Consider the following 258,040-nt stretch of genomic DNA (forward strand, 5'->3'; position numbering starts at 1 on the left):
TCTTTACTGTGAGGGCGGTGAGGCACTGGAGCAAGTTGCCTGCAGAACCTGTGGATGCCCCATCCCTGGAAGTGTTCAAGGTCAGGTTGGATGGGGTTTTGAGCAACCTGGTCTAGCAGAAGGTGTCCCTGCCTATTCCAGAGAGGTTGAACTACATTATCTTTAAGGTCCCTTCCAACCCAAACCATTCTATGATTCTTAACATAAGTAAAACTCCTGCATTTTTTCCCCCTAGCTTTGAAGAGTACAAGCGCATCATTACACACTTAATGCTTACAAAAAGCCTTCTCAGCATGTGCTTTGGGAGCAGTAGTTTTGCAGATTTGCTTCCTTATAAATTCTAATTTTGGTGCAGGATACCTAAATCCCATGCTGTAATATAATATACAACTTGGCTAAATTATCTTATTATTTGTCGATGAACCATGCACAGCTCCTGCTGGCCTGAATTTACAAGCAGGCTGACTTCACATTTTCAACTCATTATAATGTCATGGTATGTTGATTCAATCTGCTCCATGACACAGCTTTAGTTTATCTTTGTTCACAAAAGTTAGAAATTGAAGAGATGGACTTGATCACTTGTTGCAGTTCAGGGCAGAATTACTCCCCACATTCACATATTTAAGAACAGGTTATTTTGGTTGTTCTTTAGAGGAAAAAAAACCCCAAACAAAACCCAAACAAAAAACACCAGCCACCACAGAACATTTTAAGCTGATTGGAAAAGTGTCTATAAACTTGCTATTTTTCCTAAATCAATGCATCTTCTTGGCACGGTCATAAGGCTGACAAATGCCAGTATAATAGTTAACTAGAGTGGTTCAGCTGCTTCCTTTCTGAGGAGGGACTTCAGTAAGCCGCAGTGACATAGCCTACAACCACAAGTTGCTTGTGTTTTTCTTTGAAGGGTTGGACCCCCCACATTTTCCTAGTATCTTGCAGAAGCAAAACTGTCTGGAAGCTTTTCCAGTTCTCAAACTGTAATGCAAACATTATATGGCAGCCTCTATTAAAGTCAACTAGAGTAAAATGCAATTAGCCATCAAGAATGACTGGTTCAGTCCTCATGACCTCTCTATAGCATGCTTCAAGCATCATTTCCAAATTAACAGCTTTGAAACTTAATATTACAACTACAGAGTTAAGTCTCTTTGACCCTGTTCTGAATCCAAAGGCAGAGATAAATACAACTAGTATATGCTACTGAAATTTTATGGAATATCAGTTTGCTCAGGCACCTTTCAGAGCTAAACCAAGCTAAGCTACACCCTAACGTTTTGGGACTGTGCTACTCCTACCGCAGTTAAAAAACTCCCCACATGCTCTTATTCCAGAAATTTCCCTAAGGCACATTCTCCAAAAACCACCCAGAATACCTTTGCTTTGACACTCAAGCCATACTGTGCAGGGGAACAGAAAATGTGATACACATTCTTTGTTGCTTCACACTTGCAATTGCAAAAGATTGAAACAGCTTTTAAATACTTGGTCAGTTATTTCAATACCCTGTGCAACTACCGAGCAGTTTAAAAACAAACCAACCAAACAAAAAAACAAAAAACAAAAACAAACAAACCAAAAAAAAAAAACCACCACAAAAAACCAACAAAAAAATTCATCAGTGTGCAATTTTTTCTTGTCTCTGTTTACAGGTATACACACAAAGTATTTCTAACTACTTATGGCACCAGAGCTATGCATTTCTGCTTTAATATTTTCACTCAGAAAGCCCTTCAGAGTTCTCTTTTTCTACTCCTGCCAGCCATCACTTCCTAATAGAAGTGGAAACCCAGAAATAGTTGCTCCATCTGTTGCTGTCCTTCAGCAGTGTAATCTGGCAGAAGCTGACATAAATTTGTGCTGATAAGGAGGATTTTAAAACTCGTGAAGTGATGCAATCATTCTTTGTAGCGACTCAAAAGGTTATGGTGATTGGAGGATGTCCCCAATACTGTAAAATGCCAAATGTCGTACCCATCTTAAAGAAGGGTATCAAAGGACTACTGGGAGCCACAGGCCAGTCAGTCAAGCTTCCGTTCAGTCAATCACTGAGAGGGATATTGAACAAATCTTCCTGGAAACCATTTCTAAGGATAAGGAGGATAAGATGATGGTGAGGAAAAGCCAGTATAGATCTGATAAGGGTAAATCATGCCTGAACAATTTTTTTACCTTCCTGGAGGCAGAGACTGACTTGTGGACAAGGGGAGAGCAGCGAATGTTGCATACTTTGACTTCAGTATGGTCTTTAGCATGGTCTGCCACAGCGACTCTGCAGCTAGTTTGGGGAGATACGGACTCCATCAACTAGCAACAGGGTGGTGGCTGAAAAACTGAGTGGACCACACAGCTCAAAGGGTGCAAACTGACAGCGCAAAATCCAACTAGCAGCCATTAGCAAGGACACCCCTTGAAGAATGATGACATGGCCAGTGGTACCTGATGTCATTATGAATGTCCTGGATGGAGGCAGAGTGCAATTCCAGCAAATAGGTATAAGATACCAAATTGGGAGCAATCAATACACTTGGAGGAGGCTGCTACTCAGAGGAACTTGTACAAGCTTGACATGTTCAATAAATGCAAGTTTCAAGCCCTGCACATGGTATGGAATATCCACACACAACAGTACAGGCCAGGGGCTGATGAGCTGGAAAGTATGTATGCAAATAAAATCTGGGTGTGCTGATTGACAGCAAGTTAAAGAAAAGAGTCACTAGCATGCCCTTGCAGCAGAGATAACCAACTGCACACCATCGTGTATGACAGAAGGCTAATAGAATTGGTTATTCCATTCTGTTCACTAGTTTTAAGACCACATCTATAGTAGTGTGTCAAGTTTTCTTAAAAAAAAAAAACCCAACAAAAAAAACCCCCAAACCAACAAAAAAACCCAAACAAAACAAAAAAACCCAAAGAAGCAAACAAGAAAACCCCTACAAACCAAAATACGATAGAACTTGTGCATCCAGTTATGAAGAATTTATACTGATGCTCTGTTCATTTCTTAACAGACTTCATTTTCTTTATCATACTTGAAGAGATAGATTAATCAAAGGCAAAGGAAACATTTTCTGTTCCCTAGAGTATACAAAAAGTGAAGGGGAAAAAAATATCTTTATTTTCCTGGAATCTCATACCTACCATGGTAGTTGAGGATCTCTCAAACAACCGTTATGAAATAGGAGCTTCCATTCCCCAGATACATCAGCACAAACTTGTCACAAGTGTAGATAACATAAAATATACTTTTAAAACCTGACAAATTTATGAAGTGAAAAATAAATCTTTCTAGTCCACCTGGATAATGGTCCATATATATTACCCCCTGATTTCCAGCTGTGCTTCCACAGTTGCATTTTGCCACAGAAAAATCATTCCTTATACAGCAACATCAAAATAAGATAGTTTGAAATCTTACTTCATACAAGAGTTGGTATCTTCAAGGGTTGTTTCTTAAGTCACTGCTTTTACTTAGCCTAACGTTTTCCTTTTATTAAAATACGTTTTTCAGCAATTGTTAACAGTCTTCTATGCAAGAACATTATCCAATAGATATTCAGCAAATACAGCTTTCTATGGCTTTCTGCCCTGCCTCCTAGTAACAGATTGCGTGAAACAAATACTATGGAGTTGAATCAGGTTGGTTTTATGTTCAGCCTCCTCCAGTCACATGAGGTGGTTCAGTAATACAGATGTTAAAACTCTGGGAATAATTTAATCAGTTCTACACTGAAACATCAAACTTCTTTAACAGAGAAGGACAAAATGCAGAGAGGAAAATGCTCCTGTATTGGCCTTCACCCCCTCCTTTCTCCTCAACAAGCTCTATCTCAGCAGATGAATGGATTACCAAGTGCACGAAGTATTCTTTCCAGACCTTATCAGTAGCAATTTTGGCTTCTTGTACTCTTCCAAAAAAACACAAATTAACATTTGAATTTCATGCAAGTCAGCTGATGGAATATGATCTCATTCCTAAAAGGTTTTTACTGATAGATCGACTAATTTCTGTCATTGCGCCATCACAAAACACTGTGAACAAATTGCTACCAAAACAAATATACCTTTGAGCTGCTGAGAAGTCAGAACCTCCTCATATATTGTCCAAAATGGCACAACAGATAAAAATTGAAATTTATTACTGTGAGCAACTTCCCTATATCAAAATTCACCTTCTGGAATAAGAGATGAGGAAAAGCCTGAAATACATAGCCACCTCACCTCACATCCCTAAATGCTTATTTAAGGTCTACCATTTAAACCATATCCAGTTTTGCAGGATCCTTCTTTCCTTTTTCATCTTCGGTAAAGATTTTATGATAGCCATATACACTAGCCCTGTACAAAGCCACAAACATCTGTTCTCAACTGTGAGCTCATTCACAGCTGACGGGAAGCGGTGGACAGAATAGTCCTGCCCTGTTCTTGGTATCTTTCCATGGACTTGCCCCCCAGTCCTACCAGTTCTGTGGCTCCAGCAGCTGAGATCACAGTGATGAAAGAGCCATGTGCTATGTGCTGTTGCTCATGCACTACTGTCTCATTCTTTTTCTTTTCTTTTTTTTTGTTGGTTAAAAAAATTAAATTATTTTGCTATATTGCTTAATACAAGATATTTAGTCATCCAGATGCTTCTGTACTCATACTTTTTTAGCTACATTCCTCACACCTGTAATACCCATACAGCAGAGTTCACAGTAATGAGGATGTAACTGGGAATCTCAGTCCAAACGGATCATATAGTTCTAAACATCTGCCCTGGTATCAAAAAGAATGTCCTGGTTTCAGCTGGGACAGAGTTAATTTTCTTCTTAGTAACTGTTGCAGGGCTCTGGTTTGGATTTGGTGTGAGAACAATGTTGACAGCACACTGATGGTTTTGGTTGTTGCTGGGTGATGTTTATATTGTCAAGGACTTTTCAGTTGCTTGGGCCCTGCCAGCGAGAGGGCTGGAGGGGCACGGGAAATTGGGAGGGGACACAGCCAGGGCAGGTGACCCCAACTGGCCAAAGGGATGTTCCATACCATATGATGTCATGCTCAGTATATAAGCTGGGGACATCCAACATTATGGAGTTTGTCTTGCCGAGCAACCCTTACGTGTGACAGAGCCCTGCTGTCCTGGGGATGGCCAAGCACCTGCCGGCCCATGGGAAGTGGTGAATGAATTCCTTGCTTTGCTTTGCTTGCGTGCGTGGCTTTTGCTTTACCTATTATACTGCCTTTATCCCAACCCATGAGTTTTCTCACTTTCACTCTTCTGATTGTCTCCCCCATCCCACTGGAGTGGGAGTGAGAGAGCGGCTGCGTGGGGCTCAGTTGCCAGCTGGGGTTAAACCATGACAAAGAGCTAGATAAAGAATGTAAGAACAGATTTCCTACAGACACTGCTACCTGTCACCAACAAGACAGCTGGTGCTTTCTTGCAGCACTTTACTTGTGTATTTCCTCTGTAGACTTCCCAGCTTCCTGCTATGCTTATTCATATATTCAGTCAATACATAGTTCCATATCACTTGATTATACGCCACATGGAAATCAGACTCTCAAAGGTTTTGTCTGTAATTCCATGTCTTCAGGGGGCAGATTTTTCAGATGAACTTTCCTTTTCTTGGCATTTTAAAAAGTTTTGATTCCTTGTTTATATGCATTATAACAGCATCTTATTATGACATTCCAGCCTGACTGCCTTTTGAGACAGCTCAGGCTTATGTAAAGATTTTCATAATGTTTCAATCTTCACAGAAGTTAAAAGTTTTGTAACAAAAGAGACAAGACACTGCAGAAAACCAGAATATCTGAAAAACCCAGGCACCTTGAATTCTGTCCCAGGCTCTGGGGTACAGAATGCTTTACCTGTTGTAGCTCTGTGTCTGTTGTCATAAATTGTTAATCCTAGCTCAGTTTTCCCCTCTTAATCTGTGCCAGTCCACAAATGTACAGACTTCTGCTCATGGTTCTTAGGTACGTGCAGATGCTCAGAAACCATTAGGTTGCATTCCTGATATTAATGTTATCCTCTACCTAGCCTGGAAAAACTGCTTCAAAGCAGAGAAATGCTTAATCTTTCATGAATAGGTAAACTGGACTTAGATGGACTTAAAAGCCCAAGAGAACCGTCATTCCCTAGCATCCTCTTCAAGATGGGAAACTATTTGCTTCTACTCATAAGGCAAATATTTCAACCTATTTTGAAACTGGTAAAGTTATAAAAGTTCAATAAGGGTCTTAGAAATGACACATAGCAAACACAGTCTATTCTGTAATCAAGAATGAAAACAGCCCTTCCTACTTGCTGAAATTTCAGATTTTATTTAGATGGGATACTTTCCATGCTGTTGATTCCTAAATAGCAACTTATCACTGCAATCAAATTAAAAGAGAATTTGTAAAATAACATCTTTTTTAAAGTATTGCCCATGCCTCCTTGAAAATCATCAGCAGATGCTCACTCCTAGGTGAAATCAAGTGGAAGTGGAGAGGGAGGTACTGATCTTTTCTATGTGGTATCCAGTGACAAGACACATGGGAATGGTCCAAAGTTGTGTCAGGGGAGGGTCAAACCTGACATAAGGAAATATCATTTACTGAGAGGGTGGCCAAACACTGCAACAGGCTTCCTGGAGAGGTGGCGGATGACTCAAGCCTGTCAGTGTTTAAGAGGCATTTGGACAATGCCCTTAATAACATGCTTTAACTTGTGGTCAGCCCTGAAGTGGTCAGGCAGTTGAACTAGGTGAGTGCCATGGGTCCCTTCCAACTGAAATATTATGTTATAAATCATAAAAAGAGTTCCTTAACAATGTCTTAATTTCCTACTGTCAACTTTATCCTAGAAACAATCAGTTCATGAATAATCACATTGCACTTTGACTAGATTATTCAAAAACAATGACAGTTCTGGAATTTGGAGTATTTAGTTGCCACAGTTAAAGTTGCTGCAACTGGGGTAGAGGAACAGCTTCCCATAGAAAGCTTTATGGTGGAACAGTGAGGCCAAGACTTTCAGATCTGCCTATATCATTTGAGGATGTGCAACTGGGGATAAGTTATGGTAAAAAGCTTTTACTACAGTTTAAATTAAAAAAAAATACTAAAATATGTCACTACAGGAAGCATGCTGACCACACAGATTTGGATCAATGTTACAGACGTATAGCATGATTCTCAAGAACATACAGTCCTTGGCAGATAGCGCAAACATTTATGCTTGGAGCTCAGGAAGCAACTGAAGAGCACGGCTTTTCAGAAAGCAGCTGCAGCACAGCTAGGGAACACACCTCCAGCTGCAGGGCAGTGCTGTGGCCTGCCTTCTCATACACTACTCTTGAAAGATGTCAGGAGTCCGAAGAAATCGTCCCTCTCTCCACATGAAATAGTTCTTAATTAGCGTTAGCAGCTTTCAGGTTTTTGCAAGTAACACTAGCAGAACAACTGCCTAAGCACAGGAAGGTGAGTTATACAGTGAATTTCAGAATACAATTTACTTCACAGCAAGGGCTTACAGAAAAGTCTTACAGAATGCTCATTTTTTATTTACGATTTTCAATTTGAATTTCAAAGTTAAGGTTTGGGTGTTGTTTTGTTTGGTTTTTTTCAAAAAAATCCCTTTGATTACTATGCTTAATACTTGCGCCATTTTAAACGTACCCATAAAGAAATGCTACAGACACTATGGACATGGCATTGAAAACATTTCTGCATGAGACTATACTGTAACAAACACAACGTCTGTAGTTGCTACTCGCAGTTCAACTTTGATAAGCTATGATCCTGACACATTCATCTTTCCAGTACAATCGGTAAGTTTGAAGTAGTTCTTTCCATCAGGACTTCTCACACAAAGACACCAAACCCCAATTTTCATTATATTCCAAAATTTTTGCACCAGTTTAAGTGAACTGATAGTGCTGCCTAAGCCACACAGCTGCAAAACATGCAAGCACAAATAAATGGTTGGCCTTGGAGAAGCTGCTTCCTTTAGCGAGGGTCAATGTAAGTATGTCTGGTTGCTTCATCTATACTGCAATTCAACCCAAGACTGAGAGACCTAAATAAGAAAAGAACAGCAAAAATCATTAGCTCACAGGTAAGGGCAGACTCTTTATTATTGTCGTTACAGGAGGAATTTGCCAGTGCTGCACAAGAATAAGCACAGCTTAAAATTTTGTCTGTACCATTCCACAAGTCACACCACTTCCAGCAAACCACATTTTGTTCTGCCTTGTATATTATTAGACCAAAACAGTAACTAATACGCAATACCCATATTACTAAGCTGAACAGCTTTCAAAACGCCACCAGGATGCACAGCAGCAAAAGAAATCAGAGTACTTGCTTTCAGTGAAGAGTGCCACTGCCTTCCACAAGCAATTTTTAATTTTACCTCTTTGGAGTATGGTTTCCTTTTAAGAAAATAATAACATTACGCATAAAAGTAAATATCACATTACAAGTCCAGCTATGTAAAGCATACCCAGTCACATAAATTACGAAGCACCACAGCACTAAGCATTTCCCTTTAAATAAATGACCTCAACTCATGACTGGGACTGTAATTAATTTTTTCTCTTCCAACAGTTTGAAAAATTTATCCAGTGTTGGGTTCCCTCTGTGTAGCCTCAAACATAATTAGTGGAGCTCCTACTTTAATTAAAGTCTTTCCTAAGCCTTTTTTATTAGTATTTGCCACGCCCTGCCAGCTACTTGACTACTGTGAAAAGCAGCTTTACATAGACCGGCAGGGCATCCCCTCTTTCAGACCAGCAGAGTCAACAGCAGATGCATGCCTTTCCGAACTCACAAGAAGATCTCATACCCAAGAAGGGGAAAAAAAGCTTTCCAACGTAAGACTTGCAATTTTTTTCCATATGCTGGTTTCAGAAGGAGCTTTCAAATAGTTAATCAGATTCAATAGGGGCATAGTTTTCGCGCAAGAAGGCTCTGCCAGTTAGGTGTTACCACATGCTGCTATACTTACACAGCACTACTTGCACCCATACATTGTGTCACATCAGAGGAAGCATGTATTCAAAGAAGCAAAGCAAAGCTATTTTCCAGGGCTTTTGTTTGCTTGTTTATTTGTGAAAGATAGCTGCAACTTTGTAAAGCTGCAATGGCAGCCTCTTGCCATGTAGCGACTAATTGAGCACACTGCCATTAAAGCAGCTCAGAGCTGGTAACTCAGAACAACCTGAACAAATCCTGATGGGTGCAACAGCCAAGATTAAACACTTCTGTACACAGAGAGAAGTTAAATATCTTTATATTATGTGCTGGTAGCCTGATTCACCATGCTCTAGGCAGAAGGTTGGACCAGGTGACCTCCAGAGATCCCTCTTAAGGCAAACAATTCTGTGATTTTATGTGGGAGAGAGAAGCCAAACTATTATAAATTTTGTAACATAAAAGAATACATTTGCCACATGGGTGCTAGCCTGTGGGCAAGAAAGCAATTGCCTGCTTCTAAACATTTCTGGCATAGTATCTGCTGGAGATGGAAGCTTTCAGGAACACAGTTTAGGACTATACACACTGCAGCAAGTACACCTTGCAAGATACACTTGAAAGATTTTTAACACAGTTACTTCCACTAGAGTTTACAAGATAGCTGCTGTGATACTGAACTCAGTGTGGACTGCATCAGCTCTTGCTGGATGACAAACTACAGCAACGGACAGGAGCAAAAAGATCCCACTATCTGCTATGAAATCTAGCAAGCTCTTGTAGAGAGCAAGTAGATTGTATTTCTGTTTAAAGACAGTCAGGTTTTAATATTCCAGTTTTGCTTTTCACAGCATAGCGTGTTCCATCAGTTCTTCCACACAAACACAAAGAGGGACTTCTCTACACTGAACATTCTGGTTGTCAGCTTTCCTGCCTACAGACTTGCACAGTCCTGCTGGATGCATGTTTGTAGGTAAACCACCAAACTGGAAAAGAATTATAGCAAGAAGTTGTGGGAACATAGAAAGCTTAGAGTTCGAAATGGTTTCAGTGTTTTGCCATGCAAGTTAATATGTTTGCTCTCTCTCACTACCTCTTTTCTAAAATCCAAACAGGGGAAGGCAAAAACAAAATAATAAATAAATAAGAATCTTAGTGATTATTTGATCAAAATAATCTTCTAGCAATGAATAGCTGTCAGGATGTCAAAAATCTGCTTTCCATTAAGCAAAATATGATATGGAAAATAAGTAATTTCCTGTTCATTGGTTCTTGACGCTGACTAGAGGATGTTCTGTTCTGCTGCTCAGCAGTCCTGAAGCATCTTCTGTAGCCACCTTAGAGGCTAAGACATGCTTCATGAAAGCCTTCAGAGAAGAGGCTGTCCTAGACATCCTATCAGCAGAGGGTCCTCCTGCGGCAGTTGAGGATTGCCTAGAGGTAGGACCCATTAGAGGATAATTAAGAGAAGGAACCTCTCCATTATTCTATCTAGATTTCTTCTGTAGTCACGTTATGAAGCCTAATTTAACTCCAGCTAGTAACCCACATCCTACTGTCCTCCCACAACTTACACTCATGTGGCGCTTACAGAACTCCATTTGAAGCAACACTGATTTTAATTCCTATTTAAAAAAAAAAAAAAGTAATAATAATCTTGAAGATACTAATAACAAAAGGGACCTGTACAAAGCTCATTTCCCACACTGCAGCACACAGAGTCGCCTTCCACCTAGAAAGCTCAGATGCCGATTTTGAAGACACTGAAGCATGTGTTTCAATGTAGGCTACCTACATTGTCTTACACTACTTGTTTTGTTGCTGTTGCATCTGAGCCAGCACAACTATGCTAAGATATAATGTCAACAATTGCACTGGCAGCACTTCAGTCACTCTATCCCATTAGTTTTTGGATGTCTTCTGATGGAAGTTCAGTGAGGTGAGCAAGCATGGAGAATATACGGCCAAATTTGCAAGCAACCGATATCCTCAAGCTTTATAAATCATAATAGACCAAGATCAATATTTTTTTTTCCATATTATGTCCTTGCATCTGGCCAGCTGTTCCACAGATAATTTTTTGTTTCTCAGAACAGGTGGAATTACTGATTCCTGGAATGGTTACAGCAGGATGGGTGGTTCACTTGATATTGCAAGTCAGTGAATTAGGATTTTTTTATTAATGCACACCTTGCTTGGTTGCTAAACAAGAAACAGTCTTTCCTCTGCTTCTCTAATTCAGCTTTATGGCAGTGACAAAAACAAGCCATTGACCCTCAAACTGTCTTGCCAAGCACTCAAAATACCACCCCTGATATAGTGAAAGTTACTTCTGAAATTGAAACAAGATGCAAAACTTACACGCTCTAAACTGCTGCTGTCAGGGCAAGAAATTGTAATCTGGGAAGTTTATTTCTATGAATATTTCTTCCCTTTAAACACAAGGTTTTCAGAGATAGCTAAGATGACAGCTCTAAGAGTCATCAAATATAGCAAAGTTTTTAAAAGTAGAGAAATTGCCCTCCTTAGTGCTGGAAATACAGTAGAATTTATGAAAAGACCAAAGCAAAGTGAGATGCCTGAATTACATGAGGATTCCAGATTCCTCTATTGGAAAAGCTGAGGTAGTATAGAGGAGTGTAAGAAATACAAAGTATGTACAAGAAACATTTAGATACTACAGAAGTAGCATATTACCCGGTGAACAAAGAAACACAGGAGGGAGGAGAATCATGTTTAAAAAGGAGACAAAGCTAAATTTCAGACACATTTAGGCCCTGCCTGCTGGGACATCTCAAGTACGCACAGAACGCTTCAATAGTTATAGGACATTTAATCAACTCTTCAAATCATTGTAGTTCTGAAAAAAAAGAGAAAGTATAAAAATTACAATACCAGAAGAGACATAACAAGTTACAGATAGATCTTTTAACTCCGAGGTTTCCATTTGAAATTTCACTCAGCTCAGTCACTAAGCACTACAGCATAAGATGCCAGACTGAATCAATTTATTTTGTTTCTGTCTATCCAAGACACTTATTACGGCATTAATCCCACTCTGACATGTGCTCATTAATCAGGTGCCCTAGGTAAACAGCAGCTGATCAGATAAAGTGTTCGAACCACCCATATGGAGCCTTCCACGGGAGACAGTCACAGAGAATGATACAAGCAGAAAAAAAGCTTCCTTGGAAGAAAAACAAAGAGGTGAACAAGACTGTCTTGCCACACCAATAGCCAGTTTATGTTACTGTAGCAAGACTACCCTGAAGGCAAAGCAGGGAATAAAATTAAACAGTTCTACACGGTAGGAAAATTGTCTACATCAGATTCAGCAGAAGCAAGTTCATCAGCCTATTTCAGTTGTCAATAATACAAAACCAGACTGTGTGGCCTAACTCCACAAACAGAAAATGAAAATAATAATAATAATAAAAAAAATCCCTTTCTAGGAGACTGGATTTATTTTTTTGGCAAGAAAAACTACCCTTTCCTAAAAGTCCTGTATTAGAATTGCACTTCCCAAGCTACCACTACAGTCAGATCATTTATTTAGAAATATATACATACATGAATAATTTAAAAATATCGTATCATCATGGAAAAGATTTTACCAGTCTTACAGAGCTGAGATTATTAGGGTAATTAATTACATAATGCTCCTGACAGCAAAGAAGTAAGACCTCAGCACACTAACATATACATTTATTGTGTAGAGTCATTTTTCAGTATCATAATGTACCTCATCTGCAATATAACTCTACAGCCGAGAGTATTTTGGAACAATTAATTGATACATGAGATAGTGTTTTTGCCTTAAGATTATTAGCTCCTTTAAAGAGTTTGTTTCAACAATATTTTATCATGAGCAAATTAACTCTTTAACAGCCGTGCTTTATTTCATTTTATTTTTGAAGTAGGGCTAGTTCCTTGGACAGCAGTAGTCTTTAATCATTGGCAAGAAAAAAAAAATTGTTAACAAGGTTCAGAGGTATGCATCTGCAGCATAAAACAAACTAAGAATTCTAGCCAGGAGCCCTTGGCAGAAAAACTGCTGAGCCTATTAATTATAACTTTTGTTTTCATTGGCAGAAGCTACTAAAAAGTTAAAATATATGGCGCACTTTGATATCATGGGGAGCACATGGAATGATGCCAACTTCAACTCAGTCCAGTCTGAAATAATGTTTCAGAAGAAAGAAAAGCACTTACCCACAAGATAATGCAGGGACTTCATATAGTTTAAGATTGATCATTGAAAAATTCACTAGTATTACAAATTTAGGCTATCCGGACTGGAAGGTTAATATTGGTTTCCATCAATTCTCCTTTCAACTTTTACTATTTTTCAAGGTTAAACCACTTTAGATTTTCAGCCAAAAGTATTAAACCCTGTGGTTTTAAGATGATTTGCTTCTACTTTTCTACTGTATACTTTTTAAGAAACACTGGAGGTTAGAGAAGACAATTATCATCACTTGTACATAATAAATACCCATTTTTTTAATGTAACTTCCCAACTATTCCCATTCATCATTAGCATAACAGGGATGTCTGTTGAAATAGAGAAAGGCTGAAAACAGAGACTTCAGTAATGCACATGACACCACCCGTACCTTCAGCTCCCTTCTGCAAGAAGTGCTTGTGTGCAGTATTATATAAACTGGCTACTGGATAAATGCCAGTAAAACTAAGAAAAGGTGTGTGTGAGTTGGAAAAGTGTGAGGGAAATGGAAAAGGTGGTGAGATCTCCAACAGAGACAAAGAAACCATCCTGTCAGCTGTAAAAAAACAGTGCTAACTCCTCATAGAAGATTTTTTCCAGAGACAGTTTCTTTTAAATCACTGGCATTTCTGGAAAATTTCTTTCAGTATTCAAGCTTTTTCTTCTTAGACCATTTTAACCATTTTACTTGTTAGTGGTCTTTAAAAAACATATGATATACTAACCCAAACCCTTATGACTGTTGTCTTTTTTCTCATCAAAAACACAACAAGGAAGCATTAGCTTCAGTAAGTTGCCTCCTGTTATGTTTGAAGCCAACAAATATAGAATCTATGTTACAGAAAAATGCGCACCTTTCCAAATTTCACTTTTGGAATGTCAAACGTCAGTGCATAATTCAGCCAGTACCATAAATTTTGGAAATAGCAGGCAAATTTTCTCCATCAGCACTGTTCTTAGCAGCCATGAGCAATATTAGCAGAATCAAAAGCAGAACTGAAGCTGATATACTGAGCAGACACTTTCCTTGAGACATTATAGTGTTCGTACATTAAGGCCAGAAAAGGCTGGTCCAATAATATGTCTAAGTATGGGACATAAGGCTTATTCTAGAAAATCAGAAAAATCCTGTCTTTCAGACAGGTATCCAGTCTTGGATCAACAGGTTTGTTGGTACAAAAGTCACGACTACACTTTCATCACTTTTTCCAAAGGTTAATTTCTTCCACTCTTAAATAGAGTCTTTTCACTCTGCAGTAGTATGGCTTTAGTTTCCAGTTGCTGCATTATACCATATCTTTTTGTACCATGGAAAGCCTTTCATCAAGTAAATGTTTTTACTTTTTAGTTAAGTAAGTCACCCTTAAAAACTTTCGGGAGCCTAAAAGCAACTGAATCTCCTCAGGACTTCCACTGAATTATGATGTTTGTTTAGACTGATTCCAGCACAGTAGGATGCAGCATCTCACCAGCCATTGTACAAGCCAGCACGAACATGGTGCAACCCCCAGCTCTCAGTTCCCTTCTTAAACATTCAGGGACTTCTAGTAGATCGGCTTTCAGTGGATCCTCAGGAAAAAAAAACCAAAAGCAAAAACAAAAAAACCCCAAACACCACAAAACAACCCCCCCAAAACAACCAACCAACCAAAAAAAAAAAAAAGCCAAAACACACACACGCACAAAAAAAAATAATCAAAAAAAAAACCACAAAAAAAAAACCAAACCACCAAAGCTACAAACCAAAAACATCCTAAATCCCTTCCTGAAGGGCTGTCAGTGACTGCAATTGCTGATATTCTGCTCTAAGTGGTATATGATGATCAGGAACTGCAGTACAAAAGAAAAATCTGTAACCTCAGTGCTATCACAGGTCAGAGGGCAAACCATAAGCTCCAGTTACAATGAGTAAGAACTAAAACTCTAAGTGGATTTAACAGCAGATGGTTTTCTATTATTTAAATTCCTTTGGGAGAAAGGAAGCATTACACTAGTCAGTGTAAAAGTAATAGTGTAAGTATTAATACACTAGTATTTATTACTTTAAAATTTATATGTTTTATCAACTTAATAAGATTTATCTTCACATCCCTGTCATTTTTCTTTCTGCTCACTTTTTTAACTCAAATTAGATACTACTGTTCTAGCAAGCTCTTGTTACAGGTCACTGCCAGCACTTGGCTGCTTTGAACACAACTGGTTACAGGCTAGTAATTACCTGGGTGCTCTATTTAAGAAGATTCAGAAGGTTCACGGGCCGTTTTCTAAATCCAGAAGTTGTATGTGACAATTTTATGGTCCAGTTCTCTTGGACAAGGGAAGTTTCCAGACTTCTAGGGGAGGGGGTGTTTGGGAGAAGTAGAAGATGGAACTTTATCAATAAAGGAGCTTTTATTGATACATATAGTGGTGCAGCTAAAATGCAGGAATAAACAAACCACGTCTTAGAGATGCCAAGACACTTCCATGGACCTGCACAGGATTATGCTAAGTTTGGTGTAGCCCAGAAGGCCACTCAGCATTGTTGTCCCCAAACCAACAAGCAGGTGTCCAAGCAAGGAGTTATGCAGTTAAGCTCAAAGTGGTGTCCCATCACACTAAGGTGGTGAGGTTTTTTGTTTGTTTGCTTATTTTTAAATGTTAGGGTAAAATACTCCATTTCCAAGTTACATTAACAAGCTGTCTGTACCAGCCTACTAAGCTTCCCATTTTTTCCATTTCAATAGCAAACAGGGAGGTTGCCAGTTACCACAGACTATCCCTCTGTTCTGCTCTTCCCAAATACAAAATGAAAAGCCACCACTGAGCACTTCTGTTTCTACCGTACTAGCAACACTACTGCTTTTACCCCTGCTGGTTTCTTCACTTTAAATGTTAGAATAGTTTTTGCACAGAGCTGACAACAGTGCCTTTCCCCCTGCGTGCTTTCTTTCCTCAGCTTTTCTGCAATGGGACTTGGCAGATATCTTGGGAGATACCATATCAGATCCCCTTTTTGCAGCAGCATATCTGCCTTAATTTTTAGGCATGCAAAATTCTTTCTTGATGAAAATGTCATCAGACACTTGGTAAGAATCTCAGCATAGCACCGTTTATCCCTCTTCCTCCTGCTTCCACAGTCACTTCCACACTGCGCTGGAGAAAGCATAGCTGCAAAGCAGTAGAAGAGCAGAATCTACAAATGGCATCACTCAAACCTGATTGCAAACACAAATTTTAAGCTGACTACTGCTGTCATAACAGCTTTTCTCTTCTTATTTTGGATAAATCGGAAAGAACTAAAGAGAGCAAGAAGAAGTCAGAGAATTGTACTGGTCTGAGATCTGCAAACCAAGTACACAGTTTCCTATACCCATACTTTCATCCCAAGATTGAATAGTAATGCTGTCATTGAGTGGAAGATTGCTGTATTTAGCTCTACACACAATACACATAGAACACCTCAGAGTGAATATACTGAGTAAACTAAACTTGCTAAGGGCAAAGTATACCAAACAGATACATACTATGAATAGGAAAAAAAAAAAGTTAAAATGCGATTTTCTTTAAAAGAATGCATGCAAACATTTATCCTATACCATCCAGACAGTGATGCTGGGGAACGCTCTGGGAAGGTGCAAGAAGGACTACAAATATGTTTGAACTTTTCCTCCAGTCTGGTGGATGAAACTGGTACTTTGGAATTGTCGTAGGTGACACATTAAGAGATGAGACAAAACTACCTAATGCCAATCAGAAACTGGGAGAGAGGGAAAAATAAAGCTGCTGCTTCTCAATTGGATAGTTAAGGGAAGGAACACGAAAAGATTTCTTCTCATTGCCAACAGCAAAATAAACCAAAGACAAGTCATACATTTGATAGAATTTCCAGCACTTTTACAGATCAAGCCATGTCATTGCCCTGATGACATCCTTGTTACTCATTTCTTTATCATCTAAGGCACTGGAAAAGTAACAAAGCAACTAGGGTACTTCCATCATGGCAACAGCATTTCATAGACCTTAGAAGAGACATTAGAAGTAGAATCTGCATTAATGAGATCATGTATGGAACTGGAGTCATTCATCCGCTAAGCTGCAGGAGACTTCGAAGTGACTGAGATGTATACATGCAGGGAATAGAATAGGCTTGCAAACATTTCTTTCACCTTTCCACCTAGATGAAGTTCTGTAAAAGAAACTCCTTTTGAAGCACAAAATATTGCCAGGCCTCAGAAGTGTCTTGCCTTATCAAAACTTCATTTTGCAAATATTTAGAAGGCAAGACTGATTCACAGCTAAGAACTTAAATTTCCACATACCAGTTTAAAAACACCACACTCTTTGGTACATCAGACATCTTTTCTTCTGCAATGGCTAAGCAAAAAACAGCAAGGGCCAAACCTAGATGCTGTTACTGTCAGCAAATAGCACACATATAGAAAAATTGCTTCCCCTTCGCTTGTTATTTTCCCTCCAAAATAACAATTTTAAGAGATAGTTGTTTGTAACAGACGGGTGAAAAGTTTTCATCAAGTTGAGTAACCTACAAATGGCAGTGACACAAAGATGAACACAGCAGAACATTGTCAGAAACACCAAGAGCTGTTTCCTGCTTGCTCCACAAGGCAGGACAGATTGGGAGTAACCACAGCACAGACAGGGCAGCATCTTCATCAGTTAGAGCATGACTCTGCAGCACGTGAGCTGGTGGAGCAAAGCCAGGCGCTGATAGGAGGGTCCACTGAATGCCCCAGATGTGATGAACCAGGTTCAGGGTCTATCCAGGCAGTCTAATCAGGGGTAGCAGGAGACAGGGCCTGAGGCAAAGCTACAACATAGATCTGACCCTGTCCAGGAGACAAGACTGGAGACAGGCTTGAGGACAGGCTTCTTGTAGGTACACCTACAACAATCCAGAAAAGAAGAGCCTGAATGTAAGCTGATAAATAGATCTTCTGGACCCACGGGGCCTCTTGGTGCCCTCAAGGACAAGACAGTAAGCACCTGCTGGCTACCACAAGACATCCAGTCTTCTTTAAGAGTCAGTTCCTGGGGAGGAATGCTGTGTCTATGTTGCAGATACATGCAGAGTTTCGGAGGGTCTTATGATCCTTGCAACACATAAAACCCCAAAACATTTATCAATATTTTGGTCCTCTTTCTATTTTCATATGCAACACTGACATTCTTCATGTGAGATCTTCTAATGCCAGTAGCTACCGATGAACAACATGCATTCTGATACATGACACTGTGAATAACCCGGAATAAACCAGCTATTCTTAAATAAGAAAATAATGAAGTTAATTACAAAGTGTCCATCTATTTGAGCAAGAATATAATGCACTTGCACTAAGAGTTGAAAATCCACTTACCCAAGGCAATCTTTCACACTTTTTTGTTCTGACTTTGAATTTTTGACAGTGAAGCTTTAAAGAGAGGTCCTGACAATGAAACCATGCAGAAAACCTGGCTTAAGTGGGGATTTATGTGGTGATGAGACCACACTTGCTGGGTTTCCTTGAGTATTTGACAATAATTCTCCTCTCTCTCCGGGTTTGGCACTCATGAGGTCCCTGTGGTGGGTCCAAAGAAATGGTCTCACACTGAGACCTCTAGTAGTTTACAATGAAAAAACATCTTCAGCCTGGAGACTCTCCAAAGATAACTGCATAGCCAGTAATATTTTATTTCCTTTATTCGCTCTTGGAACTCCTGCATTAGACTTTGGCAAGGTGACTTCTCAGTTAATTTTGCAACATGCAGTCAAAAACTGCACTATTAAAAAAAATTATGAACAGTTCACAGGTTATGACACTTGCACCCTGCAGTCATCAAAATTCTTAAGAAGTCACACCTGAGCATCAAGTGCCAACCCAGATAACCAGACAAATGCTTAGACTGAGGATAGAAGAAAGGGATATTTAATTCAAAACTGTAGTTACATTTGTGAAATATGGACTGAACTAGGCAGAGTAGTTCGGTTTTTCATTTATAGGGCCCGTGATTGCTATTATGCTATTATAAAGGTACAATGTTATTTTTATAGAAAGGATATCAAATGAACCCAAACTTGGCATGGTTTCACCTGACACCACGTATTTGATTGCAACATCAAAATCGTTAAAACAGAATTTCTAGGTTATTTTAAATTTCATTGATCTAATAAGATTTGTGAGCCTAACACATGCCAGCCTTTACCAAGGAAGTCACCTCCATTAGCCTTTTCCTTTCATGCAAGGCTGACAGTTTGCTGAAAATTAACTCCTGTCTTAATAAGCACAGAAATAACATTGCCATCTTGTGGTAGTCCGTAGGCAATACAAAATTTCGCAGCTTTCCGCCACTTAAATTTCGGAAGTAGCATTTCAGTGTAGACAAAAAACCCCAACCAAAACCCCCAAACCAAACCCAAAAACACTCTGGACAGTAATTTTCTTTCAGGGAGACACTGAGGCAGACTTCAGTACATACACCACATGCAGAACATATTCAGTACATACACATATTCAGAACATAAAAGTTCTGTTTAAGACAAATTATGGACAGCAGTCATAAGGCAACAACTGTGATCTTCAATTTATAATTACTTTATCATTACTGTAAGGAAACAGTTGTAGTCTTCACAATGCTTTTACCTCTTCACTATTAGACTATTAAAAATTCCGCATTATTTAACAGTCTTTTCTCACATTTTTTGTGGGAGAACTTTCTTATGATATACTTGGATGCATATTTGTGCCTCTTAAGACTCACAAGGCTTATGACTTACAGAGAAATGAAACTTTTTGATTTTGCTTTCATATTAAAATGTTTCAGAAAACAGAAAGCTTTTTTAAATTTTCTTGCACTGTTAAAAACTGTTTCTAGAGTCACGAATTTAAAAAAAGCAACACAAATTAAATAAAAAGACAAAAAGTAGTTAATTTTCTAAAATCAGCTGTTAAGTCTTGCCTAAATAACTTTGCCTATGTGCTTGTAGAATAAAGAAGTCCCTGCATCAATAGCTTCTCCAACACAGTAACACAAGTATTAAGAAAACGGTTTTGATTCCAGTGCAAATTTGCAAAGAAAAAGATCCTTCCACCTTTCAGATTTCAGAAGATGACTGCAGTTCTTACTCCTATAGAAGCAATATTAGAGACACAGAAGAAAAATTACTGGTTTGGATAGTTTGAAAGAAATACTTAATTAGCAGCGCAAGTTCTTACTAATGAACTAGATTTCCAAGCCCTCATTCACTGCTACAATTCTTGCTAATTCCTTTCATTTAGAAAGTGATTCAGAATGTGTTTTAGCTTTATAGCATATTTTGTTAATAGGATATGAAATTTCAGTGCAATTCCAAAGTTAAATAGGCATAAACAGGTTGGAAGTATACAACAGCAAGTCAGGATGCAAAGGGATCTTCAAAACTCTTAGCCACAGTAGCTGTAGAAGCCAATTTATGTCATATAATACTAAAGCTTTTTTTATACAAGATTATTATTTTTTTAATACCAAGTAATCCAAAGGCAAGGCCAAGATACAAAGCAATGCATAAAAGCAGAAAAGCTTGCAACTAATAGCACAGTAAAAGTTGATGTTTTTCCCATGGGTTTAATGTTTATAAAACTTACTAATTTTCCAATTATCCAATAATCTATTTCCAGTATTCCAATAATCTATCTGATCATGCAAATTAATGAACTCATTCAGGGACCTTTCCACTCAGCTTTGGTAATAAGACTACAACAAATTGCTTTGTTAAAAAATTCCTCAGAAAAGTCTTCAGCATCCTGTATCAGAATCCTCTATTACTAGTTTCTCCCAGAAGAATACATTCCAGTGCTTTGCTTTTCCTACCTATGGTAGAAAGCTGTGGTCCTTTAAAAGTAAGTGAGATTGAAGTATGACTGAACAGTAGGTCCCACTTCTACAACAAACCAGCTCTGAGACAGACATGAAAATTACATCTTGTCCTAATAAGGCATTCTCATTCCAGCTGTCAGAGATTTGAGCAAGTGTTAAGTAAACTGAAATATATATTTACTAGTTACTAGAACTTGCTTTACATTTTTACCTTTTGATTTAATGTCTGCACCTGCTAGACACATTTGCTACAATATTCCAGAAAGGAAGTTACAGCATAAACTACAAAACATTGTGCAAATATCCCCTTTGATTGGAAATTTCCTCCTTTTTCCAGAAAGGAGGGGGGGAGGCAGGGGGGAAGCAACTAATGTGAAGCAGGATGGCTTTTTGGCACTATGACCTCTATTCATTAAGAGCCAGCTGTGCTTAACCAGCACCAACTCATGGAGCAGATTCACCTACACTAACTCTGTAGGAATGTAAAGAGGGGAAGTAACCAAGAGACTTCTGATCCCATTTCAACTCCTACTTTGCCTTGGCAAGAGAACTCTGCTGGGCTAGTGGTTTTCTGCTTCACAGAGACATAACCAAGAAAATGTGAAATCAGAATGTCTTTATTTTAGATAACCCACAAGAGGTGTTGCTGTGGGCCACAGTTCACTCCCAACCCTACAGCTGCATTCTCCGCACAGCGTTGTGAACAGCCAGCTCTGAAGTGTGATGTGAGCAAGATGTAAATGGAAAATACAACAGAGTTAAGAACCTGAATGTGACACCTAAAGCACATCAGGTTCTGTGTTTCCATAAGCAGTTACGTTATTGCTCTGTTCGAAGAGTCTTACTGCCATCATTACATTTGGCAGTTAAAGCATCTAGTTATTAGTAAAGGACAGAAGCTTGCCTGGTTTACATTCTGAAGGGCCAATACTCTATGTCAGTTAGATATAAGTCTATGTGCCAAACTGCCCCACCTTTCACCTCAGGATCTCATCGTGGTTTTTGGAGCACTCCTTCATTTAAAATAACTGCCACCGCTTCTTTTCCAGCCATCCTTACCAAAGAGTCTGCATGCAGTCATCGGGTCTGTTCCACCATGCCTCAGTTATTCCAGTGTCGTCATGGCCCTGCATCCACATACAGAGCTCCTGCACCCTCTTTGGTTCCCGCTTTGCTTGTACTCATGCAAGTGCTTGGGGTTGGCCCCTTGCGACCATTTTTACCTTTCCTGATGGCTCTCTCCCATCACCTTGCTCCATGTATTTGCCACCCCTAACCTCTGTGCCTTCTCCTAAGTACAGGTTATTGCCCCATATCTAGTTTAAAGCCCTTTTCACCAGGTTGTCAAGTCTGCAGAAAAAGGCAGTTTTATCCCATTTTGTCAGGTGGATTCCATCTGTCATTCCTTGAAAAAGGACATATAGTCACAAAAGCCAAAGCACCTTCTGTAACACCAGCCATGCAGCCACTTCTTGATTTGCAGGAGGCATCCATTCCTAACTGAGTCTTTCCCCTTCACTAGTGGGACTGAGGACAATACAACCTCAGCTCTCACATCCTTCACCTTTACCTCCAGAGCTCCATAGTACCTCGTAAGTTATTCCAGGTCTCAGTGGCATCATTAATGCCCTGAAGGCAATCAATGAAGGGTAACAATCTGAAGGCCAGATGAATTTTAGCAGTCATCTAAAACACCCTAGATCTGGGCTCCAGCAAGCTACAAACCTCCTGTGACAACACGTCTTACTGGAAGCTGGGTGTTTCTATCTCATGTAAAAATGAATCTCCAGCTACTAATGCTCATCGTTTCCTCTTGGTACCAGTGCTCTGTTCAGGCCCAGCTGGCCCTGATGGCCTTAATGGAGTTATTTCTCCTGCACTGGCTATTTAGAGAACAGTACCAATTTTGTAAATTCATATCAAAGTTGAATAGGAGAGGTTTTAGCTATTTCACTTTTAAAACCTATGGCCCTGGACTGAATTTGAACTCATCTGCATTACACAAGTACCTACAGAGTAGGTTGGGGGTTTTTTTGCAGACAGGTTAGAAGGGCAAGTGTTGTAAGACTCAAGAGGAGACCTCAAAGGAACATGCAGACTTTGGTACAAGAGCACAGGTAGAAATATAGTTTACAAAATGGCCACACTGCCATACTGGCGTTTGCGGGCGGTATCCCAAATACTATAGGGTATTGGGATAACTTGTCACTCTGGTCTTAAGGATATGTACTATACTATGGACTGATTAACTCTCCAAACCGAGTGGCATTCTTACTTTTTCATTGTTTCTTCAAGTGCAGAAACCTACAGGAGGCTACAGATACTTTTTTCTTTCAAATGCACTCTCTAGGAAGAGATGCCATATATCGCAGTGGATATCTTGGAGCATACAAGTAAACCATTTTATACCCTCTGGAGTTGCTGCCAGTGGCATTGTAGTATATCTGCCCAAATACCTTCATCACCACTGCATCAATAAAACCTGCTCCACAAATACAAAGATAATTAAATATATATATATACACACATACACACAGCATGTCTGAGATCATCATTTTTCTAGCATCAAAGCACCTTCTTGCTTCTGGATCACAGGAGGAATCCGTCTTCCTCACAAGACAAAAAATAAATTTAATACAGAGAACTTAGAAAACATATAGTAATAAAAGCTGGATTTAAGTTCTCATCTATACTGTACTGAGATGCAAAACTGGATGTTCCAACTCTGTATCCCTATCATAGCTCTAGAACTGATCGCATTTTATGGTTCAGAACCTGCAAATAGTGTCAGAAGCAGTTTAGTTCTGGTAACTGGATATACCCTTTGAAGGAAAAGATGGGTCACTGACCTAAGAGGTGTCTAATCTTTTTAAGGATTACACAATTTTGTGCAACAACTACTGAATTAAGATTAATCTGACTTCAACCACTAAACTACTTATTCCGAGTGATATTGAGTAAGGACTACAGTTTTTTATACTAATGAAAGAAATCCCACTGACATAAAAGGATGTTCACATGTTTTGATAACAGATATATGTAGCTGTTTAAACAAAAAACAAAAAACCCACAACTTTGCTGTTCCTTCTTGCTGACAACAAAAGCCAATGCTTTTTCTCAAAAGGATGATAGACATCAGGATTTTTTTTATTTTTTTTTTTACTTGTAAGGCAGTGTATTTCTTATTTACAGTGTTCCAGAAAGACATTAAGAACTTCATCAGCAAAACGAGCCATTTCGCCAAGATGATGGCATGTACACAAAGCTTTATTTAGTTTTAAATCCCACCGTTTGTCCTCAAAAGAGTTTCCTTTGCTATTCTGTCCATCTCTGTAGCATCTGCTAATACTTAACATAGTATTTAGTTTCACTTCCCATCTCAAAAAAACCCACCAGCCAACATTTCCATGTTTAAGGCATAAATCAAGAAAATAGTCAACATTGTTAACTTCCCATTCAGTCAAGGGGACCCTCTCCCCCTTAAAAAAAAAAAATCTTAGTAATTACACTCGGTAGGTAGAATTTTGAGTGCTCAAGGGGAATCTGGATCCTCTGTGCTTGATACTGCACCAGCAGCACTCCTGCAGTACTCCTGCTTCCAAGGACTTAATTTTTACATATGCATGCCAAGCCAATAGTAAGGAAATAAACAGAGCAGCTGATGTGAATACTAACATAATTGCTAAGAGATCCCAGAGATCTCAGTAGGTGGAGAATAAAAGCTCACAGAGGATAATACATTCTAAAATGCACCATGATTTGAAAATGTTGTTTCTTTTAAAACATGGTTTGTGCCCTAAAAAAAAAAAAAAAGAGGGGTTAAAAATTAAACAGCTGTGGATAATGCTGAGGCAAAAGCAGCAGGGTAATTGTGGACAGCAACGAGGAACTGTGAACATTTCTCTGAAGCTCTCATTTATTGCCAAGCCATATTGGTACAGCCCTAGCTTCTTTCCAGAAAGATGATCATCCCTGGAAGTGGGAACAAAAGTCGTACTCTTTATAACTCCAATTCCTCTTCTCTGTTCAGTATCTAATTCCAAAAGCAGTTATATTCTCCTATCCCCATAGGAACTCTATGTTTTTCTCCAAGCCACATCTTCAACAAGAAGACACTCGAGCCAAATACTTCTGTCTAGAACCATAGAAGTTCCCTCAATTTAATTAAATTCCAACTCAGGAGATTCCAGTAGGATGTCTAGACAACCACCAGTAATTTAACTCAACAGCTTTCTCATAATTGCGTTAGGAAAGTGCATGGCTTGCTGAGATGGCCTAATTATGTGTTAAAAGAGCTTTAAAATAAACTTTCCTAAAGGAAATATTTGGCATGGTTTGATTTCACCTACTGGCCTGGTTGCACTTTCTGTCATTTTGCCGCAAGTACCACAGCAAAATGCACAGCTCCCCACAGTAACTGCATGCAGGGTGCAGATTTCTATCTAGATGGTTTAGATATAGAGCATTGTAGCTTAGAAAGAGATAAGAAACGGGATGGTCAGGAAACCAAAGCAGCTGGGAGTCACAAGCAAATTGAACACACCAGAGAAGTCACAAGTGTCAGGCTGCAGCATGTGCTACCAAGAGTCATTTATTAGAGTTACCTTCTTTAAACATAACTACTTAAGGTAGGTCAGGAAATAAGACTTCTTCAATTTTTTAGCAAATGAATTTACCTAAGGCCTAAGGAAAAGTGTTTCTCAGTCCTTTCTTAAGTCTTCCCTTACTCAAAATATTTTTGTGGAAAGAGTGGAATAAATGGCTTTCAGCAACTGAAACCCAGAATGTTTTCCATTCTATATTAAAAAAAAAAAAAAAAGACACTCCAGCTGCTAATAACAAAAGAGAGAAAGCAACCTCTGGCTTAAGTTCGGAGTTCTCATGAAAGCTCCTGTGGAGTCATAGGACTACTTTTTTTCCACCACCATAACCTCCCATGTAATCAAGCTGTGCTGGAGACTGCACAGATGAAACACCAGCTTTCACATAAACAGCAAGCGTACACAGCAAGCAAACATAGTTCATGTTTAAGTAAGGAATGAAAGTTTTCTCCAAGTACTCCTGTATTTTGCCCAAAGTTCTTGTACTTTTGAATACCCATACCACTATCTACAGCTTTGATTTCCTGCTTCATTCCCCATAGAGGAGAAAGTTAGACTAGATGCACTCCTGCTGTCCTTTCCACATTGAATTGCCCCAATATAGAAATATATTACAAGTACCCTAAGACAGAAGCATTATGCTAACCCTATCCAGGTTTCTGCTGGATAACCTTAGCCTTCGGACTATCCATAACAGATATCCATAACAGAAAACAAACACTTACTTTATCACTTAGATTTTTGTTTTCTAGATTTTTGAGTGAATGGCCACGTTCAGCATGATCCACCATTCTGATCCAGTGTCTTTTGAGTAAGGGAGGGAAGTTTGTTTTTCTTAACAACCACCACCATTAGAAAGCTACCAAAAGATTGACCAGATCTTTTCCTATACTGCAGGTTCAAATACCCAAATCACCAACTGTCCTGAGGAGTGCTCAGATAGTCTGTACCTGCCAGGGTAGGAAGTATAGACTCCCAGGATGGTGAGAGCTGGAAGCTTATGACTTCTGACACCATGAGGAATGTTCCTGCTCCACCTCAAGAGGTGCAATTACAGAATAGATTTAGTGCCCTCATTGCCAACAAAAGTCTGGGAGCTCTGTTCAAGAAAGCACCCAGGCCAGCTAAATCTGGGCCATGAAGGAGCACCAGGAGAAAGCAGCAAGTGATAGTAATGGGAGACTCCCTGCTATCAGAGACATAGGTCCCCATCTGCCGACCTCACCCACCATCTAGGAAGGTTTATGCTGATCTGGGATGTTGCAGAAAGACTGCCAAGGCTTGTCAGGCCCTCAGCCTTTTACCCCCTGTTGCTTTCTGACGTAGGCACCAGGGGTGACCAGGAAAGTTTCAAACCTGACTACATGGCCCTGGCAGTAATGGTCAAATGCCCACAGGGTCCAGGTGATGATCTTGATCCTACCAGCGAGGGAAAAGGGCATTAGGGGAAGATGATGGACCCTGCAGGTCAGCAGTTGGTTTCACAGTGGTGTCAATAACAGGGTTTTTGTTTTTTATGACCATAGTACCCTTCCTGAGATTCGAGGATTTCTAGGAAAAGCTTGGGTCCACTTAGGTGGGGTAAAAGCATCTTTACCATGGGTTGGCCAACTTGGTAAGAAGAGCTTTAAATTAGGAAAGACTGGGCTCGGGGGAAGATCATGACGAACAATCAGGTGAGGAAGCTGTCAATCATATCGATAAACAAAGTTTGTGGGGGTGATATATGTAGTAGGGACCTCGTAAGCAACAGAACACAGTTGAAGAGGACCCTTCTTAAACATATTCACATAAATAAGTGCCCAACAGACAGAATTATGGGAAAAACTCTCACTTCCTCTGAGATATCAGCACAGCTGGGTGCCTCTCGGGTGCACTAATGTATGCAGGAAATAATAAAGAAGAATTAGAGGTCTGCACGTAGTTGCAGTTGTGATCTCATTGGGGTTACTGAGACATACGAGATGGCTCACATGACTGAAGCACTGCAATGTAAGGCTCTTGAGGAGGAAGACAACAAGGAGGAAGAGTTGCCCTTTACATGAAAGAGCAGCTAGAAAGCCTGAAGCTCTGCCTTGGGACTGGTGATGAGCCAGCAGAGTTTAAGGGTTAGGATTAGAGAGCAGAACATGGGTGGCATTGTGGTGCATGTCTGCTACCGACCATCTCTGATCAGGAAGAAACAGATGAGGTCTTCTTCAGAGAACTGGAAGAACTTCATATTTGCCAGCACTGGTCCTCACGGGGGCTTTAATCACTCTAGTGTATACTGGACAGATAACACATCGGTCCCTGGGGATGGTCATGGAGCAAATAACCATGGAAATTATGTCCAAAAGCATGAAGGGTAAGGTGGTAATATGGGCTGACAGGAACCTCATGAAGTTCAACAAGGGGAAGTGCGAAGTCCTGCACCTGGGTAGGAAATAACTCCACATAGCAATACAGGTTGGGATTCAACCTGCTGGAAAGCAGCTTTGCAGCAGGTCCTGGTGGACACCAAGGTGGCCATGAGCCAGCAATGCACAGCCATGGCAAAGAAGGCTAACAGCATCTTGTAATGCATCAGGAATAGTGTTGCCAGTAGGTTTAGGAGGGTGGGTCCTTACCCTCTTCTCAGCACTGGTTTAAGGCTGAATCTGGAGTGCTGGATGCAGGCTTGGACACCACAGTGCAAGAGGTGTGGATATACTGTAACAAGTGCACTGAAGGGCCACAAAGCTGACCAAGGAGCATCTGACATGAAAAAAAAGAAGATGAGAGCTGAGATTTTTTAGCCTTGAGAAGACTCAGGGGGGATCTTATAAATTGTATTGGGTTTGTGTGGCAAGGTTTTGGTAGCAGGGGGACTACAGGGGTGGCTTCTGTGAGAAGCTTTCCCAATGTCTGATAGAGCAAATGCCAGCCGGCTCCAAGTCAGACGCCCTGCTAAGCCCATCAGTGGTGGTGGTAGTGCCTCTGGGATAATGTATTTAAGGAGGGGAAACAGGATGGGGACAGATCTTGCCGCACAACAGTAACCAGATGAGAGGAGTGAGAATCTGTGAACGAAACAGCTCCGCAGACACCCAGGTCATTGCAGAAGAAGAGGGAGGAGGTGCTTCAAACACTGGAGCAGAGATTCCCCTGCAGCCTGTGGTGAAGCCCATGGTGAGGCAGGCTGTGCCCCTCAGCCCGTGGAGGTTCATGGTGGAGCAGATACCCACCTGCAGCCCATGGAGGACCCCACACCAGAGCAGGTGGATGCCTGAGGAGGCTGTGACCTGTGGGAAGCCCATGCTGGAGCAGGCTCCTGACAGGACCTGCGACCCATGGCGAGAGGAGCCCAGGCTGGAGCAGCTTTGCTGGCAGGACCCACAGGGGACACACACTGGAGCAGTCTGTTCCTGAAGGACTGCATGCCGTGGAAGGGACCCACACTGGAGCAGGGGAAGAGTGTGAGGTGGAAGAAGCAGCAGACATGTGATGAACTGACTGCAACTCCCATTCCCTCGTACTTTTTGGAGGGAGAATTTAGAGAAAATCAGGAGTAAAGCTGAACCCAGGAAGAAGGGAGGGGTGGGGGGAAGCTGTTCTAGGATTTGGTTTTATTTCTTATTACACAGCTGTGATTTGATTGGTAATAAATTAGTTCCCCAAGTCGAGTCTGTTTTGCCTATGACAGTAATTGCTGGGTGATCTCCCTCACCTTACCTCAAGCCATGAGCCTTTCATTGCATTTTCTCTCTCCTGTCCAGCTGAGGGGTGTGATAGAGAAGCTTTGGCAGGTACCTGGCAGCCAGCCAAGGGCAACCCACCACATCATGGCATACAAATGAAGTGGAGGGAAAAAGAAGCTGGACTCTTCTCACTGGTATGCAGTGAGTGGAGAAGACACTTTACAGTGATGGTGGTCAGGCACTGGATTAATTTGCTCAGAGTCTGTAAAGCCTCCATTGTTGTGATATTTAAAACACAATTGGACAATGTCCTGATCAAGCTGATCTTATTGACTTGCTTTGGCCAGGGGGAGTGGACTAGATAGTCTCCAAAGGTCCCATCCAACCTCAACTATTCCTTGATTCTGTGAAGTTATGGGGGACATCAATGTCTAAGCTAGTAGTTAAGTTACAGTAGCCTTGTTTTTAAAACATTTTCACATCGCCTAAGCAGAGAACATAAGCCTATAAGTATAGTAAGAATGCAAGTACAAGCCTCCTCCAGGAACCATTCTTTTGATTAAACAGCTGACAACTAAAACTGAAAATCAAGCCTGTATGTCCTCTTTTGCACAATACTGCCTAAAATAGAAGCAGTCCTTCTCAAAACTTTTATATTTACATGTATCTTAATGCCAGAGGCCTCCCTTATTCCAAAATATCCTGAAGATAACGTTGTCCTCTTCAGGCACAGAAGTTTCCAGGAAAAAAAATCCCTTTCAATATTGCTAACATACATATTTATGAATATAGGGAATAAATTTTCATCATATTTAAATTCTTAAGCCTACGGGGAACACTCATGTCCAAAAATCATCAATTTATCATATAAACCAGAAGAACATAAATTCAGCTGTGATTAGCTTTTTAACTTTACCTCCTTCAGATTAACCACTCAGCTAGCTCCAATCAACTTAAACAACTAATCACACATAGGTACTGCTTGTGCACTTCTTTTTTCCAAACATCTGCTTTGCGCCTGGCAGATGAAATATCTACACACATGGAAAGTTTCAGACACGGGGCCACCGTGTAGGCCAAGATCATGAACTTTTGTCCTTTATTTCATCAAAATAAATTGTAGGATTCTACTTGCTCCATTCTGGCAAACCTTAGCCAAGAGATATTCCTAAGCAATATACTTCATAACCTCATCGTTGCCAGTTCTAATAGACAACATGTGTGTCAATAACAGGAAAAAAATCCTGTTGTCTAACTAATTGCTCCTATCACTTATTCCATTGTCATATCCTTAATGGCTGCTTAGGCCGACATCAGAATTTTATTGTCAGCAGTTTATCTAGCACTACAATTTACCTTAGGTTTTGGTTTAGCACTACCTGCAATGTTCATGAGGTTTGTGAAGGCTGGACTTTGTCCCTAGAAGGGCTTCTCTTGTGACCTTTTTTGCCTTCGTTGAAAATGAAAATAATTTTTTACCACCTTAAGACCATAGCAAAATAGCAAAGATATTTAACTGATTCTGTCACAGAGTTTGTAAATACAAAGGACTGTACAAAGGACCATTACTTCTGCCAAAAGAAAGCCAAATGACCAGTAAAAACTTACAGGGCAGCAAGAGTACTGAAGACACGGTTATGTTTCCTAAACTCTCCTATAGCTATAAACACAAGCAAAACAAGAGGATGACCTTTACTGTTTCACTCAACATACCACTCAACTTCTTTTTTTCCATCCCTTGTTAAAAAGTACAGAAGAAAGTCAATCAAGGCTACAAGAAATGGTCCAGAGAACAATATTCAACAAGAATATATATTTTTTTTTAACCTTTGGATAATTTTAAGAAACATTTTGGGAACTGATTAGTGAGCCTCTGCCAGGGCTGTGCAGTAACAAAACATATCAGATTGTGCTTCAAGTATTTTCTAACCATCATATGGACAAAGCCATGGGCTGAGTGCTATGGCAGTGACTTTGAAGAATGGAGGAGTAGAAAGTATTATATGCACCAAAACCTGATGTTTCTTGACATGCAACCATGGTGAATAGCCAAGGGGATAAAAACACTTGACAACCTAGCTATGTGATAGAAACAGTTGAAGGTTCCCACCAAAAATAAATTCCTGGGAATCATCTAAACTTCAGATAATTTCCTTGTGACTGGGAATTATCTTGTTTCTTTTAGCATAATATACTACTGAGGCTTTCTGCAATTGGTATCAGAATGTCAATATTGCATTAACATGGTTTTTTTCCTTTCAGTTACGTATTCAGATGCAAAAACATGTGATCAGTCTTCTGGCTGCACAGTGAAACCTAACCCTGTCTCCAGTCACAACGCAGGAATATATGGAAAACAGCAAGAACTGTCACTTATGTGACACATCCAAAGTATAGCAAAATGTCTCAGGTTAACAAATTCAAATGCACTACAGAATGGAAAGAGGAAAAAAAAAACCCAACAAATACCAAACCAGAAACAAAACCAACAACAATCCAAACTTCTTAACTCTATGCTGTCATAGCATGACCAAATTCAGATTTTACTGGCTACCAAAGGTTTGAGGCAACTTCCATCCAAAGTCAGACCTATCATTACATGGCTTATGATCAATACACTGATATACACCAATTTCTTTTCTTGAGTCTGATTTGAGGAAAAGAAAACCAACCAACCAAACCACACAAAAAACGAAACTATATGAGTGTGCTGAAAAATTCAGCAAAAACACAATTTGAAATGACAGTCAACCAAGAATACACTGCAAGACCAAGCACAGAAATTGTCCATAATCTGATACAAGTTTACACATGTTTTATGCATAGACCAGAGACAACTGACAACTCCTCATAAGCAGTTGCTCTCTCCGTGGCACCAAAACAGGTTGTTCTTCGGGAGTTCCAATCCATACAGTTTCTCCAAGGAGGAAGAGTTTGCAATCCAGAACTTACCAACACACCAGGTATATGCTTCTCATAACCAGTAACTGCAAGTTTCATTTTTAAAAATTTTTAACCTTTGTAATAGCTTCTCCTGTTAGCCGACATGAGTACACAGGTCTGTCAGTCAGCCAGTCAACTGCTCCCTTGCTGGACTACTTTACACAACAGCATCTGGCAACATCTCAGCTCTGGCATAGGCATTTAAAATGGCATAGGGGCACAATGTGATGCTAAAAAACTCACCAGCACAGAAGGAATAGCCTGGCTGGCCTTTCTGCCCAGGACTTCCTCCCCGACCACCAGCTGCAGCACTACCTTGTAGTAGCCATGACCAGCAGAGGCAGCCTGCACCTCCCCTTCCAAATGTCACTGTAATTTGCCACAGCTTAAACTGTTGTCAAGCAAATTAATGAAAATGCCTCCCAAAAGTAAGCTCCCCCTTCCTTTCAGGTGCTGAGGGAAGGATTCCTCCTCTCTGTGGGGCAGCTCTACTCAGCAGGAGACCTCTGGGCTGCCCCAGCTGGTTTAGGGCATCACTCACCCTCAGGGCTTCCAACCCTCAGTAGCTCACAGAAGGTGGGAGGGAATGCCACACCAAGTCAAAAAGCTCTGCAAACACACATGGTCACTAGAGCACAATCTTGAAAGTCTTGAAACAATTGCAAGGTAAATCAAGATGTCGTACACAGTCCCATAACAGCATTTGGCTTATAACAACTTTAAATTCCTAAGGGAACTTACATTGTATTGTGGCCGATAAGATACGCAGGGTGAAAAGTTAGAGCCTTTTTTGTTTCTTTAGGTTTTCTCATGGAAATCAGTTTCACCCTGCCTCCTGCCAAAATTTTCAGCATTTCCCCTGTAAGCAGGACTGTAGGCAATTGGCTTTCCCAAAGCACCTTCTGCAATTTCTGTACTCAACACAAGGGTAATTGTTATTTGTGAAACGACACAACTGACAGGGAAGTCCCACTCCATGCAGAGCACAATCCATGTTTTCTCTCTTGTAACAAAGAGAGAGGCTTTCTCTGCCCTCTCAAAACATGTTCAGATATGATTAAAGTTACTGTCAGACTGTTTATTTTGGGGGGGGGAGGAAAGGCAGGATAAGGAGCTTGTTTAGCATGCCAAGAAGACTCAGTTTTGGGAGAAAGTTACAACAACTTCGATATATCTGCATTCAGCACTGTGCAAAAGCACTAGTACAAAAGTTGACTAATTAGCCCTTAGAAAGAAATCCTTACATTAAAAAGACCAGCTGCAGAGTGACCCACTGAACACATCCTTCTCTCATAAAAACTGAATAAATGAATTCTCCCTTATTTTCATGAGGTTCCTACATCAGTACCCTCACTAAAGAGCCAGGAGGCAGAATTCAGCTGCCTGGGTAAGGCTGCTGCAGGAAACACCAAATATAAGGAATGCAGACAGCAGTTTTATTAACATTCAAGTGGCACCTAGTACATGACCCCCCCTCCACACACGTTTCTGCAATAGATTATATTCCAAGTCATATCCTGCAGCATGGCTCTTCCTGAATTCATAACCTGGTGAAAAGAGGATTTGCTCTGGTGAAGTATGTGTTTGTGTGAACCACAGTCCTTGCGGGTGTCATTCATGTCACTTCAGCCTCAGCTCAACAACTGCTCCAGCCCACAGCTGCGTGCATGAAAATCCAGCCTTTTTTTCTCTCATTCTCCCTAACGTAAGATGCCCAATTTCATAGATCAGGCCGTACAGCGAGCACTCCGGCTAAACCCTTTCATTACCTCACTTGCCCTGTGTCAGCCTCTGCATAACAAAGCAACTCAGCCAGCTGCCAGGAACTAGACCTTAGGTACTTCAGTGCTTTTAAAACGGTGAAACAGAGCATATGTTCATCATTTTTACTACCAAAATAGTGACAAGTCACTTGTGCTATTTAACATACTGCTGGAGACATCAGATGGAAAGGAAGGAAATTATTGTTGTGTTCCTTGGAAAGCACACACTTGGAAAACACACTAGCGCCGCAATAAACATCTGTCTTCTCTCACCATTTTGTCTGAAAAACCTTTAGCCACCTCTTGTGGTCTCTGTTGTTATCATTACACTTTAATAGCACAGCCATAAATTTAAATGCAGTCAGCCGCATGACATCAGCACAGCTGTGCAGCTAGTCTAATTGCTCAGTGATGTCATTCATCAATTCCAAACCTGTCCTACTAGACACTATGCTCCCCCTATAAGGTAACTTGTCCAGTACTGAATTTATATCCAGACTATAATGTGTTCCAGAGAAACTGCAAAATTATTCCACTGAAACCATGCATCAGGCTGTTGTTAAAGACTGGGAAAAAAAGCTTATTCACATTGATAATAGAACTTATTTGCATGATCCACAAGACAAACCTTGACAAGAGCCAGGCATTGTGCCTCGCTTACATGGAAACATCATCTTTACCTCCTACCTATAACTCCTCTGTCCCATGCTTTGTTGCTACTCCCTCTAAAGTGCTTTCACGTAGCTCCTGTCTATTAGCACAGCTGTCTGCTGAGAAAGCTTACGCATTTATATAAACACTGCTTATGCTTGTGACGGCTCAGTACTCTGAATGTACCTACTGAAGTGCATTTCAGACATTTTTATTTTTTTTAAAAAAAAAAAAGATGCTATAGCTATACCGTCTTGAAGAACTCATCACTGCCTCTTAAAACCACACATCATTATTTGCTTTACACTTGTTAAAATGCCCAAACCAAAACTAAAAATTCACATTTTAACAAAATGCCCTTATCTAAAGCAATCATACCCTGAAATAATGAAATCGGAACAAAGAATTTACTTCACTTCTATTTATTTGTCATCATCCATGATTTATTCACATGACTAAGTTTTCCGTTCACATATACTGAGGCTGACATGAAAGTGTTATTTAAAATAAAAGCCTCATTGTTTCAATACAATACATTACCAAGCAACTGCATTACTACAACGCTATTTAAGTAGCATTGCAATTACAGATATTCTGTCACTAAATAAATTCTATAGATTTTACAAGTGGATCCAATGCAACTAAATGCAAAATTACAGAATGAATTAAGGTAAATCAATATGTCAGCTGGCACAATTGTTTTTACGTTTTAAAAAAAAAAGTTTTAAACCAACAACCTTTTTGGTGTATCAGGAGACACTATACCACTGTAGAAGGAAATGCAACCACAGAAGATTCAGGTGGCTAAGGCCCTTTTTAAAAAAAAAAAAAACAAACACACAAAACTATTATTTTTAGAAATTCCACACATCGACTTATAATCATTCTGCCAAGACTCTGCAGGTCAACCATTTCTGAAAGAAAAACCTCTAACAACAACAAAACTGAGTTTATATCTAGATAGCCTTTTTCTGTAAAATATATTCTAAAAATTACTCCTGGATTTAACATATGAATGACTGAATATAAACTGTTACTGTTATCAGCACTGTCTTCCCACCCAAGCAAAGCTTGTTTCATGTGCACTTAGGAAACAACAGACCAAATGGACAGCTATAGCTCCTCTGGCAAGCAGCCAGGATGCCTCCAAAAAAAGTCTAAAATAACTTTGCAAACCTCTGTTAGAAAAGATAGTGGCTTTGAGAAAAGGAACAGTAATTCAAATGCAATCCGTGCAAGAGTTCATAACACCCTGGTTTCAGCTGGGATAGAGTTGATTTCCTATCAGCTGTAGTTGCTGGTACAGTACTGTGTTTTGCGTTTGGTACGAGAATAACGTTAATAACACACTGATGTTTTAGTTAATTAGTGATTACTCTAAATCAAGGACTTTCCAGGTTTCCCATGTTCTGCCAGTGAGCAGGTAAGCAATAAGATGGGAGGGAACAGAACCAAGACAGCTGACCCAAAGTAGCCAAAGGGATATGCTATACCACAGAACACCATTCTCAATATATAAACTGAGTGAAGGAGGAGGAAGCAGGGGGGACACGTTTGGCATTATTGTGTTTGTCTTCCCAAGTAACTTACACGTGACGTAGCCCTGCTTTCCTGGGGATGGCCAAACACCTGCCTGCTGATGGGAAGTGGTGAACGAATTCCTTGTTCTGCTTTACTTATGTGCATGGCTTTTGCTTTAGCTATTACATTGTCTTTATCTCAACCCATAAGTTTTCTCACTTTTACTCTTCCGATCCTTTCCCCCATCCCACTGGGGGTGGGTGGCGGGGGGGGAAAGGGGCAAGCAGCTGTGTGGGGCTTAGCTGCTGGCCAGGGTTAAACCATGACACATAGTTATGTACGTTTCCACACTGCCAAATGCAAGCAGCATGCAAGGTAGGGAAGCACAGCAAATAGACACATTTTGTAATCATTACTACATGGTTATTTTCCCCTCTGTGCAATATTTTGCTCAGTTACCATGTCTGGGGCCAGGAATAAAATGTCACCTGAAAAGGGAAGGGTAGCATGAAGTCAGCATACCCTTGTATCACAATGTTCTTCTTGAGAAGATGAGCTGCCTTGAAAATCCCTTCCTCCCCGAAAAAGGCGTCTTGATCCAACAGATAGCTGTTGGACATTTTTCATTAACATGAAACAAATGCCAGTGTCCAATCCTTAATCTTGCAATGGAGCAAGATACCTTTCATGCTTGACTATAAGCCAAAAGCATTTTGGTACCTGCATCTGACTTCAAAAAGAGGATTTCAGAAATGCCGGGATTAGAACTCAGCCACATGCCATACCTGGACAAGTAAAAGCATAAGTGGTCTCTCAGTGTTGCTCATGAAAAAACTTTATCAAAGAAAGTGGTCCTACTGAACTATAATGAACCAGTTATCGCAAATACCTGTTGCATGGACCAGGTATTCAGTTTCTCTATTTGTTAATCAAGGATCTACTTACATTTTCTGTTGCAGAAGTTTTATGTTATACTTGAAAGAGTTTTCTTGTTGGTTGATTCACGAGTTCTACAGATAGCAGGGCAGGACAAAAAAATACAAACCCAAAACTCAAGAAATTCAGGCTTTGGGTAAAGCCTGAGTTGGCTTTCATTTTTAGTATTTTTCTACCTAGAGGAAAATTCCATCCTGTTAGGGTCCAACCAGAGCTTATGCCTTTCTTTCCTTTCTTTCTTTAAGGTATTGGTTGGTTCCTTAAGTAGTTTTGGGATAACATATTAAAGATTTATTAAAATACACTGTCATATTACAACAGAGAAAAACTAGCGTGACTTTAAACTTGAGCCACAAGTCAAATGTAACATTTCATTTAACATATTTACATATGAAAGACTGCTGCAGTACTAGATTAAGTATGAACAGATATTTCTAAAGAATCATGTATGAAGTACTTATCTGTTCTTTATGCAGAAAGAGAAACCATCTGTGACAAAAACTTACCTACAACTCCAGAACAATGAGAGTTTTGAAGATAAGCTAAAACCTTAGTAAAAATGTTTTAATAAGAATAATTTGAAGTTAAAAAGGGCATTGAGGTCAATGTGGCAGAATCTCTCATCTTGAAGGTATTCTCCTTTTTCAGATTGCTGCCTAAGGAATACCTGGAGGCAGGACCTGCCATTGCCTCTATTCCCTGCATGTTTACCACATGCATTCATCATGAGCCTCCATCTTTCACAGTTCTAAAAAGATCATATGGGAATTTCATCAGTGTCCAGATAGGTAGGCAGCTGGTAATTTTCTTTCAAAACTAGTACTTTGGCAATTTTGCACTGTGTAAACACTCCTTCGCCACTTGGAGCCTTTTGATGCTACTCTTTGGGTTTCTTGTCTTTTTTAATTATTTGCACCAAAATACTAGCTGTAATACTTGCTTGAGCAAAAAGACACTTTCCTCATTAGACATTAAAAACCAAAAAGGGGTGTTCAAACTGTTACCAAGGCCATCTCCATTAACAGTCAGATTTCATTACTCTTGTGAACTAAGCCAATAACTCCAGAATACTTTAACTTCCCTAAACATTGTGATGGAAGTGTAACCATAATGGCTTATCAATATGTTCTTGTATGGGATAACCATTTTTTCTAACTCTGAAGCTTCTTTAGTGGAGGGGAACTTGTCACTTTGCTACTCTAAGGGACAATAAAGCCATGATGGCCTCTCTTATTTCTGTGCTTTTAGTTATAGAACTCATGCATATATCAAAGCAAATGTTCAGCATTTACTCATGATTCTGTTAACTAGTAACTTCTCTAAATCAAATACATGAATCACTATAAATACCAAATACTGTAACTAATGCAAACCTTAATGTGAATCAGAACGGTTCACTTCATCTTTCATGTGATTGTGTTTAAAGAAAAAAAGGGCAATTTTGAAGCCAAAAAGTTTATACAATTTACAGGTACTATTTCAGTTAATGGTGAAACAGGCACAAGAAATTTAAATCTAGAATTAAACACAAGAAGTTTAAATCTAGAAAACTTTATAACTACATCAAACAGTTATAAATAATAATTAACTATGCGAAGCTAGTGCTATGAAGCTTTGTTTTTCAAGTACACGCTTCTTACGGCCACATACTGTAACACAGAGCACGTACGCATTTCCTGTTCACACTAAAACCATGGGACAGTTTGAGATACAAGTATCAGGCTGTTATGCCAAAGACAAGCCCTCTCATTGCCAAATGGTACCAAGATTATTTCTGCAACACCACACCGCCACAGCATTATAATGCATGTTTAATGTATAGTCAATACAAGCAACAGGGCCACAACTACATAGCACTGAATTTAAGTTGGGAATTCATGAACACCCTCAAGCTTCTGCTGTCTGTAATAAAGTAGGCTTCAGTGCCATCACTGCCTGAATTAGCAAGCAAAAAAACCCTGCAGAATTAATTTCTGACAAAATTATGTTGATCTTAAGAAAAAAAAATAAAAAATCCAATAGCCTCTCCAGCATCACAGACCAATATAAATGGATTAATACAGAGAAAATAAATATCAGCATCTTTTAAAAAGTCCTACATGAAGCCAAAAGCTTTATTGTGTTCCTTTCATTGGTACAACTGCCCATAAACAGAGGACACCAATAAAACCATAAAGGTTTGTATCAGTTTATATATTTTGCTATGGCAGCAACTGTACAGTGTATTGAGATACATTAGTGAAAGAAGGTATTTTCCAGGTGTTTATGGGTTCAGTTCTTGAATTCATTCTCCAGAAGCTGAAATAAAAAAATAATTTAAAAAATGCTCACAGACACACAGTTTTCCTTGATCTACAAGTACCATATTAATCTTGTGCTCATTAAAAAAGGCCCCACCTCCAAAGAAATATGAATCATCAGAATCTGAGGACTTAGTTCTTGATAATTCGTTAGGTGGCCCTGTTTTTCAAACACTCAGAACATTAAACTCCTGTAGTCAATGAATAGCTGAAGTAATTTCAGGACTGTTTTACAGTTAGAGTTTAGGATGCAGTGTCTACACCTCTCTCAGGAGTTGACAAAAGACTGCCTCTGGGATACAAATTAACTTATTTCAAGGCTTTTCCTCAAAAAAATACACTAAAAATAAATAATAATTTCAGGTTTCTGCCCCTAATATCTTCCCCAGCCTTTCATCCGAACTTTTCCTATATTAGCATCTTGATTGCCCACTACAGAAGCAAATTAACCTGGATGGCCTTAGCCTACTCATAGCAGTAGATGCAGTCCAGGTTCAGTTTCTCATCTGACCCATGAAGATAAATTGTTGAAAGAGCTAAAAAGTAAAGGTCTCCCAACATGGCATAAAGTGTTCAGGAAGGAAAAGCCATTGTGTTTGAGGAAAGGTCCATTTCAGCTTCTGAATTTGATATTCTGCTCACATTGGGATCTTAGTCTCCCTGTTTACCTAATCTTTAGTTTCCAGTTTACCAAAAGGAATATGTGTGCATGGCCCTAAAAGTTTAAACCAACCTTGCATCCTGAACTCCAGACCTCCTAGCACATAAGACCCTTGCATCACCACTTTGGATCTGTTAGATATTCAATAAAAAACAAACTTAGAACTCTACTAGCACTGGTAAAGCTCTGCTGAGCAGTCTCTCAGACACCAGAATAACCTTCGTGGTCAGGAAAGGCAGCCCATCCTCACACTTACCATTCTCTCCACTATTTCAAAACAATCATTGCACACTTAGAAAAAGTCTGCCCAGCTGCCCAAGACCTATGCTCCCCTCAGGATACACTGAAAAATGTTCTTGAGGTCACTACTGAATACCATTGCTATGAGTGCTGCTCCTTCTTCATCAGCACAGTCACTGAAATAGCAATAGCTCAGGGACTGTCTAGACTCACTGTCACAAATTCCCATCACATCTCTTTGATGCACACATTCGCTCTAAGGCACAAGAATCTTTGTCATCTTAAAGGCTTTGAAGCCAGTTTAACATCCACTCAGAGATATCAAAAGACTTATTTTAAACATTGTGAATAGTAACTCTAGCCCACAGGTAGGGCTAGGCACTACAGTTTACAATTTATTCTTTTTTTTAACTCTCTTCTTCAAAACAAAGAATAGCTCAGGAGAATAGTATACAATATATATTAATACCATAATTTAAAAGCACACGAGAAAAATGACATGAAAGGAACTTGCAGTTTTCTTTTTCTAAGTGAAGTTTGATCATAACCCAGTAAGTGTTTGAATCTGATGAACTTTTCAGCTTTTACATCTCCAGCTTGTGTTAAACTGTCACTTTGGACATACCTTAAGGATCCCCATCCACTGCCCTCAACCACAAGACAAACAAGAATTTTTTTCTGATCACATTACATACAAAATCTGATCTGCACCCAGGTAACAGTGCGTTTAGAGTCAAAGCACGCATCAGCAAGCTTGGCCAGCAGTGCACACTGCAGGTCCCCTTGTTACTATCCTGGCTACCATTGCATGAATGGGTAGAGAAGAAACCGGACACAGCTTCTTGCCTGAACAAGACACTCCACAAGTGCAGCACAGCATCTTAAGTAGCAGATCACACACACACACATACAAAAAAAAAAAAAAAAAAAAAAAAAGCAGCTATTACATGTGGATTTTTTCAAGGTTATGATAAGCAAGATTTCTTAAAGGAATTAATTGACTGAGTGCTGCGTGGAAGAAGAGGACATGATATACACTGCATTGGGATTTCTGCTGGCACCCTAAAAAAGTTCAGGCATTTTCAGTTCTCAGCTGTGACCTGGGCCTAGCCTCATCATCCACTGCAGTAACTCAGATTTCTTCTGATTTCTGTGCATAGAGGACATTTCAGAGTTCACGTATCAGTATTTCAGCCCTCCCTTTGAAGAGAGAACACATAAGCCAGGGAAAATGCAGAAGAAATCACCCAGCTTCCCACTGAAAAATATCAGTTCAGGTGTCTTGAACTGAACCTGTCCTGCAGAACAAAAGGCTTTGTAGCAACCCCCAGCTTCCCAGTCACAGTAAAAGTTTCAGTGAAATCAAAACAGCTGTCTGGTTTACCTTGGCATTTGATGCCAGCTAGAAGCCAAATTAAGTCAGGCATATATTTAGCAAACTTTCCCACATATTTCTGCTATGCATCTCAGTACATGCTCAGCTGTTGCTGTAACAAGGATTGTATTTAAGAGCCTGCACTCACTTGACCACTACAAATTTACGTAAGCCCATTACAGTATTTGGGCAATTTCTTACAGCAAGCATGGCACACCCTATATTTGTCTTTATGCTCAGTCTCTGTTTACACAATCACATCCAGGATAACGTATGAAGAAGAGCAATGCAGACAAGTTACTTTCTCAGTCCCTTTTATCCCTGATGCCACCGAATGCTCCAGCTACAGCCTCATCAGGATACATTCCCCCTCAAGCGCTTCTGAGGCAGCACACATGAGTGGCAGTAACCCTGCAGGGTGAGACACTAGAGGGCAACAGATGCCCTTAAATAAGCTTAAGGGAGCCCTAAGATGAGTCACTCACTACTTTTGCCAGCAATTTCATCCTTCCTTGATTGCAAGGTCTAGTTGAAATGTGCGAAGGAGATGTGTATTTTGCCATGTAAGCCAGGCTACATGAGTGTGTCCGTGCTCACTGACTGCCAGCTGCTTTCCTTCCCACTAATCCTTCTCCCGCTGCCATTCCTCCTTCCCATTAGAGGGTCATCCACATCGTTCAATGACATAAAGCCAATCTTTTCCAGGTGGTGTACTTGTTTATCACCTTTGCCATAGTAAAGTACCTATTCATAACTATAAATAATTATTTTAATGGAAGGGAGGATTAAGTCTTGTCGAGGTGCATTCTACTATCTTAACAATGGAGAATGGGGAAAGGGGGAGCTAGGCTGATTTCCTTGCAGGATTCTGCTAACACTAGTGAATAGTCTTACGGATTTGCAATTTTTGATGGACAAATTCACCCTGAGCCCTGATATGATCTTCCCATGAACCATTTTCAGTCCTTCCCAATCATAATCCTGCACAGAACAAATGTAATAGTCTTCTGATTATAAATGAAGATAGTTTACCACAAAACAAGGGGGAGGGGCATACCTCAGTGTCACTCACCTATTAATTTGCATATGAAATTAGATAAAGAAAAATAATTAGACAAACAAGTTCCATGCAAGCCTTCCCTCTTACTATTTGCTAGATTTGTCCCAAGTCATTAGGGGGAATTGTTCTGCCACTTGAAAATTTTCATACCAGTTAAGCAGAATAAAACACATTCTTCTGAGAAGATCATTCCTTAGGTGTTTGAAAATTTAAGTTTAACAGGTTCTCTCAGTTCTTAAGAAGCACAACAGTTCGCAGATGGGGAAGAAGAAGAGTTGCAGAAAGGCCTTTCAGGGTTCATAATCATAGGTTAAGTGTGGTAGCATCATTTAAGAACTGCCAGACTAAGAACTACAGTTATGAACGAAGGAAAAGGGTTTAAAGCTGAATTAACTAAGCCCGTGTTTAGTACAAACAGTCCCCTTGAAACAACTGCCAGATTTTAACAAAGGAGTGAGCACAGGCTCAAAGCAGAAGGCTTTAAGCATGAGCAGAAGCAGAGCTTCTACTCCCTGAGAAAAATACAGGTAAAACAACCCTTGGAAGAGAAAGCTGCAGTGGCTGCTACCAACTTCAAACCCAAACACAGCTGCTTGTATCAAACTGGCCCGATGCAATTCCGACTGAATCTTAGGACTCCAGTCTCACACCTTACAATGGGAAGTCAATACGCCTGCATCTTGCCACCAGACATCTGCTGATAAAGTGACCCATCATGTCTTGCCCTGATTACAGAAGACCTCTGTTCCTATGTCAATCACTTCAGTAATTCAAACAACAGTGATTTTTTTGTAGATAACTGCAATATAGGAAGTGGCCCCGTGTGGATATTGGAGTGCTACTGTATGACATTTACTTTTAAGACCTCAGAAAATTTGCCCATAAATTCTATAAAAATGATTTCAAAAGACAGATTCCAAAGACCTGTTTTCATAAGCCAGAAAATGCAATAAGCAAAAAGAAGGGTGGAAGGAAAACCACCATCTTTGATTATGCTATAGCATCCTTTCTGTTTCTTTCCCTTTCTAATCCAGAATACTTCTGTCTTAGTCAAAGCACTAAGGGAGACTAGGGTTGGAGTAATTAAAAAGCTGAATGCCTAAAATTGTGATGAGAGATGACAGATCCTCTTTATACATGGACATTTGTATCACTTCATGCGCTCTTCAAAAACAAACAAACAAAACAAAAGCCCTAGGCTTTCACCCCCCAAAAATTAACCAAAATAAATCCGAAATACATATCACCAAAAAAAACCCACAAAAACCAAACCAACCAACCCCAAACAGGTTCTACTTGTTTTTTCCCTACCAGAAAAAAAATAAATCTTGAGCACCAGTTTTGCCTGTCTTCTTGTTCTCACTGCCCATCTCCATTTCCCACCCACCTTATCTAACTCAGAAGTACTCCAAAAAGAAAATATTTAAGAAACATGCAACAATCTGCTAACCTGCGGAAAAAATAATTTGGTCTAGACTCTGCTGTGAAGGTTGGTCATTTCAATGAAATACAGAACATTAGTGGCTGTTCATTTAATGAATATTTCCCATTCCGTGAATGGATGGAGGCAAGTGTCTCAAGGCAGGTGGGGAACAACACCGTGATCTTATCAGCAAAGACTGCACACGACAGTGAGAAACATTTTAAATTTGGTCTCAAATGTCTTATTATTTTAGCCTAACAAATTCATTAAGTGTTTTTAATGCAGTATTTGTGTAATATGTATTTCCTACAAAACTTTATGAGAGTGGATGAAGTGTTGATAAGGATCTCAAGAATTCTAACATAAAGTGTGCCCCACAACATAGCCAGGCTTGATATTAGTACAGAAAAATGCTTAGAAGAGAAGCTAAAATTCTGTATTTTGGTGTGACATGCTTATACAACAGCAATGACATTCTTACTGGGATTCAGTCCCTACACAAAAAGCAGAGAGGTGTGGACTGTCAGCAGTGTGTAGGAGCAGCTAGCTTGCATAAGAGCTCTGGGATGTGGCCAGTCTGGGTCCTTGCGTAGGTCTCCTGGTATTGCACCTCAGCCCAGGTTGTGGTGCTTTATTGTATCTCTTAAGTAGAGGCTATGGTATTATTTACAAAAAAGAGAATATAATTAAGCCGTTCACATGTCCAGCCCCCAGAACCCCACCCTACCCCCCCAACCCCTTTTTTCTTTCTTTTGTTCCTTCTCTTCTCAGGCTTGGGACAAAGGCTTGAAAGGGGTAATCTGTAACTTAGTTTTTCTCCTCCAGCTTCTCTAAGCTCTCTCATCCTTGTAGATCTTGAATGCAAAAGCTGTTCTAAATTAACCTGATTTCACTAGAAGCCTCACGACAGAAGTAGAGAACAGAGCATCTTCTCATGCAAAGTTATTGTCCTGACCCAGCAGACCAGAAATTCTACATGTTCTGCACCCAGCCTTACATTTTGTGATAAAGCTCATCTGCGCACACACAGAGGGGATCACAGGGAGACCACAGCAGTGGCGGGCCCCAAATAATCTTCTGCTCCAGCTACTCCCAAGCTCATCCCAGGATCTATCAACCCATCAAAGGCCCATCTCTAAAAGTCCCAGGAGAACCTCAGCCCTACCGCCCAGGCATTGACCCATCTTTTGGGCTCTGCTTAGGGGTATTTGGCACATTATGGGATGCAATGAAAAAGTATTTTGGGATTGCACAGGCGTTTTAGGAGGGATGGGGGGGGGAGCAAGCATGGAAAAAGGAGGGATAAGGGAATCAAAAGGGATGATCACATGTCAGCACATGGCTTGTCAGGATGATTGTCCGGCCACCCTGCACCTGACCAGCACAGCCTGTCCTGCTTTCTCATTAAATTCTGTTTTCCTGAGGTGCAGACTCTTTATTCTGAGTGCACTTGGGTGTGTGTATTCAGGGCTTCAGCTACCAGCAACTGGCACAAGTGCAGGTCTGCAAGTGAGCATGTGATCACTAGCAAGCAGCCAGCAAGCCCTTCTTGAAAGCAGGTGAAGCACCCTGAGAGCCAGCGGGCTGTCTGTCTCCACGAGCAAGACCACAGAAGAGAAGGCTATGGACGGATCAGTAGGGTCCTAGTCAGCTGCTCTCTAGGACATAGGGCCTAGGTGTTAACCAGAGACCCACCTTGTGTTCCTGTATCTCTAATGGCAAGACCATGGGGACTTGGCTATCAAAAGGACCCAGGGGGTCCTGGAAAACTGTACATGTGCAGAGGTTTGGACCAGCAGCTAGATGGGGGCCATAGGTCCTGTGGACTCACGTGTCCAGGTGCCAGAAATGGGGGAGGCTGGTGTCCAGGGCCAGCTACCTGGTAGTCTACATGCCTAAGCCCAGAAGCTGGACAGATCTACACTGTATGTACCTTTGTGCATACATAATTATATATGTAATTATAATTAGTAGTAATTAATGGTAATTAATGACAGTAATTATATAATTATCTGTGATATAATAGTTATTTTAATGCTATAACGTATAATTAATATATTGGTAATATATAATTAATGGTGTGTGTATATATATATATAAAGAGAGAGAGGCAGACACATCTAATTATTTATGAATGTTTCACACTAAGAGACCTTCATCTTGTTTAGCCAGAGAGGAAAACAGGATGAGGCCACTGGTGCCATTTGTGTGCCTGCCTGTGTTGATCTGCATGGTCAGCAGGGTATGTATGTGTTGTATACATGAAGGGTAGTGCGTGCGTGTGTGTGTGTGTGCACGTGCACACACACCTACTGGGAATGCACACTCAGTCCCACCACTGGTTAGAACCCGGGGAATGGATCTGTGTCAGCCTCCCCTCCATTGGGCTATCAGACCCAGCCCCCCGACATACAGAATATATTTAGGATTTTCTATATACTCTACATGTTCTTATAACCATCCACTCTAAAAATAACTAGTTGTGATGTCACCCCCAAGAAATGCTTCTACTCCTGAAGCCACTGACCATTGATAAATCCTAGTCTCTTCAATGGCTGTGCTGGAGTAGACCCTCTTGTCTGTACCAGCACACGCTGTAACTCACATCTTCCACGAGGCTTGCTGGAAGACAACTACAATGTAAGTTGCTGGTATCTGTTAAAAAATTGATATCCATTAAAAAAAAATATTCACTGATATCTGAAACTTTTGAAGTGACACACTTCAAATTAGCAACTAACCGTATAGTTTACTTTGAAGGCTTTGGTCTCAACCACAAAGCATTGAAACCACAGCCCTACTTTTTGTTATCAAGAAGGCTGATTGCAAGCATTGACTTTACTCTCAGCCAAGTAACCAACTACTGCTTGCTTAACTAACTAGTTCCTGCCACTCATGGAAACACTGTGCCTGGGCTTCCCAGGAGGGGTTAAGATTCTATACAGGACCGTATTTCTTCGTGCACCCTTGCTAAGAAAGTAAAGACAGCCCTCAAAACTGTTTGGCCAAAAGCAGAATAAAGTTTCATTAAGCTTTCAGACAAGCTTTCACACACCACATTCATGTCTCTTCAACATCACAGCAGAAACAGAATTTCCAACCTGTATGCCAGAAAAGTAATAAAACTCCTCAGTTCCTTACCAATAATCACAGTAGCACAAAACAGCACACCAGCCATCCTAAGGACAGAGGTGAATTCTGACTAAGAAACATTGTAACATTCAAGAGAGGGAAGAAAATATTCCCTGCTGATAAATTCTTATGAGCTGGGTAGCACATAGTGATCATGGCAAGTAGCAAAATTCACCAGCAAGATATTAAGGAATGTCAAAACCAGTTTTCTTCCTTCTCATAATGTAGAACAGACTAAACAGTGGCAAGTCTGCTTGTGCTTTGCTGTTGTTACTTTCTCTCCAAGTGATGCAACTGGTATAGTGTTTTCCAAGTCAGATACTACTGTACTTGTATTAAGGTCATGACTAATGAAAATACTTCCTAGCTTCTAAGAAATCCAATAGCAAAACTAAGATATTTGATTGACATTTTTTACTTTTCCACCCAGGGCCATATAGTGAGAACGTAGGCAGTATAGCTACCTAACGCATACCAGTCAGTCGTTCGCATTTAATGGTTTATCTTTCAGTAAACCTTTAGCCTGAACACAGAGTCCCTCACTGCCAAACTCTGCCCTTACAAACTACAGACAGTGGTCATTTATTAAACCTCACTTGTTGCCTTCTCTAGTAAGAAATATTTATTCTCCTGGCTCTTTCATCTACTGGTCAGATTTCCTCCTATCTTTCATCAGGCTCAAGATGCAGAGATTAGAGTAAACTTTCCGTAACTACTGAAAGGCTTAAAAAGAAGCAACAGAATGGGAAATTCTGTCACAGGAAAAAAACCCAACCACACGACAACAAAGAAAATAAAACCCACCTTTAAACAGAAGAAAGTAGTGTATTGTTTTTGTAGCACAGAGATTTAGTTCCACTACAGGCACCACCAACATTAGCTACAGCTAGATTCTCCTAGATACAGCTCCAAGACTAAAAAAGAAAGAAAAAAAACCCAAAAAAAACCCACAAAACTACACAAATATTAGAGTTTTACTGAGTTTCTTTGTATCTCTGTTCTTGGGCTACCAGTTCCCCAAAGAAACATATATTTAAAGCCCACATGGATAAAATCTGGGAAAATTAAGTTATGGGGCATTCAGAGGCAGCCCTGCTCTTCCCAGGAAAGACAGAAAGCAGTTGCAGGTCTATGCTCTCAGGAAGAAATGCTATATGGGATGACCATGTTGAAGCCCACAATCTAAACCCGTGGGAAGCATCCAGACAGAGCATAAAAGTTGCTTACTTGAAGGAATCCACCTCTTCTTAAGGAATTTAAAAGACTAAAGCCATGGTATAGACCTGTCTGAGTAAGAGTCATATGCCAAGGCAAGACTTTGTTTTGACTTGGAGGAGAAAAAGCAAAAGCAGAAGACCTGTGCACCATGGAAGGCACTGATCAGCAGAGATCACTGTGTCTCAGGCCAACGCAGCCCAGGAGGAGAGAGGAAGGGGGAAGACAAGAGGAAAAACCTCACTTGGCTGATGAAATGTCATCTCTCAGCTCTGAGTCAAGCTTCTCAGTTAAGCTCACATAGAGAAGTGGCAGGCTCCTCTTCTCATTTTGCTATCTCACACCACCAGTACTATCCAGAATAAAAACTATTAAGACAGTAGTAAGGGGCTAAATTTGATACAGAACTCATGCCTTCAGTGCATGGGAAGAGAAAAAGTTACACACCTACCCTTCAAAACACTTGCATATGCATATATATATACACACGTACGTATTCAAGTCATATATATATGACTAGAACTACAAGCAGACTCACTCACAGTTACTGTTTTGTTACCATCATATTATAGTGAATTTAAGGAAAAGGCAGACAAAGAAGTGGCCTCACCTTGAAACAGAGATTACCTTAGAAGTACTTAATTTAAGCCTGAGGACTTGCAACAGACCGCTAACACCCAGTCTAGAGCGCTGGCTATATTACAGTTTTGAGCCACCAGAAAAGCAGGTTTTAGCTCCTGGGAGCAAGCCAGGAAATGATAACAGCATCATACACTGCAAGAAGCATCCATCGCACATGACTGAACAGCTGCATTTTCCAGAAGGCACAGGATCTACCCCTCTCAAAATCCACAGGACCTGACTAGATGAGGTTTAGATCTCCCACATTTGAAATAGGCAAATCCTAAAGGAGTTTAAGTTGTCATAGCAAGTACTTTGCCTCTGGGTGTGCCTGGGACTGGCTGCATTGCTGGAGATCTGTCCCTTGGGCTTCATTCCCAGAATTACTTCAGTGCAGAGGCCTGCCTTCTTCATCTTAGAATCATAGAATCGTTTAGGTTAGAAAAGACCTTTAAGACCATAGAGTCCAACCATTAACCTAGTTTGTCAAGTCCACCGCTAAGCCACGTCCCTAAGTGCCATATCTACATGTCTTTTAAATACCTGCAGGGACAGTTACTCAACCACTTCCCCGGGTGACAACCCTTTTGGTGGAGAAATTTTTTCTAATATCCAACCTAAACTTCCTATCTCCTTTCTCTTGCTCAGCTGGAAGGCACAATTACCTAGCCAGAAGGACATTCTTTGAGCCCAGGAAGATCTGTTTCCTCTGACCTCACCCAGAATTTCAAACAGGGCATCACTATGGAGCAACACGCTCACACCTGTGCAGGGATAATTTCACATTATCCCTGCACAGCTGATATAGCATACAGTTCATGTAGACTGATTATTTTGGGTAATTATTTCCCCCCTCACTTCATGATCTATCACAAGGTTATCATTGTGCCCCAGCAAGACCATAATATTCAAGCATCTTCAGACGCTGCATTGAAGAATATGACACTAAAATACAATAAGCAATCAAACTGCTTGGAAATTTGAATTTTGGTAAGGATTTATGACTGATATTGCTATCTTCATTTCTTAAAATACAACTTCATGCTCCTGAAGTTAAGAAATTAATTGCAAAGTAGCAACCTCTGTGATGATTCTCAATCCTTGTGAGAATTTGCTTCCTAATTTTGAAAAATGGAAATACTTTTGCAGTCAGGGGTTTCAGAAGAGATGAGTCATCAGATAGTCAGTTACTAGGCAGGTGACTGATTACATGCCTGCTCAGAAACTGACCACGGACTAAGTATATGAACGAATCAGTAATATTTTATGTGCTAATGAGCTGGCACTGATTCACCAGGAACTCCACAATGTTTTATCAACACATTTATACACACACGCATATGTGTATACACATTATATAGATATATACACACACAGGTATCTATATTTCATATATATAGCTTCCCTAAACTGAAAGAAAAGTTAGCAGTTAGATCCAGAATTTTCTCTTCTACCACAAATGAAAAATTTGAGAAATAAAATGACATGCAGCTTTTGCTGAAGAGGGAGATCAATTCATGGTGACAGGATGACTTTAAGCCTTGAAGAAACCAGACCAGTTGAATTTTTCCACCAGACTGCTACCAAAAAAAGTGACATTTTCACAGAAGTGGAAGAACAGTGTAAGGTACTAGTGAAAGAGGAACCTAGTGAAAGAAGGACTAGCAGACATTTCTTTCAGTCACCTTCCTTCAGTTTTGGCAGGCTCTAAGAGCTACAGGTCACCTTACCAGGAAGCAGAGGCTACCGTGTGTTTCTGGAGAAGGATTCTTCTTCTGGCTGACTGAAGGGGCACAGCTCCAAATTGAATGTATCCTAGAATAACAGTGGAAAACCTGAAGCAGGCCCTGGGCACAGTACCTTCTTATCTCTTGCTTGAACAGCTTAAACCAAGTTATTTAGAAAAAAAGCAAAACAAAAAAAAGCCAAACCCGCTTTAGAAGCTTATCACTTCCTATGGGAAATAAAACATCAGTTTGAAAGACTGGAGCTTTTCCAGTGTGTGTTTAAATCTTGAGGAGCAGGGCCTAAGCCCTTGAGTTGCAGAGGCCTAGACAGTACGCTGAGTCTGAACAGAGATCCAGCCCAAAGCCAAAACCCGTGAGGGCACGTACCAAACCTATAAAGCAGGTAGCAGATGACAGACACACATAGCTGCACTATTGACAATTACATTATTTGTACACTGTTCTAGTACCCTACATGAATCCTTAAAGAATTTCTACAAAAAATAATAATAGAATTTGAGTTTATCACAGACTACTGGCTTGCTAAAACCTCTCCAGCAGCTTGGAAACCCCTTCAGAAAGTCAGTCATTTCCACAACTGCAGTTATATATGTTCTCTAGTTCTTCAAAGATTTCACAGCCCTCGGAAGAATATCAGAGTGCTAGCTTATAGTTTAAATAAGGTAATTTCATAACTAACAGGGAAGGATGCCTGTAGCTTAGAATAAAAATGTTCATTTCTAAACTTTCATTTCAGATAGGAATAAAAAAAGACAATGCATGCCTAGGTGGCCAAGTAAGTTCTGTGGGTAGCACATCCTAATTCAACTCTGCAATAAAAAGCATGAAAAGGCTAACACACATTTAGCTGTATCTGCATTTCTGACAGTAATAACCCTTCATTAGGGCTCAAAGATACTGACTCCTAAGTTAATTTCAAAGCCTGGCAGACAGAGAAATAAGATGCTAACTTCAGTCCCACATGCATTCCAAGCACAACAAGTATACACAGCAAACAAAAAAACCCCAATGTTATTTCACTGAATAGCCATATCATCCGTTTTCATGGCAGAAATAAGTTTTAACTTGTATAATGTGTTTTGAAGTAACTGAAATACAAACTGCAAACAGAGTGTAGTGCTTATTCTGAAATTTTACATTTTAAAATGTTGGTTATGACAGCAAAACTCTTCACCACTAACTCTATCATTCATTATGTGCAGTCACCACAATCATAATTGCAGGGAGTTGTTTTTTAGACTAGTGAGTAAGTATATTTATTGGTGTATCAGAAATAGCTTATTTTTCACATTTGTAACCAGAAGGACTCCAAATGGAAGATGAGCATCACCAGGTGGGAGGCTGGGTATAGAGAATAGAAATGTGAAAACCAGCATTAAATTTATTCTTTTCGACAACTACCAATACAAGCTGTTTACAAGAAAACCTCATCATCTTTCTATGTCTTTCCTCACTGTCACTGAATGTTGACCTGTACGTGCTCCCTCGTTCTTCACAATTCAGCTCCTACGCTTCCAGATTTATCAAGCTATCCAAGTGGCAGTGTCAACAAGAAAAACATAACAGTAGATGTATTTTTCCACAAGGATGACACAGACAGCACCAAGGACATACTAGTATTTGTAACTCACATTGGAGTAAAGCTGCTTGCTGTTAGCCAAGCTCTCCTGAGGACAACAAGCCCTCAAGAGACAATAGCATATTCTTGCTTAATTGACACTAGTATACTCCAAGACATATTTAACATCACAATTATTACCAAGATTTGGTAGATGGATGTAAAGCTGGGACTAAATTTCTGAGTCACCGTGGTGGCTTACATCATAGTGTAAGTTCTTCCAGTGCACTAGGTTCAAAACAGTCTGAAAATGATGATGCCTTCAGTACATGTATCTCCCTTATGGCAAACAAACCAAACATTTGCTCCCACACATCTATACAGACAGGAAACTAAATACGCAATTACCCAATTTGCAAGTGTGACACACAAATGCACATCTTTGAAGACACACCCTTTTGAGCTTCATCCTGTATTCCCCCAAATTTAATTCAGTTTCTTTCCTCCCACAGACACCTATCCTGCTTGCCAAATAAAATTCTGGAAAAAAACAAGAAATGAGTAGCACTGGTCACTCTGGCTGTTTGTGAACCGAAATATTTTTTACTCAATTAGTGCTTTATGCAGGGTCATTTAAAAAACAAAAAAAAAAAAAAAAAAAGCAAAAAGGATGGCAACAGGAAGAGAAAAGTAAAAATCAACATTTTTTTCTGGGAGTCAATTACTCAGAAAAATAAAAAAAAAAAAAAAAAAAAGAAAACAGTATTTAAGAAGAGGAAAACAAATCCAGGGAAGTAGCCCATTCAGCAATGATGTTTTAGCACTGCTGCTTATTTTAGGCATGTGAATACTGCTGGAAAGTAGTAGAGATGAGTACATTGATTCTTAAGATGTATCAGTGATAAATGATCAAAAATTAAAAAAAAAAAGCAAACAACAAACCAAACACAATTCTCTTGATTATCTTCCAATATATACAGCAAGATTGAAGGAGGAGAGAAACTACCTGCAGACTAAAATTACAGTAGTATTATCTACTATACCAGCCTATCAGACATTTTAGTTTTAAGCTACTCCAGTGACTGCCACAGAACCATACAGACACCAAACTGAAACAACTGTTTTTCAACAAACTGGCTAAGGGCTAGGGCCCAAATGCAGATGACTAAAAGAAGGTGAGAAAAAGGCTGGGGCTAAACACAAACCTGTTATGTTTCATAGGAGGGTTAGGACAATATTAAAAAATAAAAATATTTTAAAAAAAATCACAAATGCAAGATAATGAGAATTTAAGCTTTCCAACCCCCACCTCCCCCAAACAGGGATCATTAAAAGAGTAACTCTTTTCTTCCCACCACCTTGGCTAATCTTCAGAGTTAACAGACAGCCCTCCTGAAGGCGCAGCAAGGCCAAGCGGTGGGCGCCCTCAGGCCGAGGTCACACAAGCCTGGCCATCACTGGAGCCTACTCCCACCTCCCTGGGGCTATTACCTACAGGCAAGGATTCAGTTACAGGACTAGCTGCTGAAGCGTCCAGCTCTTACAAACCCTGGGCCTCAATGGCACTCGAGCTGGTTCACTGAAGTGTAACCAGCTGCTGAGGTCAGGCAGGAGAGGACCCTGCCAGCAGGTCCTGCTCCCGCCTGGCTCCCCGCCACCTACCACGAGCGCCTCCAGCAAGCAGACAGGCCTCAGTCGTCCCTGTACAGGAAAATCAGCAGCACTGAAGTGGTTTAGTTCATTTTTATTTGGGAAGGGTGTGCTAGGACACTTCAGCTGAACAAGAAAGCTGAAATATTTAAAGTATACAGTAAGAGAATTAACCCTAACGTTACCTGCAGCAGTCTTATGCCAAGGCAAAATGCTACTAAGAGAAAAGTCAATCAAAAAGCCAGCAGGGGCATTAATCTCTGCTGCTGTAAGGGAGTAATTCTCAATGCAAGAGCTGTAGATTTACACCCATGCAGAGATTTGAACCGTAGGTTTATGAACACAGAGCTTACATCTCAGGGTTATCAGCTTGTATACATCTTGAAGTGATCCTGCTGACATTCAGCCCCAAACGCTACCTACAATCACGAAGTGACGTGTGGTCTTTCAGATTATTATTACTGTTGTTATTGTTATTATTATTCAGTTTAAGATAGGTTTTGGGAGCAGAGGCTGTAACGTTGAAGACCATCTTCTAGACACACACTAGACTGAAGTGCAGCAGTAGGCTCTCCTTCGCAATGAAGGATCCCATGCACTCACGTACCTTTAGCAAGCAACGGCAACACAACACTAGATTCTGGTCTGCAGGGACTAGTTCCAGAATATGAGAAAAATAAACCTCAAACTTCTCAAATCTCTTTGATCTTCAGGGCCCGCCTTTGAAAGAAGGCCCTAGACTTCAGGATCCATGGGGTACAGGTCCTTTAACACCTAGACAGACCTCCCATGCTGAAACTCCAGAAAAAGGCAGGTACCACCATCAGTTCAGCCCTTCCTGCCACATGCATCCTGGATACCGTGTGATCTTTACAGATCAACTATCAAACCGACAATTTAAAGAAGTCTAAGACTGTTGGAGGCTACACAGATAGCTATGATCACCTGTTGGAGCTTGACAACCTTCTCTCAAGATTTTCTATCTTCATACATATATATATATGTAAGCAAATACAGAGAGTTTGAACCATACAATTAACTTGTATTCTGTGCAGCTTTTTTCATTTTACTGCTCCCTATTCATCATGCACACATCAAAACAAATGAAGTAACAATTTCACCTGCACAAGAGCAAGTGGGTTGTGAATTGCTACCAGCAAACATTCCTGCTATCAGAGTGCTAATAGGTCAAACGGAATTTTTTGTTGCTTACCCACACGGTAGGATTTTGGAGCACGTTGAGGACTGGCTGCTGCCTCAGGACCAGGGGACCATGGGTTCCCCAGGGCCATCCCACAGCCCCAGCCAGGGAGCAGGGCAGGCTGGGGGGGCAGCCCTGGCTCTAGGCTTCAGGTACCTCCCTGGGGATGGGCTGAGACTAGGCTAGGACGTCAGTCCACAGGTCAGGAACAGCAGTGTCCATAGCCAGGCAGGAATGTAACAGACTCTAGGGAGCTCAGGCACAACAGGGAGCCCAGGGCTGACCTGGAGTGGAGCTTCTGGGTGATGGGAAGAGGGTAGCTCCAGGTGAGGCTTATCAAGACCATTAAGGCCTATTAGTGTCCCCAGGGCCCCAGTAAGAAGTGTTTGCATGAGGCAAAACAAGTCTTATGAATATGAGAACCATAATCCCGCAGCCTGGGGCCTTTCAGAGGTCAGAGGCACATAAAGGCACCTGACATAAATGTTATTTTCAAAGCTCCTTTTGAGCTTCTGGGAGAAAGCAAGAGTCTTGTCGTCTTCTTCTTCATGTGTTCTTATTTCAAGGAATAGGCCAAGCAGGTAACATTACACTTAAAAGGAAATTTCTGTAGAAGGATACACTTGTAATTAAACATGACACTGGATGGACATATTTCAGACACCTCGGTTTCTCAATGGATGGCATAAAGACTGGACAAGACTGGACTCTACCTGTGGTGCTCATTAGCAATCTGTGTGTTCCTGAGAATTAACAACTTTATGCTGAGTTTCATGGCTCTACCAGGGAGGTTACTGAAGCCTCACCCCAATTTCAGCAGCCTAAGCATACTTAGTTGTTCCCTTTCATCAAGACAGTAAGACAAATCACTGCTTCTCCTTTTTGTCTATCAATCAAATATATATTTAGCACTAGTTTTTTTCAGCTATAAGAAGTTGACTGGCCTATACTTATCTTTCCAAAGAAAAACCTCCTTCAGGCAGCTCTAAAATCTGGAAGTTTAGGATATGCCAGAGGAAGACAGAAATCATAGCTTCTAAGTATTATGCCACATTAGCCGTAAGGAAAAGACAATTGTTATGGCTATTTTGTACAGACCAACTGGAAACGCAGCAGCCACAGTGCTTGCTACCACATGGCTATTTCAGGACTGCAGATGCTTGGCTCTACAAGCCTCAAGAACCAGCTGCAAAAAAGGATCCCTAGGAAAGCATTTTCTTTCTCTTCCCGGTGAGAAATCCCGTAACACAGAGACTTTGGAGGAACTAGAAAGTTAGCTGTGATGTTCTGCAGAAAGATACTGCTTTCCCTAAACTTCAAAGGACTCTGGGTTTATACTGTACCAGAAGCTGGACAGTACTTTTATACTCTGGCATTGTAAACAGAAAGTGGCGGGGAAGTTTTTCTGTAAGAAAGGCGTAAAGAGCGCTGACCCAGCCTGAAGACAGTGCACTGAAAGATCCAGGTGATGTGATGGCCGGAGCTATAAAAAGCTGCAGCCACGTGGTAGACGGGTAAAGGAAAAACATGCAAAAGCTTAATTTTTCCTTTCCTGACTGCTAGGGAAGATGGGAAGGGCAGTAAAAAAAAGTCTCCCCTGGGTTATAAAAGGCTACTACGTTACTTTGTTATGCAGAAAACAAAGGTATGGTGATACTGTGGGAGAACTTGAAAACAACTATGTTATTACAATTGAGGGATTTGAAGGGTTATGGTGGTTCCAGTGCTCTATGTGGAGTGGGAAAATGAAGGAGATAAAATCAGAGAAAAGGTATCAATGCATGTGCACTTGAAGTGCCTAAAAAGTGGGGAAGAAAGGAGGGGAGAGAAACCTCTGGCAGTTTGACTAGAAGGTAATTCCCACCATATACCCCTCTCCTTCAAGGATGGTGCCACCGCTTTAGAGGGATTAGCTCTATGATTCTTTAACTTTCTCTTTGCTCTATGGTGCCTTTTATTGAGACCAATAAAAACTTGCCCTTCAAAGCTTTGGCACTGTTTGTGACAGCTCATTGGCACAAAAATGCAACCTCTACACTGATTATTTCATTCATTTCATCTCATGAAGGCACAACAATATTACTTACTGGGTTTGGAAATGACAATCCAATAAGAAATCTAAACGTAAAGAGAAGTGGTTCATGACTTTGTTTTACCTGTGCTGAAATTTAGGAATTTTGGTTTTGTTAATTATAAAATCTTTTTCATATTCACAGCTCATCAAAATTAACATTTGATTTTATGACACAGGGTTTTTCTTACTTGCTCAAAATTGCAATGAAAAATGAGTTAAGCATTTTTTTAAAGGTAAAAAGAATTAAATACCGGCTATATATTTATGGTACTTAGCTGTGAGACCCAGATTCATTTCAACAACAATTTAACTTATTTAATTTGAACTCACATGTCCCCCATGCTACATAATCACTCTGTCTCCCCTCTGTGACGGGACTGGAGTGTCTAATATTTTATTCCCTACCAATGACGTGAAAATCTCCACAGAGTGCATTTGTGTAATATCTCCTTTATGGATATAACAAATTTCTCTGGAAACAAAAATAATCTAACAAATTCCTTGACCATCTGATGAATACTGAGGCATATTTTTTGTGCATTGAGTTTATCCTAATGCCAAGCTAAAAAGATTAGTTTGCCCCTGTGTTGTTGAGCCAGTGGGCTGTAGACTCTATCTACTGCTGCAGTCTCTGAAGAAGAGTGCTTACAGCAGCGTGCTGAGCTTTGAAGCTAAATACCCACTATTCAGGCAACAGACACCCTGACAGCTAAAATCACAGCTACCACCAATATGCCTAAGCTGCTGGGTAGAGGACCAGTCTTCACATATGGATGCCCCTGTACAGCAAGTTGCATAAATTTAACTTAGAACCACCCAAAAGCTTTTATTTCTTAGTTAGCCTGGCTGTGCCTGCAAGACAAACAGGCTGCATTCAAATATTCAAAGGTATTTTCTTGGCACAGGAGAAAATGTGATGTTTTGGAATGACTTCTTAACGGACATTCTGGGACTATGTGGTTCCATGGGATTCTGTTAAAGAAGTTGTGTATATACATATATGTATGTGGACAGAAAAAGCAGAAACAGATTATCTAATTGAAGGTAGTCCTCGGAGCACACTTGCATGCCTTGCCTACTGCAAAGCACTGGGTATTGCTTGGATTACTGAAAGAACAAAATAACGATCTGTACATCTGCTGTAATTATTTGCTTTGAAGGCTGCATTTTAAATAAAAAGGGAGCTAGCGGGGACAGAGAACAGTCTATTATACCACTTGTTACTTCTTCAGCAGGAGGCCAACTCAAAATACCTTGTACATCTGCAAACTTAATAGCAGATGTGCCAAATCATTGGTTACGTTTATGGGTGATTGCTCTTACCTGGGGTCTTTAATACTTGTCACCTGCTTCAGGAAAGACCACCTGACAACATAAGGTTGAGATGTAGCGGCTTCTCAGAAGACAGGGACAGTTACACTGGCTAAGCCTGGACCTGTCCCACTGCCTGCCACCGACAGCGGCCAAAAGGCACACACCTAGGGAAAAGTGTGCAGCCAGAGCTGAGTGAGCAATCCCTACCTGTAACACGTATACAAACTCCAAAGACTCAGCTCAGACATGCTTCCTGAGCAACAGATAATTAATATTTGATAACAGAGGATAGAGTTCCACAAATTTGTCCAGTCTCCCCTTTAACCTATGTAAAACATTAAGGATCAATAACATTTTCTGGCAGGGATTTCTACTACTTAACAAGTAGTTTTGAACCTAAGTACTGGTAGTTTCCGATGTCCCCTATTTCTGCATCAGAGGGGTCACTAAGCAATCAAACCTCACTCACATAGTCTGTGACACTTGAAATATTACATGTGAGGTCTGCTTCTCATAAGCTCTCTCCCAGCCTGAAGAGTTGAAGTCTATTAGGTGATTTCTCATACAGAAGTCATTACATACCTCTGACCTTTTTTCCTTCAGTTTTATTATGTCTTTTGGAGGCAGGTTTGGGGGAGGAATAAGTGGGAAAGAGGAGTGCAGCGGATGAAGCAATACCTTAGCTGTACACAATGTGCCAGATATAGGCGCACTACGGATTTATGCAGTGATCCAGTGCTGTCTGTTCTGAACTCTGACCATTGCTGTGCATTGAGCTGACAATAATAAGAGGTGAATATAACAATGTCTATGTGCTGTCCCTCAGAAATATGGGAAGAAAACCATTTCTGTGTGTGCAAGATCGGAGTTGTTCTCTCTGCCTGCCCCTTGAGCACTACTTCGTAGCTGTCTACACAGAATATCAACTGTTCAGTACCCTGAGCTTATGCAACTCTTTACAGTCTGCTTTGGTTATTACACCCTGAAGACCACAGTATCAGCAGCAAAACAATTAAATGAGTAGAAAGGGTAGCTTTTCTGTAATACTGGTACTGGTCAATAGTCTGGGTGTCAAACTACTTACTGTCAAGTATGCTCAACCCTGCACATATACAAGAAGCCTAATTAAATACTTTTGGTCTCCTGACCACTTCTAAGTTTTTAAGTACACCGAAGCATAAGAAATGCCGTGCCCACTTCTGTTCATGCTGGAAGTTGCGTGTTCCTGCATAAATACAGCAACAAAGAGGCTTTGACTCAAGGGCTTCATTTCCCTTCCTTTCAGTAAAAATGTAGGCAGCACTTTAGATCCTGACTAATTTTTTTCCAACCAAAACACCCCCTCTTGTGTATATCATAGTTGTGAACAGAGCCATATGAACAGTGATTGTTAATATATACTTCTCCAAGTTGAGCTTGTAAGCTTGCTGGTTTATGGTTATCAAATCACTGCACAGTTTGTAAGTCCTGGTCCTGTCTATCTTAGAGAGTCACAGAGCCAAGAAAACTGGATTTTTAAATAAGTATTTTCAACCAGTAATAAAAGACGATTATTAGTTCAAGATCCTAATGAATGTATGTGCCCCCTGAAATGCAAAGCTAACATCCTACACAATGAGCCCTGCTGGGACAGAATCAGCACTGGAAAACACTTAAAACATGTGCTGTGAAACCTCAAGAATTTTGTCTTTTTATTATAGGCAGAAATTACACATGGTAGGCATTCACTGTGAGTTAATGAACGGAATTAAGCTCTCTAATCTTCGCTCAGGAAACATGCAGTTGTTCCATCTCAGTTCACATGGTTAGCTTTCACTGTTATGTACTAAGCCTTACATCTGCAGGCAGTTTTTGACTGCTAGATGTTGCTACTCCAGTGACAAAAGTTTTAATTTTCACACACTGATTGCTTTGAAAAGGTTTTCTTAAGCAGCTTGATGGAAATAGTCTCATGGACGCTTCTTCAGGTGTCTGATAAGACAGATGTATATTAACATCTCTAGACATACACCAGAGGGAATAACCTCTCCTCTATCTAGCTAATCTGTTGCACTTAAATAACAACAAATGTTGCAACAATGATGCTGTCTTCCTATGTATTTTCTAAAAAGCACAGTATCGTACAGCATCAAAGGCATCTTCATGCATAGTTTGACTCTACTTTTAACTCCAGCAAAAGTGCAATTGAATTTGAGCACAATATTAATGCTCTAGCATGGTCCATATTAAAAGGTGTTTGTAAAAATGGGGTATAATCAGTTGGGAAAATCAACAATCACGTTGTCATTGCATCACTTATTAGCCAGTATGCTGTGGTTTTTACTCCCCTGTTTTTTCCAGTCTACTGTTAGGTTTGATCTTATTTCTTTGCACCATTGCAAAAACAAGGGTCCAGCAGAGTTTCATGCAGATCTTGCTGAACAAATAAAACTGTTCCTTGTATGCAGGAAACATGAGAAAATGGTGCTACCTACCTGAACCGAGGCAACTGTAGCCATAGCGGACTTAAGTGACTTAACGGCCATGTGGCACACACTAGAGATGGCTATACAAATAACTGTTAAGTAAATTAACTTTGAGTCCTGGGGCTTTTAAGCTGCAAATTTTCCAGCCCAAGGAAACAAAACAAAACAAAACAAAACACTGCATATGGACACCATTAGGAAACACCAAGGAGCATGGGAAAAAAATTAACTCTTCTTCATACCTCCTCTTTAAGAGGTCAGATGTAAGGGAGTCAGACATAGCGGAATAACCCGCAATCAGAATTTAAGGCAATAGCTTTTGACCTTATAACCGCATGATTTAAGTGGCAGCATGGAAACCCCTGTTTCTTACATCCTAGCTGTACTGTCAGTCTCAGATATATTGAACTGAAGCAATATCTCAGCATCAATACTTTGGTTAACCTAGGGGAGATCCTGCAATAGAAATATTGACAGTAGTAACTGCGGTATAGTGGTGACTTCTGACCTCTGACAAGACGAATCCTCTCTGTCTTCCTAAGTGAGACCGGTGGAGGCAACGCTTAGAACTTGATTCCACAGCACACCTTACTTCTAATATGCAGGTCAAAGATCAACTTGGTTAAAAAAATACAGTGAAAATATGCACTCTTCTCTGTGCAACAGAACTACTGCATATCACTTGTCCTCCAAATCAAAAGACAGATAAACCAAACACTGCCTTTCCCATTGCAGTCACCTTCACAGATTCCTCCTCTCATGTCACTGTTACACAGGTAGTTGCCTAAAGGACAAATCACTGCAGTCCATGTGAGGAATGAGGGGAAACACACTGCTTGCTTATTTCCCTCAAACTCACCAACAAAAGGACTGCTGCGACTTTTATCAATTATTTATGTTGCTGCCATTTCTTCTACTGCTCTTTACTCCCAAGGTAATACCTCTCTCTCTGGACCAAACTCCATCTTCAATTATTCATTCAATTGGGCAAAATTTTTCACTTGCTCATTTAAGAGCTGGTTTTTTGTTTGACTTGAACTGGTGGAACAGCAGCAATTTGTAGATGAGATAATACTGAGTTTGGAAGTCAGCCAAGAGCTATAGGTTGACCTGCAAAGTAAATCGCCTAGACTTGGCAAGGAGGCTAGAGTAAATAATATTGCAATGACTGCCATGGGCTTGGCATCATATCGTAATCATGCTAGCCTGGTCCATGTGAACAGTGGCACTCACAACAACTGGGGAAGTAGCACTGCTGAAGTACCTGTGCAATTTGCAGATTCCTAACTTACAGTGACCCCTGTATATCCAATACAGCATATAAATCCCAGATAACCACACAAGCAACAAGCAAAACACACAAATAAACAGGCCTAGTCAGCTCCCTGTGCTAAGACTCCAAGCAACAAATTTGGCTTGAGTTCACTCTTTCATCTTCAGAAGATTTTGCTAAGAAACACAATTAAAACAAAACCAGCTTTTCTAAAATTAGCTCTACAGACATGTGCCCCACCAGTACTACAGATGCAGGGTACTCTGAGTTACCACAGAAGCTACAGAAAGGGAGGAAGATTTTAGGTTCATTTCAAGCCCACAAAAAACTCTACATCATCTCTGGAAATCTCTCTCTTTGAGTCTCTAAATTTTATAGTGAACCTGTTAAGGTGTTCAGGACTCAGAAACAGTATTTGTCCCTCTTTTTAGAAGTTATGCATGATGTCTTTAATATAATGAAGAAATACGCTTATAAAAAAATGCTCAGAATTAACTTCTCACTCTTCCTTTCCTATTCTTTGCAGCCTGAAAAATCTTGTTATTCATTTTGTTTCCTATTTTCACTAAATAACACATTAAGACAACCAATTTTAGAACCTGAAAGTTCTGAAATGAGAGGGAAAAGCACCAAGAAGGCTAATTACTGTCATTACACAGACAGTTGTTGTGCAATGATTAATTATGGAGATAACAGTTACAGTACCATGCCTAAGGCTGAATCAAATATTTGGCTTCAAAAGTGTGGATTTTTTACATAAGGTTTCCTAGATTTTAATATTTATTTAATATACAAGCAAGTCTTGCTTACATTCAGATTATAACCTGGAAACTGTGTTGAAGTATCACTGTCTTTCTCAGAGTTTTTCTCCTTGGTGGATGGAGAACAAAACACATTTTTCTGTCTTCTGGTCCACTCTGCATCATCTTATCTCTGCTGAGCAGAAGTTTTCCCATCAGACAGGCAACAGAGTCCTATGGTAATGTACCAGAAGGGCTTCAACTCTTTTTTATGATGATAAACTGTATCTCCACCTTAGATTCACTGCACCCTGGCAACACACATTTCCCAATGTTAAACACTTTGATAAATTGGTCAGATAACACATACTTACTAGGAATACTTAGAGGACACACAGCTCTGTTGACAGCATTACTACTACGACCCAATGATTCAGTATTTGGAAAAGACCAATTACAAGATGAGGCTTCTGGTTGAAACCGAAGCTGAGGTAGGTAAAATGGTAGTCACACCACATCTCAGCAGCCTTGTTTTAACAGACCATCTGCAACTTCTGGCTGACACCTGGAGTAGGTCACTCTTCCTTTCTGACTTCGTGGGTATCTCCTGGGGAGAGGAAGGAGGGGGCCAGGGAGGAAGAAGTGTTGGCTGTGTAGAAGACAAAAGGCCTCATATTCAGTCTGTTAAATAAATATCCAACACAAACCTCAACTCCACTTCTTTGCTTTATCTCTTCTAGAAAACTGCATGTAATAATTAAAAATGAGTGAAAGAAACACCCACAGGGCAATCAGCTGCATTTCTGCCTCCACAAGGTGGGAGGAAAAAAACATAACAGATGTTAGGTGGTCTTGTAGAAGGTTATGAAGAGACTGTAGAAATGTAGGGAGACATGCAAAGGCACAGAATACGGAAGAACAAGACAAATCAATTCTAATGCTCACTAAGTGGTCCAGATTCAAATAAAACAACTATTTCAATCATCAATTCTACAACAAAGCGATGTTAGCCAGAAATCAAATGCAGAGGGACTTCAGGTCTGTTGCAGAGGATGAGTAAAGCCAAAACAGGCATGTGTTTTAAATTCACATCTGTTGAATTGCTTCTACTTCACACAGGTTTAGTTCAAATAGACCTGTGTATCTCAGAGAGTTTTTAATAAATTGTTCATATCATTGTTACTTTAAAGTTATTTTTGTCATTAATATGCCATGTAACTAAAATTAGAAAAAGCCAATGTGTTGGATGCAGCTAGCATACCCATGAAATCTTACTGCAGGCAACACTTCGTTTAGCTTCTGCATGCACCAAAGATTACTGATGGACATTTTGCATTCCATGTTGAGGAGAGAACATTTTGTATTAATTACATTTTCATCAATTAACCATTGCTCTGACTTCAGTGGATTTATTCTCAGGAAGCATTTGTCTGTAAGGCCTTTCAGTGCTGCTGTTTCAGCTGCCCGTTTGAACAGCATTCCCCTGGGAAAAGCTCAAAAGACAGTCTCTTCTTCTCCTTTTAATTTCATTCTGTAAATTTAATTCCAGTTATTACGGGCATTGACAATAGCCTTTCTATGCTGTTTGTTTATAGAAAGTGATATCATTCCCTTTGAAAAAACAGGAGGAGGAATCTGTGGAAATAAATGCACCATGGCAGGGGACCACTTTGGAGTAAGGCTCCTTCACACAGGGCGAGCAGCTGTACAGGGAGCTCGCTGAGGGACCAAGTCCTTTGCAACTGCAAACCACCAGCAGGAAGCAGCCTCTGTGTAAGGAAGTGATTAGGTATTTATATCCTTCACTGTGGCCAGTAAACAGAATTAGTGTGACTTGGACAAAGTTTTAATTATACAGGAGCTTAATGATCTAAGCTGTTGTGGGAGGAGAGCGTGGGGGAAGAGAATGAAGGGTCAACAAAGTGCATCTGTCTGTTTTCTCTCCTCTCTTCAGAAATGGCATTCACAGAGCTATTTTTATTGGGTTTTTCAAGGTGTTTTTTTCCCTCGTAGTCCAAGGAATATTAGATTCATGACTGGCTCTTGAAGAAGTGAAAAGCAAGGAGATGCTGTGTCATATTTCTAAGTACAACTCCTTACCAGCATGTAAGTCACTAAGCTTAAAACACCAGCAACCTCATTTCTCAGCATACATGCTCAAACCTGCTAGGCAGGTGAGAAAAATCCTTTCTGAATGGCACCTGCCCACACTCTGTGAGTTGACAGAATTACTCTGCTGCCTTGACCAACAGCACAACTTGAGTTTCTTAGTGAAGAACCAGCACTGATTCTATAACTGGCTGCTCTAATTAGAAATCTCTGGGAGGGTGGGTCAGTTCCTACCTGTCTGAAAGGAAATTAATCTCCTGCATACTTAACTTCAGGAACTGTAATCAGATTTACATTTGACTCCTTATTTTTCTTACAATCTCCCAAATTGGAATCCACCCTTAGCAAACTGTATTGAATATTACCGTTTCATTCCAGCTACCAAAAATCTCTGAAAAACATGCAGGTTCAGCCTGTTGTTTTGAACATTTTGATCCTTTCTGATTTTCTTTTGCATGGAGAAAATGCTCCTTGAAAATGTCCAACACTTATCTTGCCTAGGGATTCTCCTCAGCTCAGCTGTTGCAGCTAGCATGGCAGAGAAAGAACACTTGCACTATAAAACTCATGTTTTGCATTTCTAAATGCATTTAGTCATGGCTAAGGCCTTGGCTGGTCTTCCTAGGAAAATAAAGGGTCTGTACAGGTTCAGATCTAACTAAAACCTACTTGCAGGGATTTCATTAACCCCTGCCATTCATTTTTAGGCTGGAAATAAGTATAGATAAGTGGCATGCAGGCTAACATCCGTAAACTCAGAGACTTCTGATTTTAGTCACAAATACTAATATTTCCCATTTTCGTCTTTAAGTGTTAATTGCTACACTGGCCTCCCAACATGACTCCGAACTGACAGAATACACTTCACTGTCATAAACAAAAAATAGGGCCACCACATTAAAAAAATCAGGGCCCTGGCATACACTACTTCAATAAAAATAGAAACATTTTTATGCAAGTAGTTTGCAGTCCCCTAGAAGAAAGGCAAAGGGAGTTAACATCATTATTCCTCTAGTGATGCTGAAAAGCACCTTAATGGTAAAGATGATGTGAAACGTGACTGACAAACAAAGATCCTATTTTCTTTTACACACAGACTGAGTATTCAGATGACTTCTAGAAAGAGAAGTACGGCACAAGAAATTATGATTTACTACCATTCTCTTCCTCCAGTGGGGCTATTACGATTTTGACTAACAAGCCTCCCTGTCAGCAGCGGTAAACCCCTACTCTGTCAGCTCAGTTGCCACCCACCTAACCAAAGCACAATCCTTCAATCAATCAACTCTGTCAGGATAGAGCACCAAGTTAACAGGTGGAGGGGGATTTGAGTCATATCAATTTGCACCATGAATGCTCAATTAGAGAAATCTCCAGTCAGAACTGAATTACAGGCTCCTGTGTTGGTCACCTGTGCTTGTGCTGAGTGGACACACAGTTAAGTACTTCAAGTGATATACAGAGCACAGGTATGTAGAGAGGCATTGATGCATAGCTCAGGTAAAAGTTACACAGTTTGAACACCTGCAGATTACAAAGCAGCTATTCAAACATTCAAACTATTAAATGCTCCTCACCCCATGCTGAGACTGCAGAGCACAGCATCATGGTTCCTACACTGCTATTGAAATCAATTTATCAAAGGTTTGGCTTTCTTCTCAAAATGGATGCTACTAGTTTTCAGCTTAATTAGTAGTATCAGCCTATGTGGTTAAAGCAACCTCAAACTGAAGTTACTGTTTTTTAGTGTAAAGAGGTTGATAAGGCAAAATAAACTATTGATACTATCAAGCAGATAGTATTAAGTGGATAATTCTGTGCTCCTACTCCCATTTAACGGATAATCAGCCGGATTCAAGTTTCAAGTGAAGAAAAAATCAGGTTACCACACTGGAAATCCCAGCCCAATACATCATCATCTGTGAGTCAGATACCATAGAAACCCATGTCTTGTTCAGTGTGATGAGGCTTGGCACAGCAAAACCCTGTTTCTCTATGCCCAAAGATAAAAATGTGAAATACCTAAAATTAATCACAGAGAGGTTTGTTCTGCAAGAAGTTACATATCATTTTGGACCAAACTTCTGCAATTTGTCATTCAAAACTAGACACCTACTGCAATTAAATCAGCTTTTCTTTAGGCTGTGCTGTTGATAAATGTAATTTGTGAATCTGCTGAAGTACTGTTTCTGCAGATTCCAATTTCTTCATAAACAGTGACAGCAATTGAATGGATCATCACTAACCTAGAATAAATTTCACACTGAGAAGCAGTTTTTCAACAAAAAGAAATTCTATAAAAAGCACATGATTTACAGGTTACCTCTTCTCGTAATGCAGAGGTATATATTCTCAAAAATGTTTTAATACATATTTACACAGCAGCCACCCAACAGAAAATAGTGTTGTCATTCAGATGTCAATTATTCTCTTAACACCACAGTAAAAAAAATAATCCAAACCTGAAATTCTTTCATTCCTGACAAGCTCATGTAAGACCATGCATTGGCATATGCGTAGGGGTTATGCACTGTCTAACTCTAGCATGCCTACCAATCAATGCATCAAGGACAGTGTTTTCAGAAATTTCATTCTTACATGTAAAACTACTAGTTCAAATCTGGAGGGCAATGCTTCAACACAGTCAGCAATGTGTATATCTGGGATTTACTGTGTTTCAGGACTTCCATTCAACTTCAGTGAATGACAGTTTAAAAGGCTGCAGTCACACGGTAAAACACTACAATGAGACAGCTGGAGAGCTACAGAATGGAATGCTTCCTAATGTGGAAAAATTTTTTATAAACAGAAAATCCCAAAGTGAGTTATTTAATTCTGCAATAGTAAGCAGCTCTTGACCAATATTTCCAAACTATCAATATGCAGTCAGAATGAAGGCTTTAACTAAGACATTTGTAAAGTTCTAGACCATCACTCAAATGCAAACAATATCTATTGAATTATGTGTAAAACAAAACATATTTGTGTGTTCTGTGGCTTCCAGTTAAAATACTTGTACATGTACCCACTTCATGGTCCAGCAGTGTGACTGGAACACAGACAACTTTACTTATTTTAAATTAAATTTAAAATAATAGTTAGTAGGAGGAGAGAAAGTTTATTGAGCAGAAAACAGCATTTACTTACAAACGACGTTTTAAACATGCAAAGCTGTTCAAGAAGCTTAGAAAACGTGACTATGCTTTCAGAATCCCAATCAGAATGGTTTTAGCCAGCATTTTTAAAACATGAAATAGAGATTAAGAGTAGGCCACTGTAAAGATAACCTGTTCTTTTTGACTTCTCATCCTATGTATGTGTTTTTCAGAAAGAAGTAATTCCTTTAGTTTCAGGAGTCTTACCATGACACTTCAAATGAAAACCATCATTGCTTTTCAGCAGAACAGATCTGACAACATTTAGTATTTGACTTCTTTCCTTTACAGAAACTGTTTATCAAAGTGAAACCTCACTCTCCTAAACTATTTACTCCCAACAACACACAAGAAGTTGCTTTAACTCTGCTAAGCCCAACTGACATGCAGGGCCAGACACCCAGAGCCAACAGGAACGAAGGAATGTGACACAGGTTAAAACACAAAACAGAGAAAGAGGGTAGCATAAGAAAGAGGACATCATCAGGAGCAGGGCTTGGTTCTGGAGAAGGAGCACCCAGTCAGATCATCCCGAGATAAAAGCCAGTAAAACATTAAGATACAAGCTACCATTAGACTATGCGCTATCAATGTCACAGCACACTTCATTGCATTGCAAGGGATTCACAGGATCCAGGAGGTTGTTCAGCACATGAAGTGTCTTAAAATGCAGGATTTTTCCATTATTTTTCCATTAAGTTGAGGGAGTTCTGGAAACTAGTAGAGTCAAGTCAGGAGGACAGAAATCACCATGAGTATTACCCTTATAGTGTGGGTCTTTTGATGTCAACGGAACAGTATTTTCCAGGGAAGGAGTTTCAGACAGTTAGTCATTGGTGATAGTGCAGGATAACAGGCTAATTACAGCACTATTTCTGGACAACAACTTTCCAGCTCCTTGTAGAACACTATAATGAGACAGCTGGCGTCCTTTTTAAGGTACACACGATGACAGAGGATAACTGTTTTGTGCTGTCCCTACAAGCACAACAAATATCACCAGTGCCTTGGAAACCCTAGTTAAGAAAGGAACAGACTAAATTTCTGTTCAGAGGATAAATGGTAATCTTACAACATTTAAAGAGTTTCATGATTGGCAATCCACATTCCCAGCATGATTCCTTGCTTTTGACAATTATGCCTTTGACAATTTCACAAGAGAGAAAAAATGGAAGCTGGGAAAAAAAGAACACAATATGCTTCACAACTCATTGCCAAGTCAGGTACTCATCCAACTGCAGAGTTAACTCACTAAAAGTAATAAACCAGCAAAACTTCACAAATAAAAAGATGAATCATTGTATTTTAACACTTAGCAGCATCAAAAGGAGACCATTTGGACTTTGATTCAGTTAAAGAATTCAGACATTTGTGTAGGTTCTTCATTAACCTCAATGATATAAAGTACCATACAAGATATGCACTAAAGTGCCTTATTGAAACTGGAAACCTAAGTCCTGACAAGTTAAAATTTGCTTCTCTTCCCCAGGAGCTCCTCAGCACCTCTTGCAACCCCTTTTTCCAGCTCCACACTGCTTTTTTATACTAGTTCTCCACCGACTACTTACTCACAGGTTTCTATCAGGTTCATGGCTGTACAACACCCTGAAGGTAGGGTGTAAGCTGAAGTATGTGCGTATCAGTCAAACACTAATGTTATTTTAAACTCCTTGTACAGCTATTACCACACAAGGATCAGGAGGCCAGCCAGCAAAAGATAAGAAAATGTCACATGGGGTTTCATATAAAGCTTCAATTTCAAGTACAAAAAATCCACAAAACTGCTTGGCTCACATCTACAGAAATGTGAACCTGTTTACAGAAGGTTTTGACCTGACTCATGGAGAGCATTCATCCACCAATAAGCCCAGGTTTTTCCACTTCAGCTGCTCGCAACTCAACTTGAAACTTCTTATCAAGAGAAACAGGAGTTTCTCCCATTCCTCTGTGACACATTTCGTCAGCAGCTCAGGGCCACAGTTAATGTCTTAACTTTATAGCATGAAACACTCTCCTCTTCAGTCCTGCCAGGAAATCTTCAGATAGAGGAGTCGAGATTCCTCCTCGCCTTCTGCCTACCCGCTCACTGTAAGATGACAGCAATTCTGCTTTTTCCTCTGCACACACACCTCCCTCATGAATTTTAAGAGGTTTTTAAGAAACAAGAAGCATCCAAACTAATAAAAAGTGTAGTCTTTGCTCTCCAGACTGTAGGATTTGGCTTTCATAAGTCATCTTCAATTCACAATGAAAACCCTTATCTATACCTGTTTTTTCTACTTGTGATGTTTAAGGAATGTTAGCAGCATGACAAAACCAGTCTTTAATTAAAATGCATCACAAATCCCTAAAATGAAGCAGTTACTTGTCTTTGGGGAGGAGGGGCTTTATTGAGAATACAGTATATTAAAAGAAGAATGTCTTATCTGTATTATTTTAATATACTGGTGGCTCCATTATGGAAGAAGGGGCACCCAGGATAAGAAAGAAATAATGCAAAGTAATTTCCTTTATATATTCTGCAGCACATTACAGAATAGCTGCAGTCTTTCAGGCCCCTGAGTGTACTAATCTGCCTTAAATTCCTGTGACCAGCCTCACCTGAGGCTGCTCCCATACCCTTGGGCCCAGGAGCTCTACTCAATCTCACCCCTAGGCCTTCACTCTTTGGCCTGGGCTGTGGTAGAGGAGTGCTGATCTCCACGGTGGTATCTGGTCATGGAAGCCCCTTAACCCAGGCCCTGACCACAGATAGGCTTCCTGGCTTGACCTCAGCCTAGACATTGCATGGACCTGCTGGGTGATCACTGGACCTAGTCCTAACCCTGATTTATGGATTGACTTCCTGGCTTGACCTTCAATCTGCCTCATAGCCATGATATTGTCTCATGATCCAAACTCTTGGTAAGACCTGGTCACCATCTCCAGATCTGCCTGGCTGATGTGGGTACCAGAGAATGGGCCCTGGCCAATGAGGCCCCTGTCCTGCTAGTCCAGGCATCAGCCTTGGTTTCCATCTCTCCATCCCTTAGCAAGCAGCCCTGATCTTGACAAAGTCTGTGTGCATGGGGTGATCAGTAGGTGCAAAGCCTAATTTTAGAAAGGCAATCAAAAGATTATTTACTCTCTTTTGGGAGAGAAAAGGACAGGGACTAAGAGGCCTTTGTCCACATATTTCCATTGTTTCTTCTGTTTCCTTCCCATGCCTAGAGAGAACATTGTCAAGTTTAACATTCCCAATTTATCACATGTCTAATCTTTCTGCATATTAAACATGTTTGGCTTAATTTTTTGAAGACAACAGCCATCTGAAACACTAAGTAAAATGAACCTCAGAAGGTCATGACACTGAAAGTCACACTTGTTCATGTTGGGTTCAATGCCCAGTTCAATGCCCAAACTCTGGTTTAGTCAAAGACCATTTCCCACAATTCAATAAAGATAGCTTGCTATAGATTGCACATCTTTGGCTGACCCAGTCCTGGGATTAGATCTTTCTGCCCTGTACAAGGATTAAAACAAATGCTTTTACTAACCACTCCACTGGAAAAGAAAATCAACAGATGAGAATTACCCAGAATGTAACTTAATTATAGAAGCTGAAAAAAAGTAATAGGTATGTAGTTGTTTTTACATGAAGCTATGGTCTTAGCTACTTTTCACATCTGTTGTTGCAAAAGTGCACAAAAATTAGGGAGAGATGTCTCCTTCACAAATGAAGAGAATAGCATCATGAGAATCAAAATAAATAGAATTAATATGCAAATAATAGTTTTCTAATTCCAGAGGAGAATTAGTGAACAATTTCTTCCAAAATACTGAAGGAAGAGTTACTTCGACACCACTTCAAGGATCATTTCTTATAACCAGAAGTACGATTTTCATAATATGTCAGATCATCAGTCACTGTCTTACAATTGTCAAAAGACCTTGACTTGTACAAAATGCCAGTATGGGAGTTTTATGTAAGGGACATGAATCTGACAACTAGGTTAACACTAAAATAAGGATTTTTTTTTTTTTTTTTGTAAATTTGGAGCTATAATGGGTTCCTGAAAAAGAAAACAATTATAATTTTTGGAAGTGCATTTCAGGTTGCATTCAAGAAGTGGACTGACTTATGATGCAATCACATAAAAGTGAGTCAAACTTTTTTGAACTGGTTTACCCTTTCCTAAGAGGAGATTGTAATGGCTACCTGTTTATGGAGTTTATAGTGGGCCTTGTTAGACAACTTAAGAAAGTGCTTTCCAATACTTGCATAAGAGTTGGACAAACGCAATGTATTGTTCACTACAACCTTAAAACAAAGGTCTTCCTTATCAGGGTGGGGGGTGGGGGTGGGGGGGAGTGGTGGGAACAAAAAAATCCCAAACAAAAACTTCTACCCAGATGAAGTATGCAAACTACACTGCAAGATAATGAACATTAACTTCACAAAAAAACCCCACCAGCTATATGCAGCCAATCTACATTGATTTTAAAGTAGAGATACTTCATTGTTTTAAAGCAGTTATGGAGATTGTTTTGCAAATGTATTGCTTTTTAGATCAATGACCTCTATTTCTTTTTACCCTCAGGTTGCGAAGATCATTACAGAAATAAAAAATATTATTTTCTACAATCTATCCTGCACTAATTTAAACTTGGTTACACAATATGATGAAGTCACAGTCCTGTTTTCCAAAAGAAGGCAGGAAAGACCTGACCACAGCAGAAAGAATCTTGGGACATAAGGGGGAACAGGGGCAACATAATTACCAACTACTTAACTACTGCAAGAAAAACAGGAGTAGTGAAGATCATGTTGAGAGAAAGAAACAAGGCTTCTGTTTACCGATGAAGGACAGAGTCATCTTCTGTTTCTTGTGTAATCTGTCAAGAAATATTTGATCTGGCCAAGAACCAGCAGCAGAAGAACAAATACCACTACTGATCAGTATCAAATCACCTTTTAGACCTAGACTAAACTTAGAATGAGACTTCTTGCATAAAAATATCTGAAAACATAAGACCATATCTCTCTAAACATTGAAACACTGGTGTTCTTTTCATCACACTGCCAAAGGAACTTAAAGAAATTAAATTGCAAGCAGCACATCTTTAGGACACACTTCTTAATCCAAATTACCCCTACTATAAACCTGGAGCTCCTGTTCAGACTCTATTTTCATCCCTGTAAGTTATCTGCCTCCTGTTCTGCTATCATATAATTCTGTTTTTTCATACTGCTGCTGGTGCAGTATGAGAAATATCTTTTGATGTTCTTGGCTTGACTCCACCATTTTCAAGATTCTAAACAGACGCAAGTTTTGTCTGGCACTGTAAGGCAAATGGCCATGCTATGTAACTAGCAACTTAGCCAACATCTCTCCCTTTTAACACTCTTTCCTCAGTTGCCGTAAGACTTAAGCTACATCTTCCATATTGGGTTCTTCCTCAACCTGCATACCTTTGCAGTTTAGATTGAATCAGAGTCAATTCTATAATTTCTAAGAAGTGGGAAGTGTCTTTCCTCTTGATTTACCAAAAGAAAGAAAACTGCTCCTTCTTGAAAATCATACTCAATGCTTTCCAGCAAGATGTGAGGTCTGCTGTCTGCTGGGTTGGGGCTATAGTCACAGGAGTAAAAGGAATGCACTTACAACCCCTATGAAATCCAGACAAGCCTTTGTACTAGTAATAATCTATGCATTCAGACCATACCACTTAACTGTAAAACTCCTATCTCCCCAAAGATTTTACCTGTACTATGTACAATGAGCTTTCCACAGACACATCTAGTGATTCTATTTGTTTCCTGGAAATAAGAATGATGAGCAGTCAGAAGATGCAGTTGCAGGGAAAATCACGCTGAGGTTGAGTGTTCTTGCTTCAGGCAACTGACTACCGGTGCCGGAAAAAGAAATTACAAGCCCATCTCTGACACAGCCCCCATGGGATGCAGGACATTCATCCAAGACAGACATTTCAAAAGTGTTAATTCCAGGCACTCACAGTAGACCCTTCAGTCTGTCTTAAAAATGCTCAGCATACAGAGCTACGAATAAAGTTGTAGAAGGGGAGCTATTCTTTGAACATATTGTACAGTACAGATGGGCTCTTTAACATTCAGGTTTTGGGCATCTCAGACCAGGTACTCCAAGTTACAAGGAGTTTTGACTTTAATTTCTCTGTGTTTTGATTATCACCTTTAAAGTTAGAACAATGCCCTCTGTGCAGGTCATACAAGTATCTATGAGAACTAATGTTTGTGGAACAGAGACTGTTCAAAGTACAAAACAGAAATGTTCACAAAGGTCCTGCCAGCAAGTATGGCACAGTCTGCTGCAAATGGAGTCTAGCATTATGAATGGAATGGGAATAAGAGAACCTCGGGCATCTATTTGACAGCTTCTCATGAGCCCTGAATTGCCCAGACACACCTAAACATCTCTCTGCATGTCCAAGACCCTCCTACCTGCTAATGGCCACTGGAAGATATAGCTGACTCCCCAGGATGCTCTCACAGGAGTGTGAGGAGATAGCAAAGTGTGTTAATACACTCAGATACCTCCAAGGGTCATGTCCCATAATTTGTCAGATTATTGAAGAACTCCTTGCCTCAATGAGGGATTTACAATTTTTGATGACTTACTGGCTTTCTTTCTTCCAAAAAAGAAATTACTTTCTGTGTGAAAAGTGTTTTACTGTGGCCATTATGTGTCAATATATATGAACAAAATATGTGATCCAGTCAACAATACATGTTAAATACACAGTTTTCATTACTGCCTCAAACACAATGGTATTTAACCACTTGGGGATCATAGCAGTCTTGGGAGGGCTGATCCTCAATCTTGCCACAGAATGAAAAATAGGATGTGGTGATCTAATTAAAGACTGCATTGATGGACACAATCAAGGAACCAAACTAGAACTGTAGACAGGAATGGAAAAAGGCTGTCTGGACAGTCCCCCACTTCTATTCCTACCCCAATGACTTCACTTACTGTAATGTTTCTAACAGTTTAACTACCATACACTTTCACAAAAAAAAAATCACAGGGGTCAGAGGAACCAAAAATGACAAATAATAGATTATGCTGGATGTTTTCACTTTGTCATCATAAAGGCTCAAGACAATGAAGATCCTCTTCCTGACAAATCCCTCCTTTAATCCACGTGGCTTAATTTGAATAAATACAAAGCACTGTATTTTCAAACAGCTTTAAACTCATGCTAGGCTGCCTTAACTTTCCCTGTCAGTGCTTGCCCCACATGAGGGCTCTCAAAAGAGCAGAACCCTGTCATTTCTGCTTTTCAAAACTGGCATGCCATAAGACTACCCAGAGAGCCACCCCTCAGTATCAGGCCTATGGCCAGGGTATATCACAGAAAGAGCTCAGTCACTGCAAACGTGCTCTGGGTGATTATCTTCCCAAGGGATGGAAATCTGGCCCAGAAAAGATAACAGGGAGGAACTTTATGTAGTGAAGCTCCAGATTCAATCATCTCAGTCTCCCCTTCAAGTAAGGAATCAGCTCCCTTTTGACAGATGTCTCAGCTTTGAGGACTCTCAGATTGCCACCACAACCTGAGCATCAGTTCAAAAGCCACACATACACCCCATCCAGGTGGAATCACTAGAAAAAAACATTTCCCAGACAGTGAACTTTCCCTGGGCAGTATTTTGGTGCACTTTTAGATCGAGTTAATATAAATTCTTCAGTACATTCGCAAGTGCAATACAACAAAACTCTCAAAGTAAAAAAAATAACAAATGTTTCTAAAGCACAAAGAGCCCAGTGTACTGTTTCCACAGACTTTATGTGTACTAGTCCTAAAATTTTCCCTTCATACAGGAGATTCCAGTCCCACAGTCTTACCACTGCTGTTTGAATGGAAGCCCCAGTCTTACTCAGCATGAGCTGTTTGGTTGTATTCAGAGGAATAAATCTAACAGGATAACATCCTTCTTGTAGACTCTAGTGACATTACTGTATATAAACATCTGGATTTACTTTATATTTTCAACAAAAATTACACATTTTCTTTCTGATTCATTAGACAGTAAAATACAAAGAAAACAGAGCTCTAGAATTAAGTAGCTTTTGCAGTATTTTTAAAGTTATTATTCTAATATGAAATATACCTTGTCTCTCTTCCTTCCCTACCAGCTACATTGTTGTAGTTGTCATTTCTGTAACAAACATAGGCAAAATTCTATTTTTTTTCATTATAAAGGAATATCAGATTGACTGGTTTTAAGCCTGAAGGCCTTTGGGTTTTTTTTAAGCCACTGGAAGGGTTCTGTTCATTAAGGTATACTAGTCACATGCCTCGAGTCAGCAGTGGGCGTTCTTCCCGCCCCATAAGCAAACAGGGCTTCGCTGCAGGCTACTGTAAAGGAGAGAAAATAAGCTGTTGAGGGCTTAAGTCACCTTATATCACATAACTCAGGTTCTGACAGGGACTAGCCAGATAAAAATACACAAAAAAGAAACTACAGAACTACAGAATTAATTATGGACCAGTTTTGGAAGCATACTATAAATACTGGTATGGTCTACTCTTCAGCCCTTCTGCCATACCAGTGAAATGTTAGGTTTGTATTTAAGCTACCTACCCATCTGCAAGGAAACCAAGAACAGCAGCCTAGAAGCCAGCCTAGAATCCATCCTACTTCTACATTACTCGTAAAGATGGCTATTTTGTGATATGCTGAACCCGCAGGTACTCTGCTGTCCAGAAAGCTCCACAGGGCCTTAAGGGCAGTGTCTCCAGACGATGTCTGCAGAGCACTCTAGCACACTGTTCCCCACGACGTGGGTAACATGAGCCTTTCAATTTGATCAAGTTAGCTCTCTTACAGATGGAGACATTTATAATTTGTTATTGTTATTGTTAAAACAACTGAGGTTTTGAAGGCAGGAAAAACCCTTATGGAATGAGGTTTCTGAAACATGACCAAGCCAAAGCCACCAAAAATAAGTCTGGCCTGTTTGCAAAACAAAACTCTTAGTCTGTCTCAGTCCATTCGCTGTGTTGCAGCCATGCTTCTGGCAATACAAACTCACCTTGCAACTGAATCACAAGAGGAAAAACAACACAGCCAACCCCAGGTCAGTAGTTGAACTCCAAATCTTAGTATCATTCACACAACAGAAGGAAAGCATATAGAAGAATAAGGTTTTGTTCTCATTGTATTCCTCTTCAAAGCAAATATATATGGAATGCAGGGTTTAGAAACAGAATCTAAACAGCACAAGCTGCACAGATACACAGTGACTTCAGCAACTGCACCCCAGGTCTCTGTCAGCAGAAGCAGAGGACCTCATATGACCAACTGACACCCTCCAGAATGCAAGAGACATTACTGAGATGCCCATGCCAAACTTAGTGAAGGTTCAGACTGTTGCAGTTTCCTTCAAATAGTTAACAGCAACCCTTCTTGGAAAACTCCTCTTTCCTTAGTAACTACTGGCTATAATTTAATCAACAACCAATAGAACTGCATAACATAAAAATAATTACATTAGGAGACTTCACAGTGGCACCTGAAAGACATTCTGAACACAAAACACTGTCCCTTTTTTCCCTTACGTCAAAACCACACAGAACAACAATTATAGGGAAACCATGACAAAGAGAAAAGGAAGAGATCTTGAGTTTTTCTGTGAAGGATCCCACACAGGATATTTACTCAGCCAGTTGATAACTATGGAGAGAGAATTCCAGATGTGTGGGTCTCAGCTAGGAAAGCCTTCCCCTCCCCTACACACCCACACATACCCACTTGGTGCTACTCTTAAGCAAGCTTCAGGATGAAAAAGTAAGAATTATGGGTGAAGTATTTGACATGAACATACACTCCGTGGCTTATGCAGGCCTTTTGATGGATTGACTTGAGAGTAAATGTGTACCATACAATTTTCCTCGAACAGAAGGAAATGCCAGGCATTTACACAGTGATCAAGTTACCACCGAACTTTGCTTCCTCTACTGAAGAGAGCTGTACATTTGATCCTCCTAGAAGTTTGGTTGTCAACAAGGTCACAGGTTTTGATCTTAAGTAGATTGTATGCTAGTAATCATTAAGAACTCAACATTTATTTAGCAGATTCTACCAGATATACTGCTATTACTTCTTATTCCAGACATTGGGAACTACAGAAGTGCTGTCATATATCAAGACTCCTTGATGGACATTTCATACTGGTATACAAGTGTTGACTATGACTCTCTCATAACCTGCATGGATACCAAATCTTTGCATCAGACTTCCTCAATTGTCTTCAAGTTAGCAACTTTGTTTGAACCTAAAAATTTAACCAGAACATAACTAAAAGCACTAGATCATTATAATGTCTGTATTAATAAAGGAAAAATAAATATGGTCATGCTACTCACAGCTGATAAAATCTGTGTTCAAAGTGTTAAGAGACCATGTGAGACATCCAGTTGTGCAGAGACTGCAACAGGTTTTACTCTGTATTGAGCTTAAGTGCCTTGTGAACCTAGTGGTCTTTCAGTTGAAAACAGTCTGTTCTTTTTTGGTGTGAGAAGCCAACATTCATAGCAATTCTCAAGTCATATGACCTTCAGGAGAATAAAGAGCTGATATTTGCACTTCATCATAAGTCAGGAAGGATGACTCCACTTCCTGATTGCTAAATTTACTGTAAATCCCAAAAAGTGACTGTGAAAAAAGAAGTTCCAGGAGCCTAGGTCTTCCCGAAAATTTATCACAACAGAAAAACAAAGTAGTTTACCCTTCTTCCACGCCTACACCCCAAAGGAAAATAATATTCAACCTACTGATCACAGAGCTCTACCAACTGGCCCAGCCACTCTATTGTTCTGGTCTGGATTGCTTTCCTTGCTGGCTTTTAGTCTTGGAGAAAATTCATCACTGAAAAAACACAAAAAAAATCTTTTTCACGGATTTTTCAGAGAACGTATATGCTTAGGCCAATAGTAAGTTTAGACTAATGATTCTAATTTAAATGGGGAAAAAAAACCCCAAAACTTCTCAGATCCCAAGCTCAGGGAAAACTGTTCTGTCCCACCTGGTCCCCTGATTAGTCACCTTATACTATTAACCTTTCATTACGATTGCAATTTATGGAGCTCTTAGGTATGGAGCATGCATCCACAGGCACTAAGTAGCTGAGTATCTCACAGACTTGATAGGATGGATAGAATTCCTAACTATTTTTAATTTAAAAAACCCGACTGTTGAATATACCAACAAGAAAAAAACACCTCCTCTGTTAGACAATAATCAATTTAAAATACATACTTTACTTTTTCAGCTTAAATACTCTTAACACTTGAAGGTCAGCGTCTTTGGGAATTCCTATTTCTAGCCATTGTGGGATAGAAAATGAAGCATGCATGTCAGTGCTTGCACATTTAATCTGTCATAAAATTTCTACAATTACATGCATCTAGCCACCTATCAGTCCAGATTCTGGCCCTAGCTATAAGGTTGAAGCTTCTTAAAGCTTGGTTGAAGCCACCCATCAATTCTGACTAAATAAACAGCTATTTATAGCCATATGTTGACGAGTGGCAGACCTGTAAAGGAAGATTTTTGCAAAAAAACCCCAAAGGGATTAGTGGCGAAATAAACGTTTGACTGCACTGAGAAAGCATTCACTTTAACTGCAAGCTATTGACTCAGTATTTTAGTGCTGAACATTAATGGTATATGTAGATAGCAATCATAAGCAAAGAAATGGACCTGCTAGGATCTATAAATGCATTTTTTTTTAATACTGAAACTACAAAATAAAATTTGCAGCTTGTTTTGGAAAAGCCCCATTATTTCTTACTGAATGTTGATCTTCATGACAGTTACCTCACTGTCTCGGGAGAGGCAGGAGGATACAGTGGTACTGCATTTTGAAATTTACTGGTACAGAAACCAAGCCTGTCAAGGTGGTAGCATCAGCCACCTAGATTTTAACCCCTGCCTGGCTGTTTCCTTCCTAAAGAACATAGTTAGGCAACAATGCAAGGACTTCCTGTGTTTTAAAATTAGTATTTGCACGGTCTGATGGAAATGTAATGATGGGTCTTTGCTTCTGGTAATTGTGGGTTACACTGTCACAGCAGTTTTGCAAGGGACAAAGACAGTGGATGGTAGATGGGGAGGATGTGGCCACCCCATTAGAAAACCAGGCAGTGGGAAGCTGTCCGCTTGACTGAGGGTGCTTCCAGAAGCAGTGATAAACTTCTGAGATTCACCATAGAGCCCAGTTTATTTCCCTCACAGAATTGGCAGGTATGAAGTGCCATCCTCATCCTCTCCCCAACCAATTTTCCTCCCATGGTAGAGTAAGAACTTGCTGATTAAGAACAGAAATAAAAATAAAGCCAGATTTTGAATGTAGGTTTAATGCCCCACTACAAACAGAAAGGTGTGACTGCACCCTTGATGATTAACACAGCTAGACTCCCTTATCTGGATCATCACCAGGGTGAAGCATCAACCTCAGAAAGGTGATTCAGCCCCTCTCAGTCATATCTTGAAACTGCAAATCTCCTGCTTTCTGAGGAGAAGGGTAAAACAATTTTCATCCAAAGACAGGCCTCTCAGGAGGATAGAAGTTGATCTACCATGTTGATACCACAGCCACACCCTGGCTATATTCTCTTCCAAATTGCTTTTAAATCTGAGTGCCAGTGGCACATGACATATTTTGGCACAGATGCCTCCTGGAACAGTGCTGTTTCAAAAAAACACCTTGATAATGCTGAAATTTTCTGACCAGAATATTTAAAGGATCCTGAGAGAGCTAAGCACCCAACTTGCAATTAATCCTCTTATTCTGTTAGTAGGGCATTCATTAGCCTAGGTGTTTGCTGCCACTGGAATAAAGGGAAAGAAGCCAACACATACAAGACACCCTAAAATCTATTATCATTTGCCATCACCTACATCAATGTGATGCTATCTTGTCATAGAATAACCCCACGGCCTTGCACTATTAAAGAGCCTTTTCTGGCAGCATACATAGAATCCAGATTTCATAACTGTAAAATGGCACATTGGATTTTAGCTGCAGATAAAAGCACAACACAATTCTTTGACAATTTAGCTCACGATGATTATTAGTATAGGCTACTTTTCAGACTTCTAAAAAAAGGAACCAATTTTCCTGTCCTACTCGATTTGTATTATATCTGCCATCTAAAAAGAAGACATTTCTACATTGTTTTTATTTTGCTGAGAGATAAGCAACAAATGGCATAATCCTTATAATGCTACAGTTGTTTTTATAATTACTGCCATGTTTTTGCCATCTCTTGCATTTTGTTGTTGAATATTTCAATGAATGCTGTCTTCAGTCAGCATCTGGGGCAGGAAGTCAAAAATCACCCTGCTTCATTAGTGAGAATTCTCCTATGGCCATTACCTATCCATCTCATTCCTTGAGCTGACGGGGTCCCCATCCCTAGAAAGATGGCCCAAAGTGTTGGGAATATGCAGTTGTTTATCCTGAACCCCTTGCCAAGCTGTTTGGCAGCTACGAAATAAATGGTCAGTGTGTTGTTTTTGTTAGAAATGGTAACTGGCAGAAGGATGAGCACCTCAACTTCATTCACTAACATTGCTTCAGCCCAAATTTTTTATACAGTTTCACAAAATAAGAGATAAGCACTCTGACAAGCTTCACTGATTGTTCTGAAGAACAGTTTTCCTCTCTACCATCGCAAGTGATACATGAAACAATGGCCACTCCTGTGATGATCACAGTTCGATCACGGTTCAGAGGTTTTCATGTGTTCATGGCTTCACTACAAGAGCAGGGGACATGATTAAGTGCAGACAGACTCCTGAAACTTGCCAGCTTGGTCAAAATCTCCAGAAGTTTTAAACAGCATTTATATTGTCTACACCAACCAATAAAGTAAAATCAAACCTGAAGCCTTCATATTCCTTTTCTAAAACTTCTTTTTCATGTGTTCATAAAATCCACCGGCTAGAGCACAAATGATCTTTTTATTTTGAGCACTTTTCACTGCTGGCAGGATGTCATCATGGGGGTGAATTGCAAAATAAAATGTAACTAATTAACTTTGACAGTGCATTTATTCGATGAAGTATCATCTTGCAAAGCACAGAGTCAGTTACAGGCTCCTGCAGCCAGACTGAAGAAAAGAAATCACTGTTAATCTGCTTAACTGCAAGGCCTCTCCAGGTCCCTCTGATCAGACTCTTTCTGATGCAGGCTGGTGGGATTCCAGCAGTGGTATCCCTATGCATAAAGCATGCAGGCAGCAAACCCTTGCTTCCTTCCTTGGTAAAACAGCAAATCGGTGTATCGATTAATATGAATTGATCCTGCTTAGAGTGTGGAAGTCTAAATAGGATGGAGTAATAGCAATCTGCAAAAGATTAAAAATGAGCATCACATTTAATTCTCTATTGAATTAATTGATATTCACAAAGCATTTTCAGCAACTAGCAAATCTCAGATTATCTACCTTTGAAAAAGCAGCGTCAAGGGAACAGTCCTGTCCTGGGGCCCTGCCTGGAGGTTTGGCTCCCCAGGGCTGAAGGCCAGCACAGCTGCAGGCTGTCCATCACTAATGAATGCATTACATTTCACTCTGCACCCAGAAAAATTACTATTTTCACTTATTATGAAATGTGAAATAAATAAATTACTCTTGGCATATGCCAACTTGCAACAAGGGATCTGCTGAACTAGAACCAGGTGCTGAAAAAGGGCACAGGCAGCTTAATAACCTCACAAGCCAAAGAACAAACCTAGAAAACCCACCACTGCACAAACTGCAGCTGGCAGAGGAGCACTATGTCTGACCGGCTGAAGCTCGCTGTGTGCAGGATGGCCTCGGGCTGAAAGAAAACTGGCAATGAAGTATGCAATTGCACTCATCCACCTACCCTGAATTTAGCTGCTGCAGTCCCTTTGCTGCGTATCTGAGGTCATATTGCACATATCTGCATTAAACCCCAGATGGATATTGCCTATTCTTCCCCAAATCCCATACCTGTTTGCTCTGGAAGCATGACAAGCTTGCCCTGAGAAATGGCAGTAACTGTGGACTTTCTTTGTACAGTACAAAATGTTTACAGACCTCACTTAGACCAAGTTTCCACTAACTCATCAGTTTTGGGGGCCACTTTTGTGACTGTGAAGAAGGACTTCCATTTTCCGAAACTACAGAGGAACGTGCCTCGGGGAAGCACCTCTGTGTCCTGTCCACTGGACTCCACTATCTTTAAACAAAAGGTATCGCCTGCTTTACTGCAGAAGTGACTGGGAAATGCAGGGCTTTCTGACGCTTTACAAGCAACAACTAGACGGAAAAAAAACTTGGAATAGCTTCAGCACTTAAAGGACAACACCAGGTCAAATGTCCTCATGGCAGTTTTAACAGCCCACGGTGTTTCCTGGATGAATGAACAATTTCATGGACTTGAAAGACCACACCTCTTGTGTTCACCCATATCCTGGAAAGTTTACCATCTTTGGTCCAGACAGCCACAAGAGGTCAAGCCTCCAGTCATAGCCAGGGCTGCAACCAAAATTGGAAGATTACTACCATTAACAGTTATCACAGAATTTCCCATATGCTACATTAGCAAACTGAACTAGAAATGTATTTAGCTTTCATCAAATCAAGTTTGGCCTCGACATGAAACAAATTTAACTATGAAAAAGAGAAGCTCTTTTTGAAATACTTTATAGCTGGTTATGCTGCAAAAACACTGACACCATCAAGATAACTGCTGGTCATAGCAGAATCAAGCCTTAACTTAATATTAACAAAACAAAAGCATCCCTCAGGGGGAAACTTGTAAACATCTTCATTTGTATTTTGTCATTCAACAATTGAACAGAAACCACAGTTAATCTGTGCTATTGCTTAAATACCAGAAGTACCAGAAGGAATTCAATTCTATACATATGTAATAATAAAAATAAAATATTCTGGGTGGGGTTTTTTTTGTTTACTCCTGCATTCCAGAGATGTCTGGGTGTGCATGAGGGATAATGAAATGTTAGGAAGAGTATCAAGATTTGTTCAATGAATTATGGTAGGATTGGAAGTGTCAGACCTATTGAAAAATACACAAAAAAGTTCAGTCAAGTTTCAGATGGAGCTTCAATAAAGACTTTTTCCTTTAATCCGGCATCCCTGCATGACCTTACCAGTTCAACATCCACATCTGGAAGAAGTGGGAACCCCATCAGATGGAGTGGTTTGGTATGTGTTAGTAAACACTGAAAACAAAACCAAGAGTTTGCAGTCAGTTAATAGAGAACTGGTTATCAGCTTCAACTTACTTGCTATTGACAAGGAAATCTTAAATACATGTTATTTTTTTACAGAAGTACTGCTTGATAGAATAACAAAATAAAGATCCATTTCTGAAAAATGACATAGTTAGAGTGTTAAGGGTGGTTGTAAGAAGGAAAAACTCAGAAAATATATCTCAGCTCTGCCTCTTCAGAGCATTTGCACACCCGTATCTCCAATGACCTCAATGATAATATGTTCTGTACATAAAGAGTCCAGGATCAATCATTTAAAAATATAAATTAAAAATAATAAAAGTTAAAGGTAAGTTCTGTAGTCAAGCAGCTAGTCTGACTGAGAATTACCTATACAAACACAAATACCAAACCTTCATAATGTTCCTCCCAATAGCTAAACTAGCCTCCATTGAGCTGTATCATCAGCTAGAATCCAAAAACAGATTCTGGGCATCTGACCATTATGATCAAGTGATCAGCCCCAAATTTAACATTGAGTATAACCGCTTCTCATCAACCTAGAAGCTCAGCACAAAGCTCCCAGAGATATTTTTCTGTCACATTAGAGCTATCAAACAGTGAAGAACTGCTGTTCCATAGTGCAGCACACCCCTTGCCCAGTTTAGTCCTTATTTTCATGTCCAGGAGAAATGCTCAAAACCTAGCAAATCTATGCGACAAAAGCACAGGAAGAAACACTCACTCTGCTCATCCTGATCCTCGCTGATGCCACCAGATCCCCCTCCAGCAGCAGGACACTAACACACAGTGACAGAGGAATCCCACAGCTCTGCATTGCTTTCCTCCACTGATGCTAATTCACACACAGAGAAATTACTGCAGCATGGTAACTATTAAGTGAATAATTAAAATGTCGCATGCATTACAAAAATGTATGATAAAATAAGATAAAAAGAGTGATTTTTCTACGCTAAAACTCAGAAGTTGAGTATAAAAACTAGGATACCCCCCAGCGGAAACAAGCAGCAATTGCTGGCTTGGTGACAGGTCTTAATTTGTCACAGAGCAGCACAGTGATGTGTTCACTCCCATGCTACAAAAGCAATTATTTTTGCAAAAAACCCAAATCACTTTATCTTCTGGAGCTATACAAATAATTAAGATTCAACTACATTTGTCAAAATACATAAGTACAGCACTCTACAACATTTAAGACTGTGCATTATTCACAGTTTCAGTTCAGTGCACATAACAGAACCTTGTCACTTTGCCCAAAGGTTATTTGAACCCCCAGGAACTCAAGAAGATCACATGGCAGGAACCTGGGGCTAGCAAATTACCTCATAGCATTTGCAACATCTTCCACAACCAAAGGCCTGAGTTAAAAGAAATTGTTTGGGCAGTTGGCACGCTGTGGAACAAAGAATGCTTACACTTAACAGGGAGATTAATCTTTAGGCAAATAGCACTGATTCTAACTTTGTATTCCCAGGGCTTCATGTAAGCCAAACAATGTTCATGGGGTTTTTTTCCTAAATGCCTTTCATCTGCACTAATGGGTCATAGGGGTCCATTACACCTTTATGAAAACCTAACTTACATTTTCCAATGGCTTTTGTGTAAGTTAATAAGTAGAGATAAAATATCTGATAAAATGAAAAAAATAGGCACTGTCTTTTTTTTTCCTCTATTTTATTGGCCAATAAAACTTTCAGGCTCAAGGCATAGTTGTTACAGGTCATATTTAGCATGAACAAGTGTTTCCTAAGCACATGAGACAGTCTGCCACTTGTGTCCTTACTTGACACTATTTAAGCCATCTGACCGTCTTCAACTAATTTTTGCCAGAGGAGAAAAAGTCTCAGAAAATGTTCTGAGCTCTCCAAGGATCAGCAATTAGGCATTTGGGGATTGTAAGAGCATCTGAGAAACCAAATTTTACCTGGGCATTCAAAAATGACAAACAGCCTCCTGCTTGCAAGAAAACCAGACTTTACTGGGAAAACACAGACTTGGAAAAACCTTAAAAAAATAACAGCAGATGAGACTGACATCTTTCAGAGACTGGCAAAAGTCCTGACCGAGTCTACCACCATCTACGCTGAGTAGCCAGAAAGGTATTCCTCCTTCTGGTGGGACCAGGCCGAGGGAGATCAGACTCAGCAGATCGCAGGTGAAGGGGAGGTAAATCTGTTGCCTTTGATAGGTATTTGCTTTTGAGGACTTCACTGTCTAAGCCATCTGGGAAGAGAGGCCTCCATACAATTCGGGTACCAAACCCTGGTGCCTGGGACATCTGCTGCCTGTACTGATCAACAGCCATCCTTGCTAACTGCATTCACCGCTGGCTATTCGTTACAGCAACCCCTGCAGTGACAAACAGCTCTTTCATCAGGAGACTGAGGGCAGATATTGTCCTCCCAGAATCTGTATTTCAAAACACGGAACCTTCACATGGAATCTTTTCCTGTCCTTTAACAAACAAGGAAAAAAAACTTCCCACAACCAACAAAACCCTACCATTTTAAACTGCAGACTACAGCAAGCACCACAACTTCCTTCAGCAAATTTACATCTATTCTTCTCAGTAGGGCTGATCTTAAACAGCAAAGTCCCAATCCACTACCCACGACCAAAGCAAGCCTGGCCCCCCGCAGATGCTTTCACACATGTTCTTGCACAGATGCCCACAAATGACTTTCCCTACATCCCTGTGAGATGCTGCTCCCCTGCCCTGCCAAGTCTCAGGCCTTAAGCCTTATCATCTGCTGAGGTTCAGCTCCCAGACCCTGAGAGGCAATGCCATTACATCCAGTAAAGGACAGAGCCTTTGAGGAAAACCAAAGATTTACCCTGGTGTTCTGCTCTTAAATTCACAGCCCATTAGACCAGTACCTCCTAAAGAAGAAGCAAAGCAGCACAGCACAGGCTGTTTTCACTGCGGAGCTCCACCTGCACAGGCAGAAGATGAGGTTAGCCCTCTGCCGTCACTGCAGCTGACCCAACAAGCCCTGCCATAACTGTGAGGCTTGATTTGGCTCCCCCATGCTCCCTTCTGCCACTTCCAGCAGGTCCCCATTCCCCTGCACCCAAAGCAGAGTGCTTGCTCTCCGGGAAGTTCTCTGGTGCCACAGGGCGGGATGCATCCGGCCAGTCTGATCCAGCTGCCGAACTGCAAGAGGGGGCCACCCCCAGCCCCCTTCCATGGCAACAAGGGTTTCCCAAACACACTAAGCCCAGCCTTACACATGTGGTTTATTACCTCCTTTTGCCTGCTTTTCCCACCAATCCATAGCATGGCTGCTGGATGGAGGACGAATAAAAATCTGTCCTGCACTTTCAAAGATGAAAGCCCTGTCCAGTCTCCTAAAAGATGCTGGCATGTCAGAAAGAGCAATGCAAGACCGAAAGGGGACAGCGGGTCTCCTCCTCTTTCTTGCTCCCTCATACCTGCCAGGATAGGGCAATTTGAACCACCCTCTTCTAGACGAGGCCTTGGCAGCTCAGACTTGTTAATTCTGGTTGGAGGAGCTCTGATTCACAGAACTTACTTCATATTGTGGTACTTTGAACGACGAGTGCGATGTGGTTTGGATGTGAGGGAGATCGATTACCTCTATGGGATTTTATTCATCAAATCAGTCTTTGAGCAAGATTGCCCCAGGTCTAATGCAGTTCTACTCAAAGTATTTATTTATTTCTGGAAGGCTTTTTTTCTAGAAAGGAAAAGAAAAATGTGATCAACTGCTGAATACATTGGTGGATCTGGAGATTGTCTACACCAAATCCCCTGTGGTTCATCACAAACTGAGACAACATGCTTGTTTTAGTAAGGAACCCATTCAGCACACAATTTTGAGTAGTAACTGACTAGATCAACTCTGTTTTATTCCATTGGATATGACAGATCTTTCTTGCAATTTAAGATAATAACATGTTAATCTGAATTCCCATAGGCAGAAAAGACTATGCCATAGTGCTCTTTTTTTAGGCTTATTTTAGCACAATGTGGTTCAGCTAATGAGTCTCATTCCACCCGCATGCAAGAAACAATTATTTGACTATATCCAGATACAAATACACCTGGTTTGGACAGTAAGTATAAATCTGGAGTCTGAGGGGATTATTAAACTGATTGCACTGTACCTGAAAAATAAGAAAACAATTGAAAAGTTTGATAACCTTACTCAAAACATTTAGGTTTTCATATCCTAGGAAAAATGTGAATCCTGTTAATAAAATCTCTACAAGGGAAAACAAAGGGATTTTGAGAGAATCACACCTAGAATATTTCATGTCCACATGCAAATGACAGTCAGTACTGTTCCTGGTCTCTTCTGTCCCTTCATAATCCTATTTAGAAACCAGAGGAAAAAAAGAGCAAAAGTTTTGGGAGAAAGAAAAATGTCAATAGGTATGTCATTCAGCATCCTTCATGAAATAAAAGAAGATTTCTACCCTCCTTTAACAGGTTCACAGGTGCTCTCATACCAGATTTGAATGTAAGTGCAAGGAAGTACTTGAGATTTTTTTAAATCTCAAACTCATCTGTATATGACAGAATGCCTTCGATCAAAATAGCAAAAGTTATCACTGAGAGATCTTCTGCTGAAATTTATGGGCTACTAAGCAATTCCAGTATTAAAGGATCATGCAAATTGAATTCTCTTTCATCTTTCCATCCCTACTTCCTTCTCAGAGCATCTGACCATCTTGCCTTTTTGTGTAGTTATAAATACTATAGAAAGAGAAATTTTTGTATTGCTGGACTTAATTGCTTTTAGATTTTGTCATTTATTTTTAATCAATCTACCAACTGCCTTCATTTGGATAGGCCAATACTGACTTGGTCTCTCTAACAAGGGAACAAAAATTGAACAGACTTCCTTCAGTTATCCAGAATCTATCCTTCCTTTATTAGAAGAGATTAACATCTTGCAGGGACAGAGAGAGATGATCAAGGGCCAATCCATTTTTCAGGGGCAAGCATTTTGAAGTCATGTAGGATACTAACTAGGTTGTGAGAACAGCTTATATTCTTCTATCAGTTACACAGGCTGCTTTTTTTTTTTTGCTTTTTTTTTATTTTTTTTTTTCCTGAGAATCCAAAATACCCAGGCTTTGGAGGAAGTGTTTTCAACTTTCAGCTGAAGCTGGTTCTTTTCTAGTTCTTTTAGTTCCTTGTAAGTGAAGACGATGATACAATTTTATCTATAAAAGAACAATAAATGTCTGAAACCTTGGATAAGGGCATTATCCATACACAAATAACAGTCTATACTTGGTTTTAAAGTTCTGCTTGTTCTCTAAATACTTATAAACTAACTAAACAGATTAGACTCCCTATGAACCAATTATTTTTCTTTTTTTCTTCATTTAGGTTCAGCAGAAAAAACTTGAGTAAATCAGAAGATGCAAAAGGGTCAGTGACAGGTCTGAGATAGATGTCTCTCTCTGCCTAACCTGCACAAGCCATTTGCTTCCCTCAGTTTTGCCTATCTGTAAAATAGGGGCATTTCTTGCCCGTGGTACTTCTGGTATTGCAGCTCGTATCACTAGGACAACTCTGATTTCTAAAGCGCTTTGAGTCTAGCAGGGAGCAAGAGCAATGAAAGTGTTGAAAAGTGGTTTTATGTAGTTTCATAAATTGGCTGCCCTGGTACCTTAACATTTCCTTGTATCCTCTTGAATAACATCCTTATCATAAATTTACAGAACGCTCATTCAAAAAAGGAAATATTTCTTAAAAGCTCACAGTGGAGAGAAACCTGGAAAGGGAGGAGAGAGAGCACCTTAGATGAGGAGAGACAAGGAGAAGGCAGCAGAGGTGAGAAGCTGAGGGACTGGCCTGAAGTGTACGAAGGAACGGCACAAACAGTAGAGGACCTTAGAAACCTTGTGGGGGATTGGTGGCCATGCTGGGGCGAGGCGTGCTAACTACTTATTGAAGTTAACTTGGTATGTGATGGTAAAAGACCTTGTTGCAGCTGGCTAGTTTTGAGAGTGCTGTGGCATTCATCTACACCAATAACGTTCTAAGGCAGTAGTTCCTAATGCTTAGAGCAGAGATGCCAAATGTACGTAAAAACAATCGATTCCGATTTCCAGGCAAATCAAAACTTATTAAGCATATAAATACATTTTATCTTATTAATGAGAAATAAAATTCTGGAGAATATTTTAAATTATTACTTGTACTTCTTTCAGGATGACTGAATGCATATGTTATAATCATTAAATAAACTGCAACTTAGAAATTGGGGGGTAGGTAGGGTGGGTGAGAGTGCAGTGTAAGCCCTACACACAACACAAAATCTCTCCGTGCTGAGGTAACACAACACTTGTATATGTTTGCTTTGATGATGAGAATGCTTCTTTCCCTCTGATCATGAAACAACGCCAGAGCCTCGGGCCTGATGTGAGGACAATGCATCCCCCTCTGCAGCATACAAGGTTCATAAGCAGTCAAGTCCCTCAGGACCGCAGACGCCATGCTACAAGCACTTGAAAGAGAGGTCTTCAACTCAGGCAGAGCCTGGTCCAGTCGGCCTCCTGCAAGGCAGTATTTACATTTATGCAACTCCAGCACTGATGAAGGAGCTGTTGGGATGAATCTCCTAAAAAATGGCACAGTGTCACCTGAGTGAGTGGAGCTGCAGTTCAGCATCACCACCTCTCCCTGCCCGCAGCTTGAAAGCAGCTGCTCCCACCAGCTGCATCATTTTAGAGCTGCTACAGGCCCTGGGTTGCCTCAGAAACAGAAGACAACAGTTTTGGACTTGGAACACAAGCCTGAAAGACAAAAAAGGTTACTGAGTCCAGGACCACAAGTCATACATACAGCTGGGATTACCCGAGGCCATGAGCTTGAGCGAGTGGTGGAGCAAGCATGGCTATGAAGATGGGAGGGTAAAGAGCCAACACTCCCAGATGCCCTGTGACAGAAGGGATGTTGAAGACTGGTCCCCTGCTGCAGGTGACCAAAGACAGCACTTTGATTCTCACCTGAAAAGTGAGTCAAGCACTTCTGAGTGACCTGGATCTCCTTGTGCCACTGAAACCTGACATTCTTTTTATCTTGGTCTATTAAGCATTAATAGGAAGCTTCACTGCTTCATCATCTGGGGAACAGTTTTGCCTGAAGCTGCCAGTGCGTCAGTGCTAGCCAAAAAAGACCAGACATGGGTTTCCTGCAGGGGCACCATCCTTATCACACTTGACAAGCCAGCTGTGGCCGCAGCAGACTGGCCTTAGGGAGGGGACACAAGTCAATTGTAAAGACCATTTTTATTCTTCCTACAGAGCTGTGGCTAAATTGGAATTGGATTAGTTGGACACTTGTCTGACTGATAACCCCAATTCCTTTGGCTGTTTTCTGATCTTTTAATTCAGCTCTACCCATTCACAGAATAAAATATTATATAAGCATACAGACTTTTCCTGCAGCATTTCTGTAGTCTTTCCAGTTACGAACTGTGATAGCCTAGAAGTCATGGCCAGCCACACAGCCCAAGAACACAGTGCCCCTTAATCCTAAGGATGATGCATGAGGAGTAAAACAAAGAGTTCCAACAGCCCTTTGAGATGAAGGCTTTCTGCACAACCCACAGTGATTGTAGCGACATAGGCCTAGTTTACACCTAGGAAGAGAAAATGTGCGTACAGCTCTCCTTTGCCCTGCAGCAAAAGAAGAGGCTGAGCATACATCTTTCCTAGGAACACGCTTTCTGCAGAACTGGGGTCCCAGGGAAAGAAGGGAACCTTCAGTTGGGTCAGAAAGATTCCTTAAAATAGAGCTTTTGTCTAGCCAGTCCCCTAAAAATTTAATGGGTAGATGGTTTTTGTGTTTTATTCCTCAATACTGAATAGGAGTGAGTATTTTTTCCATTAAGTGCACAAGACCCACATTCTGAGCATTCCTGCAGTAACATTCAGTCATAGTTTGACAACATTTTCAGAGGAAAATCTTATTGTTTTAATCACCGTTGTATAAAGAACTGGAAATATGCATCAGGCCCAGTTCCAACTTAAAACTTACGTCTGCAAGAGGCAGCTGTTTTGGGGGTGGGGTGGGTGGGTGGGGGCAAGGGAATTATTTAAGATAGAAGCAGAATATGACTGTGGAGATGTCCTTCTACTTTGCCAGACAACAGATAGGGAAAGACAATTGTCCTTTGCTCTCTCCCAGCCCAAGGCCATTCAGAGACCAGAATCACTGGCCATTCTGTAGGCCAGGAAATCCAGTTCATCAGTTCTCTTACAGAACCGACTCAAAAATTTTATCCACTACTTTGAATTCCTTATACAATGAATGCTTCTCAAATGCTAGACTATAAGAAGATAAAAATAAATCCTGTGTAGAAGATAAGGTTTGGAAGACAGGCAGCAGCTCCAAAAAGCAGAGGTGACGGCTAAATAGCCACTTGGGGATGGAAAGACCAATCACAGTGATTAAAAAAAATAATTCAAAGAACAAAAACAAACCCAAAACCCCCCCAAGATCTTTGTCTTGTGGGTAATTAGCAGTAGCCTCAACAAGGAAATAGAGGCTCCTTTCTGAAGCAAGGCAATACCACAGCAGGGTCCTCTCAAGATGCCCATCATGTAGTTGTGGTGAGGGGCCTCCTTTAAGCTCAGGAAAGGACTGGGACTCTTAACACATCATCAAGCTCAGATGCTGATCTGTATGTTGGCTTTCTGACTGCATGAGTAAAGCTAACATGCACTAATCTGATACGATCTGCTGCTGGCGACACCTTCAGACTTTGACCATGTTGCTTAAGTAGCAATTACAGACACATTTTGTTACCAGGCACAAGGGGGTTTTCTGATACATTTCACCATTTATACTATAACATATTACAGCTCTGTACTTGATTTACATGGACTTCTCCAGTGAGATGCTCCATTCGAGATACTCCTGGACCAGATCATTTCTCTACCAAAAGCAGAGAGATTATGGCTAATTATTTCCTGCTGTCCTTTCTGTGTCTTTTTTTATTCCATTAAACAAACAGACAGTGTTTGGTATATGAGTAAGAAATGTAGTATAACAGAAAATATGCTAGAAAGGAAATGATTACTAATCACTGCTTTTTGCCCAAGACAGCTAAAATGACCTATTTCCTCAGCTCATCAGCTGAGCAAACTACTGACTTCAAGATGTGAGAAACCATTCTTGTTCTGTGGTTCCAAACATAATTTTGTTTCTGTAAGGAATTCATGGAGAAAATATGACCTGGGTTGAAAAAGCAGCACACAAGAACTACATTCATTCCATAAACAGGAGACATGAATGGGAAGCAAACAGACAAATCTAAAGCATAGCCTACAGTTTATTAAGTAAGTTTAATGATTTTAATACAGGGGACTCAAGAGAGCGTCAGTTAGGTTAACGTTTGCCCAAGACATTCCAGTACACGATAGGAAGTAAAATGTAAACTACTCTTAAAATAAACTGTGCTATTGCTTTGGGCAGCAGGATGAGAAAAAGTTAATCAGATGAAAACTAATTACAGATGTAAGGGGCCTGATTCTTCACCTACTGGAGTTCAAAAGTATGAACTACCTTATGAACACATAAGAAATCCCTACATGGGTATGCTTCTCTTTTACCCCATTAAACTACTCGCGTGTCTCAGTTTTTCCAGGACTGAACATAACTTTCTGACAATGTAATTAATCACTATGTATGCTTTATAGGTAGCACTGTGAGCCACATGCTCAATGTCCAAATGTTTTGATTCGGGAAGCTTAAATTTTGTGGTGGCTTGTTTTTGCCAGGAGTGAAAGGAGGTAGCCCTCAAACATGAACCCACCTGAAAATTTCAAATAGAAAGTTAAAACCGTGTCTTTACAAGTGGCTTTGGGGCTTCACTTTTACTTTTCTCTGACTCAAGAACAACACTAAAGGTTTCTTTCCCATAAAAAAAATAAATTATCCCTCTAAACTGACACAAAATAGTGACACTTCACCAAGAAAATATGCAAAAATGCAGAGCTGTAAGTAATATTCTTCCATAATTTCAGCTACAAGTTGTTCTCAGATCCATGACAAGGAGGAATGACCTCACACTCCCCACCCCCCCACCCCCACCCCCCGTGAAATCCAGTCCTATTGGGAGGAAATTAGTTACTGGCTATTAGTTATCTATAACTAAATACAGTCTCAGGAAGACAGAATTTAATATTGAATTAACACTTTGAAATATATCCAGCCTTGTCATCAAAAGCCATGAGACTTGCTTCAAAGAGAGTGACATACTACGCAGATCTTCTACAACTTACACATAAGCATACGCACAGGCTGTATCTAAATTGGCAGGTAATCCAGCTCAATGCAAGCGAACAAGTAAAACAAGGCAGCTGGCATAAGGCCCCTGCATCTTTATGAGAGTTTTTGCTTCAGTCCAACTTCAGTCTGGTTGGTTGGAACCTGAATTGTGGATGTGGTGTGAAGCTGTCCAGTGGACCAACCACTGGTCCATCTGGAGATGGTTAGATCTTCCTTAGGGTGATGAAAATTCAGTGCTTTTAATTCAAAGACACGCTTAGGCATTCACAAACAAGCCTTCCTTCCCTCTTCTCAGTTCATTGTCCTCTTCTGCCTTGCACTGCTCTGCTCTATCGTCCCCAGGAGACCATGCCCATGGCATCTGAAGTCAGCTACAGGATGAAGGCAGGTTTGCAGTCCTGTAAGCATTTGAGTTTGCTCCTGTGTGCCCACAAGGAAGGCTTGTACCAGCTTAAGGGCTACTAGGTGAGTCTAACTCCAGCTGTAGGAGGGAAAAAACCTCCAGTGAGCTGGGGCTGACCTTGCCGAGTCACCTTGGGAGCCAGGGGCTCTCCCACTCCAACCCCACCCCACAGTCTGTCCTCTGCCTGTCTGGGATTTTCAGACCTCACCTCCCGTCGACTCTCCAAAATACATGGAATGGCTCTTGGTCACAGGAGCATTTTAGTACAGGAGTCTTTGGGTGAGGAAGGCTGCCCGCCACTCCTCCGCTATCCACTGCTGCTCTCAGAACCAGATACAGGTAGTACCTGATTCCTCACAGGGCTTCCACCTTCCTGAACTACGTGTCAGCCCCCCTTGAAGGTGGCAAGGTGAAGGTGACACCACAGACCTACACGTCCCAGAGAAACTCGGCTGCAACAAAACCCTGAAACTCCCACGGCGAGTTTGAAAACGTTGAGAAACTCCCGCAACGCGTTCAGAAGGGGGCTGCTTGCCCTTCCTCCCCCCACCCCTCGGGCTGACAGAGCCCCGCGGGTGCCGGGGCCGTGGGTACGAAGGTCCCCAGCGCTCCCCGCCGGCGGGAGCCTCCTGCGCGCTGCCCCGGCGCCACAAGCACGTTCCCTCGCCCGGGGCTCGGCAGGGACCCGGAGGAGCGAAGAGGCTGCGCGGGCAGACGTTCGCCATCACTTTATGTCAGGTGCTTGAGCAGAAGACAAGCCGCGGGTCAGACATCTCGGTTAGCGCCCCGTTCAGGACCCGCACCCCGGTGCAGCTCCGCGAGCGCCCCTGCACGAGGCCCGAGCCCCCGGCCCGGAAGAGCCCCCGCGCCCCCGGCCGCCGCAGGTGGGCGAGGGGCGCTCAGGCGCCCGGCGGGACCCGGGGCGGGGGGCTCGGACAGGTGCCCGGCCCGGCCCGGCCGCCGCCCCTCGGCCCCTCGGGGCGCAGCGCGGCCGCTCCGGCGTGAGGAGGAGCCGCTCGGTGCCGCTCTTTCCCCCGCCGCCGCCGCCGCCGCCGCCGCCGCCCGCCGGCCCGTCTGCCGAGCGTGTGTCAAACCCACGTGCTCCGGCAGCCCGCGCCGGGGAGCGGCGCCCAGCGGCCGGGCCCCGCCGCACCGCCGCCGGCCTCGCCCCGCACGGGGACCTCCGCCGGCGGCCGGCCCCGCACCGCGGCCCCGCGGCCTGCACCGGCCCCGCGGCGGGGAGGAGGGCGGTGTTTTCCTGCGCGGCGCCGCCGGCGAGCGTCAGGCGGGGGGGAGGCCCCGGCCCGGCCCTTCCCCTGGCCCCCGCGCCCCGAGGATGGCAGCGCTGCCCGCACGAGTGGCTGGCGGCGGTGTCCCTCCTCTTTTTTTTTCCGGCGGCAGCGGCGGCGGCGGATCATTGTTGTGTGGGAGGAGGGCGGCGGGGATGGACTTGATCTGCCGGGTCTCCTGCTAAGGCGGCAGCACAGCGCGCCCCGCCGCCCAGCCAGCACCCGCCAGGGCCGAGCCGCGCCGGGCAGGGAGGGACCAGCCCCCCGCCCGCTCCCCCTGCTGCTTTATTTTTAGGGGGCTCCACCGCTCCTCTCCCTCGCCCTTATCCCCCCCCACCCCCCTCCCCGCTCGCACACACGCACAGGGACACGCACGCACCCTCCTCCTTTGCCCTTTCATCCTTCCCCCCCGCCGTCCTCCCGCGCCGTCTCCTGCCGCGGCAGATGCGCCGGGGGTCACCGCGCAGCTGGGACTATGGTGAAATTTCCAGCGCTCACTAACTACTGGCCCCTGATCCGGTTCCTGGTCCCTCTCGGCATCACCAACATCGCGATCGACTTCGGGGAGCAGGTAAGGCAGCGCCTCCCCCGGGGGTGACCCTCGCCCGCCCTTCCGCAGGGCCGTACCGGCGGGGCTCGGCGCCTCCGCGGGGAAGGGAAGGGGAGGCGGACCGGGCTGTGCCGGGCCGGGCCCCGCCGTCCTCCCCCGACGCATCGCGGCGGGCGGGGACGGCGGCCCCTGCGCCGTTGGGGGCGGCGGCCGGCCGGTGCCGCCGTGCGTGCCCCGGCGGCTGGAGAGCGCGGGCTGCTCCGCACCCCCGCTGGGCACCCGGGACGGGGGTCGGCGGGGTCGGGGTCGGTTTTTCTCTCCTCCCCCCCCCCCCCCCTTGTATTTCATGATTATATAATCTGAAATTACATAATGCACTCGCCGGGGGCTGGTTGTTTCCCCCGCTGACACGGCTGCTCAGGTGCGGCAGCCCCTAGCGCAGTGCAGCGCCGCTCGGCGGCGGCGGCGGCTCGGCCCCGGGACCCGGCGAGCTGGGGGGCGCGGGGAGCCAGGCCCGGCTGCCGCCGCCCGCTGCCCAGGGCCGCCGCGGCCCCCCCGCCCGCGCCCCCGCCCCGCGCCGCTGCCGCTCCCGCTGCCGCTGCCGCAGCGGCTCGGCCCCCCCCGCCCCGCCGCCAGCAGCCCCCGCCGCCGCTGTCCCGGTGGGAGGGCGGCAGCGCGGGGGGCTCCGGGCAGGTGAGCCTCTGCGCCCCCTCCTCCGCCCGTGTGTTGTGAGCCGGCAGCCCGCGGTGATGGGCACAGGGCAGCAGGTCGGGGCACAGCGAGAGGAGCGGCTGCCGCCACACTCCAGCCGTGAACGGATCGCTGCGCTCGGCCGTGCTCAAATTCTCCAGCGGGGCTGGTGACCTCAGGCTGTCCCCGCGCTGGGGCAGCGAGAAAACACCCCGGCGTGCCCTGACGGGCCGGCCGGCTCCCTCGCACGCAGCCCTGCTGCTTCGCCCCCGTAATCCCCACTTGCGTTTGCACTGAAAACATGTTTTGTGCTTGACGTACTCATTCCTCCGCTGCCCGAGCTTTCCACCCAGGGTGCTTGTTTGCCACAGCACTGTGGGGTGGGGAAATACCTGCTCTCTTGTTTCAGTATTTATGACAGGTAGAGCCCAGGTCTCATGTCAGGCTGCACTATATAGAGCCTATCATTACATTTTTAGTAGAACAGTATACACTAATACTTACAAGCGTTAAGCTGGGCAGCCACGTCAAGTATTGCACCTCAAATAGCTTTTATCCTTGTCCTGAGTCGCTCCGTTTTGCTGAGAAGCTCCTGTTTTCTAAGCAGGATAGGCACTTGTTCCCATGCTCCTTGAGCAAATCTACCAGAAAATTAGTGGGTACCTTCACCGTTTGTAAAGAAGAAAGTGATAGGAAAAATATTACAGTGGGAAAAAAAATAGCTAACATTAATAAAATGTTTGTCATGCCTGTGTCTGTTAATCGCATTTTGCTTCCTTGTCTTTCAAATTTAAATAAACCACGATACTAAAAAAATGCAATTCCATCCTTGTCTAACGACTACATACTTTCCTGCTAACTCGGTGTTCTATAAATTGTACTTGGGGGGGGGGGGGAACTAGAGATAGAAATGACAAGGGAAAAGGTGATTTAAATGCTAATAACTGTACCACGTTAATAACATACAGCAGAAGTCAAATTGAAAGCAGTTCTCTCAGCAAACTGAGACAGGTGCATGTGTACAATTTGCTTCATACAAGGTTAGCTTGATTCAAAATCAATGTCAACCCATAATAAACATCCCCCTGGCTTCAGTGTGCTCTGGACCAGGATTTCAAAAATTAGCAAGCAAGAGGTTACAGCTTTATAAGTGAGGGCCTTCTGGCTGGCTGGGTACTGGTGACACAGTAGGGATGTTAACATGTGGATGATACATGTAAGCACTTATCTAAGCAACTTTGACAGTGTTAGGGACAAAATATGTCAGAAAATGTGTTTTATTTGATAGCTGTCATGGGATTTGGGATTGGCCGTCCAGGAGAGTTGGAGTTATCCCCTGTCTCAGATGGCAGCCTGAGGAGGTGTTTAATTGAAAAGGGAGAAATCTAGTGAGCAAGGAGACTCCTGCAGAAAACCCCAGCCCAGGAGTGGAAGCTGGAAGGATGTTTTTTGTACCAGCCTAGCAAGAGACTTAACCTGCCTGGAAATCAGGAAACTGAGGCAGGGACGAAGTTACTCCAGGTCTGAAGAGATCCTCTTACAGAAAAAAGGACAGGGATTTTATTTTCCTGTATATAATAAATGAACTTTTTTATGCTTATAGGACATTACTGTTGCACTCCTGTGGCTGGAAATATGCTGACTGGCTGAGCCAGTCACCTTTCTGCTCTACAAAATGGTAATAATTTTAATGACAGGGCTGAATTGAAGCAACATAGAATGGGTGTGCCAGCTCTGAATAGGCTGCCATACCTCCTTCTGTGAATGTATGTGGCAGATAAAAAAAGATTTCTAAGAATGATAAGGGAAGTAAAATTTGCATGAAGTAATGTTACCTGCTCTGGACAATACTGTAAAAGAGACATCAGAACTGTAGGTCAGAAGTGAGAGATGACTGTAAATAATTAGGGAGAGAATGGACCTTGCCTGACCAGGGAAGAAAAGATGTCTAAGAAATGCTGTAAGTCATAAATCCTTTTGATGTGTCATGTTCATACATTGTTCTGTCAGGCGAGGAGAGTATTTGGAAGCAGAATGTTCAAAGCAGAGCCTTTTTAACAAAACCTAGTACCATTAGGTACCTGATATTGAAAAGTGAGAAACAAAGAGAATCTCACTCTTTTTTTTTTTTTTTTTTTTTTCTTTCTTTCTTTTTACCTTGAGAGGCTTTTCTGGGTGTTGAATAGTTTCATTCAATGGTAAACATCACTAGGAAATTGCCAGGTCCTTGATATGTGGCTGTCTCTAGATTTCTTGCTACTTCAAGGGAAATTTATAGTAAGGTTAGAGAATATTTCCAGAACATAGTTCATGACTGGCCCATACCATTGCCCCATACAAGATGTTTGCTACGACAAGTGTGTTTACTTTGTAGGAAGTAAAAAGTGCAGGAGCAACGCTCATAAGAACTAATAAGCTGAGCTTCTGCAGTCACTTCCAGAGCTGCTATAGCCGGTGAAGAGCCTCCTGTTGACCCTTGGATCCTAATCCACTAACGCTTTAGGACAAGGCTATATTAGAGAGTTACTCCAACCTAGTGAGCTAACCTCATCAGTTCACCTCATGAAATCTTCTTAGACAAAGACCTGACACCACCCCACCCCTAAAAAAGGTACTCTTGATGCATAGACAGGTAAGTTCCCAGAAGATTTGAGAAATAAACCATTTCTAACTTTCCATGATTTACTTCTGCAACCGGTTTCCCTTACAATTTATTTACAGTACTACATAGCTTTTATGAAATAAAATACTATATAGCTTTTTTCTTAGCGTAAGGCCTTCAAGAATATAGTCCTAAATATTTTGGCTGAACGTTCCTTCTCCACACAAATACGTGTCTGTGTGTGAGTGTGTGTGTGTGCATGCATGTATTCAATTATTTTTCTCTAGCTGTATGCACACACACACGAATATACACAACAGAGCTTCTTCATCCCAAGAGCTTAACACCGCCAGAAGAGAGATTCTCCCTTTGCAGTCTGCTGGTGAGAGCATTCGACTCTCAGCATCTTATCCTGAGATTCACAATAATTAGTGTTTTAGTTAGAGCTCAGCTGTGGGGGGGGCAGAGTTTGCATTAAAAAATCCCAGCTCCTGTGAAAAATGCTGTTGGAAGTACTTGCTTGGAAATAAACTGCTCCTGTGTGGTGGAGCACAACACAACCTCAACTCACTCAGTAAATAATACCACCATTACCCTTTGTGTCACCACCCACATCAGTTTTCTTTTTAACAGTTTCAGAGCTGCTCACATACGTTGTGGTGGCCTGATTTGTAATGTATGTGTACATTTGCATTAGCCTTAGTATAAAGGGAGAAGACTGAGGTGCGCGTTAGTTCAGTAACTTTCTCAGGAGCGCAGAACCAGCCCTAGGCAGTGTTAAATACATTTTGCAAATGTCACTGGTAACTCTGCTGCTCACAAGGCCAGGCAGAGAGCAATATATTGAACTCGGGGCCAGTCTGCAGTAGTCCCTCAATTATCAGCGGCAACAGTGGGAGGGTTTTTTTTTCTGGCTATCACATACCCAGCCCCTGAATCATTTCTTTCAATTGCTGGCCTTTGCTGTTGGTTGGGCAGTTTTATGTGCCAACGTAACCGTTAAGTATACAGACGTAATGTTGTTCAGTGGCTTGTGGGGCCTTGGAAACTAAAATTGAGCAAGCAGAGTCCTGCTGCCGCTTTCTCTTGAGGTCACTCACAAGCTCTGGTCCTGCAGAAAAATGGCCGTACATCGCGCATAGAGTAGTGGTTGGGATCAAATAGGCGAGCTGTAAAGGAAGCGCTAAACATTTTGGATTCTGAGTTATTCTGCAATAATTGCTTGAAAAACAAACTTTTTTTCTTGTATTTGAATGTTTTCTGGTTTTGCTTAATAAAAAAAAGTGTTGCCAGAAAAGGAGAACAAGTCATGAATAATGTATCAAAAAGAATTAGTGAGCTTATTGTCTGCCCATGCCGTTTGCAAACTTAGTAGGGGGTTAAACATTCTGATTGATGCTTTCTGAAGCTCGTTTTTGGGGTAGGTGTTATTGTCTGGACGTTCAGAACAAGCAATGGGAGAGGTCACATTCCCAGCTGTTCACCGGGGATGTGGGCCAAGTTGTGTAACCTTTCTGTGGCACCGTTCCCCTGCCTTTGAAGTGTGCCTAGGCACCTACCTGTGTGTCACAGGGGTGTAAGGAAAATTCATGTGTCAGAAGCGCCGCGAGATGAAAGGTGCTATATGAGTGCAAAGTACTCCTGTTAGTGCTGTTGTGAGAGGTCAGGGACTCATTTAAGTCACGTAGGACTTAAATACCATATAAACAAGAAAGCTAATAAGGTCTTATAACTGGTGTAGACCATGACTGTGTTATTACCACAAACATATTATTAGTAGGGTACGGTGATGGAAATGCCCTATTTTTTAAAATGAATGTGAACTACACAGCATTTTAAATTAATTTTAGATGAACTTGTGTTGAAGAAGCAAACATCTACAGAGTATACTATGAACAGAATATTTTTAATTTTTTAATTATTATTATATTTTTTTTTTAGTTTTCCATGGTAACATTTTGAAGGAATTCATTTCTCCTGCAGGATTCACAAGCCAAATAGTCTTGTGGCTAGGGAAGATCGGTGAAGTGCATCTAACTTCCCGGTTTGGAGTGAGAAAATCCAAGTGAGAGACCTTGTATGAAGGATCAAAACCCAAACCACACACACCTGAAGCAGTAATTTTCAGAATTTGTACCTCAGTACTGAATTCAGAGAGGTTCTTCCAAGCAGCGCAGCTCTCCTTACTTTTGCATGCCAGCCTGAACCCTACAGCCTTAACTCCTAAATAGTCGTCTGCCAAGCACTGGAGGTTTTCAAGCCAGTGCTAAGTGGTCTGTAGACCACACAGACGATTCTTGGGACTACACGAGTGATTAATTAGGCTTATATGTCTACATTAGTTGCAGCGCGCATTAGTTACCAGGCATTGCATTCACCGGTCATGCAGAGCATTTGGTGGAGTTTCACAGCAAGGAGAACAGAGGCACATACTCCTCGCAGCTAAAACAATATGTATTTGCATTTTATAGCACATAAGGTACCAAATGAACAGGTTATGGAGAGCAGTGGGGCTGTCACCGCTGAAGACTGCAGATGATACTAGAAATTATGAGAATGAACCTACAAACAAGGTGTCCATCCCCTGCAGTGCTCCATGTCGCCATAGTGTAAAATACATAATCTACAGCTAGGAGCTGTGTTATGCTTCATTTGTCAGTACCTTCTCTTTTTTCATCCTACCCTCTCCTTTCTTCCCAAAACCCTCCGGTTCCCTGCTTCCCGTTCACATTGCTTCCCACCTCCCATGGCTGTGTCACCTTGGCTCTGAGGACTTGTCTGGACTTTTCATACCCTTCGCTGTTAAGAACTGGGAGGTTTTGTACTTGATGCTACCCATGAAGCATGCTGAAGCAGTTGGCTAGCTGTATAGCTGCAGAGAGCCTGTTTCCAAGGAGGGAGGGAGGGAGAAACAACCCCTTGCAGCACCAACTAGCCACTTACTTGTTTCTGAAGTAGTTTAATTCATCCCAAACCTGTGAATTCAGATATTTGCCCACCAGGTTGCTGGAAAGTAAAACTTTCAGGTCTGTGGGCTAGAAACAGTTCTCCCTACCAGAAGAGTAACCGATGGAGTGGGAGACCTGTGTACGTTTACCACTTTGCCAAGCAGTCCCAAGTCCTAGTCTCTGGGGTGGAGAGCCTTCTCTGGAGATACTCCAGTCACAATATCACTGGATATTCACTGAAAAAGCATTATGGGGTGGCCAAATACTTCTGGTGCGTATTTCAGAGATGGGAGAATTGGCTTCTCCTCCGTGCCAGTGAAAATCTAGTAGACTAAGACAGCATCAGAAAGAAGGGATAAAAATACCCTGAGCCTATGTTAAAACATGGGTTGAAAACTGAAGTTCTGAGAGGGGTTTGAACCACTTTCTGCTTCATGGAGAGAAATCCCCAAAGTAAAACTTTTGGGTTTGAGTTCAACAGACCATTTGATTTGTTTCAGGGGGTTTCTTGTTCATTTTTCTTTTGGTTTCATTTTCACAAAACCCAGAAAGCTGATCTCTCTTCGCATTTGATTCGGTCTGAACCGATTTATCTTTAATCTTCGATCATTTTGCTGCTGCACAGAGAATGTGGTTTTATACAGAGGCTTAGATGACATGACCAATCTTATGACCATTTGAAGACAAGTGACTTTTTATATGCAAAGAAGGCATGTACGCAAGGCTCCAGCTCTGAAAGTGCAGATTCTAGCTGTTAATTGACTTCCTATCTTGATCGTAGGCAAGAAATTTGTCTCTTTCTTTATGTGAGTTTTGTCGGTTCTAAAGTAGTGATGTGTTTTACAAGGCATTTACAAAGTTTAGTCCTTCATGTTTGTAAAACATGGATGTAAGTTGCTGTATAAATAGAAAATTTAAATATATCTGCCAGCTCATGCAGAAACCTCCGTGCATAAAATTGAGCAATTCCAAACAGCTTTTGCTTTGTAGCTACTTTGAGAAATCTGTGATGTTTTTAAGTAACATATCTATTACTGCTGAGCTCAGTTCCAGTGAAAATGGCATATCAGAACATGTGTTTCTTAGAAAAAATTATGGAAAATTTGTCATGAGCTTAGATTTCAACAAACTAATCTAACTAACTATTGGTGCCTCATCCTATTTGTACCTGGGAAACCTGTGGATTTGGGGGAGAGGGAAACAGGAGTGTTAATATGCGATTAGATCATCAGATTACACTTCCTTCTGCTTGCTTGATTTTCTACTGACATGGTATTGCTGTAGCTATGGTTTTAGACACTGCTGCTGCCTTTTCAGATAACCATTAGCCAGGGAATTAAAAAAGAACCACTGTAAGAACAGGAGACCTAAATGACCCATGAACTTCGGTGTCTGAAACAGTAAAGCTCTGCTGTTCTCCTGTCTTCTGTCTCCTCTATGATATCGTTTCTCTTTCAGAATTCCCACAGAACTTTGCTACCTTGCTTTGGAGTATGTCCGCATATGCAGTTTTTCTGGATTAATTCCTTTTTGATGTAGTGCAGAATAAAAGTGCCTGCATGAAACATTAACTAAGAATAATTGCAGGTGTAAACACGCGTTTTTTTCCAAAGAGGGATGAAGTGCAGCATTTTTATTTGCAAAACCACAGTTGATTTCTGTAGCCTTTTCAAGAGCATTCTAGGAAAGGACAAAGGAAAAATACTGGAGAGTTAAGACCAGTTTATTAAAAAATAAGTGCTGCAGTGGCATGAAGTCTCAAGTGCCAATTCATTAGTAGCTGTTTGCAAGAGGTTATTACTGCAGCTTCTGGGAGTTGTTTTTCCTCAAGATGATGCAAAAAAGTCACTGTTTCTGATTTGGCAGGAGTGTTACTGTTGGAGAAAGGGTGGTCACTGTTGTCCAGAATGCTCAGTTTGCTTTACTGATGTAGTAGTTCAGCAAGAGTTCAGCTTTTAGCGTGGGAAGCAAACAAACTGCAAGACGCAACTTATTTTCAAGTGATTTGCTTCACATAGCTTTTTTTGCAATGCTGTTGGATTGCTAAGGCAGTTGTTTCCAACCTTTTTCAATTTGCAGAGCTCAGAAAATTTTCCAGTGGAGATGCAGAGAAAATTCACATCTGTACAAGCTGGAGAGCTTATTTATGTTTACATGTTTTTTTAGTTACCTGTCTCCTACTGCTTGTAAATATTCCTTAAAGCAGAGGGTTCTGTGGGGCTGAAAGCTCACCTCACCAAAGCATGTGCCAGCACATTTGCTGACAGATAATTTGGAAGGCTTTTGGCTAGGAGGTGGTCTGTCTTCTGGCCTTCTTGCCTGTGTTTTGTACTTAAATTAGTGAATGAAGTCAGATGCAGGCCATACCTGAGCTTTCACGTGCTGGCCTTTGAACTGTGTGCCTGCACAGCTTTCCCCACCTACCCTGGCCAAAGCAGGTGTGCACGTGCCAGCCTGGACTGATTTTTTTTCCTTCATCTAGTCAGACAGGCAGTGTGTGTATGTATAAGGGGCATAACTGCACGGCACCCACTGTTCTTCCCTTGTTTCTTTTAATTGTGGTGTTTGCCATCCTCTTCTTTGAAAATACAGGATTTACGTTTAGATTTTATTGGGCTGTTTTTCCTGTTCATTTCTTACTTACGCCGCGTTACGTCTCCTTCATTCTGTTGCGTATCGGCGAACAGTATCTTATTTTTATAACCTCCCTGTCAGCGAGCAGCAGCTGCAGTTCCTGCAGCCATGGCCAGCCACGGTGAGGTAGCTCTGATCCACCTCCAGCAGGTCCCTCCTCATTGCAAACACTTTCCTTGCCGCAGCATACCAACCTGCTCCAAGAACTTGGCAGCCTTTGATCTCAAATCTGCCGTCCTGCAGATGAAAGGCAGGCTCCCGCACAAGTCCATCGTTACCATTTCCTCTGTCAGCGTGTTACCAATTAAAAAGCATTTAGCCCATTTGAAAAGAAAATTAATAGTTAGCAGCATTACAGGGCAGGAAGACGGTTCACATTTTCGGTTCAGGTGAGAGGGGGGGAAAATGTGAGTTAGGTAAGAGGAAGGATTATAGAAACGAAGCATTTATAGCTTGGACAAAAAAGGGAATTCAGTAACCATCTACGGTTGTATGAACCACAGTGTGGTTATGAAGGAGGGGAGACAGGGTTAGCTGGGTCACTGCCATGGGGAGAACGTAGCGAGGAGCACTGAGAGAAACTGGGGGAGCTGCACACAATTTAGACTGAAAAGTTTACCAGATCATTTTACAAGTAAAAAGCAGGACTTGTTCCCTTTCACACATCAGTTCCTTCTAAAATGTGGCATGAAGAGCGCTGTGCTTTGGACGGTGTTGGGTGGTGGTGGTGGTGGTGGCATGTTATGTAGGCTCAAATTCAGTGCGTCACCGAGAGCAAAGAGTGCTGTGGTCACTGTAAAATGCTGGATATGGTGGGTCAAACCTGAAGACCACGTCTCCTGGTGAGGGAGACAGGCAGCTTGGGAACCAGACACTCCTCAAAGATACTCAGTGCAGTCCAGAAGGGTCATGTAGTTACGGGCTGTTAGTGTGGCCTCTTCCTATGAAATCGTACACACTAAGGTAAAATACACAAAAACTGGATCTCAGGAGGTGCAGAATTTCTATTATCAAGGATTACTGATCATGATAGAGTTTTCTTACAGCACTCTTTCACACGACACCTCCCAGATGCAGCATACAGAGCACTTGCTAGGGAGAGAAACCGGAGCTACCAATAGACATACCGACTGTGAACCCCTGTCTTGTTCCTTGCAGAAGTGTGCAGTGGAAGTGGTGTGCCCCTTGCTGCCTGGGTGAGCAATATGCACCGCTGGGGTCTCCCCAGCAGAGCTGAGCACAACAAATCCAAACAAAATGACTGTACCAAAAAATACGGGGACCTTTCCAGTATGAGAGAAGTGGAGTTTTGAGATGTTCTCGGTCTGGAAGTACGCGAGATCTTAGCTCTGGTTTTAAACTGGAGGCTTGCCGAGTTTTTTGAAGGGCTTAAAGGCACAGCTGCCGCGAGAAAAGACTCAACAAGCACAGGGGACGTTGCAGGTTCTGTGGTACTGTGAAATGCCTGCCCAGCCCTGCACCCTTACTGTCTTTCTAATTCAGTTCTGCAGGTCCTTTGATTTGCTTGGTTGTGGGTGCTGGAGCGGTTTAGTTATGCAGACATCTGTGTGGCTTTGTCACCAGGCTGGAGCCTGCAGTGGCAGCTCCTCACCCTAATTGCTACCAGGGAGCCCATCTATTTCACCCTTGTCCTGTTATTTGCTTTGGTAACTTACTCCATCAGTCCATCCCACTTCCTCCCCCACCATGGGATTTTGGAGATGACTTTGAACATTAGGATTATTTGCAACCCGATGAGCCCAAGAGGCCAGTTAAGGAGGTGGCTTCAAACCTGCCACCAGCTCTGCCCAGCAGAAGTGGACATACCAGGTGATGTACTTGGAAGGGTTGCTGGTCTTCCCTATTTGCGTGGCCTGAGGTGGTGGGGAATAAATCTTCCAATCTGAGTATCTGGAACATCCTCTTCATGAAATTTTTATTTTTGCCCTCTCTTGCTCATAGTTTTTTGAAGCCTGTCAAAATAACCCCAGCTGTCCTTGGTTTTGTACGGTCACAGGGACGTGTCTGCTGTTTCTTCTCTGCACTTCAGTAGTATAAAACAACTGGTAATGTGGGGCTCCAAACTCAGTATGACAGCACTGTCAGCTTCCCCTGTATTTATGTTGGAACATAACAACCTCATGATCTTAAGCGTGTGCTTTGGAAGAGAAAGAAACTCCAAACCACAAAACATTTTTCAGCTCCTCAAGACACCAAAGGTAGTCATCCACAAAAAGGTTTCTGTTTGCCACAGATATATACATTTTTCAGGTACTTCTGTCATACACATGCACATGTACATACTGCGTTGTGAGCAGGAGATTGCCTTTATAGAAGAATTATACACTGAGTGGTGCTAATGTACAGTCTTGGATTACTTACTGGCTTCTATGCAAAGCAAAATGGTTAAGGAAATAAGGGCAAGAGGTGTGCATAGGGCTGCTTAGGTAATCGCACGTGCGCCTGATGTGTCACAGTTTAAGTTGCCTCTGGTTACATGCTATTACAGTGGTTGCATGTGCAAATGCTGTTTTATTTTTGAATCAATGGCATTGTACATGGATTTCATCTGTACACAATGTGACCTTGAGAGCACCCCTCATCACTGCATCACTGTTCTTTATATACTTTTGCGGGCAGTCATTTTGCTTCAGAGTGTTTCATTTCAAAGCATGAAAGCATGACGACCTTTTAGCATTCACAGTCTTGTTCTTATATGAGTGTTCTGAGATTCAATCAATGGTCTACTGGTTAGGACATGCTCCAGCATTATAATAGTCTTGGGAAGAGCTTTCGTCAGCAGTGCCTTCTGGATCTAATGTGTAAGTAGTGTGGTTTTTTTCTACTAATACTGTGCAGAGGCCAACATTTCTCTCTTTAATAAATTTATGAGAAATCACAGCAGGTAACCTGCTTGACATTTTCTTACTGTAGGCTTGACCTGTTGGTGAGCTTTGAATCGCTGTCCGGAAAAGGCCGGTATAGTTGTGGGCTAGATTTTCAAAATTGCAGCATGCCTTTTTTGTCAGCTGCAAGCTCTTACCGCATTGTGGGTGGTTGCATCACTAAGGAGAAAATAGCTAGCAAAGGCACAATCATTGCCTCGGGACTTCGTGAAGAAAACCTCATGTTAAGTTACATATTTGTGACTTCAGCGCCAAGGGTTTGCTTGTGCTTGCAGTAATCTGCAGATGTGAAGACTGTTTGTATTCTGTGTGCATCCACTGATTTGAAAGGGGAAATGAGTGGTAAGAGAGAGGGGTTAGGTCAAGAGGGAAGCTGCCTGAAAGGGTAGAGCCTGACAGCTTTGGCTTTGGAAGTACCAGCGCATCCCAGAAGTCCCACTGTCCAGCAAGTGCCTCTCGGGTCATGAAAGCTTTTCCTCACACTAGAAAGGCTGAGATGCTTACAGACACAGTGGCTGCAGGGCCATAATTTCATCACTGATAGCTGGCTAAGTAACAAACTAGGTATTTTTTCCTCCTTTGTCCCGCTGGAAGTCTAGAGTATACAAAGGAGGCGTGCCAGTGTAAATTTAGCTAACGAGAAGGCAATCAGGTTCTCTGTGACCAGCACCAAGAAGAATGTTAAAGCAATACTCATCCAGTGGCGATACAGGATAACCTGCGCTGAACTGTAGAAATAAATGGAGGAAGAAACATGACTTACTAATATCCTTGACCTTTTTTTCAAGAGCAGATAAGAATAGTAGCAGCACCTGAAACCATTAGATATGAATACAGTGAGTTTGCCTTATCTCTTGAGAGCTCAGTATGGCCTGCTATGGCAAGATATAAGCAAATTGGCTGGACAGGGAGGTAGTTATGTGTACGGCCAGAAGAACAAAGGATATTTGAATTACTACTTTTTTTTTATTTTTAACATGCTTATAGCGTTAGGGACCCTAAGCACTGCTTCAGTTTGCTGTTGACACAGCATAGGGGTGAGGGATGCACAGACAGCTTGGAGCGGTTACAAAAAAGGATTAGTAGCCGTTTTGCAAGAGGTTATTATTGCAGCTTCTGGGAGCTGGTGTCAAAGGCAACTACAAGCATGAGTGTCTCTCATTTGTGCTCTGTAAAGAATAGTGCCTCTATAGTCTTGTGACATTTAGCATCAAATACCTCTACACTTTTCTTTTTTCTGTTTTGGCCAGGTAAGATTCTGTAACCTCTAATCTTCTGTGTATACCCCTTTGTCTTGTGATCCCTTTGTGAAAGAACGACAACATCCCATTGAGAAGGAGAGAAACAGGATATAAAAATGGGGAGCAGCGCACAATTCAATCCTTCACTTTCCTTCCACTGAATGCCTGCATGGCAGCACGCAGTGGTGCTGCATAAGCAACAGTCTGGCGTCTGCAGCCTGCCAAGCTGAACCCAAAAGGATTGAGCATCATAAATGTCATCTCTTACTGTCTTTTTTTTGGCACTTTGTTTATACGTACTTGTTTAAAACTGAGGATTTTTTTGGTTTCAGCCCTGGGTTGGGCCTTCCCATGCCACTGCAGTGGTTTGTAGCCCTGGACAGCTCCTGACCCTCCTTCCCTGCCTGCTCCTTGTCACCCTGCCACCCATTTGCAGTCCTTTCTTTTCTCCAGAGTAGTCTGTAATCTTCAAATATCTGCTTCCCTTCTGTCTTCTCTACTTCTCCTTTTCTGTGCCTGTCCAGGGGCTGCCTCCAGAGCACATCCCAAAGCTGTTTGCAGGCAAGCAGCCCACCGCAATCATGACAGCAAGGTGCCACCGCCTGGCCCCAGCAGATTCCTTCCTTGCAAACAAGAGGCGCGGTTCAGCAAGGGAAATGCTTAACTAGAAATCTTTCTGATGTTTGTGGGCTTTACATTCAGGCCTGGGTTAAGCTCATGCACAGGTATTTATCTCTTAAGAGGCAGCCAGGCTTCAAGCGAAGAATGCGAGCTTTGTAAAGCTGCAAGACTTTATCTAGCAAAGCGTCCGTACTTGCCTCTTCTTCTTCCTCCAGACATGCAGTTGTGGTACCAGGGAACGTGCTACCCAGCTGTCTCTGTTCCTCTTTCACATCCCACTGTGTCAGGCCAGCTCTGGGTCAGGCTGGTTCAGATACTTTTTCTTTAGGACCAGGCGTGTCGCAGTGCTGGCGGGACATGGCTGTGACTGCTCTGCCACTGCTGGTGACCTGTGGCTCCCTCTCATCCTCACGCCAGTGCCTTGCTCTGAATTCCTGCCCAGCACGATGCTGTGTAGAAGCAGTGAAATTTTTCTCCCTGCGTGCTGGCATCTGATGGCACATGGTAAATGCCTGCTGCCCTCACTGGTGGTTTTTTTTAAGATGTTGCAAACGAAGGTCAGGGTGATTATTCTCTCACTAAGTCTTAAAGCCAATTTCTGGATCGCAGGCGAGAATAGCATTGCTTGCATTCCTCACATGCCTGTTCATCCTGCCTTATAGGTCTCATTGCTGTAGCTGACCAGTGATGTTTTCTTACCTGCAAGGGCAGAGATAAAGATGTTGGAGTGCTGAAAGAATCTAATCTCAGCTAAATCTCTTTTGAATCAGAGAGTACTTCTGCTCTTTGGTGTGTTTTTGCAAAGCAATCCTTTGAGGAAACCTGGGAGAGGCACGTCAAGCTCAGTCACTTGTACATGGGCATGAATGCCTTGTGTGCAGAGGTCCAGGCGTCACGAACTCGGGTGTTCACTGTAGGCTTCAGACAGAAACATGTCCATTGCGAACCTGTGCATCACTTGAGAGACTTTGAAGATGTTTATAACCATTCTTAACATTATAAATACTTCCAAATTGCTATATATAATTTGGCTTCAGACATTTCTAGGTCATAACTAAACTGGTAGGCTTGTTCCAAATCCGGGATGGATGGCATGAATAGCACTTTGTGAGCCAGACCCATCACATGCTCTAAAATAAACTTGTGCTGAGCCAACATTGATCTTCAGATTCTTTGAAAGTCTTCCCCACCTTACAGAAATTCTTGATAGTGTTTCTACAGCAGTTGATAATGAAGAAAAAAATAAAGCAGAGCATGGAGGAGAGTAAGGAAGCAACAAGCTGACTTTATGACGGGAAGAAACAAAACATGCAGCTAGGAGAAATTATTCTGAATAAACAAGCTCGTGAAATAACAGCTTCAGCAGCAGACAGCTTTTGGCTTGCCTAGCACTCTCATGAGTTTAGATTGCAAATCTCTTAAATTTACCAAAGCAGAGTTGTCTCCTAACAAATATGAATGGCTGCCTGAAATATTAACACAAAGAGTTCCTGTTTTCTGGGGGGCAGAAAGAATAATATGGAATACATGAGGGTGACATAAAGATGAGAAGATAAGAGATCTTGGATGATTTATCTGATGACCTGTCTCCCAGTAGAGATAATAAATGCCCTAAGTGAAATTTCACCTGGGATAGTTTGCTCAGTTCTGGCCATACATACCTAAGGCAAGTCAATTCAAGCTTGTTCAAAAGATCAGGCAAAAGAAACCCCAGCTTTTAGTTTCTCCATTTGTTTTATCCTCCTGTCTGACAAGGAGAAACTGAAAGATTTGATTTCTGTATCCCGGTGAAGGTGGGTAGATCTGAATAAGGTTGTTCTTTATAAGGAGATAAGGGAAGATGTTAGCCCTCCTGCAAACAAGAGCACATTGGGTAGCAACATCTGACTGTAAACAGACAACGAGTGTTTTTAAGCGCTTGGAAATGAGGAAGGCTCCAGGCTACCAGAAGAATGAGGCACTGGAAAGAGCAAGGACAGGAAAGCTGTACTACTTGTTTTTAAAATTGTGTTAATGAAAGTCATGCTATTGTATGTGTGCCTGGAGCACAGCAAAGGACCAAAGCCTACACCCTTGAAAGTTGTTTCCATTTACCTCTGTGATGGGAAGAAAGTAGAACTTGGTACAGACAACTGTTATTTTGAATACGTATATCTCATATACACACAAAAAGGAATGAGAGGCTCTGAGTGGAGCTGCAGGATGCTTTGACTTCAGCTTACATTGTCTAGTGATTACCTAAGAGAACTTGCTGTTGCTGTTTAAGCCCTAATTCTGAATGCTTTTCTCTTCTCATGGCTAATTTTTTTATCTCTCTGAACATGCTGTCATTCTAAAATACCTATCTTTGTTTCTTGCTTTCTTTTTTTTAAAAAAACCAAAATCATTGCTTACTTGAGGCCTCCACAACCCCTGTTCTCCCAGAGGAACAGCAGTGGATTGGGATGCACAGTTCCCCAAAACATGAGGTGTCCCCTCACCTGGTGCCACAGAGGCAGGGCGGCAGCTTCTGCGGGGCTGACATTGCTGCTGCTGCTGCTGCTGCTGCTGCTGGCACCAGCGAACAAACAAAGCTCTGTTCATTTTCTGCTCCAGCAGAATGAGCAGGGGGCGGGGGACGGGACAGAAGAAGGATGAGCTTGGGGATGGAGCTTGCTCAATCGAATGAGGAAAAATATAGTGAGGGAAGGGAATGTATAGTCAGGTTCATAAAGAAGTGCTTTCAATGATTATATGTTAAACACAGTTTGGAAGGGTTTGGCAATGCCCTTTTATTGCTCTTCACAGGACAGCTTATCTGTTCATTTTTTCTGTTTTGCATGCTAATGATAAATCAGAGTCAAGCATCAGTGCTTGTTTTGTCGTTGCCATTGACCCTGATTTAGGACAATCTCAAAACACAAAATACCTTCCCATTTTCTCAATGCTTATGTCTTCTTCCAGAGTTCCAAATAGCAGGCTGGCACTGTGATTTGAAAATCGTTTTAAACATTGTTGCTGTAGCGTATTCTTAGTAAAAGACAAGACTGCCAAAAGTATGCCAGAGATGGAAGCACCCAGGCTGCACTGAGAGCGCTGGGAGAGAAAAGCTTAACTCCTGTTTGAAGGTCTCAATCTGTGTATTTCCATCCGTTTGAATTAGGTTGAATTAGCCTGCTGAAAGCAAAGCAACCATTATTACGGTAATGAGATATTAAAAGAAAAAATCTATCACAAGTTTCATAAGACATGCTACCTTCAGAAATATGGCATTATGGAAGTGTGGGCATTAAATTCGTTGGCCTTTGCATAAATATGGTGACTAAGAAGCCATATTTGTGTTGCTCTAGTTAATTAAAAATGTGATTTTAAAATGTTTTCATGATGTGACTAGAACATCCATCCTGTAAGGAGAGCAAATACTGAAACGTGAGAGGCTTACTTCTGTGTCTGAGAGGTTAAGCATTTTCATCTGGTTGAGCTGAAGTTGAGGGAAGAAGGAATTTTTTTCAACTTGGGGGCTGCTACGTTCTTTTTAGTTACACCATGTATGCGCGAGAGTCCAAGAGCTGATTGAGCACAGTCTAATTAGTCTGCTGACAGCAGATGGAAGCAAATGGCCAGACCATGAGGTGTGTCATACCTACTTTGACCTGCAGCCATCAGCTGGCCTTACTCCTTGTTCAGCCATGCAGAGGAGGGATGGCCAGCAAGAGCGGGAGGCAAAAGATTTGTCTCACTGCCACTGCCATACACGCAGAGAGGTGAATCCTCTGGCCTTTATAAAGGCTGTTGACCCTTTTTTCTTCTTTTTTAATCAAGGCAGAGTTCATTCTTTCACAGATAAAGTGGTGGATGTGTTTATACTTACGTCATAGACTCGGAAAGGTTGAAATCTTTCTGCAGCATAGCTATTCCCTTTTCATCTCTAATGGTCACTCTTCATTGCTAAACTAATGCATAGGAAAATAGGTGCAGATTTGGCATTTCCCTGAATGTGTTCACTGCTTGAATAGTCATTGTGCTTGCTGTAGCCATAGGTAGGTAGAAGTGTTCTTTAAAAGTGGAAAAGTGATTTTTTTTCTTACCCAATCTTTTTTAAAAAACTGATCTTTTTCATTCAGTGTTGGTAGTGAATTAGAAATTTGCTGTGTCATTGTTAACTAAGCAGAATAAAGATAGTCTGGAAATAGAAATTGCTGCAGCCTGTGCAGAGAGATGTCAGCTGTTGCTGGGTGTCATTGTGAAACTGTGAAGTCATCAGAAATAATCCTCACTGGGAACATGAATATCAGGCACAATGGTGGGTTTCCAAACTGAAAACAGAGAGACTGAAGTCTGGGAAAAAGAAAGAAGAGAAATATCACATGACATAAAAGTGGCTCCTGTTCTTTTTGGCTCACTGGAAGTTTTTGGCTGTCTGTAATATCTGATACCCACAGAAGAGATACCTGAAGATCCATGACCAATAAATGCAGTCCTAATCCAAGACAGCCTGTAGAGTTTCCATATGCTCAGTGGGAACTTTCTGCACAATAACATTGAAGCCATGCAAAAACATGACCCTTGAAAGTGAACAGGAGGAGGAGATTTAAGAAAGGATAACTTATCTTGTTAATGACACCAAAGAATAAGACACTCAGGAGAAACCCAATAGCATCAGCGGTAAAGGTCCTGTTACCACTGTCAAGGATGAAAAGGAAAGCCTTTAAGAAAAAGAGGCAATAAAATTGCTTTCCAACTTCTTTATCACCCATTACATAAAAAGCCTGAGGGAACGAGATCTTACAATTGGAAAGAGTCTTAATGGTCCAAAACTCAGCCCAGACCTTGGAACAAAAGCTATAGTCATCACATTGCTTTGCTTTCTGGACAAAGAACGTACTATGTAAAAAGCAGAAAAAAACCTCAGGAGCCTGGGATATGCCAATAAGCAAATCTCCCTTTACTCAGACAATAAAATAAAAGATCAGGAGAGAGGAACAAACGCAAGGCTTCAAACAGCAGTCTGTTAACCCGTCAGACCAATGTGGATTTAAGATGAAGGTCCACCAGTTTTTTATCTACAGGGAATGACACCACCTGTGCCCTTGCAGTTTCTCTTGTAACGTCAAAGCTGGTGGCTCTAATAATTGCACAGCTTCTATCAGAAGTTTGTGCTGTTGTAAAAGTAAGGGTATCTGCTTATTCATATAACATGATTCAGCTTCTTTTGCTTCCAGTAATGTGGCACTGAAATCACTGTTGTTTATTGCGTATTAATGGTGTTTCAGAAGAGAAAGAGAGGAAAGAATAGAGAATTTAGTAGTTGAAACACTTGTTATTGTATTACTGCCTTGAAAATACCTTTGTTTTGTACTAACTGTATCGGCAGGACTTGTTTGCCATAGACCAAGAAGTCAGCAATGAAGGAGAAGGTAGATGGCAGTCATCATTGACAGAAAAAGTGACAGCAGGAATGTGGGAGAAAGCATCTTTACTTACCAACTTTTAACAGATAATCCTAATGAGGCTGCAGGATGCCAGTTGTGGAAAGCAGTAGCCAAATCTCACACCGATTTTAATAAAACTGACAAAATGAGGCAAAAGATGGTCTTTTCTTTTACTGCTCCAATAGCCTGGTCTTTATTTGTAACTGAAGGGTACTTCTGAGAAGAAAACATTAATATTGTTATAGTAAGATGCAGGCTCCCAGAAGAGATGAAAAAAACACTGCCTGTGCATTCGCTGGGTACCCAAGGAGTGTTGTCTGTGATGCCTCCATGGAAAGTAATTTTTGCCCACTGGCAAAGCTGAATGGTAGCTGCTGAGAAGAGCAAGCTCAGACCTGAACAAGCAAAAAGTTGATTCTCGCTGTACAGAAGCGTGAGATGTTTTCTGGGAGTAAAGCTCAGGTAAAGCTGACCTCTCATTATGTTAGTTCTGTGAAAATGAAACTTAAGTCAGTGATTCAGGCAAGCACGTAGTTTCTGTTTGAAACACTACATTGAGAACTACTCTACATGAATAGTTCTGTTTTCCACAATTTTCTATACAGATAAATGTTTATATTACTTACAGAAGAGCAACAACATATACAGCTGACTGTACCTATTCTTAACACGGTTTAAAAAAGGAGGAATGCCAGTTAGAGCTGTGTAACAGGCTGCTCTGAAGCTACAGCCAACAGATTTCGCTTCTGTTTTGAAGATGAACAAAGAAGCAATATTTTGATATCATATTGTCTCTATTTTTTTTATAAAACTAATAGCAGGGACAGAAAACAGCATTAGGCTAGCCAAATTCCCCAACAGGTAGTGAAGAAACCTCAGACAGCTCAAAACTGGGAAGGCTATACAACAGCTGTGGAGAGCAAGCAGCATCATTTGCAGTATCATGTTTCAGAAAAAACAATTAGAGAAAAAAGTTGCAAATGCTAAGATGATACAAACCTGTACAAATGTACAGTCATACTCAAAAAAAAAACAACAAGAAAAAAATACAAATAAAAAGGGGAAAATCCACCACAGCACAAGTTTATTTACGTGATTCATCTACATTTAGGGAGCCTGTTTCAGCCTTTCACTAGCTGATCACTCACTGCCGGTGGTGGGATGCGGGAGAGAATCAGAAGGGTAAAGGTGAGAAAACTCGTGGGCTGAGATAAAGACAGTTTACTAGGAAAGGCAAAAGCCACACTGTTTAAGCACTGCTCAGCCATAACCAAATCATCCCTGTGTTATCAACACTGTTTCCAGCACAAATCCAAAACGTAGCCCCATACTCGCTACTATGAAAAAATTAACCTACCTCAGCCAAAACCAGCACATTCTATATACCTTATCCCATGCCATTTATGTCATGATCCAGTCTCACATTTTCCAATACATCCTCAATAATCACCACCCCTCTTCCCATCCTTTGATATAATACACAAATATCAATTCCTTTTCCTACGGACTACCCTGTAAAATACCCATAAAATGTCCGCAAAAGTCTATAGGATGTCCACTGAGTTCATTTAGTCCATGGATTTGGGCTCCACTGTTACGGTGGTCACTGAGGACAGGAGAGGTGGTGTGTTGCATGGAGTTACTAGGCACCAAAGCCAGCTCAGGTCATGTTGCTTGCTGCATTTGCACTGCTTCTTGTAAGACTTGTCCTCCACTGTTTTGGGTGGTTCCTGCTGCAGTAATTCTTGTAACATGCAACTCAAATCCTGGGTTAAAACAATGTAAAGGTGTATCCATTACAGTCTCCACCCCTGGTGTCTTTGGGCCAAGTCACAGGGTTTAACATTGCAATGAACTCCTCCCTTTGCTTCTAGCCTGGCTAGCAGCAAGGGGTTCCTGCTACAGTAATCCCCATAATATGCAACTCAAATACCAGGTTACAACAATTTAAAGGTATTTCCATTACAGTTGCCACCCCGGTCCCTTTAGACCAGATCACAGGGTTTAACATTGTGATGAACTCCTCCCGTTACCCTTGCTCCAGCTTGGACTTACTGACAGACTGCAGTCCCTTAGGTTGGTACCTACTCCAAGTAGAGCCTTATCTATGAGCCATCCCCTTCAGGGATATACCTTCTGCAACATAGACTTATCCACAGCTACAGTCGCTTTGAGGTGCCCCTGTTCCAGTGTGACCTTATCCATGGGACACAATGCCTTCAGAGATCTACCTGCTCCAGCATGGCCTTGACCGCAGTTGCAGTCCCTTCAGAAGTAAGCCTGCTCCAACATGGCCTTACCTATGCCTGCAGTCCTTCCAGGGTTGTACCTGCTTTGTCATGGGCCTATCTATTGCCACATGCTTTGAGGCTCCAGCATAACCTCAGGTACAGCCACTGATGCTTCAGGGTGTACCTGCTGCAGCAGAGACTTTTTCACAGCCACAGATGCTTCGAGGTGTACCTTCTCCAACATGGACTTGTCCTTGGGCCACAGTCCCTTCAGAGGTATACCTGCTGTGGTACAGATGTGACCATGCCCACAGACACTTTGAGATGTAACTGCTCTGGCATGGATTTATCCACAGCCACAGATGCTTTGGGGTGTCCTGCTCCCACATGGACTCATCCACAGGTCACAGTCCCTTTGACTTGAGTTTACTCTAGGCTTACAGCCTGTCCAGTACAGCAGCACAGAAACAGCAGCCATGCCCTGGCCGTCTGCCCTTGTAGGTGCATCACCATTGCCTTTATCAAAATGTGCCCAGGCAGAGCACAGTAAGATGAGAAGCAGTGCAGCAGTGCAGCCAGCACCGAAAGCAAAAAGCAGCCACTAACGAGCACTAGACTCTAATACACAGTAAGGCAAGCAAGCCCCATGGCAAGCACAGAAGCCTGCCAATTAATAGCTGAACAGCAATAACAGCTATAAATTTGATCTAGCACATTCTAATCAAATCTGTTGTTATCTCAAACCCTTTGAGCCCCACATTGGGCGCCAAAAGCCACCTGTCGTGGTTTAACCCCAGCTGGCAACTAAGCACCACACAACTGCTGACCCCCCCTTGCAGAGGAATGGGGGAGGGAATCAGAAGGGTAAAGGTGAGAAAACTCATGGGTTGAGATAAAGACAGTTTGATAGGTAAGGCAAAAGCCACACACACAAGCAAAGCAAAACAAGGAATTCACCACTTCCCATCAGCAGGCAGGTGTTTGGCCATCCCCAGGAAGGCAGGGCTACGTCACGTGTAAGTTACTTGGGAAGACAAAACGGTATCACAGCAAACATCCTCCCCTTCCTTCTCCCCGCAGTTTTATATTGCTAAGCGTGATGTCATATGGTGTGGAATATCCCTTTGGTCACTTGGGGTCAGCTGTCTCAGCTGTGCCCCCTCCCAACTTCTCGTGCACCCCCAGCCTACTTGGTAGTGGGGTGGGGTGAGGAGCAGAAAATTCCTTGGCTGTGTGTGAGCACTGCTTCAGCCATAACCAAATCATCTCTGTGTTGTCAGCACTGCTTCCAGCACAAATCCAAAACCTAGCCCCATACTCGCTGCTATGAAGAAAATTAACCTACCTCAGCCAAAACCAGCACACCACCCCCACCCCCACTTTGCCGGATCTTGGGACCTCTTACTCAAACAGCACTGAAGTTTCTTTCCTTCCCTTCCCCAGCCACCACCGGCAACCTCTAAGGGTAAACATCCAACTCTTGCTCTCACCTGTGTCCCACAGCTATCTCTGGCAACTTCAGCATGTGTGCAGCTAACCAAGCCAGACCTGAGATCACCTGTGGACTGGGCAGCAGGGACAAATGAGGACATAGTGACAGCACAGCCCTCTGCAGCTACTTTCTTGCAGGGAAAAAGCACAGTGTTAAAACTAATTTTTGCTTAAATAATTGGTTTATTTGTTAAGTCATGAGCTGAGAAAGCAAATGTTAGGGACAGAAGTGCTGTAAACAAATAAAATTGTAATTTAGTGCTGAACATTTGTCACAATTAAGAACTCTGCTTTCAGATTTTTCTTAACTGTTAGTGACTGTCACCATTTCACCTGTTGTGTCTAATACATGGAGTTGTACCATGCAAGTCACTTGCTACTTTGCTCAGTTTCTTCCTCCCTGTTCAGTGAATGCTTACCTGATCTAAAAATAAATACAAACTTGTAAACACTGTCCTTGAGCTGCAGGCTGTTAGGTAGAAGCAAATTCAGCCATCGCTGTGTATGTGTGGTAAAATGCAATCTGTGCATTGATTTTTTCCTGCTTTGAACTCTAGGCCGTTTTGTATTTGTGGCTGCTGCTAGCAGAATGGGGCTGTATCTGACAACAGCAGTGGACTTTAAAAGGCAGAATATAAACAAGGTATTTGGAATGTGCCCAGGGAGATAAGTCTTGCTTCCTCCTTTTTCCCCTCAAGTTTCACTTTATGGTTTGTGACAGCCAACCTCCTGCTTTTCACTGAAACAGTGAGAACTGCCCTGTGCCAAAATTCAAGTTGGTGTTTTTGAACTGAAGAAGCGAAGTGAATCAAGAAAATGTGTCACCTTGAAAACAGATGGCCTGCTGTGGATGTGGTAGTTCAGTAGCAGGCACTTGGTCCTGACGGTTTTGTGGTGGCAGGAGTCACGGAGGCTCCCGTGGAGCCTGGGAGCTGTGCATCTGATGCTGCGGGGATCACTACGGGCGTGCCATACCAAACCTGGTACAACGAGCTAGCTCGGGAGCCGTTGTCCAGCACCTGGTGATACTGTTGAAGGGCTCATTCAAACTAAAGTGAAAACTCACACAGTAATATGTGAAGTTAAAATACCTCCCTTCCCCATTTCTCTACCGCACTGGAAAGGAAGATCGGTGTTTGCATTGCTGAGGCTGGCTGTGGCAGGTGAACGTGTTGTTGCACCGTTGCTGCTTCTGTGCTTTCCTCATGACGAGCATGAGCGCTGGCATTGCGGACCGGAGAAAGGATTTCTCACTTGTGGCTGTGTGGGGACAGTGCAACTTGTGAGCTGCATTTCAGAGATTATGAGCTCTGTGTAAGCACCTTTATCGTACAGCAAGCTCCATTTTGTTTGTAAGCCCAGTCTCTCCTTCTGCTATCTTAATTACTTTCACAATCCCCATTTGGCTGCAGTCGCAAGCAGTGATGTCGCAAGGGTGACCATAGAAGGTCACTAAACCTTGATGACCCTTGGTTATCAGGAAGAACTTATCTTGCCAGCCATTTTCAAGAGAAGAGATGCAGAAGGCAAAGCTATGTCAGTGAAGGTCCCTGAATAATTTGAAGGCCCCCAAATTCCCTAGCAAACAATGATCAAAGGAAAAATTTCCAAAGCTGGGAAATGCAAACAGAATTTTTTGTTTTGTCTAATTCTGTTTATTTCTTGTGCAACTGTAACAGAAACTGTTGCAAAATCTCTCTTATATCTCAGCCATATCTGCTCCTCCACTTACAAACCACCACCCTGCAAATGCATAGAAAATGGAAAGTCTAGCGCTTCAGCAGGTGAGGATGGCTATGTGTGTGTGTGTATGTAAAGGCAGGCATGTGGCATTGGGTGGCGTTAGGAATAGCTCTGACTGGACATTTGGACCATGAAGTTCTACTTTCTTACATGTTAACAGACTGAATCTGTGTGAAAGAAATATGTCTTGGGGCTACTGGGGAAAGGGTAAAAAGTTCACCCATAGAGCTGCCCCAGGCCAAGGGAAAGTAAAGATATACAGGTCCACATCCAAACTCAGTTTTCTGGTGAGTGTAAAACTCTGGAAACTGTAAGTGTGTATCATCATCTAACAAAAAAAATATATGGATACGCTGAAGTTGACGGGACGCACAGGAGCTCTGGGGTGGCAGCAATATCGGATCCAAATTTGAAAGCCTGTTTGCTCATTTGTTCTCTCTTTCACATGCTGATGTTATCAATGTTGGCTGATACTTGAGAGTCAGATTTTAGGTATTTGTTAATATGTAAACCTACAAGTTCAAATAACAAGTCATTTTCAACAGTTAAACTAGTTCTTAGCATGGCATGACTTATGCAGTGTTAACATCACTTTAGGATGATCACCTCTGCTCCCTCTAGTGAAATTTTGTTTCCAGAGGTAGAGACATTACCTACAGTATTTCTTCAATTTCACCTTTATTCCTATTCCGTCTTGTCTTAAGCGGATTTTCATGAGACCTTGGTTTGCCTTTATCTCGTTGGACAACCTACAGCTTAATTACAGCTTGCCAGTGTCTGTCAGGCAAGGTTACACAATTTTTCATACTTTTCTAGGACTCTGAAAACTTCCCATTCAGCATAAACATAAGAGTTTCAGCTCCAAGAATTTAGAAGCTTTCTCATTTGTGAGGTGTTTGGATTCCTGCCTCAAAGCCACCAGCAGATTTGATACCATTGGGTACCTCCATTCAAGTGAGGAAAACACTTGCAATCATAGAAACATAAGAATATTCAGCTGGAACCTCCTAACATTGCCAAGAAACTCTATTCCGATGAATTTTGTGAGATTTCTCCCTTTTAACTCCCAGGCATCAAATCCATCCTGCCCCATGTCTCCTTCTGGAGTGTTTTTTCCTGCCTTTCTTGTGGACAGTTTCCTGTGGCCTCACCTATTTTTTTGTCAATTCAGTCTCTTCCTTACAAGGAGGAGAAAGCTCCTTGTTCCATGCCACCCCTTACTTCATAGTAGCTATACTTGTAGATGTTATTGTCATATGCCATGTCCCCATCTAAAGTTCTGAAGAAGATGGGAGAAGTGGTAAAGGAAGAATATGGTTCTTGGTTTTTGCCTCATTTCAGTTCTGGGGTGAGCCAGACATTATTACACTTTAGAGGACACCAAGTTCTCTCATTGATACTTCAGGGGAAATGTGCATAGAAACGGTTATGTGACTAGCACACTTGGAAGTATGTGCCGGGATAAAAGTGGCTTCCTAGTCCTATCGAACATTTTGTACCTCTTCAGTGATGTGAATGAGCAGTGGATCAGGCAAATAGGTTGAGTTGCATAACAGAACAAGGGAAAGACAAAGGTCTTCTGCTTGTGTGATTGCCAGACTAGCTGTGAGTGGCAGCACAAACTGAGTTAAACATACAGACTTCATCATTTGTAAGCATGGATGTTCTACAGATAACTTTTTCACTTCCATGGTTGTTTGGAAAGGTGTGGGAATAGCCTCACTTGGTGTTAGTGCTTTTCATATGGAGGAAAAGAGGAAAGCAAGGTTCATAATTTCACGATGCAGGAATAAGCATTCTCTGTAGTCTTAATATTTTCTGTTGTCATTTAAAAAACACCTATGGAGCCACTTTTCTCTCTTTTACCCCAGCTAATAACCAATGCACTGCTGATTTCAGCAGCAGCCATGAAGTGAAAATGAGACCATAAATACTTCTAAAAGAGCAGTGGAGTCTATCAAGTCCACAACTTTCTCCACACAGTGTAATAACCATAAATTTCACAAATTACTTAGATTTTCCTTATATTAATTTAAAAATAGAAAGCCAAAATGCACTATGTGCTTGACCAGTGTCTTACAAGTAGCCTGCAAGTAATAATTGTCATGGTCAGTGTCAGTCTGGTCCTGGCATGATGCATACGAGCAGACTCTTGTAGCGCTCCACTGACTTCAAAGTAGCTTTGTGCATGCCTTGAGATCATTTCGTGGCGAGGCTTGAAGACCCTTGTTACCACTCAAGTGTGGTTGAATGTGGCTCAGAGGTAGAATAGCAAAAGTCACCGACTGTGGTTTACAGATCCAGTCTCAGGTGAGAGTGTCCTAGTGTCACAGCCGGGAATGCCAAAATGCGTATTTTGTCCAGCAAGATCTGGAGTGAGTTTTACTGAAGTCATCTTTCCTTTTTCCGTACAGCCTTTCCCACAGCACTTTCTACTTGTCTGTGCTTCTGTTCACCTTCCGTCAGAATCTTCACTTACCTTTCCCATCTTCCTGATGGCCCTTCCTTCCTGATGGTATCAACTGTTTTACAGGCTGCTGGCAGGCCAGTGCTCTGAACTGCTCATTTGTAAGACCTGACTTGTCTAATCATAGAATCATAGAGTCATTTAGGTTGGAAAAGACCTTTGATATCATCAAGTCCAACCATTAACCCAGCACTGCCAAGTCCATCACCAAACCATGTCCCTAAGCACCGCATCTACGCATTTTTTAAACACCTCCAGGGATGGCAATTCCACCACCTCCCTGGGCAGCCTCTTCCAATGCATGACCATGCTTTCAGTGCAGAAATTGTTCCTAATATCCAATCTAAACCTCCCCTGGCATAACTTGAGGCCATTTCCTCTTGTCCTGTCTCTAGTTTCCTGGGAGAAGAGACCTTCCCCCACCTGCCTACAACCTCCTTTCAGGTGTAGAGAGCAGTAAGGTCTCCTTTTCTCCAGATTAAAAAAAAACAGTTCCCTCAACCGCTCCTCATAAGACTTCTACTCCAGACCCTTCTCCAGCTTCGTTGCCCTTCTCTGGACACACTGCAGCATCTCTACATCCCTCGTGAAATTAGAGGCCCAAAACTGATCACAGTATTCGAGGTGCAGCCTCACCAGTGCCGAGTACAGGGGACAATCCCTTCCCTTGTCCTGCTGGCCACACTGTCTCTGATACAAGCCAGGGTGCTGTTGGCCTTCTTGGCCACCTGGGCACTGCTGGCTCATGTCCACCCAGCCATCAGCCAGCACCCCCAGGGCCTTTTCCCCCAGGCAGCTTTCCAGCCGCTCTGCCCCAGGCCTGTCACATTGCATGGGGCTGTTGTGACCCAAGGGCAGGACCCGGCACTTCTTCCTGTTGAGCCTCATAAAACTGGCCTCAGCCCACCAGTCCAGCCTGTTCAGACCCCTCTGCAGAGCCTTCCTGCCCTCAGGCAGGTCAACGCTCCCCCACAACTTGGTGTCATCTGCAAATTTACTGAGGTTGCATTCAATCCCTTCCTTCAGACCATTGACAAAGATATTAAACAGGACTGGCCCTGGGGAATACTGAGCCCTGGGGAACACCACTTGTGACTGGCCACCAACTGGATGTAACTACTATCACTCCTTGGGATTTGCCATCCAGCCAGCTTCTTACCCAGTGCAGGGTATACCCATACAAGCCATGAGCAGTCAGTTTCTCCAGGAGAATGCTGTGGGAGATAGTGTCAAAGGCTTTACTAAGGTCATCAGGTCATGAATAATCTCTTGAATTCACTATTGACATAGTTTCATTTCAGTGAAATTAATTTCATCATCTGCATTGACTACTGGCGTTGACCCTGGCAAAGCTTAAAGCCTTTGCTTTCCTCTTACCTTTTTCTTTCCTTTAATCTGTGTCAGAGCTCACCACTCTTTACTGCATACCCTATCCCTTGTTAGTTTCCTTCCAAACTTTTCTTTATTAATTTTCTATTTTATCGTAACCATCAGTTATCTCAGACTCCTCCTCTAGCATTTTTCTTTGTAATCGTACCTGTTCTCCCAAGCTTCCTTATTGGTACTGCCTGGTGACTACACATCTGACCTCTCAGCCTGCTATGCAAGAAGCCCAGCATCTGCTCATTCAAATCCATGCCATGCCGGTGCGGTATTTTATTACCCTCTCCTAACCACAGATTCCTTCCTCAAAACAAATATTGTCAAAGGAGAAACAAGACTGAATGCAACAGTCAGTAGGAAACACACATCCGAATGAACATACATTCTTTGCAGCGTGTTCCATATATCATTCAAGTATTTTTTGGCGTATGCAAAAACTGCCTGGGACACATGGCTCTGCTACCTTGTCTTCTGTCCAGCTGACAGCCTCTCCAGCCCTGCTGGCTGTTCTCCTTCCCCTAGCGACGGTATTTGTGTTGACATTGCAATGGCAGAGCCTGGTAACAGGATCCCAGATTTCCATGTACCGTGGTACATGGCTCTTGCTCTGGCCCTGGTCTAGGAGTAGGGGCTCTTGCTCCAGACACTGAGCCTTTGCAGTTATTTATATGATTGATAAAAAGAGTCAAAATTGATAAAGAGAGTCAAAACCTTGTTTGAAACAAGGTAAGTGACTGTTTATTTGCATTTCGTTAACACTCTTCCCAAGTTTATTTTTGTCAGTAAACTGTAAAATTCACTCTACTAGTCAGGGTAAAGTTCACAGGGATAATCAGCAATTACAAGCAGATTATGATTACTAATTCACTGCAGCATTCCTGTAACATACTATTTCTATTCCTGGATTGTTAAATTGGCATTTAAATTATTAAAGCTGCATAATAAGAAGCCATAAATTCCCCCGGAGGACCCGAAACATTCTGACATTTCTATTAATGAAAATACTTCAAAAAGATTAAAAAAAAAAGAAAAGTTTTAATGAAATACTGTAGGAGCATGCAACCATGCTAATAGGTTAACTACATGTCCACTCAATTTAGGAACAGATTATAATAGCAGTCTATTAGCAAATTTAGACTAAAGAGAGCTTTTTGGGACATTGAGAGCATTTTTCATTTCCTCATTCAGATATGTACATATTTATATACGCTTCTTAAGCCACACTCAGCCCTCTTGAGTTACTGTTTTTACGGAGTGCATTAGGATTGATTTAGTACAAATTCTTTACAGCGTAGCTCTGTAATGTGTTTTTCCAGTCTTGCTCTTTAACCCCTGTAGACATGACCGGGTTTGGACCAAAGCTGATTACGGCGTCCATGTTTTGGTGTTCCGTCTCAGATGGCTTCCTTCCCTCCTCCGCGCAGGCTGGGTTGTTGTGCTTGGCCACCTCTCGCACAGGCCCAGGGGTGCGGAGGGGCAGCATCTCCCCCCAGCTTGGTGGCAGTGGTGCCGGGGCAGGCAGCTCCCAGCAGCCCGCAGCCTGACAGGGTGTGAGCACCCTGCATGCTTGTTACTATTTTTTCCACCTGAATTTATGTTTATTGCCATCACTTTTTCTGCAAGGGCAGAAGCCTCTCCAGAAGAAAACAAACAAGTTTGCTCGCTGATGGAGGACCTGGTCCAGTATCGACTGAAGCCAGAGAAATGTTTCCGTTGACTGAAGTGGAGGCTGGGTTGGAGGAGGAGTGCCAGGGAGGCTGACACGGCAGCGGCTCCATCAGGCAGCTGCCTTGCCTTCGGCTGTGCAGCTTCCAGCATCTCCAGCGTTAGGGTTTTCAATCTGCATTTTAAAGAAAAGAGCAATGGTTGTTCATCTACGACACTGCAATTTGCCAAAAAAAGCTATGGAGCAAATCATGACATTTATTTCGCTGTGAAGTTTTTTGCTGCAAGCTGTCCCAATTGGGTACATAGCAAAACATAATCCACGGGTAAAGACCTGCCTCTTGGGACACAGACTGTGATATGTCTCCCCTACCCTTGGGACCCAGCTTATTTTTAAGCTTGTTCCTATCAGGTAGCTCCTTGTCCTGAACTTTCTGGACTACTTGCCCATGCCATATTTTTAGCTGGTGTGCCTGCTGCATTTCCCATAGGAGATCACTAGGAGCTGAAAGGACAGATAAGCAAAAGTAATGATGGACAGCTTGGTGGGATGGGAAGCCAGCTTTTTAGGAGAGACCAAAATGAGCCTGGTGCTTATGCCTGCTGAAGGAGAGCAGCCCACCACACCTGGGTTCAACAGCACAGCAATAAGGAGAAGGTTGGGAAGGTAATAAAATACCCAGACCTGGCATCAGCTGAGGGATTTGGGTTGCCTGCTGCTGCTGTGAGCCTGTAGCAGCTGGGTGCCTTGTTCTCTGGGGGGTTTTGGAAGAAAACCTCTCTGTCCTAATTGCACTGAGGAAAAATACCAACTGGAGTGTCAGCTCAAGTATACATTAAAAAACTAGATCAATTAGTGCAATTTGTTTGATGTCAATTTATTAATTTCCATATGCATATCATTATTATTTGGTTGGCCAGCTCAGAAAGTATCTGAAGCTTTGCAGATGTAAGACTGTATCTTAATGTCATTTTAACCAAAAAACTTAACCCTGCAAATGCTGAATGATCTGGGCTTGTCATTTTTCTTGTCAGCATTGTTTTTAAGCAGACTGTCATTCCATGTGTAGGTTTTCTTCTTTCAAATACATTCACGGAAGACAGATTACTTCCCATAAACTTAGGTACGTATTTTGTACATAGGACTCTTATCTGAAAACATACCTCAAATATTGGTAAATACCCTCTGGGGTAAGTTAGTAGCATTTCAAATAGTATGAATAAGGAGTAAATTTATGTTATTAACACCAGGGCAGCCACTGTCCCTCTAGCTGTCCATCAGTGTCCACTCAGTTGTCCATCTAGTCTAGCAACTCCTCCTGACGGTTGCTGACATTGTCAGAAGGTGGTGCTGAGGGATGCTTGTGCAATAACTTGTCCACTGGGGAGGTTTTGTCTGTCTTTGGCAGTGGCACTACAGTGGACGTGGGGCCTCACATGCCCCCACCCTGACAAGGAGGATCATCCCATTTCTGTAAAAGCTCTCATATTGCTTATCATCAGTTTTATTTTATTCTGTAAAATAATAATAATTTAAAAAAAAGATTTTTAGGATTCAGATTTGATGAACTCCAGTTTTGTTAAACTTGTATTATGCAGAGGCTTGCACAGACCTTTTTTTTTTTTCTGTCAGCTGCACTTGGCTGTCTTTCCTCGTGTAGGTGCCTCATTCCTCCTGCCAGGGTGCAAAGCCTCCTATCACTCTCTGAAAATCACAGCTTTTGCATTTAGAAAACGGATATCCAAATCCACACAGCGAAGGTCAGCATGGGGCATCCTTTATTTCTATACTACTTTTGCATTTTCCAATATGTGGTTTCTACATACTTAAATTCTCAGTGCACATTGCAAAGACACTATTATAATGAAGTCCGTGGCAGGACAAGAAACAGGACCCACCTTCTTCACTTCTGGCCATGTCCTTAAAAACTCCTGGCCATGTTTTCTGTCTGTTAAACAGCTCATCCTTCAGCAAGATACTGTCACTTGCTGATCTTTTTAATAGTCTTTCCTTCTTCCTTCTGCTGACTGAATGGGCGCATCCCTACAAATACATGTGTCTGTGTCTATTACACCTGTATTATCTGTGGGCCTCTATCTGAGACTTGTGTTTCTCTCAGCAGTGAAAGAGCCACAAAGTCCTTTACCTGTTAAAACAGTGTTGAAATAAAATTTAAGAAAGCAGATGTCACTTTCTGGTGGAGAACAGTCCTTACATACAGATCTCTTGTGCACATGAGGCCTAGTTCAGTTATATGATGGTGACCCTTGTGGTATTCAGGGTTTGGATCAGTAATGTGGGGGCACATCATGCTAAAGCTTTTAGTTGTTACAGCCACCACTAGCATCTTACCGTTTGTCTTTCATGTAATGTTAACGCTTCTAAGCTGTTGGTTGCAGTGTATGCAGAAGTGATTTAAAATGCTTGGCTGAAAGGTGCAGCTCTTTCCTCCAGGACAGCTGTGTCATGGGTGTTGTCATTTATTTTCTATCCTCCTTTGTCATGTACCCAGTAACAAGGCTTAGTTAGCTGACAGCCACAATCTGACTGCACAGAAATGCTGGGCCAAGGAAAATTGATTCTTAACCTCCGCTGTTGTCAGAGGATGTTCCTGTTAAGCTAGGTGTAACATAATAAATTACAGCAGTAGCTATTTCTAGGTAGAGGTACCATTAGGTATAAACTCCACAGCCCGAGCAGCTTGCGTGGAAGGTGCTGTTGTTTTTTTCCATTATAATTTTTATTTCAGCTGCTGGTGCAGGCAGATCAATTTTGGCTCCTGATTTTTTTTTTTTTTTTTTTTTTGCTGTGTCACTGCATTGCTCTCTGTTTTTCAGACATTGTGCCAAACTCATAATTAATCCAGTGTCAGAGGAGAGCAGTAAGAATTACCAACAAGGGAGACTAAAGGAAAGTACGGTTTGTGAATACTGGCAGCAAAGGAAGGAAATTCACTTTTTCTCCCACTTCAATCTGGCAAGTCTCGGGTGAATTATTCATGCCGTTACCCCACCCCACCCACCCCCCCCAAGCTGTATTAGAAAAGGTGTAGCAACAGCGCAGCCTTGCCTGAGACCCTATAGCCTTTCACACACACTCCAAGGGATGGCTTCTAAGGAATGACCCTTTGTGGCCTCCTTTCATGCAGCTCAGTCCCTGGGACCACAACACAAGGATCACAGTGTTGCAGAATAACCACCATAACAAACATAGCTCCATTTGTGCTGTTACTGGTGTGTAAAGTATTCCTTCCTTTTGGCTCTTTTGCCTCTCCCCACTCCACCACCACCCACCCACCCCCCACACCCATTAGAAAGCAAAGGGTAAAGACCAGCTGGGAAGACTCTCATCATTTCATGTCATTTTTCTAATTAGCCCTTAGGATCCTTCTAGGAGTCTCCACAGGGCTGAGCCTAATCAAAGGCTGGAGGTGCCGTAGGGAAGCAGTGCGTTCGTTCAGAGAGCATGCTTTCCTCCGAACGCTGCTGGTACTTCCTTTCAAGTTCTTTTAAGTATCCTTTTAAGTCCCTTTCAATATTATCGCTCTTTTAACCTTCCTGTTTTTCTGCTACTATCAAGCAGCAAAGGAATAGGAAGTCTCAGCAGTTTCTTCAGAAATTGCAATACGAAGGGGGGAAGACAGAAGTAACAGGACTTAAAAGGTGTATCCCTCTTCAGCCCAACAATGAAACATCTGCCTGTCCAGCTTTAGAAGCAAACTACAAAATGACAAGCCAAGTCAGCAGCAGGTTCCATATATTTAGATCCAAGCGTATGTGTTCAGTGCCATGCCAGAGGTATGCTATAGTTGAGTCATTTTGTAAACTTTAATTAGATATTTTTGAACAGTCAGTCACTGGTAGAAAACAGCAATAAAGGGAGAAAAGTCTCTTATTTTGAACAAAATACAGTAAGATTAGGGCTCAGGAATGTCCCACAGAATTAAAGACAAGAATCCTATGGAGACATTAATGGTTATATTATTAACTTCGTAGGTATTTCTGTGTGATAAGCCAGTATTGGTCAGCATAGCTAACATCTCATAACAGAAATCAGCACAGATGCTCTTACAGAACAACCAGAAAGGAACAGGCACTGTGAATTACTTTTTGAGAAGTCATTTACCTAAATAAGCTCATGTGTGTCTTTTGGGCCCAGTACTGTAACTTAGTGAGATTTTTGAATTGCGATATGAAGATTTAGTGGCGATTTTATGTTTATATTTTATTTAAGAAAAAATCACTGAAATGGAGCTTTATCCTGCTACAAAACCAATCTGGGTCATTTCTCAGCATGCACTGAAAGCAAAATATGACAGAGCTGTCAGTCAAGGAGCACAGCCTCTTTAAAAGCAGACACCACTTACCAAACTTCAGCAGGGAAGAGTGATGCTCCTAAGCGTCTAGAGCAAGAAAGTACTCTGTTTTGTAAACCACCCAGAGATGGTTCTCATACAAGTTCAATCATGAATTCAGAAAGAAACCTATCCTTTCTTTAAAAACAAAGTAAAAAATTTAGTTTTTCTGACTACAAAAAAAGCTAAGCTAAAAATCGCTGAATTTCCTTTTGGTAGTAGAGTCTGGGTGTCCGTTCCCTGCACTAGTCCCTTCTTTACAAGCAATTTTGTTACTTTGGTTTTATACCACTTTATTTGTACTTTGTGACTTGGCAGAGGCAAGGTATAGGAGCAGAAGACTTTTTAATAGCTGTCCTCTCTGACTTCCCACATTTGTAGTACTCTCTATTTTCTGAATTTAAGAGGACTAATGAGAACTTTGAAAGAAAGGAGGAGGCAGCATGTGCTACAGCTCTTTGCAGAAAATCGAAATGGTTTTGCAACGGAAGAAACATGCTTAGGTAATCTTTACCTAGAGGCTGTCATCTTTTTGTCATTATCATCCTTATGAAATGACTCGCTGCCATTATGTAGCTCTTCTTAAATTAATTGTGTTGTTTCACTTTCTCTGAAAGTCTGCAGCCCATGGGGAGGATGTGACATAAGTCTTTTCTCTTCCAGAGCTTTCATCTTCCCAGGACAGTCACAGGCTCTTCTGCAATAGGAGCCAATTTTCCTTCAGCAACAGTAGCAATTCAGTTCCATGTTTTCCCTGCAGTTTGCTGCATCAGAAATTTGCATGCTGGTACTTAATGTCTTTCTCCCTGCCTATAACCTCTCTCCCATCTCCGTTAGCTATTTTTGTTAGTAAGATGCTCTGGTGTTTAGTTAGTGCCAGTTCCCTGTTCTGTACTGTTAGCTTGCTAACAGTTTGAGGTGTCAGCTTGCATAAAATGCAGGGGTTTATGCTGCTGAAAGACAGATTTGGTGTTACAACAGGTACCATTTTCATCATGAGAACTCCCCCCCAAAAATCTAACTTTATTCTTACATAGCCCTGCTCTGCTTTCTCACAAAGAATATATGCTGTATGCTTTCATACTTTTGCTAGATAAACATGAATCAGAAAAGTCACAAACGCTTTCAATGCGACAGAAAATTGTTGACAATATTTTTCTCTTTTTGTCAAAAAACGGCCCAAGCCCAAGTATTGGCAGGCACAGCAAGAGAGTTTTTTAAATTACCATTTTGGGGCACCCTGCCATCTTTCTCAGTGTACACTGCCTTCCTGTTTATGCCCTTCACTCCCCCAGAACCCATGAGGGGGAGAAAAAATGCTACAAGTAATTTCAAGCCATCCTATGGAGAAAGGTGGGAGACTGAATGTAGTTTTGTGGTAAATACACAGGTCCTGTTTAAAAATAAATAATTTCTCTCAGCAATGCCTTTTCAGCTTGCTGAGCTTCCAGAGAGCATTAAGGGCTATGACAAGTTGGCATTGCTGCTGCGGTATCGTAGCAACTCCAGCAAATCAAGACGGTGCCCTCCAACAATGAATCATTCATTTAGAAACCATATCTCCTTCTCCTCTTTCCTTTACTTGTGAAAGATTTATTCCTTTCAGGAGGAAAATTTATATCCACCATACAGACGTGCGCTGCACAATACCTCGTGGAGCACGTTCAGTAGCTTTGGAGGAATTGCTCAGGACATTGCCTTCTGCCAAGGCAGTAGTTTTAAAGAATTCTGAACAAGGCAGCAGTGGTAGCGGTTTGGATAGCTGCCACTTCCCAAAGCTGCTCCCCTTCAACCTCTGCATTTTACCTGGCTCACTGAAGGGAATTAACATCACATGATTATATCCTTTGGTTTGTCTTCTTCTGGTAAGGTAGCTGAACCACCTAGTGAGCCAGCAGCAAGGAAAAATGCTGCCAAATTATTATTAATGATCTGCCTCTAACAAACATCTAAGCTATAAGCCGGGGGGGCGGGGAAGTAATTATTTTCTTACTACGAAGTCCCAGCTGAACACATTGCTAAGAAACACATCAAAGGAGTCAGCTTAAAACGCATTAGGTCAGATTTCCTAATGACTGCTAGACACCTTTGGAATCAGTTAGATGGCTGATGGCTGAGAAGCTCCATAAGAAGCCAGCCGAACAAGAAGCCTGTGAAAACTAGATGTGCCTTTCCAGACCTATGTCCAGTCAATAAAGTTAATAAAGCACCGGAGCATATGCGTCCGTTTTCAGTTGATGTGCAGATTGAAAGAGAGGACTTGGCTTAGACCAAGTGAGCCGGTTCAGTTAAATACAAATACAGAAGTGAAATGTCTTTGCACAGTACGAAGGTATACAGTTATTCTAGCACTGGAGTTCAGTTCTTCAGGGAAGTAATATGGTGAAGTAATCTGATTAAATTAATAAGTACAGGGATATGTCATACTTAGGCTTGTTGACAACAACGTAAAAAACAAAAGAATTGCTTAGGCATCCACTGTAATCAGATTTTATTATATTTGGCATTTCTTAAAATGCTAATTCTTGAATTTTGTCATTTTTCCAACACTTCAGCTTTTCAAAGTTGACAGCACTCATTAAACAATAGTTGACAACACAGATTAAAAAATTGAAAACGTGCACTTCAAAGGGTTAAAAAAATGCAAACTTTAATTGTTTAAGCTAATCAACAGGTATTTTTAGATCATATCAAGATTTTTTTCTTACTGCTTCAGTGCTTCTAAAGCACTAGGGCTAACATGTTTCGGTTTTTTGCTTTTAACTCAGGTACGTCAAGTTTTTAGGTTATGCTGGTTGAAAGAATTTCTTGGATTTGAAAGAGAAAGTGGAAAAAAACTTGACAAAACTACTTCTTCCATGCCTGGCTAAGCTTGTCAATAAAAAACCCCTCATTTCCCCTTTCTTTGCCTCCAGCTTTCTTACCAGAGCTAGCTGCGCAGGAGAACAACGAGCGAGTAAAAGGGTAGTTTCATTGGCAGGTGCCCTCTTTTTCACTGGGCAAGGAATGCCTGATAATTCAGTTAAGGTACTTTACATGGAAGGGCTTGGTATCTGCTGCATCAGTGTGCTAAACTTGAAACATAGCATCTATTGGCGCTTTGGTTTAATCATGCAGTATTGGAGAAATAAAATGAGCTCGATTGTTCATTGCTGCCTTAAGGAAGCATCACGTTATCTGTTACACTTCACTGTAGAATAGGGTAGTAGGCAAGTGACAGGTAAGCTTTCTTGAGAAAGAACGTGAAGATACATTTTAAAGCTGTAGTGTCTCCAGTTTTTTATTTGAGAGCTTTTTTGCTCCTTTTTCAAGGTGAGGTAAATAATAAATGCTGGAAAAGTCATGATAGGGGTCGAACCAACAAATACTTTAAATATAGCAGTTGAAAAGGGCTTCTGATGCACATGAAACCATTCAGATACATCTCTGCTCGTAGGATCACCACTGTCACAAATCCAAATTTCAGTCAGTGCATTTCAGCTCTTAGTTTATTTTCTCTCCTTTCCATCATCAGAAAAGACTGGGAACCATATTGTCAGTTATCGCGATTTCTTTATTAAAAATAAATATGTGCAGTGGTGTTAAGCCATGTGCAAACATAGAGGAGGCGCTCCCAATCCTAACAGGTCTGGTCCTCCAGGAGCAAGGAGATTAGAAGAAAACACTGCAGTATTTGTAAATAAGGCTGTGGTCTGGCTTCCAGTTCCTTCGAGTTCCATGGTGTATATGCATTATTTACTGTTCACCATCCTGGAGAATTTACTAGCTTTCTAGGGAACTGCTTGTATCCTCACTCTTTGGCAAATAAGGAAGAGAGGTTTGAGAGGTTAACCTCTAACAGAAAGGTCTGTGAAGGTATGACTGTTCATTAGGGAAGGAGGCAAACCACCTCAATTTTCCATTTCAGATCTGCTCAAATTGTTCAGTTGAATTTCAGCCTTAGTTAAACAAAACTTCAGCGCAGTGGTTTAAGCCCCACTGTTTGGTTTGGCTCCCAGATTAGGATTTTGAAAGAGTTGTTAGAATCCATAGTATAATTCTGTTTGTGTGTTTCTACTTCTACTTAAATGTGAATAGATTTTTTTTTTTTTTAATTACTGTTGTCCGTTCTTTCTTGGCTATTAGTACATTACAGAGCCACATCTGAACAGAAGACAAGCAACATTAAAATTCTCTAGCCAAAGGGGGAAGCGTTTTTTTTCTGTAGAGCCCACATGACTACTTAGATCATTATATTCTTTTCACTTTGAAGAAGTGAATATTCTCTTCTTTCTATCAGATGTCTTTTAAAGCTATTTAGGCTTTACATCTCTAGGGAATTGAATGATAGGTTTTCATTCATCCTTTGCCAAACTGGCTGTATCAAAATTTCAGGTCTGGCATTTGAAATCATGCCTGCCCTCGTGCCCATGAAAAACTGAAGACACTTTCATAGGATAAATGAAATCTTAGTTTTGATGACCTTTTCCTTGTTATAGGAGATTGTTTTTTTGGACTATGGCCTCTGGCCTTCAAGCGTAGTATCAGATTTTTCCACTCGTGTGCTGCAAGTAGTTAGTCATCAGGAAGTACACTGCCAGACAAATCATAGCTCTGCCTTTCCTGTTGTCACGTTTTAGTACCATTCTTTGAACTGTTCATGTGCTGATGTGTTTTTCAGCAATGAATGCAGGGGAATAAAGTTCACGGTTCCCAGTCAACTGTGAACTGCTCATCATATTTCTTCAAAGGACTGAAAAAATGGAGGAGATAGATACACTCAGTTTTTAATTACTCAAAAGATGTCCAAGTTTGCTCCTCTGTCTTCCAGACATTTACAGGATGTTTATCCTGTAAATTAAACTTTAGCAGTCATTCACTCTCTTAGACATACAGATGAACACCACTCCCGAAGGGGCAAAGTGAGTAAACTTTGGTTCATTGACTAGCCTGTGGTAGGAAGAAGAGAAAACTGGAAGAAACCTTTCCATCTAGGTCAATTTAGCAAGAAAGAAAAAGGAAAATAATACAAGGGTTGCTATCTTCAGGAATTCAAGCCTTCTGCCCTGGAGTATATTAAATTTAGAAAACATATTAACGTACCGCAAAACCCACAGGACAGATTTCAATTGACTCCACCTAGATTTTGGTGGCAAAACATCCTGGCCACATAAACCAATGGAGCATTTTGTGTGGAAAGGTTGGCTTCGTCAGTTATTACTCACAACTCAAAACAGAAAGATTTATTTTATTTTCCACATCAGTTCTCCTCCATCTTACAGTCTCAGGAGGAGAGTTCCTTCTTTTCAGTTTATCCAGATGCAAATACCTATAAAAAGTAGAAGGCAGTAAAGAATCCTCCCTGAAGATTTCTCCTGCAGTGTTCTTCATGCGGAAGCTTGTTGGGAGGGGTTTCTGAAGTCAGGGAGGACGCTTGGGATTCACCTTTGAAGCCTTCGCAGCTGCTCCAGGAAACAAACACAGCCACTTCCATGATCCGGCATTTTGGCTAAGTTTGTCCCAGTATATATGTTTTTCTAAAAATAATCCTTTAGAGCAGGTAAATGCATTGGAAGGGACTGTGGCTTAGGGTGAGCAGGTTCTGTAGCCCTCGAAGATCGAAAAGTGTCATGCAAACAAAAGAAAGTCAAGCAAAACCAAATAATGAAGAGAAAAAGGGGAGGGGCGTGTTCAGGAAAAGGATTTCTTTCCAGTGGACTGAGGTACCAAACTAACCAGGGGTTTTTTTAGTTCCTGGCCTAACGAGTGATTCTGAGCAAGCCTCAAGCCATTTTGAGGCACAGCAGCTGGCTGCTATACTTAGTGGGGGTAGGAGGTCTCTCACCTCCCCCTGGCTTGTACCCACTTAAAGTCTTTCTGAGATTTAAGCAGGAGGAGGACACCGATCCTGTCACGCTCTTACCAAGATAAACTTCAGAGCCTGCACCCTTCCGAGCCCAAGCAACGTATTGAATGCAGAGTCCTCAAGATATTTCACTTCTAAAAAATACAACAAAAAGTCCTTAATCAAATTTCTCATTATCTGGGCTTACAGTGCACACACAGTTATCTCCATTATATCTTTTAATATATATTCATCTCTTCTGTTTGCAAATGTAGTGAAGTGAAAGCAGTGATGCTGATAAAATATTGGTTTAACTGATGCTAAAGGAGATAACTTGGGGCAAGGCTAATAAAAGCTGAAGCCAGCATGACTGAAGAAAAAAGGAGGCGATACCTGTAAGTATAACAGTATTGAGTGGTGCTGGCAGGCTGGTGCCATGCAAACGCGGTGTGCAGAGAGAGAGGAGCCAGGTGCTGTGGTGGTTGAGAGCACAGGAAAGTAGGGGCGGTGTGGTTGTGACCCATCCCTTCCCTTACAGGCTTCTTTGAAAGATTATAAATTTGCCCTGACACTTGTTTAAGAGAAAGAGGAAAGGGGGAGGCAGAGAGGCAGCTGTAACTATAGCATGTCTGGGGTGTCAGGCAGAAAAAAGCAGGACTATTAAAAGAAAAAAAAAAAAAAAGAAAAGCCCAACAACCTCCCACTATGTAACAGAGCTGTTGCACACACATCCCGGGCTCTCAGCAGCACTGAAACTTGCTGCCTCAGAGGCTGGCCCAGCTGTTTCGTGTTAGAAAGCAGCTGGAGAAGGAGGGGAAAACACTGCTGGGAGCACCAGGAAGACAGGACCTGGAGCACCTAAGCCAGAGCCCTTTGCTGAAGCTGCCCTTGGGAACATCCTCCGCAAAAGGAGGTGAGCCCCCCTTGGCTGAGAGCTGGCTTTTGGGGGTGTTTTCTCATCCTCATGCTGCATGTTGTACTGAGGGAAGGGGTGAAATGGGATGAGAGATCCAGGCAACATTATTAGTGCCTGTGGAAATAATTGAAAAATAAAATGCAGGCAGCCCCTTGGGTTTCCAGGTTTCCCTACGTTCAAGCGCACGAGATATATATTACTGAGGGAGATCATGCCACATATCTTTGCCCTTGTTACCTCTGGAGAAAAAACAGTTTTCTGTTTCATTGGTTAGAGAGCTGCCTTCTAAACTGCAGCCAAAACGTATCCAAGTGCTGTTTATACCCATTTGTTCTAATGCCAGCACCGTCGTCTGAATTAAATGGCTCTTCTTCCCTGTTTTTTCCATCATGGTTATATTGAAACAGAGCAGCCTGTCAGCTTTCTCTTAGCTATGGAAAACAAGCTCTTCTGGTTTCCTCTCACTTTATCAGGTTTCCCTGTACCCCTGGATCAGCTTAGTAACCTTCCACTGAACTGGGGATGCCCTGAAAGCCTCCTTGAGCTGATGCAGACTTATTCCTGCTGTCATCTTGACAAGGCCTTAAAATGGCAAAAAATATTTCTCAGTTTGTACCCAAAATGCCTCACCAGACCTGTTCTGCCGTTGCATTTGCCTTTTTCCATGGCTGCATTGCACTGCCGGTCAGTCGTTTGGCAATGTGTTAGTACACCCAGTCTAACTGATGAGTTCCTGGCTCGTGGCAGAAATTTTTGTTATTAGTCCTCAGTATTTAGCTTGATGTTTTCTACTTTTTTTCATCCCATTTTTATTACGCAAGTCTCAAAGTCATCTGCGCCGGTGGTGCTTACTAGATTTACATCCTTAAGCATATGTAATTTGCATATTCACAGTCTTTGTGATGTGGTGAATGAAAATTAATGAAAATGCTAAAGAATATCAGCTTGATCTTCAGGAGCTCTACCAGTGAATTCCTTTAAGGCTGCTGCATCTCCTTTCAGCATTGCTGATTGCATTTTTCTTTGAGACAGCCCCTTAAGCATTTCAGAGGTCCTCTTTTAATCCATGTAATTATTCAGTCTGATGAATCCTCTCCTAGGTGATACCATATCAGATGCTGTTACCTAATCAGATTGTACAAACACCAGCATGACAAATTAATTAAACCCCCTACAATTTCATGCACTGGTTCTTTCAAAGGTTTGCGGTGTGGACTGTCTAGCTGTTGTTGTCTGGACTCTGCATTAAGCTTACTGAGTATGGCTTCAATCCTCAGCTTTGCCTGTGTTCAGCATCGCTGTGTTTGTTGAAAATACACTGGTGAGATACACTTTTGATTTTGGAATGATTCATTGTTTGTACCATTTCAAGTAATAATAATAGGAAGAGAAAGTTCTACTTCATTGGCCATTTTCTGAAGTGTTCATCATTACTTTTTCTCCCATGCAAGCACCACTTGAAGATTTCTTCCCTTTTTGGTTTGGTTGTGGTTTTTTTGGGGTGTTTTTGGGTTTGGGTTTGGTTTTTTTTTTTTGTTTGGGTTTTTTTTTGTTTTCACTGCTGCAATATGCAAGCTTGGTTATTTACTTGATGTGGGCAAAGTATGTAACGTGGTCAGAATGCACTGGTGTACCAGCGCCAGCAGTACTCCCACAGACCTGTGCAAAGGCGTCTGCAGCAGACTGGGATGTTTTGTGAGCTGAAACCAGCAGTCCTGCTTCCCACTGACTTGGTAGCATTCCACCATGAGATCCACCATCGCCTCGAAAGTAAAATGTGAGTGTACAGCCAAACAGGCTTGTCAAAAGAGCATTTGCAATAGGCATGCAGCTTTGTTTTACCCCAGTTGACTTCATGGTCTCCTCTGTCATCACTGAATAGCAGTGAGTTGGTAGATATGCAGAGGCAGAGAAGTCTGCTGCAGTGGAAAAGGGAAAGATAATGACTCTCTGCCAAAGCCGCCCCTCGTAAGTATTTTTTGGTCTGAAGTCTTCAAGTCTCTTCCCCTGTAAACCTAATAAACCTTTTCTCACAGCATCTTCCAAACCTACCTTCTCCCTCTGTTCCACATCCACCAGTGCAGGCATGAGTGCCTGTATGTTTCCGTATGGCTTGCTGCCTCCCGCTAGCAACAAGTTGCTTTCCTATGGCAGGCTTCCTGGTGTGCGGGCGAGCTCAGTAAGCGTGCTGAATTCCCATTGCTGAGCATCCCAAAGAACTTGCTGACTTGTTACCAAATTAATACACCTTAGCATCCAAAAATGTTTTTAATGTCGTCAAGTGTAAGGACTTAGACTGTATGTACCGCTTCAAATTGGAATATCCTTTCTTGCACTGACCTGGATTTTGCTTTCTTCTTTTGAAATCTATTTATTCCAAACTAATTTGTCCTGATGGGAAGTCATAATCTTCTATGGCATGACATAATGCTAGCACTGAAATTAACAAACAAATGTATGGTATTGTTAACATAACTAAAAGAGGGTAGGTTTAGATTAGATATCAGGAAGAAAATATTTACAGTGAGGATGGTGAGACACTAGAACAGGTTTCCCAGAGAAGTTGTGGATGCTCCATCCCTGGAAGCGTTCAAGGCCAGGTTGAATGGGGCTTTGAGCAACCTGGTGGTCATGTCCCCACCCATGGCAGAGGGGTTGGAACTAGATGATCTTTAAGGTCCCTTCCAACCCAAACCATTCTGTGATTCTGTGGTCTTATGATCAGGTTCTCTAGGAGCAGGAAAAAGAAAACGCTTCTGGTTAAAGGCGACTTAGTGAAATGCCCTCTAGTGCAAATAGGATTAAGGAATTTTTGTCTAGGTCCACTGTAGGCTTGCTTTGCAGTTTATTAATTTGCTGTGGGCAGACAACCCAGCCTGGAATCAGAAAGTTGGAAAGTCCCTTGGTGAGGGCTTCCAGAGTCACAGGGACAGTGGCCCACCCCACTGTAGCTGGGGCACCTTGGCTTGCTTCACACAGTGTACAGTCACATGATACAAAGGCTTTTTGAGTTACTGGGTGCTTTAAGCCACTTTAGTTCTTCCAGACTCCGGAGAAGTATGATAATACTAATCAGAGCCAGTATTTTTAAAATTAAATACATTTTAAAATGGCATTTATACAATTCTTTCATCATAGGACAATGCATACTGTGAAATACTCCAAATAAACATTGCTCTGAAATGTGCACTTGCCTGGAAGATTATGGCACCTTTGTGAACAGCCCTCAAATGTCCAGCATAGGAATTTAGGACAGAAAGCAAAGGCTATTACTTAACTGAAAATTTAAGACTGTTTCACCTAACAGCTGTAAGAGAAACATGTCCAAATCATACAAAACCAGACGTGGCTTCTGTCATGATCATAGGTAGCAGGGTTGAGAGTCAATAGCACCCTTTAAAAGACATCACCTTTGAAATATTAAAAGCAATATTAAATTTGACAAAGCCAAGCTTAGCATCACCACTTCGTGTAGAACTGTACCATTCCTTCTTCCCATTGCTGACATAATTTCATCTGCTTAAGTTTGTGAGGCTGGAAGAGATGAGAGGGGGAGTTCTCAACACTCGTTACATCCTTCCGTGTCTTTTGGTAAGACACCTGGGGAAGCAAAAGCACTCAAGGAGAGTCATTCCTCAAGCAAAAACCACTTTTTTTGAGTTGCACTGAATTCAGAGGCTACTGGTTCAGTAGCATAAAATAGCATTTTAAGTATGTTTACTTACCATTCATGAAACATGAGTTTGAAATAAGAAGCTTATGTTTCAGGTTATTATCATCTACTGGTTGGAGCATCACCTCAGAAAGTCCTTGTGACTATTATAAAATTCTAACCAAAAATACAATGGCATTTCTCGAAGTCCTTTAATTTTTTCCCTTTGTTTTTTACTTTATAGCCCTTGTCTCTTTCCCCGAGATGCTTCTCACAACATGGCCTGACCTGTAATGCAGCTCCATTGACTGCTCCAAGAGCCCTCTGTGCCCATCAGCTGGCACCTGCCTCTGTGCTGGCTGCAAGGGCGAGTGCTGTCCCACTGCAGGCGGCAGGGATGCTCCTGGCTGAGAGACCACCCTACGGCTTCCCTTTCCCAAGAAATAAATACTGACTGCAGCAAGTCAGCAGAATGGGGTGTATTTTCCTGCACCCTCAGCTTCACTGCTAGTTTGAATTAAAGGCTGGCACTCCACCAGGTCTGTTAGGAGGGGTCCTCTGTCACTGAAGTGCTTGTGCAGGGCTGGGACCTGGTCTAGGCTGAGTGTTTGCATTGAGAGTCTCGTTACACAAGCACAAAGGGCGTACCAGTTCATCCTGACACAGCTGTCTAGGGTTTAGCAGAAAACTTTGGGCTTTACTGTCATCAACAGTACATCCATTAGTGCTGTCAGTCTTTCTCCAGAAGTCTGAGAGCGGAGGGGGAACAGAGTTGTGCTAGCCCAAACTGGGGCTCAAGAGTTCATCCCCAAACTGGGGGTCATATAAATACCACGACTCAAAGAGGTTTGAACTATTCTTTGTCTTATGCTATTTGGGTTTCAAGGTAAGCATGCAACAGAGCTTCAGAGTAGAATTGCCTTTTAATTTTACAATGCCTATAATTCAAGGATCTTCAGTTATAAATCCTCCCAGTTTCAGGGAGAAAAGGCTTAATCCACTAGATACCGCTGTGACAAGCATCTGCTTTCTCAAAGATACCTTTATTAAAAGGAATCAAGATAGCCTCCTGGGGGAAAGACATCACGAAAGCTCTGTAATAAAAAGAGATACCTTATTTCCCTTAAAGCCTTTTGATCAACAGCAGCAGCTTTGTTACTGGCTGCAAAAAAGAATATATAGTATTTGAATATTTAATTGAGTGGGCCTATCTTTTGTTCAGAGTGAAATAAATCGTATAGCTAAAAAAAATAAATTCTTCACCTGGGTTTTAACTGTGTTTGTTGAAGAGATTGCTAATTGAGTTACAGAATTATTGCAACTCAGTTTCTACTATAAAATAAGATTTTGGCACTCTTGCCTGGAGTTGACAAATTGGTCACAGCGGTAGCTTAGATTTGCAGTGACAAGAACAGTTCTCCTCTACTACAACCTCAACAAAGGGTTTTTCTCCAATATCAAACACTAAAATGAAGTTGAAACATAAAGTCAGGCCTTCCAAAAGGAGAACACAGAAGTAGGAAGGGAGTTGCTTCATAGACAATGAAATATGCATTGAGAGATATATTTTCTCTATGTAAGTTTATGAATATACAGTCCTTTTCTTATGTTTAAGGCAATTTGGCCTTACCTCATGGCAGGGAAGGAGGCAACTTGCTCAGCTGGCAGGTGGGGAGCCTGTACAGAGCAGCCAGGGAGGCAGCCCAGGACAGAGAGGGTGAGAGGAAAATGTGAAGAAGATCTGAAGTGTCTGAGGGTGGACAGAGGTGAGAAGCTCTTTGGTGAAGTGAACAGTGACCTAAAGGAAGATCAATCTGTTGCTGTTAGGTCAGCCCCACAAGGAAAAAATCCATTGGGGTTTGTATGTTACCACAAGCAACAGGCGTAAAGGCGTATTTCCCTGGGGAATGGGCTCCAGAACTCGCTGGGGGTTAGGAGTCCTGCCCTACACTGTTGTCTCGATAGAGTAACCACTTTTGGAAAATCCACTGCCTGCAGTAAATTTGGAGTGACGCAAGGGAAAGGCTCTTTTTGGATCATCTAACCTTCAGGTTAGACTATTCAAGAGAAGTGTCGTGACTTTGCTCTTATCACAGTCATTTTATTGTGGCTTTGCTCTTATCACAGTCATGGTTTTGACTTTTTGGGACAAAGAGTTTCAAACAGAAAAGTTTAGAAGAGATACGTGCTGTGCAGCATTGCTAAAGTCTTTTAAATACCTGGAGTACAGAGCTATGCCTTTACAGTTTCGGTAAGCTGGTTTTGAACATCTGTCCCTTTAGGACAAGCACTTCCAAATGACAGTGCTTTGGAGGACCATCCTGCAATACTCCTGCAGCTCTTAGACTGCAGTTCCTAAGCTAGAGCAGTTCTTGCTTTCCAACAGAGTATAACCTGGGTTTAGCTCCAGTTATAAATTTTCCTTTGAGACCTGTGACTAGTATGAACAAATTTCTTATTCCAGCCTGCTCAGAACAAACACATTAGATTATCAGCAGGAACATGACCAGAGGGAGTAGCGATTACAACCATCACATGACATTATCTCAAATTTCCATTTTCTTTGCAACCATACGTTCCAGCTTTTGTTGTAAGACATCAACCAGCATTGACTGCCTCAAAATATTTCAGATGTTTGCTCCCACTACCACTTTAGAACATCTGTTCCAGGTCCTTATTCCACTGATGCCCAAAAGAATTTATTAAGATCTGTGTAGACTAATTTGTTCCTGACCTGCACCTGGAGACAGTAGCCTTTGTGCCTTCCTGGCACTTACTTCTCAGAAGTGTTCCACGGTGGCTGTGGAAATCCTCATTTCAATTTTTCTACCGTGCAAGTAAAAAAACTGTTCTGTCAGCATCACTGTTCACTTCATGCATGCATCTGCAGTGTTTGTATTCTACAAGTATACACCACCTCTACAAGAGCTTCAGCATTGTATTTACCCTAAGATGGTGTGCCCGTTGCAGTCCAAGCTGGTGGCCTTAGCATCATCACATTTCAGAAGCTGTTACGGGAGCATTTCATGGTCTTGCCCGACTGTGCTGCAAGCCTGACAAAGAAAGTCCACCAACCTCTAAGGGCTAGAGTTTCACCAGCACAGAAGCTGTAGTTCTTGGAAGCATGATGATGAGCAGAGCATCCAGTGCTTTCTGTCAGTACATCTCATCATGCTTTAGAAAGGAAGTATCCACTATGGATATAATTTTCAGTAGGAAAACAATGCTTCTAAATAAACAGATGAATGAGGATAGAATATGTGTGCAAGACATTTTTGTAACTCTGTTGTGAAGCCCCAAGGATGAAGCCTTTGGAGTTTCATGTGCTACATTTTTCTGAGGACCTGAAAATACGATACAAGCTATTTACACCCATGAGCTGAAACGTGTCCTTTGTGTCCTGCTTTACTGCTAAGCCCTACCAGAGTTTTCAGTAGTCAGACAGAATGCAGGTGGTTTGGGTAGACTATCATAGAAAAATACTGTGTTTGGGTTTGTGTCCCACCTGCAAGTTTTCAAGTTTTGTAAAAGCAAAATACAGCTAGGCAGAGGGATCATCCACTTGTCCATAGTAATATTTGTCCCTTTATTACCTGTGCATCCAGAGCTTGGCAGATGAGAGTCTTTTATTCTTCTGGGTTTTTTCAGCCTTGTACCTTGTACTGTATTTTGTCCTCTAGCATTGAAGATCAGGAGATAGAAGAACAGGTTAAATGGTAATCTATTGATCTTGTAGACAGAGAAGTGTAGTGAAGGATTTACTGAGTAAAACAAACTAGCTTATAGGCCATACTACGCTACCAAAGCAAGCCAGCTCAATTTTTCAACCCCCACAACAGCATTAGTATGACACTCAACTCAACCCTCTCCCCCTTGGTAAGAATCTTGGCAGGATGCCCATCTGAAGCCAGTGTTGTATTTCATATTAAAGCAGCTCAGAGATACATTTTAGCTGTGCTGAATTAACATACTGCGTACTTCCCTGCAAGTATGGGAAGCAAGAAGTATCTTGCACAGGAGCAAGAGGATGAATAACCCCAGGTACAGGGAAGATAGAAAGGAGATGCCTCTCTCTGACTTTGTGGAAATAGGGTGTTAAATGACTCAAAAAGCAGAACAAGACTGGTCTGTGGGTGGGGGGACAGTGATGGGAGGCTTTTCTCCCAGTGAAACCTCTGCACAATGTAAAGCACTACTTTGAAAGAATGGCAAATAGTCTGTCGTCATTGCACTTCTTACCATTTTCGATATGCAGGAGTAAGGAAATCCATTATGTAAAGCCAGTGACTCAGACAGAAAACCTGCTAGGCAAAATTCCCTGTTGTGCTACAATGTTTCAGCATCAGTTTCACTTAAGCTTTTGGGAATCCTTGAGTGTTTTTTTCTGAACTTAAGTTACGGTCTTTTGCTTGTATAAAACAAATGAAACAAGCTAGTAAGTTTTAACTGTGCAATTCAAATGGAAGAATTGGAGGGAGTGGGTTAGGAGAAAAATGTTCATTGGTATTGAAAGAATCACTTTTATAAGAAGGGATTGTTGCATCAGGTCATAAGGAATGCAAGAATGAGGAAGGATGTCAGTAAAGGTAGTTTTAAGCTTGGAGTTAAGGCTAAGAGAGCACTGAGCTTGATACATCAAGAGTCTTGTGATTGCAGGTGCTCTCTTGCTGAAGGTGTCTCTAGAGATGCCGTTAGACAGCAGAACCCATTTAAGAATTACTGTGGCACCATTTACAGTTCCTCAGTTAGTGGAGGTACCCATCCACTGTGTGCCTGATCACCTCAGCTTGAAGATTTAAAAGTATATATTCTTCTTATTCGGATGTTGTGAACCCATGGGTAGACACTGCTGAAGCTAAATTAAGCATCAAATTATACCATATATTTGGCGTGATCAAGAACACTCACAAAGTCACTGTGACTGAACTTCAGGTTACGATTCACCCCTGCCAGACACAGAGTTGCAAGGCTTGCTGCAACTCCGTGGGCATTTCCAAGTCTTCTTCCCTGAGGAGAAGGCTGCCTGGGTATTGCTTAAGGAATTCCGAGTAGAAGCATTAACCAAGGACTTGATGAAGGTGTAACAGGACTAATTGCCAGGCATTTAGAGGTTACACTAGTGAACCCCTGGCTCTAGGGTTTCTATATCCCAGTATATTTAGAAAGAATGCTTTTCTCTCTCCCTCCATGACTTCTGTGTTCCCAAGAGGTATAGAGGAAAAGCTTGAAGCATGGATACATTTTCCAGTTCTCCCCTTTATTATCAAATCCAGTAAGGACAGAGCGTATCTAGCCTGACTGCATTTCAGATTAATTGGTATTTTACCTGTATTTCCATTATCACAGAAAGCCATTTATTGTAACAGCAGCAGCTGGGCTCCCAGCTGCCATGAGCTCACATAAACAGTAATCAGGTTCTCTGGTGGCCTTCTGCTCTTCTGCGTCAAGAGACAGTATTTTTGGCCTTACTTACGTAGAAATACAACTATGCTTCCCCTTTTGAAAGATCGGGCTTTCAGAAAGACTTCATGGTTTCAAGAGAAACTTCTTTATCTCTGCTCTGAACACCCACTGCCTGGAAAACAACATGTGCAGCAATTTCGCTGTGAGTTGACTTGTTGACTTCATGACATTGGATACCAAGAGAACCCGTCGAGCTATTTTTAAAAGGAAATGTTAGCCAATCCTGTCAACACCACCTGCAAGAACTGGCAGAGAAGTTCAAGGTTCTCAAAACTTGGGCTGAGGGCATAGAAGATTAGATTTTCCGAGAGAAAAATTTTACTTTGGAGAAAGTCTACCCGTTTCTCCATTCTGTCTTCCTCCACTCCCATGTCTTTACCACTCCTCATTTATTTTAAACAGATAGATGAGGTCGAATTCTAGACACAGAATTACTTGTTTAGTAAGACCATTGCTTTCTGCAGGTATCAGAGTATTGGAAAGAGCTGTAATAACTGGAAGTGCTTCAAGGTGTGTTTTGTAATAAGTTCACCAGCCCTAGAGAAAGGAAATCACTGTTACTATCCACAGTCTGTTTCCAGTTCGACCGAATAACTTCAATTTCATCCTAATAAAGCTGGTACAAAGAATAAGAATCGAAGGGAAAGAAAAACAGATACAAATGGAAGGGTTTCTTACTGATGTTATGGACTTTGTTTATGACGGGTGTTTCCAGGAGCGGAAACACCAAGCTTGTGTTTAGGCTGATGGTGTGGGTGCCCTCTATTCGTCACTTCTAAGCAGTTAAGACATGAGGTAATCTGGCAGCTCTGTACTTGCAGTCGCAGGCACTCACACCCAACAAACTCTGCTTTGTGTCGCCCAAACCGTGCTTTGCCTAGCCAGCAGCCTGCTGGAGGGAACAGCTGCTGAATGACGGACCTTAACGGGCTCCCTCTCCTGATAGAACAGCTGATGAAAATCACAGACCTCAAATACGTTCTGCTCTGCTGAAGTTGGGCAAAGCCCTAGAACGTAAGTAACAAGTCCGTGCTGGGCCACATGGGGAGTTAAAGGCTTTAAGAGCAAGCTAATGGACAGCAGATAATTGCATAGTGCACTAAGTACACATAAAGGTGGGGCTGTACTATACATTCAGGGACAGCTGGGCTAGCTCCCACTTCTCGCAAGTCAGGCAGAGAAACCTTATTTGAGGGTTATGTGTATTTTTTGTAATCATAGTAGCTTTGACGTGTACTTTATAGATGATTTTTTTTTTCCCCCACATAGTGCAGTACTGAGGAGGATGAAAGACCAAGCTGCAATTATTTGCCTTTGGTCTTCATAAGCCCAGCCATATGACAAGTCAAGAATTTTGTGCGTTTGCTCAGCAGCCTCCTTACCTCTCCTCTCTGCAATGAGAGAGAACATTTAGCCAAGCTGAGTGAACAAAACCTGCAGACACTTGCTTCAGTTTGTTTAGGCTTTCATCATGTGCAAGTAATGTTCATTAAATGGCAGAGACTTGGTGGCTTTACATATTTTACCTGGCAGACACGTGCAGTGACACTTCCAGGGAGCCCTTAATGGTTAGGGGAGCTCCACTGACAACAGAGGGGTCGCAGTTTGCAAGATATACTGGGTTTGGTCTGCTGCTGGCTACTGGTGAATTTGAACTGCACTGGGGGATGGAGGGAGCAAGGGACAGACAACAAAAGGCAGCCCCCTGCCCCCAATTCTGCCTTTTTCAACTTTTAAGTAACTAACTTGCACTTTAGTCACATCTGAAAGTGATTTAAGGAAAAAATCTTATTTTTGCATAGTGAGTGTCTTCCCTTATAGCCCCATTATCTGAAACCATTTTGGTCCCACCTGCACATTGGCACTGAGGCTGAACTTCACCATCTTCTGCAGTCAAAGCAGCCTGGACATCTACCACGGAGCTACGTGTCTCAGGGATTTATTTTCCAAAGAGATCAGCTGCTGATTTAACAGAAGGTTTCCCTCACAGGACATCCATCTTGGGAGGCTTTCGCCTCTTCATGACGCCAGACCCCAAGATAGCTGTTTGCATGGCCATGCTCCGGTGAAGTAACCCACCTCTGCCAGCTGACTACCCGTTCTGGCTGTGGCAGAATTAGTAACTCTGAAAGCAGCAGCAGGGTAATCTCTAGGGGAGCCTTGAAGTGATAGGATAGTATGTGCGATGATACTAAAATATTTTGCTGCAGTATTGACCATCTGGAATTTGATTGTTGGCTCTCGATTTGCTATGTATAATTATGACATCCCTTAAATTCCATGTGGAAAGGGAATTGACAGGAAATGCCAATTATTTGTCTTCCAAGTAGGAGGACATGGGATCTTAATCACTAACAAAGAGTGGAAAGGGGACAGAAATAAGAGACCTGAAGTGGTAAAAATAAATTTTACAGATCTAGCTTCCAGGGTCTGTTCTACAAGAGCCAAGATAGGAGAATAAACCACGGCACCATTCCTGAGAGAAAGAAGTCGTAGTAGGGTACTGCAGCTTCAGTCTATGGAAGGAGCAATGCTCTCCCTTTTGCTTCAAGCAAATGATACAGGTGGCATTTCCTTGTCTTCTTGTACCTTAAGGACTTGAACTTACGTGGTCTCTGTTGTGTGGTGCTTGACCTTCACTGCTCTGAGCTCAGCGCCCAGGAGCATGCCCAGCACAGCTGAAATAAGGACAGGATTTCTGTGCAGTTAAGGTAGTTTAACAAGTTGTACTGAACCTGTACAATTCGTGTATTTTGCAGATCCTTGGCCAGTTTTGGACTGCTTTAAAAGCACTTCTGATAGCCTCTGCCAAATTTCAGAAGTTTTCACCAAATGCTGTATGCATTAAGATTTTTTTAACATTGAAAGTTTAAGGCAAAGGGCTAAAAAAAATATCTACAAAGCCAGGGACAAACCTCATTAATTTTCCCTATTCTTGCAGCTGGCAAAAGCCTTTTTGCAGATACATTAAAGTATTTGCTTGGATTATTTTTATTTATTTATTTCAATTTGGGTCTTTGCCTAGGCTGTGTTTTTTTTTAAGGGGAAAAAATGGACTGACACTAGATCATTAGGAGTGTCAGGTGACCTTATGTGAAAAAACGAGAAGGCAGAAGCCTGGTTTCATATGCAATGCATGAACTTAGAAATACAAAAGAAACAAATGCAACAGTTAAATTACTGAAAATGACAAATACTGTTCTACTGTAAGTTGTATCTATGAAAAAGCCAATAACAGCAGAATGAGAAGGGTAAAAATTGGAATGCACGTGGAGCTAAATAATTTCTTGCCATGGGGTGAAAATATACGTGAGTTATTGTCAAGGACAAGATCTTTGGTAAAAGTGAGAAGTGGTACAGAGCAGGTCTTTGGAGCAGCAAGGGGAAGTGGTACACAATGGTGAAGCAAAAGATCCTTCAGGAAAGGCAGGAGAAATGTGGGAAATGGAGATTCAGGCCGATACTAGCAGCATGGCCTTCACTGGCAGGAGAGCGTGTTTTAATATTCAAGGGAGATGGCCATGGATCTTCAGATGCCAGTTCTGGTTACGTTAAGGTTCAGGGTGAGGGTGGCTTCTTCAGGGCGGTTGCCCAGGCAAGGTGTGGGGTCTCCTCCACAACATCTTCAACACGTTCAGCCCAGGGCAGTGCTCTGAGCTGACCCCCAAGTGCCCCTTCCGACCCCAACCTGTCTGCGCTTCAGAGCCTAGTGAGAAGATAAGGAAGATCAGACGATCATGTGAAAGTGGCAATCTCCATTTCAGGAGGAGAGAACCACAAAGAGTATTTCAGCAGAGACGGAGCTAATGCTAATAAAAAAGCAGTATGTCAGAGTTATGGGAGACTGACAGGTATGGTGGGACCTATGCAGATTAAATTTTCTGTGTGCATACAAACAAGTCTTATAACAGTCCTTGCAGAGATTTAATTTATAAACATGAGAAAATGTGATTTTCATGAAATACACAACTGATAGTAAATTAGCTTACTTTTTACTTCGGGGGTATAATGTGAGGAAGACGACAGAGACTTTGAGAAATTAAAAACAAAAGAAGGAATACTGCTGCAGATACTGTATCACTTGTGATTAAGGCAAATATTCTTTGTGTGTAGATAACATACGATATGCATTTGTATCCTCCCCAGTGTTTTCTAGCACTTAAAAGTAATCAAAATGGAATTTGGTGAAGAAATTATAGCTATTCCACAGGGCATTTTGAAGAGTCAGGGAGCCAACCTTCTAGTTTTATGTGTCTCAATTTATGTCTCAGTTTTATTTGTCTGTACTCATAGACTTACAAACAGAAATAGCTTTTGAGAAAAAATTAGTCTCTGGCCTCCACATGAAGAAGATCTGAAGACAAATATCCTCCATCAGGAGTTTGTCGTACTTCTGTAACGTAATTACAAATGCTTCTCACCTTTGCGGATGAGCTCCAGGGAAGCCAGAATGAAAAGCTCACATACTGCTTTGCTTTGAGGGCAAACCATTCCCTTGCAGGTTTCACCTTAAATACTTTCTGGATGTATTAGCATCAGCCAGAGGATACCAGGAAAGTCATAATGCAGGAGAGTATCTCTGACACGTTAATTTTGCTTCTGTCATGTGCCCCTACAAACACTGCTCGCCTAAAAAAGACCAGGAAAAGTTAATGGTTATGGTCTCACCTCAGTGGACAGGTTTCTTTGCAGCCATCAGTGGAAATAGCAGTGGTTTAGGTCTCCTTTACAGAGGTGTCAGCCATCCCTGTTCAATTGACACAACCTGGGGAACGTGTCCTGAAGGGCTTCCCATGATCATGGCTCGTAGGTCTCTTGACTTCAGTATCAGCATTCTCCCCATCCCATGGGGAGGCAGCCATCTGCAGCAACTGATTCACCCCTCCAAGACTGCTCCCTGTCGTAAACATGCTGACACTTCCATCAAATGTAGTTTTAAATGAGACGTGTTTTGGCTTCACAGAGTCTGGTTTCTTTCCTGTGGTCCTGCAGCATTATCTTCTGCAGTCTTCATGTGGGTTTTGTATTAGTCTGTGCCTTGTGCTGGTTGTTGTTCACAAAATCTACCCGCAGACAGTAGGAGCCATAGGGTAGTGTGCCATACCTACTCTTCCACCTCCCCGACACATCCTCCTCTGCCTTATTTTTGCAGAGGGAAAGATTTCCCATTTTCACTGACTTCACTGTTGGCACTGCTACCCTAGTTATTCCTACGCCTCCTGGCTGTGCCCGTTAAAAAGCGCTGTTCCCTGATATATCCCAGGTCAAGTGAAAGCTGTGAGTCCTCTAAAATTACGTTATTTTTGAGTTAGGAGTCTTTATTTAAATTTCCCCCAGGGCACACTTTCATACAGCCTTGAGATCCTGATCATGGGCACAGCGCAATAGGCATTTCACGTAAGAGTAGGAATCTTGCAAAATCCTTGCTTTTCATTGCTGCTCAGGAAGGTGAATGGGGAAGAAATGGCTACTGATGACATTCTAGTTTTCATGGCTTGTTTTTTGTTTCACAGGGTCTTCTAGGCCATATTCTCGTTACTTAAGCAAACAGAGTACATTTGATTGAAATTGTGGGATGCTAATTTTTTCTTAAGGTAAAACCACGACACCTGCCCTGCATTTGCAGTTTCTTTTGAATTACAAAGTAGCAAGAGACAGAACTTCAGCTGTCATTTTCAGGGCAGTCCTAGTGCTCTTCCAAGGGACAGAGCTCCCAGAGTGCTCTCCAGAGACAGGCCATGTACCAGGGGGCGTCTAGGTGTCCCTCTCTCAGGACAGGCATCTTCTTCTTTCAGACCGGGGTTTGGAGCTGTGGTCTCTTGCTGGGGACTGGGGTTATTTCAGTGGGTTGAACCAGTGTGAGCATTTGCAGCACGGTGGACAGGGGGACTGGCGGTTCACTTACAGGCACCTTTAGCAAGGGAGCAAGGGGGAAATAACATACTGCAGTAGTGGGCTAATAGGAACTGACTTCAGGCGGCATTTCAGTCATCTGACACATGATCTACAACAGATGCTGACCCAAAATCAGAGATGCTGAATTAGGGTAAAAGTGTTGCAAAACAAAACAAACCACAAACAACAAAAATGACCCAAAACAATGAACAGTCCTTGGTCATCATGTTCAGGCTACAAGGTCAGACTCCTAACCCTTCAGGGCTGCCTTTTCGTACATCATGTTTGGTCAATCTTCTTAAGCCAGAATAAAGGTACACGAGCTATTTTCATCCCATTTTCTCCCACTTCTATGTCTATGTCGATGGGAATCTTGCCCAGACCTGTGTCAGAGCAGTAGCTGTTCCCCTCAAATTGCCCACCACTGGCTTCTGCCGTTACGAGAAACCCAGCCAGAAGCAGAGATGTGATAACACTCAGGTAGCACTGACACAGTGGTCTGATTATGCCGTGCTTACTGAGCATCGGATCTGTCAGGTGTCCTTCTGGCAGTGCAGCTTCTGCTGTGGGGACGGGGGGAGGCAGAATAGCCAGAGCCAGCTGGAGCATTTGATACTGAAGATTTCAATGTGACAGGATTTAGTAAATGAAAACTCAGCCAACGATCATCAGGAGAGAGATTATTTGACACAGAAGAAAGACTGTCCCCTGTGTCAGCTTGCTCTTTAACTGAATCCTTTGGCTCTTTTCCATTTCGTTAGGGGAGGGCAGGTAGGAAGAGAGACGTAGGGCAAGGGGGGACACATTACAAACGATCACTGAACCGAACATGCACATGGCCAAGTTACTGCCAAATTGAGCAGGTTTTTGATGTCATCCTTAGGTAGATAACCAACTAGAACAGACTTTAAAACTTCTCAGGTAGAATCCCAGCTTCAAACAAACCATGGGAACATGCCAGCTTCCACTAGGTCACAGTCTTGTTTTTTCCAGCATAAGCAAAACAGAGGACTGACAAGAATTTCATTTATTGGATTTTACTTGCTCTTATTTGAAACACATGGCACTGGACAAATATTGACTTCATAGTCAACAGTTAACTCCAAATTAAGTAGAAAACGCACCCTTCTAGTTAGATAAAGACTATTGAAATTTTGAGCAGTACGTAAGAAATAAAATGTTTTTTTAAAAGCAGAAGAAAATGTGTACAATAGAAGTGTCTTTCTCAGTAGATTTTTAAAAATGTTTTTATAATCCAGTGTTTATAATCCAATACAAAATACAGCATCAGTCATCCAGTAGTCTCTGGGAGGGGATGATCATGTAAGAAATGGTCAATCTGTACAGAACCAGCTTAAGAGACGGACTTTGAATTTCTGGCAACAGAGGTGTGTAGCTGTAGATTGGAATCAAACCTTTTCTGCCAACATTAGTGAATAGTGCTGAAAGCTCATGCAAAGTAGGGCAAGCTAGACCTTTGACATTTTTCTAACAACTGCTGCTTTTGAAATTGCAGCCTTTGCACGCAAAAGTTTGTTGGATTCATCCATTATGCACGTCCTATAAGTTCGATAGAGGTCTCGTATGTTCCTTCTAAGAGAATAAAGCCAGCTGCAGTACCCAATTGTAAAGATGTGGTTACAGGCTTGAAGTGTCGTAAAGTTTATTGTTTGGTATTCCTCTGAATTGAAGCTTTTGGATGGGAATTTAAATGTGCTAGTCTTCTCTGATTTTAGTCAACATTAGAGAGACAGCATACAATTATTCATAAAAGAAGGCTCAAGGGGCTGTTACCAGGTCCTCTAGGTAAGATTTAATCTTTCTAGTGTTAACATAATGTGTTATAGAAGACATTGCATAGAAGGTTCTGTAGATCTTGGAGCCTGCCTTTTTGAGAAGTGTTTTAGGAATATGACTTACTTCAACTAACCTGTTCATGTACCTACCAGATCATGCTCAGCCTGGAAGTATTCTGTGCGTTTTTCTGTTATTTCTAAAAGAAAGGTCAGCAATGTCAGTGGCTTTGTTTTAAACATGTTTGATGAATAGGAAGTTGCTGTGACTTTTTCACGTACTACAGTATTAGGTTAGTTGTTCATTAAAAACTCAGCAGAAGGTGCCATCACCAATAGTCTTTATTCCAGCATCTGGATTTCTAGCTCTCCCTTGAGGTTTGGTGTGAATAAGCCAGCTGAAAGAAGGATGACATCAGAAATATGTATGATCAGGCTAACTTCTTGTATTAAATATTGTCATTATTATTACTACCTAGTTCTGTGACGTTTTGTTGACAAGCTACACAAATCTTTGTAGAGATATGCTCTGTTTTGAGTGAAACAAACATGGAATACAGATGCTACTAATGAAGATTTGTTACTGATTTTTGTTCACACAAAAAGTGTACAAAATAGAGTCAGATAAAAAAAATTGAGACCGTGCCCTGGTTTAGTTTTTTTTTTTTTCCTTTATGAGAAATGTAATTGGAAATCTAGCAGGAAATTAGACTGGAAGATTACCGACTGTATGGTTGGCATGCCTGTGTCTTTCATATTGCACCCCAAAGCAGCTTTATCAAGTATCTTGGTTTTCTTGTGGATTTAAGGATACCAAATACGACATCATCAGCTTTAGCAGCAAAAATATTCTAAGGTACATGGAATAGAAGAGGTAAACATGGTCTCATACAGTGTTTGGAAGTTGAGGATAAAGAACCTTTTGCATTGTCATCTTAAAGTGAAAAAGGAAAAAGGAAGCTACAGAAGTTAAACCCTCTGTACACGGTCCTATTGACTGTTCATTTCCAAAGGATCTTTCCAAAGAAGCATTTAGGACAATTGCTTTTTCAGGACTAGCCTCTATATTACTTCATCTTGTTAGCCAACTGTTCCACAGGAGTATAAATTAATGGCAGCGTATCTCTTTAAAAAAGTCCCTTTTGGATTTTGCCGGTTTACCTTACCTGGTACAAAGTGTGTCTCTGGGGAAGACTACTCACAAGTATCTACTTGTCTGTTACTTGTTCATACAAAAGGGATCAAAAATCAGCCTGTAAATCCAGACAGGGAGAGAAAGAGGAGTAATCGAGTCTTTCCATCTGTCCTACTTAGGTGGAAAACTTAGTTACCCTGGGGCCAAATTCACATGGAGCTATTTTCACTGGCTTGAGGACTGTGCTCAGCAAGGATTTGTTTCTCTGCAGAGAGATCATAGTGCTGTGCTTCTTGACAGAGTGTGATTCTTAAAGACGCTGTTTATCTGGGGGACCTTGTCAGAAGCAGATTACCGTCCTGCACACACTCTGGTATTCAGTAGTTGTCCAACCCAGGAAGGAAGCACTTGCGCTTGTGAAACTTGTGGTGGAAATAAATCAGCTTTTTACATGTGACAAGGAGCTTTTAAACCAGACTACCTGAAATTGGTTAGCTGTTTCTCTTTAAATTGAATCTGCCATAAATATTTCACTGTTGACAAAATAAAAGAGGGGGGAAGAGCCATGATCAAGGAACCCTTTATATGGCATAATCTAAGGCTATTTGCCTATTACTGGCAACAGCAAAAGGGAGATTCAGCATCTTTAGGAAGTTTAAATGAAAAGATTATAACTCTGTATACACCTTGATATCAATTACAACATTCATCGCATGCGTCATCACAAAAGACAGCTAAACTTGATTATTCAATTCAGAGGCCAGTCTTCTCCATGAATTGTTTGAGTACAGTTTTGTGCACCCACTAGTGGTTTTGGCATTTGCAGATTAAATATAATTTGAACTCTTATCGATGAAATAGATGGAATTATCTGTACCCCAGAAAAGATTGCATAAGGCAGATGCAGATCCTCCATACCTAACACATGGTATTTTCAGCAAGGGACAAACTGGAGCAGGACAGTTGAAAACATTTGGAACCTAAAGTGTTCAGGTCAGAGCACATTGCGAGAGAGAGATTGGGCAGATATGAAGGATGGAGAAGTTGGTATTTTCTACAGCTTTTTCCTGTGTTGACAGTGCAGCTTTAGTTTCAAAAACAAAGCACATCTGACAGAAAGAGTGGAAAAGAACAGTAGGAAAAAATGCTCATTTCTGCTATGGGAATGCGGTCTCTTTTGAAGTCAGGGGAGTTGCTTGCTTATATGGTCTTTGGAAGGGGGAAAAATAAAGTCAAAAGACTGCAAAAAACAGGCTATGCTTGCATTTGAAATGGAAGGACTTCACCACAGTTACCTGATGATACTCTGCCTGGTTTGTTCATTCAGGAAAAGTGGTATTAGAGCTGCTGTGTAAGTGGATAGACTCTGGTTTGGAAGGTGGGTTGGCGAGATGTTCCTAGCTGGCCCTCTTGCCATGGTCCTGTCACCACACATCAGCTGTAACCCATAGGAACTAAATACTTGTGAAAACAAGTCGTGTTTCATCCTTCATGCTTTTTGAATCAAATCTTGGTTTAGCAGTTTTCTGGGTGTACCAGATGATTGATGCTGTCACACTGCAGATAAATTTTATCCTTCTGTCTTTTTTATTCAGTATTTTAGAAGCATTTTGGTGCAAGCTGGAATCTGAAGCTTTGTTACACATTTTTGCTCTGGTTCACCTTAGTTATAAAAATAATCTGTCTAATTCTCAATGATTCATGATTTCCTAAATATGGACCTAGAATGAATTAATAGGTTAGTTGAACCTGAGTATGTCTTGAAATACATGTGCTGTATTTCCTTTTAAATATGCCGTAGGGAGGTATAAATGAATATAGCATCAGAACCTTGTGAAATACATGAAAGAACAGTTACATTTAGTCACTTGCATATTTGGCCTAGTTTCATAATAAATGTCATAGGACAATATAAGCTATTCACAACATTTACATAGGATGTAGTGAAGCTCATTACGCTGAAAAAAAGTTTGATCTCCTGAACTTTCAGCATGTGATAATGTCAAGAGTTTTTACCCATAAAGATGGCCTCCAAGGGCTATGTCTTGTTCAATTCAGGCCTGAGGCCTCAAAGAGGCATTTAAATGGTCTTGTGTCGTCCATGATTGTTAGCAGGTCATAAAATTACTCTAAAAAGGGAAGACACTGAGTTTGGGTGTAGCCGGAGTTCCATTATATACTTTAGAAATAGGTATTTACCTTATCTTCAAGTCTGCTTTACTTGAATTTACTGTCCATATGAAACTGTGAAGTTGCCGTGTCACAAGTTACTACTGCTGAATCCAAAGAAATAAATCCAGCTAGGGGTGAAAACACTGAGAGCTGAACTTGCTTGTTCCTTCAGAAACCAGCTGCAGAAGATTGGGTTCGGTACGCTTCCACATGTCCTACATTGTTTGTTGTTTCTGTGTTTCCACAGGCCTTGAATAGGGGTATCGCTGCTGTCAAGGAAGATGCTGTGGAAATGCTGGCCAGCTATGGGCTGGCGTACTCCCTGATGAAGTTCTTCACGGGTCCAATGAGTGACTTCAAAAATGTAGGTCTGGTGTTTGTGAACAGCAAGAGAGACAGGACCAAAGCAGTTTTGTGCATGGTTGTGGCTGGCGCAGTAGCTGCTGTATTTCATACCTTAATAGGTAAGGTCACTTCACATCTAATTAGTATGTCTTAATTTTCTTCCCTTGCCTGTTCTTCAAACTGATTAATCTGTAGGCTTAAGATTTCATTTGTAAGTGCAACAGGAGGTGCAAAAGAGATTAAGTCTCTTGGGCTGGTTTTGTGCCCATCCACGCAATTTTTATTACTTTTCAAACAGGTTATTAAGTGGCAGGTTCCACACCCAGGGCTCTCTTCCCTGGCAGCAAAATGTGCTGCTCATCTCTTTCAGTCAGGTGTGTGAGCAAAACTTTGCCAAGGTTGACAGGTTGCATGAAGCTGATAGATCAGTCTTACTGTTAGGTCTGTTAGGGCTGTTCGTCAGAACATGGTGGCATTGTTGGTGTACTCCCTCTGTACCTATCCCTTTGCTACTTACCTCATGGTAAAAAACTCTAAGCAAGTAGGTGCCAGCATTCTCATTAGAATATCGAGTATTACTCTCTGCTAGTGCTAGTCATCATCCACTTCTGCTGAATAATCAATCTGTAAGAGAAGAAGTAGTTACCAAGAGGACTTTATGCCAGACTGAGACCAGCTCCTTGAGTGTACTCTGAAACAAATAAAATACATAAGCAGATATGAACTGCACATAAGTAACGCAGTCACAGGATTTGCCGGTTTCTGAGACATGAAGAAATGGGATATCAGCCCAAGCATCAGCCACAGCAATAAAAAGCCATGTGACCCAGAAGACTAACTTCATCCTCTCCAAGAACTGCACCAGATTCTCCGCTCCTTCTGGCTCATTCTACAGAGTCAAAACCTGTGGACCCCAGCAAGGAAGGACGCTGGAGGAAGAAGCAGCGAGTGCATTGCTTTCAACAGGTAAAATCCTGAAAGCTAGGAGCATTATAAGGGTTGGGAGGAGGGAGGTAATGCAATAGCCTAAGGAGGCTTGACAGGCAATAGGGCTGAATAAGATGATGAGCAGTAGGATGTCATTCCATCACAGAAGGATGGGAAATGAGAGTGTGATGGCAGTATCCAGAATTGCGAAATTACAGTGTGGCCTGGAAGTGAGGCATCATTCATTATCAGTTGTTAGTATCTTAAGAGCAGCATGTGCTGCTGCTCAGCATATAGAATAGAACAGAACAGAACAGAACAGAATAGAATAGAATAGAAGAGACTATTTCAGTTCCTGCCCAAGTGGGTACAAGAGCCAGATGGTAAATACGAATGGCCCCTGCTTTTATCCTTTAACAGCCTGCCAGCTGTATGTACCAGCTTCATGTGCCTCCCAAGCACTCCAGTGTGTTTGACCATCATGTCTCATCCCACCGCTGATATGGCAGCCCTGTGCTGTTTACTTTTACCCCATGTTATGGTCATAATAAATGCTTTTTGTAATGGCTCACTAGCCGTGGCAGCTCTGTGCCAGGGATAAGCTGTTGCTAATTTTAGAAGCTGAATCCATGCGTTCAAGTTAATTTAATTCAGTGGTATGGATTGGTCACTTCCTCAATATGTTTACAGATGAGGCTGCTTTATTGAGTCGGTATTGTAAACTTTGGGCTGTTTGTATGTTTGGCTCTCCATGTCTTTGCTTGGAATATTTCTTCAGCGCCCAGAGCTGCTCTTCTAGTTGCTCACTTGTTTTCCTGCCAATGCTGGTCAAAGTTTTTGGCTTTGCCAGCTGGATAAATAAATATTTTCTAGTCATCCAATATTTTATTTTAAGCTACAATAGATTTTAAGAAAAAGTTGAAGTATAACTATCAAATTTCCAGGTGAAATACATAGCTAAATTTTCCATGTGGGACTTCTTATAGGGAAGTGTCTGGGACAACCATTGCAAAGCATGCCAGATAAGGTTCTTTCCTTTGCCTGGAAGTAAATCCCTGATGAGTTCAGAACCTCTGAAATGCCCTCTCTGCAGATAATGGGGCAGGGAGGAGGGTGGAAGAAGAAAGCAAGCTGTACTCACCATACTTTACAGTCCCCAATTAAAGGGCTTCACACAATCTTTCAGCTGCTTATGATGGCAGACTGCAAAATATTTTTTAGTATTTTAACTTGTCTATGCCTGAAAATATGCAAAGGCCACAGCAGAGACTGGCAGAGTGCCTGAGATGATGGAGTTAGTCAGATTCTAGCACCAATTGCCTGGGTAATGTTGCCAAGTTTTACGTTCCAAGTTTCCTTTGAACCTGTTTTAAATCCCAATTATTCTTCTCTGACCCACAGGTGCACAACCTGCCTAGCAGGAGGAAGAGGAGTCCAGTGACAGACAGGCAGTGTCCTAGGACCTGCAGCTACTCCCCAGCAGCTGTAAGCCTGTGACAGGCTATCTACAGGAGACAAATGCAGGTTACTGATGCTCAGCAGATGAAAAAGAGAAAGAAACAGCACTCAGAGGACTGAATTTCTTCCACATGCCACGTGTATGGGGCTAAGGAAGATGACATGACTGTCAAAGCCCAGGAAGGAACAGGGAACAAAAAGCCCAGTGAAATAAGGAGTACACAGTGACCACAATGAATCACCACATTTCTAACTGTGATAGAGACTATTTGCAGTCTGCAGACACAGCTCCTCACAAACAGCAGCCTCTGCTTGTTTAAAACATCAAAACAGACCGTTTCACCCACCTGACTCACACTTCATTGCTTCAGCACCAGCTCCCCGCTACTGCTACCCCACCAGAGCTAATGCAGTCATCCGCGGAAGTGACTGGCTGAGCCAAACCACTCTAACTCACAGTTGCAAGCTCTGGGTCCCCAAGTCATCGCCCCCACGCACATTCCCATGAATGTCCGCAGAGTCCTCACCAACAGTTCTTATCACACTCCTGTACAGGTAGCAGTAAGAACCAAGAAATAAGTTGACCTTGACTATAGAGATTTGAAACCATATTCACGTCCCACTGATAATGCTGCTGCAAACGTCGGTCAGTACAGTATTCCTGGATTTTCTGTTTCAGTTGCAATCTGGAAATACAAGATAGTATGTTGCCTTCCTTCCCTTATGCTATTTTGGGGGCAGCTACTGCCACCAGTTAGGGTTTCCTGTTGGTGGTTTCCTATGTAGCCAGGGTATAAAGCATCATGTTATTTCACAGATTGGCTTTTGGTGGGAATATTGGGCTGTAAGAGAAGGGATTCAAGATGCTAAGCTTCTCTGTGCGTATTTTTGACATCTTACTAAATTGCCAGCTTGACAGAGAAAAATAATTTATATAACATTATGCTAACATAATGCATTTCATGGTGTTGCTGATAAGCCCTCCATACTAAGTGGGTCCTTTTAACACCAGTGTCATGAAAGACGTGCACATTTTCTTTGGCAATAGAACAGAATTATTCAGCCTTTCACTAGTTTACTGAGAAATAGTATACCGAGAAAGTTTATTTCCTTTTGCATATTAATATTCCTTTCCACAGCTCTCTGAGGTTCTGGAAATGACAAGGCAGAAGTTACTTTGGGGAAACATCCTCTTTGTTTAAGGAGAGCTCCTTAACTGGTGCCCACTACATCTGATTAAAAACTACATGAGTGATCATTTGCCATCACCAGGGAAAAAATGTTGGAACTTCAGTAGCCAGGCAACTGGCTACTCCAACTACATCCAGTAGCAGACTGGATGGTCAAGACATGCGAGTGATTTGTTTTGTGCCAGTTTATTACTGACAGACTAGTGGGCATGGGCCACTCCCTGCACATATTGCACAGGGCAAAAATTTAGCAGTTGCTAATAATTCCGCTGATTCTTTCGAACTTCCCACATGCATAGTCACTGCGTTGCATAAAAGACCTGCATACGGAGTGAGACAGGTGTAATCCCACCACTTCCAGCATGGAATTTTCATTACTGGAATTTTCTAGAGACTAGGAGTTACAGAGTGGTTTGTGACAATCTGAGGGGTTTTTTTCCAGTCAGTCTTGTTATGATGTGCCCGCTGTACTGGCTTGTACTCAACATTTTGCCCTGGAAAAAGATGATAGCACATGAATACAAATCAGAATATAATCCAGGCTTGCTTTTTTTTCTTTCTTTCTAAAAGATGATAAAATATTATTCATTAAAAATGCATCCTGCTTCAGCATCTTCAGATGGCCGTTGCTAAAGCAGTAACGTGCAAACCCAGCTGTCCCAATCTTTCTCCCACAGCAGGAGCAGTTTATTATCAGCAAGGTATTCAAGGCAAAGGAAGAAGGAAGAAAGCCTATGACTGAAGCATTTTTGGAATTTAGGATAGCAATGATCAATTTTTAGTTAAAACAGGCTAATTTTGAGATTTATGAGATGATGGCCTACCTAAAGGTATTTCAGAGACCAACAGTCATTGATGTATTTGGGAGAATAAGCTAATGCGATTTTGGAACTAGAGCTGAGCACAGAAAAAGATGATTGCAGTAATCAGTCTGCATTGAGATGCTCCTAAGCTGTTGGGGTTTTTTGAATTCATGTATTACTATGAGCAAAAAAGTCACAAAGCCTAAAACACTGATCATCTGGGCTTTCACAAGGGGGACACAGGCTTTTGCTTCTGCTTTAAGTCAGGCTAATTGAAGACATAAAGAAATCTATGTACCCTGTGCCCATCTCTAAATGAAGATTTGCCATTGAGATTATTTTATTTATTTTTTCAAATTGGCATTTTCCCATCTGCCCAAATCACTTAGCTGAGCAAACTCGTGACCAGCACCAGTTTTGGCCATGTGAGCCATCATTCTGAAGAGCACCAGAATAGATTTTTACTTCTCAAGTCTCCAAGTTCATTTTTAAAACTAGCAGTGAAGTATGAAACTGGAATGCATCTAAAAAGAACAAAATTTAACCCAAAAACATTTTTGGATTATTTTTTTTTTCCTGCAGTAAAGCTAATATTTACATATGTAGTTCTGTGTTTAGAAGTAAATGGTATTGCTTCCTGTGAGGGTTTCTTTATGTTTTCTTTATGATATGAGTATAACATGCTGGGTAGAAGACAGCTCCAAAATGGCTATGGTACAGCTATTTGCTTGAGACTCTGGCATCATTAAGAGTGTGTTCAGTTGTTTTAAGAACATCTGGAGTTTATGTGGTAGTAGTTGGCTTGTTAGGGAAATCAGTGTAGGGAAGGGGAGATCCAATTAGGTATGCAGTTTTGAGTGTCATTTCTTAAGCTCTTGGGCCTTAAAACTCAAGTGCAAAAGCCAACAGCAAGAATTCCTGCTTAAATTCTGTAGCAAAACTAATCTGTAGACATCAAAATAAATGAGGTATTAGAGGAGACAAACAGGCAGCTTGTCTTGGAGTTGGACTTCTCTGTTTTGGTTGAAATGATGCAAGGAATGGGAAGAGCCATCTGCTTTACATTCATGCAATACTCTTCAGCTCTGTTGTCTGTGTTATTAATTTTCTACCATGCTTCATAATAAGTTTGTAAGGTTGGCCAAGGTTAAGTTCTAATTGCATCAGCAATTGCTTTATTCACAGCTCAGGGACACATGTCTGTGTATTTGTCAGTAAATCTCAGCTTGCTGAGTCCTTCTTTCTGAGGATGGAAACATTCATGGACATCAGCAGAAGCGATTGTGTGCTTTCACTGACATGTGGAATGGTTGACTATTTTAAAACTAGCTTTTAGGCTTAGCCATTACAATTTTAAAATCACAACCACATTTTAAAAGTGCAGTTAGACTTTTTTGGTTTTGGATGGGAGAGAGAAAAAAAATCTTAAAGCATACAGACCACAGTGCTGATATCACTAGAAATCTTACAACTGTGGTACTGTGGGCTGGGGTGGTATAAGCCCCTTGAGAGTGCCCTGCTAATGAACTACAGCCCTGTGGTGAACTGTCTGTTCCTAGAAGTGAGTCATCAGCCTCTGACCCCTCTGATTCTGTGAATTTTTCTGTGCTAGTAAACTTAAAAAAAACCAAACAAACGAACAAAAAAACCCCACCATCTCAGTGGCTTTTAGAGCCAAAAAAGTTGCTTATTACTCACTTTTTAAACACTTTCAAAGTCTTATTTAAAGCAGGTGAAGCCAAGCAGGTGAAGTGCATGGAGAGCGTGGAGGGTGACTGCTGCGGCGTGCTGTCTTCCCAGCACCGCGCTGCTGGTGGAGGGCCCTCCACAGAAGCAGGTTCCTCAGCACCTGGACTCTGATGCTATTAGTCCCCATGTGGGGGATAAGGCTGGTGTGTTTCCTGCAGCATTTTTAAAGTTTTTGTATAGAAGAAGTGTAAAGCAACTTCAATGGAACCTAACAGACAACTCAGTGAATCTGACCCTCACAGGTGGTTTGCCTCGTGTGCCTTCCAAACAACTTCTCCTTATTCAAGTAATGTTGATTCAGGAACATCTGTGTACCGCCCTGCCATAAAGACAGTTTTCCATGAGGACTTAACACCAAAAAAAAAAATCCATGCATAACAGAGTTTTCAAAATACTAGTGAAAACGGTGTATGGGTATTCCTACAAAAACAAAAAGAGGCTGTGCTTGATGTGTGACTGGATTGCAGGAAGCACAGGAACGCTGAAAGAACTAAACTGGCCTGCCTGAACTGAGGAAAGGTTGGAGTCCTGGTTTAAGTTTCTTGCCTAACTCCCTTCAAAAGGAAACAAGGCTGGGGAGTGCCTCAAGAGGATGGCTAAGCAACCTGGGGATTGCTGGGTGAACTAGGAGACTGCGACAGTAACACTTATGGCTCAGATGAAAGATATGTAGCTGGGGACCAGCATAGGCAAAGGGGGAGTTTTTAACATTTTAGCATCTTTGGGGCAGTCCTGGTTGTCCGGAATGAGGCTCTTGCCTGTTCCCACTGCTAGTTTTACAACCTTGTTTACACTGTGGTGTTCAGACTGAAAAAGTCTTTTCAGTCCTGTTAACCATTTAGCTGCTGTATCCCTAAGCCATCACGAAACACTGATAACTCATATGATTCTGTAATTGTTTCCAAACACTGTTCTTAAGTTATGAGAGAGGGTTTTAGGCTAAAAAGATGGAATTGGATGACTCGTGTTGCATTTGTCAATCTGATTATGTGACCTGCATGCATGAAAAGGATAACTTTCCTAAAATACCGTATATGAAGATCTGTACAATGATAATAGAGTTGTTATAAAGGGGAAATCATATAGATGTTCACATTTGCAATAATTATTTTAGAAAAGATGTGAGTGGAAGAGAACTGAGGTACGATTCCCCAGGCACAAGTAATTCTGCCATTACTCGTGTTGGGAGGTTGACTTTACAACTTAGTAGTTCTTTTAACAGCTATTACAAGTGTATAGAGGAAACTAAGTAATAGTATGCAGGTCTAGAACATAGTTTATGAAAGGTTAAAAACTATTTGGATTATTTAAGTGTGCATATTATGTAAATCCCCATAATTCAGAGACCCCAATCGTAGCTAGCTCTTCCTTATTCCTGCTCTTTCAGAGGACTCTGGGGTTATTAAAACAGCTGGATAACATGGGTACTAACAGAGACATAAGCCATTCTTTAGAGAACTGTGTGGTGAGTCCCTGTATTTATGTGGTCTTCAACCCAATACCTTGGGAAGAGAGGCTTGGCAAGAAGTGTGTTGCCCAACAGTGAAAATTCCTATCTTGGCTTGAAACAGGACAGTGAAATTGCATGCTGTCCATCGGAAGTGGCAACCCCCTGATTTCCAGTGGTGCCGTTTTCCAACTTGTGGCTCCTGAGATGCCAGCTTTAGCTAAATAAGGAAGGAAACTAAGGCTGGTGGAGGCTGCCCAGAGACTGTGCAGTGAAGGGTGCAGCGCCCTGACAGGTCCCAGCAGAGGTGATCATTAGGCGAAGTAAGGGAGAAGCATAATGAATGTGATTTGTTGCATGCTTTTGCAATTCATAGTATCCTTTTTACAGCTTTGGAAAGGTTTACAGGTAATGTCATGAGAATGTGATGATAATAAATAGTTTCAGCATTTATAAGGTACTACATCCCATGAAATACACAATGCCTGGTGTAAAACAGCTTTTCTAACAAAGAGCCTTGAGTTAATGAAAGAGCAGTAGATTTTCTGGAGTACCCATGTGTTCATTTAGCAAACAGATTTGGCACTTACTCTACCCATCTCCCAACCCAGCCATTTGTTACCACTCCTCTGCCAAAGGTTACTTGCAAAAGAACCATGAGAGCACTCCTTAGTCATGAGCAGCAGCTGGTGAGGCTCTAATATCCTAAGGCCCCTGCAGCTGTTTGCTAAGTAGATGCATGTCTGAGCTCCTAGGCATCACAGGCTTTCAGGTACTTCTGAGTGTGTCACCCAGAGTCCATATGTAACCTTTACTATTCACTTCTATTCTTGTGTCTCTACAGCATATAGTGATTTGGGGTATTACATTATTAATAAGCTGCATCATGTGGATGAATCAGTGGGAAGTAAAACTCGGAGGGCCTTCCTTTATCTTGCTGCCTTCCCTTTTATGGATGCCATGGTGAGTGCCTCATTCAGAACTGATTTTTAATATTTATGTTATTTTTTTTCTTTGATGGCTTTAGTTCACAAAGTCTGTTACCTGGTGGGAAACTCAAGGTGTGCAGAAGGAAAGTATGTCCTTTGCAAGCAGTAGCTCTGGATATACCTGGACGCATCATCTCCTGCTACCTGGAAAAAGCATCTGGGTGGACTTTGAATATCCAGAGATCATGACAAATGTAAAAGAACCTCAGTTGCCTTGTTACAGTTGCTGTATGTGCATGCTGGAAAGCACCGGTCATCTTGTGATGAGCTGCACTGGTTGTCTGTATGTGTCCTCTCATTCCAGTTTGTAGTGAGAGAGTTGGATTTGCCGTGCATTCCCAGATCACTTGCAGACCTCACAAGGAATAAGCTCAATGTTTTCCCAAAGCAAATTTGTTCAAAAGATATTTCTTACCAGGAATTTTTACAAGCACAGCTAAGTCCAGTATATCTCAAATGCTTGGGCAAGAGAGCCACACATGGGGTGGGCTGCTGCTTCCCAGTTCACCAGACTTACTGCCTGTGGCCTGCACAACATAAAAATATGGAAGCTGTCTTTAATGCCTCTACTTCTGTGTAAAACTGGTAAAGGATAACCTTCTCATGGCATGCCTCCACCACTTTTTCTACCACTTTTGCTTGAAACAGTAGCTGACAATAAAAAGAAGTTGGATCATTAAGTTTTATTTTCCAGACAGGACTGACTATAACTCAGTGGGCCAATGAATATTATGCTTCAAATGTGCGTCCAGCTGGTGAATGAGAATAAACATTTTTTCTCTCAGATTATTTAGTGTGATAATCCATCCCGTGTAGCATCTGTTTTATGAAGAAAGGGCAGTTTCATATTAGATCTGCTCAGAAATGTTTATACAGTCTATAAAATTCCCATTCTCCCTGTCAGCCCTGGCAATGAAGAACTGAATGCAGCAGTGCATTCTCTGCATTACTGGCTTAACATTTGCCCAGGTTCACACCAGGTATTGCTGGTACAAAGGAGCTTTGCAAGTTGCTTGTGTACAGTGTAAGCACAAAACACCATTCTGGACCACAAATATCACAATCACTTCCCAAACTCTTCTCTCCCTTTTTTCAGGCATGGACCCATGCTGGAATTCTGCTGAAACACAAGTACAGTTTCCTAGTGGGATGTGCCTCCATCTCAGATGTCATAGCTCAGGTAATGACTCCCCTTAGCAGTCAGTTTCCATTGTGCTATGGGCTAGATGCTTTACTAAGCAGGAACTCCTGCACAGAGACTGTCTTCTCTCTCTGTCATGAACACACTAGTGGAAGTGATTCTGTGTGCTGTTCACTGGCTGATCCCTGTTGTGTGGAGGCTGTTTACTGACTGTTGTGGTTTAGGCTGGACTCAGCCGACTGAATCAAGTCAGTCCCAAACCAATGTCAGGAGAAGAGAATCAGGATTGTTTGAGCTAGGGCCATGTCTTCCAGCACCTCCACAACCTTGTTTCAGAATGGCTGAGAAACAAGTTATATATACATGTGTACAGCTGGGAAAAAGAAAGGTCAGGCAAAGGGACCAAATGCTGCTACCGGTTCTGAGGCAGACAGAGAGACCTTTCTCCCTCCTGCGCATTCTCCCCCATGCTTCGCACAGTTGCACTGAAATCCTGCGTGGGGCTTGTAGGTGGAGAAGTGAAGGCCTGATTCTCCAGTTCACCTGTCAGTTTTGCACATGCTGTCTAATCCAGTGAAATCCAGTAGTGTAAGCCATCTTCTGAGTACCAGTATGCCACTGTTCTTCTTACTGGTTCAAAGGGTGAAGGCTGAGAACTGCAGCACAAGGGATCTATCTGTGTGGTAGCCCCTGGGTGATACAGAAAAGACCAAATGTTGTTTGAACTTTCATTTACAAGAGGGGTGTTAACTATCCTATTGCCTTGTACTAGACACACTTAAAAAACAACATTAATACACATTGCTGGTGGCCAGTGTTGTGGCATTTATATTGAGAACCAATATACAGCCCTCTTTTTAAAGCATATATAAAAATACTACGAAATGGAGAGTCCAGCACTTGTAAAACAGTTGTGTACTGTCCCATTACCAGCTGAATGGTGTAATGACTGGGTAAGAAAGACAGTAATAACAGTACATCATCAAAGCAAATATGAAGTCAGCAGCACTTAGTTCAATTTTCCATAGCATTTTCCTCCCACTAAATATGAGTAAACCATAAAGCAGGTTGAACCATTCAGTCAGCTGCTGTTCTGTGTTTGGCAGGCCTGCCTCTCTACAGTACTGCACTAAATCCCTGAAGATAACACCAATTACTGTAAATGACCTTAACCCTCAGGATCTGCTCTCGTTCTGATGTGACCTACAAAGTTTGCTAGCCCTAGCTGCATGTCAGATCATATACAGCTAAATACAGAAACAAATTCTTATTTTGGCCATGATACACATGCCCTTTCCACAATGGTTGGTGAGTGGGGTGCCAGGATTGTGAAGAGTAGGACACCTGTCATCTTCTCTCAACAAAATATTGCACAGAGCAAGAGCAAATCTGGAAGACAAAAAGTTGTGACTTTCCATACCCCAGAACTCTCTACACCTACATCTGCTCACTACACAAGCAATAGGTGCGCTGGTAGTAGCTAATTCTCCATCGGTAGCTTCATATACAAACTTCTTGTGACTGCTTCTGTTTACTGAAGATTCTTTTGTTGCCAAAGAGGGTTCAAAAGAGCAGTTTTGCAAACCCTTATAAGCAGTGTGGCTTGCCTAATAAACATTTGCACACTGTGATTTTTCTTAAGTGTTTCTCGAGCTCTAGCAATGAAGAGGAGAACGTGCCCCTGAACAATGTGTTTTGTGGTTTTTGTGACTCACTTGAAGGCCAGCATGTCCTAGCTGGGTTGTCTTCGATTTTGCTGTTCACAGCACCAGCTCACAGTTGGCTTTTGAGTTGTGCTCCCCATCCAGAGATGTTTGGAATGTAACAGGCATGCCATCAGCTCTGTAGTTAATGAAGAGAATAATAGCATATTAATCATGTGCTTTGCATTTTCTGGATTGAACATTTAATCTTACTAGACTGAATTACAAGTTGTTTGGTAGCCCAAAAGTTTCCATTTCATTTACATCAATGTGGCACCCAGCTGAAGAGACTATGACGAAATACTGAAATTTCACTCAGAAAAGTAGAAAATTAGGATGACATAACACTTCCTGCTTCTAAATGCTGAAGTGAATACTTGAAAACATCTGGCTTTTTAATTGCCACTGGCCTACCCCCACCACCCCCACCCCCCCGCCCCCCCCCCCCAAAAAAAAGTAGGACTTTAGAAGCTGACCGTAGAAGCATGTCTGCAGCCTCAGTGTATATCAGAATAGGCACGTTCTCCTGGGAGGGGTGACACTCAGCCACATGCTTGCTGTGAAACCTTGCCAGATTGTCATGCTAACCTTCTCCTATATATGGCTCCTAGTCTGACACCTGCCCATATCTTCAATTTATTTTTTTTTAATAGAGCTTCTGTATGATGTTAACTCTTGTTTTTCTCATTTGTGTGACCAATTGCAGGGGGGGTCCTGACTAAAGTTTCAAATGCCACAAACTCAAAGTCAGATAGATAATGTAGTCACACATGGTCGGTTGTTCAGACGGACTAGCTTGGAGTCAGACAGGAGATATATTGGTCCTAAGAAACACACAAACTACTGATCATTTATTTGTTTGTCCTACAGGTTGTTTTTGTAGCCATTTTGCTTCACAGTCACTTGGAGTGCAGGGAGCCTCTCTTGATCCCAATCTTGTCCTTATACATGGGAGCACTTGTCCGATGTACCACATTATGCCTCGGATACTACAGGAACATACATGATGTAATTCCTGACAGAAGTGGGCCTGAAATGGGGGTATGTCTTAATACTTCGTGCTTTTTCAAATTCAATAATCTTAAAGTTGCTTTTTGTGTTATAAAACTGTATTAAATTACTGTGCATGAAGGGCCTCCTCTCTCTATTCTGCAGGAAAAAACATTTTCACTTAAAGAGGCATGGTAGAAAATATTCCAGCAACTGTGTACTGTGGTACAGATGTGCTGTCTACTGAGCACCTCTGTACTGAGCTTTATACTGAGCTGTAAGACAGCACAGCATGAACTGACTGGACACCTTATTTCACAGGGAATAGGGTCTCAAAATTCCTCATTTTCCCCGAATGTCATATTGGTTTTCACGTATCTTTGTCTGGCAGCCAGAACAAATTATGCAGATAGATATCTTATGCATTATTTATTGAGATCCATGACACAGCTTCTTTTGAATCAGTATTGCTAAAGAGTGAAAATATTTTAGGTTCCTCATATTGAAAACTATTGTAATGAATGTACCAGAACTGACAGTGGGTGGGAAAAGCAAAAATCCGTTCTCTGTGCTTTTGATTCAGTTCTGCCATGTTCTTTTCCAAACCCACTTTTTTTTTTTTTTTTTTTTTTTTTGCTTTTTCCTATGTGTTGCAGGGAGAGGCTACGATAAGGAAGATGCTGAGTTTCTGGTGGCCTTTGGCATTAATTTTGGCAACTCAGCGAATAAGTAGGCCCATTGTCAACCTTTTTGTCTCCCGGGACCTCGGTGGCAGTTCTTCAGCCACAGAGGTAAGAGATTCATTGCTCTCTGTTACTGCAAATGATCCTTTACATGGAGTTACCTCCGTGTTTCTTTTCTCAGCCATGCTGACAAGAAAAAAATGCCTTGTCTCTTTATCCTTGAAGAGAGTGCTTGGATTCTTACCATGAGGGTTTCTGCCAGGCCCAGTGGGACCTCACCCTCAACAAGAGCAGTAGAATTTTTTCACTGAGCAGTTTGTGCATCCCAGGTTTTCATGCTTTACATATAAGTACATACGCTCCTGATCATTCATATCCCAGAAATTTTAGGACTTATCAGCAGTCCCATGTTCCTCTGTTTCCTGTCATGTGTATTTATGGCTGTGCAAACTGATGTGAAGCTACCATTAGAAGTCAGTGCATCACACGGAATTGGGTAGAGGCTGAAGGAAGCACGTAAAAAAAAATTGTCTCCTGATTGCGATATGAAATGCACCCTGTTTCTCTTGAGGAATTTCACATTACTCCAGTAGTCACCTACAGGTGATGGGAGCTGGACTTTGATTTTAATGCAGAGATTTCACCAATGCTCACCATCAGCTGACCTGTTCTTTTACGAAGTCAGGGGGACTTTTGCTGCCAGTTTCAGTGGGAGGATGTCTAGGTCCATGCAGCCGTTAGCAAATCTCTCATGTTCTTTCTATAGAAAAAATAAAGCTGTAAGATACTATACGGAAAGGAAAATTCAAACAGCTGATGTCTAACAAAAGTTCTGTCAGCACTGCTAATTTGACATATTTGATACTGTGTACTTCACTCACCCAGGAGTTGCCAGTGACTGCAAATAATCAGTGGTGGAGAGACAATTTAGGAAATGTAATGCTTTTACATGTGTAAATCAGGAATCAGTCTATATGTTAATATCAGTCTCAGAAAAAGAGGAGCCAGAGTGGGTTAGCAGAGATAAGTTTTGCATTTCTTGGTAACTTTTGATTTTAGATATATCACATTTGACAGCTAGCTAGACAATTGCGTTGTGTTGCTATTAGGATGACTCCAAACCTGTCACAGCTGGTGGTCTGCTGGCCTTTTTACAGTAACAGTAATGGTCCCATTTCAACTTCCTCTGATTTCTGAAATAATTGCCTCTGAAAAGGGAGGTACTGGCAACACAGATAACGTACATTTCTGGAACATCAGTGTACACAGGAATTTCATAGGTCCCCTGTTCAATAATATCAGCAACTTCAGGTGTGGACAGGAGGTCCCTGTGAAGGGCTAGGCTGTAGCATGTTCGTGAGGACAAGTCCACTTGCATGACCAGCTCCCACTGCTTCTGTCTGGACTGCCAGCACAGTCATGGTGATTGGGGTACCTTTTTTTGGTGTTGCCTTTGATGGGGGACTTTTTCATCTGTCAAATACAGGTTCTAGACATTTAGGAAAGCTTTCATGCCATTTTTGGGGATTCCACCAATTGGGGAAAAATACTGGAAGAAAAATCACTGCTAAAAACTTTGATAGTTTAAGTGGAATCTAGCATACCAAATGTGTTAGTGAAATACTGTTTTCTTTAACAGTTACTGTGTCTTTGCAGTCTTTTTGGATTTCATCAAGGAAATAAGCAAAGTATCTTTTATATTCGTTATTCGATTTAACCTAGTTAGATTGCATAGAGATGGAAGTTCTGCTGAAAATAAATAATGGGAGTGGGATTGCAATTAAAAAGGGGTGCTGTCTTAAAATTCCAGTTTGTTTTCTTTGAACCAATTACTCTTTCAAGGTACATTAAACATTATTAAAGCTATTATTAACATGGAATAATCTATCCCACTCTCTTCCTCTCTGTGGATATCACTACTTTCCTCCTTTTTAAACAGCACACGGAACAAATTAGCTTGCTACACGGTCCCATGTTTGTATAGACCTTTTAACCAAGCAAGGACAGCAATTGCATTTATAATGAGAAAACGGGTTCGGATATAACCAAGAAAGAGTGCATCAAAAGTTTAGGAGTGAAACAGAGACATCATTACTTTAAAAAAAGTCTTTCTTAATGCTACCATTGCCAGATGTAAAATGAACCTGACTTGAGGTGGATTGTATCAGATCTGAACCTGCAAACAAAAGGCCATCAAACACTTTGATTTCTGGAATTAAGAGTCAGGCAGTTCTGTACAGATGCACACAGTCTCTGAGGACTAGAAAACTTGGGGTGACCACAGATTCCAGGCAGCTACAGGAAGAGCTCCCTAAACACCCTTCCTATGTGAAAGACATGAAGTACATGTGTTTGGACTTTTTCTTTAGAAATCGGAAGTATCAGCAAAATCTTTCATATATTAATATGTGGGGCGGGGTGTGTGTGTGTTATATCTTTGATGCACCTCTTGGACTGCACTTGTGAAAGTACAAAAGGGCCTAGTTTTAAACAAATGATGGCCACTCTGATGGTCTTTCTGAAACAAAGAGCTTCCATTTGCCTGACTGGTTTCTTGCTGTGTCAAGGTCAATGTGGTGATACTGGTAGGAAATGGCATCCTGTGTTAGTTTAACTGCTCTGTTCAAAGATTTGAAGTTCGTGTTTCCCTGTCTGTCTTCACAGGCAGTGGCGATCCTGACAGCTACGTATCCTGTGGGACACATGCCGTATGGCTGGCTGACAGAGATCAGAGCAGTATACCCTGCTTTTGACAAGGTGAGTGCCCATGCTGGAGGTATAATAAATACCTTTTTTCTATTTTTGCATGCATGGTCCCGCTCTTTCTCTCTGTTACATTTTAATCTAGGGGTGGCTTCAGTGATGTCAGAGGAATTTCTGCCAAACAAATATGAAGAAAATTAGTTCATGGCTCCATAATCAAGTGTAACAGATTACTTTAAAAATAAACCAACCAAAGATTACATAGGGCTCTATTAATGGCCATCTATTGTCTTGCTTCTCTTTACTTTTGCTTTTGCTGCCTATTGTTCCTTGTCCCACTGATTAGGTTTCCTTAAAATCCTAGTTAAAATGAATTGCATTTTGGTGGCTTCAAGCTGTGGTCTGATTTATGGTTTTAACCTTAGCTCCATGTTACAAGGTATTATGCTACCTTTTGAATAGATAGGTGCTGTATTTTTTAGGATTAAAAAAAAAGTCCTCACTTACTCACTACGATGTAGCTACTTAGCTAATGAAATGATTGCTCACAAAGTGTCCATCAGTGAGTGAGCAAGCTCACGTCTCTGCTGCAGATTCTGCAGTATCTCTCAAATGGGTTTGGGTTCATTTGCTCAGTATTTAGCAAAGGTTGTTTCACAGACTGACAGTAACACAGATAACATAAATTTTTTCAGTAGCACTGGTTTAGCTGACCAAGACTATGAAGATTTTTGTTGGCAGGTCATGTAATTACATAAGCATAGTAGGACTGCTCCTGGAATTGAGCACAGAGTAAATATAACCAAAATTAATTTTGTTTAGACACTTTTTTTGCTCGGTTTTAGAACTGGTACTCACTAGCCCATATGTTGTGCGAAGAACATTTGTGTCCTGTGACCGTCTTAATTCAAATGCCAGATCCCCTCCTTCCCTTTATTTACCAATTAGTAACTGAACTTTCTGGTTCCAAGTACCGATGAAAAAAAATGTTTGCTTGCTGTGGGATGTACTTAACTGAAGCAAACCCTGTTTGATACGACCCACCATATTTCTGAGTATTTAAAAACAAAACAAAGAAAGTAAAATCAGTCGTAACTTCCTAACTTGCCTGTGTGCAACTAAATTGACCTGTCAGATAAAATGTTGCATGCAGGCTTTCTCAGAGGTCATGCTACTGAAAGGGAACGGCAGATGAAAAACCAATAACCTGCAAGTTAAAAATGTTTTGGAACAGGAAACACAAGGGCTGCTAACCTCATCTGTTAGAGCCACAATCAAAAGCACTATTGCCAAGCAAAATTAGCAGCTATTAAGACTCCTAAATTCAGGTCTCCTTTAGCTGGTGGAAGACGTGCTGACAACTTTAGTGGTGACAGGATTAGACCATGATTTGTCTGCTTGCTGATTTCAGTTAAAAGGCTTCTCATAGAGCCCTTGTGGAAAAAAAGTGAGGAAGAAAAAGCCAGGATAAGACGTAGATAGGTACAGTTTATCTAATAGCCAGAAAAGTATATAACGGGGATTTTAGTTGCCTGTTTTAAGAGCAGTTTGGCATAAAATGTGCTAGCTAAGGTAGCAGCAGTATAAAGGGTCTCATCCTGGCAACCTTGTGTGCAAATGCCTCCACCAAACCAGAAACCCACAGTGGGGTTTTTTTTATATTGCTGTGAGAATTGCTTTACTCTTGGTCCCATGTCATTCGCATGTCACCGTGCCTTTCAAAAGCTTTGTTTCCTTAAGCTAAAGCTTTCTCGGAGGAGTCCAGGTAGAAGCACATTTTATTTCTGGACTCTGTAAAGCTTCCATTGTGATTTTCAGATGCCGAAACAATTTGCATGCATGCAAACTCAGAAAGCTGGCAATGCTGATGATCATCAGAAGCACACTGCTATGCCTTAGCTAACTGATGGTACTTGGGATCCAGATAGTGTGCCCCTCTTCAGTGGCTCTACTGGAGAAGTCTGCTTCTTGTCTTCAAAGGGAAATTGTTGCCTCTGTTCACATTTGTAAGAGGGATGCAGGGTCCTGCTTCAGTCTTTTATAAGACTCTGTGTCCAGAGCAACTTCTTAGCCTAGCAGTTACACTCAGGTTGAGGGTTACTGCTGATTTTCTGAAAGACAACAGGCATATTCTAGTTCTGTGCTCTTTCTGCTGTTTTATATGGTGATGATGCCTTTACTCTTAATGGCCTGTGCCATCTGATTCAGACCAACAATACTGACTGTGAGAGGACTTGTGAATGATATTTATCTGATTAATAAATGAGAATGGATACTCTTTTTGCTCCGTAATCTGCATAGTGTTTTGATCCAAGAACTAGATGGTGTGCAAGAGATAGGAATAAAGAGTATGTGGTCAAGAGTTAGAGCAAAGGGCAGAATAAAGCAAGGGCAGAGTTAGCAGCAGCAAGGTAGGACCAAACGAGAGTCCTTTTTATTCACAGCCCTTTTGGATGGCTGGATTTGTGTGTGCTCTCTGTTATTTTAGCCTTGTTAGAAAGTTGAGCCATGCAACAGAGTTTGTTTAAACACTTGCAAGCGATTCTCATTCTCATCCTTATATATGTGAGGCCTATCCTCACATATGTAAAAGCTAACAGTAACAAAGTATTTCTTCAGAAACACAAGAAATAACAATAGATGCATGAATAAAATGTTTGCAGAGAGTTTTCAACACGTGTTCCCAAAACCAGCAGATATGGGAGTTGCTTCCTTCTTTAGGGTCTGGGTTGTCTACGTGGATTGTCATGAACCCAAACTTCCAAGCAGATATTTAGGCAGGACTGTGGGGCTGTCTGTTGCTTCACCGATCTCCACAAAAGCTTTAAACTGCAAAATTCCATCAACTAGTGGAATGTGAAATGGTGTACTCTTCACAGACCTCACGTTTGGTTTGTCCACTCCCAAGATGTATTTGCATAAGTTTCTGTTTCTCTTATGAGCAACTTCAGTAAAGGAGGCTGACCATGTGACAGATACTGCTGTTCTACCTGAGTTACATCAAGGATGACTAAATGTTGTACCACATCTCAAGGTGCAGGTTTTGTCAGCATGGGTGCACACGTGTATTTCAAACAGCTCCAGGGTAAATGCAATAGGTGACCCAACAGCCTATTGCTACAGGGCTCCTAATGGCACCCTGCTTTTGATATCCCATCCTCTCCTTTCACAGACCATTTAGTTTGTTTTTGTGTTCCCTGAGGGCAATTTTAAATCTTCAGCTTCATTTGCTATATTGGACATTTGGAAGAGGGCTTTTGTTGTTGTTTTAAATAAAACTTGGCTGCCATGTGAGTACAGGGCCCATGTTCAAGGTAGAACATCTAATAGTCCTAATTATGTTCTGTTCATTAAACTGCATTAACAGAGCCAGCTGTTCCAGGAACTTTGTTTATATTACCTACTTGTCTAATTGTATCAGTAAGGGTGCTGGCATTGGTGTATGGATTTGCTACCACTCTGGTAAAACGGAATGCAATCCTCTTTTTCCTGTGAAAACATGCTACAGGCTTTAAACTGAGGTAAAAAAAATCACATGGAGTTTCCTTAGAAAGAGCTACCACCCTTTTTCAAAGCTGAATTTGTTAAATAGGACTCACTCCTTAGAAAAGTAGGGAGGTTACTCAGCATTCGGTGACCATAGGAGCAGTTGCTGTCAGTTTAAGCGGAAGATATTCTGTGGTGGTACAAAGTACTCAGAAGGCACGAGGTTAAAAAGCAGACAAGCAAAGGCGGACATGCAAGAGCACAGACAGTCAGGCCCAACCCGTGACCCTGGTGCCGTCAGCGTCCCAGTAGTCTGGAGCCAAGCTAATGCTCATTATCTCTTTCTCTTACCCTAGAATAACCCCAGCAATAAATTGGTGAACACCAACAGCACCGTCACAGCGACACATATCAAGAAGTTCACTTTTGTGTGCATGGCATTATCCTTAACGGTAAGAAACCTTTGTTCAACTCTTTGGCTTTCAACTCAACCAGAAAATTATCTCCTCTACCTAATGCTAAAAGCACTAGCGGTTCAAGAAAGGTGAGTTGTCTTTTCTTACGGAGCTCTGTTGCATTTATCTGGAGGAGGAAGTGTGATCATAGTACTGGAGCACTAAGAAAATAAGCTATCATTAACTCAGGCTAGATATCTTAGGGGCTAGAATTATTTTATTTCATTCTCAGTACTTTTCATTTCAAGTCGGTCTCCACATGCAAGGAGATCTATCAGAGATCTTTTTTTTTTTTTTTTTTTTTTTAATGAACAAAACCGCTGGTAACCAGCACGTCAGGGAAATGACAGACCACGTTTGTCTCACGTGCACCCTGTACCCAGGCGTCCGTCAGCTGCTGTGGATGGTGGGAAGGGCAGCACATGTGGGAACGGCCATAGCTATTCCCTGCCCCTCACACAGCACTGGCTTTCCATGCTGGGGTTACTTTCATGCTTGTTGGTTTCGTTTACTCTCAAAATGAGCTAAAAAGGGCAGTCTCAGAGGTGGTGCTGACACTGGCAAAAGGATCTAAAGCCTCGCCTGTGCTGGGAGGCATTGCAAGGGGCTGACATTCAGGGAGAAATTTTGCTGCAGCGTCTCAAAATGGCCAGCTTGCACAAACATACAGTGCGTCTTCCCCAAGAAAACTTGTTTCTGCACAAGTCTTCTTAGCAACAAACAGGCAGTTGTTGAAGAAAACTCATGCAGGTGGTGAGGGTCATAGCAAATAATGGAGCAGATGACCAGGGTAAATCCAACTCATGTTTCTACACAGGATGGATTTACATTAGTGCTTGGAGCTGGTCAACCCGCCCTGTTTCCACTTGAGGTGGACTTGCATTAGCAACCGTAGCTCTGTCCATGACAGTCGTTAGCATATTTGTGATCTGTCTATGGTGTCCTAAGGAGTCCTGGGCTGGCTCCTGTGATGGCACCACCAGGCGCCAGGACCACCAGGTCAGTCATGGCAGGGGCTGGCAGCCAGGGCCGGTCCCACCCCCAGCCAGGAGCTTTATCCCCAGTGTTGAGTACTTTCCATGGAGTGGCTGGCTGCTTTATAACTCTCTTCTCCCCATGTTCACAAATTTCCTGTTGAGTATCAGAGGGCTGACATAATTTCTCACTCCCCTTCATTTTAGTGTAGAGACTTTCTGATTTAGTTGCACGTGGCCTATACACTAGGAGAAACTAATTTACATCAGAGGAAATCTTGCAGTACACAAGCCTGAAGTATTTGTAACCATCCCCCGCCACTTGTCACATCCTGAGAAAGTGGGATGTGGTACTCTGTCTTACTTCACAATTGAAAATTAAGCGATTCCATCCATACAGAACTGAATTAGATTTCTTCAGCTCTTTATTTCATATACTTTTTCCCTAAACAGCTACAACTGGCCACCATCAAACACAGAATTGCATGAGCCAATGTGGCATGTCTTCTATTAATTTCCTAGACTTAAGCTTGAACAATTTTCATGTGGCTTAGAGACCAACAGCTCTGGTTCTAACTTGGATTTCCTACAGCATGTAATGGAGACACATACCCCTCCACTGAACTGGCCATTGTCTGGAGACTTTCCACAGCTCACACGTTACTTACCATCACACACACTGAGGTTTTCTCTTGTGTGCTGTGCCAGGCTGAGGTTATGTTCTGTACAGCTGGAACCTCCCTTGAAGTCTGTCAGTGTTGTTACAGACGCGTGAAGGGAACAGCTTTCCTCTTTATAAACTGTTCTGAGAATAGTTTCACTCTCAAAGCTTTCTCTGAACTGATCATTTTCTTAACCCTTTTAGGCATTTGTCAGCTTACTGGAGTTCTGATCATGAACTTCTCACATTACTATCACCATCTTCTGCAGAGTAATTTTTAATTACTTCAACAGCCTTTTTTTTTTTTTTTGCAACTTCACAGGATATTTTTTCCCCAAAATTCTCCATAGTACTTTCAAGGGCAGTTCTTTCATAAGCTCATCATGAGAGATTTATCCACACTGCAATTCCAGAAACACTTTTGAGGTCCATAGCTTTTCCTGTCCTGTTTCTATTTTTGCCTACTAGTGACAGATTCTTAGGATTGCTTGTCAACAGACAGAGCAGAAAAATAGACACGTGAGCTCTAAAATCTCAGTTTGGTTCAAGGGCCTGAGCCTGCAAATGGTTCAGCACACAAGCTCAGTAGGTGTCGGTACGAGTCAATTTATCACGTGCCACACATTCTAAGGAACTGGACTTCAAATTTGTCTCTCTCACAGCCAGCTCAGATGGCCACTGTAGCTGAGCTTTCGCAGTCATTGGTGATTGCTGTGTTTTTCTGGAGGGACTCTACTGCAATGAGTGGCATCACCATTGGTAACACCTTGTTCTTGGGGATCAGTGAGAAAGTGGGAAACAGGCACCCAGGCTGACGGAGAGATCAAAACAAGTCAAATACTTAGACACATCATGTGAATGCATTCTCCAGTGGATGATCTATAGGAGGATTCAGGAAGATGGAAAGATAAAGGAAGTCCATTAACCACTGGAAAAAATAACAGTGAAACTTTTAGTATGAGCAGCAACCATGCAGGAAAGTACCCTTCCAGTGTAAAATTCTGGAAAACCTCTCAATCATTGAAGACATGCTTTTTCATAGAGTTGGAAGAAAAATGTCCTACCTGCTTCCACAGACCAGTCATACCTGCACAAGAAGTACTATAAACCTACTAGTGCAGCAGAAGCCCTTGTTCACTCTTGTTGATAGTGGCAGTATTGGGTCAGAGTAGAAAAAAAGGCACAGTTCTGTTAAGAAACATAAGTTGAGGGGGGGTTAAATCTTCATGGGATCTGAAAGGCTGCACTTGAGCCTTCCCAGGCTGACTGGAGAGCATGCAAATAGGTTCTGCCAAGTGTAATCATAAGTACTGTCTTACGGCTCTGAAGCATCAGGCAGGTATCAAAGCTGCTTCTTCAGAAACTGGGAATTGGTTGTATTGTTTAGTGAAAAACATGTAGACAAGCTCTTTTATTTAAAGGCTGTAAATAGAAGCCATTGGACTCCCAATGCGTAAGTGAGCTGATGTGATTAGTCATATTGACACAGCTTTGGTTGTAAGGAAGCAGTGACTCCTTCCAACAGCCCTATTTTGTGACTATGTAACTGAATGTAAACTTTAAATAGCAGAAGGAAGGGTCTCAGCTGAAGAATTTTGCCCATACAATTAAGAGACTTGTTCTGATTTTAAAAAATAAGGCATGCTTGGTAAAATAATAAAAAAAAAATATCTCAGCTTAAAGAGTGTGCATAAAGCTGCTTGCAGTTATTTGCTAATTTACTGCCATTAGGCACTTCAGGAAAAAATGCTTCATTTTATATATAAGTAGAGATAATGCTTTGACTACAAGACTTCCTGCCATTGCCAGAGAAGGCTGCTGAAGAACTAAACTCCTTTGGTTCAATGCTAGACCTGTTCAGATGACCTTACAATTCAGCCCTGAAATCACTGCATACTTGTAAACTAAGTGAAGACACAGACTGATGAGAAGGAAAACTGCTGCATTTCTAGCACACATCCCTTTGGTTGTGGGATGTGTCAGCCTCAGTATAGTGAAGAAATCCCAAAATAATTTGTCTGGGTGCTATATTACTGCATTTCTCCATTGCAGCAAAGGTTTACTTTGTCAAGGAGGGCATTCCCTTGCTTGTAAGCCGTGCACAGAGAGGCGGGCTGTGCAAGGAGTGAGCTACTCAAGGGAACCCTGCCTTACCCAGCAGGAGTAACAACAAATAGGCTGCACTTCAGCATGTTTATTTTTAGAATAGTGGTAGTGTCTCTGAGCTCAGACATGTAGACAAGTATAGACAGTGCAGAATTCAGGGGGTTTCCAAGGCAGCCTGTAGGGCACAGCTACTGCCAAATTACCTTTCTCTTTCTTTCCTTTTTTTTTTTTTTCTTTCCCTTCATTCTGTCTCCGTTCTCTAGTTGAGCTCTTCCTTAAGTCTTCTGCGATGATACAGAAGTCGCAGTCAGTTAAGTTCCTTTCCCCTGGCTAATGTTAGCTTCTGGCAGCCATGTGATTAGCATTTGGTCATCTGCCTCTGAGCTACAAGGCTTTCCAGGCTGATTTCATGTTAGTTAGTGCCTGCTATCAGGAATTGATGAGCAGAGGGCTCCTTTGGGAGGGCACAGGCTCCGTCGCTGCACCTGCTGCTGCCCACTCCATGTGGCAGTCATAGCCATGCCCTCATGCACATGTCTGTGTGCATACCCTGTGCAAGTCAGTGAAGTTGAGTGCCCTGAGGTGAAAGCAGGCCATCGATTGTGCAAGCAGCTATAGGGAAAGTGGGACATTTAACTCTGAGGGGACTGCACGTGGTGGCATCTGTTCATATCTCAGTCAGCTTGGAAGGCAAGCGATGTCTTACAAGAGATGTGAGCACCCTCGTATAAGTGACTGCCACTGGGGTAAAAGCGTGGCTGGCTGAAGCAAGATCATTGCATGAGGAGCATACACGATGCCGATCACAGAAAGCAGCTTCTCAGAGACCACTGTGAAAGTTCCCTAGCTCATCATCACTAAGAGTGGTCTGTAATTACTTGTTTGTTTATACCAGGGAAGGAGCAATCCGTTCTTACAGCCGTAGTTAGTGAACTACGCTATTCAGTTCAGCTTCCCCTTCAAGCATCCTCAGGTGGGACAGACCACGGTGCTTTAGGGATACATTTCCAAACACCTGCTCCTGTTAGCAGCACGGTTCCCGTTAACTAAAGCGTCACCAAGACACGTGACCTGTGGTATCTTCGTATTCTTGAGTGCTTTTTGTATTACAACAGATTTTCCCTTACCAATAAGACAGGCTCAAGGTGGCAAGGCGGACATGCTGTGCGTACCATGTCACGTTCATCTGTCTGTCACCAAGTTAACGTACAGCAGGAGACTTGCACAGTACTCCTCCATTTTAACACATGTTCTATTAGAAACAGCTGAAAGCTCTTTCCGGCTTTTAAGTGTAATAGTACCAGTGCTATTATAAAAGGCACTTCAATGCGGTTTTGCTTTTTTTGTAAATGGACACATAGTTACGGACAAACAGGAAAAGTAGCAGTTTCCGTGAATAAACAGACTGATTAAGGGGAGGAGCTAACTGTGTAGAATGCTACCTTACATTTAATCAGTGGACACCACTTAAGAAAATTCAGCTGTTCAAGTTTGCCTTGTGATTTTTCATTCCTTTCTATTCCAAAAGGAGACTGAAAGATAAAGTGGAGGGAAAGGTTTCACATTTATGCTCAGATATGTGTATGGGTTATGCAAGGCTTACCAATTTTAGATTTACTTGTTACAAACCACAGACTGGTAGTAACTGTAAAACACTTTCATAAAAAACAATCGTTCCATGAAGTTTCAACTACAATGAATGCTCAGGCACTGAAGCTCAGCAAACTGATATGCATCAGTTGTGTTGTGATAACCAAATTCGAATGCCAGGTAACCTGCATTGGATTTAAATCTCAGTGAAAGTTTACATTTAATGTACTTAGGAGCAAACATCTGGTCAGTTTACTAGTTTACATGTTTGGGCCTGAGAGTTGAATATGTGTGTGTCAATATATGTCAAAATGTCATCTGCTTTATAGTCAGGTGATTGAGGAGTCTAATGATAGCTTTAAAATGTTTCTGATACTGACAATATTACTTTGTATATTCTAATTAGACCACTTTTTATATTCTGTAATAAAATATTACAGCTTTTTTAGATAGAATGTAATAATTAGATTCATGTCTGAACTTTTTCACAGGGGAAGAAACACATACTGATTTCTAAGGGCTCCTGCTGATGAGCGTTTGTAGTTTAAGGAGTTACTATTGGCAACTGTCTCATTTCTTTCATTTGCTGGAGGTTATCAGCCCCTTAGGAAGAGCAGCACATGGGCATCGTGTCAGCTTTCTGGTGCTCACATCTTATAGCACAGCAGCATAAGCTACCATCAGTTGGCAGTTACCTTATATATTAACATATAGTGTATGTAATTATAAATATATATCTGATAAGTGTATAATACGCAGAGTGTTATTATATGTAATTATAAGTGGGGGGGGTTATATTGTATTACAACGATCAGAAGTTTTAAGCTGCAGCATTTAACATGCTCGCCTGTGCATCTCTTATTTCCCCCAACCATGGGCAGAAAAGTGGGACAAAAAGACTGCTGGGGACCGCAGGCTCTTTAACTGATCTTGCGAGATTGAATAGAGGGACCCCGTCAAAGTTTTAAAACAGAAGAGAGGGCTCCAGAGTAATAGGGTTTTTTTTTTGCTGGGTCCCTGTGATGGGATAATTCAGTTTCAGCCTGAAGAGGGGAGGAGAAAAGTCTTTGTTCATTTTGATGACAGTTTACTGTAAGCCATCCCATCATTTGCCTGATCTTCAGTCATCATCTGCTTGATTATCTTCTATAATTAATCATCAAGCACCTAGGAGATAAGAAGAAAACCCTGATCAAGAGCAAGGAAGCCAGTGTAACAGGGAAAATTCCCTATATGAAAGAACTAAAGTATTTGTACAGCTACAGAATACAGAACTCAGTAGTTGCTGCTTTCTACTTAATTCTGTAAGAGCTAGAGCCAGTCACTGTGGAAGAGAAGCAGCTGTGTTTCATTCAGGCTGAGAAGCCTTGTCTGTTTAAAAGGCAAGTCCAGATGCCCAAGCTTTTGTGCTGTGCTTTGGATTTAGTTATGCCAAACTAGGGACTGCCAAGTGCATACCATCTGCCAACTCTCCTGTCCTGTTGATGTAGGCACTGGCAAATAAAATTGGAGCCTGCATGAGTGAAGACAGAATATTCATACCAGCTCAGTATATTATTGCAATAGCATTGCTTTATTGACGTATTCCCTGATGCTATGCAAACATTTTATACTCAACAGCTGTTTAATTTCCAAATTAAACATCAGCAAATCTTATTTCCTAGCCATCAGTCCAGCAGCTGATTTTTCCCATGAGGGGCACCAAAGACTATCCAGTTTTCAGTAGACCCATTTGCTTTCAAATTTTCAATCTCTAGTCTAATAAATATGCCATTTTGTATCACTTTCTGCATTTACCAATAATTTCATTTTCCACATGATGAAGTATCCCAAGTAAGGCTCTTACATACATAAGACACTGATTTATTTGATGTTTTCAGCTATGCTGTCCTGCTGAACAATGAGACATACAGCAACTATTAGTAAAGGACAGAAGTTAAAGAATTCTTTGCATCTCTGCAGCAAGACTGACTGCTGTCTTACTAGGTATCTTTAGCTTGCATTCAAGGTAGTATGAGTTAGGCTTGCATGTTGAGAAACATCAAAGAAACATGTTCCTGCTTCACTGATGAAACCTTGTGAAAGCAGAAGAGGAGTGTCCATAGCGTGAAATAACTGCACAGCAGTTTGCTGCAGCGTGCAGCTCTCACTGGGTGTCAGCAGGCTGGTGCCTGGAGTCCCACACAGGGTGACATTTAGCCACCATGAATGCACTTAATGAGCTGCGATGCCTACAGAAGTATCATGCACTTCGCTTTGTTTCCATCTTTGGAGACAGAACACTTCAAGGGTCTTACTTCAAGGCTGAGAGACAGTGCATCGCATTCAGAACCTGACAGGAGATCAGCTTTAATTTTTAGATGCCTTAAGCAGCTTCACTGTAGCCAGAGGGTGTGCAAAGAAGTATTTTAAAATAGAATTTGCCACAAGCAGTATATGTGAACATACTTCCACAAAAATGCAGTTATTTTTTTCCCCCTTTCCTAAAGAAAATAAGGTCAGTTACCACTACTACTGTGAAATGACCATGAGACTGTCAGGTACCAAGAAAATACAGGAATGCTAGAATTTATGCTATCACCTTCATGCATTTGAGCAAACACAGTGAGAAGGTTTCTGTGTACACATGTGATTAACTTTGGTAAAGATCAACCTAGAGTAAAGCAAAATTATTTGGAAATTCTGACCAATGCAAGAGACTATCAGGCCTTTTACTCCATTATTCCTCCTTTACTCTCACTTGAAAGTTCTTTAGCCAAGTATCTGCCTCCTCATCTCTATGGTTTGGTTCAGACGCTGGGAAGGAGAACAAGAAAAAAATCGTTTCTGTTTCTTTGTGACTGATGCCACAGTTTTCCTCTGTGTATCGAGAGAGGTTTGCTACCAGAGAAAATCACCCAGTTATTACAACCTGTATAGCTTCGATAGCTGTACGCAGTCCAGGCTGCTAATGCTAGTTCTTCATTCACAAGCTGAAGAACGCATTTCCAACAAAGTGGTCGTTTCTGAGGTCCTTAATTTAGGCATTCCTCTCTGTGCTTTACACGTAACCTGCAGGCAACGCTGAAACCATTCCACTTGCCCATCTCAGCTCTTACATAGATGACTGATAGCAGGCATTCAGAAGATGGCTCACCAGGGCCAAACTGGGAATTGGGAAAGGGGGAGGGATTAGAGGGTGGTGTGGTGAAATATGAGAGTATTTACTAATAAAGAGAGAGCCAAAGACGTGTGCAGTGATGTTTTCTTTGTGCAGTGATGGTGCAGGAGAGCCCAGCAGTTAAAGAAGTAGTTACAAGTTAACAAAGAATCATTTTTTCATGAATTTGTGACTCATGGTCGAGGGAACAGCAACAGGGTCTGAAAAAGAGAAGCCATACTTTTAACTTCCTTGGCCCTTCAGATGCTTTACATCTTTTCTGCAAAAGGGGAATGCAATATGACACACAGTTCTAAATCTCATTAATCTATCTTGAGGATTTGGCTACTGTAGCATTTCTACCTTACCAGAAGAAACAGCCACAACATAGAAAGCAGGATTCATAATGGTGATTTCTTTCATGTAAACAGTGAAATCTGTGAGTTTGTCAGTGTTCATGTGCTCAAACTATAACATTGCACAGACTAAGTTACTCTGTAGAAATAAAAAATTGGAATTCTAGATCAGAAAGGTAACATGACTTCTGATGGCAATAACGCTTTTCAGTTTTTGAGATGCTTGTGTTTTAACAAATGTGGCCAGGGACATGAGCCAGAGTTTTGCAGCATTGTAGTTCCAGCACATCAGTTACCAGTCACTGCACCAGAATTTATAAACTGAAGATTACTTAAGAGCCAACTTTAAGAAAGTTGGCTTGTGTTACTACATCAACTAGGAAAGCCTTTGTTTTTTTCCTAAAGCTGACCAAGGTTATATGATTTTTGTGTGGCTTTTTGCTTGTTTTTTAATGAAGTTAAATCTGACTAGTGAACTTTAGAGTTTGAATAATAATGGAATTTTTTCAGTGCATCACACAACATCAAATCATAGATTAATACTGCCTATCCTCATTCCTCTTCCACCAACTTTAAAGCAATCATACTTTATAGTACATTTTACAGTTCATCCAGATTAAAGCAGTAGTCCATTCTCCCCTGTCTGAGGTCATGCTTACAGCTCTCCTCAACAGATTGTTCCCGAGTATCTCCATTTCTGCTTGTGAGAATAATTCAGTCCCCCTGAGTAGTGCTGAAGAGCTTCAGAGTCACAGTAGCTACTGCAGTGTATCTCTCCATTCCTGGTATTCGCTGTTTGCTTTCAGGAATACCTTTTTATAACAAAAGAGACCTTAGGCATGGCTAGTAACTGGCTTTAAGAAACAGTTCAAACTGCATTTTCTTCAGAACCAAAGTACATGTCACAAGTCAAAAAGCAGCCAAAAGTTTAAACCATTGCGAAGGCCACTGAATTTGTGTTCAAGGTTCATTCATTTTTTCCTATCTTTTATTTGCTGTCTTTATTTTACATGTTTGCATTGCTTTATTATCAAAGGTTACAACTGGGCTTTAATATCCCAGAATACAACTGGGATAATAGGACTGAGAGGCAGTAAAATACACAGGAAGAAATGTCACATCAAGAAACCAGTCTGTCTCAGAGGACCTAACCCCAGCTGCTGACAGCGCCAGTATCTGAAATTTCCTGAGTGACTGAGTGCAGTGTTATTATCTCTTGTGAGTATACAAAGAAAAGAAATAAACAGAGGGACAGATCTCCCCCACACTCCCCAGCCTTATTTCATCAATGGTTTCATTACAGCCTCACTGTATTAAGGATTGTTCACAAGTCCTGTCTAGGATATTCACATTTTAAAAAACAGCATTAACTTTTAAGACTAAATCCACTTTCTTTTGACTTTACTGTCATACGCTATTTGGATGCCAAGGACAGCTTTTGAATAATACCACCCATCCAACGTATGGGTGTGTTTTCCCTGCTTTGATTTTGCCCATCTCTGAACTCCCGGATTGTTTTGTTTTTTTTCCTTCAGGCTGCTGGCACAAAAATAACAATTGAAAAATGGCATATTGGCAGACAATCACTCAAGCTTTTTACCCTTTCGAAGTCAGGTTCAGTTCCCGCTTCAGTAAAAATTATTTCAGACATGAGTGGAAGCATTCCTGCCTGCTCAGGAAGATGCTAGACCACCAGAGGCTGACTTTATGAAAACCTCACGAGGGCCTTGTCCCATCCATGGCACTGCACTGAGCCTTTGTCCCAGAACAAAGGATTTCTGTTTATTCCAGTGAGGTGGAGACTAATGTCTCCTTCATGATTGTTCAGGTTTCACACAAAGGGTCTATTCTGCATGGGTGGCTGGAGCAAGCAGAAAAGGAAGGGTCAAAAATTGTCACTGCGGCATGTTTCTGCTCTAACTCCATAATCGCAATAGGAAGCAGGAAGGGCTGCAGAAAACTCAGGACAGAAGAAGTCGACAATTTTCAAAGAGAGCTTAGGAATCTGCCAGCTTTGGTTTATTTGAGCTTTTTAAAAGTGAAGCTGTACACCGTAAAATAACCTGCTTTCTGTAAGAAATAAAACAGCATCATTCGGTGGGGAGGTGTAATGTCTTAAAACATTTAGTGACCCAACCCAGCCTGAAAAATGCCGCCTAAGTATTTTCAGCAGCAACTAGGGGGAAAGCAGATGTGGCATCATGTTAATGCTGTCAGAGAGTCAGGGTATTGTGCAGCTGCTGGGCCTAGCTTTATTTCGGAAGATTGTCATATTCTGTCACTCTAAACTATAAGGAAATCTGGAGGAGGTGGGGGAAGACTTAGATCTGTAGGAACCAATTATTTCAGATGTGGTTAGGGAGTTCTCCCGCAGGCAGGCTCTGGTTTCTTCTGCTCCCCCTGCTGCTTGACAGATTTTACGGTGGCTGTTTTCAGCCTCACAGCACCCTTCGCGGAACACAACGTTCACAGAAATCTATACTGACTTGCATGCGCCTGAGGGATAATTGCTATAAAAGAACGTCCTTGTGATTCAAGTCATCAGCGCTATGATAAACCACTTCCAAATACGACTGGGGTCTGACATTTTTACCACACACAGATCCAGGACTATTTGCTTCATAGGATCACAGGACTGTACAGGTTGGAAGGGCCTCGAGTTCATCAGGTCCAGCCTCAGGCTCAGAGCAGGGTCGGCTGTGAGATCAGGGCAGGTTCCCTGGGGCTTTGGCCAGCCTGGTCTGGTCTTGAAAACCTTACATTTCCCACACAAGAAAAGGACCCACTCTGCATGCATCAGAGTTACAGGGCATGTGAGCGTATCATCATGATATATCCCAACAGAGCATCAGACTGTCGGAACCTTCAAAACCTCTATTTGGGCTGATCAATTTTATTTTTTTTTTTCTTAAAAATTGTATATCAAAACCTCCTCAAAACTGCCAAAACTGGGATGGACTGTGCAAAGACTGCTCTCTGACATGATTTACAGCAAAGCACAGGATTCTGCAGGTCCGTTCTGGTGGTATGCATAGCAAGCCGGTGACACTGGCCTCTAGTGTTGTACCATACCCAGCAATTCCTCCACAGCTTCCAAAGAACTTTATGATTGTTTATAGCAGTGTGCTTAAAAAAAAAAATAAAACCATCTAACATCACCACCCCCCTTTAAAGATACCGAGTTTTTCACATGATTATTTTCATGTTAAACTCACACATTATTTCCTATCACAGGAAATAAGTCTTTATATAAACCCTAGACTTTTTGATTTCTTGGTCCACAGTAAAACACAAAATCCCTTGTTAGTGTAAACTGATGAGTAGTTGGATCTCCTTCCTTTGTAAGAACGCTGTAGAACATTTCCCACGTTGTTCAGCTACTTGGGGGACTGCATAGTGGAATGAGTGCTCAGGAGGTACGAGGAGTTTGTATTCTGTTGCATAGCTATGCTCGACATGGAAACACATTCCAGCTGTAGTCTGAAAAGGGGAGTAACTAACAGCTTGTTTAGTTTTGGTACTAGCAGTTAACAGTTCAAAAGGATAGTTACTTTTATTCTTCGTCATAAAAACATAGAAGTGCAGTTTCCTTTAACATTAAGATGCTAGAGTAAATTTTTGAGTGACAAGCCCCAGTACTACATAGTCATTTAGAGAACTATATTTTCAAGGTCAATGAAGGTATGGGTTTAGAATAGCCATTAGAACAGCACTACAAATTCAACTATTTTTTCCTTTTCCAATATCTTGCAAAATAGAATGCTGAACAGCAGAGTCCAATTCAGTTTTTCACACCGATGCAAGTTAGAACAAGATATTCTTTTGACTTACAAACATATCCGCAAGGTCAGCTCATCTTGTAAGTGTGATACAAGCTCTGAAAGGAGACAGAACTAGGAAAGTTCTGTTTATGTGAGAAAGAAGGAGACCATGGAGATATTTGGCCCAGATAAGGTTCAGACTACTTTTTGATTCGTTGATTGCACACTTCAAAAGGCAAAATCATATGATTTACATTCTTCCATATTAATAGAAGTGATAAACTTAACTGATACAATCCCAAAGATCTGTATCTGAGGTGCAGTTCAAAGCTGAGATGTGTAATCAGGTCTAAAGTAGATTTCCTTTACCTCTTTCCACTGGACACCATGTAGCATGAATGGGATAGGCAGGTTATGAACAAGACACAGGTTAAATTAATTAAGATGCAATCCTCAATACATACATAGAACAATATTTTAAAGGTAAAACACCTCTCTTGGGGCAGCCATACTTCTGCAAATATAGCAAGTTCAACAAATGATAGGAAACAGCTGCTGAGAGTTGTTTTGCAGAATATGAACTGCATTTCACCACAGAAGAACCTTTAACAGGTTAACGGTATTCTTCCCTGTGGTAAAAATCTGTTACTCCAGTCTCATTGCAAGCTGGTATAGCTCTAACCTATATTTAAAAATATCCATTTTGGATTCCATAGCTTCTTTCTGAGGAACATAGAGCCATCTCGTGTCTTTGTCATCAGTGTTTCTTCTAACTGGAGCCTGCACTGAAGTCTAGAAATGCTGTATTGTTGTTCATAGCTCACTGGAATACTCTTTTGTGCTGTCCGTTTATCAATGAATGTCCCAAAAGATAGGCAGCTTTCTACAAATGTCAAAAAGCAAATCAGTTTAGCGCCCTACAGATTGCTATACACATGACAATAGCTCTTGTTAATGTATTATAATGCATCATGTAGTGGGTCTGAGGTTTAGTAATCCCTGTCAGCAACCAGAATAAACAAAAGTATCTTCCAGGAGATGCAGAGTCTATGAAAAGACGGTTAGTTTTTAAGAACTACTAGCATTCAAGCTCACACATGCAGCATCTGAAACAAAATCTGATGAACAGACTTTTGTTGCGATTATTTGTGAAAGTCACATGCGTGACATCATTAAGAAAAGAGATTAAGGAGAAGCTGGACTGAGCACTAGCAGTTTGATACTTTTCCTACTGAAACAAAGATTTGGTGCGTTCTCTCAGGCTTGCTGACAGCAGGGGTTTTTGATGTGTAACATTTGAATATGCCTAGACGCTGAACTTGCTAGCTGAGAATAGCATTGTTCCACACGATAGCAAGCACCCACCTTACTAAACAATCAGTGAGAGGGCTTTTGACTTTTTTTTAATCCACAACTGAATTGGGGAAAAAAAGCCCAGCGTGAATATACGTTGTATGCACAACATAATGCTGCGTGGGATGAAGGTACATCACAGTTATCGAACTCCTGAAGCCGTAATTTCCAGCAGCTCAGTACGTGCAGCGAGGGAAGAGCATCTCATGCTCTGCACTTGCTCTGCTCTTTGTGCTCTTTCCTTAGGCAACGCCCGGTAACCTTTAGCAGGGAGGCAGTACTAATGAAATCAACTCTGTTGCTAGAATCTCACAAGCAAAAGCCTTACTCCCGAAGCATTAAAACACTTCAGCCTCAGCAGAGTTGCGAAGCATAATATTTATTATTGTATAAAGCCATTGCAGCCAACTACAATTGTAACCTGAGGCTGCAGTGCCATTAGACATGCGTGTTGCTAGCCTATGCAAGAGCTTTTACTGTTTTATCTTTACCTCTTGATTAGATTAAATGAACTATAACTGTAAGTCTACCCAAGCCTATTTATTCTATTTTTAACCTTGCAGACACACAGAAAGACATAAGGGGGAGGGGTAACCAGTGTTTAACTAAAAGAAATACAGGAAACATAATGTAGGTAAATCTATTTCCTAAAATACTTCCTGATCTGAGCCCCAGGAAGCTAGCAGCACTTACTCCAGTGGATCCCATCTCTAATTGCGTGTCCCGTGTTCCCTGTTTCACTGGACTGCTTGCATCGTTCCACCTGTTCCCATCTTCTCCAGTCTCCTTTCTGGTCAGTCTTCATGCTTTACCAGGGTGATCACAAACAGCATACAGACCACTCAGCATCACAAAAAAGCTAAGATTTCCTCCTATTTTCAATATACCTCATCTGTAATAAAATCAGTAGCCAAAATGCCTTCCCTCTTTTGCACGTTTAGTGTTACTGTTTCCCCAAACTAGAGCCTGTTTTCTTCCACTGTATTTTGATTGTGTCTTTGAAATAATATGGAAATTTCCCAAGTTACAGGCACCCTAGAAATTAAATTGCAGAGGGCTAGCATGATGCGAAGGATTAATTTCTTTTCCTGAAGCTTTGTTCCCTGTGGGCAATGAGACTATTATCTGCTCATAAGATGACAAAGAGGAGTCTCTTAGCAAGATGAAACTAGCTATCAATATTGCAACCAAGAAGATGGAAGCGTGCTGAGACAGAAATAGAAGGTCCTTCTGTTGCCATGGCTCACCTCCTCATACTGCTTATTCTTGAGCTTAGCAGTCACTGTTGTCTTTACCAACCAGCTGCTGTATAAGACGTGCTCTTGGAAGCCATTTATCCGCACTGACTCTGCTGATCAGCAGGGCAGGGAGTGGGGCAGATTGCAGTTTGCAACAGCTGGGAAGGAATGCCACATGGGCATAAGTCATTACCCCTGATTTGCAAACTGACTTTCCTCCTGTAGAAACTGGATGAAGATTGAGTCTGTTCTTATTAAGGCCAGAAACAAACATTAACTTCAAAGAGAACAGGATTGAGAACAATGCTTTTGGTCACTTGCTTCCTTGCCTGTCTAACCGTGTTGGAGTACTCTTTCAAAAGGCAGTTGAAGAGGGAATGACTGCTGTATTTGCCTTGTGCTAGCAGTCAACAGACTCTGCTGTTAGCATAAACGTATGGAATCTTGCAGCAGCAGTAACTAAACTGCTCATTGGATGCTAATGGCATTGTGCAGTACAAGCAATGTGAAGGTCTTTGCTTTCATGAAACCAGCAAATTATAGTTGAAGAGTGGACGTCTTTGCATCTTACTTTGTTTATTGGACTTGGAAGAAAGATTTGACAAAATCCGCCTGGTAGGGTTGATTTACAGGTCATTTGCAGTGGGAGTACAAATTGCTGCAGTCTGCCTAATGGTGTCTGTGACAATGAAACAATTTGCTCCGTCACTCTACAGTTACTTTTTAATAACTGGATTCTCAACCACACCACCTTCCCTGCTCGATTTTCCCCTCTGCTTCAGCTGTACCCTGTACAAGTAGTTTGGCAGGGAGAGAGAAGTGCTGGCGAAATCAGAAAAAAATCCGTGCTCAGTTCATTTGTTTTCTGCTCATACCTTCCTCTACTTACTGTTCTCTGTGTAGGTGATAAAGATATACTGCAAGACAACATCAAATTAGTCAAGTAAAACATCCAATTGTGAAAAATAAGTAATGGTTCCTAACCTAAGAAGTGGAAAAGAAAACTGAAGATGAGCCTTTGTGCAGGAAGGTGAAATGTTTTGTTTGCTGCACAGGCAGTCAGAACGTGAGACCTCCCGCAGGCCACTCGGTCACAGGCCTGGGGAAACTTCTGCAGTATGGGTACTTGTAGGCTAAACAGAAAGGACAATCTCTGGCACACAACCAGCGAATGAGAGTGAAATCCCAGCAGTCTTAGAGGGAGTGGGACTTCAAAGACTGGCTTTAAAAGCCGTCTGAACATGTAGAGATGTGACAACTGGATAAAAAGGAGAAGAGCTAGATACTATGATACTAGCTTGTAGGCTAAATTATCAGAGTGGTTACAGAGTCTTACAGAGCCATCAGACGGTACAGCCAGTGCGCATCGTTTACCTGGTACACTGGTTTGTAACCTGACAAGAGAAATGCCAGAGCATTTAAGGTCCCAAGTTTTGCCCTGTTCAGTCAGCTTGCTTCCTTAACATCTGCTTTAATGCAAGAATAACAGGAAGAAATAACTTTTTTAATCACAAAACCAGGTTAAATAGCAAAGTAGTTATACCTGAAAGGATGTCATGTACCCCTTCTTACAGGAAAAGTCCTGGAAGGGCTGTCAGTTGTATTCTTGAGTGAGTGCCTTGAAGCGAAGCTGGACCTGCCAGCTGCCAGCAGCCCCCTCAGCTTGGACTGAAGCCCTGCCTCAGTATTGACCAAAAAATTAAACAACATGTACGAATGCTGTACCATGTATTGCAGGCTTTTTATGGAAGTTTTCCTTTCATGTATGGACTAAACAGAACACTGTAATAAAAATAACAAGACTTAGTGGATTTGTAGCCCGAGGGCGCTCTGTCTGTAGGGCTATGCTGAACACCTTTGCCTTGCTATCAGGCGTATTACATACCAACAGGACTAGTATCAGCAGTACATTTAAACCCCTGGTCTTAGATTTAAGTCAGATCTCTAGGTCTTGGAGTACTTGAAATCTTTAGTTAGTAAAATATTTGATAATCTGTTTAGGAATATGGGTGTCTTAACCAGAGCAAGTGCTGTAATAATAAAGTTTTGTACTGTTTTGGTAACACTTATTTGCAGGCACCATAAAAATTCTTTCTATATGTGTCAGTCCTGGTATGTGAGGAACATGAAGAGTAGGAATTGCTTCTGAAGTTAACATGCCTCTCTTATGTACGTGTGTGTACTTTGTGTATTTGAATGCAAGCAAAGTATAAACATACCATACGTGTATTTATTGCCAGTAATCTACCCATCAGTGAACCAAATACATTTTTTAGACTAGGAGGGACCATCTTTTGTTGTGCTTCCTTTATGAAATACAAACATTTCTTCATTTTGTTTTTTCTAGCTCTGTTTTGTGATGTTTTGGACACCAAACGTGTCAGAGAAGATTTTAGTTGACATAATTGGAGTAGACTTTGCTTTTGCAGAGCTGTGTGTTGTTCCTTTGCGCATCTTCTCCTTCTTCCCAGTTCCAGGTAAGAAAAAAGAAGATAAAAAATCTGTAATCTCAACACCAAGCCAGCTGTGAGGTGTGGTCATAGAGTCTGGCATGGCTGTATGTTCAAGAGTGGCTAAATGCATGCCTAGCAGAAGTAACACTTTTTATTGAAGCTGGTGTAAACCAGAACTATTTACAATGGTAGTCAAGATACAAATGTTGCAGTAAGAGCAGTTTGTCATTACACAGATTTCTGACTGTCAAAAGTAAAGCCCAGATTCTGTCTATTTTAGTTGACCAAGAACACACACATGAATGGCAGTAGCAATACATGTGGGCCAAGACTGAAATTAACTATTTGGAATAGCAGTTAGGACCACCTCCACAGTAACATCACCTCCATTAGCCTCCCCTTCTACTGCCAGACTCGGTGGCTCTTTCAGATATCAGAGCATAAACAATATAAAATAAAAGTTAATGCCCTTATTCAAGAGAGAGACAAGCTTGACAGCAATAATCAAAATGTTTCCCCTTAAAAAATTCTCACTTCCATAATTAAGTGCTGCATCATGTAGTGTTTTCTGTTTATATGACAAGACAGTTTTGTAATACACTAAAAATCTAAGAATAGGTACATGTTGATATCTTTTCTTGTGCCTAGGTGTTACACCATGTACCACACAGGAGCTATAGGGAAAACTTTCCTTGATACTGTTTATCTTTAGGGGAGGGGATAGTATTTTTTAATGAAGAAAACAGCATGGACCATCTAATAAATTGGTCTTAGGAAAGCTTGCTGCCCGTAACATGCTTTCCCCACCCCGCCCCCACCAAAAAAAAATTAATATCAGTATATTAAAGCAATTTGGATACAAGATCTACTTCATTTCTATTAAGGTTTCCCACTGTGCAAAGTTACTAGAAACAAGTTTTACCATGGTTATTTCTGAACAGTGCTCTCTACATGAGAAAGTTTCATATGAGATGGTGGACTTTTGTTTTTTACTACTCTTGCCTCCCTTTCTTCCCATCGCCTCCCCTTCCCCTGTTTATGAACAGTGACTGTCAGAGCGCACTTGACGGGTTGGCTGATGACTCTGAAGAAGACATTTGTGTTGGCACCCAGCTCAGTGCTGCGGATTATCGTCCTCATCACTAGTCTCATTGTGCTGCCTTACTTGGGGTAAATCCTTATTCTCCATAGAGCTGATGGGTTTGCTTTTCTCTTCATTCCTGTTGCCTGTCACTTGGTAGCTGAATTTGCATAGCTCAGAACATTTTCCCCAAATACTAACCATAATATAAAGCCTAAATAGTGTCAATATCTGGAGAAGAAATATTTACAAATTTACAAGAGTGACTGTTCTAGGCAGGCACAATAGCGATGTCTCTTTTGAAAAAACACACGTCAGAGGCAAAATTTTGTCCTAAGGGGAATGTATTTCCATGTTATTAAATGCACTGTTAAGAGAGCTCATGAAAGAATATCTTGTTTATAAGTTAAATAATCTATTCTACAGCACTCTGTACAAGACTTTAAATTCTTAGTCCATAATTTGACTAGAATGTTGTTCTTTCACTAAACAGTGAAGCCATTAAGAAACAGAAGGGTCCTTTGAAATACGCATCATTTTTTTTGCCAGTGTAGTATACGCTGAAGGAGATATTTCTATTAACAGATTGGTTCTATATGCCGGTGAAAATATAATGACAAATCATGCGTTCTTACACAACCATGACTACTTTCTTTTTATGCCACCCACAGAGTTCATGGAGCCACTCTTGGAGTAGGATCCCTTCTAGCTGGTTTTGTAGGTGAATCCACCATGGTTGCAATAGCAGCCTGTTATGTCTACCGGAAACAGGTAAGAATTAGTCTCTTCAGGATCTGATGAAAGTTGCTGATGAATGGAGTGGACTTTAGTTCAGTTTAAGAGTACACTTTCGAAATGTAACTCTCCAGCGTCCCCACTTAACTGAATCTGGTTTGCTTCTCCATGTGGTCTCAAATGTGTGCTTTGGGAATGCTTTGGGTTGAAATAAAACCAAAAGGTGCCCTCCAGCTGCTAGAAGGCATTCAGGCCATGGGATGTGCTGGTCTGAGGTAAACTTCTTACTCCTCAAAACACATGTTCATGGATATCATGTCCTTACTGGCACCTATTTTGCACTGTAGAGCTGCTTCTACACTACGACAGAGCTTCTTTATGTAGACACAGGAACTACTCATCCAGGCTTATTATATGTATATGTATATGTATATGTATATGCATATGCATATGTGTTTGTGTATATAGGTATACTTTTATTTCTTTATAAAACCAGCTCTGCTGAAAATGGACAAAAAGTACAGTTGCTTTTTTTTTTGCCATCTACAGAAGTTGCTTAAATCAAGATATGCTCCTGCAGCAGTAGAGGATAAGAGCTTTACATATACTTAAACAGGCGAGGATTTCTTGTAGGCATACTTTTACATATTTCACACACTACAGTCCTGCATGTACAGAGTAGTAGTGATACATGGATTTCAAAGAATATTCCATTAAGTGGAGTCAAAGACAGGATAAATGCTGGCTGGGTTACTGGGTACATAGCGGTACCGACATTATGTGTCCTTCCAGTTACGTATTGAAGGCACTGTGTAGGGCACCAGCTCCAACTCCAAGCAGAAATGGCATGGTGTGTACGTCATTCCATAGTGCAGAAGGACTCTGTGGATGGGAGCATAAAATATAGTCTATGTGTTTACTTTTTTTTTTTTTAAATTAGACTTCTTACTAAGGATCAAGTGAAGATGCCCACCACTTCTATTTTTAGCAAAAAAAAGAAACCCAGAAGATGGAATATCTAAGAGCCTTATGTTGGAACAAACTCCAAGCAGTTTTGATACGCGTTAGTGCGGGCCATGGCAATAGAACAAAGAAAATAGAAGACCTTGATCCCTGTCATGATTAGTCTGTCATGTGTTTCTGGGGAACCAAAGAGGAAAACCTGTAGTACACTGAAATGGGTGTTCTTGGCCTGTGGTTTTACAACATGTAACTGTCTGGACTAACCTCCTTATCGCTTGTCTGTTCCAGTAGTAGCTCATTGGCTGTTTCTGGCCAGGGACATGGCACTTCAATTTTTTGCAGTGATGAGTGCGGGTAGTAGTAATAATAATTGTGCCAGCCTAATTTATTCCCTTACCAGAATTAGTACGTGGTTGACAGCATCATCTCAACAGCCAATATGAAGTGGCAGAGCAAACCAGTAGCTGTATACACCAACTTGTTTTCACCTACAGTGGTAATAAGTGGGTAGCATCTCAGAGCTCCAAATCAAGTGTTGTGTAGACACCTCTGAAATTTTGAAACTCTGATATGCCCAACTCAGCTGAATCAGTAATACCTGTGGGGGTTTTTTTGTCAGCTGTACAAGTGTTTTCTGTAAAACTAGTCAGCCTGCTGAGAAACAGATAATAAGGAACAGATGCTTCAACTTGTTTTGTAGTGGGGCTGAATGCTTCTTAGCTTTACTAATCCAGGACATCCTGGATGAATCATAGGACTCTTAAATGCCCTCCTGCTCCCGCTGGCCAAAAATACTCTAATATTACTTGGCCTTCGTGGGGTGTGGGATCACTGTGGATCAGCAGTACCAAGAAAAGCCAGAATGCTCCGATCTTGTAAAAATCCTGAAGTTTGACATTTGAGAAGTTAAGTAGCCACCTCTGTCTCCCCCCTCTAGAGCAGCTTATCTTCTCTCATATTTTGTTTGCATTTCTTTTTTTCTTTTTTTTTTTTTTTTTTAATAAAAAGTCTGTGAGGTAAAAGATTCCAGATGCTCTTTTCCCTCTGGTCATGCTGCAGCCTGTTTTGGATGTTGCTTAGCATAAGAAATGCCTCTATTATTGCATTTACGTTAGAAAGGAGAAAGCTCAGCCCCAGAAGGATTATGGAAACTTTTAAGTTAAGCCAAGTAATTAGTGACGAGCCACAAATATGACACAAATATTCTAGCTTTTAATAATATACTCTAAAAAAAAAAATAATTATTCCCACCTCACTTCTCCCAGTGCCCAAAGTTTGTCAGACTGTGTTCATGCACAACTTACTGATAGGTTTCTGAATGCTTGTTTCAATCTAGAAAAAGAAGCGGAATGAGAATGAAACAGCTACAGAAGGTGAAGACTCCGCAATGACCGACATGCCTCACACAGAGGAAATGACAGACATCGTAGAAATGAGAGAAGAGAATGAATAATAAATGGGATGCAATTGTTCTCTGCAGGGACGATTGGAGTGACACTTCAGCATCTTGTCGTCTCTCATACTTTTTTGTTTGTTCGTTTTTATTTTTGTAATAAAGAGGCCTTGATTTAAAAGGTTTCAGATAAATTCTCTAGCATACTGAGTATGCTCTCATTGATGAGGGACCTAAAAAGAGGTCTTTGCTTTTTTTTTTTTGTCCCCCCCCAATTGAATTTGTTTTCTCACTCCATGCAAACATAAAAGATACAATTGCATCACTGTAGAGTCTTCCTTACTTATGCATCCACCTTCTCTGGACAATCTGCATTTGTCAACCAAAGCCCTGCTCTCTGTGCATGTGTGTGTGTGTCTGCGTGCATGCACTTGCACACTCGCACATGCACACATGCCACTGGCTCAATGCTACTGCCATAATCCTACCCCCTCCCCTCTTTCCTTTTCCTTCCTTTTCTTTATGAGAAATGTAAAGGAAAAGAAGTTTGGAATACAGAGCTTTATTTTACTTGCTTGAAAATGACTTTGCTACATAAACTAATATACTATGGTGAACTATATCTTTTTGTTTGGCCTCATCACTAGAGCTTATACTGCACAGGGTACAAGACAGTGAGGAACGTGTAAGTCTCCGTATGCAAAGTGGAGAAAAACAGGTTCCTCTCTCATGTTAAAAGTGTGTGGATGTGTATATACACACACAGGTACATAAACAGAGACATACATATATATATATTTTTATATATATATATGCATACAATAAATAAAATACACACGGGACAAGAACTCTATATAGCTTTCATTCCATTGGAAAGATAGTAATCATTTGAAAAATGTAAACATTTAATTCAGAATTTTCTTGAATCATTAAGCACCACTTTACATATAATTTTATTTAGAAAAAAAATCCATGCACTTTCCTCTTGTGAAGAGGGTGATGGCAACTGATAAGACTTTGACTGTATTTGAATTTTAAAAAAAATAAATATCGACAAGCTTTACCAAAGTTCTTGTCCACTGATTTAACTTTAATTTTTAAAGGTTGATTTGCTCGATATACTTATTTCTGGTGCCTATATATTTAAAAAAAAATCAAATAACGTATGCAGGATACCATGGTATATCATGTTACTACACATAGTTCCATGAAATTTTTATATAAAGAGGTACATATACTCACACACACGTGTGTGTATGTATATATACTTATACACACACGCACACACACACACAGACAGATGTATGTTTTGCTATGATATATTTACCTATGCAGTAGATCAAAATCCGTATGGTGAAGCTCAAGTACCGATGGTCCTCCAAGTTGCTAATTAGGGACCCTGATCATATGTTAGCTCTCAAGGCAAGAGCTGTGGGGAAGTGGGGAACTGCTCACATCAGTCAGCAAGTGCTGTGCTTGGAGAAGGTGGCAGGCGCTGGCTGTGTGGTTGTGGCTGCAGTGGGCCTTAAAAAACAGAGCGTGAGGTCAGGCGGGTGACTTGTATCAGTGGAAAGGAAACCTGTGTAAGAGGTGACCGAACCAGAGAGGGTTTGGGTGCCACCGGTGATGGCTGCAGCAGCAGCTTCTGTTTCTGTGCTCTTGTGTGTTTGGCTGCAGGGCAGCGTTCGTTACCAGTTTGTAGTAGCTCGGGTTCTTTCAAATTTAGTCATGCCAGAGTCTGGAAACAGTTATCCTTCATGTTATATCCATAAATCAGTTAATTTAAACTTTATTTAGTAAAAGTATATTTTTCTAAGTTGTGGAAATGATTATTTAATAGTGGAAAAATTCCCATTTTAGATTTTTTTGCCAGATACTCCCAGCACTCAGAGAACTGATCAAAACTAAACATTACTTTAAATGTTTTATCAATACATGTGTGTGTAGACATACACGTGTGTATAAATACATATATTGTATATTATGTAAATTTATTTTAAGCTACAATACATTTCCTATTTTTCCAAGTTCAGCTAAAAATGTCTCTAAAAAACTAGAGAGTTGCTAGTAACTAGTTATGGCCGTCCTGAAAGGCATTGTATCAATGAACTTTACGTTTTATTGTAAACATTTACCAATCTGTTACATGTACAAATGCAATAAGAAAAAACATAGAAATTATTGTGTTGACAGGTTTGCAAAATCAGTTCACGGTTAAGGAGCAGTGGCACTAGGAGGGTAAGGCTAAGTCCAGTAACCACACACCTTCTCTGCTACCACAAGTTTTTTCTCTTTGGTTTTAACAGTAGCTGAAAAAAAATAATAAAAAAAAAAAAAACCTCAGACAAATTAGTTTTGTGCAGGATGTAGACTGTACAGATTCATGAATACGGGCTCTCAAACAGTCATATGTATATAACATGTATATAGACTGTTACAGGTCACAGTGGCCATTTGAGGTCATCTCTATTCATGTAGTTTTAGTTTCTCAGTACGTTTGTATCCAAATCTACAAGACACGGTTTTTCAGGAGCTGAAGAGACAAAGCAAGAAAATATTTTTGTGTAGTATTTCTTTTGGTACATGACTAAAATTCAAACAGCAGTATTTTTGAAGACTTTTGAGCATTGCTGATGTAGGTTTCAAGGTAATAATTCCATCAAAACGTAAAAATTTGAAAACAAATTAAATTATACACCGAAGCTTTTGCAGATGAACAAACAGAAAAGAACTGAATTATTGGTCACACAGTATTGTAAAAGATAAATTTTCAGTTGTGTGGGTAATAATAGTCCTTTATTTGCAAGATACCAAATGAGCACAGGAGTGGTGGGATTTGGGCAAGAATTCAAGCAGTGACATGAGGATGCATGCATCGCATCTCTTTCTGCTTCCTGCAGGTTGTGTGCTGTGCTGGATTAACAAGGCACACTGACATTTCTGCGATGTTCTGCAAGTCCGAAGCAGCCCGCGTGCTGGCTGGGGTACCGGCTGCGCGGCAGGCAGGGTGCTCAGCGGGAAGGCATCTGTCCAAGGAGTGCCCTGTCCCCTGCAGCCTCTGCTTCTGCTTCTGGGTGCTGTTGTCAGAAGCTTCAGCAACCACCTGAAACCTCACTGCTCCAACTCCCAGCCAGTGGCAAATTCAGCTGGGCTGGTGAAGCAGCCAGTCTGATGGGTTACATGCTGGGGATGGGCAGCTGTCCTCTGCTGAAGCCCCAGCCAGAGCATTAATGGTTCCAGTTTCTCTGTCAGGCAGATGCTGATGCAGACCCTCTCCTGCACCACTTCCTTCCCCAAATGACTCCTGAGTTCCAGTAAAATGGCTTAGCTGTCCCTCTTGTGTTATTGCTGATGACATGGCTATCTATCTCTGTGAAAAATATTTTACAGTAGAAACCTGTTAAGTTTCTGTATTGGAGAGCCAGAGGGCAGTCATCTCAGAGAATTCACATGGAGTCCTGGCCTTTCTAGACTTTCTTGAGAGTTACTGAACTACACAATTGAAGTCACAATAAAAAGAGGAACAAAGATGATCTGCATTCTACATCCTAGATTTCAGAACAGCTCACGCAGCAGAAAATAAGAGCAGAACATTGATCGGCTGTGGATGAATGTTCCTTGGCTTTTAATATGTGTGTAAAATTGTGTTCACTTGTCTTGAGTTTTCCTTTTGCAGAATCAACAGGAAACATTGGGTTATTTTCCCCCTCACTGCCCTAAGCAGGCCTCTTCAACTTACCAAGCAGTGAAATTGATGGAAAAAGCTCTACATTTCCCAGCCAGTGCTTGAGGCCATTTGGGCACACCGGCGGGTTCCCAGGCGTGGGGCAGCCCCGCTCCCCATCACCCTGGCACAGCCGTTCCAGGCAGGAGTGCTCAGTTGCCTGCTTGTTAGATAGACCCACCCTGAGTGAGAGGATTGGGTGAGTAAGTCTTTTGTTTTCCACTCATTTTGCTGCTAAATATTTCCTTTGAGAGGGAGAGATTTATATCTGGCTCTTGCTCAGTGTTTTGCCGAATCTGCAGCCAGAGAAGGACCAGCCCGAGACGGAGGGTGAGCTGATGAATGCGGCCGTTTCAAGGCAGGCCACGACACATGAACAGAAACCTTTTGAAGGCGAGAGCGCCTTCTTTTGTGGGATGGCGCCTCATGCTTAAAAAGAAGGGAGAAAGGATGCTTTCAGGCCCCGGTGCCCAGAGTCGCCAGGCATAGTTGTGCGTTGGGCTGCAAGGTGGCAATGGGAACAGGGCATCCTGCAGCTCCAGCGTTCCAGCTCTGCCCAGTGCAGTGGGTGGCGAGACAGTGGTGTCGGCTCTTGACTCTCACTGAGGTTTTGTGGTTGTGGCATGATCAGCATGGATTTGAGTGCAGCTGGGTGTTAAGTGGGCATAGTTGCTGTAGCCATTAGTGCATTGGAAAGCCATGCATGTGTATGGGTGTGTGCAACCACACCATGTGTATGGGTGTGTGTAACCACACCATGTGTATGGGTGTGCATATGAGAGTGTTGCACAGGCATTTTTATTACAGCCTTTATATCATTAATTGGAACAAGGATTCAAGTCTAAACATGATCTTAATGTGGGACTAATACTAAGATGTTTAAAAGAAATTGCAATTTAAACCTACATAAAAGAGTAAACAAAACGCCCTTTCAGCAGACCTTAAACCAGTAAGCTAAAGCATGATTTAGAACAGTAAGCTGGAATGGGCAAGAAAGAGGACATGTTGAAAAGCTTGTAGATATTGTATACCCAGCCTAAAGACAACAGCATGGCATGGAGATGAGTGAGTCAGAGGGCAGAAAACACCAGAGCTCTGGCTGCTGCCATTTCCTTTTCAGCTGCCTTGGAGAGGGACTGAAGGGTGAGGAGCAATGCATCTGCAAGGCACCACTCCTAAGTATTTTGGTTTCTGAGTGGAGGAGCTATCAACTTAACCATAAAATGTTAGGGTTCCCTCCCCTTGTTCATGTTTGCTTTTTTACTGGAATTCAAGTGCAGAATACCATACCTTTTGAAGGGAGCAAGCTCCCGACGAGGGGGGTACGGTGCAGAGCAGGCTGTGGGGCTCGTGGCAGAGCCCTGGTGGAAGGAGGAGCTCCAAATTTATTCTGTGCCCTGCAGCACGCTGTATTCAATTGCAGGCTGACAGCATCATGAAACGAGACACAATTGTTAGCTTAGCAGCAAACTCGGTCCAGCGGTCCAACGTGTGGTGCTGGCCTGCAGCAGTGCTGCAGGAGCAGCGGGAGGGTGTGGGGTGCAGGGGCAGCCCTGGCTCTCCGCTCGGCTTTGGACAGCTTGCATGGATTTGCTTTAGAGAGCCAAGTTCAATTGTCGGTGCATAGATGCACTCCTCAGCAAAAACACTGCCAGACTTCTCAGTAATTGGCACCTTCTGAACAAAAAGGCTAAAGACAAAATACGGGGGCAGAGAGATGGAGCTTTAAGCTCAGCTTGGAGCGCGTACTGGCACAGAAGGGCATTTTGGCTACAGCTTCTGCAAGTTAATTGTACGGTTAGAGAGTGAGCTTCAGTCTCAGCATTTCATGATCACGATATCCACTCTCAGTAAAACAGAAGAATTGTGATATAATTTTAGGTGCTCTTTTGTCTTTGTAACCCTGAGGGGAAAGTTTTCCTTAGTATTACCAAGACTTGTGACTGCTCAGATCAATTTATTAGTTTTACCTTGTCATTATTTTCTGTCATTCCTAGTTCAATTTCTTCAGACTTTTCCTTATTTTTTTCTGAAGGCTCCCGCTAGGTTTATTTTGTCTGTTGGCATTTTGAGAAGGAAAATGTAATAGTCACGCTGACTGAATGTCAAGTAATGACGTGATTAAAAAGTCAGTTGCAACAAAACTCTTCTTTGACAGGCTGCTTTTTACTTTTCATTTGCTAAGCTGAAGAGTCAAGAAGTAGAAGGAACTGGGGGGTGTCTTTGTTTAAAATCAAGAATGAAAAGAATTAATTCAAGTTCATTACTTAACCCCAGCCACTTTGAGACTTTCTAATGATCCATAAGACCACAACCCCAGCTTTTCTAGCAAAGTTAGCGCTACATCCCCAGAGCAGCCCAGAATACTTCCAGGGCCTGGGAAACATGACACTTCAGATATTTCACAACTGAATGTATAACTTAACGAGTTGGAGCGCCTGATTAACAGGTACAATCCATTAAGTTTTAACATTCAGCTGGACATGAGCAGCCTGATCCAGTGTCTAAGGTGGCCCAGCTTTGAGCAGCAGGGGCTGGATAAGATGACTGCCTGCAGTCCCCTTCTGGCCTATATTGTTCCCTGATTCAGTCAGGAACCTAGAGAGATTCCTTCGTCTTAAGAGACTTGAGACTGTTTGCCTTTTTTAAGCTTTCAGTTCAGGGTTGAGAGACAGTGCCTACTAGGGCTCTACAACACAGACATCTGAGCAAAAATCTGAGCTGCACAGATTCTTTTGCTGATGGCAAAACTTTCATGGTGCAGAGCCAGCTGTAAGTACCCTCCCACCCTTGTGCCCTCAGATCCCACAACAAGGGCAAAGCAAAAATAAGCTATTGTATCTGCAGATAAAATATTTGAGTACTGCACTGCACTTTTTCAATTAACTCCCTAAGCAAAAATGCCTGAAAACAGCAAGCAATTACATCTGCTACCTGCTTCTTCCCATCTCTCTTCTGTGCGTCATTCAGCATTTAAAAAAAAAAAAAAAGCTACCCTTTCTGATAACTCTCCTTTGTAATCAAGGTAATGCAAAGTAAATACTTACATTTACATAATAGAACCGCTTGGCCTATCTACAAATGACAGCACATAAATCCCCTCTTAGGAAAGGATGCATTTTAATACTGGAACAAAAGCTTCATCCATAATTCAGCAAAAACACAACAGAAAAGCAAAGAAAAAATTGCGGAACTGAAAAAAAAATATTTAATTGCATTAACTTTTAATGCGAATACTGCCTAGGTGGAAAGGACTGTATGTACACATGCAGTAACAACAGAGCCTGGAACTAACGTTGCTCAACTTTATAGTTTGCTCTCTAAAGCAGCAGTAACATAACTCTGCTTCTCTGCTTTTGTGTCCTTATTATGATAAACAAAAAATCCTTCCTCAGCTACAATGAAGCAATTGGAAAGCTTCAGGCAGTAAGTTCACTGGTTGTTTAGATCAACTGGATTTCATCCACAGAGTTTGCAAGCATCACAGAATTGCAAAAGCAAAACCTGCAAAAAAGTTGAAGGTACATAGGTGTTTTTGTAGATGACATACCCTTGCTTATTACCATCGACAAGCTTTTTAAAATAAATCACTCTTTAAGCAACATAGTTCAAAGTGCACTTCATTTACTTGAGGTTTAATAAAAATCTACCTGCAGTATCTTGTATATTTTTAAAAAGCAAACGCACAAGATGCGGAATTCAACCTGTGTTTTAAACTGGGCAGAAACAGCCACCACCATCATAATAGCAATCAAGCTTACCTCTTGTCAGGCTTAGAACATTGCTCTCACTGCTCCGTTATTTTGGATCAGCTTTTGGTGTTGCTGCTTCTGCCTTTGTTTCTTGAGGCCAGGAGCCTATGGAGGGTTTGTGGTAAGAGACACAGGCATGGCTGGAGGACCCCAGAGCTCATCTGCTGAGAGGGAGGATGGCTTCAGGCAGGAAGCACAGAGCTCCTTTAGAAAGATGCAGTTTGATGGCTTGTCCCTCCACCACTGGGCATGAGCTGGTGGCAGTGACCCTGCCCAGAGATGGCTGCTCAGAGGAGGAGAAAAAAGCAGACTTTGCCTGTTACTGGTGGACTTGAAGTTGAGATTTCAGTGTCAGAGGCCCCTACCCTGCTTGTGTTATTTGTTCTGCAACGCTGGCAGAGCATGTTACTACCACAGGCCACAGAAATCCAAACTGGAGACCAAGGACTTGACTCTGCGTGGCAGAATGACTGAAAAGTGTTTAATGGTGCTTGGGCAGCACAGCCTGACAGTGTTCCCAAGCTTTGAGAAAGCCTTGTTTCATCTATACTGGACAGAAAGCTTCTGGGAGTGCTCAGAGAGGAGCACATGCGAGCAAGTGAGTGTGGTGGAGTGAGTGTGTGTATGTGGGGAGAGACGGCCGCAGATGAATGAGTTGGAGTGTCTTTTGCAAGCACCCCACACTGCCTTACCCTGCAAGAACCATACCAGTGGGCAGAAAGAACTGTAACCCCTTCATTTATCATCTTTAGTAAAAGGTTCGCTGGCCTTTAAAGGTTATGGGGCAGTGTTACTAGCCACTAGTTAGTAGACAAAGCTGAATTTTCTAGTTCTGTGAGCATAAAAGATGGCAAACTTTGTCACACCTTTTGCAATGGAGGAATAAGCAAGCTTCACACATCCTGCTCTCTCCATCTTTGCATAGTGAGCAGGGCCAACCACAAGGTCACTCTAGAAAGAAACTACAAAGGTTGAGCAAAACCTAAACAGCAGAACAGAAGATGAGGACTATTCTGTCTTCACAGCAGGAAACCATCATGGAGGAGAAGCAAGGTGTGTAGAGGTAACCCCCAGAAAGTCTCTCAAAGGAGATGCAGTTTCTGAACAGAGGTTCAAGATAGCTTTGACCGTATTGTGTGAGGTCAGACTGCGCCATTTGTAGAGTAATACTACAAGGATAGCAGGTTCTCCAATCTGAGAGGTGCTATAAGGATAAAATTCACTAATGCTGGTGAAAGATGCTTGGATACTACAGGGAACAGCGCCACAGAAATGCCTAAAAATACTGAATTCATATTTGCATGTTCTAATTGTGCCTTTGGGTTCTCTAAAATTGACTTGTTTTTAGTTTCGTGGAAATACTTTTACAATTGGAAGTGGGAAATAGTGTCTGGAAGCAGCATCCTGAAAAAGGGCAGCCCAGAGTCTGAAGACTCTTGCTTGGGAAAGAGGGGAAAGGATGTTTGAGGGCCTTGTCTTTTCCTGACCTGGCTCTGACCATGGACTAGTCTGCAAGACAACATCTTGTTCTGTTCTCAGTAGGCTTACAACACTGAAAGAGGCAAGAGCAGTAGTTGGCCGCACTTTAGGGCATACTGCAGTTGCATTGGCATTAAGGTCAATTCACTAAACACCCTTCGGCAGAAAAAAAGCCCCATTTTTTCAGTTAATTTCTGTAATTTGAAGGTAAATCTGAGAACTAGGCAAATGCATATTTCACCTGAGAGGTATCAATTGTTTTTCATTACTTTCAGAATATCTTTCAGTATTGGATTCAGAATCTTTCTTTCAGGATAAGGCTGTCTTTATGCAAAGCTGTGTGCCTAATAGCCATCCTCAACTACTTAAACAAGTCAATTTTGCAAGGACTGTAGGTGTCAAGCCAGAGCACCGTTTGGGACTACAGTACAGGGATCCTAGATTTTAAATGAAATGTTACCTCATGCATCATTTTCTGTCATACTTGTAGAATTCCAGTTGATTTCTCTCAAAATGTTGCTTTCTGTAATTTGTACACATGCTGAAGCTACTGGTTTTATTTTTTTTTAATGACCATTTTGCTTTGCTTTAAACATGGGTTTTCTTTTAAATCAGCGAAGGTTAAAACTTTGTATATTTTTAAAGTGACTGCTAAGGTCAGAAGTATAAAAGTATGTGTTGCATTAAAACTGAGTGCTGTTTATGTATTTAACAGATGTATGTTTTTGCATTGTTAAAAAGAATGACCTATGCTTTCTTTGGGGTGGGAATCTGTGCTCCAATATTGTCCAATAGCTTTCATATTCTAATTACTTTAAGTAAAGTTCTAACAGTTTGCATATGATTCATGATTCTGATTGCTTCTGTTTTATTAATTCTGATCATCTGACGCGGTCTAAAGTGCTCTTCTCATCTGAACAGGCAAAATATACCTCCTGGTGAGAATCAATCCAACACACAAATTTTTTTGAATTATGAGCATGATGCTGCCAACTGCAAGGTCTTAACTTGAAGTTAATGAAATCCAAGGGTATCCATAAAATGATGCAAGGCAAGCTCTTTATTTCTGCAAAGCCTCCGAGTGTTGTTGATGGGGAACTACTGTGGTCAGAATACTTTTCCCCCACCAAATCTAAAAATTTTATCATTCCTGTTCGAGAGACACTTAGTACTTAAAGGCAGAGTGTTATTCTAATCAGGCCAGGGCAAACTCAAAAGTCATGAGAAGACGCTTCATCCACCCATCTGGCAAGCCACCAAAGCTGTTCTCGAAGCTGTGAAAACGTTCTTTAACCAAAAATGTTTTGTGTTTGATTCCAAACAATGTGTCCCTTGGATACTCCTGAATGACCAGATCTGAGCCACCCAGAGCCAGGGGGAAGGCTGACTATGAGACCACAGCCTTAAATGTCTCTCCTGATGTGACACTTGGGCAGCCACTGTTTTTAAAAAGCCCTTGCAGAGGTACAGTGGTAGGGCTTCGCGCATACCTGTGCCTGATGCCCCGGGACTCTGCTGCCTCAGCTCTCCTCACACTAGCCCACAGCAGAGAACCAGATGATGCTCTCGGAGAGAAGCCCAGCTCCTCCAGCCCACAAAATGACTGCCACACGTACGGTTTTCCGTTCACAATCTTGGGCAGCCTGGCCTGCCTTAGGGGTCCCCCGTGCCTGGCCAGCCCTTCAATTCCTGCCCGCCTCGTCTTGCCTCCTCTCCTTGGGGCTCCCCGACCACCCTCTCCCCCCCAGCAGTGCCGCAGCCCCCAGCCCCCACCGGCTGTGGCCCATCTCCCCTGCAGCGAGGTGGGGGGCCACAGCTCTGTTTGTCCCAGCCCTCGGTGCAGGGCTGCCCAGGGTGCCTTTGGAGACCCCTGAGCTCCCCCTTCCCGCTCTCCGGCTGTGGCTGGAGAAAGGATTGCCTCCTGTGTGGTGACAATCCTGCCCAAAAGGAGAAGTGCTGAGCGGGGCTGAGCGCCGCCATAGGCCTGCCGTAGCTCCCAGGCCAGGCCCGTTAGCAGCTGCCACCCACCGCCGCCTGCCCTGGCTGCTCGCAGAGCGTGGCCTGAACTTGTCCTGCTCTCCCTGTAGAGAGCCCTGGCCTGGCAAGAGGCCACAAGGGAAGAAAAAAAAAAAAAAAAAAAAAAAGAAAAAAAAAAAAGAAAAAAAAAGGCTCAGATCGGGCCCAGAACAAGACCGTGCCTTTGTGCCTGCCAGGCCTCCGCACCCGCTCGTGATGGCAGAGCCCAGCCAGCCTGCATCCCCGCAGCTGGGAGGGCCAGGGCCTGCTTGGAACAGGCGAAGGATTTACTGCCATGCTGCTTCATTTGGGACATTTGAGCGAGGCCAGAAAGTGCAAACGGAGTCACATAGTGACGAGGCTGACTTTCTCAAACTGAGCTTTGTCTTACGGGGACCACATAGGCTTTATTTCCCTCTCCCCAAGCAAGAAAGGGCCAGACTGCAAGCAGGGTAAAAAGACAGACATGCAGTACGATGGCAAACTAGCATTATTAATTCACCTTCTTTGCTTGGAGTCTTGAAAGTCTGCTCTCCCTCCCTCCCCCCTTCCCTCCCTGCCAACAGCAGACCCTCCTCTAACTCTTCCTCCATCAGTAATGAGGACAATTAGCACTTCCCTCGATGAGGTATGCTGAAATATAATCTAGTTTATTTCCCCAGGGGGCACGCATAGACTTCAGATAGTGCTCCACCGCAGACAGAAACCCTCCTGCTCAGACGCGGTCCTGCACCGCATTTGCTTTAGTGTCTAATAATGGTAATGGTGGGGAGGGAGGCAGGGGAAAACACAGCTCCACTGGAGATCTGTAGCATATGTGCTCTGCTGAGGGAAGATCTTCTCCGTGCCGAGGAACAGAAAAGGGCTCCTAACCACAGACAGGCGAAAAAAATCCCGAAACTAATGGAGGTACGGCACAGAGAGCAGAAGCACCACCGTCATCTTGCAGCTGGGCTTACCTATAACAGCACTTCTGAGCGAGGCATCAGATTACCATGGCCAGTGTTCTCCCCATCCCTGCAACATGGCAAGGAGACCTACAGGGAGAAACCCAAAGTCTAGGAGTGGCTGCTGAGGATGATACTACCCAGAAGAAAGCCAAGCAGTAATTAACTCTCTACACAGGCTGTTCTGTAGCTATGAAAAGCAAGCCTCCTTCTTCTAAATGACCTAAAAGGTGCAGCATTATCCCGTGCCTCATGAGCAGAGGAGCATTTTCCCGGCAACTGTAGTCAGTGTTCCTCAAACCTACAGCCAAAACAAACTGCTCTGCGCAGGTAGGTAATTCACACATCCTACCATGAGCAGGTAGGTAATCCACACATCCTCCAGTGCAGCATTTCTTTGAAGAACCAGGTGTTTCAGCAGCAAGCCCCACCAATGGCAACATAGCTCCCACAGTACAACAGGACTGCCTCAGAATCGCAGCTCTTATACCTTTTATACTAGTTCCTCAAAGGAAATTTCACACCGTTACTTCCTTTGAATTGTCCATGTTGCTGTTTTCCATCTTCTTGCTGAGAAGGCAGACACATCAGAATGGCGCAGCAACAGGATGGGGTGATGCGAGGATGTAGTAACACCTGGACCTTTAATCTGGATGTCTTACAGACGAGGTTATTGTGGAAGCCATCACAGATGAACTTTAAACAGCCCTAAGCATTGCTCCAACTTGACAATTATTTTTTTTAATAATATTTGAAGTCACCTATTACCTTTAAAAAGGCAGTCATTTATTTTGTTTAATTTTTTTGTTTGTAGCATGGTTTGATGAGACAAAACGCAGCACATCTGACAGAGCTCTTCAGAGCATTATGAACACCATGGAAACACTTGATAGTCTATAAGTAACATTAATGTTAGCTACTAAATCTAGTACATAAGCACTGTGTGCCAGCCCCCTGTGGCAATACCTGCAGGAGGTGCAGGAGGCCAGTGGCATCCAGCTGGGTGTTTTCTGGGGACAATCTTAGGGGGCTTGAATGGAAGATGAGAGTCTGAGGGTCACAGCAGGAGACAGCACAGCCTGTCACTGTGCAAGTATTATTTAACACAAAGGAAATAAACTGTTAACTCTCTGAAGTCTGAGTTTGTTCTTGTTTTCGTTGTGAAAATCCCCTTCCCTCTTTCTTTCCAACCCTATTAGCCAAGCAGCTCAACGATGAACCCAGAGAAGAAGTTTTATTATTGATCCTTCTGCCCCCCTCAACAATATAGATTCAAAAGACACATTCAGGTGAGAGAACAGGAACTGCTGTTAATTCCTGCTTGCCGGCTTGCTAAAAAGAACACAATCCTCCAAAATACAAGTGCACTCACAATGCAGTTCGTTACACCCTGGCACAGAAGTTGAACTTTGGCAGCAAGACATGGACCTGGCTAGAAGTGGCAAGAAGCAGGCTCTCACCCCAAGCTCTTACTTTCAGCTCTGCAGAACCACTCTTGGAGCAAACCACCCAAATCATCTGCCATAAAACAAAGGCCAATATGTTAGACAATACTTTAACAAAAAAAGAAGCAACAACAACAAAAAATCCACTCAAAGAATGAGGCTCTAGAAAAACTTTGAGTGAAACAGCTGCAGTACATCCTCCTCGCTCAATACGATTTCTTATTTCTCTTAACTTTTCATGCAAAAAAACCCAAAACTAAAACCAAAACAAACACGATGCAGAAAACATTCTGAAACATGAAAAGAGTAGCATTCCACCAAGCTGTTATAGTTACATCCATTAGTGTATGGGTGCAGTGTGTTGCACTGAATCAACTTCTTTCAGCTGGAAATAATTTTTGTAAGCAATTCAGAACAACAGTATAGGCAGTACTAGAAGATTATTATCATGTTTATTCTATTTTTCTAAGTGGTCTAAATCTTTATGAAACATCTAAATCTTATGAAACATCTGGGGTTTTGTCCTCTATAATAAGGACAGTGAAAACAGAATATGCCTTGTGCACCTGCAAGTGTGGTTGTAAACTGACAGGTTTCTACATTTTACAAGTTATTTGATTTGCTCTTGGACAGTCTGAGAATCCAACCTCACCATTTTCTCAATATACATTATTCTTGACACTGTATAGCCCTGTGTTTGTGCAAAGAGTAAGCTGCCCTAGAAACACTGCTCAGGAGTCACACAGCATGTCTCGGCTAGGCTTCTAATTCTTATGGAATTATTCTGGCTATGAAGACTCAAATGCATCAATACATCACCTAGAAGGTTTGGATGAATACATAAGCAAAAGCAGATACTTCAGAAACCAAAGAGAGGGGCTTGTTACAAATTTCAACCCCTACTAGCTGGTTCTTATTCAAGACATAAACAGGTGAGCTATCTGACATTCAAAATTATTAAAAAATTAAAGAAATAAAAAAAACATCAAGTCTTACCACTTTATTTCAGTGTTCTGCACATCTTCAAAATGGCTTTCACCTACCAGTGCACTACTGCTTTTAACTAGTATATCCTGTCACACAAGTGGTAAGCTGATGCCGCTAGGCCATGATCTTTTGAGATCTCCAGGTCAGAAGGAAAAAGCATTTTGGCGCAGTTCACTAAGCGCAATTGGTGTGCGTGTGCCCTAAGCACATGCTGCGCTCGCTGGCGTACCAAGGTGTGGCGAGGCACCCAGAGGTGCCCCCAGCAGAGGGGGGGGGGGGGGGAACGGGGACGACGGACGACCCTGCCAGCCCACAGCTGCCTGCCCCACCGGGTCCCCCCTGCAAAGCCACTTGAACAGCCAGAGCACATACTGGCGGGCGGCTCTGGGCTGGGAGTGAACGTTTCCAGCCAGTGTTCTGTGAAACAACGAGGCTGTTGGAGAAGGATACCAGTTTTGTAATTATTGTAGCCGTTTCCCTTTTTTTCCGTCTTATTTTTCAGATAAAAGATGGGTGGGCGCACAACAGATCTAACAAGAGCAATGTCTAAATCTGTCCCATTCTAGTGAGCCACAAACACTTGCAGAATTATGATTCTAGAAAGGTAAGGGGGGGTGGGGGAGGAAGTACCTACCACATTCAGCCTACATAATGACATAATTTCTATGAGGTTTTTTTCAATTTAAAAAAAAAAGTCACACTGAAAGCTTGACATCAAAGAGCACGTGCAGAAGCTACTCCTGCTACAGACCCTGCAGCAGCTGTCCGCTGCAGCAGCCCAAAGGAAAAATAAATCATGTCAAACACGTGATAGGCAGGCATCTAAAAATAAAAAAGCCACAAGCCCAAAACCCCTAATTCCAAAAAGGGGCAAATTGGGCAAACAATCCTCTGGAGAAGACAGCTAGTGATGACACTCATTGTGCCGCTCCCTCCTCAGCATGCGACACTATTCTCCCGACGGGACAGTTTTTAGTCAGCACCAACTAGTTCAATAGCTCAGTACATCTCAGGATGATTTTTTGCCATCCTGCCGACTTGAGTAGAAGTCACAAACAGAAGGGCAACGCATCAGCACCCACACAGAAATAAGTCTCTGGGGAAAAAGGACTAGAGAGCCGCCTTCCTTGAGACCTCTACCACGGAACGTCCCTGCTGCACTTTCAGCTCTGTGGAATTAATGCTCTCTCCCATTTCTCAGAGGCTGAGGTTCTCCTCCTCAAGAAATTTATAAATGGAAATATTCTTTGAGTCTGGCTTGAAACACATTATTTGATGTCATAGTACAACTATTAATCTAGCGGCAATCTTCCAGACGGTGCTGCCTGTCGACCTCCACCGTTACCAAAAACGGGAGCATTCATAAAGCACATTTGGCCATCTTCAAACATTCCCAGTCCTGTCCTGCCAGCTAGCATACTGGGAGAACACACACAATTACGTCCAAGAAGACAACAAGATGCAGGGACACTGTTAAATATTAGGGCCATGAGATCACTAATGGAGCCCTGCACTTGATACACGACGCAAGAGCTCCCTCTCCCCGCTTCCTCTCACACCTCAAATGGGACACGTGACCGCATCCGCCATTCCAGTGAGATGCAAGTTCCCTCCTTGCCCTTCACCCCCCTTCACCAGTTTTTGATGATAGGGTTGTCACTGTCACACGAAAATAAACTTGGCCAAGCTTTGGCTCAACTACCTGAATACAGTCCTGAACCACACACAGCCACTCTCCCCCGAGAGCCAGGCTGTGGGCTGAGCTCCCACATGGTACAACGCAATTTTGTTCCCCTCCTCCCAGCCCAGCAAGATCACCCGAACCTCTCTTTTCCTTCACACAAAGGACTCCTGCTCTACACCTCCACCAACAGAAAGGAAGCTGGAGAATAAGTACCCATTAACTTTATAACATCTTTCTTACCAAAGACCAAAAAAAGGCAAAATAAAAACTTCGTGTAGACCACAACTGTTTCTAGTGAAAAATACACACATAAATGCTTTTTAAAAAGCGATCAGATAACCCAAGACAAAGTGCTATGATAGAAAGCAGGATGTTTCTATTTAATACCTGAAAGCACGCTAAAATGGTTCTGAAGAACACAATGAACACAAACCTCCTTCTCCAAAAGCACACAGGGGGCATAAGTCAGACCTAACAAGGATGTCCAAGTAGGGATTTTTTAATTTTTTTTTTAAAAAGGGACTCAACACAGATGCAGTATCTTTTGCACAAAAAGCACGCTAATGCAACAGAGTGAACTTTCATCATCTCTACTAACCCCTAAGAGCTCACATATTATTTTTAAAAAACGTATTAAAAATCAGGACTGTACCTAACAGTATGCCAGGCGCTGAGTAAAGCCTCTGCTTCCTTTAGTACGCTGATCTTGAAGCACAGCAGCTATTTTAAATTTATTGACATGTAAGACTCATGGACATCGGGGGAGGGGCATAAATTATTTGCTCTCTATTCCTCTTCTTTTTCCATCCCTCACTTCCATATAATTTACTGACTCTCAGTTTATTCAGTAGCATATGGGGGAGTGGAGACCCAACAGAAAAGCAGTATTTATTCATTGTGTAAGTCTAGATTAAAAACCATCAGCTGTCAACTTCATATTTAAAATTTAAGTTAAATCAATATACTGCACACCACAGTGCAGACTCATTGCTTATGTCTAAAACAGAGAACACAAAACAACATCAGATTTTCTACTGTCACTCAACTTCTGCAGGAACAATACGTGACTTAGGCACCCTGTGCTCAGTCCCGCACTGCTCAGTTCACCGTACAAGTCAATTCTGTGAATTGTTTATACATCTCATGGCTGTCCACACAGCCCCTAAAAAGCCCCTGCTTTAGAGGCTTCTGTTGTACATTCACAGCAGTGGCTCTGGATGTATGACAAAGACGTCTTTTTCAAAGAGATGTAAAGTTTTAATCTCAACAATGCATTGCAATCAGAATACATCAGGATTTCAATAATTTTGATTATTTAATTCATAACTATAATTTTTCTATCAGAGTTCAATGAGTTGCAAAAGTTAATTTATTTTTCTTTCCCCCTCAGCACTACTTGGAGAACAGTAATTCAGGGTTTTCCCCCCCCCCCCCCGTCTGTGCAATCCAGCTTGTTTTACATAATTACTATGCTTTGCAGCTTTCAAGAAATAACTTGAACAAGGATGTCAAAAATACTCAAAAATATAAAGCTAGAGAGAAAACAGGCCATAAAACAAGAAACACAATATTGCCAGATTAATTGGTTTATTTTTATTCCCTTGTAGCTCTGAGAAATTTTCAGTAACAGATCTAGTTGTTTTAAAAGCCAAAGACAACATGATAAATATAACACTGAGTACATGATAGACCTCATTAAGGCGTGTCTAAGACACATTTTAGAACACAGTGAATACACATTCTCTTTGTGTAATTACCTTTCACAACAAAAGTTTAAAAATTGACTTTAAGTAGAACAAACCAGAATTTGAAGTTTGGCATGCCAGAAGCTTTGCATGCAATTTCCTCTAGAATATCTGAATGAAGAGTAGCTTTATAATCTTATCCCTTTTATACAAGACGGGCTTCTAAGAGAAGCCAAGTGATCTGTGTAGCACCAGCATTTCATTTAAATATACTTTCACTCATCTGTAGGGCATACTTCCACTTCAAGCTAAAAGGTAAAGGGTTTACTATTTAATTATTTTGGGGGGTATGTCTCAGCACTCCCAGCATCCGATATATTCAGTATTCCTTCAATTTAAAGCATAATGAAAAATACTCAGAAGAAACAGGACCTCCCACATATTCCTCCCAAGTGTGGAAGACCTGCACCAGAAGTTTACTTCCATCTACTGCACTCCCTAGACAAATTAAAATCCTGATGTTCTTCATAGCAACTACCAGCAAGGATTAAGGTTACAGGTACAGCAGTACGAACAGACATGGGAGTTAATGGACACGTGGTTAGCTCAGCTTGGCTATCACAACCAAAGCAGCAATTCTGTGCCGTTTTGAATTTGTGACCTACTAACTAACAAGTTTTATACTCACTTATTATCACGTCTCTTTGCCATAATCCTCTCAAGGGGTTGAAAGGGAAAGAGCTCTTCATCTTCAGTCGAACAGACAACTGGTTTCCAAATACCAGATACTCATGTTGGGGAAAAAAACCCAAAGCACTGGAAAACTTTCAGTAACATCTCTCATGGCATAAACCATGGCAGGCATTAGATTCCAACCACAAAAGAATTACATTGCTTCCTGAGACCCAAAATTTGTACAAATTGCTTCCAAGCAGCACCACAAATAAGTCAGGACACTGCCAGCTTACTTCTCCAGAAATTTCAACTCATTATCTTGTTATTTCAAGAAGCAGAAGGCCAGCTCATGCCTTACCACAGAGCCTCACCTGTTTTAAATGAAGTAGATCTACAGGTTTTGCATTCCTATTCAGAGCAGGCCTTTCAAAGAAAAGATTGCAGAAGGTTTTGGTGTGTTTTTTGGTTTTTTTTTTTTTTAAATGGGCAACAGAAGCCATACTTACAAAATTCTTACTCTTTAAGCTCTAAACCATGGATTTCAAGTTGTTGTAGAGTCAATAATGCTTCTTTCATCATCATCCTGTTTCAAAATAGCACTGGAAACTTCAACAAGCAGCAGAGGTTTGTCTGCTAAGATCAGTTGTTTACAGCGTAGTCTCTTGGCACATTCTGACTGGAATATTATAGTGTCTGTCATCTTCAGTTATGAGAGTCACCACAGGCCAGTCCTCCTCCGGGTCATTGGGATAAAGTGTGATGAATTCATCAGTACTATACTTATACAGTCGATACACTTGGATGGTATACTGCAGAGCATAAGCAAGGAGAAACATTTCCACCTACATTGGAAAAAAAGCAGAAATGCCACGTGCAAAATTAAACATACCTTTTGTAAGATTTTTCTCATAAAAATACTAAATACCCATCAGAAGCAATTTTTGAAAGAAAAAAGTGAAAAAGCATATACACGAGCATCTCTAGTTCAGTATCTCAATCATATACCTCTAAGATACCATGCCTTCAACATGAAGCTCTTCAGACCCAACAAAAAGAAACTAAACCAGTCCTAAAGAAAAGCTACTTTATACAGAGAATCCCACTTCCCTACTGCCACAAACAGGTAGGAATGACATTCTCTTGTAGCTGTATTCATCCTGTTATGTCACTAAACCAGACAAGAATGGGTTTCAAGCAATGATCCTTTCCCCATTAGGGGGAACTCCAAGCTCTCTAGCCAAAACAAAACCAAAGAAAAAAAAAAAAGACAGAAAGCCTTTACAAAGCCCATTGATATCAGAAGGAATTCAGAGAAAGAACCTAGAAAATCTATCTTGTCTACTGCAGTGGCAAGCCTATCCTCTAAGTAACAATTTACAAAGAATATAAATGAAATAAACCTAGTCAGCACAAAAACAAGCAACATTACTTATTGACTAAACTGGGCAGCAAAAAAGTCATCAGTGAATCATCTAATTAACAGTAAAAGCAACCTGCCTCATCTATACAAGAGTTGTAGGATTTTTAAGCCAATAAACAGAAACAAAATGTAATAATTACAGAAACATGGAAGTAAGTAGCGAATTCAACTGCAGTACCACACTTAACATTCAATGGGATTATTTTTTTTTTTTAAATGGATGTTTCTAAAACCTTTTGGACTATTCAGCTCATTAACTACTATGTTTTGTTTTGGGGCTTTTTTGTAATACGTATACCATTTCTGCAACGTATAAGGCAGTAATTACTATTAGTTTACCAGAATTCACCAAGTATATGTACTACACATGACCTTCTCTGCATAATTTGAGTATTAGCTTTTATTTTTTTAAAAGCTAATAATTAAGAGACTAAACCAAATGTTACCATTAACACAAGGCCATACTACCAAAGAATGCTACCCAAGTGTCAGCTGCCAGACAAAAACTGATGTTTAAGAGGAAGCTTTAGACTCTTACATAAGCAAGCGGTTCTACCATATTTCTCCCAATAAAAGACCAGACATTACACCATTAAATTTAGCCAGACCAACAAAAGCTGGGTGATTTCTTAAATCACTTGAAACCAAAATCTCCAAAACAGGAAAATAACACTCTAAGAATGATCTCTCCTTACTTGTTCGAGGCCTCCACTGTGACCAACATGATTCAAGTGATTATGCATTAACTGACAAGGGTTGCTAGACGTATCTCGTGCAAACAGCAACCACGCGAAGACAGGAACTCTCCTTCCATCTTTATCATCATTGTATAATTTGATGGCAGTGTTAAGCATCAAAAATTTCAGCGCTTCATAGAGACTATACTCTTCCTCTTCATTTTTAAACAATTTATCACAAGCTTCTTGTTTCTCAAAAGGACCCTTAATTTCACTTATACTCTTCCACTATAAAAAAATAAAACATACAACATGTATCAATAGCCATCATCATGCAAGAGCTGCAAAAAGCCACTTGTGAATTGTCAGACGTTCAGCACAGGCACTCGGAATTTAATTTATGAAGGGTTTTGTGTCTTTTTAAAAACAATCAAGAATTTTTCCACAGCTGTAGTCCTATCAAGGTCAAGGTGAGTTAGTCTGATTTCGCTTAAATTAGTCCTTAAGCAAAGCAAAAGAAGAGGATGCTGAAAATGTTGCAAGGTGGCAAAAAAAACATTGTCATGGGACAATAAGCAAGAAGGTAATAAACTTTTGTTTCCTGTATCATAAATCTTCTATCCTTCATATTCTTTACATTTCACTTACTCTGAATGATTATTTCATGTCAGCCCTCAAACTGCTTGAATGCAGCCTTTAAAATATTCTTAAAAGCCTTCAAAAAAAAGAGAATACGCATACACAGTAAGAAAGAAACAACTGAAGAGATTTTAAATAGGTTCCAGAGTTTCATGGGAGGAAGGGGCTAGGTTATATAGTACAAACTAAAGGGGCACAATGACTTTCCTGTTACATTAACCTAGAACAAAAACATATAAACGTTGAATAGAAACTACTCCTTTGAAATTGCTTCTGCATTATTCTGTATTGTTTTTCTTTCTGTGACCTCTTCAAGGTAGCAACGGCATTTATGCATAGCATACATCATTCCTTCAAATAAATACAAGAAATAATAGGGCAAAATGTTACTCTGTTACATTAATTTCTTCACAGAAACCTGTAGCAGTTTTCTGCTCAGCTGGTTAAAAATTAATTCCAGCATCAGGCAAGTGAAAACTGCCACAGGTCTGAACAGGCATTCTTGCCTTGATTTTTCTGCAGCATACATACAGAAAAGTGACTTTCACTAGTGAAAGCATCCTTATGCTAAATTCATCATATCCAAGAGTCTGTCATTTTCCTTCTTTGCAAGTAACCAAGAATAAACAAATACTTTTCCAACCTTTTCCCTTAGAAGTATTAAATATTCTTTAATTTCATCACTTATTTCTCCCATCTTCCTGCCCAGTTTATGTTTCAGCTGCCACTGCTTGATCCAGTCATATTTGCTCAGCAAGTTTTCAGGAAGCTGGAAGTTGAGAGAAGAAAAGGCAGCCTAAGTCAAAAATCTTGACAGGAAAACTCACTAACTTCCAGATTAGTATTTTATTCATATTTTTTTTTAAAAAAAATCATTTCACACCTTAAAGCAATCCCTTATATGAACAGATGTCATAGTAAGATGAACATAACTGGACACAACGAGCTCTTTATAATACTTGCCAGGTAACAGTCAGAATACTGGGCTATTATGAATTCCAGATCTACCTAATACACAAGCACTGGAAAAATTAATCACTCCAAGTAACTCTCACTTTTTTTTTTTTTTAATTAAAATAAGCCAGCAGCACATGACAGTGACTGTGTTTGAAAGTGTCCCTGAACCAACAGAAGAAAAGGTTAAAGATGTGATGACATCCACCAGATAATCTAGAAGTCTTGGTGGAGTGCAAACCACTTTGTCCAGAAGACACAAGCTGTGGGGTTTGTTTTTTTGAGGAAACATAATTACAGCACTACTAGACAGGTTTTCTTATAAAGAAGAAAACAACCTCGGGATTAGTTGATGCATCGTATCATACTGCAGCCTCAGAACTGCCTCTTTTACTACTCACATGCTACACCTGATCAGTTAAGAGCTTTTACACTTCTCTTGAAGGACATGTTGGCAGTTGCATGCCCAGATTTTTACCCTCATTTATTAACCCATTTTACTGCTAGAACTGGAAAAACAACTTTTGTCTCTCAATGAATTAAATATTTGGCTACAGCAACACATAAACTGTCAGCCATTACCAGTCAGTTTTCATTTTATCAGGACTCCAAACCAGTGATATGTTCTCTTTAATTGCAACCAAGTATTTGTCAGATATACACAGACCTTCACACCAGCCTGGCATCCTATGCTAACTGGATATATAGAACTAAATAATCAAAGATTATATACCAATAACTTCCACAACTAGAAATGTGCATGTAAACACTGTTCTAATTAAAGAAAAAAAAAAATCTTCGTTACAAGTTGTACTTGCTAGCTGTCACCACACACATTTCTTTTAACACGCCTTTGCTTTGATGCATTAACAGTTTATCATTTCAATTAGTTCATTTTATAGTTGTACACCTTTTTCAAAAAAATGTTCATTACCATACGACATGTTTTCCTCTGTCAATCCATAGGAAGAAAAACGGGTGAACATCATTAAAAACTGTGAAGAACACCATTTTAAAAAGTTTGCACATTCTTTAAAGGAGCACTAGGAAACTATGTTCTACAGTTTGATAACGTGGAGATGGTTGTCAGCTGGCAGAATTTTTTTTATAAAAAAGAATTTTTTTTTTTACAACATGCTGCAGCAGTAAGAAATATTTCAAGCAAAGTCTTTTATCAGTAATTACAAAAACTTATGAACAGAATTTCACTTAATGACAGTGACCACAATAAGAAATTTTAAGATAGCCTCTGAAGTTATACAGACAGACAGTCAGAGCAGTGTGACCTACCTCGACTGATAGCCTACACAGAGTCTGCATCAAACACCCATCATTTACATTTCCAGCAGCAACCTGCACAACCTGAACCTTGCTCCCCACTGGAGTGGGCCACTTTTGTATAGGCAGCTTCTTCCACGTTCACAGATATCACCAAATGGACTTCGTTGACACAAGACCATTTCTGGAATATTCTTCTACTTCTTATGAAGACATGTTGTTTACTTACCTATCAATGCCCCATAAGAACTGTTCTTTCTGTCAGGTTGACGTTGCTCTTAGGCTTACTTTAAGTAACATTTAAGACACAGGTAATACATTCCAAAAAGCCCACAGCATCCAATTTGTTAAACCACTTTCTAGAGAAACCATATATGACACACAAGAATACATACAACAATTTTGAAAAGCTGGGGTTTTTTCCCAAATGTGCTTAAAACAGCTTGTCTATATTTTTTGTTATTACCAGCTGTTTTGTGGGAAACCTTTTACTGCCATATTACATGCAGTAAGAAGAAACCAAGAAAGCAAGACAACAAAAAATATTTTTATAAATATGTTAGAAACAAAAGGAGGGCCAAGGATAATCTGTACTCTATTGGATGCAGGGGGGAATGTTGCCACAAAGGATGAGGAAAAGGCTGAGGTACTTAATGCCGCCTTTGCCTCAGTCTTTAATAGTAAGACCAGTTACCTTCAAGGTACCCACCCCCCTGAGCTGGAAGACAGGGACGAGGAGCAGCAAAGCGAAGTCCCCGCAGTCCAGGAGGAAACTGTTAGTGACCTGCTGCTCCACTTAGACTCACACAAATCTATGGGTCCGGATGGGATCCACCCAAGGGTACTGAGGGAGCTGGTGGAGCTGCTCACCAAGCCGCTCTCCATCATTTATCAACAGTCCTGGATAACCAGGGAGGTCCCAGAAGACTGGGGGTTAGCCAGTGTGATGCCCAACTACAAGAAGGGCAGGAAGGAGGATATGGGGAAGTACAGGCCCGTTAGTCTAACCTTAGTGATGGGGAAGGTTATGGAGCAGGTCATCCTGAGCGCCATCACACAACACATACAGAACAATCAGGGGACTGGGCCCAGCCAGCACTGGTTTATAAAAGGCAGGTCCTGCTCGACAAACCTGATCTACAAGATGACCCATCTAGTGGGTGAGGGAAAGGCTGTGGATGCTGTCTACCTGGACCTTAGTAAAGCCTTTGACATCATCTCCTACAGCATTCTCCTGGAGAAGGAGGCTGCTCATGGTTTAGATGGGTGTACTCTACATTGGACTTGGCCATCCAGCCAGCTTTTACCCAAAGAGTGGTAGTAAACAGTTACAACCTGCTGACGGCTGGTCACAAGTGGTGTTCCCCAGGCTCCGTATCGAGGCCAGTCCTGTTATCAACAACCTGGACAAGGGAACTGAGTGTACCCTCAGTAAGTCTACAGACAACACCAAGTTAGGGAGGAGTGTTATTCTGCTGGAGGGCAGGAAGCTCTGCAGAGGGGTCTGGACAGGCTGGACTGATGGGCCAAGGCCAACTGTATGAGGTTCAGCAAGAAGTGCCGAGTCCTGCACCTGGGTCACATGAATCCCACACAACACCACAGGCTTGGGGAAGAGCAGCTGGAAAGCTCCCTGGGGGAAAAGGCCCTGGACGTGCTGGCTGACAACCAACTGAGCATGAGCCTGGCAGCATGCCCAGATGGCCAAGAAGGTCAACAGCATCCTGGAATGTATCCAAAATAGTTTCACCAGCAGGACAAGGGAAGGGATCATCCCCCTGTACTCGGCACCAGTGAGGCTGCACCTTGAATACTGTGTTCAGTTTTGGCTCCCTCATTTCATGAGGGATGAAGAGATGCCGCAGTGTGTCCAGAGAAGGGCAAGGAGGCTGGAGAAGGGTCTGGAGTAGAAGTCCTATACAGAGTGGTTGAGGGAACCGGGGTTGTTTACTCTGGAGAGGAGAAGACTCAAGGGGGATCTTATTGCTCTCTACAACTACCTGAAAGGAGGTTGTAGACAGGTGGGTGTCAGTCTCTTCTCCCAGATAACAAGTGATAGGATGAGAGCAAATGGCCTCAAGCTGCACCAGGGGAGGTTTAGTTTGGATAGTAGGAAAAAGCTCTGCACTGAAAGAGTGGTTAAGCACTGGAACAGGCTGCCCAGGGAGATGGTGGAATCACCATCGCTGAAGGTGTTTACAAAAATGCATAGATGCGGTGCTTAGGGACATGGTTTAGTGATGGACTTGGCAATCCTGGGTTAATGGTTGGACTTGATGACCTCAAAGGTCTTTTCCAACCTAAATAATTCTACGATTCTAAGACAGACAAGTTATATTACAGTCAGCACTACAGTACCTTTCATACATTATAAACCAGAAATTAAGGAGATCTGGACTCAATTCCAAGTTGAAAGAATCACTCTAATTGAACAACAAAATTGAGCCCGTCACTTTTCAGTTCAAGGGATATTGAGAAGTGAGCATATATAGCATAACAGAGAAAGGAAAACATAAAAATATTCAAATAGGTTAGAATCAACACTCCACTACTGTCAGAAGATCAAACCTTGACACATACCATAGTAAAATCCTCACTCTGCAGCCAGCTTGGTAACTGGGTAGCTTGGCTTAGTGCCTGGAAAAGAGTTGCTCTGAAAGCACAATAGTTATCACCTCGTACTCTCCTTATAGATGCAAACTTCTGTGCAACTGCTTCGTATCCCTAGAAAAACATAACATCCAAACAACATCAAAGCATTAATAAAACATTTTAAGGTCATGCAGTGGTATTGTAAAAGACACTGACATATCAGCATCCAAATGGTAATTGTATTTAAAAAAGAAAAATGGGAGGGGGTAGTTCTAAAGCACTTAAACTACTTCAAAAACTACCCATTTTGGGAGTTCAAATGCTTTTACGTCACAAATTATGCTGTGAAAAAAAACTTCCTTAGTTCTACTGAATAACAAACAAGAAACCAAAGAAATCAAGTAGATAACTGGTTGTGGTATTTACTTGATGACAGAGCACAATTATCATTGAAATGTGTGTAGCTAACTCAGTTTCAAAAAAATCTAAACATATAAACATGCACACACAAGAATATAAATCTAAAAATATATCATGCTTACAAGAAGTTTCAGCAACAGTTCACACTATTTACCCAATACATAGCATGTCTAGTTTCTGCCTCAGGGAAAATTTGAGTTCACACTGAGGTTTCCTGACACATGCCTCAGCACATCTGTCCCCTCCCTGCTGTTCCCATACCTACACTTTTAGCAGAGCAGCAATGTTGAATTGTAACTCCTGAAGCTCAGCACACCTCTTCAACTAAGCTAGCAAGACCCAGTGCCTGTGCATCTGTATTTCTCTTACTAACCTCTTGAAGGTGACACACATATCTTCTGATTTATGGAAAGTATTTTTTTAAATTTACTCATACATACCACTAAATTTTTAAGTTGTATTGAAAAAAAACCAAACCCAAAACCAAAAACTGAAAAAGCCCAACCAACCTTATACTTTACTTTCTGCCATTCTAGCTCAAGATTAATATAATAAAACTAGTCCAAAACCTACAAAAAATAAGAATTCAGGAAGAATTTAAGAAAAACTGAGCCTATTCATTAAAGCTCCCCATCTTAAAAACCATGCAATTCACCAGCTTCAGTTATTTGCCTTCTGCTACCAAGTATGGTTATCCGTTCTTTCATTTCAACAACCCCCAAAATTACCATTTTATGGCAATAAACCATATTTAAAACTTCAATTGAAAACTGCACTGAAGAATAGTATTAATCAAAAGGCTACACTATCAACAAGCAGCCTTACTAAAAAACACATTTTGAACGAGTACAAAACAAAACCATCTTTCAGTTGTCAGCCACTTCTAAGACCAGACACTGGAAACCACTGCTATTGCATTTCCTCTTTTAAAGAGTGTTCCCATAGGAAATCACCCACTAAACATACAAATGAAAACAAAAAGCCCAACAAAATTCAACAAACACAGAACTGATACCTTTCTCATCCTTTTTGCTACTGGTGTATTTCCTCTCCATTCTTTGCTGCAATACTCCATGACATCCATTTCAGGTGCAACACTTAGTTTATATTCTGTTAAAATAGAATATGTAACATTATACGGAGAAGGTGAAACAGAACAACATAGAAAAAGCATTGAATTGTTAAATACACTCTATCACTTTAAAATAACATTGGTGCCAAAGGAGACTGGCAGCACAACCTACAGCTACTAAGTAATTATTAGTATCAGAGGGGGGGCGGGACGGAAAAAGCTTGCTCTGAAAATGACAAGTGAAGACAAGTAATTACGTAATCCAACAAAATCGACATCCTCTTTTCTGCACAATATTAATTGGCAAAGAGTAGGAATTAGTATTCTTCGTTTTCTTAGCAATCAGAAAAATATCTGACAAGTTTCTCTTCTTTCAGCAGCCAGACTATAAAGGATAAAGATGACTGATCTTTCCGAGTAAGTCAGAAACCATAACAGAAAGAAGAATTACAGTTTTCTGTTGGAATCCCAACAGCCTTTGTTTCAAATCTGATAGCACTAAAGTTATCAAGGGATCCCAGCAACAGATGCCACTATAATGACTATAGATCAGTATAAATCAGCGTAAGTCTTGTAACAGGCTACACGACTGTTTTTCCAAAGGATTTGCGTTCTCTTGTAAAGCAACTATAGAAACATGGGGGAAAAAAATCTATTAAGAGCAACCAGTTTTACATAAGATCTATCTTTTCATGAATTAACCTGCATAATGTACTCCGTCATGATAAGTAACTTCTATTGTACAGACACATCTGTGCGCAAAGATCCTTGGAAACGAGGGTGTCAAATCATCACAAACTAGTGCTACAATGAATTGTGATACTGTATTTGAAATGTCACACAAAGTTCTAATGTACCTGAAGAGCTTGTCTCACTACGCAATATCTTTTCTCGCTCTATTTCTTCTGCGTCGCGATACATGTCCTCCTCACTGCAATAAAAACCAACACATACTTCATGGAACAGCACAAATCTTACAGTAATTCCCCAGTTTACAACCACAGGCAAGTACTTAAGAAGTACTTAAGACTTTTTCCAATTATGTTTTAAGTCGATTTCCTTTCCATCTTACACATTTTCATAAAACAACATGAGTTCTCAGGGAAAAAAAAAGTTTAAAAAACCTCTCAGCTGTTCCCCTCCCTTATCTATGACACTTATGTTGGTAACAAATAACTGCCTCTATTTCTCTTCTGCTGGTTGTACGAAGACTACAGAACTAAGGTCCCTTTGTATTTGTAAATTTTACAGGATAAATTTGCAAAAGGCACAAGCCAAAATGCCTATTTGCTGAGCATATGGATGCTACAACCTAAGCACGCAACTAAGAACACATGATTCACCACCAGCTTTGTATCTACGCTCCGCTGGAGCTGAGCAACCTGCCTAATAGATGAGCAGAATGCACCACGGAGTATCATGATGAAAAGTAGCCAGCTATCTGCAGCGGGTTTGAATGTTACAAAGGAAACAAAATTCTAAGCATGATCCAAACTGCAGCCTACAGGCCAACTGAAATCCAGACACACATTTCTTCCTTGAATGATACAGGCTTTTTGGTCAAGGTACAGTCTTAAGAGTCAAATGTCTCCATCTGAACCTGTATACAGACATTCTGACATCAAGTTATAACCATGAAGGAGGAAATGATGGCCCAGAAGGATACTGTTTCTATGTATAGCCTAGCATTATCAAGAAGAGATCTCAAAGGTAGGGTGTGAACATTACCATTGGGAATAGAGGTTCATACAGCGTCCAAGAAACAGGCAATAAATTGCACATTCCTTTAAATATGACTCTGGGTGGCATTTGTCATACAAATACATCTAGCAAATAAACTTAAAAAAAAATCAATTTCACAGCTAAAATACTTCAAAAAACCCCATATATCACCAAACTTACTCATAAATCATTTAGGCTTACCACTAAAGAGGTTCCATCGACTTTTTTTTATTCTTATTATTTTTTGTTTGTATTTTGCAGAAAGTACATGTGCAGAAAAAAACTGTACTATTAGCAGCCCAAACCACAGCATGCTTGCAAAAGACCAGAAAGAAATTAAGGCAGTGACCCTGCCCCATCTTACGCTACTCGGAGAGGACAAGCAGTTAGGAAGACCGAGAAAAAGTTTAATGCAGCCAGCTGGTAATTAAACTTGAAAAAATACACTGGTAACTGTGGTACACTGGTCTTTGTTATTTCTTTTTCTTTATATCCAAACCAGCTTACCTAAAAAAAGTAACATTTCTAACCCATTTGCATGTATTTCCCTTAAGAACAACAAAAAAATAAATTTAAAGACAAATATATAGCTGTAAACTGTCACCTACTGTGCAGTCATATGAAACTACTGTTCAGTTTTACTCAGATTTCAAACCTTTAACCTTCCAACTAGGTTTCCCAGGTGCTCAAATAGCTGCTTGAAATCTGATTCATAACAATATTACATAAATATTAATGAAGAGAGAAACAATAGATCCAGTAGATATTAAACATACTATTCCATAAGGAGTACTATCTGCTGAGAAGAAAAATCATAGAAATAATTACCTAAAGTCCTTATCCTTGTCACAGTGTGGCACTGGACAAACCCTAATTTCCATGCATAATCTTACTTCTTAACAGAGATTAAGGTCCATTAAGGTTTGCGAAGAACTTCAAGAATACTTAACCTTGAAAATACTGTGGAAAACAAAAAATCCAAACAACTTGGTATCCAACAGCAGTGATCTCTAGCCTAGCCTATCTATAACCAAAGTATTTAAAACAAAACAACAAATTCCCCCTATGAGCATGAACAAACCCGTTTCTACAAGGGATCCCACAGGAGGTGGCAGGGCAGGGGGAAGCCTTTCTTTGGGATACATCCTCAAATACATTTAGGTTACAATGCACAAAGAGAGAAAGTTCTCAGCTTAGTAAACTAGTGAAGTCACTCAAAAAAAGAAGTGTTCCTTCCACAGATATTACCCCCTCTTCTTTCTAGGAGTTGATGAAATAGGACCCATAGATTCAGAACCTGAGAGATTAACCACCATTGTAAACAAAGTACTGCAATTTAACAGAGTTGTTTTGAAATCAAGGTAGCTAAAAGATGCAATCTATGCGCACAGTCACTCATTTCAGAGTTGAAAGCAGATCTTTACATTGTTCTAGCATAGAAACTGTTAAGTAAATTTGCGGAAACAAGAATGTGGAAACTAAAGCCTTTCCCTACTAACCTTCACATTAATGTCTAACCATAGAGTGAAAACAACAGGTGGAAAAACAATTAAATGAAAACATGCATTTACAAAAGAAAAAAAGTGTATAGTGTTGTGTGTAAACATTTAAATTGCTGAACTAGTAAATCAGATTCTGCTGAATCAAAGATACCAAGACCAAAAAAAAAAACCCCAGGATGTCAGGTTTTACTTAGGGTATCCTGGGCTTCGCAATTTTAAAAACAACAAAAAAAAAAACCCCCACACCACCAAAAAAAATAAACCCCAACAAGTTAAGATGACAGCAAGCAAAACTAAGCTGGAGAGAAAGGAAAGGATTTGGGGCAAAATATAAACAGTTTTATACTAATAAATTTGCAGGACTAGAACTCCCAGTACTGAGGATATCATACAAAAGCCAAACCAATGCTTAAAGTCTTCCATTTATTTTCACGAAGAGATGAATATTTAATTTTTTTTACGTCAGATTAAACCCATTACTATTAATAATTCATCTAAAGACATATTAGGTCAACTAGAATTAGTACGCCACATAGCAATTAATTTAAAAATCCAGAAGGACAGAGATCCTTACGTACCACACTTTTGCCAACATACAGAATACATGTCATACATATTTATATGAATCTGTGTATTAATGATAAATGTGTTAATATTAAAATCCCCTCATATTAGGTTATGCTCAAATCACAGAGTAATTTAAGCACGAAATAAGAATTTAAAAGCATCCTTGAAAACATGTACTTATTTTAGTGACTTTTCCACTAAGTCAGCACTTCTTGTAGATTTTTGGATGTTGTCTAAAACAGTTCACTGGCTACCTATAGAAAGAGGATTAATTAGGAATCACTTTCTTCTCTTACTTTATTAATGAATTCTTCAACAATATAAAGTCACTCTTAATGTGCATTAATTTACTTTTCAGAAGTCTGGAATATTTTTTTTAAAAAAACATTCATATTTATTTCTTCCTCCAAACATTCTTGTAAAGACTTCTACTGCCAAACAGGAACCACACAACTGAATTTTTACTTCAGCTTATAGCACAAGCTTTACAGAAAACAAACAAAAAGCTTAAACATTAGGATTAAAAAAAGCCTTCCATGATTGTCAGCACTGCAGCTAACAAAGCATTCACACTGTTAAAACCAAGCTAGCAGAAGACTATCTGCCTTCAACTCTTACTTTCCCATGCTCTGCACGCTACCCTTAAGAGCTTCATGTCACATCAGTTATTCCCTTCGATAGCGAAAGACCACCACTATTAAACTATAATAATAATAATTTATCTAAAGGGTGAAGGTGGCCTTCAAAGTTTAAGATTTGACATTTAGACCTACTTCACTAAAACACTAACATATATGAAATTTTGCCAAGAAATTCACCTTCATGAACTGAATGTACGCCTCCCTTTCTACAGAAAAGCTGTTAATATATTTTTAAAAAAACAAATCCTTGCCTGTCTTCAGATGACTCCACTGCTGAACAATTACTAGACACAGGCAGATACAGTTCACACTTTCTAGATGCATCCTGATCTGTCAGAAGTGATTTAATCATATCTGTCTTCTCAGGTCTCCCAGTACTTCTGTATACGTCGTCTTTTCTTATTTCCGATGTAGATTGCTCTTTCTGGTCAGCAGCTGCATTTGCTGAGCCAAGTTCGTCAGAAGGAGCCACAACTTCCATTTCATGCTTCACCAAGCGTATGGCAACACTCTCTTTTTTCTGTGCCTGTTCTGCACCCGCAGAAAGGCTGGCTGGTTCCGTCATCCACACTTGAAAGTTATCCTGACTTTGAAGAATGGAAGAAACACATGAAGAGTACCTCTCAGGGAAGAGCAAAAGCACATGGTTTTAAGAAAACGACAGTATTTTAATAGTTATGTTATATTCTGAGGATTCAGAGGGCGCTTAACTTATTCAAAAGCAGGAACAACATCCAGAAGTTTGGTAAGGTTAACACAACACCCAAGCTATTTTCAAACTGATCTCCTCGGCAAGCCAGTTTCATTTCTTACTCAGGCTAATCTGTGCCAGTTCCTCAAACGCAACCCACGCTAAAGTCAGTGCCCGACCGAACACTTGCTCTTCTCAAGGGGCAGTACCGCTCAGAGCCCCGAGGATTAACGGATAGCCCAATAAAACAAATTTCAGTCCAGCAAGAGGATTTTTACAAACTCACCACGTGCTCCCTGAGACCTCCCATTGCAGCAGGATTATTGCTTAACGCAAACAATTCTGATCTTTGGTTTCTTTGAATATGATTTATTTAGTTAAGATGGGACTTTCTACAATCCGTTCTAGCAAGTTCTCCGAAAACTTAGAATGCACCCGTACAGTAAATTTTCAGTGATAATTTACCTTAAATTGATACATAACCCTCTCAAAAAATTATGGGTTGCTTTGCAGTGGCCACATTCACGGTCTAGACGATTCTTACCATTGCTGCCCAGGCCGGTCACCCCAAAACTGACAGCATTAATAACTAGAGTTATACACCCTAAAATAACTTAATAACGCTATACGCCTACACACGTACAACGCGTTTCTAGCTCCAGGTTAACGCCTCCCACCTGCCACACGCCCTCCTTTCCCAGATGTCACTGTCCCTTCGCCACCGAGCCCTGCCGCGCACCACCCGTCCGTGGGACGGGGCCCGGGACGAGAGCCGCGCACCTCGCCCCGACCGCTCCCAGCGCCGCTCCCCCGGGACGGCGCGGCCCAGGCTCTGCGCAGCACAGGGCCGGCCCTGCCCCCCCGCCGGGCCGCCCAGGCCTCACCTGCCCGGCGCCCCGCGTCCTACCCGGCACCGCTGGCCGCCGCCCGCCGCAGCCGCTCCCCGCCGAGCGCAGGGGGCCGCCCCCGCTCCAGCCGCCCGCTGGCCGGGGCTGTATGGGGCAGGCGGCGGGCCGCCCCCCGCCGCGCCCCCCGCCGCCCGCCGCCGGCCGCTCATGGCGCGGGGCCGAGGCCGCCGGTCAACCGCGCGGGCCCCGCCGAGCGCCCGCCCGCAGGCTCGCGCCGGGACCGGCTACCGGGGCCGACCGCACGGGCCCCGCGCGCCCATGGCCGCGGCCCGCCGCGAGCGAGAACGCGCCCGCCCCTTACGCGGCTCCGCAGCCGCTTCCGCGTCGCCGGCCGCCGGCATCTTCCGCCCGGGCGTCATCACGCCGGAAGCAGCGCTCGGACGCGCCCGCGCTTCCTTCCGCCCGGCGGCCGCCCGGCGGTGAGCGCCGGGGCGCGGGGGCGGGGCTGGCCTCCGGTGCAGGCGCGTGAGCGAAGACAGCGAGACCCGCCCGTCGCTGCGGCTGCGGGCGGCTCCGGGAGGGGGAGGCGTCCCCGGGGCGTGGCGGGCCGGGGCGTCCCCGGGGCGGGGGGGGCGTGGCGTCCCCGGGGCGGGGGGGGGCGTGGCGTCCCCGGGGCGGGGGGGGCGTGGCGTCCCCCGGGCGGGGGGGGGGGCGTGGCGTCCCCGCCGCAGCTGCGGGGAGCGGGGCCGTCCCGGGGGCAGCCGCGGGGAGCGGAGCCGTGGCGCTCGCGGAGGGGCCGCTGGGCTGTGCTCGCCCCGCGCGGCGGCGGGGCTTCGGTGGGGTGCGTTGTGCTCCGGGGGTCGCGTCTGGTTTGGCGCGTGCTGCGGTGGCGTGCGGTAGGGCGGCGGGCCTCCCGGAGCGCGGCCGGTGCTTGGGATCCACGTGGCATAAAAGGGTTTCAATGAAAGCCCCCAAACGCGGAGACGACAGCGTTCTCGTCAATATAGGAACGGGGGGAAGCAGAGTTGCTTTTCGGTAGAGATGCTCCGTACAAAAACACTCGTGGGGAAGCCCCGTGCTCTCAGGATGCATGGATATATGGGACAGCCATCGTGCGGCGCTTCTCAGGGGCTGGAAGTCTTCCAGGAGCAAAAAATCACAAAAGACGTCAGCAAATTCTGATGCACCTTTATTACAGGATAGAAGCATACATAGAGAGTAAATTATAAACCTTTTCAAAATGACATGCTACTCAGGGTGAAGCATACCCAGTACTATTAAAAATGTAATATTGAGGACAGTAAAAAGTAGGAAAGCTGTGTTGTAGAAAGAAGTCCACTGATCTCCGAGCGTTTTGGAGAGTGTTCACTTGAAATTGGGCCTGAAAATGGAAGAAAAAGTAGTCTTCGTACCAGAATTCTACTCATAAGAATACACTTTCTCTAAGTAATACGAGTGATGTGAAGACTGGTGGAAAACAACTTGCAAATATGCTGATAGTAAAGGAATGTGAATTAATATGATTTTTTTAAAATCCATTTATTAGGGAGAACATTTTAAAGGTGGGGGTCTGGTAGTAAAACCTATAAAAGGGTCAAATGGCAATGGTAAGTAATTTGCAACATCGTGAAACTTTTAAGTCGCTTAAAATTGATGGACATTTTTGTATACAAGTTTTTTCTGTTTCTTTATTCTTGAGACGGAAGGAAGTATCATCACAAATGTTTGAAAAAAAGCATTACCTTAATTTTTCTTAATCACTGCTTTTCTTGTGGATTAAATCTTTGTTGGATTGCTCTTGACAATGACACCTCCTTTGAAAAAAATCTTTGTTTGAACAACTGTTTGACCAAGAGGATTGTTTCAAAATGCATCCTTGTTTCACATCGGCCACTTAGAACTACTCGGGCTCAAACACCTAGTCCACTTAAAATATACCCAACTGTTTCCTGTGTTCCTATAATTAAAATAATTTAGATTGATTAGCATTTAGGAATCTTTGCAGTTGCCTGCTTTTTAAGATTAGGTTTTTTATTTGTTTACTTGTTTGTTGCCCACCTTTAAATGTAGGTGAAGTTGCAACCCAGATCTAATTCTTCATGATGAGCAAAATTATGAGTATTACAAAAAGATGCTGTAAAATACATGAACCGTACCTGAGTTCTGAAATGAAATTTGAAAATTCTGTGCTTGCTCTATTTGGAACTGCTTCCTTGTAACAAAGTTCCTAAACAGGAAATTATATTTCCTTTCTCAAAAATTATTAAATGAAAACCATTCTATGATGTTGTGCTGCTTTACAGTAATGCTTGCCATGTGAACATGAAAAAATGGGTGTAATCTTTTTTTTATTTGGTATCTGTCTGCTTACAGATGGGGCTTATGTCAATCACATGACTAATTTTTTTTTCTCTTCATCACAAAAAGACCAAACCTAAATACTCATTTTTTTTGCCTGATTTTTCCTGATAAAACTTTGTGTTTACATTAACTGAAAAAAAAATATTCCAAGTGTCATTGGCTGAATAAATAAATTCAACAGGATACTCCACACTCTTTGCCCAATGCTCCCTCCACAAGAAAAACTGGAAAAAGTTCATAATCTTCAAATTGGATATATCGCATAGTTGAATTGATAAAGATGATTCAAGGGAATATTAATCAGTTCAGCCTTTATATAAACTCCTTTTAAAAATGAGGGTTTTCTCTGCCTCCTTTAAACAATATATTGCAAGCATATGTGAAATCTATTTTTTTTTAGCAAGGGGTATTTTGGGGTTTACTGTATATATAGTAGGCATACCAGATATATGGTATCTGGAAATAATGGAAAGTTCCTTGACACGTTTCGCAAGATCAAGTGTGGCAAAAGAGTTGTGTATTAGTCATTGCTTTCCAGGTTGCAGATACTCAAAGAATATTTTCAGCTTGCAAATAAAAACCAGTGTCTTAGGGGCTGAATGCACTAGCTGTCAAAGAGCCTGTAACAACAGTAAATGATTTAATGATAAGGAAGAAGAAACAGGTATAATGACAGTGCAATAAGAATTTATACAGATATGTCTAGAGTACTGTAGATGAAACAAAGCAAACCACCTTTTTTTTTTTTTTTGTACAAGTGCTATCAAGTTCAAAAGACAAAAGGACTTGAGTATAAAGTCCTGAAGTTTGCTTTCAAAAGACTATGGAAATGATGAACTGTTGTTTTCTCAGATGATCTGTTTTTAAACAAACAGATGCCTCACAACAGACAGACCCCTTTTGTTATTTGTATATTCAGTTCTATATTCTAATAGGTATGTTTAATTTAAAAAATTAGTCTCATTTGCTCAAAGTATGTAACATTTCTGAGCAGCAGATATACATAAAATATTAAGTGTGTTACATAAAACAACGCAGTGTTTATGGGTTTTTTTGTACACAGCTGCTTCCAGTATTTTGCATTGACATTCAAGACATTCAAGACTAGTCATAATTACTTTAATTTAGAGCTTGGGCCATAGGTGGTCACCCATATCCATTGACAATGCTGTATTTTCCAACAGAGGACAATTGGCCTTTGCAAAGTCTTCAGGGCAGAGGTAGCATCTTGCTTTTATAGATAATAGATATATGTGCATGGATTACAAAAATACTGAAATTACAGATGCTAAGAAGGAGGTCCACAGGATTCTGTTGAATTTCGGAAGTTAGTTTGAGAGAACAACATTGACATACTCAGAAAAAAAGTCAACTGTATATTAAGGTCAAGCTAGATAGATGTACCTATACAGAAAAAAATGGAGCAGCTGTTTACTTTTGTTGAAGATATCAAAATACTCGTTTCACTTTAAGAGTTTGTTGGTTTTTTTTTCTTGAGAATGGGGTTTAAGCAGAATTTAGACGTGTAAACCCAAGATCTTTGTATTACTCCCCAAGCACCTAAAACTTGTATTTTCAAACTTCCATCTGCAAAATTGGCAGATAATTAATTATCACTGAAGTCTACAGTAAAAACCCAAAGCCATGCCTGTTGTCCTGTATGTGATCTATTAATAGCTCAGATTGTTTCACTTAGAAATCTAATTCTCCTGTTGCCATGATTTCCAATGGGAAGGCTGTATAGCTCCTATAGAGGTGAGATTCAACCTCCTAGCTGAAAACAAAATTGAGATTTCAGTTCTCAGCTCCAAGGTACCAAGGTCAACCCCAAATCGTGTGAACATGAATGAAGAAGATCAGTGAGCACTACTGTTAGTATAATGCAATTCTGTGTTATATGAATAACTCATAGTTTAGCAAGAACATGTCTATGGGATGCTGATTCAATCTGGAATGAGTTCCACAGGGTTTACTTACTGCTGGAAGTTGGCCATACCCTTTTCTAAGTCTAAAGTACAATTCTTCAATTTTGCCATTACGGGTAAAAGCATATATCCCGAAATAGATTAAAAAAAAAAAAACAAAACACCACACAAAAAAAAAATCCCACATAAAAACAACAGCAAAAAATCAATTGGTAGATACCAAAACTGAAGAAAATATTGCCTAATACACTTTTGCCCAAAATGCTTGTAATTCTCTAACTAATTTTTTCCTATTTTCAGGCTGAGATGCTGAAAGGATTGCAAAGCACACAGTGAAGCAGCAGCAGCACATGGTATTTTGGGATTCTGACTTCCTCAGCTCAGGAGAGTTAAGGATCTTTGCAAGGCAAACCTTTCCACCTGCAAGACTCTAAAGGAGTTACATGGAATGACAAAATGCATCAGTGTTCATTGCATACAGCTTTGTATGGGAAACCAGACCTTGATTACTGACTGACATACATATTATTCTCTTCTAAAAAGACTTTATTAGTAGTGTCTGTGAGGAGGAGGTGGAGTGTTCAGGGTTGCTTGGAATGTTTGGTCTTTTTAATGTAAGTTTACAAATAAGAACTTTCTATGCATAGTTTCATTTGGATTAATTTTTTAATCATTTTATCTGAAGCAGCTTTACCATGCTTTTAAAAATTCATGAAAACAGACAACAAAGACATTTGGTGTAATACAAGAGATCATATTTTGCAGGTCTGAAATATTTTTGTACTTGGTACTTTATGGTAAGGGATGCTAGCAACTGAGGTCTTGCTACAAAAAGAACCCATCAGACACCCTGAAAAAATACTGTGTTTTTACCTGATTTTATGCATGTTGGTGCTTGCCAGCAGTTGTCATCTTCTTTGCTAAACTAATTACAGTGCACTAACTTGAAAATTACTCCAAAGTTTTCAGAAGTACAATTAGAAACCTTTCTGTGATCAGTTCTGCTTGTGACTATAGGGGAATACCATTCAGAAGAAAATAGATGGGGAAACCCAGCAGTAGAAGTCAAATGGGCAATACAAAATCCGTGACATACTTCTGTAATTACATGTTACTTGTGTGGGGTTTTGGCCTCTTCTTATTCTTTTTTTTTTTCCCCATGTTGGAGTTTTTGAAGAAGTAGTCTTAGAAATACTGTCTCCTACCTTGTACATGAAGACAGGTATATATACATGCTGCTTTCCGCTTTCACAGTTTTCGGTTTTATATTTTATTAAGTGAGCTCTAAACTGGCATGCTGCTGTCTGTCAAGCAAAAAGGCAGTTCCCGCACGCTGTGATCCTTTTCTAAATGACTGAGAAAAATATGTAGGTTGTGGCTTTGGTGCAGTGGGTGGTTTTTTTCAGTCCCCTCAACAGAAAATGGAGCATGTGTGAATCAAATCAATATAACCTGTACAAACTGTCACTATTTTTCATGATGCACCAGTCTAAACAATTAAAATAACAAGCCTTCACAAAAAGAAAAGTCACCTTTAAAAACCTGCTTCATGGTTTTTCTGAACAAGCTTAGTTTGCACATTTGAAAATGCATGAAGATTAAAATGAATAAATATATTGTCTAAGTATTTGACAAAAATACTATTTAAAGAAATTGCAATATGAGGTAGCTAATTTTTTTCATTTTTAAACAAAGAACAGCTCATGTCCCCTAATTGGAAAATACACACAGATTTTTTTTTAGAATACTGTCAGTATAATTGGTTTGTCAGAGTAAGCCAGTAATACTTCCTACTGACTGTTGCCCAGACCAAGAACACTGGTACTGGCTCAATTAATTAACTAAAGCTCCCTGAACAATTTGTGTCTTTCATTCCTTTTTTCATTTCCAGTTTCCACATTTGAAAAAAAGGAGAGGAAAGGGAGGTCTGCAGAAACCAAATCATGATACTAAGTGCAAAATGCCAGCATTTTTATGAGACAAAAATTGGAGAAACATACATATGGAGGTAGCCCCATCTTCTCCACCCATAGTATCAAATATATATTTCCTTTATTGATTGCTTGAATATTCAGTTTTCTTTCAGCTTGCAGAGAAGGTTTAGCATTAAGAGTTACTGCTCCAGGTCTTACATTTAATCTGCAAAAGACATATGCATTCTTCTTCTACTGTAAAGAAGAAAACAACTGGGTATTTTTTTCATAAGATAGCAGGAAAAAAAGGAGCTTTTTGCTTGTATAAAAGAGTGTGGTCACTGCTGCTGCTAAAACTGACTCCCTGTTAGTGTGAATGAATTCATTGCTATCAGTAGACTTCTGAAGTTACCTGAATGCAGCTGTGAAACAGCCTGTGAGCTGGATTGCATGTCTAGGGAAAGCACTTGGGCTGTGAGCTACACAACAGCTTCTGACCTGCAACATCAGGCTGTTTTTTTCCCAGGGAAAATTTCTGCTAGTAGGGTTTGTTGACACAGGTCTCAGTTGAGAAGCATGCAGTTGGTGGCAAGGCTACCAGCTTCTCCTTTGAAATGCTGTGACCTCCTCTTGAATGAGGAAGATCATGAATCTGCCTGACCACCTGAGAGTAATAAGGCAGATGAAAGACCAACAGTGAGAAGCAAAACGGCTGTATGGAGTTGCCAAGAGAAGTGATCAAGATGAAGTGGTGAGTTGCAGCATTCTGCCTAGTGAGTCTGACATGTCTGCATCCATCACATTGGCTAGGATATGTGATAAACACCAGCGCACCCACCAAGGAGCACAGAGATAGCACCCTCATCAGCTGTGTTGATGGCAAACCTGCAAGCCTGGCTCCAACTCAGGAGCGGTGTCTTTTGTAGTCAGATGTATTTGGTGATGTAGTGTGCCATTAAGGTCAAGGCATCAAGAGAAGCAGCCTTCAGCTGAGTTGAAAGAATGACACATCCCAAAGACCTCTCAGAGTATGCAAGCTCCACCATAAAAATTGTAATTTACTGTCAAAAATCAAGAAACTAAGTGACTTTTGCTACAGCACTGAAATTCATGAGTCCCCTTTACTGTTCTATAAATGAAAAAGTGGCATTTTACTCTAATGAGTCAACAGATCAGCCTCAAGATCTTTTTTAGTTCATTAATCAAAAGACCTAGATCCATTCATTTGGCAGAAATCCCTCTCAGCTGATGTTCATTAAGTCTACCTAATGAACAAGCCTTTGGAGGTGCTTAAATGTGGCTGCTCTTGCAAACACTTGCTTGAAACAAGGAATGTATTTATGCCTGCTCTGCAGTTACTCTCCAGCTGACCAGCTTCTTGGGCTCCTACTTGTTGATGCTGGTTCTTGTCTTTTGTGTTTGGTTCTTGCCTCCTGACAAGATACAGCTCTCCATTTTTGCCTTGACCTTGCATCAGCCTTCCTCACTGAGGAAGACCAGTGCTACCGAAGCCCTTGCCTGTTACCCCTCTGCTGGCTGTGGTACTAGAATTGGCTTTGTGGATGGTGTAAACCTGTTTTTTTCTCTGAGTGCAGCTGGCAACCTACACTGGCTTCCACCAAGAAGTAGACTGTAAGTCTCAGCCACAGCATAAACTCTTTACTGTGGTACTTTTCTTAAACCTTCTTAATTCATACAGAAAACTTTTGGTTAAAAAAATAGTATTTCTATAGAAGGGCTGAGCTGATCCATGAGATATGCTGAATCAAAATAGAGATCCTGTGCGGGTTTGTAACAGTAGGATTAAGTCTCTGAGCAGCAGCTCACTGCCTTACACCCACACACACACACCCCCAAGGAATAGCAAAGGAATACCAGAAACACAAAGAAGCCCATATTACAGTAAGCAGTAATGACATCCACTACCAAATTAAACAAGTAAATCAGAACATCCTCTGTGACAGAAGGGGGAAGAAAAAAAAAACAAAAAAAAAACCAAAACCCACCACCCAAACAGTCAGAACAGGAACTGGATTCTTCCAAGCCATCTCCTCAAGCAGTGTAGAAAAAAGACAGAAGATAAATAAGATCAGTATAATGTTTAACTTTAATTAAAGAGACAAGAGACCTAGCAAGAATATTCCTAAAGAAAAGTGGTTGCATATTTTAACTTACATGTCTTTCATATATCTATCTCTTTATAGCTAATAGTTCCTCCATAATTCTGATGGATGAACTTTGTTAATTCTTGATTCAATTATTTTTTGAAGTTATGGATTTCTTTACTGAAGATCTCATGTAGAAAGCTACACATGCATTTAGATTATAAATTACTTGCCACCATTGTAAAATAGTATTTACCTATATTTAAATGTTTCCCAAATACCTACTTTTATTAGGATATGTAGCTGTTGCTGCTGTTTCAAGTACAAGAAAGCACAAAAATATCACTAGTTCATTTCTTAGTTGATGCTAGAATAGTTTGCCTTTAACAAGCTTTAATGCCACAGTGAACTTCTAGCAGGCAAACAGCTAGCTGTGATTTCAATTCATTTGTGTCCGTCCCCCACCCTGGATTAATACCATCTACTTCTGCATTTCCTAGTCAAGTCAGTTGAATGTAATTTGGCATCTGATTAAAAAACAAAAAATTGTGTGTATTTCTCACATTACTGAGTAAAAAAAAAAAAAAAAAAAGAGGCATTTTTTAACCTTGTTTCTTCTACACTTTTGCTTCTGCATAGGCTTTTAGCAGCCTCCATTGCTTTGAGCCAGAGTCAGTCTAATACAAAGCTGATTTGTGTATATTTTTCACTCACTGCTTTGCCTTGGTGGTAAATCCTAAGTCTTGTCTAACATCTTCCCTGTCTTCACTTTCCTCTCCCTGTCTTATTTTGCTATGGCACTTCTCTTGGGAGGTGTTGAGGTAACTCCCTTTGGCAGCGTGGTTTACTCCACTATTGCTGAGAATTCTTGACCCTAAAATAACAGGGAAGACAGTGAAGTCCCCTTACTGTAGCCACCCAAATCCAATGTCAGATATATGCATTGGAACAAGAAGGAGTAAGCAGAGCAAAGCTGTTTCTGAATAATGTGGCTTTGGCAAGGCTCCCTGCAGTGTAAGACCCTGCTGAATGGTAAACTTTCTGACTGCTGCTCAATGACACCTAATTTTCCACATTTTAAAGAGTTTACAGAGGGCCAACGTGCCATTTTAAAGCTCCGGAGCTCTGAACATTTGAAGTCCCATAAAGAAAGCAGGGAGAACTAACTCTGGGGATACAAGGTCATTTGGAAATTAGTTGCCCTGGATTAAATTCACACATGTGAATTCACCTGGCAGGAGTTATGTCTCAGTCTCAGTCCAACAGATATCAACAGCAAAGTTACGAGTAATTTTAATGATCCCAGGCTACTACCAAAGACACCTCAGTGATTTAGGGAGTGTTTGCAGGGCTAATGCTGAATGAAATTCTAAAGTATCGTTGTTATCACCTGCTGTCATTGGTCATCTCCTCCTGCATTATTTGTGTGGTTTCGTTGATAAACTCTTCTTTGACGTGGCAATCTGATAATATCAGGATTTGCAGCTGTCTCTGCCCTTATTTTAAAATGACATGACCGTTGTCTGAAATTACTTTTGGCCTCAAATCTCATGGTCGTGGTCCCTCTCACTGGGTTCAAAGACTAAGGATTCCTGTTCTGCTTCAGTGACTGACCAAAATTAGTTTGACGGCTGGGGAAAAAGCTGTTCTGATTCAAAATGATCTTTGACATATGAACTGAGAAGGCTGTCATCTTGGAACGTAGGTTTGGGCAGGATCTGCACTCTAACTTACATAGGCACAACAGTTACATGGTCCAAGCACCAAGCAGCAAAGTTTCTTATTAGAGTACACACTAGTCACTATGGAATAATGGTAGCAAATTGCATTCTAAATGGATTTTGGAGGCAATAGCATCTGAATATATTAAGAAATTGAACTGCTCTTTTAAAAGACAATTTCCTTGTGGGTGTTTAAAATTAATCTATGGTGATTATCTTGTAGTCAGAAAAACTGAACAAAGAGCTTGTAATTTCAAGAGCATAAGTCACCCTCTTTAGTTTTAGAAGGGCTTTTCCTCATCCTTCTCCTTGCATGCATGGGCCTGAACGAGCCACAGGTGCCCTTGGTCCATCCATTCCTGAGAGTCTCATGGTGGGGCCCAGGCAGGCTCTGGAGTAAAGGGGAAGGCAGCTGGGTGGTGAAGAGCACAGAGACATCATCTCAGTGAACTTCCAGCTACTGATAAATACCACTTCTTCAGAAGATCATCTACGTTCAGAAAGTGGCTGGTTCCCAGCTCTACCAGGTTTCCAGCCATATGGCAGCATACCAGTGTGGAAGGAGAATGCTGCTTGGGAGATGACTCACCCACAGCAATGCCAGAGTTTTGCAGAGCGCCAGAAGTGCTTCAGGTGGGTACTTGGCTTTAGACTGAGACAGTAAGCCCTTTTGAAACTCATGTTTAAGAGAGCTGGTGAGTATCTGTCTTGATACTCAAACTGGGGTTTAATGCCATGTGCCATCCAACCTTTGGTTAATACGGCAGAGAGGACACAAGTTCAAAGTATTCAGGACTTCACTAAGACCATTAAAATGGACAAAATGCAAATTAATGAACACTTACTGGCTGAAAAAAAAAAAAAAGGAAAGTCGCTGACACGCAATTTTTAAGCATTTATTTACCTGCTTTCCTTATTTTTGTCTGTTCTTTGAATTTAAATTGCATGTCTGATTTACTTTTATGTTTTCACAGAGGAAGTGAATTCCTTCCTACTAGAGCTAAACTTTCATAAAGTGCAAAGGGAAAAAGAAACTAAGCTAAGGGGTCACCCGTGTCTTCCATTTCTGTTTAAGAGAGATAGTGAATGTACCTCATGCAATGTGACCAGCAAGTAGGGTGATACACTTCTAAGGAGAAAATAGACTAATGCATATAGTGTTCTGCCACTTTTGCACAGGGATGTGGTGAAGTTGTTCAAGTGGATTTCTACTGTCCACTTGTGTGAGTAAAATGATGTTTCAGCTAGCTCCATGTTTAAAAATCAAGACCGTTGAAGGGGAATGTTAAATCTGAGAAATTTCAATAAAGTTGGTAACAAAAGAAAAAGACACAAGGGTGGAAGATGATGTCTAAACAGACTAAATGTTGTGATAAAAATTCGCTCAGGACCAATACAGGAAGAAAGGAAGAGGTAACCAAGTTTCTAGGTGCTTGAGAATTTTATACTGAGGTTTTCCATCTATAGTTTTACCTTAAATGATTCCAAAGACTGGAAATACAATATTGAACCTACAGATAGGTAGACAAAGTGTGAATGTTGCCAGTGTTAACAAGGAACAATAAAATGCAGTGGTGCTCTAAAATGCAACCTGATATTGTAAAAAACAGCTTGCTGCTACTGCATTTATACAACTAGGTACTAACATGCACACTCAGGAAATAACTTATATACAGAAATATAGAAAATAACAGATAAAACAGGAGTAAGGAATTTAACCTGTTAGGTGAAATTCCTCGATACCATTTTATCTGTTGATTTTCATGTAGTTTACTATGGCAGTGAATATGAGTGTTTAACTTCATGTCAAGTTTTGTCTCCATCCCCTGCATTCCTTCATGAAGGACCTGCACACTTTAAAGGCTGTTATGAAATTATTTCTGGTCTTTAGATATGATCAAAAACTCTCTTTTGTATATCTCCTAATGCTAACTCCTCCCCTTCAAAGAAATGCTAGCATCTAATTTGAAACTTATAATGTGTAACAAGTTTACAGAAAGTCTTCACTTCAATGTTTCTGTGGTGGTTGCACAGAAAATAGTGAGGGAAAAAATAAACTGGGCATGAGGTTGTCCTGGTTTCAGCTGGGATAGAGTTAATTTTCTTCCTGGTAGCTGGTACGTGCTGTGTCTTGGATTTAGTATGAGAATAATGTTGATAGCACACTGATGTTTTAGTTGTTGCTAAGTAGTGCTCACTCTAAATCAAGGACTTCTCAAGTTTTCCATGCTCTGACAGTGAGGAGGTGCACAAGAAGCTGGGGGGGAGCGGAGCCAGGACAGCTGACCTGAATGAACTGAATTCCATACCATAGAATATTGTGTTCAGTATATAATTTGGGGGGAGTTTGCTGGGGCTGCCGATCCTTGCTGGGGGACTGGCTGGGCATCGGTCAGCTGGTGGTGAGCAACTGTATTGTGCATCACTTGTGGGGTTTTTTTCCCTTTGGGTTTTATTCCTCTATTCTTCTCTCTCCTTTTTATTACAATTGTTGTTGTTGCTATTATTTTATTTTACTTCAGTTATTAAATTGCTTTTATTTAAACCCACGAGTTTTACCTTTTTCCCAGTTCTCCTCCCCATCCCACTGGGCAGGGGTGGGGAGCAATGAGTGAGCAGTTGTGGGGTACTTAGTTGCTGGCTGGGGTTAAACCATGACAGCGGTGATTGCTGTGTGTTGTATTGGTTTCTTGATCAGCTGTGTGCAGAAAGTTACCACTGTCCTGTGAAACACTTTCTCTCTATTAATTATTAGCTGCTTTGGAGGTCAGTATAATGAGCTTTTCTTATATCTTGTGCCTCACATTGCATCTGCTTGGAAGGCATTAACAGACAAGTGTTCCATGGAAAAGAATATGGCTTAGAGAGCTTCCAGCAGAGAAAACCTTTGTGAGCACCCCCTCACGATTTTTATCACACATTGTTCCTATGTTATTGGTGGAGAACATAAATCCTTGTAGCTGATCTCCCCTTCAGAATCCTCCAGGGCTTCCAGGTTTTTAGCTTGAATTTCTCTGTATTTTCTCCAGGAGGCAGTCTGGCCATTCCCAATTAAAATAAAGATTTTCTCCCTTTTTCATAGGTAAATATATATTTATTTTTTTTAATTAAGTTATTTCTTGCACTTAACTGGCTAGTACACAACTCTGCCTCTGCTTAGAGTAAACTTCTTCCCTTTCCTTTTTTTTGTGGTTTCTTTCCATTTTTGCAGAGGAAAAATCAGGAATCCTCAGATAAGCAAAACTGAAGAACTGTGAGCACTTGGTGGCTGAACTGCCACAGGGCAGAAGAAAATGGGGGGCTGTCCTGGTTTCAGCTGGGACAGAGTTAATTTTCTTCTTAGCAGCTGGTGCAGGGCTCTGGCTTGGATTTGGCTTGAGAACAATGTTGACAGCACACTGATATTCTAGGTTGTTGCTGGGTGATGTTTATGCTAAATCAAGGACTTTTCAGTTCCTTGGGCCCTGCCAGCGAGAGGGCTGGGGGGACACGGGAAATTGGGAGGGGACACAGCCAGGAGAGGTGACCCCAACTGGCCAAAGGGATGTTCCATACCACATGACGTCATGCTCAGTATATAAACTGGGGGAAGGAGAAGGAAGGGGGGACATTTGGCATTATGGCGTTTGTCTTCCCGAGTAACCGTTACGCGTGCTGGAGCCCTGCTGTCCTGGGGATGGCCGAGCACCTGCCTGCCCATGGGGAGCGGTGAGTGAATTCCTTGCTTTGCTTTGCTTGCGTGTGCAGCTTTTGCTTTCCCTATTAAATTGTTCTTACCTCAACCCCTGAGTTTTACATTCCTTTCCGATCCTCCTCCCCATCCCTCTGGGTTTGGGGAAGTGAGCGAGTGGCTGCGTGGGGCTTGGTTGCCGGCCAGGGTTAAACCATGGCAGGGGCATATTCCAAGTGAGTATAAAATTGCTCTGTGATCCTTTGCTCAGCACAAGGAGTCTGCTGTAAACAAGTGTGTCCTTCCACTTAGAGGCCAAACTGATCCTGTACCTGAAATGCAGTGTAATAAATAAACAGACGTTCTCAAAGTGGCATTAAAAGCTCAAAATTCTCACATATTGTTCAGTTAGCATTGAAGAAAAAAAGGGAAAAAACAGAGAAGACAAGCACCTGAAGATACTCCAGATTTATCTTGCAATTTGAACCAGACAGTTCAAGAAGTTGAACCACGCTATGACCAGTTCATATGCGTTCATCACCACCTTTAAAAACAATCCTTGCTTTATCTGCTTCTCTCAATACCAACGACTACCTCTGAAGATAAGTGAATTTAAACCCCCACCCCCCCCAACTGATATGAATCCCCATGAGATCTACTATTTCTTGTCTACGTGTTTGTCTGCGTGTTTGGAGCTGGCACCACTAGAGCTGGAGGCTGCCTCACCACTCCAGCTAGGTTCGTGACCATTTCACTGATAGACTGAGAATCCCTAGAAGTGACAGATTCACGTACGCTCTCCTGGAAAGGAAAATGGAGTGTCCTTGCCATTCCATATGTAATGTAAAGTGAACACAGAGTATCGGTGGCCTCAGGTAGTAATTGAGGGAAGCTGCTCGCATTATACTGTTTGTGGGATGGATTTAGCCCATCAGAGCCTTCCGCAGTGAGGGGCTGGCTGGTCTGAGGTTCCTGGGGCACGGAAGGGTGACTGAGATACTCCTCATACAGGTTTCCTTTGAAGCTTGTTTTCAGGGATGAGCTAGCAGCACTGAGCACGACAGTATTGGAAACCCGTACCCAATTCTGATCCACTTGGTGGCTGGATCTGAGGCTTAGTGGCCTGCTTGTATTTGGAGATTTTATGATGGGAAAAGTCCTTAAGCCTTTTCTCTCTCAAGGAAGAGTGTATCTAAGAAGTGAGTCTTCTGGAAACTCAGCACAGCAGAAGACCAGACATAGGATTTACGTGGTTTTTTTCTGGAGCTGTTCATCCTGTCCTGAGAAAAGTGCTAAATTAATCTTAGCATTGTCTTTAAAGGGTGAATTTTCCTCCAATCCTGTCGTCAAAATGTCAAGCAAGCAAAAATGACAGTGTAAAGGAGATGGTACCCCAAGAAATACCTTCAGGTCCTTTACATGAAGTATATTGCAGTTCCTGTTGTGCTCCAGTGGATCCATGTAGTATCTGAACAGAGATTGTATTTACAGTCACAATTTACTGTGGGCAGTGGAACTCACTAGTTCCTAATTTGATGTATTCTGTACGCTTTATTATTCTCCACATAAAGCCAAAGCCTTCCATACTTCTCTCTGAAACACTAGTGCTTTTTGTGGGTTTTTGCAACAATAGAATTGTGGGCTTAGCACTTTCATCCAGAAGATAGTGAATGTTTGAGCATGTCTATCTGCCTAGCAAGTAGTTGTTGTACCCTCTCCCATCCCTCACTTTAGGTTTAGAAGTTGCTATGAATTCAATATTTTATGGGCAGAAGAGACACACCTACCACGCACAAATAATAAGGAAACATTCCCTGCAAGACAGGTTTTATTTTAAAGTTCTTGGGTTATTCAGATAAGCTGCGTCAAACAAAAGAAATTAAACGGAAGGGAAAGATTTCACATCAGCAGAGAACAAGCCTCAAAGCAGCTGTGAGTCATTGCTTACGGAAGGTGTAAAGGGAAAGTCCGCTCCAGCCAGGAGGCTGCTGCATTGCTGGTCCACCCATGCGCCTCGCCCAGTTCTTCGCTTCGGGTGTATGTATTTTATGTGAATATATATGCAGACAATCTCTAAAGGTAAGATCCCCATTATTTCATGCACCTGATCTTCCTAGCACATTCTGAAACAAATGTCCAAAGCCTGTACAGGTAGAACAACTTGATGGTAACTCATGAAAGGAAGAAGTTGCAGGATGTTTCTGCCATTTGTTTTCTGGTAACATCTGCAAATATTTGGCACTGCCAGACTCGGATGCTGTTACCATCTGGTCATCCATTCTTAAATCTTAAGCCCCTGCCTCTTGGTGAACACCAGCTCACAACAAGGAGTTCAGTCTGGTCAGAGAGACGCCCTCACCTCTTGTCTACAGTTTTCATTGCTGACAAATCGCTCTGGAGCAAGACTTGCAAGGTCCTGTAGAAAGACCTGGAAAACTTTATCTGTACACTTGTAGAGAAGCTTTTCCAGTTAAAAGATTTTTATTCCTTTCTTAAATCTCCTGGGTTAATGTGAGGACTCTGCTTGTAATTTGAGATTGATTCATTAGACTGAGCCTGAACAGTGTAGCGCTCCAGTAGCCTGTCAACACTCGAAATGCAGAGAGTGCAAAGACTTAAAAGATGCTGGTAATTCTGTAGCGTTGGAGCAAATCCTTTCCATCTCTTTTCAGGGCAGAATTTACATGCCTAGGATGAGTGGTACAGTAACAGTGGGCTGCTGCTTCTCTTTGCCTTTGGGAAAACTAGTCATCTGGGGTGATGCTCCATTCTGGCAATAGATAACTGATCTGGTGTTGTTTTTACATTCTTCTTCTGTTTCTTTGTCTGGATTCTTCATTTGTCTCTCTAGACTTTTAGGGTATTTGTTTTTTGATGACCGCTGCTAGACCATTTTTCTATCTTAGGCTTATTTGTATCTTTATTGGAATCAGTCAATCATAAAAATCCAAACACAAGCCTACGGTGTGACCCCCTTTTTTAGATCACAGAAAAAGCTAAACCGCGTTTATGGTCCTGATTTGCCCTGTCACACCCAGGACATGCAAATCCTGCTTCTGTTTAGCTGACCTTAATTTACCCGGTCCAAAGTTCTGCAGTCATTTATATGCAACATTCTATGGTAACACACATCATCTGGAGACATAAAACGTACCAAGTACATAAGCTAGCTGCGTATGTACTGCTGTCATGCTTAAAAATAGCCATAATCCTTAGGACCCAGTAAATTCCCTCAGTCCCCAATGGTTTGCAGCAGAACATGTGCAGAGAGAAGCAGCCATAGGCTTTGTGGGATCCCAGACCTAAAATGCTGTCACTATCTGGTGCTTCCCTGCCCATCTTATCAGCCTCTGACAGCACTGGCTGGCTGCATCTCAGACCAACCTTGCAGTTAGAGACAGGTTTGCCTTGGAGTGTGGAAAACGCTCGTCTACATTTCAGCTAAAAACCAGGATGCTTCTGTTGGGCGTGAAGACAGAGAAATCCAAGGCAGAAATGGAATTTTTCTATTATTTTCTCCTTATACAGTGCTCATGCAAGACTGATTCAAATGCTAAGCCCTGCATAGTACTTGGAATACAAGAAGAAGGAGTTCATAATCACATCATGGGAGAGATGAAAAGACTGAAGATGAACCTTACAATGAGTGGTATCTGTTCAGTTTAACTAAGGAGAAGTTAGGGGTGATTTGATCACATTCTGTTAAGAAAATCAGTGCTTGCTGTTTGGCCTTCCAGTCTAACAGAAAAAGGTGTATCAGGGTTCAGTGACTGGTAGATGTAGTCATACAGCTGAAAAATGTCATATGCTCTTAAAAGTATAGATAATTCAGCAGTGGGTTAGCTTACTCAATGATTTTAAGATTAAATTTAATACCTTTTCTGAAAAACATGTTGTCCTTTGAACTAGAATAAAATTATGCAAGTCCAGCCCAATGTCCATACTTAACCTTTAAGTCTCACTGTTCAAACACCAATGAATTTAAGCACACTGAGACTCAAATGCTGGGAAAAGAACAGGTTGAACAGTTGGTAAACTCTGAACTAGGTGCTTTCCTGTCTGGCAAAAGAGGCATTTCCAGATAGAAACCTCATTTTTCACTTGCATTTTATAATACTGACATAATCCTGTCGCATCCTACCTTTTCTTAGTTCAGGTCTGCAGAAGGAGCTTGAGCGGCATTTGCTGTCTTGATGCATGCCTTCCTCAGGCAACAGGCCTGAAATTAATGTCAGGGATTCCCATCTGGTTGCAGGTTCTGGGATTGCAGTTCTCATCTGATCCCCATCAGAAGAGCTCACCCAGGCAAGCCAGGTGCTATGTTCAGCAGGGGTACATCAAGAGACTAGGCACTACTAAATCTGGACATGTACCACCTAGGAGATGATGGCATATATATGGAATGTGTGCTGGACCTGAGATATGGGACCACATTCTTCTTTCCCATTCAAGAACTCCTATTTTTCTAATAAAAAGTCTCCAAATTACTTTGCATTACTGTTCTAAACTGCCAAAAATGGTGAAATATTAACCTACTAATGTAACTCCATAATCTAAACAATCCTACTGCTATCAAAGTATCAGTTGCTTAGTTTTGTTTAAGAGTATCAAGCAGGTTGAACAGCTGAGATCCCAATTTCCAGCAAATAACCCACCTTCTCTTAAGACCCAGTACAACTTCCATGCACAGAGAGACTAGATGCCAGTTAAACTGTGTTTTAGACCACAGCTTTAAATTCAAAATATCTGTGATGACCTGGTGCACATCAATCAGCCCAGGATGAGAGATGAGACTGACAGTGTCAAGTCCTAGCTCTATGTAGCTTTTGTTAGTAAAAAAAATAAATACAAAATAGGACTCCCAGGTCATATGCCAAGACTGAAATACAGCACCAGGAATCTTGCACCTTGCAGACAGAGATCAGAGAAATATTTGGGATTCTCTCTGCTGTTTGTGCCCTTGATATAAGCTGAGGCCAGAGGGTAGCCACTGCACTCCTCTTTCCAATCGGCCTCCTCAAAACTGAAAAGAAAAAAAAAACAAACCAAAACCCAAAGAGGTCAGCTGTCTTAACTGAATTTGTAAGAGCAGGAGGCAAAGTGGCTCCACTTGAGGGCTGCAGATTTTAATGCTTGGCAAGAAACTGGGAATTTATAATTGCTGGCAGCATCTCAGAGGAATCATTTGCTTTGTTACTAAATTACATGCATCTAGGGCACTAAAATTATCTACAACTATGGTGTTTTTTTTTCAACAGCTTCAAAAATATAGTTGTCATGAAACTTCCCTGTTAATATCCATGTATTTTTCTATGAATATTTCACATTTAGGGGTCACAAAGGTACAGTCAACATACTGATATTCATTTACGTAATAGTGAGTCTCTGTGACGTGAGTATGCATGGATTACCATTGAGTTTTGACCAAGTTGACCAGAATAATCTTCAGTTTAGGACAGATACTAGCCTGGCAGCTAGGCAGACTTCCCAGCATCCCAAAGTACTCATCACCTTGGAAAAGGTGCTGCTTAGAACATAGCCTCTCAGATGCCAAACAGAGCCACCCCTACACACAGACATTTTGGAAGGGACCTGGGAGCTAACAATGAAGGCAGAGATCATAAAGAACCTAAGAAGTGATTATTTAAAGTCATCAGGATGCCAATAAATAATGTGTGAATTTGTGTTACGTGCTCTTGTACAAGGAATTTGACCACAGTTTCCTGAGCTTATCGCTCACTGTGAGAAACGGTGTCAGGCAGCGGGAGGGCATTGGGACTGCAAGGGACGGGACAGAAAAGGATGCTCATTGGTCAGATGAGAATAAAGCAGTGATCTCTCATCCCCCAGCACTCTTCAATAAAGCAAGCCATAAAGAAGGCTGGGCATGCAGGATCAAATATCAAGTATTTTCATATTTACTGAACAATATTAGGCAACCACATTATCACTGTATCGTGGCATTTGTGCTGCTTCCTTTACCCCTTGCTCTGCATGACTCAAGCCTAATTCCACCCCATGCTCCCCCAGGCTTGCTGTGCACCTCTATTCTAGTCATTGTGTTTCCAAAGAGAGGTGAAGTAGAAGTGACTTTGTTTTTCCTTTACATACCTTCACAGCTGGTAGCATCCCTCCCTCTTCCCAGCAAATTTCCAGAGCAGAGCTGCCACATGTATGGAGTTAGTAGGAATTTCAGGACTATGGTATGAAGAGATTTTAGTGATACCTTCTCCCACAGAATTCTATCTATCCTCCTTTAAGCAAAGAAAAAAAAAAAGTACATTTTGCCTACTATGTGATGCATCTTGATCTACTTGATATTGCCTAGGTGGCAAAGAAAAGAACAGAGAATACTCATCAAAATTGGTATTTCATGCACTTAATTGTGCTGGAGTTTGATTCAGGTTTATGTCTTTTTTTAAAAAAGGGCAATAAAATATCCACCAATAAATAGGCTGGTGGCTTTCCACACAAAGGGTGTTCTTTTCTTCTTATTAAAATCATGTTCCTTCCTTTCTTCACCTCTCCTTGCATTTTCAAAGTCCTGGGCTACCAGCAGCTGTAACTCACACAGCTATAATTTGATTCCTGAATGTATAATATTTATTCTGTGCAGTACTCTGTATCCTTAGATTAATTACACTTGGGGGACTAAATGTTACAACCAGCTTTTCTGACTAATGCTGCTGTGAAGTCCCTTAATTAAGCTGCAGTTTGAAAAAATGTCTTTGATCCCTTTTTCAAATACCTCTGTACTAACATTTCTACTGTTTTGAATTGTCACACCTTTTTTTTTTTTTTTTTTTCTTTCCTTTAAGTAATTCAAAGAGCACTTCGATGTAGAAACATTTCTGGAACTGCCCAGAAGAGAACTAAAACTTTGTGCAGTTTACATGGTTTTTTTTAAATAGCCAGCATGATCTGCTTACATCTTTTGTCCAATACCCATGGATGCCTTGTGCTACTAAACCAGGTAGAGCATCACATGGTGGTTACTGCACAGTTTTGCTTGTGTGCACATGATTTTGGTGGAACTCTAAGGAATGTCTCATTCCAGATACTTACATCTGCAGCTTTCTCGAGTTATGCTCACATCAAATGCTGTGGCACCTGTAAGATGTGAAGCAGTTCACCTTGTGGGGTATGCTCAGGGTCTAAACTTTGACTCCCACTTTTCTCCTTATTTAGATAATATATTGTCATCTAGATGTCCATCACTGAGGACACACAAGCTCCCATGCTCAAAGCTAACTTGAGAAGACTAATGAGGAAGTTCAGCAACATTTCCCTGAATATACCTTTGGTGACCTTGAAGACAGATATACGGTCCGATTTGATCAGCCACACTCCCTGATGAGATGGGCTTTTCATGGCCTGTTAAACAAGAGCAAGTGGTTTCACTCATGTATCATTCAAAACTTCAACCGAAGGTGGCTGAAGTGTTTCTCGGCCGTATCACCCTTGCTGCTGCAGCAACAGAAGCACCATAAATGCCAGCCAGATGTGAGGACATGACCCACAAAAAGAGAGGAAGACTTAAGTGAAGACATCAATAAAGGAAAGGTAAGAAACACCTCTGTACTTCTGGAGAACACTCACAGCACCAAGTCCTCTACTTTGAAAGGGTAGCCAAGAGATGCTTCAATTACAGCAGGCATGATCTATTCATATATCATGTTTTAGGCAGCGGGACAAGAACCGCTGCAAGTACACCTTCTGTGGATACCACACTGGAAAATTTTCCCATCTCCAGTCATAGTCATAGACTGGCGGTTCACACGTAGTTAGAAGGTATCCATGGACTTGCTAAGTTTTCCTCCATGAATTTGCTAACTTTTAGCCACATCTCTTCCATACCTTCTTCCTCACACTGCTGCCATCCTGGTTTTTCTTCACCATTAGGTCATCACTTGAGCTCCCACGTATCTCCTGTGTTAGGTCCAAATCATTCCAGGACTGATTTTAAACCCTTACCTTCTGAGCCTCTTCCTCCAGACCCGTTTGCTCTGTTCTGATCTATGTCTTGTAGAAATACAGGGTGTGTGTGTGTGTGTGTGTGTGTGGTGTGTGACAGCACACTGAAGAAACAAAAAGGGAAGACAAAAACCCCACAGACTTACTTTTTCCTTGTTTTCCCTTCCAGTAGCATGGCTCAAAGTTGTATCAAGCTGAATAGACTTTTATAAAATTAACATGTCACTTGCCAAGAGTTGTACAGCTTAACCCAAACCAACACTGGGGCAGGTACACCCTTGAAGGGGGAGACTGGCACCTGTGAGAGACTGGTACTGAGGCAAAGGAGTGAGAAATGGGGAGGGGCAGAGGGAAATCACCGCATCCCACCCGCACACACGCATCCCCAGCCCCATGCTGCTCGCTGCTGGGACTCAGTGTGACCTGCGGTGATAACAAGGAAGGGGAGAAAAGCCTGGAGTGAAGCTGAGCCTGGGAAAGGAGGGTTGTTTTTTCCCCCTGTGTTCTAACATTTGTCTTGTTTTGTTTCCCAACACCCAAATCTGTAATTAAATACTTATACTAATTGCCAATAAATTGTGAAATTCCCCACGACGACTCTGTTTTGCCCCTGACAGTGTGTGGTAAGTGATTTCCCTGTTTTTATCTTAGCCAAAAAGCTTTCTTTTCTCCTGTTCTTCCCATTTTCTCCCTAGCCCGGTGGTGTGGGAGGGAGACAGCGAACAGCTGTGGGTGCCTGGCTGTTGGCCAGGGCACCGTCAGCAACTCACCACTATCATCTGGGCAAGCATGACAATCAAAGAATTGCCAGGAGAATTGAGCTTATTGAACTACATCTCCTGATGCTTGGAAGCCATCTACCGGATAGGTAAAAAGAACAGAAAATCCTTCACAGCTAAATGTCGTATTTGGCATCTGAAACTCAAAGGCTGATCATTTCCAACATGTGTAAGACGCAGTGTATCACAATCCTGAAAATTACTACCATGGAGAAAACACTCAGCTTAACAAGAGAACTTGGCTTTAAGAACTGCCATGATTTAACCCCGGCCGGCAACCAAGCCCCACGCAGCCACTCGCTCACTTCCCCAAACCCAGAGGGATGGGGAGGAGGATCGGAAAGGAATGTAAAACTCAGGGGTTGAGGTAAGAACAATTTAATAGGGAAAGCAAAAGCTGTGCACGCAAGCAAAGCAAAGCAAGGAATTCATTCACCGCTCCCCATGGGCAGGCAGGTGCTCGGCCATCCCCAGGACAGCAGGGCTCCATCATGTGTAACGGTTACTTGGGAAGACAAACGCCATAATGCCAAATGTCCCCCCCTTCCTTCTCCTTCCCCCAGTTTATATACTGAGCATGACGTCATGTGGTATGGAACATCCCTTTGGCCAGTTGGGGTCACCTCTCCTGGCTGTGTCCCCTCCCAATTTCCCATGTCCGCCAGCCCTCTTGCTGGCAGGGCCCAAGGAACTAAAAAGTCCTTTATTCAGTATAAACGTCACCCAGCAACAACCTAGAACATCAGTGTGCTGTCAACGTTGTTCTCACATCATAACCAAAACACAGCCCTGCACTAACCATCAAGAAGAAAATCGACTCCATCCCAGCTGAAACCAGGACAAGGACACAGGGAGCTGCTAGCTCCTCTGGGCTACAGACTTCAGAAGCTGCTGCACACAGACTTGCACAAGTGGATTCAACTTCACTGTCTCCACATTTCAATGAAGCGTTGATTTATCACCAAACGCTTCACTAAAGAGGAAGATGTTTTGGTTAAATGCCCTCCCCGTCCAAAGCATTAACCTTTCAATTATGCAAAATTGGGATGTGCTGGATGAAGAAAACATCCAGGACCCACCCTATTTCTTTCATGTTTTCCATTTTTCCCTCCCACCAGCACTGGCCAGCATGCACAACCCTGTGCCAGGAGTCGCAGCAATGCCCCAGCCACCCTCCTCACCTACCAGCCCCGGCTGACACAGAGCTCTGCGGTTCATGAAGAGAGATGCAAATCAGCCAAGCCCCAGGGAGGCAAGTTTTCTGCATTCATCTCCTGTCTCCACTAGGTACATCACCTCCTGGTCTCTGGGGTGCGTGGATTTCCTTGGAAATTTTCTGACAAATCTCTTAAGCAAACCTCTGCAAAGCTGCCTGCTCCATCCCTGGCCAAGCTGTCCAGGGTTGGACTGGCACCGTGCAGGATGCTGTGAACGGGAACGAATGCTGCTTGGGGAGGCGGCAGCACCCCTCCAGCCCAGCTGCCATGCCAGGCCCCACTCCCAAATGATTTCAAGGGATCCTCAAATTGCTGAATCCTGCCCTCTCATGAAATCAAGTCCAAAATGAAAGTTTCTCTCCTGCCCGGGAGGCCTTCAAGCACCCCGAAATGCTCACAAATCAAGAGGGAAGGACCAGGACTTCTGTGGCACCAAAACCCCAAGTTTACCTTTTCTTCAGAATCAGGAGCTTTGCAAAAAATGAAGACCCCAAAGAACACTAGTGCCGTAATGGCACTGACACAACAGGGTCACAGGTGGGACTGCTGAAGTGCAGAGGGACAGTGAAATCAAACGGCTGGCAAAAAAAACCTGTGCCGGTCATTTCAGTGCTTTGAAGAGAATGGACATATTTTTATTTTTCTGGACAACGAAACTAATGCACCTTCAACC

General features: G+C 41.6%; 2 protein-coding genes and 2 long non-coding RNA genes across 7 annotated transcripts; 2 read left to right on the forward strand and 2 right to left on the reverse strand.

Moving 5' to 3' along the window:
- Positions 1 to 93,956: 93,956 nt before the first annotated feature.
- LOC119144342 lies at positions 93,957 to 97,115 on the reverse strand. Its single transcript, XR_005103095.1, has 2 exons — positions 97,005 to 97,115; positions 93,957 to 95,414 (listed from the first exon to the last, which is right to left on the reverse strand). It is a non-coding gene; the product is annotated as an uncharacterized LOC119144342 (long non-coding RNA).
- On the forward strand, positions 96,451 to 210,084 carry ANKH (ANKH inorganic pyrophosphate transport regulator). Its single transcript, XM_037379573.1, has 12 exons — positions 96,451 to 97,196; positions 158,661 to 158,877; positions 167,177 to 167,295; positions 168,418 to 168,501; positions 171,036 to 171,206; positions 171,812 to 171,946; positions 174,503 to 174,595; positions 178,384 to 178,479; positions 196,008 to 196,137; positions 197,160 to 197,283; positions 197,866 to 197,965; positions 200,229 to 210,084. The coding sequence occupies exons 1-12, from the start codon at positions 97,101 to 97,103 to the stop codon at positions 200,343 to 200,345; spliced, it is 1,482 nt and encodes a 493-aa protein (XP_037235470.1). The 5' UTR covers positions 96,451 to 97,100; the 3' UTR covers positions 200,346 to 210,084.
- Positions 210,085 to 217,749: 7,665 nt separating this feature from the next.
- OTULIN (OTU deubiquitinase with linear linkage specificity) lies at positions 217,750 to 234,172 on the reverse strand. 4 transcript variants are annotated; one of them, XM_037379948.1, is made up of 8 exons: positions 234,064 to 234,172; positions 232,415 to 232,746; positions 228,589 to 228,662; positions 227,675 to 227,769; positions 226,228 to 226,371; positions 222,059 to 222,184; positions 220,795 to 221,064; positions 217,750 to 219,521 (listed from the first exon to the last, which is right to left on the reverse strand). In XM_037379948.1, exons 2-8 carry the CDS (start codon positions 232,726 to 232,728, stop codon positions 219,327 to 219,329), a joined length of 1,218 nt encoding a protein of 405 aa, XP_037235845.1. In that variant the 5' UTR covers positions 232,729 to 232,746; positions 234,064 to 234,172; the 3' UTR covers positions 217,750 to 219,326. The 4 variants fall into 4 exon arrangements, with proteins under 4 accessions (XP_037235845.1, XP_037235844.1, XP_037235846.1 ...); XM_037379947.1 differs by lacking the exon at positions 234,064 to 234,172 and adding an exon at positions 233,739 to 234,010 and having other exon boundaries at positions 232,415 to 232,750; XM_037379949.1 differs by lacking the exon at positions 234,064 to 234,172 and adding an exon at positions 233,141 to 233,525 and having other exon boundaries at positions 232,415 to 232,750.
- A 269-nt stretch (positions 234,173 to 234,441) lies between these two features.
- On the forward strand, positions 234,442 to 242,552 carry LOC119145417. Its single transcript, XR_005103409.1, has 2 exons — positions 234,442 to 235,309; positions 238,289 to 242,552. It is a non-coding gene; the product is annotated as an uncharacterized LOC119145417 (long non-coding RNA).
- Positions 242,553 to 258,040: the final 15,488 nt, after the last annotated feature.

Source organism: Falco rusticolus, chromosome 3 (assembly GCF_015220075.1).
Source record: "Falco rusticolus isolate bFalRus1 chromosome 3, bFalRus1.pri, whole genome shotgun sequence".
In the NCBI taxonomy this organism is placed as follows: domain Eukaryota; kingdom Metazoa; phylum Chordata; class Aves; order Falconiformes; family Falconidae; genus Falco; species Falco rusticolus.

Bases quoted from the DNA above. Each gene is read 5' to 3' on its own strand.
- ANKH (XM_037379573.1), top strand. From the start codon at position 97,101: ATGGTGAAATTTCCAGCGCTCACTAACTACTGGCCCCTGATCCGGTTC. The intron at 97,197-158,660 runs GTAAGGCAGCGC...GTGTTTCCACAG, and splicing joins CGATCGACTTCGGGGAGCAG to GCCTTGAATAGGGGTATCGC. The intron at 197,284-197,865 runs GTAAATCCTTAT...TGCCACCCACAG, and splicing joins ATTGTGCTGCCTTACTTGGG to AGTTCATGGAGCCACTCTTG.
- OTULIN (XM_037379947.1), bottom strand. From the start codon at position 233,911: ATGAGCGGCCGGCGGCGGGCGGCGGGGGGCGCGGCGGGGGGCGGCCCG. The intron at 222,185-226,227 runs GTATGTGTCAAG...CTCAACTTCCAG, and splicing joins AGAGTGAGGATTTTACTATG to CTTCCTGAAAACTTGCTGAG. The intron at 219,522-220,794 runs GTAAGGAGAGAT...TTTCCAATGTAG, and splicing joins ACAGTGGAGGCCTCGAACAA to GTGGAAATGTTTCTCCTTGC.